At 42.1% G+C, this 251,428-nt stretch overlaps 1 protein-coding gene across 2 annotated transcripts; it reads right to left on the minus strand.

The window, feature by feature from the left end:
- Positions 1-13,192: 13,192 nt before the first annotated feature.
- LOC132405995 (nuclear receptor ROR-beta-like) lies at positions 13,193-128,107 on the minus strand. Of its 2 annotated transcripts, XM_059991096.1 has the most exons (10): positions 127,937-128,107; positions 54,562-54,647; positions 44,541-44,682; positions 37,706-38,119; positions 33,755-33,876; positions 31,964-32,096; positions 26,195-26,302; positions 23,608-23,718; positions 19,819-19,931; positions 13,194-17,231 (listed from the first exon to the last, which is right to left on the minus strand). In XM_059991096.1, exons 1-10 carry the CDS (start codon positions 128,088-128,090, stop codon positions 17,070-17,072), a joined length of 1,545 nt encoding a protein of 514 aa, XP_059847079.1. In that variant the 5' UTR covers positions 128,091-128,107; the 3' UTR covers positions 13,194-17,069. The 2 variants fall into 2 exon arrangements, with proteins under 2 accessions (XP_059847080.1, XP_059847079.1); XM_059991097.1 differs by lacking the exon at positions 19,819-19,931 and having other exon boundaries at positions 13,193-17,231.
- Between the last annotated feature and the right edge of the window lie 123,321 nt (positions 128,108-251,428).

Below are 251,428 nucleotides of genomic sequence, written 5' to 3' on the forward strand. Positions count from 1 at the left end.
TGCTGCACCAATGGGTTCTGTATGGCTAGAAACCTGACCCTGTGACTCTCCACCATTCACACTTGGGGATTCTCACCTTGGAAGTTAATAGGATAAATTTAAGTTTATTTATTTTTTGCTTAAAGTTATTAATTATTTAATAGTATTTCAAACATATTTTAATAATTTTTTGTTTTTTTTGAATTTCCTTAAATCACTTATTTTAAATTATTTCAACAAAAGTTTGGAGTATTCAATTAATTCTGAAGGTTTGAGAGCTTTGGCAGAAGTCAAAGTTTTGCCTTCTGTCTTGCCTTTCGTCCAAAGCTGTCGTGGACTTCTGATGTATTGGGTTTAGCGGTGCTGAACTGATCTAAACTGAATACCACTGGACTGCTGGTTTGATGGTTGATATTCTATGCGTTGTTCACTTGCTTTTTGCGCAATTTGTTTCTTTTTTGATATTTCTTCGAATGGGTTCCATGATATTTCTTTGTTTCATAGCTGCCTGCAGGAGTTTGAGTCTCAGAGTTGTTTTCTGTATATATACTTTGATAATAAATGTACTTTGAATTTTGATGGTGGGATTTCGGCAAGATGCCACCTCTGACCTAGTCACCACTTGGGTCTTGTGATGCCTCCCAAGTTGAAGGGTCAGCTGTATTACCCCTGTACCAGATAGATGTAGAAGCGCAGGAACTTCATGTGGTGTATCCTGGTGGCAGAGGGAATTCAACGCTATTCAAGTGGATAGTGCAGAACGTTATCATAGGTTACAACAGGACATTGATAAGATTTGGAGCTGAGTTGAGAAAAGGCAGGTGGAGTTCAAACTGGAAAAGTGTGAAGTGGAAGGTTGAATTTAAAGGAAGAATAGGAGTTAATGGCAACACCTTTAGCAGTATGGAGGAACAGAGAGATCTTGGGATTCATGTCTATAGATACCTCAAATTCACCACACAGGGTGACAGGTGCTTAACAGGTTTTATGGTGTTTTGGTCTTATTCAAGGGATTGAGTTCAAGAGCAGTGAAGGATGCTGCCACTCACAGCATTCTGGTTAGATCACACTTGATGTATTGTGTTCAGTTTTGGCCAACTCATTACAAGAAGGATGTGGAAACAATAGAGAGGGTGCAGAGGAGATTTATCAGAATGCTGTCTGGATTAGGGAGCATGTCTTATGAAGAAAGGCAGAGCGAGTATAGCACTTTGGAGTGAAGGAGGTTGAGAGGTGACTTGATAGAGGTGTACAAGATGATAAAAGGCATAGAGTATACAGCCAGAGACTTTTTCCCAGGCTGAAATGGTTAATATGATGGGATATAATTTTAAGGAGCTTGGAGTAAAATATAGCAGGATGTCTGAGGAATTTTTTGTAAAGACAGAGCGTAGTAGGGTGCATGGAATGCACTGCCTGGGTGGGTGGTAAAGGCAGATACATTAGGGACATTTAAAGGTTCTTAGATATGCACCTGGATGAAAGAAGAATGGAGGGCTATGTGTGTGTGAAGGGTTAGATTGATCACAGAGTAGTGAAAAGGTTGGCACAACATCAAGGGTTGAAGGGCTTGTACTGTCCTATGTCCTATATTCATTCTTTGCAATCCTATTTGTAAAGGATGTGTGCTCAGTGCATTCTTAACTTACAAAGAAACCCACCGCAGAATTTGCAAACATTTCCATATAATTCATGAGCAGCTCAAACAATGTTGGTATAGTTTATTTAAAGGGTTTTCACTGGTACTTTTTACAAACATTATAAATCAGAGAGCAGTACATTACATGATATAAACTTTAAACCCTTAAAGGAGGTGGTCCCAACCTTTTTTATACCATGGACCCCTACCATTAACCAAGGGGTCCATGGACCCCAAGATGCGAACCCCTGTCTTAAAGCAACAATCATTATTCACAAACATTTTATGTATTGCAATGTCTCAGCAGGTCAGGCAGCCTCTATGTCAATGAATTAGCAGTCAACATTTCAGGCCAAGACCCTTCATCAGTTCTGTAAAGGAAGGGGGAATGAGCCAGAAAAAGACTAAACTAAGACTCACTTCATCCACCCCACATAAGATGGTGGTGGGAGGGGAAGAGCATAAGCTGGCACGTGATAGGTGAGACCAAGTGGGTGGGTGAGAAAGAGGGGGTTAGTGAAATGAAAAGCAAGGAGAGTTAAAGGTGGAAGAGTTAAAGGGCTGAAGAAGAAGAAATCTGATAGGAAAGGAGAGTGGACCATGGGAGCAGGGGCACCAGAGGGAGTGATGGGCAAGTGAGGAGAGGAGCGGGGGTAAGAAGAGGGAGTGGAAAAAGAGAGAAGTGGGAGGGGGGTGGTGGGAGAAATGACTCCTACAGAGCTGCGTTTAATTAGAACGAGTTTTATCATAAGTTGCTCTAACCACCCTTCATCATTTCTATCTCTATTTTCAGTTTTATACCCAATTTGGCAAATTGAGAACCTGTTCCATTATGTATATCTACAGAGTGGCCATTCCCCAGTACATCTTGAGTCACTGGGTAAATGCTTTTGCTTTTCACTTGGTTCATTCAAAGATCAACTTTATTTGCCATATATATTTACGTGTATTAGGAACTCAATGTGGGTATTGGTCAGAGAGCAACATGCAATAAAAAACATTAAACAATTCTAAAGAAAAAAGTATATACAAAGTAAAGTTAGAGCTTAAGGTATGAATGTAGAATAAAATGTGCATAAAACATAAATACCAGAATGTATTTACAATCTAAACAGAATAATAAGAAGTGGTTTGAAGTGTTTACAGGGAAGTACAGTGATGGGCTGACTGAGAATAGTTGGTCAGATTAACTTTTAAGATGGCGTTAAGTTTTTGTTTTAATTTAGTTCTGTTTTAATAGGCCTATAGCACTTTCCAGAAGGAGCTTTTGGAAAAGGCAATTTGCAGGGTTGGTAGTGATTTTTTCTATCCACTTTGACAGGTAAAATTCCAATTTTATCAGTTCTCTTTGGTATTACAAAATCAGTCAGTTCTCCTATTCCAGTCAGATTTTGCTTCTACCTAATTCTAACCATTTCTATTCATTCTGCAATTTTTTTTCTCTGAAGAGTTAAATTTATGACCTTAACTTATATTTTACTTTTTCTGCTGTCTTCTGCAACCAACCTTGGACTGATATTTCAGAACAGATGTTGGAATTTACCACGCTCATACATTGATGCAATCTTTGGCAAGTTTCTATTTGCTAATACAACTGAGAGGATGTGCAGGCTAATGTATTTGCTCCTGGAATTGACCATCGCAGAGATAAACTCACTTGCAGCAATGGAAAGGCTACATTGCTTTCGGAATAAAGGTTTTGAAAAGGTTTGGAACATTCTGCATTTCTTGTATTAAGGTCATAGAGTCACGCAGCACAGAAACAGGCTCCTTGGCCCTTATACATGCTGACCAGGATTTCCCAATGAGCTGGTCTTATTTGCTTGTGTTTGGCCTATATCTATACAAATCTTTCCAACGCACGTACCAATCCTAATGACTTTTAAATGTTGTATTTGTACCCCTTTCTACTTATGTGGTCGATACCCAGAGATCGACAAAGTACAGAGGTCAATGCTGGAGGTTGAAGTTCAGGGATCAGCAAGCCTGAAGGTCAAAGAATGAAGCTGGCAATCCCAGGGTTGAGGCCTGAAGGTTGCAGCTCCTGGGGCTGGCAGTGGTTGGAGGCCTGCGAGTCTGCCAGGGACTGGAGGTTGGAGGCCCAGTGTCTGCGAGACAGAGGATCAGGGACCAAGGTCTGGTAGTTGGAGGCCCAGAGAGGGCCTGTCCTGAGGCTGGAGGTCTGTGTGTATGAGATGGAGGCTGGGTGAGAGAGTGGAAAAGGGGCCTGTTTTTCTGTTGTTGCTACTTGCGTTGTTCTGTGCGCATGGTATGCTGGTGCCAGAAACTGACACTTGCAGCTCCCAGCACACGTTTAGCTATACATTTTTTTTCCTTCCCCTCTTCCCCATTCTGGCCTTTTACCTCTTCTAACCTACCTATTACTTCCCCTGGGTCCCCTCCTCCTTCCCTCACTTCCATGGTCCACTCTCCTTTCCTATCCACCTGGCTTCACCCATCACCTTCTAGCTTGTCCTCTTTCCCCTCCCCCACCTTTTTATTCTGGCATCTCCCCCCTTTCACCTCAGTCCTGATGAAGGTTCTCAGCCCTAAACGTTAACTGTTTATTCATTTCCCTAGATACTGTCTGACCTGCAGAATTCCTCCAGCATTTTGTGTGTGTTGCTTTGGCTTTCCAGCATCTGCAGACTTTCTTGTGTTTATCTTTATGTTGTATTGGTTGTTAATGCAAAGGATGCATGTCACTGTATGTTTTGATATAGATGTGAAAAATAAATTAATCTAAATCCGAATCTTGCAGCTCATTCCATAAACCCACCACCCTCCAAGTTGTTGGAAACCACTGTTTTTTTAAAATAATCCTTTTTATAAGGTATGTACTTTTCAACAAACGCATGTATTTTTCACACTCACTGCAGAAAGCGGTAGAGCAGCTAAACTAACGGTTTATTACCTTTCTCAGTGGCCGAGTATTAGCACATTACACATGTGATGTAATTGTTTTAATTATGTAGCTTATTAACTAATTTATTCTTATCTAAGGAATGCCTTTTCTTGTCTATAAAAGCGATAGATTCTTCAGAGGCACTATCTTGGCTTCTTTATTCCTTCTATCTTTACATTCATTCTACCTATCAGTGGAGCTTCTCAGCTTTTTATTTAGCTTGTTTAGTATCTGTATGTTTGTTTGTACTCTAAAATAAACTGAAACCTTGGAATTAAGACTATCCGTCATTTCTGGCTCCTGGAAGAACCCTAACGATCAGGAAATAAACAGAGATACAACAATGTGAAAATCTTTCCCCTCTCACATTAAACCTAGGCCTCACTTGATTTAGACTCCCCTACCCTGGTGAAAATCTGCAGCCGTTCACCTTTTCTATGGTCTTCATGATTTTATATACCTCCATAAGTCTCCCTATGCTCCAGGGAAAACAGCTCCAGCCTATCCAGTCTCTCCTTATGACTCAAATCTTCACCTCTGGGTAACATCCTTGTGAATCTTTTCTACCCTCTTTCCAGCTTAACCCACGGAAAGCAGTTCAAACCAAAATACACAGGCATCAAAGACTACTGAAGAGCTGTTAACACAGGAACACAAGCGGCACAGTAGCACCATGCTTAGCAAAACACTCTATCCACTCTACCACACCAGTGACTTGGGTTCAATTCCTGCAGCTGTCTGTGAGGAGTTTGTACGTTCTCCCTGTGGGTTTCTTCCAGGTGATCCAGTTTTCTTCTACAGTCCGAAGACATACCAGTTGTTTGGTTAATTAATCATTGTAAATTGTCCTGTGATTAGGCTAGGGTTAAATCAGAGGTTGTTGGGTGGTGCAGCTCGAAGGGCTGGTAAAGCTTGTTCTGCACTAAATAATCTCAATAAATAAATAACAAGTGACTATTCTGCAGAGTCTGGAACTCTTTGAGCAACACATAAAATGCTGATGAACTCAGCAGGTCAGACAGCATTTTTGGAGGGGAATAAGCAGCTGATATTTTGGGCCAAGACCCTTCATCAGGATGATGAAGAGTTTCAGCTCAAATCATTGACTTTTTTTTCCTGCTCTGTACATAGTTCCTGACTTGCTGAGTCCCTCCATAATTTTGTGTATGTTGCTCTTTAAAAATTATTTCCCTTGTTTCATTTCCTCCATTGCCATGTTTCTGGAAGCCATAAGGTGGCTCCAGAGCTCATTAGTTGGGAAAACCAGGCTGGTTGCCATTAACTGTGTTTTGGGATGGAATTCTCATCTATGTGTGAACAGCTAATTGAGGCTTCCTGTTGAACATGAAGTGAACAGGCTTGTTCTGAAGAGAAAATAGACAACACTAGCAAAATCGTTGTTTGAGGTTGCATTATTTGTCGTTAGAAGGCATTCCATTTACTGGCCTGAACAGTAATTAATTAAATTCCAGCAGTTGACTAAACAAGTAGTACACAAATAAAGATTTAAAAATCGAAAGATTAGTTTTATTTGCTATATGTACAGCAAAAACTTCGAAACCTACAGCAAAATGCACCGTTTGCTTTGGCAACCATCACAGTCCAAGGATGGGCTGGAAAGGTCACAGTGCTTCCGGTGCCAACGGAGCATGCCTACAACTTGCTAACCATAACTATTGTGAAATGGGAGAGATTGAGGAGGGGAAAGAAATCCTGGGAGAAGACATCCTTTCCAGTCTTGATGAATCATCTTGGCCTGAAACATTTACTCTTTATTCCCCTCCACAGATGCTGCCTAACCTGCTGAGTTCCTCCAGCACTTCATGCGTGTTGCTTATGATTTCCAGCATCTGCAGTTTCATCAGGTGCTCTAGTTTCTTCCCATGCTAAGGGGGGAAACCAGAACATCTGGAGGAAATGCACACTGTCTCAGGGAGAAAATACAACCACCTTATAGATAGCTGCAGGAATTAAACCACAATCTTCTGATCGCTGGTACTGTAAAGCATTAAGCTAACTGATATGCTACTGTGCTATCCTTACTTGGCAGTGAGAAACTTCAATCTCTTGACTTCATTATAAATGACAATTATGCCTTTCATTGATATTCCAGTCTGTACAGTTTTGCCACATTCAAATCAATTTTAACTCTCAACCCCACCCCTTTCTCTTGGTAGGCAGGATGATTGGATAGGGAAAAGTTTAAATTGGTACACAAGAGATTCCACAGATGCTGGAAATCTTGAGCAATACACACAAAATGCTACAGGAATTCAGCTACACTAACCACTACACTACTGTGCCACTACAAGACCGACAGGATGCTGCAGGTATCCCTTGCCAGTTGGGGAAGGAGGTATCTCCTGCCCTTCTCTCCTCACTTGCCCATCACCTCCCTCTTATGCCCCATTCCTTCCCTTTCTCCCATGGTCCACTCTCCTTTCCTATCAGATTCCTTCTTCAGCTCCTTGTGGCAACATTATTGCACCTTTGGAGAAATCTGACTGGCTGAGTTAAACCTGGATGGCCTATGATTTTATTTAAATATATTGCCCGGTGGCTGCATTTCTACCTTGCAAAGTGGTTACAAATTGCTCTCAGGAACAGAATCCTGTTATAAACTGGGAAGGATCCATAAACACCATCCAGTTGTTTGTCTTTGGCACTATTTATTAATTTTTGTAATTTATAATTTTATATCTTGCATTGTTTGACCACTGTTGTTGGCTCAAATCAAAGGTGGTGACCAATCAGCATATATGTGGAAGGAAGATTGAAAATCTGATGAGTGGTGCCACAACAACTTCTCAGTCATTATCAGCAAAACCAAGCTGCCGAAGGATTTCGGCCTGAAACGTCAACTATTCTCTTTTCCATAGATGCTGCCTGGCCTACAGAGTTCCTCCAGAATGTTGCGTGTGGCTTGGATTTCCAGCATCTGCAGATTTTCTCTTGTATGTACCTGATTGAGCCAGTTCTCATCGGGGGATCAGTGGTGGAGAGAGTCAGCAACTTTAAATTCCTCCGTGTTATAATTTCAGAGGCTCCGTCCTGGGCCCAGCTCATATGTGCAACTAGAAAGAAAGGATGTCATTGCCTCTACTTCCTTAGATTTGGCATGACACCTAAAACTTCAAAATGTTATGTATATTGACTGGTTGCATTATGACCTGGTGTGGAAAACTCAACTCATGAATGGAAAATTCTACAAAAAGTAGTGAATATGACCCAGTCAGTCACAGGTATGGCCTGCTCCATCATGAGCACATCTACCAAGTGCTGTCACAGGAAAGCAGTTTCCATCACCAAGGACTTTCACCACCCAGGCCATGCTCTCTTTTCCTTGAGGCCACCAGGAAAAAGGTACAGGAGCCGTAGGACCCACACCACCAGGTCCAGGAACAGTTATTACTGCTTAACTAGCAGGCTCTTGAACCATAGGGGATAACTTAAATTGCCCCATCACTGAAATGTTCCCACACCCTTTGGACTCACTTTGAAGGGCTCTTCATCTCATGCTCTTGATACTTATTGCTTGTTTTTTTATTATTATTTTGTTTTTGTATTTGTACACAATTTGTTGCCTTTTGCAGACTGGTTATTTGTTCTGTTGGGTGTGGTCTTTCATTGGTTCTACTGTTTCTTAAATTTAGAGTATGCCCACAAGAAAAGGGATCTAGGGTTGTATATGGAGACATAAACGTACTTGGATAATTAATTTAGTTTGAACTTTGAAACAACAAATTTCATATGCTTGTCAGTGATACTAAACCTGCTTCTGATATACAGCTGTATAGATTGGGCAGGACTGACCCTGCCTTTTTTGTTTTAGGTAATCTTGGATAGATTAAGAACAGGGAAGTTAATAGGTAATTATAGGCACATTTGGCCCATCAACTCTGTGATTTTTTAATCCCTCTCATCCCTATTCTCCTGCTTCCCACCATCCTCTGTAACCTTTGGCACCCTTAATAACGATAGGTTCTTGATTAGTCAGGGGGCCAAATGTTAAGGAGAGAAGGCAAGTGAATGGGGTTGAGAGGGATAAGGCCAAGTGGCCTAATTCTGCTCGAATGTCTTATGTTCTAATCAAGAACCTATTAACCTCCGCTTTAAACATACCCAATGTCTTGTTCTCCACAGCTATTTGTAACCATGAATTCACTGTGGACTCACTTTTAAACATTCTTCATTTTATGTTCTTTATATTTATTGCTTACGTATTTATTACTAGTTTCTCTTTTGTATTTGCACAGTTTGTTGTCTTTTGCACATTGGTTGTTTGACCGCCCTGTTGCATTCGGTCTTTCACTGATTCAATTGTGTTTCTTAGATTTACTGTGTATGCCCGCAAGAAAATAAATCTCAGGATTGTACACGGTGACATAAATTTACTTTGAATTCCACAGATTCACGACCCTCTGGTTAAAGAAATTCCTCCTCATCTCTGTTCTAAAAGGGCTGCCTCCTATTCTTTTCACTGATTCAGAGGCTTTGTTCAGCATCCATTCTAGGATTTGCACACTGGGGGGGGGGGGGGGGGGCTGCCACAAGAGATTCAGCAGATGCTGTAAATCTTGAGCAACATACACAAAATGCCGGAGGAACTCAGCAGGTGTGGTCATTGTGATAAGACTGAAATCAGGCGCAAACTTGCTGCTCCCGCCTTGAAAAGCTGCAGGTGCCCGAGTCAGAATGGCTTATTGCACATAACCTTTTTATAAAGTGCAGTTTTGACTTTCACCAAAGAAGACAGCAGTCAGCATCATTTCCAGGTGAGATTGCGTCAGATATGAAACTGGTACGACCCTCTTCTCCACTGTTCACAACCACATACCTTATATTTTCAGAACCGTATCTGATCGAGGAGAGAGCGCGACAAACGAGCATGCAGCCGATCTGCCGCGCGATGAATCGATTGAGCAGCCTGTACGCGGGCTTCCGAGTGCGCATGCGTCCGATCCGCCACGTGGTGGATCGATTGGGCAGCCTGTACGCGGGCTTCCGAGTGCGCATGTTCTGTTCTGAGCGGACTCTGTTCGTTGCCCCCGACCCGCTCTGTTCTATAAATTGCCCCGCATCTACAGTGGCTAATGTAACTCAGTTAAAAAAAAAGTTTAATCATCCTGCTTCATTGTCATTCTTGCTCCGCACATATGTGACATTTTTCCACATGTTATTGTTACCCATTTTTCTTTAATCTTTACTGAAAATAATAGAGGTATTTTAAGTTTGTTTCAAAGACATTTCTTATATTCCTACGGCTGTTAGTTTTTGGAATAGTCGCTTGGGGAATCTGAGGTGGAGGAGTATTTGGGGCTTATTTAATAAATTTTTATTGAGGAATAAAAGAAAGTTCCGTTACTGTTACCCAAGCAACACACCTTCCACGTGTATTTACGTAAATTGTACCATGAAGCTCCATTCTACTATTATCGTGATTCGGTTCAATTGAACAAGGAGTGCGTCAGTCCCTTTGCTTTTCCTGCTATTCAGGCAGTTACAATTAAAAACATTGTTTTTAAAACTTCTTTCAAAGGAGATAGATTTCTATGTTCATCCATCCCCCAAAGTTACAATGCAAGTCGACAGAGTTGTTAAAGTGAATGGTGTGTTGGCTTTCATTAGTCGGTTTGAGTTTAGGAGCTAAGAAGTAACGTTGCAGCTCTATGATCTCTGGTTAGACCACACTTGGAGTACTGAAACACATAACAAAATGTTGGAAGAACTCAGCATGTCAGGCAGCATCTGTGGAAGTGAATGAACATTTAACGTTTTGGGCTGAGACCCTTCAGGACCTAATGTGCGGAGTTCCTCCAGCATTTTGTTTGTGTTACTCTGGATTTACAACATCTGCAGAATCACCTGTTTATGACTTGGTATATTGTGTTCAGTTTTGGTCAAGGATGTGGAAGCTTTAGAGAGGTTGCAGAGAAGATTTACCAGTATGACTAGAGGGTATGTCTTACGAGGTTAGATTGAGTGAGCTAGGGGTTTTCTCCTTGGAATGAAGGAGGATGAGAGGTGACTTGATAGAGATGTACAAGATGACAAGAGACATAGATTGGGTGGACAGCCAGAGGCTCCCCCCTCCCCCCTGGATTGGAAATCGCTGATACCATGGGGCATAATTTTAAGGAAATTGGAAGATAGACAGGATATTAGAACTTTTTTTTTACACAGAGAGTGGTGGGTGCCTGGAATGCCCTGTCAAGGGTGGTAATAGAAGTAGACACATTAAAGACATTTAATAGGCACTTAGATAGGCATGTGGATGATTTTAAAATGGAATACTATGTAAGGGGGTTAGATTGATCTTAGAAAGGTAAAAAGGTTGGCACAACATTGTGGGCCAAAGGGCCTGTACTGTGTTGCAGTATTTTGGTTTAATGAGATGTAATAAGCATTAGAAAGTACATTTTCAGCTGTTTTTGCTGTCATAGTGACTCCACTCATCCATCCCCAGAGGAGTGTGAAATGCCACACTTGTGAGGATCCCAGACCAGGTGACAAAAACAAGCCCATCAGTGGAGAGGCTATGCCACAATGACTGTTGATGATAAGACACAGGAGCAGAATTTGGTCATTCAGTCCATTAAATCTGTTCTGCCATTTTAATCGTGGCTGATTTATTTCCCCTCACAACCTCATTTTCCCACCTCCTGTAACCTTACTAACCAAGAGCCTGTTAATCTCCTCCTTAAATATACCCAATAACCTGCTCTCCACAGCCATCTATGGCAAGGAATTCCACAGATTAATAAACAGGCTTAGAGGTTTATTAATCTGTGGAATTAATAATTATTAATCTGTCCGTTCGCACTCCAGGCCAGTAACAGCACTTCTTGTTGACTGCAGGTACTCCAGGCCAACCAGTCATCCCTGGCTTCAGGGAGAACTCTGATTTAGAAGCATTTAATCATAATCCAGCAGTTGGTAGCTTTGCATTGTTGGCTAATTAGCCAAGCACATACAGAATAATCTACTATTTGACCATTCAGAGCTCACAATGGTTTGGCATCTCATTCACCACCGAATGTTTGTCACACTGCCTACCAACTTACCCTGATTCCCATGCTCTCTTCTATCTTGCTGGCTACCTAATTCCCACAATCCTGACTTTCAGTGGCTCTGCCTTCCATACTTCCACCCAGGGAGGAAAGAGGCTTCTTTTGTTGTTGTTGTGTTGCTTTGTAGTGTTCTGCTGAGCATTGTGGGCATGTTATTGTTGGTGTCAGAAACACTAGCCGGCTGCCCCCAGCACATCCTTAGGTTATGCTAGTTGTTTACGCAAATGACGCATTTCATTGTATGTTTCGATGTATGTAAGATAAATAAATGAATCTGAATCAGTCACGAGGGCCCCATTTTCTATTGTTTCCTTACACTCACTCACTGCAGATCAATTTCACACTCCCATTCAATTATAGCCTCACCAATTCACTCCCATTTGGAATACCATGCTCACTTTTGGTCACCTTGCTCTGGAAAAGATGTCGTTAAGTTGCAGAGGAGGCACTGGACGGATGGACAGAGGTTGAGCAGGCTGGGATTGCTGTGCAGGGGCAGAATGGGGCAATTTTACATGAAATAATGAGAGAGCATAGATAAGGTGCAATCTTTTTCCCTGGGTTGGTGAATCAGGTACCAGAGGACATAGGTTTATGGCTATATTGTACAGGTTTAATAGGAATCTGAGGGGCAATATTTTCCACACAGAGTTTTTAAAAAGAAATACAGCATGGTAACAGGCCCTTCCAGTCCAATGAGGCTGCACCACCCAATTAAACTCATGACCAATTAACCTACTAACCCTTAAGTCTTTGGAATGTGGGAGTAAACCAGAACAAATCCACATGGTCATGGAAAGAACATACAAACTCCTTCCAGACAGTTTTGTGAATTGAATCAATTGTTGGTGCTGTAGTAGTGTTACACTAACCACTGTGCCGTCATGCTGCCGCAAGGAGTGGTCAGTGTATAGAATGAGCTACCGGAGGAAGTGGTTGAAACAGGTACATTAACACATATTTATAAAGCTCTTGGACAGGTACATGGATAAGGAATGTTCAGTGGGATATGGGCCAAGTGGGACTAGTTTTGAAGGACTTCTTTGCTAGCATAGACTAGCTGGGCTGAATAGCCTATTCCTGTACTACAATCACTCTACAGACTCCCATTTTCCAAGCTGTATTGAAACTGACCACATCCCATTTACCTCAGTCCCTTTAAACTTATTGGGTTTACTGGAAAAGTTATTATAATAGTGTAAGTGACACGGTAGTCAAGTGGTTAGTGCAATGTTTTACAGTACAAGCAACCCAGCCACTGCCTGTAAGCTTCTACATTCTCCCCGTGACCACAAGAGTTTCCCCCTCCACAGTCCAAAGGTGTACTGGCTGCTAGGTTAATAGGTCATTGTAAATTGACTTGTGATTAGGCTAGGATTAAAATTGGGGGTTGCTGTCAGCACAGCTTGAAGGGCCGGAAGATCTCAACAAAATAAAACATTTAAAAAGTGACTTAATAATGTGTTAGTGTAACATCTAACAGTCTGGAAAAATCAACAAATCAGGCATTAGTAAAGTCTCTAGCATGTTGGACTATCAGTTTTACTGTCCATTGTAAAGATTTTCTCCTCAAGATTCAAGTTTATTTATCACATGTACATCAAAACATACAGTGAAATATGTCGTTTGTGTTAACAACCAGCACAAGGATGTGCTGGGGGCAGCTCACAAGTGTTGCCACACATTCCAGCACCAACATAACATACCGTTCTCCTGAGTATTGTGGCCAATTTCACCCTTTAACATCACAGACATTATAATACTTGTTACATTAGATAATAAAGCTGAACAAAACATCTAATAATTACCCATATTCATATAATATATAATTTTAATGTGGTTCATATACACATCCTTTACATTATGCATCTATATTGACTCACTAATTGCTATCCCAATCATTCTTAAATTCACAATATATTAAAATAAGAATTTGTTTGTCATTGAAATCCAGATAAGGCTTTTTAAAAAATCTTTCTATTCTTCTCATCTTACATTTATATAAGTATTTCGTTCTTTTTTTTTAAAAAAAATAGAATTACAGTTTAACGATACAGACCAAAAAAACATCAAAATGACTTTCTAAACTATATAACAAATATTGTTTTGTCAATAAATGTGCCGGAGAAAGCATATTTCACCATATTGCTGAAAGAGCAGCAAAGCTGGGCGCTCCTTCACTTCATTTCTTCCACGACATTCACAAGAATAATACACACAGTGTAAGTTTAAATTTATTTTTAAGTGGTGTCAGATGCTACTTTATTATAGAGCTGAAGCATATCCTATAAGGAACGGATCAGCCTTTTGAATCCCAGCAGAATATTTTTGAATACACATTTTTGCTAAGCAGATATGCAAAATACAGGCTAATTATATTCTTCTGTTTCCAAGCAGAAGCTGCTCCCTGCGCTGCAGGTGAAGTTGTTGAAACGAATATATAAGACACATCAATGAGCCAGAAGATCTAAAGCGCAGCTATATCTAATGAATATTTCATAAAGAAATTATTTAATATATAAAACAAAGAAGAAAGTGCTTAAAATCTGGAATTCAACAAACAGATCCTTCACTTACCCATGTCGAAACATCTGAACTTTGCGAAAAATAATACTTTGTTATTGCAGAAGTTTTCTTTTAAGTGTACACCCAGTTAAAAGGCAAAAGCAGTCTTTGGGTGTCCATGTCTATAATCCATAGTTATGTTAAAATTGCCAATTAGTTGCACTGAATGAGAGGGGGGGAGGGGGTCAGAAATCCTAATATAATGCTACCTACTATCTCAGGAGTTGCATTCGTAAGTGCTCTTTCATTGTTTTTCTAGATTCTCATCTTTTTCACTTTTCTTCTCAACTCTTATACTGCTCTTTATCACTTGCCCTGTTGTCAGACTGAAGTTCCAGAAGTTCTCTAGCACTTCACCAAACCGAATGTTCTGTGTGTCCGAACCTGTACTCCAGATTCTGAGGGGCTCTACACGCAACACAGTTTTCAATGAACCACAAGTCAGCATCTTGGCCATTCACCTGAAAATCCAGGGCATTGCTTTCAACTGTTGCGAGTCTTTATGCAGCCCTGGGTGACAGTGGACTACAGACAATCAAACCTGGGTTCAGTCATGCACTGTTCACTTGCTGCGTACACTTACAGAGCCACTGAGAGAGAGCACATCAAACATCTGCAATGTCGCTCATGGGGATTGTACCAAGTGATTTCCTCACTGACTGGGGTTTATACAGAGGATTTATACCTCCCATTTCATCTAACTTCCACTGCACAATTAACTTACTATGAACCTCCACCTTTATGTTCAAACTGCACTTGCATAACACATTTGCAACTTCTTCTTTGATAGAATAGATTTTTAAAATTATTCTTCCCCAAACCTTCAAATTCTATTTAAAATGAAAAGATGCCACCATGTGTAAAGTTTTAAACCGTAATTAAATTAATAAATAATTTTTGAAATATGTTAAATATTGTTCCCTCATAAGACACCAGCAATGGAGAAATTATTTACTTGCTACACAAAATTAAATATTGTAATTGTAAAATTTGAAACATGGTGAGGACATTGAATTGCTTCTACTTCAAGGAGTAAAGGTCTCACAAACTTTGTAGAAATATGATCATTTGTAATGCTCTACTCACTGTTACTTGTCAAAAAGAAATTAAGGGTTGAAAAGATCTATAAAAGATAATCAATGATGTGTAAATAATATTCAGAAACTTTTTTTGGTATGTGGATATTATTGGTGGGAATGGATGATATGGACCTCCAATGGGGAAAAACCACATTGCTAATTTTAAACACAAGGGACTCTGCAAACTTTGGAAATTCAGAGCAACACACACAAAACGATGGAGGAATTCAGCAGGTCAGGCAGCATCTATGGATCTATTATTAATCTACTAATTTCCCCAACTCCACCATGGATGGTCCAAAGCCCAGCCAAAAGGAGGAGGGTTGGGTATGGAGCTCGCAACCCCATCCTCTTAAAAACCCAGAGCTAAATAAACACCAACAGACACTCCAAAGGCCTCACCCACGGGAGAGAAAGGAGCAAATGAGTTACACTTGGGGACACCTTGAAGGACTTAACCAGGTCAGAGGACTCTGGCAAGCTTTTGTCTGCGGCCAATGCCCCAATAGAGGTGATGGTTTAGGTAAGTCATTTCCATAGATGTTGTCTGATCTGCTGAGTTCCTCCAGCACTTTGTGTGTGTTGCTAAATTTAGGGATGCTTGTGAGGCTGTGAGTCCACTACTAATGCTTCTTCTTGTTAGTCTTTAGTTTGCTAGGGGCAAATACAATGTGAGTTAACTAATAAACACGAGAAGTTTTGCAGATGTTGGAAATCCAGAGCAACACACACAAAATGCAGGAGGAACTCAGCAGGTCAAGCAGCATCCATAGAAATGAATAAACAGTTGATATTTCAGTCCTAAAGGACCTCGGCCCAAAACGTTGACTGTTTATTTATTTCCAAACATGTTGCCTGATCTGCTGAGTTCCTCCAGCATTTTGTGTGTAATGCTCTGGTTAACTCGTGTCATTTTCTGCTAATTGGAGTCATTTTTCAATAAGGTTCAGAGAAAAACTTATCCAGCAATTGTATCTGTCTACTTTCCCCCATTTTATTCTGGGCTCTTCAGGTTCACATATCCTAGAAAAAGAAAAACAGGCTTGTTAGTAGTAAAAGATAGAAACTGCAATCCTTAAATGTCTAATGTGCTTCTGCACCTTTCAGACTATCTAGCCTTTTTGTGGGAAACACCAGATTTTTGTCTTAAGGATAAATTTAAATGCAATGCCAAGCTACGACTACTGGCCACTAACACAGTCAGAGTGCTAATGGGTACCATAACTTTTAGCTATTATTACATGCAGGCATCTTATTGACCATTAGCCTAAAGATATATAGTAATAGTATAAACACACAGACATTTACTTGTATAGGATTTCAGAGTTTTTAAAATCACCATCTTCAGCACTGTTGAGAATTCATTGCAAGAGATTTTGACCCACTCTTTCAAATCGTTTTGATGCAGTAATGCTGAGGAAACGTTCAGGGAAAAGAAAATCTAACCTGAAACAATGGACCACAAGAACAACTCTGAAATCACTGAGTATTCAGTGTCAAAAGAAACAACCTTAATAAAATATATAGGTTTGCATTACAGATAAAATACTATCTATACTCCTTTACTTCACTGTTCTTTTTTTTACTGACAGAAACAGATTTTATATAAAGAGCCTTGGAAGGAGAGCCTTGAGTTCTGGTCCATGATCACAATGGAGCTGCTTTTAATTGCCATGCACAAGGATTTTTCCACTACTCAGTATCCAATTATTTACATTCTTTCGACTGTTAATGATGAAACAACATTAAGTGCAGTACATTCATTCTAGTGCTATTGCAACTGGTGATAGAGGATTGGAATCCATTCCTTTTTCACTTTGGAAACGTCGTGTTTAGCTGTTGGAGGAGTCCGGATACTGCATTTCTGTGCTGAACACTTCCTTGTAGAGCGGCGGGAAGTTGTGCACCGTCTGTGGATGTAGAAGCTTGAAGAGCTGCAGCTTGTCCACATGAAGGTTGCATACGGACTTCAGCATGGATAACTTGGAGATCAGCTGTGTCAGAGGAAAAGATGGCACTGAGTTGAGGGATAACAAGTTTATCCAAAATCCTTTTTCCTGACTTCACTTAAGAATGATAACAGCTAAAAATAACTGTGTGTGAGTAGGTGGATGGGAGAAAGGACAGGGGCTTAATTTCCTGCTGTTGTTCTGCTGGACATGGTGGACATACTATGTTGGTACAGAATGTGTGGTTGCACTTGTGGACTGCCCCAGCACATCATTAGGTCATGTTGGTTGTTAACTCAAACACCATATTTCACCGTATTGTATACAATCTCCCCATGGCAGTGTGGAACTCAAAGAACATTTACACAACAAGGGCGGGGGGTAAGAGAGAGAAAGAGAGAGGGAGGGAAGGGGAGGGAGAGGGATAAGGGGGAGGGAGAGAGGGGAGTGGGGGAGAGGGGAGGGGAGAGGAAGAGGGGGAGGGGGAAAGGAAGGGGAGGGGGAAAGGGAGGGGGAGGAGGGAGAGGGAGAGGGAGAGATACGGCTTACCCTTGGACTGTATGGGCTATTAATGCAAATGATACATTTCACAGTATGTTTCAATGTATTTATAACAAATAAAGCTGATCTCTTTGGAACACAGAACAGCAGAGGACCTTTTGTCTACAACGCTTTCTTCACCTTTTAACTTTACTCCAATGTCAATCTAACCCTTCTCTCCCACTTAGCCCTACAGCTTCCTTTCATAACAAGGGTCTTGAGGGGGTAAGGGATGGGAGGCAGGTTATGGGCCTGGCTGGAATCTCTGTGTGGCTGGATGGAGTCATTAAAGACCTGGATCTCTGGGTGGTATCCAGTGAAATACCTGTGGTAAGGGTGAGTGACAGATGCAGGACGGTGGGGAGGGATGCATGGAGATGGAACTGAGGAATATCGGAGAATTGAAAGTGTCCTGGCAAGGGAGTCAAAAACTTCGGCGTAACAGCAGATGCAATGGGCAGTCTGGGTATGGTTGATGGGCCAGGTGAGCATGGGTGGAAAGAGCCAAAGGTAAATTGGGATCCAGAAGCTGCAATGAGCTTAATAAAATCTCTCATCAGGTTGATCATCACCTGTGGGGAGAGGAACAGTCAACATTTGGAGGATCCTTCATCAAGAACACCAAGGTGACTTGAGTGACAATTGAGGGTGATGGAGAGAATAGGGAGAATTACTGTGTTTGGCTGCACATCAAAGTTGTCAGGGTAACAAATTCTTCAAACGTTGGCAGATACAAGTGAAAGCAAAAACACCAGCGAAGGAAAAATGTCACAACACAGTGGTTAGTGAGCTGTGGACATACTATGTGAGTGCTGAAAGCATGGTGATGCTTGTGGGCTGACCAGGAAAATCCTCACTAATTTGATGGAGTGGCACAGTAGTGTGGTGGTTCCTCCAGGTGCTTCGGTTTCCTTGCACATTCCAAGTTGTACGGGTTAGGGACAGTGAATAGAGGACATGGTATTGGTGACACTTGTGAGTGGCTTGGACTGTTTCGGGTGGTACAGCAGCGTAATGGTTAGAACAACACTTTACAGCACAGCTGACCCAGGTTCAATTCTGCTGCTGCCTGTAAGGGGTTTGTACATTCGCTGTGATATCATGGGTTTCCTCCAGCTCCTCTGGTTTCTTCCCACTGTCCGAAAATGCAATAGTTAGTAGGTTAACTGGTTATTTTAATTTTCCAGTGATCAGGCTAGGCTTAAAACTGGGGGGGTGGGGGGAGGAAATTGCTGAGCCACGTAGCAAGAAGGGCCTATTTCATGCTGCATCCCAATAAATAAATGATAGAATATAGTGCAAACAATGCGGTTCACTGTACTTTTCAATGTACATGTGACAAATAATGGTAATCTTTTTAAAAAAAGGCAAAATTAGCCTCTTTCTGCTTCCAGTTTTGCTGTTCTCAGCAAAGATCCCTGATTTGCTCCTCTGATGGTTTTTGTTGTGGTGCCCATTTCACCCCGGTGATGTGCTGTATGGTTTATCTGTGGCTGATTGCCCCCAAAGCCACGGTGGTGTAGTGGTTCGCATGATGCTATTACAGCTCAGGGCTTTCTGGAGTTCGGACTGCAATTCCAGCGCTGTTCTGTAAGGCATCTCCATGTGGAATGTATGGGTGCTCTGGTTTCCTCCCACAAGCCCAGAGATGTACCATTGATTGGTCATTGTAAATTGTCCCGTGATTAGGCTAGAATTAATCGGGGTTGTGAGGTTGCTGGGGCAGTGTGGCTCAAAGGGCCAGTAGGATCTACTCTGTGCAGTATCACTAAATAAACGAACAAATAAAGTGCTACCAATTTTTGTCTTTATATTTCAGGGTGGCATGGCAGTCGCCTTTAAAGAGTTTGTATGTTCTCCCTGTGGCCTTGTGGGCTTCTTCTGGGTGCTCTGGTTTCCTCCCACATTCCAAAGACATGCAATGTCAGTTTTGGAAGTGTAGTGACACTTGTGGGCTGCTCTCAGCACGATCTTTGCTTTGACATAAATGCTACATTTCACAGTATATATCAAGGTATATGTGACAAATGAAGCTAATGTTCTCAGCACAGACCACCTAACTCTACACTTAAGCCAACACATTGGTATTTACCTTTGATAACTTGTCATCATCCAAGTGATTTTTTTGAATGACATGTTGCAATGCCTCATAAATCTTGTCCTGCAGCTTCTTAATTTTTCTAGCTTCTGTCAGCCATGGTCGATCTGCGGAGACAGGCTTTAAGTTATTCCATAAACAAACAGCGCTGGGAAAAGGTAAAGATTGGAAAAGCATTTTACAGTCTCACAGAGTCAGACTTAGATAGGCAGATGGATGAAGAAAAAATGGAAGAGTATGGACTATGAAGGATGGAAGTGTTAGATTGATCAAGGAGTTGGCACAACATCGTGGGCTGAAGGGCCTGTACTGTATTTTTCTGTTCTGTTCTGTTTAGACAGTATAATAGCGATAATAATAATGGGGGGGCGCAGCAGCATTGTAATTAGTGTAACGCTTTAGCGATGAGTGACAGGGGTTCAGTTCCCGCTGCTGTGTGTAAGAACTATATACATTCTCCGTGACTGAGTTTCTGCCGCGTGCTCTGGGTTATTTATCTATTTATTTTTATGAGATACAGTGTGGAATGCCCTTCCAGCCATTTGAGCCACACCACTCAGCAATCCCACAATTTAACCCTTACCTAACCACGAGGACAATTTACAATGACCAATTAACCTACCAACCATATGTCTTTGGACAACGGGAAGAAACTGGAGCACCCAGAGGAAACCCACATGATCACGGTGAGAAAGTACAAACTCCTTACAGACAGTGTTTTTCTCCCCACATTCCAAACTAGTAGGAGTTAGGGTTAGTAAGTTGTGGGCATAAGACCTTAAGATATAGGAGCAGAATTAGACCAGTTGGCTCATCGAATCTGCTCCATCATTTCATCATGGTTGATCCTTTCCCCTCTCAACTCCAGTCTCCTGCCTCCTCCCCATATTCCTTTGTGCCCAAACTAATCAAGAATCTATCAACCTCTGCCTTAAATATACCTAATGACTTGGCCTCCACAGCTTGTGTCAATGAATTCCACAGTTTCACCCTCTCTGGCTGAAGAAATTCCTCATCTGTTCTAAATGAATGTCTCTCTACCGACCTGAATATCATCAGGATGTGGAGTGGGGGGGCACTAGAGCACCAGAGGAAAGCCATACAATCAAAGGAAGAACCGGGAAACTCCACACAGGCAGTTTTGGAGATCAGGATTGAATCTGGGTCACTGGAGCTGTAAGGGAGCAGTACTACCTGACACACAAACGTGCTGCCCCTCATCTAGTCATTTATCTATTTATTGAGATATGGCGTGGAATAGGCCCTTCTGGCCCTTTGAGGCATGCTGCCCACCCACCCACCCCTCTCTGATAATCACTCATTGATGTCTAATTACATTTTATTAGGAAACACTAAATACCAGCCCACATCACCAGAATTTTTTGGTCATAACCCCAACTGGTGTTGAACAAGTTTTCCTTTTGTTTTAGTCATTAAGTTGAGTCCGGCTCTTCTTGCCCTTATGGACTATAGGGTCCACAGGGTTTTCATGGCAGGATATGGAAGTAGATTGCCAGGCCTTTCTTCTGCACAGATACTGCTGCTGCCCGGGCTGGGTTTGAACTCAGGACCATCTGCCTTGAAGTCCAGAGCTGATACCACTTCACCACCAGCCAGCCCTTTTTAATATCACACATTAAACTAATTCTTAGGCAATTATACTCTAGTACATTTTAAAAGCTTCTTCCCTCTGCCATTGGATTTCTGAACACTAACTTAGTATTCCGCTCTCTTTCTCTCTTTCATGCTCTCTCTATTTTTCTCTCTCTCTCTCTCATATGGTACTTACAGTATTTTTTTGTTTTGTGCTGTACAGCTGCAATGTCAATGATAACAAATATGACTCTGAAAAATCTTATTTGGTCATGATGACACAATGTCTGCAGTAACTTGCTTCATGGAAATTAGCTGCTACGTGGCAACAATGACTCGATTGAGGATGACTCCACCATTGGTTAGAATGCACGCCAGAAGTGATGAAAATGAATGCAAAAATGACTATGTAAATCTTTCCTCTCGGTTTTCAATTTAAATATTTAATCACAAACTGGATATTCTGGGTTTATACATCTGGACATTGCAAGACACGGAAGGATATGGTCCAAAATTAGCACAGAAGAGCAAAACAGTTTGAATAGACAGAATGGGCAGAAGGCTGTGTTTCTGTGCTGTATGCAGATAGGGTAAAGGCTAGAAAGCTTTTTCCACTGAGGTTGGGTGAGACCAGAACTACAGGTCATGGGTTAAGAGTGAAAGATGACATACTTAAGGGCAACATCTTCATGTAGATATGTGAAAGGGAGGGGTATGGAGGGCTAGGATCTGAGTGCAAGTCGATGGGACTAGGCAGAATAACAGGGCCAAAAGGCCTGTTTCTGAAGGACGAAGGAATGTATTACTAATGGAGGCAAGACCTCAATGGAGTGAAATGTTACTAGATTCAGGAATTGTGGCCCATAATCAATCCGCAAAGTGGGCTTTGAACGACAATGGCAAATATTCTCAGGTGCTTGATTACAGTGTCAGAGTTATACAGAGTGGAAACAGGCTCTTCGGCCAACTCAACCAAGGCTTCCTCCTGATTCCTCCTATTTGTGTGCATTTGGCCATATCCCTTTCAATGAGGGGTTCCTAACCTGGGGTCCACATCCCCCTTGCTTAATGGTATTGGTCCATGACATAAAAAAGTTTGGGAACCCCTGCTCTAAACATTTCCTTTCCATATACTTGTCCGAATGTCTTTTAAAAGTTTCCTTCTCACATCCTAAGATGAGGCGCACATAGAACACTACCGCACAGGAACGGGCCCTTCTGCCCACAATACCTCTGCCATACACTATGCCAAATTAAACAGCTTGTACATGATCCACATCCCTCCATATTCAGATGTCTAAAAGCCTTTTAAAATCACCATTGCATCTGCTTCCACTGATTACTCCATTCTGGAATAAGTAACCTACACTTAACCCAGAGTACAGTGATTAATGAACAATCCAACCACATGGAGAATGGCCATGAGGAAGTACATAAAATTTGGCTGCATTACACCTGCTCGTCTTCCTTCCACCTAGTACTAATTACTTTCCCTTCATAAAGTATTTTGGCTTAACTTTGAGCACTCTGTATTTTTCCCCAGATCCAAAGGGTCAAAAACAAGAGAGCATGGACTTAAGGTGAGTGCAGAAAGATTTAAGAGGAACTTGAGGGGCACTTTTTTTTTCCACACGAAGGGTGATAACTTTGTGTAAGGAGCTGCCTATGTGGCAGGTAAAATAACATACGGTAAGAGACAGTTGGACAGGTACATGGATTGGAAATGTTTACCAAGTCATGAATCAAATGCTGGCAAGTGGTTCGAGCTGGGTTAGCATGGACCAGTTGGGCCAAAAGGCCTGTTTCCATGCTGAATGACTCTATGACTAAATGTTAAATGGAGAACCATGGAAAGAAAGCCAACTGTTGGCATTAACTTCTACATCACTGCACATTCAACATTTTATTAACACACATGAAATACAGGCCAGGTAGCGTCAATGAAAAAGAATGAAGAGTCGATATTTCAGCCTGAGACCCTTCATCGTACTGATAAAGGATCTTGGCCCGAAACATCAACTCTTTATTCCTCTCCATTAATGCTGCCTGATCTGCTGAGTGCCTCCAGCATTTTGTGTGTGTGTTGCTCTAGATTTCCAGCATCTGCAGAATCTCCTGTGGTTTTTGATTTTACAAACAGGAGCTGACTTGCAGGTCCTGGAATGGTGCTGAAGTATTTAGCGTACACACCTGGTGACAATAAGATGCCAGCTGTGAACAACGCAATCTCTTCCTCGGTCAAATGCAGGCAGCACAAGCTTTTAGCGAATTCAAAAACCACACTGATAAAGTCATCACAGCCTGAAGAGAAGAAATTAGAAATACTGTAAATCTATTTACAGGAACATGTGAAATGAAATTAAATTGAAATAGATGACCCTTACAGAGATGCACCCTCATGGACTGGTATAGTAACTGCTCTTCACAAGACCACAAGAAACTGCAGTGAATTGTGAATGAGCCCAGTCGATCACAAAAACCAGCCTCCCCTCCACTGAGTCTGTCTGCACTTCCCGCTGCCTCAGGAAAGCAGCCATCTTAATCAAAGACCCCTCCCACCCCAGCCATTCTCTCTTCTTCTGTCTCCTTTCAGGCAGAAAATTCAGAAATATTCCACTGTTATCAGACTCTTGGACAGACCTCTTATTTGATAAAGATGAAATCTTGATCATTCGATCTATAACGTTGAAGATTCATCCTGGGGCCAACATATTGATACAATTACGACAGGGGCTATATTTCATTATGAGTGTGAGGAGATTTGGTATGCCACCAAAGAGTCTAGCACATTTCTACAGATGTACATTCTAACGGGCTGCATCACCATCTGACATGGAGGAGCCACTGCACAGAATTGGAAAAAGCTGCAAACTCAGCTAGCTCTGTCATGAACACTAATCTCCCTACCACTAAGTACAGCTGTACATCTTCAAAATGCAATGGCTCAAAAAGGTAGAATCCATCATTATGAACATCCAACATCGAGGACATGCCCCCTTCTTATTGCTACCATCAGGGAGGGGGTACAGGAGCCAGAAGACACACACTAAATGACTTAGGAACAGTGTCTTCCCCACCACCATCAGATTTCTGAACAGACAATGAACCCATGAACACTACTTCATATTTTTGCACTAATTTCATTTTAAAATATATATATCTCTCGTTACAATTTATAGTATATTTATGCATTCCGCTGTACTGTTGCTACAAAACAACAAATTTCATGACATATATATATAGCTAAAATGCCTAAAACCTTTGCACTGTATACTGTATTTGCCAAGGTGAAGTAGGGAGCCGGTTTGTAAATCTGGTAGGAGCAGAGGGGGAGGCGTGGGTGCAGACATACCCAGCCCTAAGACACCAGGCAAGATCATTTGATTCCAAACAATTGGTTTACTGATCATTACAAAATGTCTCTCTGGTGCGTCCCACTCCCTCCCCTCTCCCTTCCTCTTTTCCCAACCATAATTCCCCTTTCCCTGCCTCCTTCCCACTCACAGTCCACAATAGAGATCTATATCAGAATCAGGTTTATCATCACTCACGTACGTCATGAAACTTGTTTTAATTTTGTGGCAGCAATACAGTGCAATACATAAAATTACTACAGTACTGAGCAAAAGTCTTCGGCACCTTAGCTATATATATGACTTTCAGTCATAATAAATCTGATTCTGAGTTTCACCATGACCTTTGCACTTTGTCTACCTGCACTGCACTTTATCTCTAAGTGTAATACTACATTCTTTTGACCTGCATTAATGGAGTTGTGTATGGAATGATCTGTTGGATAGGATGGAGACAATAGTTTTTCACTGTTTTGTGGTACATGCAACAACAATACAGTGTCTATCCCACTGTTATCAGACTCTTGCTCAATAAGATGGGACTATTGACTTCACAATCTACCTGTTATGATCTTGTGCTTTATGGTTTACCTGCACTGTACTTTTTCAGTAGATTTTACACTTTATCTGCTTTGTTATTGTTTTACTTTATTCAAGCTTGATATATGGTGTAATGATTTGATCTGTATAAACCAATTACCAGTTAGATTCTGAACAGTGATGATACACATCATTTTCATGATAAAACAAATGGGACTGTGTCCTTGCCCATCATATGCATTGATGTCATGGCCAAGGAAGCTCACCAACACCCCTACTTCCCCAGGTGGCTAAAGAAATTCAACACGTTCCCGTCGACTCTTGCCAATCTTTATTCATGCACATTAGAAAGTTTGGTATGGCAACCGCTCTGCACATAACCATAAGAAACTGCAGAGAATTGTGGACACAACAACAGCCTTACCTTCATGGATTTTGTCTATGCTTCTCACTGCCACAGTAAAGCAGACAGCATAATCAAATCCCCATCCACCCCAGACATTTTCTCTTTTCTACTCTCCCACTGGGCAGAAGATACAAAAGCCTGAAATCACATTCCATCAGGCTCAAACACTGCTTTGACCCCATGTTTTTAAACTCTTAAATGCACTTCTTGACTTCATGATCTACCTCATCATGATCTTGGATTTTATTATTTACCTGCACTGCATTCTTTTGGTCACCTTTACACTTTATTCTGCATTGTTATTGTTTTATCTTAGTCTTCTCAATGTTGTATAAACAGTATGCAGGACAAGCTTTTCATTCTATCTTGGTGCATGTGATAGTAATAAATATTAATATTCTTAGCAGATTTGTCAAAACATTTCTAGGCCAGGTGCATTTCCTTCTGATATCTGATTTTCATAGTTACAAAGTCTTACCCAATGACTTGAAGATCTGTGTGCTTCCGTACTTTCCTTCGAAAAACAATGTGTTGTTCATAGGGTTATAGGCTCGGCACATTCGAACCAACAACACCTCTAGGCAACCTAAGATGAGAAGACAAAAAATCATCTGTCAGAAAATTTGCGCAGATCAAATCTCAACCAATTATTTGTTGCACAACTAGTAAATTTCACAATCTGGATTAAGATCATAGGACATAGGAGCAGAATTAGACCATTCAGCCCATCGAGTCTGCTCCAGCATTCCATTATGGCGGATATATTATCCCACTCAACCCCATTCTCCTGCTTTTTCTGTAACTTCTCACGCCCTTACAAATCATGAAAAGGATATCATGCAAGGTGGAAGGACAACAGAAGAAAGGAAGGCCGCCAATCAGGTAGATGGACACAATAAGGACAGCTATGAATGTAACATTATCAACAATGAGCTGCCTGTGAAAATCAAAACTCACTAAGGGCAACTATCCATAGGGTTGCCATGAATCGAGGATGACCCCACAGCAATTAACAACAACAACAATTAATCATGCACCTATCAATCTCCGCTTTAAATATAACCAATGACTTGGCCTCCACAGCTGTCTGGTTCAACAAATTCCACAGATTCACCCTCCTCTGGCCAATGAAATTCCTCCCCATCTTTGTTTCTAAAGGGATGTCCTTCTACTGTATTCTGAGGTCCTAGATGTGACCTTTGGTCCTAAATGCCCCTACTACAGAAAACATCCTCTCCACATGCACTTTATCTAGGACTTTCAATATTCGATAAGTTTCAACGAGATCCCTCCTGATTCTTCTAAACTCCTCCAGTGAGTACAGGCCCAAAACCATCAAATGGTCCTCACATGTTAACCCTTTCATTCCCAAGATCATTCTCATGATTACCTCTGGATCCTCCCCAGTGACTCAATCCAATTACACTGGCATACCAAGCTGAACATCCAAAATATGAAACAAAAGATGCTTTATTTCAATAGGAAAAACATGGTTCAAGTTAACAATTACACTGTGGTTTTCTATCAAAACTCAACATGCAACCTTTCTTTTATGGTGTTCCCTGGCATTATAACAGTCATGAAAGATTATACAAAGGAGTGTCATTTGTAGCTGTCCGTGCATCACTTTACATCGCCGTCAATCTTCGATTGGGGTTCAATTACCACCGCTGCCAGTAAGGAAGTTGTACATTCTTCTTGTGACCATGTGGGTTTCCTCCTGGTGCTCTGGTTTCCTCCCACATTCCAAAGACAGTTAGGGTTCGTGAGTTATGGGCATGCTATTTTCAAAGTTCAAAGTCAACTTATTATCAAAATACGTACATGTCATCACATACAGCATCTGACCTGAGATTCATTTTCTTGTGGTTGTTCACAGCAGACACAAAGAAGCACAACAGGATCAAAGCAAAATTACACAAAGATGGATAAACAACCAAAGTGCAAAAGACGACAAACTGTGCAATACAAAAATAAAACATTATACTAACAAATACTTAATTTAGTAATAAATAATAATGAAAACATGATTTGTAGAGTCCTTGCTATGTTGATGGAGAAGTGTACAACACTTCAGGTTGGCCAGCACAGTCCTGGCTGATTTGATTTGACACAAATGACACAGTTCATTGTATGTTTTAAAGTACATATGATAAATAAAGCTCATCTTTTAAATCTTTTATACTGGAGAATTGGTGGGTTGGAAGATATTATAAACTGTACTGGGGGTAGTTGTAATCCACCCTACCCCACAGTGAAGCAAAAGATCAGCTGCCACACTGGTTTTACACCCAGTGTACACCACTTTTATACTGGTGAAATCAAGCCTGATTAACCTTCGTTATTCACCGTTCATATAAGTGACTTATTTTGTAATAAAAATAGGGACTGGGCTGAGCAGCTGTGCAGAAAGTGGCAGGTGTGGGGAGAATCACATATAGACATTAATTCTCAAACTTTTTGCCCTGGATGAACCCTTGAAATAATTTTTAGGTCTCAGGGAACTCCTGTATAAAAATTATTATATCTACAGCTTGTGGTACGTTAGCATGATCAGTAAGTTGTAGATGTAATAATCCAAAAATAATTGTCAATGCTCTTTTAAGCAGAAAATGAATTTTTAGCTTACCTTTCTTGAAATTAATCTCTTTCTTTCTCTTTCACAAAATTTAAAAACTCATAAGGCAAACATAAATAAATTTCTGAATTCTGTTTCAGACATGAGATAAACACACACAGATTTCACCCAACAGAAATGAAGTGATTTCTATCCTTCCTCTTGATGCTTGTTAAACTAGAAAAAGCTTGCTCATACATGTAAGAAGTTGAAAACTGCAGCAAAATGTTCATTACTTTCCTACGAATGGTAGGATACCCTTCTTTCACAGAAATCCAGAACTTGTCCAGGGGCCGGTCAGTAAACCTCATCTTGAGTGCAGCTCACAAAGTTCTTTACCTCCTCTCAAAGTCAAGTTCTCAGGCTGAGCAGAAGATCTAGAGAAAGGGTCCCTCACCCAGTCATACACTTGTGTTGAAAATGAGGAAAAATACTGTTCAATTTTGTTTTGCAGTTCTTCTTGGTGGTTTTCAATAAGACTCGAGACTTTCTGATATCCTTCCTAACTCTCAAGCCCAAGCAGCAGTGGAAGCATTTCAAGATTTCCTTTTGCAACATGAATGTTCAAAAGATTCAGTTTCCTTTAAATCCAAGAATCTTGCACTTGGGAGTCAAAACATTTTCTCTAGGACCTTGCAGAAACTTGTTCAACTGGTTCATATGATGAAATATGCCTGTTAAGTAGGGTAGTCTCTGAACACATTCTTCATCTTCAAAACACCCAACAAAATTTGGCCTACCACTTTCTTGAAAGTACTCCCGCAATTCACCTTTCAGGTCAATCACCCTGTTGCTCTGCTAAGCCACTGGATTTCTGTATGTAGCAGGAGATTGGTGTGCTCTTTGCCTAGGCTTTCACACTTTTTTTTAACATTCTCTAGTGAACTGGTCTTAAAGCTACTAAATAGCTTGTTTCCTGAATCTATCCTTTTACTGACTGTGACTTTATTTTCAAAAGCTTTAATCTGCTTGTTTAAAGATTCCAATAGTCATTTAAAATAATCAGCACATTTACATGTCATATGGCTGTGATTTGTAGTTAAGTGCCTTTTCAATTTTGCTGGAGCCATTGTTATATCTGTAAATTGTTTGCCACAGACTAGGCACAATGGAATAGGACAACTTGGATTACCAGTCCATGTAAAACCCATAAGTGAGTAGCTTTCATTGTAAAGACTGACTTTTTTGTGTCCGTTGTTGCACCAATGCAATGAAATGACTCAAAAAATTGTAATTCTCATCATTAACCTTATCCAAATTGTCTGTAGGCCTAGGGACAGAATCTTACATCTCAGACCTCCTCTTCAAAAATCAATACACTGGACTGTCTTTAGAATGAAAATTTCCCTCCAGTTTCTTATGACACTGGTAGTTTGTTTGCCCCCATAAATCAGTCAGTGGTGTGAAAGGGGAAGTTAGGGGAGGTAATTCGGGAGGGAGAGGCTGACATCACAGCTCAATGCTCGGAAAATGCACTTCATGCTCCTCACTATCCTCTCCTCCATGCAATACAGTGCTCACCAATTATCAACTGCCTCCCCTATCTCCTGCCAAAAACTGAGAATGGACTCAACCAAATAAACATGGTCCTACTGCGCACCACCATACTGGGCTGAGACTGCCAATAGGGCTGCTCAGTCACTGCCCACCACTGTGAGTGCTCAAAAAAATTACGTTTTTTAAAAAATCACAATCTCTCACGGAATCCCTAGCGACCTCCGTGGAATGCCAGTTGAGAAAACCTACATTAGACTATGCACAGTCATTACCAGAATCTGTATAGGACACTGTTACTAAAAAAAATTAAAAATTAGAAAAAAAATTTTAAAAATTAAAATTATGCAACTTTTCAAAAGTTACCATACAGCTACATTGGTATTTCTCAACATACATGCTACTTACAAGCCATATAGAGTATTTAGAATATTTCTGTAAACTAAAGCAAATGTATTCAGTGGAATGTCTTCATTTTAGCTACAATTGTCTTCTCTTTCAACTTTGATGCATAGAACATATCTCTTCTTTCCACTTCAACATCAGAAGTAAAGCTACAAATAAAGTTCATAAACCTATAATAAAAATGTAAAGAATTTTTTGGGAATATTTTCGTACTGCTGACTACTGCCTGGAAATGTACCCTCAATCAGTAGATATAGGTCCGCATATAGAACTCTGGTAATGAAATTCATGCAACTGATGTTAATAAGTTTCAAAGGCAGACTATAGCATGCTAATTCTCCTGTGTTATATATTTGGATCCAACAGAAAATATATTTCTAAGGATTAGTCCATAAGACTGTAAGACATTGGAGGAAAATTGGGCCATTCAGCCCATTGACTATTATTGGATCATGGCTGATTAATCATCTTTCTCAACCCCATTCTCTTATTTTCTCCTTGGAACTTTGGATGTCCTGACTAATCAGGAACATATCAGCCCCCACTTTGAATATCCCTAATGACTTGGCCTCTACAGCTGTCTGTACAATGATTTCCATAGACTCACCACACTCTGGCTAAAGAAATTCCTCCTCATCTCTGTTCTGAAAGGATGTCTTTGTGTTTTGAGGCCATGCCCTCTGGTCCTAATCCTCATCACTATAGAAAACATCTTCTGCATGTCCATTTCATCTAGGCTTTTCAATATTCTATAGTTTTCAATGAGATCCTCCCTCATTCTTCTCAACTCCAGCGAGTACAGGCCCGAAGCCATCAAATTCTTCCCATACATTAACTTTCATTCCTGGAGCCATTCTTATGACCTTTCTCTGGCCTTCTCCAATTCCAGCACCTCCTCTCTTAGATGAGGGGTCCTAATCTGCTCACAATGTAGTCAATTACACAGAATCAGAAGATAGTTCAACTTATCCCACGGATTATAAACCAATTTCAGCCCTGGGAACTAGTTGAAATGCCATGAAAATGCCCAAGGTCTTTACAGAAACTATCTTAAGATATGGTAGATAAGATATGATAGCATAGTGGTTAGCGCAACAAATTACAGCATCAGTGACCCGGGTTCAATTCCCGCCCTTACCTATAAGGAGCTTATACATTCTCACCATAACCACATGGGGTTCCTCTGGGTGCTCAGCTTCCTCCTATATTCCTTCTCAAAGACTTATGGGATTAGTAGGTTAATTGGTCACTTGGCTGTATTTGGGCAGCGTGGGCTTGTATCTTTAATTAAAATAAAATAGAAGCAGAGGCACGTACTCTAGTCTCTTGTGTCGGCTCTACACTTCAATACAATCATGGCTGCTCATCTACCTTACTGCCAGCTTCATACTCGTGACCTTTCTCTGGCCCTCTCCAATCCAGCACCTCCTTTCTCAGATTAGGGGCCCTAGACTGCTCACAATATATTCAGTTACACAGAATCAGAAGGTATTTCAACTTATGCCACTGATTAATTGTTGCTGACAGAAGTTCTCTTTATTTTAGGTTTTTGACAGATAGCCATTAGAGAGCCTTCAGACTCACCAAGACTCTTAGATACATTGCTATTTCCTTTGTCACTTTATGACAGTACTTGAATAGTTCTGCTGAAGCGCTCACATGCCATTTTCCTTGATCAAAGTTGTCATTGCCTGGCTGCTGTTAGAAAATCAGAGTGGGGTTAATCTCTACCTGCTTTAAGGAGAATGATCTGATCGTTCTGACACAGATCCATAAAACCACTGATCCGCTTGGCAAACTCCACCACGTACTGGATAGCATCTGTAACTTGGATCGCACACTGTTGCCACATGGCCTCACAGGACTGTTGAAGCAAAGGGCCAGAGTGAATGCACAACATAGAAGACACTTCCACATTGCTTTTTGCAGATTTAGTTCACAAACCCATCACATAACACAAGGCCTGGATGATCAGCCTCAGTGACTGCAAGAAATGAGAGGGTTGTGAATGCAGCTCAGCACATTACAGAAATCAGCCTCCCCTCCATGGACTCTGTCTACACTTCTTGCTGCCTTGGTAAAGCAGCCAGCATAATCAAAGACCTCACCCGTAGACATTCTCTCTTCCCCTCCCTCCCAACAGGCAGAAGATCCAAATGCCTGAAAATACATACTGCCAACCTCAAGGACAATGTCTACCCCACTGTTATAAGGCCATGCAATGATCCCCTTGTACAATAAAATAGATTCAGATCTCACAATCTACCCTGTTATGGCCTTGGCACCTCACTGACTACCTGCACTGCACTTTCTCTATAGCTGTTGCACCTTTTTCTGCATTCTGCTATTAATTTACTTTGAAGCACTGTGTAATGAATGGATCTGTATGTACTGTGTATGAGACAACCTTTTCACTGTTCTTCAGTACATTTGACAATAATAAAGCAATTCCAGTCCTGGGCACTATTTGAAATGCCATGAAAATACCCAAAGGCTTTACAGGAACTATCTTAAGATCAGGGTAGCATGGTAGCATAGTAGTTAGCACAACAGTATTACAACACGAGCTACTGGCGTTCAATTCCCGCCCTTGTCTGTAATCAGTTTTAGTACATTCTCCCTGTAACCACATGGGGTTCCTCCTATATTCCAAAGATGTACAGGGTTCGTAGGTTAATTGGTCACTAGGGTGTATTTGGGTAGTGTGGGCTTATTGGGCTAGAAGGGTCTGTAACTGAGCTGTATCTCTAATTAAAATAAAATAGAAGCAGAGGCACGTACTCTAGTCTCTTCTGTCCGCTCTATACTTCAATACAATCATGGCTGCTCATCTACCTCAGTGCCAGATTCGTTTACTGATCCAACATCCCCAATCTGTAGAGATCTATCAATGGTATCAAAGTTGTTGTCAATCCATGCAGTGAACTGTGTGTATTTTGTGGCAAGATTCCTGCAAACTGCTTGTAACCTGGATGGTCCACGAGTCAGAAATGGGACCATTAGCCGAGTTACCACCCAGTAGAATATACCTGCTGGGAAATCTGGCCCACTGTTCCCCCAAGCAGTCGTTCGTGTGCACAGGCTGTACACAAGTCAGGTGTTTGTAAGCTGGGGAGTAGCTTCGCTTGTGGAGCACCCATACTAGGGGAGGGCCTGGACAAAAATTCCATGGGCTTCATAATCGGGTAAATATGTTAGACACAACACCAACCATAGTAATGCAGTGGCTGAGGCAAACTTCTTCTCAGGTTGAATGGGAAAGTAGAAAGATATAGCTGGCAATCAAAGATTAAAATGGCAAATAAAATCTCAAAGGAATTTTCTTTCTTATTGTATTGTCTTTTTTTAAACATTCTCATCCTGGTTTAGTGGAACTATTTAATTTGGAGATTGTTATTTTTAAATTAATTTTTCAAGAGCAAAGATAAATCAAAATAACTAGCGAGGAGAGCTTGTCTATCAACCAACTGGTTTCAATATGTTTTTTGACAGCAGGTCTCCTCAAATGGGTTTAAATTGTACCTTATTTTGAAAGTTCCTTATCTCTTCCTGTGTATACAACTGCCAGGCAAGCTGCTTCAACTCCTCAACAGTGTACTGGCAAGTCTCTAGGTGGGATTCCACCACGTTCTGTGATATTCGATCTGAATGAAAGAGCAAGCAGGATTTAAAGAGGGAGTACAAAGGTCTGGGTTCAAGGCTGCCAAATTAATGAGATTTATTTCTACAGATCTTAGTTTCTTAGCTTATAAATTGCAAACTTAATTTATAGGTTCTTGTTTCTAAATCTGCCTCTACCATTGGACTTGCTCCTACACTCTTTATGTTCAAAACAAAATTGCCCACAAAAGATGAGATGTTATGATGAAGTTGTATAAGATGTTGTTGAGGCTTTATTTGGAGTACTGTGTGCAGATACCACCTACAGAAAAGGTATCAATCAGATTGAAAGAGTGCAGAGAAAATTTACAAGGATGTTGCCAGGACCTGGGAGCCTGAGTTATAGGGAAAGGTTGAATACGTTAGGACTTTATTCCCTAGGGCATAGGAGAATGAGGGGAGATTTGATAGAGGTATGTAAAATTATGAGGGGTATAGATTGGGTAAATGCAAATAGGCTTTTTCCATTGAGATTGAGTGAGACTAGAATTAGAGGTCATGGGTTAAGGATGAAATGTGAAATGTTTAAGAGGAACATGAGGGGGAACTTTTTCACTCAGTGTGGTGAGTGTGTGAAATGAGCTGCCAGTGGAAGTGGTGGATGTGAGTTCGGTTTCAATGTATAAAGAAGTTTGAATAATTTTAAGGATGGGAGGAGTACGGTCCAGATGCAACTCAATGGGACTAAGCAAAATAATAGTTCAGGACATGTTAGATGGGCCAAAGGGCCTGTTTCTGCACAGTAGCTCTCTATAACTCTAAATTGGCCCCAGTACAAGCTGACAACAGTCGAGTTAATGAAATGAGCCTCCGAAGTCCTGAACAAACAGGACAACCAAGAGGCTACCTTCATAACCAAGATGATTTAGAAAAGATTTGGAATTGTAGATTTATGCAGACAAACTGAAATAACGAGAGGGAACGAAACATTAGATGGAAGGAGAGGGAGAAAAATGTGGGATTAACCGTGAATAACCAACCATTGCTCTCTGAGTAACACATACAAAATACTGGAGGAATTCATCAAGTCAGGCAGCATCTATGAAAAGGAATTAACATTCGATATTTTGGGCTGAGACCCTTCCTCAGGACTGGAGAGGAAGGGGGAATATGCCAGATTAAGAAGGTGGGGGAGAGGAAGAGCAAGCTAGGAAATGATAGGTGAAGCCAGGTGGGTGGTGAGGGGGGAAATGAAGTAAGTAGCTGGGAGGTGATTAGTGGAACAGGTTAAGGGCTGGAGAAGTAAGAATCTGTACCATGGGCTTCACAGATATGACACTGGATATTTTGTGTCCGTGAAACCAATGATATCAAATACATACCATTGTGAAATTTTCATAATTACAAGTTTTCAAAGTAAGTTTGTAATCAAAAACTTTGTAACAGTGTGTATTGAACATTATTGTTACTGAATAATAATTACAAGCCTGATGGCTCTGGAGTCCAGAAGAACTGGTGAGATCTCATTGAAAACTATCAAATACTGAAAGGCCTCGATAGAGAGAATATAGAGAGGATGCTTCCTGTAGTGGGAAAGTCTAGGACCAAAATGCACAGCCTCAGAATAGAGGGGTGTCCATTGAGAATGGAGATGAGGTAAAATTTCTTTAGCCTAAGAGTGTTGAATCTGTGGAATTCATTGCTGTAGCTGTGGAGGTCAAGTCATTGGGTAAGAGGTTGATAGATTCTTGATTAGTCAGAGTATGAAGGGTTACGAGGAGAAGGCAGCAGATTGGGGCAGAGAGGGAAATGGATCAGCCATAATGAAATGACAGGACAGACTTGATGGGCCTAATGGCTTAATTCTGCTCCTATATCTTACAGTTTTAAGTAAGCTTGTCTCCTCCCTTTCAAATTATTTGAAGGATGAAGTTTAAAAATCACAAGATGTACTGAAGACATATGCCACACTTCCTTCATCACTACAGGTGAAGAGCATAAGGAAAGCATGATGCAGTTGTGTTAAACTTAAATTCAGCAGCACTTGGAGTATTGTGTACAATTCTGGTCGCCCCATTACAGGATGGATGTGGAGGCTTTGGACAGGGTGCAAAAGAGGTTTTTCAGGATGCTGCCTGGATTAGAGACTACCAGCTCTAAGAAGGTCAAATAGGTTGGACAAACTTGGATTGTTCTCTCTGGCATGGCTGAGGGGAGACCTTGTGGCAATTTATAAAATTTGTAGAAGGTAGCATGACACTATTACAGCTCAGGGTGTCCGAGTTCAATTCCAGCATCCTCTGTATGAAAGTTTGTGTGTCCTTCCCATCAGCACATGGGATTCCTCCCACAATACAAAGTACCAGTTAGTAGGTTAACTGGTTATTGTAGGTTGTCCTGTGATTGGACTAGAGTTAAATAGATGCATTGCTAGGCAGTGCAGTTCACTGGGCCAGAATGGCCTATTCTGCAATGCATCTCATTCATTTGTTACATGCTATGCCATATTACCTAGGCAGTCACATTTTTGGCAAATTTTTCTACAGAAATGATTTGCCATTGCCTTCTTCTGGGCAGTATCTTTACAGGACTGGCGACCCCAGTCATTATCAATCCTCTTCAGAGACTGTCTGCCTGGTGTAAGTGGTTGGATAACCAGGACTTGAACACTAGAGGACTTTAAGGCAAGAGGGAAAAAATTTCAAGGAAAAGCATGAGTTGGGTTGATCATTTATTTATTTTACACTGAGTATGGTGGATGCTGGATCACCTTGCCAGGGATGGTAGTGGAAGCAGAAATGACAGTGATTTTCAAGAGGTTACTTAGAGAGGCACATAATCAGAAAGAGAGGGATATAGGTCATGTGTAGTCTGAAGGGCCTGTGGCTGCTGCAAGATTGGGGTTCATTTCTGCTGCGGTCATAAGGAGTTTGTATGTTCTCCCTGTGACCATGGGGGTTTCCTCCTGGTGCTTCACTTTCCTCCCACATTCCAAAACATACAGGTTAGGGTTAATAAATTGTGAGCATGGAACACTGGCACCAGAAACATGGCGACACTTGCAATATACCCCTAACACGTACATGATTTGAAACGATGTGCTTCACTGTACGTTTCAATGTACATGCCACAAATAAAGCTAATCATTAAGTGCGTAAATGTAGATAACAAAATGAAAAAGGTCTGGGATATCAATGGATGGAGGAACTGAACTGGACCCAATAGCCTCCAAGATTGATCAGAGGTTGAAATCAAAGCCCAAAAGTCAATCAGAAGTCAAGGCCCAATGACTGGAGCCTGGGTCGGTGAATCTCTGAGTCCACTGGGATGAAGTCAGGGCCCAGTGTCTGTGAATCCAAGAGTCTGCTGGAAGCCGAAAGAGGACTGTCTTTCCTGGAGTAAGAGGACTGTAAGTGTGTGAGTGGGTGGGTGGCAGGAATGGGGCTTGTTTCACTGTATGTTCTGTGTTGTTCTGCCCAGCATGGTGGGCATGCTATGTTGGTGACAGAATTTGTAGCAACACTGCAGGTCACCCCTATAACATCCTTAGGTGTGTGGGTTTTTAAATGCAAATGACGCATTGCACCGTTCGATTCAATGTGCACATGATAATTAAATCTAAATCTGAAAACTCATCTATAATAATGTACACACAAGAGATTCTCCAGATGCTGAAAATCCAGAGTAACACATTCAAAATGTATGTAGGAACTCAGCAGGTCAGGCATCATCAATGGAAATGAATAATCAGTCAACATTTTGGGCCAGGTCCTTTTACCAGGACTTGTATCTGTTATTCTTCTGTGGAAATTTTATGGAGAACAAGTTTTAAGACTCCACACTTCTACCTACCAATTATTAAGTAATACATACCTATCTCTGCCATTGAAATTTCACTGGCCAGTGAACTATTCTCTGGAGAGGGGTATGGGAACAAACTGGGTTCCAGCATTATTTCATAAATGGACTCCTGCTTTATATGTTTAATTTCATTTACATCCATGGCAGACTGATCAGGAGAAGGCTCAGCGGAGGCTGAAATATCAAAATTATAAAAATTGCTTCCTCCTTCAGGGGTCAGCGGAAAGTCAAACAGGAGCCCTTCTGAGAAGGTGCTGCTGATCTCATCCAGATCTCCGAGTCCACTACTGACGCTGTTTGGGTAGCCTCGTGCAAGGCCCTCAGAGTCTTCCTTGGTTGCCAGCTGTTCTTGATGCTGTTGATGTTTCTGAACCTCTGCATAGAGACTGTCACGTTGCTTTTTGGACATCCGACCAAACTTCACAGCTGGAGAAGGGAAAACCCTTATTAGTAATTGCATGACTACCTCTGTTATAAAGTCATGTGATCATACAGAACAGAAACAAGCCCTTTGGCCCACTGGCCATGGAGGGCTTATCTATAATAATAAATATGAGAGATTCTGCGATTGCTGGAAAACCAGAGCAACATGCACAAAAATGCTGGAGGAACTCAGCAGTTCAGGCAGCATTCTATGGAGAAGAATAAACAGTCGACGTTTTGGGCTGAGACCTGGCTTCACATACCACATGCCAGCCTGTACTCCTTCTCTTACCCCCCACCTTATCTTCCCCCTTCTTTTCTAGTCCTTTTGAAAGGTCTTGGTCTGAAATATCGACTCTCTATTCCGTTCTATAGATGCTGTCTAAACCGCCGCCTTCCTCCAGCATTTTGTGTGTATTTATCTATAATAATCCTATTTAACAGCCTTACGTACCTTGGCAAATCAAGTCATTGTCCAGATACAGTACTCTTGATGTGTTCTGAGTGTACCTTGTTCAATTACCAACTCAAACAGTGTGTCCCAGATCACAACCATCCTCTCAGAGAAACCAAAAGACATTCCCCCACAAGTGTCTTACCCATTATCCTAACCTGTGTCTCTGGTTTTAAGCATTTATTCTAAATGGATAAGTTTCTTCTAATCTACCCTATCTATGTCCCTCATAATTTGGTATTAATCCATCATGATTAGAGGACATAATTGGGTGTCCAGTAATCTTTCAGCTATCTTTGCATTTAAATAATTGAAACATCTTTGTTTTAAAAAGTCTCTTTAAAGCTCTGCCAATTTTTCTTCATTCCCATTTTTGCTTTGAAAACATAAAAAAATTGGATCACTTTCATCCACCAGGGAAGATGGATATTGTAGAAATGAAAAAAAGTAAATATCTGCAAGTTCCTTTGTGAACATTTGCAAAGTTTGTTGTCTTCTCTGCTCCATTTGTTCTTTCATTGATCCTGTTTAAAGCTACTCTTCTATAGATTTGCTGAGTATGCCCACAGGAATATCTTAGGTTGTATGTGGTGACATATATGTACTCTAATAATAAATTTTACTTTGAACTTTACTTAATTGGTAGAAGTGAGGAATAAGAAAGGTATCACCATGTTAATAGGATTATATTATACACCACCCAACTGTCTGTGAGATCTAGAGGAACAAATTTGCAGAGAGATCACAGATGTTACAAGAAACAAGGTTGTGATTGTAGCCGATTTTAACTTTCCAGAAATTGACTGGAACTCCCATATTGTAAAAGGACTGATGGGAAAGAGTTTGTCAAATGTCTTCAGGAAAGTTTCCTTAATCAGTATATAGAAGTCCCAACGAGAGGGTTGTGAGACTAGATCTCCTATTAGGGAGTGGGACAGGGCAGATGACAAAAATTTGTGTAGGGGAACACTTTACATTTAGTAATCATAATGCCATTAGTTTCAAGGTAATTATGGAAAAGGATAGGATTGGTGTTTGGCTCAAGATTTTAAATTTTGAGGGCTTCTGAAAGGATCTGTCAAGTGCGGATTGGGACAGGTTGTTTTCCAGCAATGGTGTACTTGGTAGTGTGAGGCCTTTAGAAGTGAAATTTTGAGAGTACAAGAGTATGTGCCTGTCAGAATAAAAGGTAAAGATAACTGGTAAAGATAACAAAGGTAGAGAAACTTGGTTTTCAAGTGATATTGAGGCACTGGTTAAGAGAAAAAAGGAATGCATAGCAGGTAGGAATAAATGAGGTACGAGCAGTATAAGAAATTCAAGAGAATGCTTAAGAAGGAAATCAGGAGGGCTAAAAGAAGCATGAAGTTGCTCTAGCAGACAAAGTGAAAGAGAATCCTAAGGGGTTGTACAGAAATCTTAAGAGCAATAGGATAGCAAGGAACAAAATTAGTTTTCTATAATACCAAAGTGGTAATCTATGCTTGGGAGGCAAAACAGATGGGGGAGGTCTTAAAGAGGTTACTTTTCATTTATATTCCTCAGGAAATGGACACAGACTCTATAGATGTGAGGCAATGCAGCAGTTATGTCATGGACCCTATACAGATTACATAGAAGGAGATGTTTGCTATCTTGAGGCAAATTAGGGTGGATAAGTCCCCAGGGCCTGGCAATATGTTCCCTCTGACCTTGTGGGGGGGCTAGTGGAGAAACTGCAAGGGCCCTTACAGAGATATTTAAAACATCCTTAGCCATTGGTGAGGTGCCGGAGGATTGGACGGTAGCTACTGTTGTTTTATTGTTTAAAGAAGGTGCTAAGAATAAGCCAGGAAATTGTAGGCTGGTGAGCCTGACATCAGTAGTGAATATACAAGTATTTGGATATACGGAGATTGATTAGGGATTATCAAGATGGCTTTGTGCATGGTCTAACCAACCTTATAGAGTTTTAAGAGGAAGTTACCGGTTAAGTTGATGAAGGCAAGCCAGTGGACGTTGTCAAAGTGGACTTTAGCAAGGCGTTTGACAAGGTCCCGCATAGGAGGTTAGTCAAGAAGGTTCAGTCGTTTGGCACTGAAAATGAGGCAGTAAATTGGATTAGACACTGGCTTCACAGAAGAAACCAGAGAGCAGTAATAAATGGTTGCCTTGATGACTGGAGGCCTGTAATTGGTGCTGGGTCCATTGTTGTTGTAATTATATCAACAACCTAGATAATAATGTGGTAAACTGGATTAGCAAATTTGCAGCTGACACCAAGACTGAGAGTGTGGTGGACAGCCAGGAAGACTATCAAAGCTTGCTGTGGGATCTGGACCAGCTGGAAAAATGGGAGAAGGAATTCAACGCAGGTAAGTGTGAAATGCTGCATTTTGGGAGCACCAGCCAGGGTAGGTCTTACACTGTGAGCAGCAGAGCACTGAGTAGAACTGAGGATCTGGGACTACAGGCCCATAATTCATTGAAAGTGGTGTCACAGGTTGATTGGGTTGTAAAGAAAGCTTTTGGCACATTGGCCTTCATAAATCAATGTACTGAGTACAAGAGTTGGGATGTTATGTTGAAATTGTTTAAGATGTTGGTGAGTCCAAATTTTGAGTACTTTGTCCAGTTTTGATCACCTACCACCAGGAAAGATGTTCATAAGATTGAAAGAGAGAAAATTTACAAATATGTTGCTGGGACTTGAGGACCTGAGTTATAGGGAAAGGCTGAAAAGGTTAGGACTTTATTCTCTAGAATGTAGAAGATTGAGGGGAGATTTAAAAGAGGTGTAACAAAATTATGAAAGCTTTAGATAGGGTAAGTGCAAGCAGGCTTTTCTCACTGAGGCTACAACTAGAGATCTTGGGCTAAGGGTGCAATGTGAAATACTTAAGGAGAACATGAGGGAGCACTTCTTCACTCAGAGGGTGGTGAGGATGCGGAACGAGCTGCCAGCGCAAGCAGTAGATGTGGGTTCGAGATCAACATTTCACAAAAATGCGTATGGGTACATGAATGGGAGGCAAATTAAGGGCTATGGTCGGGGTGCAGGTCGACGGAACTATGCAGGTTACTGGTTTGGCATAGATTAAGTGGGCTGAAGGGCCTGTTTCTGTGTTGCAGTGTAATAAGAAAAGAACCAGTAGCTGCAACTACATTGCTCCCTTAACTGGCAGAGCAGATACATTCCCTGGGACACATTGGAATGCAAAAGATGAGCAACAGATTCTCCCTGTGGTGGTGGAATCCAAAGTTGAGGACACAAGCTTGACAAGTGTTTGAAAGATGCATGATATGCCAGTAAATGAATGCTGGAGCAGTGGAAAAGCTATCAGAGTTAAGTGCTCCTTCCCTTTCCTGGTCCATTTTTACACTTACAAGTACACTTACTTTGCCAAAGTGCCACAGATACCCAGGCTTACTAGTAATAATGGACAAGCTTTCAAGATGGGTAGAAGCTATTCCAGGAAGGAAAGTGACTGCCAAACTCATTTTCATTGTCCATATCACCTAGTCATCAGGACAAATCAAACAAATGATGGAACCATCAAATGATGACTAAGTATCATGAGGAAGGTGTGCTTTGGTCTATGGCTCTTCCCATGGTCTTGTGTAGCATCAGAGCAATCACAAACAAAAAATACTGGAGTCCATTTGAGATGGTAACCATTTCACTGTCGGGGGCCCTTGATCTCAAAGAGGATGATATACATATTATGGCAAACAGTTTAGTTAACTGTTGTGTGAAATTAACCCAAGTTGTACAGTCTGCTTCTCAATATGTTTCTGCTGATTGAAATTAACCAACAGAAGGACACACCCTGACTCCTGGCGAGTGGGTCCCAAGTAAGAAAGTGCATAAGGATCCACTGGGAGCTGAATGGGAAGGTCCTTATCAAGTGCAGGTAATTACCAACTTAGCGGTGAAAGTAGAAGGTAAAAGTAAGTGGATACACAGCCACTGCAAGTGAGCTAAAGTGATACCTAACGAGGACTACATGCACTATGGTTAACGTGCTAGTAACCTCTGACCTAGTGCCTAATGCTGCTGGGCTACAGTGAGCAATTACTAACCAGCCAGAAGACTTTGAACAAGTTGACAACTACTAGACATTATGAAGTTTATTCTAGTTTTAGTTGTTGCTATATTTTTGCCAAGTTCCCCTACTTAGAATGATTACTAATATTTGTACTAATATGCATTATCATAATTTACATCTTTTTACTAGTATAAAGGTGATCATCAATAAAACTGTGCAAACTCACACAAATGTGCCTACTAATCAGTCTAACAATGACAAACTCCTATACTTTGAAGGGTATATACCATTTGATACAGTATTTCCTATTTTTAGTTTATTATTTTATACTTAACATAGATACAAGTTTTTCTGCCTCTGAACTTTCAGATGTAGTGAATCTAAACGTGTGATTTAGAATCAAAAAGGGGGGTTGTTTTCTTTGAAGCTTAACAATTAATTGCCTGCTTGTACTTTATATGACTACTTATATACAAGTAACTGTTTAGTATGCATACTGGTCACAGTATGCATTTGCAGTTGTTCAGTGTACCCCCCCACCCTCCGAGGTTACAGTTCTTTGTGACATTCTAAAAAGTTTGAGAAGCTTCTCTGGTGTTGTATTACTTGAATAGGGGCTACCTGAATGGTAGACTCTGATCTGCAAATTTGAATGGATTGTATGTTATCTGTGGATGTAAAAACAGTGGCCAGGCTCTGCCATCTTTGCTTCTTCTCTCTCTTCTATTACTAGACCTTTGTCACTGTCCATTTTCAATTTTTTTTGTTCTCTTTGCAGTCAACGAAACGATCTTGAAGCAACAAGTTTTTTGCCTCTTTCCTGACTTCTGAAAGAACCTTGGATTAAAAACAACAAAATCCAATGTATGCATGTAAATGAATGGTATGGGTCATTGAGCCAGAAGGGCTTGTATCTCTGAATCAATAAAAATAACAAAAAGCAGCATAGACGTTACACAACTTCAACTTTCTTCCACTGCAGATATTTAAGACAAGAAACTAAGCTAAAATGTATTAGAATGAAAAGCTCAGACTTTACAAAAAAAAACTTTAAACAATTTACATTTTAACACAAGAGGTTACTGAGAATTTCCTCTATTGCTAAAGTACGTCTCATTTTTCAGTTCCATGGCAAATGCTCCATTAGTCAAACCCTCATATATACATCATTGCCTCATGACAAAGAATTTCGAGCTGTTGTTTAGGGTGATGTGTGGAATCCCTGTGAGCTGCAGATAAAAATAACATGCATTCATCCTCACACTATCTGCTGAGTGAACGTGTATAAAAGCATTGGAGAGCCAAACTGGTCAAACTTCTAGACTGTGTTGCTGTCTGCCGTGAGAGGCTTCAAGTGTTGAGTACTTTAAAAGGAAAAACAATTGGAAATATATCACATCCGCATCAAGGTTCAGAAATGAGAGCAGAGGGCACCTACCATCATTTTCTGGGACAAAATACTCTAATATACCTTGGCCAAGAATCTGTTACTTAGGCCTAACAGACTAAACTAAAAGTGAGACAAGTGCATGCACAAGAGGAATTAGACTAGAAAGTGTCTAAGTAACAATAATCAACCAGATTTTAACCAACTGTTGCCAATATGTTTTGACAATAGGAATCCATTGATGGTTTGTTGGACCTTGAGACAGTTCTGGGTTTGAATCAACAAACTATCCGAAGCCTGGCCAATTTACTATTGCATCACTCCCCCCCCCCAATCCTGCCCCCACTGTCTCTCTCTCACTCTTTCAGTCTCTCAGCCTCTCTCTCATTCTCTCATCTTCTCTCTCATTCTGTCTCTCAGTCCCTCTCTCACTCTCTGTCTCTTAGCCCCTCTCTCATGCACGCACACGTACACAGTGAGAAAAGAAGTGTGTAGCCTTAGTTAACTTGGAATAAAATTTCAAACTGTAATCTAAGCTCTAGTCTTCTCCCTTACCATCACGTGACATTCCAAGAGTAAGACACTTCTGCAAGCGACAGTGTTGGCAGCGATTCCGATTGGTTCGATCAATGAGGCAGTTCCTCTGACGTGGGCAGGAGTATGCAGCGTTATTCTGCTGGCTCCTTCGGAAAAAACCCTGGTTCAGATAATGGGATTTAACAAAGTTTAGAAGCCAGTTAATTATAGTCAAAGTTCAAAGTAAATTTATTATCTAAGTACATACACATCACCAAATACTACCTTGTCATCGATTTTCTTGTAGGCAGTTACAGAAAAATAAAGAAATGCAATAGAATTTACCATCAAACTATACATAAACAAAGATTGACAAACAATGAATGTGACAAAGAAGACAAATTGTGCAAATACTGTAAAGAAAAATAAAATCTTTGATAAATAATACTGAGAATATGAGTTGTAGAATCCTTGAAGGTGAGTCCATAGGTTGTGGAATCTGTTCAGAATTGAGGTGAGTGGAGTTTTCTATTTTGATTCAGGAGTCTGATGGTTGTAGGATATAACTGTTCCTGAATGAGGTGGTGTGGAACCCAAGTCTCCTGTATCTTCTACCCAATGATAGTAGTGAGAAGTCAGCAAGGTCTGGATGGTGAGAGTCCTTGATGATGGACGCTGCTTTATTATGGCAGAGCTCCTTACAAATGTACTCAATGCACTGGGCTGGATCCACAATTTTCTTCCATTCTTGGCCATTGATATTTCCATACCAATTTGAGATTGCATACAATGCTTCCAGTGTCTCCAGACTTAAAACCCAGATACTGTTGAGAAACTCACTAGTCCTTCACTCTGTGGTCTGGGATGTTTCAAATCCATAGTGGGGGTCTATCCTAATTAACTAAACCTAACTAAAATCTAAAATTAACTAATATTAATATCAATCTGCAGTTAATTAACCTATCAGTGCAATCTCAGACAGCAGTATTTTTCAAGTTCAAACTCAGTTTATTGTCATTCAACTATGTAGATGTGTAATGCCAAACAAAACAATGTTCCTCTAAACCAAGGTGCACAACACAGTACATATAACTCACACATAACACAAAGTTATATTACCATCATAAGTTAACAAGTAATAAGGTACATTTATGAGACAAGTTCAAAAGTAACAGTGTTACGCTACTGGCACTTCATATGTCATGAGACCTGGGTGGTGGCAGGGAGTTCGGTAGTCTTGCAGCCTGGGGAAAGAAGCTGTTTCCCATACTAACAGTTCTTGGTCTAATGCTACAGTACCTCTTGCCTGATGGTAAGGGGTCAAAGAGTTTGTTGGACAGATGGATCTCTGACTTATAGTAACTTCAAGTTACTGACACTTCTTGGAACCCCTTACATGATCTGGTAAGTCTGTACTAATAAATAACAGAACAAGAAGATGACCAGCTAGTGAAACTCATTGGATCAAGTATTAGTTGTGGACAGAGACAGGCAGTTGATGTTTCAGGTCGAGATCGTTCAGCTGGACTGAAGGAGTAGAAAGGAGATAGCCAGAAAACTGATATCAAGGATTAACTTTATTTGCTACATACTTTTGCATGTATTAGGAAATTGTTATGGTGTGTTGGTGTGACATGCACAAAAAACAACATTCAGTAATTATATAGAATAAAGAATTGTATAAAAATAAAATTAGTACAGATATGACCCAGACCCCGTGATTTCAGTCTCTGAAGCTGACATGAGCATCCTTCAGGAGAGTGAACCCGTGGAAAACATCAGGCCCAGATGGGGTACCTGGCTGAGAACTAAAGATCTGTGCTGATCAGCTGGCTGGTGTGTTCACCCATACCATTATCCTCTTGCTTCGGCAATCTGAGGTACTCACCTGCTTCAAACAAGATGTACAGTGCCGAAGAAGAACATGGTAATCTGCCTCAATGCTTATTGTCTAGTAGCACCTACATCCAATGTGATAAAGTGCTTTGAGAGGATAGTGATGAAACAGATCCACTCCAATGTAACTATCGTCACAACAGGTCAGCAGCAGTTGCTATTTCATTGGCTCTTTACTCAACCTTGGAACATCTGGATAGTGAAAATACATATGTCAAGATGCTCCTTATTGGCTTCAGCTTGGCATTCAATACTATCATCCCCTCAAAACTAATTAACAAAATTCTAGCCCTTGGCCTCAATACCTCCTTGTGCAACTGGATCCTTGATTTCCTCACTTACAGATCCCATTCAGTTGGATTGGCAATAACATCTCCTCCATAATCTTCATCAGTACAGGTGCACCACAAAGATGTGTACTTAGCCCCCTACTTTAGTTGCTTTATACTTAGGACTGTGAGACCAAGCACAGCTCCAATGTTATATTTAAGTTTGTTGATGACCCCATTGTCGTTGGCTGAATAGGAGGTGGTGATGAATCAGCATACAGGAGGGAGAATGAAAATCTGGCTGAGTAGTACCACAACAACAACCTCTCATTCAATGTCAGCAAGACTAAACAGTTGATTATTGATTTCAGGAAGAGGAAACCAGAGGTCCATTTTCTAGTCATTGGGGGAATCAGAGGTGGAGAGGGTCAGCAACTTTAAATTCTTCAGGATTACCACTTCAGAGGAACTGTCCTGGGCCTAGCATGTAAATGCGATTATGAAGAAAGCACGGCAGTGCCTCTACATTCTTAAAATTTGTGAAAATTCAGCATGTCATCTAAAACTCTGACAAATTTCTATAGATGTACAGTATAGATGACTGATTGCTTCATGGCCTGGTATGGAAACACCAACGCCGTTGTGTGGAAAAGCCTACAAAAAGTTGTGGATGTGGCCCAGTCCATCACGGGTAAACCCTTCCCCATCACTGAGCATAATTAAACAGAGAGCAGTCACAGGAAAGCAGCATCCACCGTCAAGGATCCCCGCTGTAAAGGTCATGCTCTCTTCTTGCTGCTGACATCAGGAAGTAGGTACCGGAGCCTTAGGACCCACATCACCAGGTTCAGGAACAGTTCTTAACCTTCAACCATCACGCTTTTGAACCAGAAGGGAGAACTTTACCCAATTTCACTCACCTCATTGCTGAAATGCCCCCACAAACTATGGACTCACTTTCAAGGACTCTTCATCTCATATATAGAAACACAGAAACGTAAAAAACCTACAGCACAATACAGGCCCTTCGGCCCACAAAGCTGTGCTGAACATGTCCTTATCTTAGAAATTACCTAGGGTTACCCGTAGCCCTCTGTTTTTCTAATCTCCATGTACCTATCCAGGAGTCTCTTAAAAGACCCTATTGTTTCCGCCTCCACCACCGCCACCGGCAGCCCATTCCATGCACTCACCACTCTCTGCGTAAAAAACTGACCCCTGTCATCTCCTCTGTACCTACTTCCAAGCATCTTAATACTATGCCCTCTCGTGCAGGCCATTTCATCCCTGGGAAAAAGCCTCTGACTCTGACATCGTACTCAATGTTTATTGATTATTTATTTATTTTTATGATTATTTCTTATTTTTTCTTTTTATATTTGCAGTTTGTTCTCTCTTGCACATTGGTTGTTGTCCTGTTAGGTATAGTCTTTCATTGATTCTATTGTTTCTTGTATTTACTGTGATTGCCCACAGGAAAGTTAATGTTAGGGTAGTATATGGTAACATATATGTACTTTGATAATAAATTTATCTTGAACTTTATAATGTGCATAAATATATAAATAACAGCATGTATTTACAATGTAAGCAACATTATAAAAGGTGGTTTAAAGTGTTAACAGTGCAGTGCAATGACTGAGTTAATAGATAGAGGGGGTGTTGGAGGGGCTAACTAGAATGCTTGATCAGCTTAATTGTCTAGGGGAAGAAACTTTTAAGACAGCGTGATGTTTTTGTTTTAATAGCCCCAGTACTTTCCAGAAGGGAGTTTTTGTTCCCTCAGGGACTTGCTGGTTGTCTTTCCAGGTGTTCTAATTACACTGGATAAATGTGGACTTGCTGCTTAGCACTCACTGATGGCAGGGTGGAGATACATCTCTACTAAAGGAGGTGTAGGGTACTCTTTCCCTCCTCTAACTTGCAGGTCACCCTTGGGCACCCAATCAGGGTCACATGAAGCCACAAAAGTAGGTGGTGGATGGTATGAGCAGCTGGTGCACATCACAAGTCCTGGTTATGTAACCACTGATGCCAGCCAGACAATTTCTGAAGAGTATTGATAATGGTTGGGGTTACCCGTCTTGTAAAGACACTGCCCAGAAGAGGGCAATAACCAGTCACATCTACAGAAATATTTGCTGAGAACAATCATCATCATGGATAGAGAAAACAATAAGAACCACAGCATGAGGCGGGGGTTTCCCCCACAGATTAAAGGCAGACAGAAGACCATGATCACCCATGTCATATGACATGACACATAATGAATGAGTGACCCACTGATGTAGAGAAACCACTTCAACTTTGTGATAATCCCTACAAGCATCAAAGTCTAGAATTACATCTTTTTCAAATTACGTAGCTTGACACTGGGTTAAAGAACTTTCCCCTTTTCCATAAGGTCACTGCTACCTCATGATGATTCAGATTTAGATTTATTTATCACAGGAAACATGCAGTGAAATGTGCCATTTGTCTTAACAACCAACACACTTCAGGCAGCCCACAAATGTCTCCACAACACATTCTGGCGCCAACAATGTATATCTACAATGCTTGAAAGAACAATATATACCACAAGAAGCAACAAAACAACAATAGCAAAACAAGCCCCTTTCCTCCCTTCCTGAACTGAGGAACTACACACTTAAGTTGGAAAAAACTTTGGTGCATTGACAATTATAACTCATATTTATGAAATGCTTTCAATATTGTGCTAAGTTATCGGACCAATTAATAACCCATTTATTAGAAGAATCCCTTTATACAGATTACGATAAGGCTGAAATTCATCTTGATAAGTACAGGAAAACTGCAGAAATGGAAACAAAAACATGCCAGAAATTCTTAAGAAATTAAAGATAAAAGATAGAGATTATCTTTATAAAGATTCACTTTACTTGCCACATGTGCATCCAAACATAATGAATAGTGTCGTTTGTGTCAAATTAAATCAGCGACGATATGCTTGGAGCAGCCCGTAAGGTTCACCACCCTTCCGACGCCAATGTAGCATGCTCACAACTCACTGAGCCTAATCAGTACGTCGTTGAAAAGTGTAAGGAAACTGGAGCACCCAGAGGAAACCCACATGGACGTAGGAAGAATACACAAACTCCTTACAGACAGCGGTGAGATTTGAACTCTGAACTTACAGCCAGCGACTGGGAAGTGTTGTGCCTACCGTTATGCTACTGTGCCACCTTTTGCTTTTGACTGACCTTTTGAGGATATCTAGTACTTCGGTTTTTATTCCAGGTTTTTGGCATCTGCCATATTTTGCTTTTCCATAGAAATACAAGCATTTTTCTTAAAAACCAAAAAACATTTTATATTTCTAATATTGAGGCTTGGGAAGGCTTTTTTAAAGACATTTCTCTTGTTTCATGTCCTGAGAACACTTGTACTGTGCAATGCTTCCAGTTAAACAGACAGCTTGGCTCCAGGGACCTAGAATAACCCCACCACCCAACCTGTTACTTCAGAGTGTTGCAGGTGGTTATAGACAAGGAATTACAAAGTCCTAGAAGGATTAGGGAAGAGGACCAGAAGAGAAAATGGAGTGTTGCCCAATTTAGTGTCAATACATCTCAGTAAATACCAGAACTACTGGTGAACAAGTCAAGGAGCCCATTGAGGTAAAGGCAGTAGAATTTTGAATGAAGATTGTGACAGAAGGCACTTGGTAAATGCATTCCTTACACTTGTGCATTCTCACTCACACACATACACAAACACAGCCTTGTCATTCTGCTGTTGTTGTGCTGAGTGCACTGACTTCAATGTCTTCCTCAGTATATTCTCATAATGGGTCCTAGACTGAGCCGATGCACTCAGGATGGCTTTATGGTACCTCTGCCGCCATACATGACAGAATATTCCATTTCTTTAGTAATGGGATGTGTTAATATGTATATGTTGTTTGTATACAGTATTTACAGTAGATACTTTTGTTTATTTTCCAATATTAATAAAAGTACATAAAAGTAGGGTGCACAATATTCTAATTCATGTTGTTCTTAAGTTTACAGTTGGTAATTAAGATGGCATATCCCAGTGTAAAAAAAGGGAACTGAGCACCCTGAGTAGGAGAGAGAGATAGCAGCTGCCAGGAATTCACACTGGACAAGAATGAACATGGAACTATTATTATGCTTTCCAGCAGATATCTTCTTGTAAGTGTTGGCAGTTTTCTTTTCACTATTTTTGCTAATTTTTAGTCAGTTTAATTTTTGATGCATCAATAAACACCCTTGCACTAATGGGCTAAGCGATATTTCCTTTGGTCATAACCAGCATATTTAACAAAGATCAATGGATTTTTATCACAAACAAAAGAAAATCTTCAGATGCTGAAAATCCAAGCAAGATACACAAAATGCTGGAGGAACTCAGCAGGCCAGGCAGCATTTTGTGTGTGTTCACTGGATTTTATTCACTCAAGATCAAGTTCAAGATTGTATAATGCCATTTTCTGCACACAAGTGTAAAGGAGAAAGAAATAATTGTTACTCCAGTTCCAATGCAGCACATAAATGATAAAAGAACACAATAGTAATAAAAAAGCACAATAAATATAAATACGTAAGATAGCTTACATAAATATATGGATTGTATGTCCATAAAGTAACGTAGGTTGTACATAAAGTGATTGACGGGAAATAATAAAGAAGTGGTGGAGTAATGGGTGGAGGTATTGATCAGCCTTACTGCTTGGGAAAAGAAACCATTTTTAAGTCTGGTGGTCCTGGCGTGAAAGTTACATAGCTTCCTTCCTTATGGGAGTGGAACAAATAGTCCATGAGCGGTGGGGGGGGGGGGGTGGGGGGGCTATCCTTCATGATGTAACTGGCCCTTTTCCAGCACCTCTCTGTATATATGCCTTTGATGGGAGGCACGTTTTTGACAGTGATGCATTGGGCAGTTTCGACTACCCACTGTAGAGAATTCCTGACTACCGCAGTGCAGTTTCCATACCATGCAGTGATACAGCTTGTCAGGAAGTTCTCCACTGCACATCTGTAGAATGACGTGAGTATGTAAACTCCAACTCTCTACAGCCTCCTCAGAAAGTAGAAGCGTTGGTGAGGATGTGTTCTGGGACCATGAGAGAATGTATATGATATGCACTCCCAGGAGTTTGAAACTGCTTGCATTTTCCACTGCTGTGTTGCTATTGAAAACGGGGGATGTGAGCGGCACGAGTTCTCTACTGATCTCTAAGTTTACACGGGGCTTGAGGTGAATGGCTAACTAATAGATCACCAGAATAATATTTGGCCCAATGAGTCTGTTTGGCCATTCCATTATGGCTAATTTATTATCTCTCTCAACCCCATTCTCCCACCTTCTCCCTGTAATCCTTGATGTCATGACTAATCAAGAACCTATCAACCTCCACTTAAAATATACTCAATTATTTGGCTTGCACAATGTTCTATGGCAATGAATTCCACAGATTCACCACCCTCTGGCTAAAGGAATTCCTCCTCATCTCTGTTCTAAGTGGACGTCACTCTACCCTGAGACTTTCTGGTCACTGACAATAGGGAACATCCTCTCCGCATCCACTCTATGTAGGATGTTCAATATTCAACAGGTTCCAATGAGGTGAAGAGAAATTCAGGATTCAGATGGAATAGGCTTTTCATTTAAAAGACAGTAGATAAACTACAAACCCCATTTCCAGAAAAGTTGGGATATTTTCCAAAATGCAATAAAAACAAAAATCTATGATATGTTAATTCACGTGAACCTTTATTTAACTGACAAAAGTACAAAGAAATGATTTTCAATAGTTTTATTGACCAACTTAATTGTATTTTGTAAATATACACAAATTTAGAATTTGATGGCTGCAACACACTCAACAAAAGTTGGGACAGAGTTAAAATAAGATTGAAAAATACACAGAATATTCAAGTAACACCGGTTTGGAAGACTCCACATTAAAGCAGGCTAATTGGTAGCAGGTGAGGTATCATGACTGGGTATAAAAGTAGCGTCCATCAAAGGCACAGTCTTTGCAAGCAAGGATGGATCGTGGCTCACCCCTTTGTGCCAAAATTCGTGAGAGAGTTGTTAGTCAGTTCAAAAGGAACATTTCCCAACGCAAGATTGCAGAGAATTTAGGTCTTTCAACATCTACAGTACATAATATTGTGAAAAGATTCAGAGAATTCAGAGACATCTCAGTGCATAAAGGGCAAAGTTGGAAACCACTGTTGAATGTGCGTGATCTTTGAGCCCTCAGGTGGCACTGCCCAAGAAACCGTCATGTTACTGTGACAATTTTAGCCACCTGGGCTCGGGAGGACTTTGGAAAACCATTGTCACTTAACACAGTCTGTCACTGCATCCAGAAATGCAACTTGAAATTGTATTACGCAAGGAGGAAGCCATACATCAACTCTATGCAGAAACGCCGGCAAGTTCTCTGGGCCCGAGCTCATCTCAGATGGACAGAAAGACTGTGGAACCATGTGCTGTGGTCAGATGAGTCCACATTTCAGCTAGTTTTCGGAAAAAACAGGCGTCGAGTTCTCCGTGCCAAAAGATGAAAACGACCATCCTGATTGTTATCAGCGAAAGGTGCAAAAGCCAGCATCTGTGATGATATGGGGGTGCATCAGTGCCCACGGCATGGGTGTGTTGCATGTATGTGAAGGTATCATTGACTCTGAGGTGTATATTAGGATTTTAGAGAGACGTATGTTGCCATCAAGGCGACGTCTCTTCCTGGGATGTCCATGCTTATTTCAGCAGGACAATGCCAGAACACATTCTGCACGGGCTACAACAGCGTGGCTTTGTAGACACAGAGTGCGTGTGCTTGACTGGCCTGCTGCCAGTCCAGAACTATCTCCTATTGAAAGTGTATGGCACATCATGAAGAGGAGAATCAGACAACGGAGACCACGGACTGTTGAGCAGCTAAAGTCTTATATCAAGCAAGAATGGACAAAATTTCCAATTGCAAATCTACTACAATTAGTATCCTCAGTTCCAAAACAATTAAAAAGTGTTATTTAAAGGAAAGGTGATGTAACACAATGGTAAACATGCCTCTGTCCCAACTTTTGTTGAGTGTGTTGCAGCCATCAAATTCTAAATTTGTGTATATTTACAAAATACAATTAAGTTGGTCAGTAAAACTATTGAAAATCTTTTCTTTGTACTTTTGTCAGTTAAATAAAGGTTCACGTGAATTAACATATCACAGATTTTTGTTTTTATTACATTTTGGAAAATATCCCAACTTTTCTGGAAATGGGGTTTGTAATATGGGGACCCAGCATTATCACAGAGAGCTTAAAATGCAAATGCTAAATTGATACAAGAATTTAACTAGGTCACTATTCCAATACTGTGCTCCATTGAGGAACCTATTTTAGGAAGGATATCAAAGCCTCGAGTCTAAAAGGAATTCGCTTTGGTAAAATTAGGAATGAGAAGCATTCATGATGAGAAAATGAATTGGGGACCTTTACATTAGAATAGGGAATATTAAGAAAAAATCTAATAACAGAATGTCTTTTAATTTTGAAGGTAGAATTCAGAGATAACCATCTACTCACTTGTAACTTGAGAATACGAACTGAAGATCACCGTAAAAAGCACAAGGTTAAGAGAATTTTATTTGCATAGAAGAGAAACCATGGTAGCTGAGAAGTGAGGAGAAGGCAGTAAAATGAGAAAGACACATTCAAAGGAATGTGGGCAATGACCTTAGTTATAAACCGCTTATAGAATTGGTAGAGGTCCAATAATTACCTTCTGTGATGACATTTTAAGAAGGTTGGTTCCACCTTACTGAAGGGATAATGAAGTCAGAGGGAAGAGGAGATGATAAAATAGAAGGAATTTTAGTAGTTTCTATGGGCCTCGCTTACCTTGCACCCCTCACAAGTGATGACTCCATAGTGGATCCCTGAAGATTTATCTCCACAGATTTTGCATGGTATCACTTCGATTTGGGCTGTAATGTCAGGAAAATGAAAGAGATTAATTGATAATTTCACAGTTAAGTTCAAAGGCACTCCAAATCTAGAAAATTAATGTTCTATGAAAAGGAATAACATGTTTACCCTAGGCTCCAGATACTCATGAATAAATTATACCAAACCACAGCCTAGTATTATATTCCTCTTCTCGATATTCAAAAAAGAAAGCAAGACAAAACTTACTTGGTTAATGATTGTCACAGTTCATGTGATGTACCTACAGTCAGAGTTCTAAGTAAATTTACTTTCAAAGTACATACCGTACATATGTCACCATATACTAACTGGACATTCATTTTCTTTAGGGCATTCACAGTAAATACAAAGAATACAGAGAACTTACAAAAAACAAAAGATGGACAAACAATCAATGTGGTAAAGACAACAAATAGTGCAAATACAAAAAAGGAAAAGAAACAAAATAATAAATATTGAGAACATGAGTTGTAGAGTCTTTGAAAATGAGTCCATAGGTTGTGGGATCAGTTCAGAGTTGAGGTGAGTGAAGTTATTCACGCTGGTACAGGAGCCTGATGGTTGAAGGGTAATAACTGTTCCTGAACTTGGTGGGGTGGGACCTAAGGCTCTTAGTCGTCCTTTTGGATGGCAGCAACGAGAAGAAAGAATGGCATAGATGGTTGGGGGATTTTGATGATGGATGGTGCTTTCCAGTGACAGTGCTCCATATACTGTGACATAAAATAGGCAAATGTTTGAACCTGTAACTGTATAAATCATCTTACTCTGCACATCCCACTGTATGCAAGGAAGCTTTTAAAAACTTAATCATTCAGTATGTGGACATTTATGGCAATGTCATCATCATTGTGTGCCACATCATATGACGTGGGCGATTAAGGTCTTTCCATGACCATGATTGTTCTTGGCAATTTTTTTTACAGAAGTGGTTTGCCATTGTCTCCTTCTTGGCAGTGTCTTTACAAGATGGGTGACCCCAGCCATTATCAATACTCTTTAACGATTGTCTGCCTGGCGTCAGTGGTTGCATAACCAGGACTTGTGATATGTACCAGCTGCTCATACAACCATCCACCATCTGCTCCCGAAGCTTCAAGTGACTCTGATTGGCAGTGGTGGTGGGAGGAGGGGTGCTAAGCAGCTGCTACACCTTGTCCAAGGGTGACCTGCAGGCTAGCGGAGGGAAGGAGCACCTTACACCTCCTTTGGTAGAGATGTTTCTCCACCCTGCCACCCAAAGCATTTATTACCCATTTCCTATTACCTTAATTGGAAGTTAGCAATCAACCTGGATGGGTTTCTCAATGGTAGTCGAGACTAGATAAGAATAATTGACTACCATCCCTGAAGAACATTAATGAACTACACATCAAAAGATGGAATTAGTTTTGAAGTGGATACTTCTCTGTCTGTAGACTTTATAATGAGATAAACCTAATGGGCTGGATTGTGCTGTACCTAGTCAGTGCCTCCTGTGAGGTGTCTGCATTCATACTGATCCGCATTCACACATACACAGTACTGTGCAAAAGTCTTAGGCACATATATATTGCTAGGGTGCCTAAGACTTTTGCATAGTATTGTATTTGTCAATGTAGAGCAGAGTGAGTTTGTAAATTTGATGGGAGCAAAGGATGTTGGTGAGGATTGTGTACCTTGGGAGGGGTGTGGGTCAGGTGGCAAGGAAGGAGTGCCAGTGGCAGGTGCGGCAGGAGGGAGGCAACAGTACCTCAAATAACCATGCGTTACAGCAGTGGTGTGCAGAAGAGCATCCCTGAACACATAACATGTCAAACCTTGAAGTGCATGGGCTACAGCAGCAGAAGGCCATGAACTTACAATAAAATGGTCACAGCATTTATATTTTCAGCTGAGAAGTTTTGTTTTGAGGACACAAACATCCCTTGTGAATTACTGAAGCAAAGCATGAAACCATGTCATTCAGGTCTTTGTTTACTCCTGACATGCTTCTTTTTATTTCTTTTACAGATTCCATTTAATATAACTATTTTTCTTCTGAAATAGTCAGTGACTTAGCAACTGAGCGCATGATCACTAATCTGAAAGGCATCTTCTAGTAGTAAACTAAACCTTTTTGACATGCATACTGATAACAAATTTGGTTAAGATTATCAGCTAAATAAAAAGTAGTCCAGAAAGTGTAACAGCAATACTTAAATACGAAGACATTAGAAAGCTAGAAATAAAACTAACAACTTGGAACACTTCACATATTCAGAAACCTTTGTGGAAATTCATGCATTATATTACAAGGCCTGCTAGAAGAAATTCTACCATTGAACTGATTTGTTGGATCTATATTATAAGTCCATAGCACATAGGGGAAGAATTAGGCCATTCATCCCGTTGAGTCTGCTTCATTTTTGCAATCATGGCTGATTTATTGTTTCCCTAGACCCTATTCTTCTGCTTTCTCCCCATAACCTTTGATGTCATATTATCAAAAAGCCTATCAACCTCTGCTTTAAATATACTCAATGACTTGACCTCCACAGCGTATATGGCAATGAATACCATCGATTCACCAACCTCTGGTTGAAGAAATTCCTTCTCAGTATTAAATAAAATTGTGAACAGATTCACATACTGTATGATCCTTCATATACAAAGGATCAGATGAACACTTCTTACAGCACCTAGTCAGGCCTTTTGGCCCAACTGACCCATTCCAACCAAGATGCCTGTCCAAGACTCCAATCCAAAGCCTTTAAGATAAGTTGAATTCTGTAAGTTCATGATAAGAAATTACTTAGGGAATACATTAATTAAAGAACTTATCCTTGCATTGCAATTATGGTACCATACGTAATAGCCTTGGGCACGGATTAGTAAATGAATGAGCTTGATCAAAAAGGGCGGGCCCTGGGGAGCGATGCAGAACAGAGGAACCTAGGAGCATTCTCTGTTCTGTAAAGAATCTCTGTACGCCTTCCCCTGGGTTTTCTCCTAGTCCTCTGGTTTCCTCCCCCAGTCCAAAGATGTTCCAGGTAGGTTAATTGGTCAGAATCAGAATCACAATCTGGTTTAATTCTACTGGTATATGTTGTGAAATTTGTTGTTATGCAGCAGCAATACATAATAATAAAAACTGTAAATTACTATATATTGATTGTCCAATCAGAAATATGATGGCTGAGGGAAGATGCTTTTCCTGAAAATGGTGAGTGTGTGTCTTGGGGTGTTAGGTTGTGGTTATACAAGACGTTGGTGAGGCCACATATGGAATACTCTGTTCAGTTCTGGTCATCCTGTTATAGGAAAGAGGTGTAAACTACCATAAGGGGCATACACAGGCAAATGAACACAGCCTCTTTCCTAACAGTGGGGAACTAAGAACTAGAGAGCAGAGATTTAAGGTGAGAAGGGTGAGATTTAATAGGAACCTGATGGAAAAATGTTTCATTTAGAGCAGGGGGTTCCCAATCTTTTTAATGGACTACTACCATCAACTGAGGGATGGGTCCATGAACCCCATGCTGGGAACCCTTGACCTAGAGTGTGGCCAGTACTTGGAATGAGCTACACACACAAAATGCTGGAGGAACTCTGTAAGTCTTGCAGCAGCTAAGGAGAGGAATTAACAGGCAATGTTTCAGGCCAAGACCCTTCATTGGACTGGAAAGGAAGGAGGAAGAAGCCATAATAAGGTGGTGGGAGAGGGGGGAAGCCTCTGGAATGAGCTGCCATAGGAAGTGGTTGAGGAAGCTAAATTAACATTTAAAAGACTCTCGTGCAGGGATATGATAGGAAAGTTTTAGAGGAACAATAATGCAGGCAAATGGGATAAGCATAGATGGATCCTGGTTGGCATGGACCAGATAGGCCTAAGGGCCTGTTTCTGTGCTGTATGTGTCAATGACTCCAAGTCAAATGATCTTTTGTAAATTTGGCTTTGCAAATAAACGACAACATCACTGGAACTGGCATTGAAGCAGCTCAGAATTTTGTCCACCTCAAGCGACTGGTACAATTGCCGTACTAAATCCACAACTACAAGACCAAGTTCGAAGCACACAGTTAAAGACCATTTCAGTCAGATGCCACAGAGCAGCCACCTCTCACCTCAGTCTCATCAGTTTTGTAGAGCAAGATGTTTTCATTACCAAAGGATCACATTTTAACCAGATTGCAGATCTGATGCTAAGGCAAAAAACCAAAGCAAATTGAGTACGCTGGAATCTGTGCTGGATAGGGAGATGACTACTGCAGGTCAGCTCCCCTGACAGTCCTGCTCTCGAGTGTTCACTCCCTGGAAGACAAGCTGGACTGCCTTCACTTGCAGCCGCAGGAGATGAGGAACTGCTGCGTACTTGATCTTGCAGAAGCGTGGCTCCCGAACAACATCCCATGCACCATCAATCTTCAGGGCATGCTGCTCAGGGACTTGTGCTAATACTATTTTTGTGACTGTTTGTAGTCTGTTTTGCACCTTGGCCCTGGAGGAACGCTGTTATTTTGTTTAGCTGTATACACATGCATGGTTGAAGGACAATCAAACTTTAATTTGAATTATAATTCAGAACTACAACAAAAAGAAAATCTTTGTAGTTTAGATTTCATTCATACAATGACAAACATTATGCAATAGCTCCGCCACATACAGTAACAGCAATGAACAGATAAACTTCCGAGTAATTGCACTGAATAAAGAACATGAACTGATGTGCTAATTGATGTTATTTGATAATGTGTAGGAGACTGTTAGCAGACTGTATTATCAAATGGAAAGCCTACTCTGCTGAGGTTTCAGAGTGAAATGAAGTGCTCGGTGTAACTTAATGGACAAGTACTTATCGTTGCACCGATCTGTGAAAATAGACCTGCTTTCCTGCAATAGGTTGAGTCAAAGTTGCAACTTTACAATCAAGTTGAACCTTTGCATGAAAATAAAAAAAATACTGCAGCTAATGGAAATCTGAAACAAAAGCAGAAACTGCTCAAAATGCTTAGCAGGTTAAGTAGAATCTGTGGATACAGAAAGAGAGTTAATATTTCAGACTGAAGTTTAGGCAGTGATTTCATTACTGACTAGTGTGGCAGTGCCAATGCACAAGAAGTTGGAGGTTCAAAGGTTCAAAGTACATTTATTATCAAAGTATGTATACATTACACAACCTTGAGATTTGTCTCCTAACAGGCAGCCATGAAACATAGAACATAGAAAATCTACAGCACATTACAGGCCCTTCAGCCCACATGTTGTGCCAACCATGTAACATACTCTAGAAGCTGCCTAGAATTTCCCTACCACTATTTTTCTAAGCTCCATGTACCTATCTAAGAGTTCTTTAAAAGACCCTATTGTATCCGCCTCTACCAACAAAGGCAGTGCATTCCACACACCCACCACTCTCTGTGTGAAAATCTCAGTTCTGACATCCCCCCTACTTCCAAGCACCTTAAAACTATGCCCCCTCGTGTTAGCCATTACAGCCTTGGGAAAAAGCCTCTGGCTATCCACACAATCAATGCCTCTCTATCAGGTCACCTCTCATCCTCCTTCGCTCTAAGGAGAAAAGGCCAGTACTCAACTTGTATGTACTTCGATAACATAATTAATTTGAACTTTGTTATATACAATATATATATTATATATACAGGTGTTAAGGTATTAATATACCTTTATATTAAAATACAGGCCAGAAAGTTTTAAAAAAACTAAGTTTTATGTCCTAGTGTGAAAGAGAAACCCCAGGAAACCTGACTCAATAGAAGCAAAAAATAAACATAAGCCTTTCAAGCTTTCTTAAATAGTTAAGAAACCCCCCCCCCAGAAAAAAAAATAGAAAGGTCGTCAAACACCCAACATGCAGAGAGAACAAAAACATCCAATAAATGCAAGCTAATAACATCCTGAAGTCCACAAAGACAGTCCTGTCCTTAGACCCTTAGTTCAGTGCAAAGTGGAGCAGTGAACCGGCCTGTTCCTCGACACCCTGATCATTTCAATCTAGTCAGGTGTTTAAATTGTCCAAGCATCGGCTTCAGTTGCTTTGATACCGCCTCGATTCAATCTGTACCCAAACCTTCTGACTTACCCTAGTGCTTTACTCTTCACCCATTTGGGTTCAGTTGCCTTGATACGCTCTAGGTCCTGGACATCGCCACCTCAATTCTGCCTGCAACCAACTTCTGCAATTCAGCCCAGTGCCTAAATGGTCATCCAAACATCGGGTTCAGTCGCTTTGATATGTTCTGTAGCTTAGACCCTGCCACTCGATTTGGCCTGTCCCTAACCTTTCCAATTCAGCTTGGCATTTAAATCAATCGAACCTTGGGTCTTCCTCACTTTCCGCAATGGGCCCTCTGCCTTGTCTTGCTTCAGTTCTGCCACATTGAATTACCTCCACGTCCAAAGGAAGTTGCATGCTATTGCTTGCAATGATCGGAAAAAGATTAACAAAGGATACAGTTGTTTTCTTTGTCTCATTAGCCATCAGCCAAAGGTTGCTGAGATTCACCAGCGCCATCTTAAACCGGAAGATTGGAAAAAGCTGCAGAGGGTTGTAGACTCAACTAACTCCATCATGGACACTAGCCTCCCATCACCAGGACATGTTCTCTTCTCATTGCTACTATCAGGGGGGAGGTACAGGAGCCAGAAATTACAAACTCAACATTTTCTTGCTCTTCATCATTGGATTTTTGAACAGTTCATGCTCTCTTTTTGCAGTATATTTTTTAAATAAATATTTATTAATATACACGAATGATAAATTACTGCAAGTTACAATATTTCTTATGGTAACTTATAGTAATTTTTAATGTACTGCACTGTACCTCTCCCGCAAAACAACAAATTTCACAACATTTAAAGTCAGAGTCATAGAATACTTCAGCACAGAAAAAGGCCCTTCGGCCCATCTAGCCTGCAGCAAACTATTAGTCTGTCTAGCCCCATCAGCCTGCACCTTGACCATAGGCTTCCATTTCCCTCCCATCCATGTATCTATCCAAATTTCTCTTAAATGTTGAAATCAAATCCACATCCACCACTTCTCCTGGCAACTCCTTCACCACTCTCACCACATTTTGAGTGAAGAAGTTCCCCCTCATGTTAACCTTAAACATTTCACCTTTCACCTTTAACCCATGACCTCTAGTTCTAGTACGTAGGTGACAATAAACTTGATGCTGATTCTGACCTGAAATGTCAACTTGGTTTCTCTTTCCACAGAGGCTGCCCAACCCCCTAAACATTTCCGGTATTTTCTGCTTTTGTTGTAATTGATGAATCATCAAAAAGTCATTATGTTTGCTTGAAGGCACCTACTCTATCAATGACAGAGAACTGTGCACACATTTGCTTTGGAGCAATCACAGTGCTTGACCACTATAACCCAGAGGTCATAAAATGTCAAAAATGAATTGGAGATCACAAAATGGGGTGTTTGTGAAAAGGATTTGATTGAAAAGGCCATGGAAGCTGTGCTGAAGCAAACAAAATAGTGGCCTGAGCTGAGACTACAAAATCTCATTGAATTACTAACCCATGATAAATCTTGTAGAAGACAAGCCTTTTGTTTCCACCACACAGAGTTAGCAAGATCACAAATGGGACCTCACCGATGTCTGTGTACAATTCAATGCCAAGACAGACAGCCAGCCATTCTTGAACAAAACATGTGCACCAATGAATCAACTCTTGAGGAACTGAGCTCTCTACGTCAGGGCTTGTCACTTACTCTGCTTCCAAACTTTATGAAAGCTAATAGTAACTACCTTTCATCAAGTAGTTTGGGCACCACGGTAGCTCAGCAGTTATTCTATGGTGTGATGCTCTGAAATTCACACGGCTTTAATCAGTGTCTATATTTAAATCCCTTGTTCTGAAATAACCCCTTCATTTATTTGGTATCCATTTGCCTCTCAGTACAGCAGTGCAGTCTTTTGGAATACTTTATCCCAATAAAGGTGTATTGTAAGTGTAAGATCTTGAGGCCTTAAGTCATCATAACTTTGTTCTAAATTTGTTTTCATTCCCTGAGAAAAATACTCATTCCCTCAAATCATCTGACTTGACATGAAGTTGGCGAGAGTTCAGACATCTCTTGTGAAGCAGGTATTGTAGGAACATTCAACCTTCACCCTGAAGCAGCATTTGGCCAATTACTTGCTGATGTTCAGGGCAGTTCCACACCTGACCCCCAGGTGTATGAATAGATGATCAAGAATGCACTAGCTGATCACAAGAGATGCTGCAGATGATGATAGCCTGGAGCAACATACACACAAAATGATGGAAGAACTCAGCAGGTTAGGCAGCCTCTATGGAGGGGAATAAACAGCTTAAGTTTTAGGCTGAGAACCTTTATCAGGTCCTGAAAAGAAAGGGGCCAGTAGCCAAAATAAGATAGTAGAGGAGGGGCAAGGGAAAGGAGTACAACTAGGTAGGTAATAGGTGAGTCCCTGTGACCTGCCAGCCAGCTTGTACTCCTCCTCCTCCTCCCCCCACCTTCTTATATTAGCTTCTGTCCCCATTTCCTAGTCCGGTTGAAGAATTTTGGCCAGAAACGTCAACAGTTTTCTCAACTGCATAGATGTTGCCTGATTTGCTGAATTCCTCCAGCATTTTGTGTGTCTTGCTCAAGAACTTGAGTGTTGCGCAACTGGATATGGTTTCTAGCAAAGAAGCAGTTATGTCAAAGACGTCACTGTGTCAATATAGATCCTCCCAAGAATACGAACAATTGATTTACAGTCATCCTGTACGAGCGTTTGGGAGACCAACAGGATGGATTTGCCAGGGCTGCAGGCACCTTTGGCCATGCAGGAACAGAATCTGCATGCTTTCTGCATGTCTTCTCTCCAACACTAACACCCTCCACCATGCTGAGCAGAGCAAAGAGCACTGAGCAAATTCACTCATTCACTGAGTCAGCGAGGCTGTTCTTTCCCCACCTCCTCACTTTCTCATCAGTGGTTCCAGTGATCCTGCCCTAGATCCATTTTTTGTTCATTTCTGACTTAACTAGTTCAAAGTAAATTTTTACCAAAGTACCTATATGTTGCCTTGAGATTTATTTTCTTGCAGGCATTTACAGAAAACACAATGCTGTGCAAAAGTCTTAGGCATATATACATAGCTAGGGTGCCTAAGCCTTTTACACTGTACTGCTGCCACAAAAAAAAACAAATTTTGTGATTTATGTGAGTAATGATAAATCTGATTCTGATAGGTTCCTAAGGTTGTCATAGCTGGGAGGTGGGAGTGGGGATAAGTTCCCACTACCTATAAAGTGCTCCAAATGGTGTGCATCTCTAACAGCCTCTGACAATCAAGTCCAACTCTTGGCATCACGTGTGGCTTAGCTACTAGGCCAGGTGGAACAGTTTCAACTGACAAAAGAAGGGGAACAGGCAGGCCACTGGCACCTCAAAATCAGTTGCTTTGGACAGGTGGGGCTCATCAGCCTTGGACAGCAGCCCACCTAGGAGAAGTAAAACTCTGATTTTAAACCTCCGCTGCCTTGCAGCCATACCCACCCATGGGAAAGGCTTTGGGAGTATACCCTGAGGAAGAAATCCAGAGCCAAGGTCCCCAAGGCAGTTTGATGTTGTTTACAACTTCACTCTGGCAACCTCTGCAACAACACTGGTGTCAAGCTGTATTGATGCTTTCCTTTTCCTTTGGCAAGTGATGTGGAGAGGGGGAACCTACCGCATGGATAACAGCTGGTTCTTCAAATCTTCCCACCCAGGCTTGCAACCTGGGGAGGCCACAGTCCATCAGAGGCACAAAACCATGATCCCCTGAGAACAACGGCTGCCTACTAGATTCTGATATGGGTCTCTATAGTGGGTTGAGAGTGGGAAGCGGGTAGGGAGAAGGGAATCATGGTTGGAAAAAGGGGAAGGGAGAGGAGAGGGAGTGGGAAGAACCAGGAAGACTTTCTGTAATGATCAATAAATCAATTGTTTGGAATCAAATAAGCTTACCTGGTGTCTCATGGCTGGGTATGTCTGCCTGCCTCTGGCATTCCTTCTCTGTCATGTGTCCCACACCCATTCTATGGCGCTCCACCCTTGGCATTTCCAACAGCCTATGCTCCCAGCAGATTTGTAAACACACTCTCTGCTCAATGCTGACAAATACAATATTGTGCAGAAGTCATAGGCGTCTTAGCTATGTATGTGCCTAAGACTTCTGCACAGCACTGTACATAAACAACGACTGATTGGCTAATTGGCGAAAGAAGACAAATCGTGCAAACGAAAAAAGTAAATAATACCGAGAAAATGAGCTGCAGATTTTCTTGAAAGTGAGTCTGTAAGTTGTGGCATCAGTTCAGAGTTGAGGTGAGTGAAATTTTTTATGTTGGTTCAGGAGCTGATCAGTGTACAGTAATAACTGATCCTGAACCTGTTGGTGTGAGACCCAAGAATCCTGTACCTCTTGCGCTAAGAGAGCATGGCCTGGCTGGTAGAGGTCCTCAGCAACAGAACTCTGTCATAACAGTGCCAGTAATAAGAAAAAGTGCCATTCCAAGCAAGGTTGAAGTATTTGTATTGTAAGCACATTCAGCAACTGAAGATCATACAAGTGTAAGATAAAAGTCATAGTGGAGTACTGGAGGCTCCAGAAATCAAGAAACATTTGGTTAAAATGTATGGCAGAATCTGAGATGTTCACGTAGATTAAATCATCTGGTGGTTTTCTCTGGAGCTGCTGAGGCTGAGAGGAGATCAGATAGAGATTTTAAAAGATTATGAGAGGCACAGATAGCGAAGCCAGACAGTATCTTTTTCCTAGTGTTGAAACGTCTGATGGAAAAGGGCATGCTTTCAAGTTGAGAGGAGGTAAATTCAAAGGAGATGTCCAGGGCAAGTTTTTTTTTAAAACAGAGAGTGGTGGGTGCCTGGAATATGCTGCCTGGGGTGGTGGTAGAGGCAGATATGTTAAGGACTTCAAAAAGAAACTTAGATGGGCACATGAATGTGAGGAAAATGCAAGGATATGGCATTGTGTAGGCATAAAGAGTTAGCTTAGTTGGCCATTTGATTACTAACGTAGTCAGTTCAGCACAACATTGTGGGCCGAAGGGCCTGTTCCTGTGCTATTCTGTTCTATTATTTTATGTTCTATCTGAAAGCAATCGGCTGGGCCTGGATGGTGAACCATCCCTCATGAACAGCACCCACAAAATGGTGGAATAACTCAGCAAGGACAGGCAGCATCTACGGAGAGGAATAAACAGTCAGCGTTTTGGGCCTAGACCCTTCATCAGGACTGGAAAGGAAGGAGGCAGAAGCCATACGTTAAGTTGTGTTCAAATTGGATCATGAAGTAAAGAATTAAATTTAAACAAAAATGACAAACAAAAGCTCCTCTGAGCTCAAATGCACAAATAGTCCACAAGATGATTAAAAAAGCTCAAGCCTATAGGGATACAAGTTAAATTTGGGTCTAGATTTAAGTTTCTTGCTTATTAAATATATATCTTTATATAGTACTTCCATCCCTCGACTGGAAGTGAGAAAAGGGTTTACATAAAGCTTAGTACAAGAATGAACAAGCAGTTGGCTGTGCATCCTGATTGGACAGGAGACGAAGTTCAAAGCTCAAGTTCAAAGTAAACTTAGTATCAAAGTCATCATATACAACCTTGACATTCATTTTCTTGCAGGTATTTACTGTAAACAATGAAATACATAGAATCAATGAAAAACTACACACAAAAACTGACAACCAATGTACAAATACAAAAATAAATAAAATAATACTGAAAACATGAGGAGTCATGTGGCATACAACTTTTGTAGTTAAATTCAACAAAGCACTTCCTGCTTAAAGATATCTTCAAAATCATATTGTTCAGCAAAATAATTGAGTTGATACCAATCTACTTGCATTCATTTTGCAACATAACTAATTAAGAGGAAGAGAATAAGTTCTAGAGGATTGATCAGAATGCAATATGTATTTGCTTTTCTCGAGGCTGCAATGAACTGCAAGGCTGCTAAGTGGATATCTGCAATGGTACATTTTCATTTCAGTGAAATCATTAGGAGGCAGACTCAGAAACCAGAAAGTGAAAGTTCAATGCTGCTGTCCAAGCTCCATTTGTAAATAAGACTGTGAACTGTACATGTTAGGTGAAGATTTCTCCCATAATTTATTATATAAATATCATTTATTCAAGATAGTTTATTGTCATTCTTTAGTAGACGAGTGTGAAGGAGAACAAAATGATTGTTACTCCGGATCTGATGCAGCATTTAAAGAACACAATATAAAAGTTTAAAAAAAACCACAATAAATATAAACATAATCCTATTAATCACAATATACAAGTAACTGTTTGAGTGTAGCCGTATATACGCACATAAAATTAGCTTAGTGACTTTAGGTGTAGCAGTATCTGTACATGAGGTGACTCTGACAGGAAATGATAAAATGACAGAGTGACTTTTGGCAAGAGGAACCCTTCTAGGTAGCAGCAGGGCAGATGAAAGCAGAGTATAACAGTGACTAAGTGTGTAGGCGTAAGATATGGAGTGTAAGTATAAATGGACCATGGGTGATGAAGGGTGCTTTGGAGATGAATGGCTGATGTGGATGTATTGGTGGTGAGTTACTCATGATCTGTAACTAAAATAGCTGGTAGGTTTCTTCAGGTTCCATCCCACATGTTAAGACTTATATTTGGCATTATAACTCTCTGAGATTATTACATAAACAAGTGTGAAATCATCAAGCCTACACTCTACATTGTACATGGACAGTATACCCGATGGAGTGTACAGACCACTCACACCACCTTACCTCCATGAATGAATTTCTGCATGTTTTATTTAAATGGTCAATAGTTACTGAAAGCAAAAACAAAATTTGGAATATTCCTCCAGCTCCAGTATTCAATGTAGTCAGCTGCCTCCACAACATCTCCTCCTTAGTTCCTACTGTGAATTATAAAACCCTGGTTAGCCCTTGGAATATTGACTTCAGTTCTGATTCTCTTCATAGGAAAGGCGTAGAAGATTTAGAGAGGGTGCAGAGGAGTTTTACCAGTATTGGACAACACGTCTTACGAGGATAGGGAGGATAGGTTGAGCAAGTTAGGGCTTTTCGGGTCTGGAGCAAAGAAAGATGAGAGGTGAGTTGTTAGAGCTGTACAGGATGATAAGAGGAACAGATCAAGAGGACAACTAGAGACTTTGTTCCAGGGCGTAAACGACTAATATGAGGATATGAGGGAGCATAACTTTAAGGTGATCAGACGAAAGTGTACGGGGGGGGGGGGGTGCGATGGTGGAAGGCAGAGATAAGTTGTTTATTTCTTTACACAGAGAGAGGTGAGTACGTGGATAGTGTTGCCGGGGTTGGTGGTAGAGGCAGATATATTAGGAACATTTAAGAGACCATTAGATAAGCACATGGATGATAAAAAATGGAAGGCAACATTGGATGGCAGTGTCAGAATTTGTAGAGTGAGTTAAAAGGTTAGCACAACATTATGGGCCAAAGGGCCTGCATTATGTGGTAATGTTCTATGTTCGAAATTCAGTCCTTTGAGTCAAGAGAAAGAGAGGGCAGGTTCATATTATAAGACCAACAGGGATTTGTGTAACACCTTTAAAATAGTAAAATATTCCAAGATGCTCGGTGCTCCTGCAAGGCTCTAGAAGAGGAACTTACAGGATTTAGATCCAACAGTAATAAAATAAGGGTGATGCATTTCCTAATAAAGGGCAACTTGAAGAGTAAAATTTAAGTGGCAATTTTACATGTGCTTTGAACTCTTTCCCTTCCCGGCAGGTTTGGGAGATTATTGGAGTATGTAGATGAGTAAGTAAATTTTGTAGATGGTATACAGTGCAACCACAGATAATATACTGCAGAGGAAATGAATGTTGAGGTTTGTAAATGCGGTATCAGGCAAGGGGTTTTTGGATTGGGAAACAGAATTGTATTTTTCTTGTTTAACTTTCCTATGCTTACTTGTATACTTATATAATATATACTATTACTTATATAATATATATTACTTGTACAATATATATTGTATCTGTGTGTGATTATGTAAGAATACAAGCAAGCATAGGAAAGTTAAGCATAGTATAACAGTTGTTTCTGTATTTTTCGCGAAACTTCTTATTTTTCTGTAGTAGGCGTCATGCTACTTGAATCTGGTTAACCGTTATCACTGGAAGTTTTGGTTCATCTCTAGTCTGAGTATGAGAAGGCCATGACTACTTTTTTCTTGGTTTTTTCTTTGTTCTCTCACTTTCTTATTCGTTTTGTTAATACCTAATAAAAAGATTTTCATTAATTTTTTATGCCTCTTTTTCATTTCCAAAGAAATGAAAAAGAGACATTTTTCATTTGGATTGCAAAAGCAACAGGATCCAAAACAGTCTATTTTGTCCTGATTACATAGAAAATAGGTGCAGGAGTAGGCCATTCAGCCCTTCGAGCCTGCACTGCCATTCAGTATGGTCATGGCTGATCATCCAACTCAGAACCCTGTACCTGCTTTCTCTCCATACCCCTTGATCCCTTTAGCCACAAGGGCCATATCTAACTCCTCTTAAATATAGCCAATGAACTGGCCTCAACTGTTTCCTGTGGCAGAGAATTCCACAGATTCACCACTCTCTGTGTGAAGAAGTTTTTCCTCATCTCGGTCCTAAAAGGCTTTCCCTTTATCCTTAAACTGTGACCCCCTCGTTCTGGACTTCCCCAACATTGGGAACAATCTTCCTGCATCTAGCCTGTCCAATCCCTTTAGAATTTTATACGTTTCAATAAGATCCCCCCTCAATCTTCTAAATTCCAGTGAGTATAAGCCTAGTCGATCCAGTCTTTCTTCATATGAAAGTCCTGCCATCCCAGGAATCAATCTGGTGAATCTTCTTTGTACTCCCTTTGTGGCAAGAATGTCTTTCCCCAGATTAGGGGACCAAAACTGCACACAATACTCCAGGTGTGGTCTCACCATGGCCTTGTACAAGTGCAGTAGAACCTCCCTGCTCCTGTACTCGAATCCTCTTGCTATGAATGCCAACGTACCATTCGCCTTTTTCATCGCCTGCTGTACTGCATGCCCACTTTCAATGACTGGTGTACAATGACACCCAGGTCTCATTGCACCTCCCCTTTTCCTAATCGGCCACCATTCAGATAATAATCTATTTTCCTGTTCTTGCCACCAAAGTGGATAACCTCACATTTATCCACATTAAATTGCATCTGCCATGAATTTGCCCACTCACCTAACCTATCCAAGTCACCCTGCATTCTCTTAGCATCCTCCTCACAGCGAACACTGCCGCCCAGCTTCGCGTCATCCGCCAACTTGGAGATGCTGCATTTAATTCCCTTGACTAACTCATTAATATATATTGTAAACAACTGGGGTCCCAGCACTGAGCCTTACGGTACCCCACTAGTCACTGCCTGCCATTCTGAAAAGGTCCCATTTACTCCCACTCTTTGCTTCTTGTTTGCCAACCAATTCTCTATCCACATCAATACCATACCCCCAATACTGTGTGCTTTAAGTTTGCACACTAATCTCCTGTGTGGGACCTCGTCAAAAGCCTTTTGAAAATCTAAATATACCACATCCACTGGCTCTCCCCTATCCACTCTACTAGTTACATCCTCATAAAAATTCTATAAGATTCATCAGACATGATTTTCCTTTCACAAATCCATGCTGACTTTCTCTGATGATTTCACCACTTTCCAAATGTGCTGTTATCACATCTTTGATAACTGACTCCAGCATTAGCATCGAGCTCTTTGAGGGCTGTTGTCCATTATATTCTTGAATTGTGCTTAGTAGATGACAGAAAGACCTTAGGAGACAGGAGGCAAGTCATTCAGCACAAGATATCCAAACTCTGACATATTCACAGTAGCATAATGGTCAGCACAACAGTTTACAACACCAGTGACCCAGGTTCAATTCCCACCATTGAACATAAAGAGATGGTACATTCTACTGTGTGGGTTTTCTCCAGTGGGTTAGTGAGTTATCGGTATGCTAGGTTGGCACCAGAAGCATGAAACCCAGCACAATCTTCACTGATTTGATTCTCACACTGACCATGTAGATTTCCTCTGGGTGTTCTCGTTTCCTCCCACATTCAAAAGACATATGTGTTAGTACGTTAATTGGTCACATGGGTATTATTAGGCAGTGCAGGATCATTGGGTCAGAAGGACCTGTATTTCTAACAAAAATAAAATAACTGTGTGCAGCTACATTATTTATCTATCTGGTCCAGTAGGGTATCTGGTCATTAGTGACCTCTGGTTTGGGAGTTCACCATAGCTACCAGTTAATAGTACTATTGGGAAAGACACTGCTTCAGAACCCAAGATACTCTTCATTATTTTTATTTATGCACTAACAGCATCTCTTATTATCTTCAGAATTTAGAAATTTCTCCATGACTGCAGCTATAAAGTAAAAAAAAATTAAGTTGAAAAAAATACTTCTTGGCAATGCAAAACAAAACTGCTAAATAAAATTAATTCTTGACAAGGTGAGTGGGTAAATAATAATAACAGGAAGCTTCGAAGGAAACAAAACCATTTCCTGTTTGGAGTTAGATTATGTTTTTCAGAAAAAAAAGCTTCACAGGTTAAATTCTGCTGAAAAAGCAGAAGGAACGAGTTTCTGTAAGAACTTTCAATCAATTACCTGTAACATATAGAATTTTTTGTGATCTTTCTGAATGAAGGATCACAAATCCTTTAGATGTCACTGAGCTGTAAGTGCTTTCTTGCAGTTTTAATTTCACTGAAACACTTTGCAAATGTTGTAAATGACAAAGGTTTGTTGAAGTAGAAGAAAGACCAGAAACGTACATTATATTGACAAAACTGTGTCAACATGTCCACATTATTTTTAATTGCTGGTTGTCCGTCGTTCAGTCAGAGAGATTTTAAAAATGGAAATGCCGGTGCACTGAAGCACTTCCACTATCTCAATCTCAGATGAGTGGGTCCAGTGATACAAGCAGTTATCACAAACTGCGGTCTTCCTTGGTTGCCGTGGATGAGCACGATTTCTTCTGTGCCTTGGCGTGCCTTCGCTCTCCACAGATCGTTGCAGTAACACCTTCCTGGTCGTTGGATCTCACTGCTGATCTCATCCACCCAGTCCGCTGGAACTGAGTTCACATGCTAGGACAGGTGTGTCCCACTTCAATGGAAAACAGAAGAAATATACTCTTTAACTAAAGTTAAACTAAAGCACTAGGAGTTGCTTGTTTTATTCTCTATGCAATGAGAGTGTCAGTCGCTATTCAGCCCCAAGACTCTGAATCCACTGCGGAAGTCAGAGGCTCGACGGGTGCGAGTCCCAGAGTTGAATGGAGGCTGGAGGCCTGCCTGTGTGCGTGGGTGGTAGGGAGGAAAGAGGCTTCTTATGCGCTCTGATGAAGGGTGTCAGCATGAAATGTCGACTTCCCTCCATAGATGCAGCCTGACCCAAGTTCCTCCAGCACTTTGCCATGGACGTGCTATGCTGGCACCAGAATATGTGGCAATGCGTATGGGCTTCCCACAGCACATCCCTAGTTTTTTTTTGAAAAAGTGTTGGAGCACAGTAACAGGCTCTTCTAGTCCAACGAACCCGCACTGCACAATTGGACGTGTGAAGGATCTGAATCACCCGAAGGAAACCCATGTGGTCACATGGAGAATGTATAAGCTCCTTACAGACAGCAATGACAGTTGTACAGCAAGGACAGATGAACTCTCGGTGGCTGACACTGTGAAGCATTGCACTACAGTACAGAAATGAGCCACTTCTCTATATTTTTGATGTACAAGTGATAAATAAATGGATCTGAATTTGAATCTGAACTATTCTAAAAAGGAACATCAGTGATTTCTGGATTATAGAGAGTGCTGTATAACTGCCTGAAGTGTGAGCAGTTTTGAGTCCCTTATCTAAGAAAAGATATGCTAGCATTGGAGAGGGTCCAGAAGAGGTTCACAAGAATGATCCTGGGAATGAAAGGATTAATGTACGAGGTATTTTTGATGGTTCTGAGCCTGTAATTACTGGAGTTTAGAAGAATGGGTGGGGGGGGGGCATCTCGTTGAAACCTATCAAACGTTGAAAGGTCTGGATAGAGTGGATGTGGAGAGGATTTTTCTGATTGTGGGAAGTCTAGGGCTAGAGGGTACAGTCTTAGAAATGAGCAAAGGTTCCATGGACCCCTCGTGTAATGGTATTGGTCCATGGCATAAAAAAGGTTGGGAAACCATAGTGGGGTCTTCAACCGGGCTTGTTTGAAGGAAACCCTCCCCAATTACCATCAGCATATAGTCTGTAGCATCAGAGATCCAAACACAGTAGAGCACTGCTATAACGAATGCCTACCGTTCCATACCTAGACTGCATTTCAGTAAATCTGATCTCTTGTCTGTCCTTCCCCTACCTGCATATGGATAGAGGCTAAAGAATAAAGCCCCATTTATTAACACAACAAAGAAGTGGTTGTGGGAGAAGGAGGAGGGGCTAAAGGATTGTTTCAAGTGATTGGACTGGGTTATGCTCAAGGATTCATCTGTGGATGTGAATGAATACATCATGGTTGTCACAGACTTTATAAAACAGTTGTAGATGAGTGTATCCCCACAAAATTGTTCAGAGTCTTCCCCAACAGGAAGCCCTGGATAAACCATAGATCCGTCATCTGCTGAGGGCCTGATCAGACACATTCAAATCTGGTGACCAAGAACGTTACAAGAGGTCCAGGTATGATTTCTGCAAAGCCATCTCACGGGCGAAGTGACAGTCTGGACTAATCTTGAACAGTGAAGGAAGCTCGACAGTTGTAGCAGAGCTTGAATACGATTACCTCTTGGCAGTGTGGAGCATCAGAGGTATCTTGGGGTCCATAGGACACTCAAAGCTGCTATGCAGGTTGACTCTGTGGTGAAGAAGGGATACGGTGCATTGGCCTTCATCAGTCATGGGATTGAGTTTAAGAGCCGAGAGGTACTGTTGCAGCTATATAGGACACTAGTCAGACCCCACTTGGAGTACCGTGCTCAATTCTGGTCGCCTCACTACAGGAAGGATGTGAAAACCATAGAAAGGGTGCAGAGCAGATTTACAAGGATGTTGCCTGGATTGGGGAACATGCCTTATGAGAACAGGTTGAGTGAACTCAGCCTTTTCTCCTTGGAACGACAGAGGATGAGAGGTGACCTGATAGAGGTGTACATGATAATGAGAGGCATTGATCGTGTGGATAGTCAGAGGCTTTCTCCCAGGGCTGAAATGGCTAGCAGGAGGGGGCATAGTTTTAAGGTGCTTGGAAGTAGGTACAGAGGAGATGTCAGGGGTAAGTTTTTTTTTACACAGTGAGTGGTGAGTGTGTGGAATGGGCTGCTGGCAGTGGCAGTGGAAGCAGAAATGATAGGGTCTTTTAAGAGACTCCTGGATGGCCACATGGAGCTTAAAAAATAAAGGGCTACAGGTAAAGCCTAGGTAGTTCTAAGGTAGGGACATGTTCAGCACAGCCTTGTGGACCAAAAGACCTTTATTGTGCTGTATGTTTTCTATGTTTCTATGTTTCTAACCCTTGAATAGAAGGGTGACCCTTTAGAACAGATGCAGAGGAATTTCTTTAGCCAGGAGATGGTGAGTCTGTGGAATTCATTGCTACAGATGACTGTGGAGGCCAAGTCATTGGGTATACATATTTAACACAGAGGTTAATAGGTTCTTGATTAGTCAGGGCACCAAAGGTTATGGGAACAAAGCAAGAGAATGGGGTTCAGAGGGATAATAATTCAGCCATGATAGAGTGGTGGAGCAGACTTGATGGGTTGAATGGCCTAATTCTGTTCCTATGTCTTATGATACCAAAGAACAAGGTACAAGCCAAATCATCAGACTTACTAGCATTGCACAAAATCTATAGAGTCAAGCTAGTCTGCTTCAAAATCATTTTGCTCTTTGGAACATTCTACTGCAGGATCAAGTCAGATTTGACAGCATTATGGAAACATGCTAAGCTTGTTTGGCTGGGATTACAGAGGTCCTTCTGTGAGGCTTGCAAGGCAGGAGCACAAACAAGCAGTCACATTTAAAATCTCAATGGAGCAATGCCAGAGAAAAATGTTGTAGATGGGGAAAAATGCTGGTAATTCTTTAAAGGTCAGACAGTATCCATGGTGGGGGGGGGGGGGGGTGGAATGCGGAATTTGGTTATTATTTCAGATTGACAACACTCACCGAATTTTTAATGTTTCTGAAAAATAGTGAAGGAGAAGTTTATACTGTGAATCAAATGTAGGGGTGTCAGTTTCTGGTTATTCTCACCTCTCAACACTGTGGCAGGCAAGCGCACTCATCGGCCAACACCTTCACAGTACTTGGCACTACTGACTAAAGATAAATTTCATCACAAACAAACTCAAGTCCGGAGTAAGAATACCCCCCAAAATCATTTCTCAGAGTATCTAAAGTTATTATGATGGAAACACAAGAGAATAAGGATTTTAGAAAAGTTATACCTATCATTTTTTTTCAGTTTTTTAAACAGGTATAAAATTGACATCCAATCAAAAATTCAAATACACTCAGCAGCCACCTATTAGATACGTATGTTCATAATGCAAATATCTAATCATGTGAAAGGAACTCAATGCATAAAAGCATGCAGAGTTGATCAAGAGGTTCAGTTGTTCAGAACAAAATCAGAATAGGTAAGAAATGTGATTGAAGTGACTTTGACTGTGGAGTGATAGTTGGTGGCAGATGGGCTGGTTTCAGTATCTCTGAAATTGCTGATCTTCTGGGATTTTCTGCACAACAGTCTCTAGAGTTTATAGAGATTGATGTGAAAAACAAAAAATATCCAGTGAACGGGAGTTCTGCGGGTGAAAATGCCTTGTCAATGAGAGGTCAGAGGAGATAGAAGGGTGACAGAACTCAAATAATCATGTGTTACAACAGTGATGTGCAGAAGCGCATCTATGAACACACAACACATCAAACCTTGAAGTGGACGGGCTGCAGTGGCAGAAGACCACGAACATACACTCAGTGGCTGCTTTATTAGGTATCTAATAAAGTGGGCACTGGGTGTATATTGTTAATTTTTGTTTTTACATATTACACAACAAGCTCTTCAAGCTTTGTCTCCCTCTACAGATGTCCTCCCCCCTTTACAAAGGAAGAGCGTTTCTATGAAACCTTTCTTAAGCCGAAATGGCATAAAGCAAAAAACCATTAATTTATATGGGAAAATTTTTCATAAAAGTGAAAATCCTCTTTGTAATGTGTAAACAGGTTACTAATGTAGGCTTTTTTGTAAAAGCGAAGCAGTGTAAAGTGAACATTTGTAAAGCGGGGACACCTGTATTTGGAACAGTATCTTTGACGGAGATATACAATACAAAGGGATTGTATTTTCTGCAGGAATGCAGGTCAAATATTCTAAATTAATCAGCATGTCAAATTTACTATCATTGCTTGAATTCACTATAAAGAGAGACTGTAAAATACAGATTAGTCCGGGCATCAAGGTTACAGGAAAAAGGCAGGAGAATGGGGTTTAGGATGATAATAAAGTAGCCGTGATGGAATGGCAGAGCAGACTTGATGAGCTGAATGGCCCGATTCTACTCTGAGCTTTTATGGTCTTATGATCTTAATTAAGGAAAATCCAGCAACACCTTAGGTGAAGTGCACTTTGAAAAGTCCAGCTGGTGTCTGAGAATAAACAAACCCTGAAAAATAATTTTCAAAAATATCAAGTTTTCTAAGTGTCCCATTTTGGTAACTTGACCAAGTTGTGATCTACAATGAGAAGGCGTCTTTATTTCAAGACTGTACTCAATACACCTCTAAAAATATTGGTTTCTGTAAATCTGCAGGCACTCCCTCCCTCCCTCCATTTCCCACTCTAAGTAGCAAAGCAGTGACTACACTAATAGGATTTAACATAGAAAGTTCTATTAATCTTCCTTCAAACTGTGGTACTTAGTTTTCATTTCCACAAATGTATCTAATCATCATCCCCTAACCTAACAGCAGGGTTTTGTTTGGAGGCTTTCAGACCCTGCAGCAACATTACTAAGTGCACCTGTAATCATACAGGTTTATCTTACTTCCTCACTGGGTCTGCAACTTGATCTGAATGATCATTTTTCCCTTCAGATCCAGTTGCTCCCTCATCGAAAAGTGAGGAACAACAAAATAGTCATGTAGTCAAAGAACACTACAGCACAGAAACAGGCCCTTTGGCTCATCTAGTCCATACCAAGCTTCTAATCTGCCTAGTCCCATCAACCCAGACCATAGTCCTCCATGTCCCTCCCATCTATGGACTTAACCAAACTTCTCCTAGATGTTGAAACCGAACCCGAATCCACCACTTTTGCTGCAACTCATTCTACTCTTTCACCACCCTCTGTATGAAGGGGTTTCCTCTCATGTTCCCCTTAAATATTTCACCTTTCACCCTTAACCCAAGATTTCTAGTTCAGGGCTTCCTTGCTTAATGGTATTAGTCCATGGCATAAAATGGGTTGGAAACCCCTGCTCTAGTTGTACTCTCACCCAGCCTCAGTAGAAAAAGCCTGTCAACATTCCAGATAATTTTGTATACCTCTGTCAAATCACATCTCATTCCCCTATGTTCTAGGGAATACAGTGCTAACCAATTCAATCTTTCTCTGTGATGAAAGTCCTGGCAACATCCTTATAGATTTTCTCTGCATGTTTTCAATCCTTGAAAGTTGACTCAGTTAACCTGGTGCTGACGCTTCAGAGTGGAAAAAAGATTTTTAAAAAATACCAATGAGTTCTTTAAACGTACTCCACTAAGGTTTTTTCTAGATTTTTCTTACTGTGGGATCTTTTTTGCTGACCACTATTCCATCCTTCATGCCAAGTAATACTGGTTTCCAATTCAATTCACTTTATTTTCTGTGAGGAACTTAGTTTGTGCAGTGGTAAAGACAACATCACAGAACTTAAGATTCACAACTCCCCACTACATGCAGTTAAACACAATACAGTATAAAATACTCACAATAGATTATAAATACGTACAAAGAATTAATGCATGTGATTTGTAAAACAAATACACATAATAAAACTTACTGTTTTTACTGCCAAAGGTGCTATGCATACCATATATTCATAATTGGGTGTTGAGGAGGCAAATGGAGGAAAGCACAAAACTGGATAAAGCTCTTCTGGTGCTGATGGGAAGGGACCTGTAGCAGCGACCAGATGGCATGAGAATGTAGTACATGTGAAGTGTTTGTATGGTGTCCTCTACTATTTGTTGAGCCTTCTTTATTGTCCGTCTCTTATGGAAACTGCTGTGTGATTCTTGCTCCTGGCCAGTGATTTTACCACTTAGTCTGACAATTCTGTTGAGGGGGTTGAGATTGATAGTGCTCATTGCTCCAAACCATGCCGTGATGCTCTGACTGCTAAAGATCTCCTATATGTTAAATCTTTTGATTGTGCTCTCTCTAAATATCAATCAGTAATTGGTTTATTATTGTCAAGATATAGGACCAGTAGTAATTAATTCATTCGGCCTATTGAGTCTGTTGTGCCATTCAATCTTAGCTTATTTTTAAAATCTGATTCTTCTCACAAAACTTAACCCACTTACCAACCAAGAACCTATCAATCTCTGAATTAAATACACCCAATAATATGACTTTCACAGCCACTTGTGTCAACAAATTCCACAGATTTATGACTGCCTGGCTGAAGAAATTCCTCCTCATCTCTGTTTTAAAGCAACATCCCATTATCTGAAACTGTGCATTTGGTTCTAGAATGAAAGAAATGTGCTGAGACAGAAGTAAAACCCTATGTTTGCATGTTATTTGTTTCCATATACAAGTATATTGAGACAGTACAAAAAGAGAGGCAATAACAAAATGCAGAACAGATGGCTGCCATCACAGAAGAAGTGCAGTGCAGGTAGACAGTAAGATGCAAGGGGTTTATATTCTGAATTCTGTTAATGCTTATCTTTTTGTACTTAGATTAAGATCTCACAGGTTCTTAATCATACAAAAGGTCTGTTCAAGAGTCATATTTGTTCTGTGTTGTTCTGCCAAGCATTACAGGCAGGCTATGTTGGTGCCAGAATATGTGGCAACACTTATGAGCTGTCCCCAGCACATCCTTAAGCATGCTGGGTGTTAACACCAACGATGCATTTCACTGTATGTTTCAATGTTCACATGACAAATCAACTTCAATCTTATAAGAGTGGGATAAAACCATCCTTGAGCCTGGTGGTGCACATTCTTTTCAGGCAGAGAAATGGGAAGTCTGAAATGGCAATTTACAGTGGATTGGTGATGAAACAACTTGTTAGTCTCTTCTATTTTATCAAAACATTCTTTACTTTGTGGAAAGCAGCATCTAAAATCTCTTATTTCTTATTTTGAAATTTCTTGTTTTGTCAACTGCATCCAGCAAACTGTAAAACAAAGAAGCATAATATACCTGCAAATTTCAATAGTGCTGGAGTCCAGCATTTGGTCCCACTCTAGAGATATTCCCTTTGTCCAAGCCATCCCCTATCCTCTCTACAACTGAAAACTAATTCAACTGCCTCTCTTTCTGATGAAGAGTTCCAAGCCAAAAATGTTCATTGTATCTTTCTCCACAGATGCTGCCTAACCTGCCATGTGTTCTTTTCAGATTTCTATCATCTGCATGTTTCCTTGACTTTTATATCCACATTCTAGTTTGGTTCCGAGCTACTTCAGCAGACAACCAAATTCATGTCAAAAATTTGCTGAAACAACTGAAGATTTTTCTGATCTGTGAATCAAAGAAAGCCACTTACTAAATTTGCAACAAATAGAGAAATGAAGCAATGTATAAAAGTGTCTACGTGTAAGCTACATGGTCACCTTTAATTAGAGCCTTTGAAAGCAAGAGAAACCGCTGCATACTGTTCTTGTGTGCCCACACACTCTAAGTACAACCAGTGGCTGTTATACATAGATGCAAACAGACTCAGATTTACTTATCACGTGCCATCAAAACATACAGTGAAATGCATCATTTGCGTTAACAACCAACACACTCAGGATGTGCTGGGGGGCAGACCACAAGCATTGCCACATATTCTGGCACCAACACTGCTCGCCTATGATGCTTGGCAGAACAACACAGATCACAGCAAAATATAAGTTAACAAGCAATGAAACAACAACCGCCCAGTCTCCAGGCTTTGGCCATTGGGCTTCAATTTCTGATCAACCTTGGGCTTTGATCTTTGGTTCAAACATAAAATGTCCACAAATGCTCAGCAGAACAGCTCAGAACACAACAAGCAATTTTGTCATTGAAGCTATGCATAATTTAATGTTAATTTGTGATTGTTATGTTTCTAATAACTCCGCCATGGACGATCCCAAGACTGACTGTGAAAGGAACCCCAGTCCGTAAAAACCCAGAGCTACATAAATGCCAACCGAAGTTCCAAAGACCTCATCCCTGGGCGAGGAAGATATTCACCTAGAAGACATTTGAAGTCAGTTGGTGAGAACCGCTAGCCATAGGGCCGATCATCCTTCTATCATCCAGGACCACCACCAGACTAACCCAGGATAGAGAACTCTGGCGAACTGCTGTCAGTGCTCTATGCCTCTACAGGGGTGATAAACTTAAATAAACTAGCTATGCTTGTAATGTATGGTACAATTGCTACAAACGGTAATTTTTATGGCATTTATATCCTGGGTACCTATGCCCCTGACAATAAACTTGAACTTGAAAATTGATGTATCTGATACAGTCCTATTCTAGACCTGATATAAAGATCAGGTTGCCCCAACCACCAGTTCAATGCCAGATGCTAGCTAACACTGCCAAAAAAAAGCATCATCGTAATGACTTTGCCTTATGCCCTACTGATAAAGTTGATATATGTTCATATATACATTCAGATTATATATATTCTTTTTTGTTTTATAATCCTGCTCGAGCTCTCTGGTCTTCTCTCACCAGTCTCTTAAATTTAAACAATCCCTACCTAAAGATAATTTACTGATCAAGTTTTTTGAACTACGCTCCTAAACTGTGGAATTCAATACCCAAAACTACAAGTTACTCAGATTCAGGTGATACTTCTAAACGTCATCTCCAAACCTATTTATTTAACTTTGTTTTTTAACTGATATCTTTCTGTCTTTTATTTTCATGGTCAATTTTATTTAATTTTCATATCTGAACTTTATCCCACTGTAATGCACTTTGAACTACATCGTTCATTCATTATGTTTCGTGTCATATGACATGGGGCGATTGTGGCCTTTCTATGACTATGATTGTTCTTGGCAAATTTTTCTACAGAAATGGTTTGCCACTACCACCTTCTGTGTAGTATACTTATAAGATGGGTGACTCCAGCCGATATCAATACTCTTCAGAGATTGTCTTCCTGGCATCAGTGGTCGCATAACCAAGACTTAAAATGTGTACCAGTTGCTCATATGACCATCCACCACCTGCTTCCATGTATTCATGTGACCCTGATCGGGGTGGGGGGTGGGTGAAGCTAAGCAGGCGCTACACCTTACCCAAGGGTGACCTGCAGGCTAGCAAAGGGAAAGAACATTTTACACCTCCTTTGGTAGAGACCCTGCCACCCAATTACATAATCGGCATGAAAAGTGCTCTATAAATGTTATTATATATATTTTCCTGTGAAGTGCAGTCTTCAATTTCATTACATTGAAAAGAAGTGTTACTTAATTACGTTTTCGGCAAGCATTTGTGAAATATTTCCACCTAATAAATATTCATCAGTGAGTCTGAAAGGAAATTATAGCTTTCAAAAGGTGCCAAAGAAACCTTGTGGTGTAACTTCACTGCTAATAGCACAAATGTCAGCAAAACAGGTTTGGTGTTGTCAGTTCATTGTCCTACACCAGCTCATGTATTTGCAAATTTCCTTTAAGTTATTTTGTCAAGTCATTTATTGTATTTGTATCTTGAAACAGATTCTGGCTGGAAACAATAGACCTGCAAACAGTTAGTATTTTTGACTTTGTGTCCACTGAGGTGTAGCTAACAATTGAGAGATTAAAGAGAGATTTGTCACATGTGCGTTGAAACATACAGTGAAATGCATTGTTTTGTGTCAATGGCCACACTGTCCAAGAACGTGCCAGGGGCAGATTGCAAATATCGCCATGCTTCTGGCGCAAACTCAGCGTTCCCAATGTTTACAAATCCTAATCCATTTGCCATTGGAATATGGGTGAAAAGTGGATCTCCTGGAGGAAACTTAGGTAGCCACGGAAAACATACAATAATGGCAGAATTGAACCTTGATCAGTGAGTGCTGGCACTGTAAAGCGATTGTGCTAACCTCTATGCTACAGTGTTGTCCAACCCAGCTACTGACGTTGATTCCTGCCAAAGGACTTGGTAAGACTTGTTAGCATGTCCTCTTGAACACTTGAGCTCACTACTAAATATCACATCGTTTTTTTTTACAACTTTCGTAATTTTTGACAAATCAAGTGTGTTCTTCTATACACAGGCCTCGATCAGTGTGCAGGTACCAAAGTAAGAATGAATGTATATACTAAAGTGTTAGTGTAATGGAAAACAATTACTAAAGCTTTACAATGCACACATCATCCATCATCAAGGATTCCCACTATCCATGTCATGCTCTCTTCTTGTTTCTAGCATCTGGCAGGAGGTACAGGAGCCTTAGGTCCCACAACACCAGGTTCAGCAAAAGTTATTGTCCAACAACCATCAGACACCAGAACTAGCGTGGATAGCTTCACTCAACACAACAGTGAATTGATTCCACAATCTATAGACTCACTATAGATCTATAAGATTCTACAACTCATGTTCTCAGCATTATTTTATTTGCACAATTGGTCTACTTTTGCACATTAGATGTATGTCAGCCTTTGTATATAAATTATATTGCATTTATTCATTTTCCTGTAAGCCTGCAAGAAAATGAACCCCAGGGTACTATATGGTAACATATATACAGTTGGCCCTTCTTATCCGTGGGTTCTGCATCCACAGATTCAACCAACTGCAGATCGGGAAAACCCGGAAGTACTCTCTCCAGCACTCGTTGTTTGAGCATTGTTCACCTCGCATCTTGGTCGTTCGCTACTTGTGTTGTGAGCGAGAGGAAGGAGCTTAAGGCTAGTAAGGGATGAATGGTTGACAATGTGAAGCGCTACAGCCTCAAGAACTTAAAGATCACGGGAGAATTGGCATCAGCGTTCCCAGAAGAGCTACGATGGTTGTGTCTGTACTGAACATGTATAGACCCTTTTTTTGTCATTATTCCCAAAACAATACAGTATAACAACTATTTACATAGCATTGACATTGTATTAGGTATTACAAGTAACCTAGAGATGATTTAAAGTACATGGGAAGATGTGCATAGGTTATATGCAAATACTACTCCATCTTATATAAGGGACTTGAGCATCTGCAAATTTTGGTATCAGCGGGGGGGTTCCCGGAACTAATCCCCTGTGGATAAGGAGAGCCGACTGTATGCACTTTGATAATAAATTTACTTTGGGATGGTTGGTAGGTTTGTTAACTATTGTAAATTTTCTCAAATGTAGGTGGGTGGTCGAATCAGAATCTGCTTTAATAACAATGGCACATGTCATAACATTTGTACATTACAGTACAGTACATTAAAACTACATCCAGTGGAATTGATGGGATTGCGCTGACATGACACAGACTAACTGGAATCAATGGAATTGCTCTGACATGACACTCCATTAAACGACGACACAAACTCAATGGAATCAATGTGATTGCGTAGATATGACACGGACTGAATGGAATCGACGTGATTGCTCTGATATGACACGGACTGAATGGAATCAATGGGATTGCATAGATATGACACGGACTGAATGGAATCGATGTGATTGCGTAGATATGACACGGACTGAATGGAATCGATGGGAGTGCATAGATATGACACGGACTGAATGGAATCGATGGGATTGCGTAGATATGACACGGACTGAATGGAATCGATGCGATTTCTCTGATGTGGCATGGATTGAATGGAATCGATGCGATTGCTCTGATATGGCACGGACTGAATGGAATCAATGCGATTGCTCTGATATGGCACGGACTGAACGGAATCGATGTGATTGCTCTGATATGGCACGGACTGAATGGAATCGATGGGATTGCTCTGATATGGCACGGACTGAATGGAATCGATGGGATTGCGTAGATATGACACGGACTGAATGGAATCGATGCAATTGCTCTGATATGGCACGGACTGAATGGAATCGATGGGATTGCGTAGATATGACACGGACTGAATGGAATCGATGCGATTGCTCTGATATGGCACGGACTGAATGGAATCGATGCGATTGCTCTGATATGGCACGGACTGAATGGAATCGATGGGATTGTGTAGATATGACACAGACTGAATGGAATCGATGTGATTGCTCTGACATGACACACCTCGAATGGAATTGATGAGATTGTGTAGATATGACACAGACTCAGTGGGATCGATGGGATTGTGTTGATATGTCACAGACTCAATGGAATCGATGGGATTGCTCTGACATGACATGGATTGAATGAAATCGATGGGATTGCTCTATATGACTGAATGGAATCAATGGGATTGTTCTGATATGACACAGACTCAGTGGGATCGATGGGATTGTGCTGATATGATACAGATTGAATGCAATCAATGGGATTGCGTTAGCCTCCCTGCATCAAGGACATCTTCAATAGTTGATGTGTCAAGAAGGCATCAACAATCATTAAGTATAACCATCATCCAGGACATGTCCTCTTCTCATTACCATCACAGGGAGGAGGTATAGGAGCCAGAAAACCAACACACAACATTTTAGAAGCAGCTTCTTCCCCTCTGCCATCAGATTTTTAAATGGCCCATGAACCTGTAAACACAACCTCACTATTTTGTGTGTGTTGCTTGCATTTCTAACATCTGCAGATTTTCTCTTACTTGTGCTCTCTTTTTTGCCTATTGCAGCATTATCAGCAGGATATTCAACAACAATCTACACACAGAAAACACAGCAGATGGTCGTCTGTAGGCAGAAATCCGCGACAAGACAAAGTAGGCAAGCAATAGAGTGTGAATAAACAGCGCCACAACACATACTCTATTTCAAATGAGTACCTTTGGATTTCCCTGATGCTTATTGGGTAATGTGTCATATGGTGGCCACTGGTGTACAGAACAGGACTGAGCTGGCTTCACATCTCTCAGCGTTTTTATCTCTACCAGCTCTGAGACAAGAGGCAATATCCTTTGTTACCTGGTTTCAATAGTTGTTTGTTTGTTTGTTTATTTAGAGATAAAGTGCAGGACAGGCTCTTCCGGCCCAACGAGCTGCACCCAGCAACCCACCTATTTAAATCTAGTCTAATCACAGACAATTAAATGACCTACTATTTGATTAACTGGTATGCCTTTGGACTGTGGGAAGAAACCAGAGCACCCAGAGGAAACTCATGTATTCACGGGAAGGACATACAGACTCCTTAAATATGGCGCTGGAATTGAACTCCAAACGGTCACCCTGAGCTGAAACAGAGTCGTGCTACCGCTATGCTACTGCTGCGCTCCCACACTGGGGTGGGAAAAAAATTCTGCGCTGTAGTTTGCGGTTGTCCATGGCTTGCATGAAGGTATCAAGTGGGAATATGACCGAGTTCCTCTGTGAGTCGCCAATGTTGATTAATCTGATTGCCTACATGTGTTGCTCATGTTGACAACCAATAAGTGAGATTTTGGGCAAGGCCACAGAAAAAAACAAAGATAATTTTCAACTAATCTTAAAAGTCAAAGTCCATATATGATATGCCACTAAACACTACCTTGAGATTTATTTTCCAACAGGCGGTAACAGGAAAAATATAATAGAACATATGAATAACTACACCTAAACAAAGACCTACAAACAATCAATACTAACGACAAACACAAGAAAATCTGCAGATACTGAAAACCCAATGCAACGCACACAAAATTCTGGAGAAACTCAGCAGGCCAAGCAGCATCTATAGAAAAGAGCAAACAGTTAATGTTTCAGGCCAAGATTCTTCTTCAGGATTCAGTGATGATTATGTTAGAACTGAGTTTATTACAACTTATTTAATTATTTTTTTTCACACAGTGGTGCAAGCTAAAATGTCTCATACTATTCAATAAACTGCCAATTTCTCCACACCTCTCCTCAACAGTTCTAATGTTACTTGGTAACATGATTTTGTGGTTCCAGAAAAAGGAAAAATTGCAAATGAATTGATGAAAACAAAAACCAGCCAAGAAATACTGGACTAACTGACATTTGCTGCATATCTTTGGCTGCGTTGAGTACTAGAAAAATCCAAACTGGCTGCTAACTGAACAAACCACAAACGTTGCATTTAGCTTAGTGAACAATGGACCCAACTAAAGGAATTAATACTCAGAAATCATACTACTTAGAACATTTTCGGTTTTCAAATGTATCATTCAGCTTTTCCACCTCACACTGTGAGACCCTGCCACCACCAAGGTCTCAACATTAGGATAGTGAGCTGTTTACTGTACTGCTTACCTGTGCTGCACACTACATGCATTTTGAATTATGGTAATGCTTCATTTTATGTGCTGTGTGTGATATATTTTTTGTGGGTGCAATGTGGTCTGAGGAATGTTGTTTTGTTTGATTATGTACAGTCAGATGACATTATACTTCAACTTGAATTACATTTGCCAGTAGCCAGCATGCTGCAGTATACTGTGTAGGAAATCAAAATGTTACATGAAGGCTCATTAAATTCATATTATTATTACTTGTTTCTTTTTATATATTTGAACTATTTATCAGTCTTTGTATGCAGTTTTTCCATTAATTCTATTGTTCTATTGTGAATGCCTGTAAGAAATTGAATCTCAGGGTAGTATTTGGTGACACATATAGACTTCGATAATAGTATTTTACTTAGTAAAATCTATAGTCTAAGACTATATATTAATATGATATGTTAATGATTCATCAGATTAAATGATACCGTTTTTGTGTCTTATCACTGTTTGATCCTAAGATTGGTTGCCATTGTTTCCAATGCTTTGAAAATACATTTAAACAAATTTTCTTCTTCTTAATAAGTTGGGCTTAGCTAATTTAATGTTTTGTTTTAATCATAAACATGCATGGGGAGAACTGCTATGATACAAAGTTAGTGCTTCTAATGCATTTAACTTTATCACCTTCCTTGATGTGTAGAACCACAATGCAAATACAAAAAGCAGACTGTGGCAAGCACTTCCTTTAACCTAACAATAAGTAGCAAGCACTTATTTACAGAGTAGATGGATGAACCACAGTTATGTGGTCATGCCGTTTTTCTTACTCAATGATCTGAAGCCATCTGGCCACAATCTATTATGCCATTGAGCAGGCTAGATAGTGGGATTGCACTCTGCATGTATACAACTCTGGGTTTAATACAACTCAACAGATAAGGTGATAACAATTTCCCTCTGTTGGTTTTATGAATTTGAGAAATGAGCTCAAGGAAAGCCTCAACCCAGGGCCCAGTGACCACAGGCACAAATAGCAACTTTGCCAAACCTAGTCATGAAATTAATTCCTGGATGAGAGAGCTGTTCCATTATAACAAGTTAACATAGAACATAGAGCAGTATAGCAGAGCACAGGCCCTTTGATCCATGATGTTGTACTGACGCTTTAACTGACTCTAAGATCAATCCAACCCTCCCTTCTCACATAGCTTCCATTTTTCTATCATCCATGTGTCCATCTAAGAGTCTCTTAAATATCCTTAATGTTTCTACCTCAACCACCAACCCAGTAGCACGCTCCATGCACCCACCACTCTGTAGTTTTAAAAAGTCTTACCTCTGAACTCCTTTATTTTTCTCCATTCACCTTAAAAGTATGCCCCATTGTATTAGCCATTTCTGCTCTGGAAAAAAGTCTCTGGCTATTCACTCAATCTATGCCCCTTGTCATCTTGTACACCTTTATCAAGTCACCTCTCATTCTTCTTCACTTCAAAGAGAAAAGCCCTAGCTTGCTCAACTTATCTTCATAAGATTTGCTATTTAATCCAGGCAGGTAGCATCCTGGCAAATTTCCTCTGCACCCTCTCTAAAGCTTCCACATCCTTTCTATAATGAGGTGACCAGACTGAACACAATATTCCAAGTGTGGTCTAAACAGGGTTCTATAGAGCAGCAACTTTACCTCACAGCTCTTGACCTCGATCCCAAGACTAACAAAGGTCACCACACCAAATGTCTTCTTAGCCACCCCTTAACCTGCACTGCAACTTTAAGGGATCAACCCCAAGATCCCTCTGTTCCTCCACACTGCGAAAAGCCCTCAAATTAATCTTGAATTCTGCCTTCAAATTTGTTCTTCCAATGAGTATCACTTTACACCTCTCTGTATTGAACTCCACCTACAACTTTTAAGCCCAGCTCTGCATCCTGTCAATGTCTCATTGTAACTATCCACACCGAATTAAGGTCGAGCTGAATTCCCTCTACCACCATGATACACCATACAAAGCCCCTGTGCCCCTGTATTTATCTGGTCCAGGAGTAATTCAGCTGACCCTCCACCTTGGGAAGAATCACCAGACCTTAGTGGTGACCAGTCCAACCGTGACATCTTGCTGAAATCCCCTCCCAGATGTCCCATTGTAACCCTCAACAACATTCTACGTTAATTCCTTGGACTTTCGTAAACTGATAAGCTATCTTATTGGAACATATAAGATCTTGAGGGGACATACAGGTTAAGTATTGCGATGATTCCACCAGCGGGGTAGCCTTGAATGAAGGGATGAAGATACAAGTAAGGAGATGACTATCTGAAACTGGGGTGTAAAGGAAATATGCACAGAGAATGGTGAATTTCTGAAATATTCAGCAAATATTCAGCAAGACCCTTCTGTGTATCAACATCTTTGAAATTTATCCGAGGTTCAACATACTGATGCAATTAGACAGAAGGCATGAAGCGGCTATATTAGGAGTTTGAGGAAACTTGGTATGTCACCAAAGACTCGAACAAGTTTCGACAGATATACCATGAAGAGTATTCTAACTGGTTGCATCACTGTCTGGTATGAAGGCTTCAATGCACAGGATTGGAAAAGGCTACAGAAATTTGAAAACTCAGCCAGCTCCATCATAGGCACTGGCCTCCCCAGCACTGAGGATATCTTCAAAAGGAGATGCCTCAATAAGATAGCATCCATCATTAGGGACATCCATTACCAAGCATATGCCCTCTTCTCATTGTTACCATCGAGGAGGTGGTATAGTAGCCTTAAGGCAATCACTCAACATTTTAGGGGCAACTTCTTCCCCTCTGCCATCAGATTTATGACTGGATAATGAACCCATGTGCACTACTTTGCACTTATATTTAATTTTATATACAGACACAGTATAATATATATCTTTTTATTTCTTGGACTGTACTACTGCTGCAAAACAACATATTTCACTACATAAGCTAGTAATATTAAACCTGATGCAGAGTCTGATGTATTTAAAGTGGAGGTGGATAAATTTTTGAAAGATTATAGAAGGGAAGGGTATGTGGATGTGGCAGAGGAGGCAGCCATGATTATACTGAATGATGGGAAAGACTTGAGGGGCTGAGTGGCCTACTCTTGCTCATCAGGCCAGGACGTTCACAATAACAAGTATTAGGAATCAGTCCCTCAGTTCTGCACATGGGCACATCATCTGACTAGAGGAGCACTGAGCTTATGTTTAGCCGATTTAAGTGCTGACCCAGATTAAAAAGATTAAGGCATTGAGGCCGAAGGCGGAGGATGTACCAATGTTTTGCTCATTTCTCCAATGACAGCCAAGATCCTCCACCTGAGCCCATCCCATCTGCCTGGGTTTGCCCATCTCCCTTTCTCCTCGCTGCTATCATCGGATAGGTGGTGCATGAATCTTGGGTCCACACCACCAGATGTGGGAGTAGTTATTACCCTGTAGCCATTGAACTCCTGGACTGGCTTCTCTCACCTCAGCATTGAATGGGCTCCCTGGCTGTGGACTCACTTTCGGGGACTTTGCAGTTCATGTTCTGTATATTATTTGTTTTTTTTATGGTTTGCAGGATTTGTTTTCCCTCCGCACACTGTATGTTTGATAGTCTTTGTTGTGTGTTTTTTTATTCATAGATTCTATTGCGTTTCTTTGTCCTGCAAGAAGATGAATCTCAAGGTTGTATATGGTTTACATACTCTGATAATTAACTTACTTTGAATTTTGAACCCTTCAAATAGATATTGGTCAAAAATCAGTTCTAAAGTTTTCTCTCCATCTTTTTCTATGATTTTTTAAGAGTTAAACAGTGCAAAAACAGGCCCTTCAGTCCACATTCATACTGAGCATCAGGAACCCATCTCTACTAATCCCATTTACCAGCATTTGGGCCATTGTCTTCTATTCCTTGAAGATTACAGGGTTCACCTGAGGACTTCCAATCTTAACAAAACTTCTGTTGTGACAGCCGATGACTCCACCACCCTCCCAGATAGAATTCATGACAAACAGTGGGCCAGGAAATAGAAAACACTTTATTGGTTGGAGGACTGTGTGAGAGAGTGTGTGTAAAGGAGCTTGTTTTTACTGCTATTGTTTTGTGTTGTCCTGCTGAGTATGGTGGACATGCTATGTTAGCAATGGAATGTGTGTTGACACTTGTGGGCTGCCCCAGGCACGTGCATAGGTAGTGTTAGTTGTTAACGCAAATGATGCATTTCACTGTATGTTTCAGTGTCTATGTGATAAATAAATCTGAATCTGATGATCCAACTTACAACATTGCCACTTTCAAAACATACAGTGCCATTGTCCAGCAGGCTCGAAAATTTGTTGTAGGAAATTAGGAAATCAAAATGCAAGAATTCTTTTTTGAATTCATCCTTTACATTAACCATATTGTTTAACACAGGCGACCTTCCAGCTGACCTACAAGTATACTTAGTGTGTCTACTATACAGAACATAATATTGTGAACATTCGGCACAGCTGGAATCATTATGAGTGAACTTGTACTTCACCTGAACTGCATGTGTTTGGGCTATTCGGTGGTGGAAAGATGGAAATGTACAGGTGTTGCCTCTCAGCGTGGGAAAGTGCTGGGTGGAAGGGAGATAAAAGACTTGACCAGAGAAAAGTAAAGGGGACAGTGTCTTTGAAATACTAAAAGAAATATGGATGGAAAACATGTTAGATGGTATCCTATGTTGAAAATGGCATAAATTAATTATAAAGCTAAAGATTAGCTTTGTTCACCACATGTACATCAAAACAAACTGTGAAGTGTGTCATCTGCCATTAAATCAAATCAGCAAGGATTGTGCAGGGCAGCCCGCAAGTGTTGCTATGCTTACGGTGACCACATTTGCATGCCCACAGTCACTAACCCTAACTGTATGTCTTTAGAATGTGGGAGGAAACTGGAGCACCTGGTGAAAAACCAGGCTGTCATTGAGAGAACATACGAAATCCTTACGGGCAACGGTGGAAATCGAACCCTGATCTTACAGTCCACTCTAAACAGTGCCAATCGCTATGTTACTGTGTTGCCCCTGGATAACGCATTAAATGTGGAGGTGGTTTGCGTTAGCAGTGCAGAATGCCATATTTCAATCCTGTTTTAACCATTTCCATCCATCATCCACTGTATGTTATTATATAGATGACAAACTTTACTCACCCCAACACTGAACTGATTCCACAACCTATGGACTCACTTTCAAGGACTCTACAACTCATGCCTTCTGAATTATTTATTTATTTATTCATATGTATTTGTATTTGCACAGTTTGTCTTCTTTTGCACACTGGTTGCTTGTTCGTCTTTGTGTGTAGTTTTTCATTGCTTCTATTGTATTTCTTTGTTCTACTGTAAGTTTCTGCAAGAAAATGAATCTGAGTAGTATATAGTGACAAAGGTGTACTTTGATAATAAAATTACCCTGAATTTTGAAGTTCTGAATCAATTTAAGAAGCTTTTTATCGTTCAAGTTATTTTCAGTCCCTTTGACAGTAAGAGGTTTAGATACATAGAAACATAGAAAACCTACAGCGCAATACAGGCCCCTCAACCCACAAAGCTATGCCAACATGTCCTTACCTTAGAAATGACCTAGGATTACCCATAGCCCTCTACTTTTCTGAGTTACATGTACCTGTCCAGGAGTCTCTTAAAAGACCCTATCGTATCTGCTTCCACCACCGTCACCAGCAGCCGATTCCATGCACTCACCACCCTCTGCAAAAAAAGCTTACCCCAGACAATTCTTCTCTACCTACTTCCAAGCACCTTAAAGCTGTGTTCTCTCGTGTTAACCATTTCAGCCCTGGGAAAAAGCCTCTGACTATCCACATCATCAATGCCTCTCACCATCTTTTACATCACTATCAGGTCACCTCTCATCCTCTGTCGCTCCAAGCAGAAGAGGCCAAGTTCACTCAACTTATTCTAATAAGGCATGCCCTCCAATCCAGGCAACATCCTTGTAAATCTCCTCTGCACCCTTTCTATGGTTTCCACATCCTCCCTGTAATGAGGCGACCAGAACTGAGTACAGTACTCCAAGTGGGGTCTGACCAGGGTCGTATATAGCTGCAGCATTACCTTTCGGCTCCTAAACAGGGTGCCATGGTAGTACAATGGATAGTATGACAGTATTATAGCTCAGGGTGTCAAAGTTCAGAGTTCAATTCTGGTATCCTCTGTGAGAAAGTTTTATGTTCTTCATGTGGATTTCCTCTAGGTGCTCTGGTCTCCGGCCACAGTCCAAAGGTATACTGATTAGTAGGTTAATTGGTCATTGTAAATTGTCCTGTGATTTATCCATGGTTAAATTGGAGGGTTGCTGGGTGGTGCGGCTCATTGTGATGGAAGGGTCTGTTCTGTGATGTATGTCTAAATAATATAACTAATCTTGGATTGATTTCCTCACAAGAATGGAAAGGAATTTCCTCAGTCATTTCATCCAGTCTACCTGCTCTGTATCCTGCTGAATAATCGTTGTATATTCCATGGTGTGGTGCTCTAAAATTCACACAGCTTTAATCAGTGTCTATATTTAAACCCCTGTTCTGAAATAGCTCCTTCATTTATTTGGTGTCCATTTGCCTCTCAGTCCAGCAGTGCAGTCTTCTGGAATATTCTACCACAATAACGGTGTAATGTCAGTGTAAGATCTTGAGGCCTTCCATCATCATAACTTTGTTCTAAATTTGTTTTCATTCCCCAAGGGAACAAAACCAAATATGTTTCATTGAGCTGATAAAGTCATTAAAACTCTTTCTGAAGCAGAATGGCTCATCAAGTGCTCTAACCAGGTTATTTGCAGGATTTCTTGTGGGTAGAAGGACCTCCCTTTGGCCGTTTCATACCTGGATGGTCTATTAGTTGGATCAATGTTTCCAAGTTGGCAGGTTACATACTTCAGAAATATGAGCATACAATTTGAGCTGGACTTAGAACGTAGAACAGTACAGCACAGTGCAGGCTATTCAGCCCACTATGTTGTGCCAACCTTTTATACTACTCTAAGACTAATCTAATGCTTCCTTCCCACATAGTTCTCCATTCTTTCATCCACGGAAAGATTAAATATGAGTTTTATCTGTCACATGTACATTGAAACACACAGCAAAATACATAATTTGCGTCAAGTCAAAGTGAAGATTGTGTTGAGAACAGCCTGCAAGTGTTGTCATGCTACTGGTACCAATATAGCATGCCCACAACCTAATAACCCTAATCTGTATGTTATTGGAATATGGGAGGAACCAGAGAGGAAACTCAAATGGTCACAGAGAGACCACACAAATTCCTTACAGACAGCTTATCGACATGACTATTAAATGCCTCTAATGTTCCTACTTCTAACGTGTTCCATTGGCAGTGCATTCCACACACCTACCACTCTGCAAAAAACTACATCCCTCCTAAACTTTCTTTCTTAAAATATGCCCTCTCATAAGCCATTTCTGCCCTGGGAAAAAGGCACTGGCTGACCATTTTATCAATGACTCTTATCATCTTTCTACACCTTTATCAAATCATCTCTCATCCTCCTTCACTCCAAAGAGAAAAATTCTAGCTTGTTCAATCTTTCCTCATAAGACATGATTTGTAATCCAGACGGTATCCTGATAAATCTGCTCTGCACCTTGTCTAAAGCTTTCACGTCCTTCCTATAATGAGGCAATCAGAACTGAACACTTCTCAGAGCAGTTTAAGGAACTGCATTATCAAGGGGGTTTTCTTTTAACTAGGCAATAAACATGCCTTGTCAGTGGTATGTTAAAAATATTTCAATACCATTTAGTTAGCAAAAGGCTTCTTGCCAGTGCTCTTGGCAACAGTTTGCAAATGACACAGGTCTTCAGTTATCTTAGAAGTACTTAACAAGGTGCCAATACTTTACTCTCTCAAGACGATGTGGTGACTGGTGTTCAGTGCTTCCCCCACCCCCACCTTACATTTTAAGTGAATATACATATAGGGACCTCACTATAAAGTTCAAGAGCTGAACCACTGGGATTGTTATACTCAGGTCCAATAGCTACAAACCTATCCTACAACTAGTCGAGCTGATAATTCATATATTCAGTGACCTGGGATCTTATCTCTGTGGAGTTTGCATGTCCTTCCTGGGACAGCCCATTCTCTGTTTTCCTCATAAAACCCAAAGGCTAATTAGCCACCATAGATGAGCATTAATGAGAGAGACATAGCCTGGGACGATGTGACAGGGATATGGAGAAAATTAAATGAAATTAATCTAACTGGGTGTGTGATGGATTCAATGGGTTTTTAAATCGATGCATCATAGATTGGTTTCTTAAAGTTGTTATAGCCTGGGGAAATAGTGGCAATGTGCTCCCAATGATGTGCATCTCAAATAGACCCTGACAACCAAGTTCAGCTCCTGGCCTTCATCTGGAGCTTAGCTACTAAGCCTGGTGGAAACACTTCTACTGACAGGAGAAAAGGCAAATGTGGGTTACAGGTGCCTTAAAACTAGTTACTTCAGGCATACAAGGCTCGTCAGCCATAGTTGGCAGCTCATCTACAAGGAAAACTCTGATCTCGAACCTCTGCTGCCATGTGGCTAAACTCACTCATGTGACTAAACTCAAGCTTTCCAAGGGAAAAATCCAAAGCTGGAGTCCCTAAAATATTTCTATATTGAGTTCAACACTGACTGGTAACTCCTGTGACGCTGCTGGTGCCAAACTGTATTGGTCTCTGGTAATCCTTTGGATTCATCAGCTGACAAGTGAGGGGATGCCTGCTACATGGGCAAAAGCTTGCTTTCCATTTCATACTATCCTGGCTTGCGTATTATGTAGACAGCTAGCACACAACATCCATGGTTGACCATGACAGAAGGCCTCATAGAAAACATTCTCTCTGGAGGTATCACGGCCTGATATAACAATATCTCTGCCTGTGACCACAAGAAACTGTGAAGAGTAGTGGACACAGCACATCACAGAAACAAGCCTGCCCCTCCATGGAGTCCGTCTACATTTCTTACAGTCTCAGTAAAGCAGCCAGTATAATCAAAGGCTCCATCCACCTTGGAATTTTCTCTTCAACCCTCTCCCAACAGATAGAAATGCAGAAGGCCAAAAGCATATACCAATAGGATCAAGGACAGGTTATAAGACTACTAATTTGTTCCCTAGTGTAGTAAGATGGACCTTTGACCTTACAAGCTATTTCATTATGATCTTACACCTTATTGTACCTTTTCTGAGCTGTTACACTTTTTTCTGTACTGTTATTGTTTTACCTGAACCAACCTCAATGCACTGTTTCATGAGTTTTATTTTTATTTATTTGGAGATGCAGCATAATAACAGGTCCTTCCAGTCCTGCGAGCCCACCCTGATGATTTACCCCTATGTGACCAATTAACCCATACGTATTTGGAATGTGGGAAGAAAGTGGAGTACCCAGAGGAAACCCACATGGTTATGGGGAGAAAGTACAAACTCCTTACAGACAGTAGCAGCAGGAATCAAACCTGTGTTGCTGGCACCGTAATAGTGTTGTGTTCACCATGCTGCCTGAATTTGATCTATATAAAAGGCACACAAGACAAGCTTTTCACTGTAGCTTGATACAGATGGCAGTGATAACCCAATTCCAAACTGAAGTGCACATTTCCCTGTTGTATGCAGATTCTCCACCAGGGAGATGGCATGAATTTACCAGCAGATCTAGGCACTAATTAATCACAAGCAAGATGAATGTTCGGCCTGCAAACTCAAGAGAAAAGAAAGTAGATGGCTTCTTCCCCCTTCCTTTCCAGACCTGGTGAAGGGTTTTGGTGTGAAATGTTGACTGTTTATTCCCCTCCATAAATGCTGCCGAACCTGTGGAGATCTTCTAGCATTTTGAATGTATTGTTCTATAGGCACCTTGAGGATAACTGGAAAGTTGTGCCCCAAAGAACAGATGGTGAGTGGAAAGAGCATGGAGATGAGGCAACCAGTTGATCAATACAAAATGCATGAGTTCTCTATTGTCAGGAGACAACTGTGGGTTACTACGCTGACAGCTAAGAGCAAAGGAGAGTTTACCAATGCCACAGATGTGATTAGCACCTGTCTGAGAGGCGCCCTTTAGAGAGATCCTTTAACTGACACACACTGCATTTGATTCCAAAAGCAACATCTAACCAAAAGTGGTGGATATGGCCCAGCCCATTAAAGAAAAAAGCCCTCCCCACCATTGAACACATCTACAAAGGAATGCTGCCCCAAGAAAGAATCATCCATCATCAATAACCCCCACCATCCAAGGAGGTACAAAAGCCTTATATTCCACACCATCAGGTTCAGGAACAGTCACTACCTTACAGTGATCAGCTCCTGTACCAGCATGAATAACTTCACTCACCTCAACTCTGAACTGATTCCACAACCTAAAGACTCACTTTCAATGACTACAACTCACGTTCTCAGTATTATTTATTATTTTGTGTTTGCACAGTTTGTCTTCTTTTACACATTGATTATCGGTCTTTGTGTGCATATATGGTGACATACACATACTTTGATATTAAATTTACTTTGACCTTTGATTATCTTTGAATCCATCTCATGTAATAAGAGGTGAAAAAGGTCATAACCTTCAAGCAAGATTTCTAATACATAGAGTAGCTGAAATATATCACACACAAAATGCTGGAGGAACTCAGCAGGTCTAGTCCATGCTGAAACCATTTAAGCTGCCTACTGACGTGGACCTGCACTGGGATGATAGGCTTCCACACCCCAACTATTCATGCACCTATCCAAACTTCTCAAACATCAAAATCAAGCTCTCATGTACCAGTTCTGCTGGCAGCTTATTCCACAATCTCACAACCCTCTGAGTGAAGAAGTTTCCTTTCATGTTCCCTGTAAACTTCTCACCTTTCACTCTTAACCTATGACCTCTGACTGTAGTCCCACCCAATCTCAGTGGAAAGATTATCCAATTTATATTCCTAATATACTTGTATACTGTATAATATATTTGTATACTTCTATCAAATCTCCTCTCAACCTTTTACATTCTAAAGAGTACAGTCCTAACCTATTCAACCTTTCCTTTTAATTCAGGTCCTCCAGACCTGTAACATCCTTGTAAATTTTCTCTGTACTCTTTCAACCTTGTTTACATCTTTCCTACATGTAGGTGACCAAAGCTGCACACAATACTCCAAATTAGGCCTCATCAATGTCTTACACAACTTCAACATAACTCCTATTTCCTGTACTTGACTGATGTAGGCCAATGTGCCAAAAGCATTCTTTATAATCCCATCTACCTACGACACCACTTTCAACGAATTATGGACCCATATTCCCACATTCCTTTGTTCTACCACACTCCTTAGTGCCGTACTGTTCACTGTGCAAAACCTACCCTAGTTGATCCTACCAATGTGCAAAACTTCGCACTTGTCTGTATTAAATTCCATCTGTCATTTTTCAGCTCATTTTTCCAGCTGATACATATTCCTCTGCAAGCAATGATTGCCTTCCTCGCTGTCCACTACACCCCCAATCTTGGTGTCATCTGCAAAGCTGCTGATCCAGTGAACCACATTTTCATCCAGATCACTGATATAGATGACCTATCATGACCTATCATGCACAAAGTGATGCTGACTATCCTTCATCAGTCATATCTTTCCAAATACTTAAATATCCAGTCCCATACTTTCAGTAACTTTCTCACAATTGATGTCAGACTCACCTGTTTATAATTTATGTTTAGGGCCTTCTTTTAAAAAGCCAAACTACATTGGCTATCCTCTAATCTTCCGGTACTTCTCCATCTCGAAGGATGTTTTAAATATCTCTGCGAGAGCCCTGGCAATTTCTGCACTTGCCTCCCATAGGGTCCAAGGGACCACCTTGTAAGGCCCTCATGATTTATCCACCCTGATTTGCCTCTGGGTAGCAAACACTTCCTCCTTTGTAATCTGTACAGGGTCCATAAAGTTGATGTCGTTTTGCCTCACTTTTAGACTCTATATCTGTCTCCTGATACTAATAGCATTATGGTCACTGGATGCAAAGTGTATCCCTACACAACCTTCCATCACATGCCCTGTTTCACTCCCTAATAGCAGATCCAGCATTGCACACTGTCTCATTGGGTCTTCCACACACTGATGAAGGAAACTTTCCTTAACATATTTAACAAGCTCAATCCTGTCTAGTCCTTTTATAGTATGGGACTCACAGTTAATATGTGGAAAGATAAGATCACCTACCATAACAACCTTATGTTTCTTGCAATAGTCTGTGATCTCTTTACAAATTTGTTTCTCCAAATCCCTATCCCCACTAACACCATAAAGCCTCACTAGTTGAGTTCTCCAGTCTGTCCTGACGAACCACTGCTGTGACATTTTCCTCGACCAGTAAAGCTGTCCCTCCTCCTTTAAGTCCTCCCGCTCTGTCATGTCTAAAACACCAGAACCCTGGAATATTGTGCTGCCAGTCCTGTTCCTCCTGAAACCAAGTATCACTAATGGCTCCAACATCATAACTCCAGGTGTTGATCCTTGTCCTGAGCTCAATACTTCTTGCATATGCAGCTCGGGACACTAGTTACTTCATGCTCAACCTTTTGATTCCTGACTTTGTCTAAGGTCTTACCAACATCTGCCTCCACAATCTCTCCTCTAACTATTCTGGCACTTCGGTTCCTACCTCCATGCAATTCTAGTTTAAACCCCACTGTACAGCATTAACAAACCTTCCTGCTAGGATATTAGTCCCCCTCTAGTACAGGCAGAAGCCTAATAATTATTCCTGAATCTGGTAGTATGGTACATAAAGCTTCTGTACTTTCTTCCAGATAGTAGCAGTGAACAGAGAATTCTATTAAAGGTAGTGGATATGGCCCAGTCCATCACGGGTAAAGCCCACTCCACTTTTGAGCTGTCACAAAAGAACAGTATCCATCATCAAGGACACCACCATCCAGGTCATGCCCTCTTCTTGCTGCTGTCATCAGGAAGGTGGTACAGGAGCCTTAGGAACCACAGCACCAGCTTCAGGAATAGTTATTACCCCTCAGCTATCAGATTCTTGAACAGAGGGGATAATTTCACTCCACTTGCCCCATCACTGAACTCTTCCCACAACCCATAGGCTCACTTTCAAGTACTCTCCATCTTATGTTTTCAATATTTATTGCTTATTTATTATTATTCTTATTTTCTTTAGTCTTTTGTATTTGCAAAATTTTGTTGTCTTTTGCAATTTGGTTGCTTGTCTATCATGCAGAGTGCTGTTTTTTATTGATTTCAATATTTTTAATTGGATATAGTGTTTATGCCTGCAAGAAATCGAGTCCCAAGGTTGTATCTGATGACATACATGTATTTGATAATAAGATTACAGTATAGAGTTATAGAGTCCAACTTTGAAACTTTTTTGAAGAGAGTATGGCCTGGTCATAGTACAGTTATAATGTTCTCCAGTCTAATTAGCTCATGCTGACAAAGATACAGTCTACCTTAGTCCTACATCCCTCCTAATGAGGGGTTCCCAAACATTTTTATGCCATGGACCAATACTTCTAAGCAAGGAGTCTGTAGACCCCAAGTTGGGAAACATTATTTTAAACCTTTCCTGTTCCATGTTTCAGTCTATGTGCCTTTTAGGTAATGTATCTGCTTCAACTGCAGCTTGTTTCATTTAAGGATCACCTCTGGGAGAAAAAGTTACCCTGTAAATTTCTCCCCTCTCTCCTCGAGTTCTGAACTTCCTAACCCTGAGAGAATGGTCTTCAGTGGCAAGGTCACCATAAGATATCAAGCCTTCTCCACAATTTAATGATAACTGATTTTTGTTTCTCAACCATTTTCTCCCACCTTCTCCCTTTGACCTTTCTTGCCAATCAGAAACCTACCAGTATCTGCCTTAAATACACCCAATGATTTGGACACCACAGCCCTCTGGCTGAAGAAATTCCTCATCTTTGTTCCAGAGTAGAATAAAACTTTATTGTCATTGCTCAAGACAACGAGATTGCAGTGCTATCCCACTTCTTTCATGCCTTTCAGTATTCAGAAGTTTTCAATGAGAGAAGAGAATGAAATATCCAAAATATAGCGCAATCTTCACAGCAAGAATAGAAGAGGTAAAAAAAACTGTACCAGCAATATATCAATCTAGTTCGTTAAAATGTAGCTCAAAAGCTCTCCACTTTGTGTGCAGTGGAACAGCTGCAACTAACCTTGTTAGCTTATAATCCCAAATCTACTCTCAGTGGCCACTTTATTAGGTACCTCCTATACCTAAAAAAGTGGGCACTGAGAGGATATTCTGGTGTCCTGCTGCTGCAGCCAATTCATGTTGAGCTTTCAGAGATGTTCGTCTGCACACCACTGTTGTAACATTTGATTATCTGATATACTATTGTCTTCCTGTCCTCTTGCACCAGTCTGGCTATTCTCCCCTGTCCTCTCTCATTAACAATGCATTTTTGCCCACAGAACTGCAGCTAACTGGATTTTTTTTTGTTTTTGCACCATTCTCTGTAAACTCTAGAGACTGCTGTGTGTGAAAATCCCAAGAGATCAAAGTGGCTAGTGAGTGCATAGCTGCAACAATTTTTGATGGTGCAAATAGTGTCATAGAACACTACAGCATAGATACAGGTCCTTTGGCCTACCTAGGTCATGTCAAGCTGTTACTCTGCTTTGTCACACCTGGACCACAGCCATCCATACCTCTCCCATCCACATACGTATCCAAACTTCTCTTAAGTGTTGTAATCAAATCTGCATCCACCACTTCCACTGGTATCATAATATTTAATTTAATGTTGGTTCAGCTTCATATTTTCTTGCATTTAATCATTGGAAAGCACGAGTAAAGAAGTAAGTTTCAAATTCAAGGACTGTTTATTGAAACACTGGGTAGGAAATCTTCATTCCAATCACATGGTGCTTGATATGGTGCTTTCAATCTCATTGAAACCTATCAAATATTGAAAGGCCTAGATAGAGTAGATGTGAAGAGGATGTTTCCTATAGTGGGAGAGTCTACGACTAGAGGGTTCAGCCTCAGAATACGAGGATGTCCCTTTAGGACAGAGATGAAGATGAATCTGTGGAATTTATTGCCACAGAAGGTTGTGGAAGCCAAGTCATTAGATATATTTAAAGCAGAGATTGATAAATTCTTGATTACAAAGGTTAAGGGTCAGAAGGTATGAGAATGAGGTTGAGAGAGATAATAAATCAGCCATGATGGAATGGTGGAACAGACCTGATTGGCCAAATGGCTAATTCTTCTTCTATGCCATATATGCAAACATATCCTTCATCGACTGATGTGTGGGGCATGATTGCTGAGATGCAAATTTACCATTAACGCAGCTCAACAAGTTTGACTCAGCAGCTTGGTAAGGAGGTAACTTTCCGACATGCTCACAGTTGTCAGCAGCACTGAGCCTCTCAAACTCCTAATTTATTTAAATGTGTGCATTTTGATTAACATCTGCAGTTTCACTTATTTATTTAGAGCTGGTGCATGGAAAAGTCTTTCTGGTCCACTAAGCCATATCACCCAGCCTAATCACAGGACAATTTACAATGACCAATCAGTCTACTAACCGGTACGTCATTGGACTGTGCGAGAAAACTGGAGCACCTGGAGAAAACCCACACAAGCATGAGAAGGAACACACAAACTCTTTACAAAAGAGGACACTGGAATTGAACTTTGAACTCTGACACACCAAGCAGTAATAGTGTAGCTGCTGTGCTACTGTGGCAGATGTAATAAAACTGCTGGGGAAGTTTGCCCTGGCCAATAGAACCAAATATGTGCCAGTTGGTTATTGCCCAATGCCTCAGAAATGTGAGAAGCAGGCAAGGCAAAGCAGGCAAAGTGCTGGAGGAACTCAGCAGGTCAGGCAGCATCTATGGAGGGGAATATATAGTTATTAATATACATTATAACCATTGACCAAGTCCACCTTGAACAATAAATCACACTGGCTCCTACAGAAGTGATTTTACTGTGAATATACGCATGTTGTACGTGGTCTGCCTATGGTGCTCTATACTTGCGGCCTATTGCATCTTATCTTAATAATAAAGGAAGCTAAAACACCATTATTTTTGCTGTAATGCTTCAGTCATCTTACACCTACCTGCAAAATTATCAGAAACACTGATAGATCATGTTGTTGAATCTCTAAACTGATAGTTATCTTGAGAATGTTTTCCAATTGCACTGCTTCAAGTCAAAACAACTGAGAACAAATGGGTCAAAAAAATTAACAATCAGAATACAGGCGGTGTACACGATCTATTACAATGTACCAGAGGACAACTTTTAAGTACTTGTGACTTGTCACCAACTTAAGATTTGTAGGGCAGAGTATCCTGACTGGTTGCATCACAGTCTGGTATGGAAACACCAATGCCGTTGAACAGAAAAGCCTACGAACGGCCCAGCCGATCATGGGAACTGACCTTTCCACCACCGAGCACATATGCATGGAGTGGTCCTGCAGGAAAGCAGCATCCAACATCAAGGACTCCCACTATACAGGACATGCTTTCTTCTCATTGCTACATCAGATAGAGGTACAAGTGCCTCAGGACTCTCAACATTGGGTTCAGGAACAGTTATTACCCCTCAACATCAGGCTCCTGAACCAGAGGGGAATACTTTCACTCAACTTCACTTATCCCAACACTGAACTGTTCCCACAACCTACAAACACACTTTTAAGGACTCTTCATCTCATGTTCTCAATATTTATTGTTTATTATTATAATATTGTTTTTTTTCTTCTTCTTGTCTTTTGCACATTGGTTGTTTGTCCACCTTGTGTGTGTCTTTTCACTGATTCTATTGTGTTTCTTTGTATTTACTATAAATGCCCACAAGAAAATGAATCTCAGGATTGTCTGTAGTGACATATATATAAAATCTGTTAATAAATTTACTTTGAACTAATGTTGTGAATAGTGCCACTTCCTTGGGTGTTTCATGCAGGTTCTGTTGCCTTCTGTATTATGTTTATTCATAAGGTCTGTAGCTCTTCCCCACTTTTTAAAAATTGTAATACATTCAGTCAACACATACAAAATGCTGGAGGAACTCAGCAGTCCAGGCAGCATCTATTTGAGCGGAGACCCTTTATCAGGGGAAAAAAAGATGAGAAGTCAGAGTAAGAAGGTGAGTGGAGAGAGGAAGAAACACAAGGTGAGAGGTGAAACTGGGAGGAGGGAGAGGTGAAGTAAAGTGCTGGAAAGTTGATTGGTGAAAGAGATACAGGGCTGGAGAAGGAGAAACTGGTAGGAGAGGAAACAAGGCCACGGAAGAAAGAAAAGGGGAGGAGCATCAGAGGGAGGTGATGGGCAGGTAAGAAGATAAGGTGAGAGAGAGAGTGAGAAAGAAAGATGGGAATGGGGAATAGTGAAGGGGGTGGGGCATTACCAGAACTGCTTGTAACACATCTTCCGCTGCTGTAACACATCCACTTCAAGGTTCAACATGTTGTGTGTTCAGAGATGTTCTTCTGCACACCACTGTTGTAACGTGAGGTTGTTTGAGTTACTGTTGCTGTCCTGTTCAGCTTGAACCAGTCTGGCCATTCTCCTCTGACCTCTCTCCTTAACAAGGTGTTTTCACCCACAGAACTGCTGCTTACTAGATGTTTCTTTGCACCATTCTCTGTATAGAGACTGTTGTGCATGAAAGTTCCAGGAAATCAGCAGATTCTGAGATATTCAAACCACCCTGTCTGACACCAACAATCATTCCACAATCAAACTCACTTAGATCACATTTCTTCCCCGTTCTGATGTTTGGTCTGAACAACAACTGAACCCCTTGACCATGTCTGCACGCTTTTATGCATTGTGTTGCTGCCAGGTGATTGGCTGATTAGATATCTGCATTAATGAACAGGTGTACCTAATAAAGTGGCCACTGAGTGTATGATACGTCCAGAAGAGGTATTTCCTGAATGTAGTGAGGCCTCAGGTTATAAAGCTGCACACTTCAGATTTATTCAACTTCACAGTTTCGAAAGGATTAGTCAGATATAGCTGCTCGTTTGTGGCAAGTAAGACTTCTATAGGGACATACAAGATGATAAAAGATGATCAACTGGACAGCCAGGGACTTTTTTCCAGGGTGGAAATGGCTAATATGAGGGGGCATAATTTTAGGGCAATTGCAGGAAATTTTGCGGGAATATCAGAGGCAAGTTGTTTTGTTTTTATATACACAAGAGTGGTGTGAAGTACCTTGCTGGGGGTGGTGGTAGTAGAGGCAGATAAGTTACGGACATTTAAGAAACTCTTAGATAGGAGAGAAAAATGGATGGCTTTGTAGGAAGGAAGGGTTAGATTGATCTTAGAGTAGGTTAAGAGGTGGGCATAACATCATTCTAATTCCACCACATTCTATACCTTGAAGCAGAGGAAATATTTGATGTGAATCTATAGAAAAGTAATCTAATGACAAGTTTGATAACTATATTGGAGAGAAGGATTAGATTGATCTTAGAGTTGATTGGCACAACACTGTGAGCTGGAGGGCCTTTACTGTGCTTTAATGTTCTAAGTTTTAAATGTTTCAGTCATCTTATAATCGCATGAGACACAACTAGGAGCAGGGCTGGGTCATTTGGCTAGAAAAGTATGCTGCACTATTCTATAGCATCACGTTCACTACAATCATGAGCAATTTTGGATCCCTTAGCTAAGAAAGGATGTGCTGGCATTGGAGAGGGTTCAGAGGAGGTTCACAACAATAATCCCAGGAATGAAAAGGTTAATGTATGAAGAGCATTTGATAGCTCTGGGCTTGTACTTGCTGGAGTTTAGAAGCATGAAGAGGATCTCATTGAAATCTATCGAATATTGAAAGGACTAGATAGAGTGGATATAGAGAGGATGTCCTTTACAGTGGGGAAGTCTAGGACCAGAGGGCACAGCCTCACAATAAAAAGACATCACTTTAGAACAGAGAAGAGAAGGAAATTCTTTAGCCAGAGGGTGGTATATCTGTGGAATTCTTTGCCACAGACAGCTGTGAAGGTTGTTATTGGGTATATTTAAGGTGGAGGGTGATAGATCCTTGATTAGTAAGGGTGACAAAGATTACAGAGAGAAGGCAGGAGAATGATGTTGAGAGGGATAACAAATCAGCCATGACGGAATGCATAACAGATTCCATGGGATGAATGGCCTAATTCTGCTCCTGTGTCTTATAGTTTTATAGCTGAAATGAATTAAACCTCAGTTTCACATTCCCAAAGACATGTAGTAACCTTTCACTCCTTTAAGAACAACAAACCATCTGTCTCTTCTGTAAATATTTTCTGAAGACCCTGTTTGAAAGAGGAGAATTCCAAAGATTCATGAACCCTCTGAGATAAAATGGTTCATCTCCGTTATAAGTAGACAATCCTTTAATTTTAAATAAGGACCCTCTCTTGCAATTGCACATTCTTCCGTCGCTTGATGCCAACGAATCACAATCGACAAATAGAACACAGAAATAGGCCTTTTGGCCCGTCAACTCTATGTTGACCATCAAGCACTTACGTTACACAAATCCTATACTATCTCACTTTATTCTCTCCATGGGCCCTCAATTCCTAGTTTCCACACACTATAGCAGAGGTTCCCGACCTGGGCTCTACAGACCCCTTGCTTAGTGATATTGGTCCATGGCATAGAAAAGATTGGGAACCCCTGTACTATAGGCAATGTACTGTGGGGCAGAACAACAAATTTCATGACATATGCCAATGATATTAAACTGATTCTGATTACAACAGTGAGTTAATCTACATGAGACTGGGACATGGGAGCAAACTGGAGCCCCTGGAAGAAGCTACAAACTATGGAGATCAGGACTGAAATTGGCAGGAGAATGGGGTTGAGAGGGATGGTATGAAGGAATGGTAGAGCAGACTGGCCAAATGGCCTAATTCCACTCCTATGTCTTATAGATCACCTTTGCAGTGAGTTAGCAGTGGAGTGATTGTGTCACTATGTCATTAACTTTGGTCTTAGTGTACAAAACAAACTCTAACATGCATAAACTTGGGAGTCCACATCCATATATCCTTAAAAGTTACCACACAAGTTATTAGAGTAGTTAAGAGGGTGCATGGTATGTTTGTCTTCAATTAGTCGGGGCACCGAGTTCAAGAGCCGTGTAGTAATGTTTCAGCTCTATAAAACTATGGTTAGACCACATGGAGTATTGTGTTCAGTTCTGGTTGTCTCATGATAGAACCACAGAACACTACAGCGCAGAAAACAGGCCATTTGACCCTTCTAGACTGTGCAGAAACTTTATTCCGCTAGTCCCATTGACCTGCACCCAGTCCATAACCCTCCAGACCTCTCCCATCCATGTATCTATCCAATTTATTCTTAAAACTTAAGAGTAAGCCCATATTTACCACATCAGATGGCAGCTCACTCCACATTCCCACCACTCTCTGAGTAAAGAAGTTCCCCCTAATGTTCCTCTTAAACCTTTCCCCTTTCACCCTAAAGCCATGTCCTCTCATATTTATCTCTCCTAGTCTAAGTGGAAAGAGCCTACTCGTATTTACTCTGTCTATACCCCTCATAATTTTGTAAACCTCTATCAAATCCCCCCTCATTCTTCTATGCTCCAAGGAATAAAGTCCTAACCTGTTCAATCTTTCCCTGTAACTCAACTCCTGAAGACCCAGCAACGTCCTAGTAAATCTTCTCTGCACTCTTTCAATCTTACTGATATCCTTCCTATAGTTAGGTGACCAGCACTGCACACAATACTCCAAATTTGGCCTCACCAATGTCTTATACAACCTTACCAACCCAACTCCTATACTCAATACTTTGATTTATGAATGCCAGGATGTCAAAAGCCTTCTTTACAACCCTGTCTACTTTCAGGGAATTATGTATCTGAACTCCCAGATCCCTTTGTTCCTCTGCACTCCTCAGTGCCCTACCATTTATTGTGTATGTCCTACCTTGATTTGTCCTTCCAAAATGCAACACCTCACACTTGTCTCCATTAAATTTCATCTGCCATTTTCTGGCCCATTTTTCCAGTTGGTCCAGATCCTGCTATCTCTTTGATAGAGAGTGCAGAAGAAATTTTTCAGGATTAGAGAGCAGATCTTATGAAGGTGGGTAGGACTTTTCTCTTTGGAGCGAAAGATTATGAGAGGTGGCTTCATAGAGGTTAGATGATGTTAAGAGGCATAGATTGAGTGGACAGCCAGATACCTTGTCCCCGGGTGATAATGGCTAATAAGAGAAGACATAATTTTAAGATGATTAGACAAAACTAAATTGGTGGGGGGGGGGTAAGATATTAGAGGATTTGCTCACAATGGTGGGTGCGTGGAACGAGTTGCCTGGGATGGTGAAAGACGTACATACATTAGAGACATTTAAGAGATACTTAGATAGGTACATGGATGGAAAAAAATGGAGAGTATGTCGGGGGGGGGGGGAATGTTAATTTAATCTTAAAGTAGATTAAAAGTTTGGCACACATTATAAACCAAGGTGCCTGTAAGTGTGCTGCACTATGTTCCTTCTGTGGATAAGTACATTGATTAATAAGTGCCCTTCTTAGTAAGTGACTGATGAAGGGTCTCGGCCCAAAATGCATTTACTCATTTCCAGGGATCCTGCCTGACCTGCTGAGATCTTCCAGCATTTTACGTGTATTGTTCTGGATTTCCAGCATCTGCAAAGTCTCTTGAGTTTAAGTACAGGGATAGGAGGGGTTTAAGAGGGAAATGGGCCTAATGTGGGCAAACAGCCTTGCTTGGTGGGCACCATGGTTGGCAAAGATGAGCTAGACAGAAGGGCCTCTTTACGTGCTTACCCAAACTGACAACAGGCTCAACACCCCTGAAGAAATAAATGGTTGGAATATTCTCTCTATATTACCATGCAAAAGCTTAGGCACATATACATTGTTAGGTTGCACAAGATATTTGAATAGTACTGTAGTAATTTTATGTATTGTATGGTACTGTTGCTGCAAAATATGACATTTCATGTCATATGTGAGTGATGATAAACATGATTCTGATATGGGGGTCTACTGTGGACTGAGAGTGGGAAGGGGACAAGGAGAGGGGAATCATGGTTGGGAAAAAGGGGAAGGGAGCATGAATCACCAGAAAGACATTCTGTAATGATCAATAAACCAACTGCTTGGAATCAAATGGCCTTGCCTGGTGTCTCAAGGTTGGATGTGGCTCCACTGGCGACAACCCATGCCCTGGCACTCTTTCTCTGCCACTTATCCCACACCCCTCCTGCGGTGCTCCACCCTCAACATTCCCAACATCCTTGGCTCCTGCCAGATTTACAGACTCACTCTTGGCTCCACATTGTCAAATACAGTACTGTGCAAATATCTTAGGCACCCTGGCTGTAAATACAGTGCCTATTAAAAGTATTCACCCCCCCCCCCCACCTGGAAGTTTTCGTGTTTTTATTCTTTTACAACATTGAATCACTGCAGATTTAATTTGGCTTTTTTGACACCAATCAACAGAAAAAGACTCTTCTGTGTCAAAGTGAAAACAGATCTCCACAAAGTAATCGAAATTAATTTCAAATATAAAACACTATTATTTTTATTGATTGTACAAGTGTTCACCCTCTCTAATAGGCCACACCAAATCATCACTGGTGCAGCCAATTAGTTTTAGAAGTCATATAATTAGTTAAATGGAGATGACCTGTGTGCAGTTAATGTGTTACAACTGGTTGTAGTAAAAATGCACCTGTATGTGGAAGGCCCAACTGCTGGTGAGTCAGTATCCTGGCAAAAACTACACCATGAAGACAAAAGAACACTCCAAGTATCTGTGTGAAAAGGTTACTGAAAAGTGACCGTGCAAGAAGGTGTTAGTGAGGGAGGCCACTAAGAGACCCAAGACAACTCTTGAGGAGTTACAACCCTCAATGGCTGAGATGAGAGAGACTGAGCATACAATTGCTGCCTGGGTGCTTCACCAGTCGTAGTTTAAGAGAAGAGTTCCAAAGAGTTCTCTAATAGGCCACACCAAATCATCACTGGTGCAGCCAATTGGTTTTAGAAGTCATATAATTAGTTAAATGGAGATGACCTGTGTGCAGTTAATATGTTACAACTGGTTGTAGTAAAAATGCACCTGTATGTGGAAGGTCCAACTGCTGGTGAGTCAGTATCCTGGCAAATTCACATTAAATCTCAGCTAGAGTTTGCCAGAGGCATGTGGGAGATTCTGAAGTCAGCTGGAAGAAGATTCTATGGTCTGATGAAAACAAAATTGAGCTTCTTGGCCATCAGATTAAACACGATGTTTGGTGTAGCCGAACACTGCACATCATCAAAAACACACCAACACTACTGTGAAGCCACTACATGGTGGTGGCTGCATCATGCTGAGGGGATGTTTCACTGCAACAGGCCCTGGAAGGCTTGTGAAGGTAGAGGGTAAAATAAATGTAGCAAAATACAGGGAAATCCTGATGCAGTCTGCAAGAGAATTGCAACTTGGGAGAAGATTTGTTTCCCAGCAAGACAATAAACCCAACCATAAAGCCAAAACTACACAGGAATAGCTTAAAAATAACAAAGTTAATGTCCTGAAGTGGCCACATCAGAGTCCAAACCTCAATCTAATTGAGAATTTCGGGCTGGACTTGAAAAGGGCTTTTCACTCGCGTCCCCCATGTAATCTGACAGAGCCTGAGCACTTTGTAAAGAAAAATGGGGAAAAATTACAGTGTCCAGATGTGCAAAGCTGATAGAGACCTATCCACACAGACTCAAGCCTGCAATTGCTACCAAAGGTACATCCACTAAATACTGACCTTGAAGGGGGTGACTACTTATGCAATCAATTATTTTGTGTTTTATATTTGTAATTAATTTAGATCACTTTGTAGAGATCTGTTTTCACTTTGACACAAAAGATTCTTTCCCCTTAAAAAAAAATGTCAAATTAAATCCACTGTGATTCAATGTTATAAAACAACAAAACATTAACACTTCAAAATCGGAGTGAATACTTTTTATAAGCACTGTATGTGCCTAGCACTTTAGCACAGTACTGTGTAAGATGGGCCTTGGCCTGACACGTCATCTGTCTGTTCCCCTCCGTAGGTGCAGCTTGACCTGCTAAGTTCCTACAGCACATTGTGTGTTTTGCTTTAGATTTCTAGCATCTGCAGTACCTTTTGTGACTGCATATCACAGCTTCTCCCTTACTTTTTACTATGAAATGTATTTAGCAGAGCTGTTGATTTTGTAGGGATATTTCAGTTTTAGTCTGATGCTGAGGTTTTGGCCTTCCTCCCTTGATGCTTTGATGTTTTCCCGTCCATAAATCAACCATCAGTATTTCAAGAAGACCTTTGTTCTATTTTAATTATAAAACCTTGAGCTTAACAATTTTCCATGTCAGTGCTGAGAACAGCAATCTGAAACTGTCACAGACAGCACCCACAAACCAAAGAGATAAGTGGCTGATTGGCATAGAGGGAAATGCGAAGCACTTGGCGTGCACAGAAACCACACACAGCCTTTTGAAAGCTCAGTGGCAAAGGAAGTAAATAGCTCTTTAAAATGTCAAGCCGTCTGTTTTGCTTCTTAAGAGTATGGCCACATGAAGAAACCAATTCTTGCAGCCATGCATCACTACTTCAATCAGGCACATCACTTGCTAATTACTTCTGGTTCTTTTGTACTGGTTCTTGAAGGCTGAACTTAGTACCAAAGACAACCTGATAATAATAATGCTACTCAGTTTAACCAACACTACATTATACCTAATATATGAATGTACCCAAATGCAAAGGATGGTTCCATAATCATATGAACTGCAATGCAATTGTAACATACTATCAAGTGCGAAAAGAAGTAAAGTTATTTGTACTTTACCAAGAGATGGTACAGAGTCACTGTACTTTAATAATTTAACTTGTGCATGATATTTCAACCGTTCTGCAGCCATCAGAAACTGTGAAGCCTACCTGCATTTACTTATGACGGTAATGTGAGTTCAACACTTTAGAGTAAAAGACACTCACTTTGTACCATTCTACAGCCATTTGGAAGGATTGTTAAACACACACACACACTGTAGGGTTCAATTCCCTCCTCTGCTTATAAGCAATTTGTACATTCTCCCCCCCCCCCCCATGATTGCACAGGTTTCTCCTGGATGCTTCAGTTTCCTCCCATATTCCAATGACACATGGGTGTAATTGGGCAGTAAGGCTGAAAATGCAGAGCAACACATGCAAAATGCTGGAGGAACTCAGCAGGGCAGGCAACACTTAAAGGGAGGAGTAAACAGTCGATGTTTCCGGCCAAGGCCCTTTATCAGTTAGCTTCTTCAATCCCTTAATTGAACACTAATGCCCAGGAACAGAGAAAGTACAGAGAAAGTGGATACACTTTCCTGGTCCATCACAAGCAAAGCCCTCCCCACCATTGAGGATATCCACCTCAATCTACAAGGAACACTGCCACAAAAAAAGCAGCATTCATCATCAAGGACCACCACCATCCAGGCCATAGTCTCTTTTCTCTCTGCTGCCATCGAGAAGGTAGTGCAGGAGCCTCAGGCCCCACACCACCAGGTTCAGGAACAGTTATTAACTTTCAAATATCAGGCTCCTGAACAAGTATGGATACCGTCACTCACCTCAACACTGAACTGACTCCACAGCCTATGGACTCACTTTCAAGGACTTTATAACTTATGTTTACTGTATTACTTATTACTTTTTTTTGGTAATTGTACAGTTTGTCTTATTTTGCACATTAGTTCTTTGTTAGACTTTGTGTAGTTTTTTACTGCATTTCTTTGTTCTATTGCAAATGCCCACAAGAAAATTAATTTTTATTGGTGACATAAATATACTTTGATAATAAACACTTTGATCTTTGAATTGTCACTCAGAGTGACCATTGAGAGCAAGGTAAAGAAACTTACTCCAAAATAAAAAATGAAAAGGACGTAAATTTTTAAAAATTGGCTCAACATTGATAAAAAAAAATCAGCCCCACTGTGCTGCTGGCAGAAATCTTCAACTAGGTCACTCACACCGCAGGCAGATCAATCAGGAGGGGCCCGGCATTATTCCTTTTGCAAACAAGGTCTGTTTCCAAAACTGAAACAGGACAAATCAGAGGAAATGAGCACAAAGCAAAAGGGATTGCTTGGGTTTAATGATTCTGAGAACATCAGGTGCCAGGGTACAAGACTGGTTGTGATGATTTTATATATTTTTTTTCAATTTCTAAAGCTACTGAACAGAGCCCTTCAAACAGAGCCCAACCAGCCCTTCAAATCTCACTACCGCCAGCAAACCCCCGATATACTAATAGCCTAATCACAGGACAATTTACAACAACCACTTAACCTACGTCTTTCAACTGTGGGAGGAAACCGGAGCACCCAGAGGAAACCCATGCATTCCATGGAGAGGATGTATAAACTTACAGAGGACACCAGGACTGAACTCAGATGCTTTAGATGCAATAGTGTCACGCTAACCGCTACGCTATCATGTGCCCTATTATGTTATCTTAATATCTAACTATTATGATCACTAATTGGAAGAAAATGGCTTTTATCAAATATGTCACTTATTCCTGGAAAGTAGCATGGTGCTATAAATCATCTTTACTTGGCAGAATCACATTAATAGAATTATCCCGAAGAAGGGTCTCAGCCGGAAACATCAAGATGTTTATTCCTCTCCTTGGATGCTGCCTGATCTGGTGAGTTCCTCCGGTATTTTGTGTGCGTTTCTCTGCATCCTTCAGCATCTGCAGAACCTTGTGGTGATCACTTAATTACACAGCTTCCATCCAATCCATAACGTTATGTATCATTAGCATACATCCAAAGAAGGCCATTGCAATCCAACATATTGTTTGCATGTTGTGTATCCAGATCTGAATACTGGGTGGCAAAAAAGGGGTTTTAAAAAAAGCAGTCAAAAATGTCTGTAGTGCTAACACTATAAAAATGGAAAGTGAATAGTATTTTCTAATAGACACCCAGAAAAAGCAATGTTACTGAAGGCCATTGGATAGGAAGTTACGTAGTTTGACTGTCTATCGAGGGCAGGGTTTTCAGGGTGGCAGCTCAATGATTCAAAAAGTAAGTGCGCCTCATTATTTCTTTCCTTTTTGGATGCATCACAGCTTGGAATGGCATCTGCTCTGCCCTTTACTGCAAGATACTGCGTAGAGTTGTGGATACAACCCAGCACATCATGGAAACCAGCCTCCCCTCCATGAACTTTGCCTACACTTTTCACTGTCTACATAATCAAAGACCCTACTCACACCAAACATTCTCTTTACTCCCTCCCTCCTACAGTGCGGGATCCAAAAGCCTAAAAGCATGTATAATCCGGATCAAGGACTACATCCTGTTATTATGAGTCTATGGAATGGTCCCCTAGTACAACAAGCTGGACTGTTGATCTCACAGTCTACCTTGTCATGGTATTGTACCTTATTGTCTGTTTGCACTGCACTTGCTCTGTAATTGTAGCAGTTTATTCTGCATTCTATTGTTGGTTTCCCTTGTACTACTTCAGTGCACTGTTGTAATGAAATTATTTGTATAGATGACATGCAAGACAAGTTTTTCACAGTTTGTCAGAATATATGACAATAATAAACCAATTTCTTTCTTCCTGTGTAAATATGCCAAGTGCTCAGGCATAACATGTCAGGAAGATGCTATTTGACAGCTATAAACAGTTTCAAAATTGATTTACAAAGCTTTTATCAGAAGGCACACATTTACCCAGCAACCCACTGAAAGCATTTCAGTGAAATGATATTGTGAGGTGTATTTCCAGTGTTGCACACTAGGTGGTGATAAATACCAATTTGGGCAGTGTATAAAGTCTGTAATGATAGCACATACATAAAATCTGTACTCACATCTCCTCACCCCCTTTACTGAGGATGAGATGGCAAAGTGCTTATGTTTACAAGTGCAAAATGCTCTTTCATTCACTGAATGGAAACTCAAAGCTACTCTGAGCCAGGTTGCAAAGGGAATGGACTCATCCCAATTATGAATTGACATTTTACCAAAAATAGCTACATTGAAAATAAAATTCATCATGCATTTATAGGAGACAGCAGAAAAAGAAATTTGTGTTTAAAAGTTTTAGTTTGTTAATATATGGAAAATGAGCTGGTTGAGTTTTTAAAAGCTGCAGAGGCTTGTAAACCCAAGCCAGCTCCATCATGGGCACTAGCCTCCCCAGCATTGAGGACATCTACAAAAGACGATGCCTCAACAAAGCAACATTAATCATTAAGGACCCCATTACACAGGACATGATTCCTTCTCATTGCTACCATCAGAAGATACAGGAGCCTGGAGACACACATTCAACGTTTCAGAAACAGCATCTTTCCTTCTGCCATCAGATTTCTTAATGAACCCATGAACACTTCACCAGGTTTTTGTACAGCCCATGAACACTACACCACAATTTTGTTCTTTTTGATCTACATATTTTAAAATATTTCTTATTGTAACTTATGGTATTTATGCAATGTATTGATGCCACAAAACAATAGATTTCACGACATTTGTCACTGATAATAAACCTGATTTTGAAATCCAAAATTTGCTTTAGAGACGTTAGTTTGCTAATATAAGGAGACTGGGTTCTAATATACTGTAAAAAATTCTCAAAGCCTGACTGGCTAACTGCCCAATTTTCTTTCCAGTAGAACTCAAGGCCAAAGGAATATAATTATGTAATAACAGACTAGCATGGAAAATTGTTGAAAATAATTAGAAAGCATTGGTCTTTAAATAGTTAAATGGATCCCGCCCTTTAGCACTAGGTAATCATAGCTAAATCAGCAAGGTACAAAGGTTCAGTCGTTGAGAAATGTGACTCTGCAATCAAAATTTTAAACCATGGTGAAACTTTGTTAAACTTGGACCAGTAATGCTATCCGTCATCACGGTATCACACAAAAAAATACTGCAGGAACTCAGCAGGTCAGGCAGCAGCTATGGAGAGGAATAAATGGTTGACAGCTGAGGCCCTTCATCATGACTGAATAGGAAGGGAGAAGAAGTCAGAATAAGAAGGTGGGGGGGTGGATGAGAAGGTACACAGGTGAGCTGGCAGGTGATAGATGAAGCCAGGTGGGATTGGGACAGATGGGAAGGATGAATTAAGATGCTGCGAGGTGAAAGGTGGAAAAGGTAAAGGGTTGAAGAAAAAGGAATTTGATAAGGGAAGACAATAGGATATGGAAGAAAAGGAAGGAGGAGGGGCACCAGAGGGAGGTGATGGGCAGGTGAGGAGAAGAGCAAGGGTAAGACAGGAGACAGAAAGGAAATGGAAAACAGAGAGGGGGGGAGAAACTACTGGAAGTTAGAGAAATTAATGGTCATGACATCAGGTTGGAGGCTACCAATATGGACTACAAGGTGTCACTCTTCCATCCTGACTGTGGCCTCATTGTGGCAGTAGACCAGTACGTCAAAATAGGAAATGGGGAGTGGATCATGGATCTTTAGTTTGGAAATCTCACTTCTGCAGAAGTGGTGGCAATGTATAATGGAATTCCGTCAATTGATATTTTCCAAAGATTTGCTACACTGATCTTCTGGTATAAATCACATAACAATACAATTTATGGAGCCATTTAGAGTAATCAAGCCAATATTCCAAAGTGGGGATATTGTACTTTCAGAAGATGACAAAGCCAGTAAAGAAGATGCCAATGGAAAGGATATCTTCTAGATAACAGTAAATATCACATTACAGGAGTTCTAGAAATTGCAAATAACAAATATATTACTTTTGGAGGGGGTTTCAAATACAAATGGGAATTCTGAAAGACAGTTTACCACATCACTTGCTCTTCTCCACCATGGGCTGTATCATACATGAGCACACTAAACAAGCCACACTCTGTTCTGCTCTCTTACCCCTAAATCTACAGGCTATTTCTTTTCTGAAATAATAGTTTCTTCCTTCACTTCTCTTGGGTTTAAGTGTATAAATAATAAATAATAATGTAAAGCTGGCATCATTTGAGAGTTATGACCAAGGAAGTGAATACTGCTGCACAGATAACTGCGAGTCTGCAAGGCTACTGGAGGCTTATCTTGGGTTGGAGGTAGGTGTGTGTGTGCGCGCGTGTGGTGGAAAGAAGGTTAATTTGCTGCCTTTGTTGCTTGTGTTGGTCTGCAGAGCATGGTGGGCATGCCATGCTGGAGCTGGAATGTACGGTGACACTTGTGGTTGTATTGGTTGTTTTCGCAAACAGCATATTTCACTGCATGTTTTGATGTCCATGTGATAAACAAATGAATCTGATTTATTGAATTATACAGTACAGAAACAAGCCGTTCAACCTACCTCATCAATGCTGACCCCCATCCATTGCATTTGCCTACATTTGGTTCATATCCTTCTAAACCTTTCGAGTCATAGAGCACTACAGCACAGAAACAGCTCCTTTGGCCCATCTAGTCCATGCTAGAGTATTATTTTGCCTCATCCCATTGACCAACACCTGGACCATTGCCCTCTGTATCCCTCCCGCATTTAGTCAAACCCACATCTACCACTTCTGCTGGCAGCTCATTTCACTCTCCGAGTGAAGAAGTTCCCTCCTCAGATTCCCCTTAAATATTTCATCTTTCACTTTTAACCTCTGACCTCTAGTTCTAGTCTCATCCATCTGAGGGGAACAAGCCAATTTGTGTTTACCCTTTCTTATCCACGTACCTGTCTAAATGCCTTTTAAAGCTGTAAATTGTATTTTTTTAATGAAATAATTCACTGTTAGATACGTCAGAAGAACAAACATGTTCTCTAAACACCGAGGACATGGCTAAAACTTGAGGACAGAGAAAAAACGGACGTTGGGGTCATTGATGAACAATTCTCAGAAAGTTCACGCCCAGTCATGAAAAGAAATTAGGGTTGTTTTATTGTCAAGGATATTTGATATAAAGCAAAACCATTAAAAAATTATGAGGGGTATAAACTGTAAAAAGTCTGCTTGCATTTACCCTATCTTCCCAATGGTAGGTGGGGTAAATACAGTCAGACTCTTCCCACACAAAGACCACAACTAGAGGTCGTGGGTTAACAGTGAAAGGCACAGTGTTTAAGGGTCAAATGAGGGGGAAACTTCTTCACTCAGAGGGTGGTGAGAGTGTGGAATGAAGTGGTGGATATAATTTCAATTTCAATGTTTGTGAAAGGGCTACGGTTCAGGTACAGGTCGATGGGACTAGGCAGAGTAATAGTTTGTCATGGACTAGATGGGCCAAAGAGCCTGTTTCAGTAATGTAGTGTTCTATGACTCTCTAAAAGGGTGAGATGGAAATTTGTTCTAAATAACAGGGCAGAGTAGGAAGCATTACACTGTGTGTCTGTTGTACTATTAAGCAAGTAACTTGCTGCTTTCAATGATAAGCAGCAGGCAGCCAGTGCAATATCACCCGTTCGCACTTTTTATCTATGATGAATTATTAATCCCCTGTGAATTTTAAGCACAAGAGATTTTGCTGATGCTGGAAATTCAGAGTAACATACACAAACTTCTGACCAGTTCTGATAAAGGGTCTTGGCCTGAAACATCGACTGTTTGATCCCTCTCTACAGGTGCTGCCTGACCTGTTGAATTCCTCCAGCATTTTGTGTGCGTGTTTTCCCTAACGGATTTTTTTTTAGTGCCTGTACATGATTAAGGATCATAAGGCTTCGGAGATATTTCAGAAGAGGGCCTTGACTTACACTCCTTGTTTTAAATACACCAGCAACCTAGACTGCTAGAGCTTGGCCACTTACATTAGACCAACAGTAACTGCTTTGTGATTTGATAGATATCTTAAAATCAATGGCAAAATAGTGTCCTCATTGGCAAATATTGCAATTATGATGTGCTGTTAAGTTTAAACAGGAACAAATGATGTCCAATTGTGATAAATCATTCCAGCTATTTGATGACAAGTAGATCAAGCTGCCAGCTCATGCAGCCCTAGCTGAGATGATGCACAAGCTCTGAAGAGAACTCAGCCAGTTTTTGGGTAGGATGGGGGCAGCTCATTATGTCAGTCTTATTTATCTATCTATTAATCCATTTATTTATTTACCTATTAATTAATTGATTGCACAGTTTGCTTTCTTTTGCACATAGATTGGTTGTCAGTCTTTGCAGTTTTTCATTGATTATATTCTATTTCTTTGTCTTACCATGAATGCCTACAAGAAAATGAATCTCAGAGTTACTGTATATATAATGATGTATATGTACTTTAATAAATTTACTTTGAACTTTGAAGAAAGCCAACTCATGTGTGTCCTGGTCAGAGTGAACTGCTGGTGATCCACCAGTCCAGATTTGTTTTCTTGGTGCGTTCAGGGAGGAAAGAAGTTTCTCAGATGCCCACCACCAGAATTCAGATATTTATCATTTACCGCTCTTCCCAGGAGACTGTTTATGGAGTCTATGGAGAGTCTATGGATCTATGGAGAGGAATAAAGATCCGATGTTTCAGGCTGAAACCCTTGATCAGGACTGTAGAAGAAGGGAGAAGAAGCTAAAATAAGTGGGGTGAGAGAAAGCAGTGGGGAGGGGGAAAGATGGAGAAATTAGTAGAAGCTAGAGAAATGAATGTTTATGACATTAGTTTGGAGGCTACCCAGACAGAATATGAGGGTCGCTTGTCCAACCTGAGATAGACAGAGGAGGCCATGTCCTGACCTATCAGGATGGGAAAGAGAAGTTGAATTGAAGTAGGTGGACACCAGGAGATCCTGCCTTTTGGGCTAGACAGAGCGAAGGTACTTGTAAAGCAGCCCCCCAATCTTTTATTTAGAGATTCAGCGTGGAATAGGCCCTTCTAGTCATTCAAGCCATGCTGATCAGCAACCCTCCCACCGTCATTTATCCCTAGCCTATTCTTAGGGCAACTTACAATGTCCAATATACCTACTAACCAGTACGTCTTTGGACTGTGGGAAGAAACTGGAGCACCTGGAGAAAACCTATGTGGTTCACGGGAAGGACGTACAGACTCTTTATAGATGACATTGGAATTGAGCTTCCGAAGCTCCGAGCTGTAATAGCGTTGAACTAACCGCTACACCTGCATCGTGCCGATCTGCATGCATCACGTCTCACTGATGTAAGAGGAGGTCACAGCCGGAGAAACAGATATAATAAGTGAGTCACAGGTGAAATGTCGCCTCACCTGGAAGGACTGTTTGAGGTCCTGAATGGTAGAAAGGGAGGAGCTGGAAGGGCAGGTGCAGCATTTTGTACTGCTTGCAGAGATAAGTGGCAGGAGAGACAAGTGGACAAGTAAGTTACAATAAGTGGAGGAGGGGGTGCCTAGTGGCAGGATCCCATTATTCTATGAAAGTGTGGCATAAGTTGCACATAATCTGGTCTTTAGCAGTCCTACTTTGACATGTTTACAATATCAGCTACTGAAGAACTCACTGAAGAACTCACCACGTGCAAGAATTTGCACTGACTTAACTGAAACTGTTCATCAGGGAGAAGGAAAACTTGCTGCAGGGTCAACAAAGAGTTGGACTCTTTATGACCCTACAACTCATGTTCTCAGTATTATTTATTTATTATAAGTTGCACAATTTGTCTTCATTAGTTGTTTGTCAGTTTTTGTTAATGTATAGTTTTTCATTAATCCTATTTCATTTCTTTATTTTCCTGTGAATGTCTACAAGAAAGTGAATCTCTGTGTAGTATATGGTGTAGCATATATGTACTTTGATAACAAATTCACTTTGAACTTTGTAGGAATTCAATGGGTCATCAGGGTACTTTCTCTGAAATGACACACCAAAATTTTGCAGGCAGCAATATATCAAGACTCAAGAAGATCATAACACACAAGAGCAGAATTAGGCCATTCAACCCATCATATCTGCTCTGCCATTCAATCATGGCTGATTTACTTTCTCTCTCAACCCCATTCTTCTGCTTACTCCCCGTAACCTTTGACGCTCCAACTCGTCAAGAACCTATAGTCTCCACAATCTAAATATTTCTTAAATTAAAAGCATTGCTGATTAATAAAACTCAGAGTAATGGACTAAGTAGGTGAAATTAATGGATATCTTCTGATCATTAATTTGCCACCCAAAGCAAAACAAATTTCAAAGGAGTACTGAGAAAAAGCAAAGAATTTGACAAAAATAGTTAGTCTGGATTTGATTTTGGTGGTTTAAAAACTGACCATTGTGGCATCCTCTGAGTTGGGTTTCCATAATATGGCATTGTAATTCAGTGCAACAAAATTCAGAGGAGAAAGATTTAATTAATTTTTAAAAAATTAATTGATGTGGAGTGCAAAATGTGCTTTTTTTTTAAACTGAGAGACACTGTCAGTCTCTAGAGATGCTTTATCCAAAAATATATTTTGCCAAACTCATTCCATCAGCAAAGAATATCATGAGAATTTAAAGTATATTTGAAATGCTTCCAGAGGTATGATGCTATTGAAAGGCAATGAGTTGCTTTGTAGATCAGAATATCTACACTGAATTGATTTTGCATCCATTTCAAAGATAGTTTTATCTGTCTATTTATGGAAAATTTGATATTATGTCAGCAATAAAAATTGCTAATTGAGCCAAGGTATTAAGAAAATACGTATAGATTCAGGAAACCTAAATATTTCTTAAATTGAGAGAATCATTAAGACTCAAATTAATAGACAAAATGATAACATGTGGAAAAAAGCTAGTTTAGTTTTGTAAAACACATTATATCAGATGGTAAAACTCCACAGGGACTTTTCAAAACAAACATTTTCTTATTAATGTCTACTAATATAATACTCAGGAAGATTTTTCAGTAAGGAAATAAAATTCATACTGATCTTGTTAAGACATGTAAATTCTGAATTTAAACATACAATCAAAATGAGAATCACAACATTAATTAGCAGAGCATTGCTAGTGACCTTATTGAGAAAAAGTAGTTCAAGTACTACATGCATTCATTCCCGTTTTTATGGTGAAGAATAAAGAGGCAATTTTTTCCTGACGAGACCATTGATCAGTTCTGATGCTCTTTATTCCTCTCCATAGATGCTGCCTGACCTGCTAAGTTCCTCCAGCATTTTGTATGTGTTACTCTGAACTTACAGCATCAGCGGAATCTCGTTTTTATGTTCCCGTTTTTGCTTGGTTTAAGTTGCATTTTATACACCAACGACGCATTCATTATGAAATGGATAACTTTTATTGAATTCATACTTCCAGAAAGACTTCAAGTACACTCTAAAATCTAACGGCATTCGTTTATAATGAAGCTGATTTGTTAGAATATATTTTTGTCAAAACACCTCGAGGTTAACCGACTCCTTGATTTGAATAGTGTTATAGAAAGGACCTATAATTTGGTTAGATGTGAGATATTATTTTATGTGATGTGTCCATCTTGAAAGAGATAAAACCATTTGTTTATTGAAAAAAAGGGATTGTATTGATGGATTCAGAGTGAATTGTGTTGCCCTTATTCCTATAGATATAATCAAGATCCAAGATTGTTTAATGTCATTTCCAATACACAAGTGTAAAGAAGAACAAAATAATTACTACTCTGGATCTGATGTAGCACAAAAAAAATACACCCAATAAAAAGTAAAGAACACAATAATAAAAAAAACAAGACTTTTGCACAGTACTGTAGTAATTTTATGTATCACACTGTACTGCTGCTGCAAAAAAATTCATGACATATCTGAGTGATGATAAACCTGATTCTGACATGGGTCTCTATTGTAGACTGACAGTGGTGGGGGGGTGCAGAGAGTGGGGATTCATGGTTGGGAAAAGAGAGAGGGAGATGAGAAGGAGCAGGAAGCACCAAAAGGACATTCTATAATGATCAATAAAACAATTATTTGGTATCAAATGACCTTGCCTGGGAAGGTGTGAAGGTGTGCCTGCACCCGTGCCACTCTCTGCCACTGGCACTGCTTCTCTGGCACCTGTCCCACATCCCTCCTGCAGTGCTCACCCTTGCCATTCCCAACAGCCTATGCTCCCACCATATTTACAAACTCGCTCCCCACTGCATATTGACAAATACGGTACTGTGCAAAAGTCTTAGGGATCATAGCTATATATGTATATACCTAAGACTTTTGCACAGCATTGTATATCCATAGATTGACTGTATATACACAAGGTGACATTAAGCACAGGCGTGTCTAAACGGGTCTAAATGGTGACTCAGACGGGAAATGAGAATATAGAGGTGGTGGAGGGGTGTGGACGTGTGGATTAGTGGGTGGAGGTGTTAATCAACCTTACTGCTTGGGGAAAATAACTGTTTTTGAGTCTGGTGTGGATGCTATGTAGCCTCCTCCCTGATGGGAGTGGGATAAACAGACCACAAACTGGCATTTTCCAGCAATTATTTATATTGCTATAGAGTGTTGGTCAGGGCATGAAGTAATTAAAAACAACAACGATGATTTATAAAGAATAATGAATTATATAAAGTTACTCTCTTGCCTATTGGATATTATAAATTTCAGTTCAACAAAAGATCCTCCTGAACCTCAGGCTTATCAAAAAGCAATAGCAATTTCAAAGAAACTTGCAGGATTGCTGTAAATCAACTTGGAATCTTTAATCACTCTAATTCTATGCAAGGTCCAAGTTTAATTGTCATTCAACCACACACGTGAATACAACCAAGCAAAACAGCATTCCTTTCAGGTGAAAGTGTAAAACACAGAAGCAACAGACACACACAGCACATATAATTATGATAGTAGAAAAAAAAGTTACAAAAAATATTTTTAAAAAGTAGTAATATAGCTCAATGCAAACCTACGCAGTACTGTGTAAAAGTCTTAAACACATACGATATATATAAAAAATAGATACTGATATGGGTATCTATTGCGGATTGAGAGTGGGAAGGGGGCAGGGAAAGGGGAATCACGGTTGTGAAAATGAGAAGGGAGGGGGAGAGAATGGGAAGCACCAGAGAGACATTCTATAATGATCAATAAACCAATTACTTCGAATCAAGGGACCATGCCTGGTATCTCAGGGCTAGATGTGTCTGTATCTGTGCCCCCCTTCGCTACTGGCACTCCTCCTCTGTCCTCCCACAGCACTCCACCCTCGGCATTCCAACATCCTTTGCTCCCGCCAGATTTACCATCTCACTCTCCACTCCATTTTGGCAAATACAGCTATCTGTATGTGCCTAAGACTTGTGCACAGTACAATAATTGGACCACAAGTGTATTTGTGTGGGGAAAAAAAAGATTTTTATTTCACATAAACTCACATGAGAACAAATATCATGCCAATTATAACACTTTAGCAAATGTCTTTTAGGAATGACGTATATTCTTTTATTCGTGTAAGAGGGGAAAAAAACATTCTCAGAATCAAAGCCTCTGGGTTTTATTTTAATTATTTAACAATGGTTCAAAGAACTGTCAAAACAAACAGTTCCAGTTAGATAATGCTCCATATTTTTGCTCCTATACTAGAAAGAGTAAACTGTACAGTTCCATGCATACAGTTTATTGTTGTTAAGAGAGCCCTCAGCAACATCTTTCCAACACCCTCCTCCATTTTCATGGTTTCAGCTTCTGCATTACAGTCAGCAAATGCGGCAGAAGTGAGCTCCTTTCCCAAGTTGCAGACAGAAAATGGAACCAACAAATGAGAGAGCAAACCCAGAGAGGTCTTGCAAAATTACGTCACTGTTCAAGGTCAATCAACTTGACTCCCCATTGACAACAAGAAGCTTGAAACCATTCTATTGCTTCAGGGAGTTAACATTCATTCTTAGTTTTTACTTAGATGCCATAAGACTTAGGAGCAGAATTAGACCATTCAGCCCAAGTCTGCTCCGCAGTTTCCCTTAAACAAGAATAAAATCAATCATGAAAACGTATCATTACAGTCCCATTGTCTGAGCACTGGCATATGTTTCTCGCTACACATTGAAAGGTAATAAATTTTTAAATTGTATGCTGTTAGATTCAGCATTCAAATGTTAAATTAGCTATTATAAGGTGGTAGAAATTGAGTGAAAATATTTAAGCTTTTAAAAAGCCATAAAATACAAAAAGTGTAAAAGTACAGTACATCATCACAATGGAATCTATCTATGTAATGTTAAATATCTCCACACCAAATTTATCAGTGACAGACTAGTCTTGGCTGGGTTTTAACAGTGTAGTTATGTAACAACTGAATGGCAGCACTCCATTCTCCTCTTATCCAACTGCAGAATTCCAGCGCTCCTGCTGAATCTAACTCCAGCTCAGTTCTGCACTCGCCAACTCCAAAGAATTTCACCCCCGCTCCCCAATCTGTTGGCTCTGCCAGCCATCAATCATCTACACTTGCTACAGTGAACTTTGAAATCTGAAGAGCTCCACAACAGAACAAAATTGAACAGCAAACACTGGAGCCTCATATTGTGATCTTATGCAGAGTGAAATGGTATCTTGGTGGGGTAATGCAGTCCAAAATTTTATGCACAAGGCACCTGTGGCTAGCCCTTTAGAGCAGGGGTTCCCAACCTTTTTTATGCCATGGGCCAAAACCCTTCAACAAAGAGTCCATGAACCCCAGGTTGAGAACCCCCGCTTTACAGTCAGAGAACCAGAACATGAGGGAGAGCATATGGTCCATCATATCCATGGTGATCATTTACACTGATCCCACATTAATCCCATTTCCTAAAAGACAATTTCTTCATTCTAAAATCTAATGTCTGCAAGGAAGTGAATTTTAGGGCAGTACAAGGTGAGATATATGTACTTCGATAATACATTTACTTTGAACTTTGTAGTAGAAATTACTAGGAGATATTTTACAATTGGAGCAGAAACCAAGTTAACAATTCCAGCTTCAATGACATTTGCACGTTTTCTGATTTTTAAGTTCAATTTCAGTTTAACCCAGATTTTAGTAAAAGTATCTTTATTCAGCCGTAGCAGTAAAACTTTCATACAACTAGGTAGCCTCTGATATTTAATTACACTTAATTGATAATAGACTTAGCTTTTTTGAGAAGCATTAATTGATTGAGTTGCTTTTAAATTTCCAAATGCCCTGGTGGTAAAGTGTTTCCAATATTAATGAAAATTCCAAATACACAGTGCTGAAAATGCATGTCAACAATGTTAATGGTCCTGATTTCTCAATAAGCTGCCACTTGCTCTGATTTGGCTTGTAGGTTGTCTTTCAGGCCACTGTGTGAAGGTCCTGGCGATGATGTAATAATTACACAAAGGCAAGGACTGATTTAAAGTCTCAGTGTGCTGGAGAAATTTAAAATGTCCATCCTCTCACAGAATGATTGACGCCATATGTGATTCATCACCATGAGATGAAGCGATGTCTCAAAAAGGTGACAGCCAGCATCAAGGACCCCCATCATCCAGGACGTGCTCTCTTCTCAGTGCTACCATCAAGGAGGAGGTACAGGAGCCTGAAGGCACACATTCAATGCTTCAAGAATAGCTTCTTCCCTTCCGCCATCGGACTTCTGAATGGACATTGAATTCACGACCTTTTTATTGGTTGTCTTTTTGCACTTCTTAATTGCAAAAAACAATTACATATACATACACACACATATGTAAAATTGTAATTTATAGTTTCATGATTTCATGCTGCCACAAAACAACAAGTTTCATAACATATTAAACCTGATTCATATACTGGAGGAACAAAATCATTTCTGATAAAATAATCTAATGGAGATTAAAAATTGTAAATCTGTATTTACAGACTCAATAAACTTTGAAAATGCAAATTTGTGCCTTGTATGTTGCATCTGCCTTAAAATAAAATATATTTAGGACTAGCTATTTAAGAAAACAATGTCTTTCCATTCTTAGTTTTTTGACTGGACCATTAAAAGAATAAATTTGGCATTTAAACATCACTATTATCTGAAGGTAGTTTTAAACCTGAACTCCGTAAATCTAATTACTGTTTTCCCTTCTGTAGCATTTAGTGTTTATTCACACCTATTGCAGGTCAGATTGAATCGAATCCAACCGGGTTCCATCTGCCTCCCCAGCAGAGGAAGTATCACCCACTCCACTAGATCAGACCATCCATGTTACTGGTGTAATCGGAAAATAACCAGGACTATCCCAGTGATGGGACATTCATAACACCAAAAACAGTGCTCAGCATTTGACCAATCCCTGTAACCAGCCCGCACTTTATGTGTTTCCCTCCATTTCGCATGTGAAATCCATAAGCCCAAAATTGTGCACACAAGAGACTTTGATTGTACAAGTTAGAAATTTTCCAAATGTATTTTTCAAACGCATACATATTTCATACTGACTCTGTAGATACGGTACAAGTGATAGAAATTCCTGTGAGATATTCTACAATTGCAGCAGAAAACAAATTAACAATTCCAGTTTCAATGATACTTGCACTTCTCTGATTTTTAAGAGTTCCGTTTTAGTTTTATCCAGATTTTAACCGAAGTGGCTCTATCCAACCGTAGCAGTGAAACGGTGCTAACCTTGGCCACGTCCTGATAAGTATATACCGCATTCATAATTAAGTTTATGCAATACTTCCGTATGACGGCAAAGACTTGATTGAAGTCTCTCTGCTGATTTTTGAATTTAGTGTTTATTACAGAATGAGTAAGGACAATAATTACTAAGGACAAACATCATTCAGGACTACATATTCAATGCTACACGGTCAAGTTGGTGTGTGTAAACTTGAATTTTGATTTCATTGAAGAGAAGGAAAGCACATTTTATTTTAGAGCCTGTGGCTGGATACATTAGCTATTGTGGATAGGTGTATGATTTGCAATGGTTGTCCCGATTCCGCACACTATTGTTCAGTACACGCATGGACTGGGATGCACAGAAGCACTTAGCGACCGAGCCACCCCCGCACCTTGAATCCCCCTCCTCCGGACTGATTCACTCTGACAGATCTAGGTCAGTGGGACGCTCCGGCAGTCTGGCAGTTCGTTGATCAGCGTACTGTCTGCCCCAATGCAGCACACACACACACACACACACACACACACACACACAGAAATCATCATTTTAAACAAAGTTCCTGTCCCAAGCGCAGCACACCGCAACGCTCTTGCACAGATTAAAATAAAATGAAGTTACAAGCGGCAGGTTTCGGATTTACGAACTTTGCGCAACTGCCCCCCCCCCCCCACCACCACTCCCCCCCTCGGCTGCAAGCAGGAAAGCTGGCCCAAGTGTCAGGATGCAAAAAGCAAGTAGCAGGGACAATTCCCGATCCCTCTTGCACGCAAATCCGGACCTGTGCAGCGTGCAGAGGATGAGACATTACTGTACATATAACCGCGGCTGTCAGGGGAGGGGGAATTCAGGGCAAAAGCTGCCCCAGACCCCAGACTGGTAGTTAGGGAACACTCCAAGCTTGTCAGGAATAGTGAGGTTCGTGTGGCGGGATATCTTAAAACATCAGAGACGCTGCGTTATCATCAGTGCCCGATTTACTTGAGAGAATAACTGCAGGACATAACAGGTGCGACTTCAACCCGATGTAAAGTAAAAGCGGCGGGTTCCCTCTCGCGATCGGCGGCTTACCTCTCATGGTCGAGGCGTGCGAGGTGTTCTCATGTGAAGAGGCGGCGCTGAGGAAAGCTCCCGGTACGGCTCGCCGTTCCGTGACTGCAGCGCAACCGCCGCGGTGCCCAGTGGCTCGCGCTCTCGCCCGGATTTCAGCGGCAGCGCGCGGCATGAGCCACCCTCACGTGACGCGGCGCTCCTGCCGCGCTGGCCCCACCTCCTCCCGGCCTGGTCCCGCCCCCTCTGTGCACCGGAGCCGCGCCCCCCCCCCCTCCCTACCTTCCCCCGTGCCGGCTCCCTCACTCCTGCGCATGCTCCGCCGGCTCACGACCCACCCCCATCCACCTCCTAACTATTTACTCTGACGTGTAAATACAGTACGTGTAAATGCAGACGGCAAGTTTGGGTGGAGGGGGAAAGGAGCTGATCTTTTACCCACCCACCCCCAAAACCTGTTCCCATAGTAACAACTTTTGGATGCCAGAGCGAGCAAAATAGTTACGTGTAAAATTTGGAGTATTTTGCATCCAATTATTACAGTGGTAAAATCCGGCAGTTGCACAAGGTAGCGATTTTTATATCTGTTTGTATACCTTAGAAGACTAGACGGGATAATATTGACTTCAAAGTGTGACGATTGAGAGATGTGCCAGACTAGACAATGTTATTTCTTCGCTGGAAGGCAGCTCATCATGTTTTGCCATTGACCATGTTGACCCGAGTTTGGAAGAATATTTTAAAATGCACAAATATTCATGTCAGAGACCTAAACGGAGGAGAAAATTACTTCGATCGGCGACGCGAGCTCGCCTTTCGAGACTGCGAATAAATAGGAGAACACGACAGATTATACAAATACTTAGCCATCTGCCACATCATGACGTGGGCGCAGACACTTTTGGCCGGTCGTATTCGCTTCCAGTTTCGAGGCCGATCCTGTACACGCTAGATATGCTTTGCAAATCAGTACTAACCAGGGATAGTCAAATCGCGTGTTTCAGTCCCAGACTGAAGCATAACGATTTTGCTGTTAAACGTATACAACTGTGCAAACGCGTAAATTCCCTTCGCGGCACTTAAGTGAAGAATTTCCCCTTTGCTTTCCCAGTGCTTTGATCAAAGGCACAAAAATATTCAGATGCGCGGAATACTTGGCGAATCTCTCCTGCAGAGCGCTCCAGATTACGGGTTGGGGTTGCGGGGGGATAACCAAAGAAATAAGCTATTTTTATTTTAAAGAAAACTATTTGTAATCATCCCCTAAACTCAGGTGACATGCAATCGCTTTCATGTTGTATAGCTTCGTTCAAAGTTGGCGATCTTTGTGTAGAGTTTGAATCCCATTTTCGTGCATGTCTTTGGTCAGTATGTTAGGTTAGATTGGTCGCCATGTACAAGAAAAGTCAATGATTAATTATCGTTGTGGGTTTATCAGATTGATCTCTGTAGTGTGTGGCTTTTATTGGTTCTGTTGTGTTTCTTTTACAATGAATGCCTGCAAGAAAATGACTCTCTGGGCAATATATGGTGACATATATGGTGCTGTGTCGTATGTCATAGGTTGATCATGGTCTTTCCATGACCAGGATTGTTCTTGTATTGCCTTTTTCTGGGCAGTGTCTTTGCAAGACGAATGACCCCAGCCATGATCAATACTCTTCAGAGATTGTCAGCCTGGCGTCAGTGGCCGCATAATCAGGACTTGTGATATGCACCAGCTGCTCGTACGGCCATCCACCACCTGCTCCCGTGGCTTCAGGTGACTCTGATCGGCGGGGTGGGGGGGGGCTAAGCAGATGTTACATCTTGCCCAAGGGTGGGCTGCAGGCAAGTGACAGGAAGGAGCACCTTAAACCTCCTTTGGTAGAGACCTATCTTCACCCCACCACCCAATGTCTTTGATAAATTTACTTTGAACTTTTGAACTTTTTTTGATTGTCAGGGGAGATTGTCAAAGTGTAGCTTTAACTTTCAGGAAAGGAATTTGTCATGAAATGTCAGTTTGCTTTTATTCTCCAAAGATGCTGTCCGAACTGCTGAGTACTTCCTGCTCTTTCATTTTATTGAAGCTTCTTTTGATTGCTCGGATTAAAGTAGTAGAAATAAGAAGTTTATAACTCATACATTTGCAAATATACAAAGTTAAGGAAAAATGAATATTATTAAGGAAATACCATTTGGGATGATTGAGGAGATGATGTTTTTGGGAAGATAGGTTGTGATTCTTTTGAAGATAAAGTTCACATGATAGTTTACAGAATGTTCAGAATCTTCTCGGAGTGTCCATAATTCCAAAATTCTATCATGGATGGAAGTTATATTTCTACACCTCATATTTGTGAGCAATGAGTTTTGGACTGCAGCTTTACAGTTCAAGGTATCTGCACTGAAGCAGAAATCAGCTACTGAATCTCATCAAACTGTCCCACAACATCTTAGAGAGACATAGTAGTATAGCGATTAACGTAGGGGTTCCCAACCAAGGGGTCCACTGACCCCTCGGTTAATGGTAGGTGTCCATGGCATAAAAAAGGTTGGGAACCCCCTGGATTAGCGTAACTCTTTACCGTGCCACCTGTAAGTTTAGAATTTAATACCCACTGTACGTAGGAACATTGCATTTTCTCTCCATGATGGTGGGTTTCCTCTCCTCTGGTGCTCCAGTTTGCTCTCACAATCCAAGGAAGTGCTGGTTAGGGTCAGTGAGTTGCGGGTATATCAGAATCAAGTTTAATATCACTGGCATACATCGTGAAATTTGTTGTCCTTGTGGTAGCAGTACAATGAAACACATAATAATAGAAAAAATGTGAATTACAGTATATATATATAAAATAGTTAAATGAGTAGTGCAAAAATAGAAATTAAAAATGTTGTGAGGTAGTGTTCATGATGGCAAAATCCTACCTTGGCGCCTTACTGTGGTGTAGGAGTGACACTGGCTGACCATCCGCGAAGTACGGCGGAGATTCGTTCTCTGGCGGGTCTAACCTAGCCGTGAAGTCGATGTTCCATCGGTATACTACTAGACCAGATCTAGTAGTAGGATCGTGGCTAGCTAAGTCAAGGAGGTAAGCATGCCTTTGCTACTTTGTAGGTTTCCTCTTCAGGAAAAGGCTGCACCCAACGACACCGGCAGCAGGGCGTCTGACGGTGTCTGTGGCAGATGAATCCCAAAGGGTCGATGGTACAGCCACCTTGGTGGCATGCGGAGGAACCAGAGTGCTGGTTAACGGATGGCATCACTAGGCTAGTTAGTTGTCACTGCGGGGCAGCTTCCTTATCCGCTAAGTCTGTTACTCTCCTGTGTACCACTTAGCATCAGATTTGAAAGCCCAGGGAGTGTGTATGGTGGGTGCACGACACTGTCTGTCTTATTACTGTGCAAGGCGTATTGGAGTAAAACTCTCAGCACAGTCAACATCGAAATCGATGGACAGTCGAAGAAAAAGAAGGGAAGATGGCAGAGGGGAAGAAGCTTTTCCTGAATCATTGAGTGTGTGTCTTCAGGCTCCTGTGCTTCCTTCCTGATGGTAGCAATGGGGACAAGGCATGACCTGGGTGGTAGGGGTCCTTAATGATGGATGCCACCTTTTTGAGGCATTGCTCCTTGAAGGTGTCCTGGAGTTTACAACTCTGTGCAGTTTATTTAAATCCTGTTTAGTAGTGCCCCCACCCCCACACCAGGTGGTGATGCATCCAGTTAGAACGCTCCCCACAGTACCTCTGCAGCTACTTGCAAGAGTCTTTGCTATGTTGGTGCCAAAAGCATGGTAACATGTACGGGCAGCCCCCCAGCACATCCTCAGACTGTGCTGGTCTTTGACGCAAACGACCATATGTTTCGATGCTTAAATGTATATGTAACAAATAAAGCTGATTTTTAATCTTTAGAACTCGATTACCTGGAATCTATGGCAGCCATAGATTCTATAGAATCTATGGCAGACAACAGAATTGGCCAAATATCTGCATTCCAAACAAATTGGAATTTACATAGAAGGTAGCAGGCTTTCAGGGTCACACACCTGTTCATTGCCTTTTTGGAATTTCCAGTATGCAATCCCAATATGTGACGCTCCCCTTTCATGTAAATTGATTTAAATTACATAACTTGTATGTGTCCTGGACAAAGAAGTGGGCAGGAAATAAAATAATTGCGGACATTACTCACCCGGCAGACTACCTTTCCCAAAAGCTCTCTCCTGGAAAGCACTATAAGGCTAGTAAAACAAAAACTTCTTGCCATTTTAAAAGCTTCTTTCCCAGGCAGTTAATCTGATCAACCATTCCAACCCCCCCCCCCCCACTGCCCCATTTATTATCATAATCATGGCATTGCACTGTGAACACTTTAAACCACTTTTATACTGAGGTTTACATTATAAATACATGCAGCTCTGTCGTGGGCACTAGACTCCGTAGTAGCCAGAACAACTTCAAGAAGCGATGCCTCAAAAAGGCGGCGTCCATCATTAAGGACCCCATCACCCAGGACATGCCTTGTCCTCATTGCTACCATCAGAATAGAGGTACAGGACCCTGAAGGCACTCACTCAATGATTCAGGAATAGCTTCTTCCCCTCTGCCATCCAATTTCTGAACAGACGTTGAACCCATGAACACAACCTCACTACTTTTTTATTTTTATTTTTTGCACTATTTAATTAATGTAACTTATATATAAACTTAATGTAATTCACGTTTTTTCTATTAATACGTACTGCATTGTACTGCTGCTGCAAAGACAACAAATTTTATGACATATACTTGTGATATTAAACCTGATTCTGATTCTGATTCACGTGTCATTCCATAATCTGCACTTTAACATTTAACATGTGGATGATATGTAATGTATATGGCGAATGAAGTTGATCCATGATTCTAATATGATAGGTGACTTTTCACAGACACACAGGACTCTACTGATGAAGGGCCTCAAAATGCCAACTGTTTATTCATTTCCACAGATGTTGCATGACTTGTAGAGTTCCTCCTGCATTTTGTGTGTGTGGCTGACCTTTTATCTTTCTTTTGTTTTAAATCCAATCCACGCGCAGAAGAGAATTATTCTGGGAATGAAAGCGTTAATACATGAGGAGCATTTGATGTATCTGGGCCTGTATTCACTGGAGTTTAGAAGGATGGGTGGGGGGGGGGGTATCTTATTGAAACCTACTGAATACTGAAAGGCCTGGATAGAACGAAAGTGGAGAGGATGTTTCTTATCATGGGGGAGTCTAGGACAAGAGGTCACAGCCTCAGAAAACAAGGATTTCCCTTTAGAAAGAGACAAGGATTTCTCATCTTCTTCAGCCAGAGGCTGGTAATTCTGTGGAATTAATCGCATCAGATGGCTACAGAGGCCAAGTCACAGGACATATTTAAAGCAGAGGTTGATAGATACTAAGGGCGTCAAAGGTTACAGGGAGAAAGCAGGAGAATGGGGATGAGAGGGATAATAAATCAGCGATTATGGAATGGTGAAGCAGACTCGATGGGCTGAATGGACTAATTCTGCTCCACTGTCTTATGGTCTAATATGTCTTTTCATTTTAGGACTTGGGAATACATTTCTGGTATGAATCTAATCCACACTGGATGCATGTTGATGCACCATCAATAACTCTGAGACGTGGGTTAAGGTAGGCTTTTATTGGCTGGAAGAAAGCACAAGCAGCAAGTGACCATCACACAACTGGAGTCCTGGAGACTGAGGAAGGGTCTGTGCCTCCAATCGCCTTTATACCGGGGTCTGTGGGAGGAGCCACGGTCTGTGGGAGGAGCCACAGGAGCAGTCAGCGGGAGGGCGTGTCCAGACAGGTATATGTAGTTCACCACACATGTCCATAAAACGAACTTCCAGATACTTGCTATAAGTATTTTGAGACTCATTTGGCAGTATCATCAACGCAGCACAGGAGAATCCATGAGAAAAATTAGTTAGGTAGTATTCTACCAGGAATTCTATTGGTACAGAAGCATCCTATTTCTAAATGGACATTGAACCCATGGACACTCCCTCACTACTATTTTTTATTTCTGTTTTTGCACCACTTATTTTAACTCTAACTATTTAATATACATATATTTAATTACTGTAAATCAGTTTTTTCCTATATTTGTCATGTATTGCAGTGTACTGCTGCTGCATAGTTAACAAATTTCACGACAAATGCCAGTGATGTTAAACCTGATTCCGATTCTGAAATAATTAGAGGTTAAAACTGTTTAAAGTACTTGGTCTGACAGACAGTGGCTTTGGAGAGTGAGAGAGGTAGAAGTACTATTTCACATGGATAATCTTTCATTTGGAAACAGAGACACGAAAACCCAGATGTTCTGTCACCAAGGATGATACACAAGGGGATTATTCAATAGGATTACAGTATATCTCTAAACTAATCAAAATAATTAGATAACTCAGTTTCAGATTCATTTCTTTATCAGGTGCACATCAAAAAATACAGTGAACTGTGTCATCTGTGTTAACAACCAACACGATCTAAGTGTTGTGCTGGGGTCTGCCCACCAGCGTCACCACACATTCCGGTGCCAACATAGCATTCCCATAATGCTCAGCAGAACAATGCAGAACGCAACAAATAACAACAGCAAAACAAGCCCCTTTTTCTCCCACCCTCCCACCTACATATGTACAGGCATTTCTCTAAATCGAGGACTGACCTCCAGGCCTCCCATTTCCAGTCTCAAGGCTTTCAATTTTCCACATTTCCAATTGTCCTTCTGGCTTCAATCTTTGATATCAACCTCCTGGACTAGTCAATGATGGGACCCTGTACTTAAGGCCTCAAACTTTGGGCTCGACGAATCACCAGCCCTTGTGCTTACATGGAGATCTGATCCCAGGACCCACTGACCTGGAACAGCCCAACATCCATGGATGTTCTTCGTCACCCGTCCACATTGCTGGCCATCGATTTATATGTGCAAATTGCAGCAAGGAATCCCTGTGCTCCAAAGCCTTTCACCACGTGCAGTGAAGACAATCATTATGCTGGCAGGTGATAGGTGAAACCAGGTGAGGGTGAAAGTAGGTAGGTGGGGGAGGAGGAATAAAATAAGAAGCTGGGAGGAGATAGGTGGAAGAGATAAAGGGCTGAAGAAGAAGGAATCTAATATGAGGTGAGAGTGGACCATGGAAGTAAGAGGAGGAGGGGGACCAGAGGGAGGCAATGGGAAGATGAGGAGAAGGGATGATGGGATGATTGGGTAACCAGAATGGGGAATAGGAAAAGGGAGAGGTTGTGGGAGGGGGGGGGGAAGAAATTGCCAAAAGCTAAAGATATTGATGTTCATGTCCTCAGGTTGGGAGAAACCCAGAAATAAAAGAGGCGTTGCCCCCTTCAACCTGAGGGTGGCCTCATCGTGGCAAATTATTAGGTGGGGGAAGGGAAAGAACTGTAGTAGAAGTTGGGTAACCTTCTTCCCCCTTCCTTTCCCGTCCTAACGAAGGGTCTCAGCCTGAATCCTGACCCATAGATGCTGTCTGACCTGCTGAATTCCCCCAGCATTTTGTGTGCACTGCTCCGGAGAACCTCTTGCGTTTGAGTTCTGTGATGTGTTCCCAGGCTTGCCGTCCTGCCGTCACTGAAGGCGAATCCTTTATTCTGTGGTGGGAGGAGGTGACCAAACCCCACCTTGATATCCACCTCCAGCGACATGACGTCCCATTGACCACTGAAGGAACTTCTGTGCCACCACACCTTGAGATGTGCCACCCCGACAAGTCATGTTGTGGACAGAGACTGTGGGGCAAGATTGTGCTTCTCCTGTCACCTTAGACCCATTGTGAAACTACACACTCCAGCAGGCATGGGGTCCACAATTTGAATGTCCTGTGGCATTGCACATTATATCCATCAGAAGACTGTTCCCTCTGTCAAAGTGATCGAGGCAGTCTGGATGTTGAGGCTAGTTGGCTGAAGCCCCGAGTCTGAGAATCTCTGAGAGTCCACCGGGGTAGGTGAAGGCCCAATGTCTGAGTCGGAATCTGAGCCTGCGGGAGGCTGGAGGCCGGAGAAGATGGGCTTTCCTGGGGTTTGGGAACCGTGTACATGCGTGGGAGGGAGGGAGGAACAGGACATGTTTTGCTGTTGTTGTTTTGTTGCTTGTTGTGTTCTGTGTTGTTCTGCTGAACATTGTGGGCATGCCATGTTGACACAGCAAATGTATGGTGCCACCTGGTAACTCCCCCACACACACTCTGGGACGTGTTGGTTGTTAACACGAACAATGTGTTTCACTGTATGTGTTGATGTGATAAGTGACATGATAAATTAGCTTGGATCTTGAATCTTTGAGGGCAGGAGGTACAGAAGACTGAAGTTCCGCACCACCAGGTTCAGGAACAACTGCATTTCCACACCTCACTGGTACACATTAAGGATTGATCCCTTAAAGGCCAGCAAGGCTCCATCATGGGAACTATCCTCTTCACCACTGACGACATTTTAAAAGGCTTTGCTGTCATTAAGGAAACCCCTGTCGCTCAGAAAATGCTGTCTTCTCATTGCTACTGTCAGAGAGGTGGTACAGGAAGCTGAAGATACACTCTCAACATTTTAGGAACAGCATTGTCCCCACCAACATCAGAATTCAGAACGGGCTGTAAAATATAGGGAATACAGTAACACACTGTCCTCTCCTATCAGATTTCTTGTTTTTCAGCCCTTTACCTCTTGCACCTATCACCTCACAGATTCTTACTTTATACCCCCCCCCCACCTTCCTCCTCAACTTTCCTCACCTATCATCTGCCAGCTTGTATTGCTTCCCCTACCACCTCCCCCCCACCACCATCTTCTTAACCTGGCTTCTGCTCTTTCTGGTCTTGATTAGTGGTCTTGGTGCAAAACACTGACTGTTTATTCCTCTCCATAGTTGCTGCCTGAGTTCCTCCAGCATTTCGTATGTGTCGCTCAGGAATGGAGTAATATTCTCATCAAAAGCAGTGAGCTCATAAGATATTGGAGCAGAATTAGGCCATTCGACCACTGTCTGCTCCACTATTCGATCATGGCTGATTTTTTTTTTACAACCCCTGGTCTCCCCTGCCCTCTGTGGCAACAAATTCTACAGATCTGCCACTCTATTGCTGAAGAAATTCCTCATCTCAGTTTTAAAGGGACATCCTTATATTCTAAGTCAGTGCCCCCGAATCCTGTTAGATTTGGATCAATCCGCAGATCGGCGAGGAAGTGTTGTCAAGGGAACTGTGAGAATTGGAGAGCTTCTGGTCGATAGAATACTACAGTAATGCGGCTGGTAGTCCAGATGTCCCATAGCTCCATTGACCTGGTTTCTATCCTGACCTCCAATGCTGTCCGTGTGGAGTTTGCATGTTCTCCTTGTAACCTCTGAGTGTGCTACAGATTCCACCCAGATCCCAAAGACATGCAAGATGGGAGATTTATTACTCACTTGTATTTTGTCATTTGTGTCAAGGTGAATGAGGAAGTTAATGGGAATGTGGGGAGAATGGGTTACAGGGAACATCAATGAGCAATGGGATTGCTCAGAGAGCTGGCATAGATTCAATGGGCTGGATGGCCGTCTATGTTTTAAGGATTCTGGTGTGTGGAAACGTAGATAGACTCCATGCAGAATGAAGGTACAGAATGGAGGGGAGGAGTCAGAAATGGAATGTGTGAAGGTGAGGGAAAGTTTAACGTTCAAAGTAAGTTTAATATCAAAGTACACATAGGTCACCATAAACAACCAAGATTTATTTTCTTGAGGGCATACTCAATAAATCCATAATAGAATCAATGAAAGGTCATACCAACTTGTTCAACCAGTGTGCAAAAGACAGTGAACTGTGCAAATACAAAAGAAATGAAATAATAATAATAAATAAATAAACAATAAATATCAAGAACATGAGATGCAGAGTCCTTGAAAGTGAGCCCATAGGTTATGGGAGAGTTCAGTGATGGGGCAAGTGAAGTTATCCCCTTTGGTTCAAGAGCCTGATGGTTGAGGGGTAATAACTGGTGGTGTGAGTCCTGAGGCTCCTGAACCTTTTTCCTGATAGCAGCAGAGACAAGAGACCATGTTCTGGGTGGTGGTCGTCCTTGATGATGGATACTGCTTTCCTGCAACAATGTTCTGTGTAGCTGTACTCAATGTTGATACGCCCAATAGAGGGGAGGTCTTTTTACCCATGATGGACTGGTCCATATACACTACTTTTAGTATGGTTTTCTGTTCAAGGACATTGGTGTTTCCATACAAGGTTGTGATGCAACCAGTCAATATATTCTCCACTACACATCTATAGAAGGGAACGGAATAGGCAGCTAAATTGTTAGAATTATTGAAAATGAAATGTAAGTGCTTGCAAGATGAAATAAAATCAGAACTGATTAAGTGTTCTCAGCCTGAGAAGTTATCTATCAATGCGGCCATCTGGTGTAGATAATGGTCTGCCTTCAAATAATGCTATCGAGGACTGCATCCTCCAAATCTTCATGCATAAAAAAGGTTGGGAACCTCTGAGTTATTGTTTTAAATTTGCCAATTTGTCTTCTTTGGCACATTGGTTGTTCGTCAGTCTTTGCTTACATAAATTCCATTACATTTATTTTTCTTCCTGTGAATGTCTGCAAGAAAATGAATGTCAAGTTAGTATATGGCAACATATCCGTACATTAAAAATACGTTTACTTTAACTTGGACCATTGCATCAGAGTTACATAACAGGGAGAGAGGCCCTTTGGCCCAACTTGTCCATGCCAACCAAATTGTCTACATGGTCTTGTCACACTTTGCCGCATTTGGTCCATAAACCTCTAAAACATTCCCATCCACATACCTGTCCAAATGTCTTTAAGCTTTAATTTTACCTTCTCTACTTTCATTGGCAGGTCATTCCATAAACAGCACCATGCAAAAGTGTATATGTATATATACACACACACTCACATATATATTTATACAGATGGTGTGCTTAAGACTTTTGCACAGTACTACAGTTATTTTATGTATTGCAATCTGCTGCTGTCACACAAAGAAACAAATTTCATGACATATGTCAGTGATAATAAACCTGATTCAGATTCTGATTCATCCTTCCAATCATACTTCAGTTTTCTTGGCAGAATCACAAGCTCTCAAAAGTGTAAAGCTACAGTACAGTGAAAAAGTCTTGGGCGTATATATTAAACTAGGGTGCTTAAGACTTTTGCACAGTAATGTTGTAATTTTATGTATTGCACTGGGAAAAATACAAAATTTTGTGACAGATGTGAGCGATGATAAACCTGATTCTGCTATGGGTCTCTATTGTGGACTGAGAGTGGGAAGGAGGCAGGGAAAAGGGAATCATGGTTGGGAAAAGGGGAAGGGAGAGGGGAGGGCACAGGAAGCATCAGAGAGACATTCTGTAATGATCAATAAACTAATTGTTTGGAATCGAATGACCTTGCCTGGTGTCTCAGAGCTGGCTGTGTCTGCACCTGCGCCACACCTGGCATTGCTTCTCTGCCACCTCTCCCACACCCCTCCTGTGGCCCTCCACCCTCACCTTTCAAAACATCCTTTTCTCCCTCCTGATATATAAACTCACTCTTTGCAACACGTTGGTAAACACAGTACTGTGCAAAAATCATAGTCACCCTAGCTATACATATGCACCTAAGACTTTTGCACAATATTGTATCCACCACCTTCTGTGTGTATAAGTTACTCTTCAGATTCCTTTTAAATCTTTGCCCTTGGCTTCAAACCTATGCCCTTGAGATTCTCTCAATGGCTGTGAAGTCAGTTGGCTTGGATCAGTTATTTGATGTTCCTATACTCGATAAATGTCTTAAGTCAAAGCACATAACCAATGATGCTGGAAAAGGTACCTTGCCTTAGAATGGATATGTAGCCTACATCAAGGATGTTCAGGGAAGAGAGGGTTGGAGAGAATGAAAAAGCATGTCACAATCTCCCAATCTTTCATAGATATGGGGAAGATGTCAAAGGAATGAAAAGAACAAATGCAAAAGCCTTATTCAAAGAAGGTTGAAGAAACAGAATCCTTTTCATTTTATAATCCTGGTCGAACTCTCAGGTCTTCTTCCACCAATCTTTTAAATTTAAGCAATCTCCCTCAAAAGGTGATTGGTAGTTCAACTTTTTTGAACAACGCTTCCAAACTGTGGAATTCAATACCTAAAACGACAAAGGATGCAGACTCAGACGACACTTTTAAACACCAGCTCAAAACCAGTTAATTTAACCTTGCTTTTATAGACATCTTTTTGTCTGTTACTTTCATGTTTGCACTTTATCCCATTGTAAAGCACTTTGAACTGCATCGTCTGAATGAAAAATGCTCTACTAAATGTTATTATTACTATTATTATCATTATAATACAAGTTATGTACCCCTTATCCAAAATCCAAAAACTTCCAAATTCCAGAACTGTTTTGAGTCCTGACATGACACAAGGCACTGTAAAAGTTCCCACGCGACACGCAGGTCTCTGCACACCACAGACAGTTTTGAGAAGTGACCTCACATATGTAATGAACAGAAGTTAATGAAAAGTGCTGGGAAACATTACATAAAATGAAAATTGAAGATCTCGATCGTGTATTGAAAGAGTTGATCTATCAGAGTCGGAGTGAACATATGCTGCGTAACGGTATGCTGATCACGAAACAAAGATCTTTCACGCCAGATTGAAAATTGAAGGTAACTGTGAATAGTCAGCAGGCTGGCCGCAGGAATCTAAGAAAAGGCACAGCATTAAATTTTAAAAGATTTGTGGTGATAAAGTGTCCGATGATCATAAAGCAGCAGAGAAATTCATTGATGAGTTTGCCAAGATCATCGCTGATGAAAATCTAAGACACTGCATGGCTGCAACAGTATATATGTCTGATGAACAAAGACTCCTTACCAGTAGTATATAAATTCAGAGTCAGAAATTATGATGATCCCAAGCTATTTCATTACATATTACAAAATCTGAAAAAATTTCAAAACCTGAAGCACTTCCAGCCCTAAGCATTTCAGATAAGAGGTCCTCAATCTGTATCTAGAAATTCCAGACCAGTCTGTTGGAAATTTTTGTTATTCTATTGAGTGATGTAGACTTCACTGGGTGAGACACCAATTAATCACCTGTCTGTAGTTGCCCCTGAGAAGATAGTGGTAAATGGCCTTCTTAAACTGAAGGGTAATACCTTACAGGTAATACTCAGGGAAAAATGGTAACAGACACTCGGAAAAGTTTATGTTAATTAAGTCAGGTCAGCACAGATTTTTAAAGGTAGATCAGGTCTGACTAAACTAATTGGATTTTTTTGAAGAAATTTCAGAATTGTGTGATGAAAGAATGCAGGGACATAGTAATACTTAAAAGGCTGGTTAACAGTCAGGATGAAATGGAATAAAGAACTTGTTTAAGGACAGATGGTGTTTTTATTCAGACTGGTCGATGGTGGAGCACAATATTCCCCAAAGACCAGTGATGGGATTGATGTCTTTTTAAAAATAAATATACTGTATTTTTGGATATTGCAAAATTTCAAAATTTGCCGGTGAAGGCAGGCTGGAAGGTGTGGCAGACAGTGAAGGTAATACCAATCGACTGCAGTAGTTCATGGACAGGCCAGCAGAACAAGCTGTGAAGTGGCTTTTGGAATGTAATGCCAAGCATTAGCTGACACATATTGACTGAAGAGAGAATAGAACTAAAAGGAGTGTAGGGGACTAGAACACGAGGTCATGGGTTAAAGGTGAAATGTTTAAGGGGAACATGAGGAGGAACTTCTTCACTCAGATGGTGGTGAGTGTGTGGAATGAGTTGCCAGCGGAAGGACTGGATGTTTGGTTCTACTTCAACATTTAAGAGAAATTTGGGAATACATGGATGGGAGTGATATGGAGGTCAGTGGTCTGGGTTCAGGTTGATGGGACTCAGCAGGTGAATAGTTTGGCATAACTAGATGGGCTGAAGAGCCTATTTCTGTGCTCTTTGACTCCATGACTATAAAACGGTTCTGGAAGAAAATATATAAATGAGAGTCCGGGCTTTTCTTTCAAAGGATGTTCTTTAGAAAATAACTGGCATCTTTGGGGCTTTTCCAACTTTACTCTTCTTTCAGCAGTCAGTCTTTGTCCAAGGCACCAGATTTAGGAGATAGTGTTGGACCTGGGTTAGCATCAATGATCCTAATCACAATGAAGAGCCAGATTGTAATCATTACTCTGCTAAGGAGAGTGAGATTAAAATAGGAAGATCTTGTAGGAAATCATTTTGTAACTACCACGATGCTTTTGCTTGCTGTGAGTTAGTTCTGAGCTACACTAATGGATTTCAGTTAATAGCTGAGGCATACACTCAGTGATCACTATATTAGGTATAGCTGTACACCTGCTTGTTATTGCAACTATCTAATGTACCAATCACGTGGCAGCAACTCAAAGCAAAAAGTATACAGACATCGTCAAGATGTTCAGTTGTTATTCACACCAAAGTTCAAAATTTCAAAGTTCTAAGTACATTTATTATCGAAGTACAGTATGTACACTATATACAACATTGAGATTTATCTTCTTGCAGGCAGCCACAAAACGAAGAAACCTAGTAGGACCATTAAGAAACACCCAATATGCAAAAAAAGAACAAGTTGTGCAAACAATAAAAAGTAAACAAATAACACTCAGAACTAAAGTTCATGCTATTGAGTTTACAGCCATGAAGCTAATTCTTTGCTGCAGCTGGCCTAAACATCAGAATGGGGAAGAAGTGTGATCTAAGTAACTTTGATTGTGGAATAGTTGGTGCTAGACAGGGTGGTTTGAGTATCTCAGAAACTGCTGATCTCCTGGGATTTTCACGCACAATGGTCTCGAGAGTTTACAGAGAATGGTGCAAGAAAAAAAAAATCCAGAGAGTGGCAGTTCAACACTTTGCTGATGAGGGAGGTCAGAGGAGAATGGCCAGACTGGTTCAAGCTGACAGGAAGGTGACAGTAACTCAAATAACCACACATTACTACAGTGGTATGCAGAAGAGCATCTCCGAACACATAACGCATTGAACCTTGCAGTGGATGGCCTACAGCAGCAGAAGATCATGGACATACACTCAATGGCCACTTTATAAGGTATAAGATGAACATCTTCCTTCGGTAGATAGAGTCTGTGGTACCCAGACAGGGGACACACTTAATGATATGGGGAAGTCTCACCTTCCAACAAGAAAAGATTTGCAGGTGATCTACCCAACCAAGTGTTATATATGTATAGAATATTCTTTGTAGACCAATCTTCAGCATCAACAGCATTACTGGCAAAACAACTTGCCTGCTCAGCCTGCAATGCTGGCTAAATATTTAGGGAATTACAAAACATATTTGAACACATGGCTCAGGGGAAAATGTTTTATGCACAGTTAAACATAGAAGCCTAACTCATCTGAACAATAGGAAGAAACAGAGGAAATGTAATATTGAGGTTACCAATGTTCATAAACAATCATCATTCTATGTTTCACTATCGACATGAACTTCCAAAAAGTTTAGTAATTTTTAATGATTTAGAAACATGACTGTACAGTTTATCAACTGTAATGTCGATGTGTGGATTCATATATAACTTTTTACTCCCACATTCACTCAGTTGGTCCACAGTCTCCTCTACTATGACAATGAGGCCAATCTCAGGTTGGAGGAGTAATATTTAATATTCTGTCTGGGTAGCCTCCAGCCTCGTGGCATAAAAGTCGATTTGTCTCACCTGGTAATTTCTCCCTCCTCCCCCATCTCTCTTTGTCCATTCCCCTTTCTGGTTCCTCTTTTACCCTTTCTCTTCTCATCTGCCCAAACCTCCCCATGGTGCCCCTCCTCCTCGGTCTACTGTTCTCTCCTCTCAGAATCCTTCTTCTTCTGCTCTTTACCCTTTCCACCCATCACCTCCCAGCTTCTTACTTCATTCCCCACCCACCTTCCCCATTACCTGGTCTCATTATCACCTGCCAGTTTACTTTACTTTTATTGTCACCAAACAATTGATACTAGAGCATACAATCATCACAGTGATATTTGATTCTACACTTCGCGCTCCCTGAAGTACAAATCGAAGTAAATATAATAAAAATTTAAATTATAAATTATAATTAGAAAATAGAAAAGGGAAAGTAAGGTAGTGCAAGTCAGGTCCGGATATTTGGAAGGTACGGCCCAGATCCGGGTCAGGATCTGTTCAGCAGTCATATCACAGTTGGAAAGAAGCTGTTCCCAAATCTAGCCATACGAATCTTCATGCTCCTGAACCTTCTCCCGGAGGGAAGAGGGACAAAAAGTGTGTTGGCTGGGTGCGTCGTGTCCTTAATTATCCTGGTAGCGCTGCTCTGACAGCGTGCGGTGTAAAGTGAGTCCAAGGATGGAAGATTGGTTTGTATGATGTGCTGGGCTATGTTCACCAGGGGGCTATCTAGGCCATTCTAGATTGGGTATTGAGCAATGAGGAAGGGTTAGTTAGCAATCTTGTCGTGCGAGGCCCCTTGGGTAACAGTGACCATAATATGGTGGAATTCTTCATTAAGATGGAGAGTGACATAGTTAATTCAGAAACAAAGGTCCTGAACTTAAAGAAGGGTAACTTTGAAGGTATGAGACGTGATTAGCTAAGATAGATTGGCAAATGATACTTAAAGGGTTGACCGTGGATATGCAGTGGCAAGCATTTAAAGATCGCTTGGATGAACTACAACAATTGTTCATCCCAATTTGGCAAAAGAATAAACCAGGGAAGGTAATGCACCCATGGCTGACAAGGGAAATTAGGGATAGTATCAAGTCCAAAGAAGAAACATATAAATTAGCAAAAAACAGCGGCACACCTAGGACTGGGAGAAATTCAGAGACCAGCAGAGGAGGACAAAGGGTTTAATTAGGAAAGGGAAAAAAGATTATGAGAGAAAGCTGACAAGGAACATAAAAACTGACTGTAAAAGCTTTTATAGATACGTGAAAAGAAAAAGATTGGTTAAGACAATTGTAGGTCCTTTACAGTCAGAAACAGGTGAATTGATCATAGGGAACAAAGACATGGCAGACCAATTGAATAACTACTTTGGTTCTGTCTTCACTAAGGAGGACATAAATAGTCTTCTGGAAATAGTAAGGGACCGAGGATCTAGTGAGATGGAGGAACTGAGGGAAATACATGTTAGTAGGGAAGTGGTGTTAGGTAAATTGAAGGGATTAAAGGCAGATAAATCCCCAGGGCCAGATGGTCTGCATCCCAGAGTGCTTAAGGAAGTAGCCCAAGAAATAGTGGATGCATTAGTGATAATTTTTCAAAACTCCTTAGATTCTGGATTAGTTCCTGAGGATTGGAGGGTGGCTAATGTAACCCCACTTTTTAAAAAAGGAGGGAGAGAGAAACTGGGGAATTATAGACCAGTTAATCTGACATCGGTGGTGGGGAAAATGCTGGAGTCGGTTATCAAAGATGTGATAACAGCACATTTGGAAAGAGGTGAAATCATTGGAGAAAGTCAGCATGGATTTGTGAAAGGAAAATCATGTCTGATGAATCTTATAGAATTTTTTGAAGATGTAACTAGTAGAGTGGCTAGGGGAGAGCCAGTGGATGTGGTATACTTATATTTTTAAAAGGCTTTTGACAAGGTCCCACACAGGAGATTAGTGTGCAAACTTAAAGCACACGGTATTGAGGGTATGGTATTGATGTGGATAGAGAATTGGTTGGCAGACAGGAAGCAAAGAGTGGGAGTAAACGGGACCTTTTCAGAATGGCAGGCAGTGACTAGTGGGGTACCGCAAGGCTCAGTGCTGGGACCCCAATTGTTTACAATATATATTAATGATTTAGACGAGGGAATTAAATGCAGCATCTCCAAGTTTGTGGATGACACAAAGTTGGGTGGCGGTGTTAGCTGTGAGGAGGATGCTAAGAGGATGCAGGGTGACTTGGATAGATTAGGTGAGTGGGCAAATTCATGGCAGATGCAATTTAATGTGGATAAATGTGAGGTTATCCACTTTGGTTGCAAGAACAGGAAAACAGATTATTATCTGAAAGGTGGCCAATTAGGAAAAGGGGAGGTGCAATGAGACCTGGGTGTCATTGTACACCAGTCATTGAAGGTGGGCGTGCAGTTACAGCAGGCGGTGAAAAAGGCAAATGGTATGTTGGCATTCATAGCAAAAGGGTTTGAGTACAGGAGCAGGGAGGTTCTACTGCAGTTGTACAAGGCCTTGGTGAGACCGCACGTAGAGTATTGTGAGCAGTTTTGGTCCCCTAATCTGAGGAAAGACATTCTTGCCATAGAGGGAGTACAGAGAAGGTTCACCAGATTGATTCCGGGGATGGCAGGACTTTCATATGAAGAAAGACTGGATCGACTAGGCTTATACTCACTGGAATTTAGAAGATTGAGGGGGGATCTTATTGAAATGTATAAAATTCTGAAGGGATTGGACAGGCTAGATCCAGGAAGATTGTTTCCGATGTTGGGGAAGTCCAGAATGAGGGGTCACAGTTTAAGGATAAAGGGGAAGCCTTTTAGGACCGAGATGAGGAAAAACTTCTTCACACAGAGAGTGGTGAATCTGTGGAATTCTCTGCCACAGGAAACAGTTGAGGCCGGTTATATTTGAGAGGAAGTTAGATATGGCCCTTGTGGCTAAAGGGATCAAGGGGTATGGAGAGAAAGCAGGCACAGGGTTCTGAGTTGGATGATCAGCCATGATTATACTGAATGGCGGTGCAGGCTCGAAGGGCTGAATGGCCTACTCCTGCACCTATTTTCTATGTTTCTATGTTTCATGATCTTCTGCAGCTTCTTCCGGTCTTGGACAGGACAACTTCCATACCAGGTTGTGATGCACCCTAGAAGAATGCTTTCTACAGTATGTTTGCACTCCTTCCTCTCCCCTCACCTTCTCATTCTGGCTTCTGCCTCCATCCTTACCAGGACTGATGAAGCATCTCAGCCTATTTACTGCTCTCCATGGATGCTGCCTGACTTGATGAGTTTCTCCAGAATTTGTGTGTGTTGCTCAAGATTATTGGCATCTTGTGTTAATAAATGTATTACTGAAATACACTATTTTAGGAGGGTGGAACTGACATATGGTAGGATGAACCAAAAGCAAGCAGGCAGAAGCATGCACAGAAGTGCTTTTCAAACACAAAACAAGGCACCAACATCAAAAAGTATTAAAAATATAATTTATGATATAAAATGCGCCAGGTGTTAATTTGCTTTAAGTATACTATACTATTTAAAGAATCATGTATAAACAGATCAGAGTTTTAAATCCAACCTACTTCTATGCAAATCAGAGTTGACATCTGCCATGAGTGTCAATGTCTTTGACTGACTATTGAGAGAAACTTTTTTTCTCCAAAGTTTTAAAGAAACTTGATGTAAACTCAGTGGCCACTTTACCTTTTGTACCAAATAAAGTGGCCACTGACTGTATGTTCGTGGTCTTCTACTGCTGTAGGCCATCCACTGCAAGGTTCAACCTGTTGTGCATTCAGAGATGCACTTTTGTACACCACTGTTATAATGTATGATTATTTGAGTTACTGTCACCTTCCTGTCAGCTTGAACTGGTCTGGCCATTCTCCTGTGAATTCTCTCATTAACAAAGTGATCTCACCCATAGAACTGCCACTCACTGGATGTTTTATATTATTCACACCATTCTCTGTAAAGTCTAGAGACTGTTGTACATGAAAATCCCAGGAGATCAGAATTTTTTGAGATACTCAAATCACCCCATCCGGCACCAATGGTTCCATGGTTAAAGTCACTTGTGTCACATTTCTTCCCCGTTCTGATGTTTGCTCCGAACAAAACTGAACTTCTTGACCAGGTCTGCACGCTTTTACGCATTGAGTTGCTGCCACATGATTGGCTGTTTAGTTTTAAGCATTAACAAACAGTTGTACAGGTGTACCTCATAAAATGGCATCTAAGCGAACTCTGTTAATGTATGTACAATGTCCTGTGTATGTTACTCAAAATGGCTTCTTTAGTTTGTTAAGAGTGGGAATGCTTCTTTGTCTGATAAGTGTTTCTCTCACAGGTGTTTAGCTTTAGACTTGCTGATATGGGGATTGTATTCATTTGTTAACCAATGGGGAATGTTATTTTGTCTTGTGAGGCTGGGAACTTGGGGGGGGGGGGTGTTTTCGCGGTCTTTTCAGGAGAGTCGGGAGGAAGATGCTGAGGAAGGTGGACGTGCGCTGCACTGCTTGGTTGACCACCGGGGGTGGTCCCAGGTGCGAAGACGTGGAGGTTGGAGGCAAGTGACGAGGGGTCGAATGGTTCGATGGTTGAGCTCCAACGATGTGCACTAAACTGACTGAACTTCGATAAGTTGGCACCTTTTGTTTTTTTCTTTTCTTTCCTATATATTGTATTGCCTAGTAGTTTTAGTAAACTCTTTAAAGTGTATTTCATAACGGTATCTGGTGTGAGTTTGATATTGTGTGCGGGTGTGAGGCATAAACTTGATTCTGCGTGTACGGGAGGTGGGATTGGTGTGTGGCTGGATCTCCTTTTCCCCTAGACATATACCAGCCTGTTGGTTAAGTGTTACATGTAGATCAGATTCCACCATCTGCAACCCCTTGTTGCCTTTTCCTATCCAGCCTTTGTCACTATCTCTGCTCTTCCCTCCTCCATCAGTTTGTCTCCTCCCTCCTCTCTCATATGGATCCATCTATCGCTTTCCAGCTCCTGATTTACCTTTCCCCCACCTCTTTTTATTGGCTGTCACCATCCCATATTTCATCCCAGATGAGAGGTGTTGACCCAAAGCATTGACTGTCCTTTTCCCTTCATAGATACTGCCCAATCCACTCAGCTCCTCCAGCAGCATCCTTCTAAACAAAATGCAGGAGGAACTCAGCAGGTCAGGCAGCATCTATGGAGGGGAATAAACCAGTGATGTTTCAGGTTGTAACCCTTCATCAGGATTGGAAAGGAAAAGGGGGAAGATGCCAGAATAAGAAGGTGGACGGAGGGGGGAGGAGAACAAGCTGACAGGTAAAAGGTGAAGCCAGATGAGTGGGGAGGTAGGTGGGTGGGGGAGAGGGGATGAAGTGAGAAGCTGGGAGAAAGTGATAGGTGGAAAAGGTAAAGGTCTGAAGAAGAAGGAATCTGATAGGAAGGCGAATGGATACTGCTTGATCTGCTGAATTCCTCCAGCATTTTGTGTGTGTTGCTCTGGATTTCCATCACCTGCGTGTGTTTATCATTCTTGTAAGTCATTTTTGCACCCTTTCCATTTAGTGGTCAAAAATCCTACTGCAGGGCAGCCTGATAAGTACGTGGTCCTCCAAATGTGGGCTCACCAGTGTCTCATACAGCTGTAATGTGATGTTCAACCTCCTGCATTCAGTATACTGACTGACGAAGGCAAGCATGCCAAATAGCTTCTTCACCACATCAACCCACACAAAATGCTGGAGGAAACCAGCAGGTCAGGAAGTAATTTTTTCAGGGGAATAAACAGTCGACATTGGACCTGTAAAGGAAGAAGGAAGAAGCCGGAATAAGATGGAGGAGGAAGGGGAAGGAGCACAAGCTGGCAGGTAATAGATGAAACCAGGAGAAGGGGAAAGTGGTTTTTATAAAAGGTACCAGCGGACAGCCTGTATCCATAGATGGAACAGAGAAAGCTCCAGAAAGTTACCAACTCAGCAAGCTCCTTCTCTGACATTGAGGACATCTGCAAAAAAGTGGCATCCACTACCTAGGACTGCCATCACCCAGAACAAGCCCCCTTCTCATTGCTACCATCAGGGAATAGGTACAGGAGCAATGCAGGACAAGCTTCTTCCCCTCTGCCAGCAGATGTCTGAACTCACCTCACAACTTTTTTCTTTCTCTTTTTGCACTATTTATTTAATTTAGCTATATATATACATTTACTGTAATTTACAGTTTTTATTATTAGGCATTGAAATGCACTGCTGCCACATAACAACAAATTTCAAGACATATGCGAGTAATATTAAACCTGATTCTGATTGTGTCTTTCAAGGTTCTACAGTAGGTGTCTGCTGCCCTAGGCCTCTCTGCTCTGCAACACTCCCTGGCCCAATTCTGCTCTTATATCTTATGCAGAAAAGGTCAGGTTTTACCCCTGGGGAGAGAACAACTGAGTTAATATTACAGATGGACATGCTGCAGCAGAAGTGGACTGAGAAAGGGAATTAAGTTAAAACTGAAAGATTGACTATTGACTCCAGAAAGCCAAAATGTCACCACAAGGGAGATAAGCCAGAGTTAGAGTGTGTCGGAGAATCAGCACGTCAGGCAACAGGAAGCTACGGTTCCTCCAGTAGACGGAGTGCAGGTGGAATCCTATTGCTCAGATAGCTGCTTCTCTTACCTTTGGAGATACTTCTCCCTTGGCTCACTCCATCAGTCACTCCCCGTTTTCCCATTCAGCTGCCAGGGATGCTCCGCTAGTCCTTTCATCTATTCCCTTCTCATAACCCTAGGATCCGAACAGTCCTTCCAAATGAAACAGGAATTCACCTACACTTCTTCCAGTCCTGTGTTCAATGGTTCAATTTAGAGAATGTATGCAGTACACAACCTGAAATTCTCACTCTTCGCAGACACCCACAAAACAGAAGAAAAACCCAAGGAGTGAATGACAGAACGATGTTGGAACCCAAAACCCCCTCTTCCCCCTCCCATGCACAGGCCCTCATGCTCCAGCAGAAAGCGTCAGCGTCCCCACAACCCAGCATGCAAAGCAGTAATAAAGCCTCCATAGAGACCACGTTCTGCAGTCCATCAAAATATCAATGTTCATCCCAGCAGCTTGACATCCCACAGGCCCTCCCCCTCACTAACGAGGGAGAGAGTGGTATCACTCCTGCCCCAGTGGGAGGGAGACCAACAGCTCGCTGCTTCAGTATTGCAGTCTGCAGCGTCGCTTGTCCGATGTCCCTCGACTTGAGAATCAGCAACAAGTTCCCTCACACCATAGAGAGAGAGAGATCGCTTCAGTGCAGAGACCTCCAACAGCCACACCAGCCATCTCAATATTCCGATCTCCTGTGATAATTCATTCGGCGACTCCAGTGAGGAATTGGGTGGCCTACAGGGTTGCACAAGGCTGCTCCCCAAAGGAGCATGTCTTCCAGGCTGCTCATGGAATTATCAAAAATGCTAGGCGACTCAGTGAGCTTTGGGAGCAAGAAACCGCCATGAAGGACAGTCATTTGAGTGCAGCTGTAGATCGTGGACACTGACAGGACCCCAGCCACCTTCTAAATGAAAGAAGGAACATTTAGAAAAAAGAATTTATACAGTTTTGCAGATGAACTCGAAGAAGTCGGGTTCTGGCACCATCTTTAGCTGTGTATGCCATATAGTGTTCATATCACGGTCTCTTCTGCTTTAAAGAAATCAATTGCAGGTTGGATGATCCACTTTGCAGGGTAGCTGCATTCAATCCAACTTTAGTCATCTCACTTTCTCCATCCATATTAGATCTTCCCATTTCCTCTGTGTGTCATTCATCTGGAACGTTAACTCAGTTTTGTTCTCTCTATCTTGACTTGGGCACGTTCCAGAGTCCTATTATTAACAACACGTAAGATTCTAAAATTCAAAGTACATTTATTATCGAAGTATGCATATAGAATCCTCCAAGAGAACCAGAACCTTGTCATAGTTTGGGAGCTTGCGTAACTCATCGAGCCGGAAAGCTAAGCCGACTGGAGTCAGAACTTTAAGCTTTGGCTCTTGGTGGGGTCACCCATGCTGAACAGGTCAAAGGGTAGAGGGCAGACTAAGAGAGATCCACTGATCCTCCAGGGTTCTGGGGTTCAGCTCAGGGCTAACAACCCCGACTGGTAAAACAAAGTCGTTACGGAATCAACAACGAAGAACGCTCCTACATCTGAGTGTGGTGGTATTCCTGAGTCCGCGCCCGGGACTTGCGTGATTGAAAATGGAGAGGAAGTAGATATCATGATCAAAGCCCTGAACACCACCAGAAATGGAGGACCTTCACTGTTACCCGAAATGCCAGCAGTGTGACAGGCAGTGCAGTGACAATGTATACATCTCTGAGATTCTTCCTCCTGCAGGCAGCCACAGAACAAAGGATCACCATGGAACCATCAACCTGGTCACGAAATCATCAAGCACCCAACGTGTGAAAAAAAAGAGCAAAGTGCACAAATGTCAAAAAGTGAGTGAACAACGCATAAAATATCAAACATCAAACCAGTGGTATTCAGTTTATTTCAGTTCAATGCCATGATGCTAGCCTGTGCAGGCCATAGGGCCATTCTTCACCAAAATAGTTCAGTCCACTTCGATCATCCTGATTAAACTGCTCAAAAGCAGCAAAAAAAAGGTCACCAGAATCCAGGAACACACACAACATGAACCTCAAAGTCCCCCAAAACAAGTCCAATGCCTCACCGATCAACCTTGGCAACGTGGATCCCAATACTCCTGTACTTTCCTCCGAAAGCAGCTCACAAGAGGGAGAGGAAGACCGGTCAAACACAGGTAAATGGCACTGAACACCTGTCCATGCCTTTGCTCTCGTCCTTGTCAACTTCAGTTGGAGAGAAGCACTGGAGCTGATCATGGGCTCATGCTGTGTTTCCTGGCTACCAGGCCTCCAGGTTGCTTACTCCACACCAAGCCTTATCGAACTCCCTCAGATCTAGCAAAGCCCCAGAGCACTCAATCAGGCCTCAAGTCACACAGTTAAAATGTAAGTCACAGGTTACAATTGCACACAGTTTAGTTGTAGAATCATATTTGAAAGAAGTAGTAGTAAAGGAAGTAGATTTTTGAATTGTCAGCAGGGTGTTGCCGTTGGGTGCATTGTTTGTTGGCACCATCTTAATTGAGATAAAGTAACACAATAATCATTTAACTGACTTTTTAATCTGGTCTCATCCAGACACAGATATTCCCTTTATCCTATCCACCCCTTCTCCACAGTCTCTGAAACTTAACCATTTGTTTTCCTCTCTTCTCTATTTTTGTCATTTGGTCCGAACCTGCTAGGCCTGTTTCTCTTTCCATCTTGAAGCTGCCTGACCTCTTGGAGCTTTCTTGTTTGAGCTTGTGAAAGAAATAAGGTAGAGCATAAGTCCCATGCAATGTAAAATTCCTGAGCAGGAGGTGGAAGCAACAGAAATGGGTGGTGCTTAAAAGCACCTTGAATTCTTCTCATTCTGACATCTGATAAAGGATCTTAGACCTGAAACATTATCTCAAAATCTCTTTCCACAGATGTTGCCTGATTTCTTTCCAGCAAGAGGGGGGCATGTAGCACAGCAGTTAGCAGAATTGCTTTACTGCACCAGCAATCACTGAACTGGTTGATTCCTGCCGCTGTTTATATGTTCCCTGTGATATTGTGTGATACTGGGTGCTCTGGTTTCCTTTAACATCCCAAAGATGTATGAGTTAGAGTTGGTGATTTGGCTTGCAATTTTGGTGCTGTATGTATGGTGGGTGACATTTACAAAATCCTTGCTGATTTGATTTGATGCAAATGACACATTTCACTGTATGCTTCGATGTTTCAATGTACGTGACAAATAAAACTAATCTCTCTCTTTATCTCATTTTGTTTTTGATGTTCAGTGAATTTAGATTTCTATTAATTATTTCCCTCTTGATGTATACTTCTTAAGGTTCCTTAAGGTTAAAAAATGATCTAGTGCTTTCCTAGTGCATACAACGAATAAATACTTCTCAGGCTTTCAGCCGGGTACGGATATCGATTATAACCAAAGTTTCGATGACAGACTCTGCCATCTTCTTCAGGGATGTTGTCTGGGCATGTCTAGCCCGGTGGTACTTATACCCCTGTAGTCCGTCCCTCCTGATTGGTTAGTCCTCACCCAATCAGACTTCCGTTCTCCCACTTTGTTTACAATCGAGTTCCAGTTCTTACTTAGAGGTAAATAAAGTGGGAGATTGGATGAGGACTAATCAATGAGGAGAAACGGACTACAGGAATATAAATAACACTGCATTAGACATACCCAGACATCATCCCTGAAGAAAATGGCAGAGTTTGTCATTGAAACGTTGATTATAATTGCTATAAGTACTCAGATGGAAGCCTGAGATGACTTTATTCGTTCCTTACAGTTGTTATAGCCGGGGGGTGGTGTGGTAATGGGGATAAGATCCCACTGCCTATTAAATGCCTCTAACAACCAAGTCTAGCTCCTGGCCTTCACATGTGGCTTAGCTATTAAGCCCAGTGGAACTGTTCCTACTGACAGGAGAAGGGGCAAAAGCGGGTTACTGGTGCCTTAAAACCGGTCGCTTTTGGGCAGATGGGGCTCATCAGTCATGATTAGCTGCTCATCTAGGAGAAGGAAAACTCTGATCTCAAACCTCCGCTGCCTTGCGGCTGCACCCACTCACGGGGAGTATTTCAGGAGTAAGCCCCGAGGAAAAAGTCCAGAACTGGAGACCCTAAGGCAGTCTTACATTGAGTTCAATGCTGACTGGCAACTCCTGTGATGCCACTGGTGGAAAACGGTATTGGTTTTTGCTGCTCCTTTGGGTTTATCAGATGTGTGGAGAGGGGAGCCTGCTGCAGAGGCAAGAGCTTGCTCTCTGTTTTATACTTGTGTATTATGATCGCTGGGCTGCAACAACCATGTCGCCCATGACCGAAGGAGGCCTCACAGGACAGCTTAGGTACTTTGATAAAAAAATCCATGGCATGAGAAAAAAGAAACTGTGATATTCTTAATATTTATCTTTCTAGTGATTCTTAAATCTGTTGTGATCACGTCACCAATACACCTCACCCAAAACCAGCATGAATAATCTCTCAGGATTGCATTTTGCAAGTATTAGCAGGTTGAGGAAATAATTTTCATTTCTGAGAAGTTGCACTGGGATGGGTGGAGATTTATGGATGTATTAATTAGTTTCAATGTTCTTTGAAGCTGTGTGTCATTTCAAATTACCATCAAGCATGAAGAGCGAGTCACAAGAATGGCCTCTGGGTCTAATGAAGCTTCTGCTGAACTGCCATCTGGGATAAGAATTGAAGCTACACCTGCACATTTAAAAAAATGAATTTAGAGTGCAAGAGAAACAGGTTTATATGGATGCTGTCTACTCTTCTTGTCACCTCAGTAATGATTGTACTCAACCCAGACATACTACTAGACAGAAGATACAAAAGCCTGAAAGCACATAGCACCAGGTTCAAGGACAGCTGTTATGGGAATATTGAACGGTGCCCCAGTACAATAAGATGGACTCTTGACATCACAGTCTACCTTGTAATGGCCTTCACCTTATGGTTTGCCTGCACTGCACTCTTTCTGTAACTGTTGCGCTTTATTCTGCAGTATTATTGTTCACCCTGTGCTATCTCAATGCACTGTGGTAAAACACAGAGCATAGAACAGTCCAGCACCAGGCAAGCTGCTCAGCCCAAGATGGCAAACTCACTGTTCATGTCATTGGGTGTTAGATTGTTCGTTATGTGCCATATCATATGACGTGGGTGACCATAGTCTTTCCTTGACCGTGATTGTTCTTGGCAGATTTTTCTGCAGAGGTGGTTTGCCATTGCCTTTTTCTGGGCAGTGTCTTTACAAGACGGGTGACCTCAGCCATTATCAATACTCTTCAGAGATTGTCTGTCTGGTGTCAGTGGTTGCATAAACAGGAATTATGATCTGCACCAGCTGCTCTTACGACCATCCACCACCTGCTCCCGTGACTCCACTTGATCCTGATTGGGTGTGGGGGCGCTAAGCAGTTTTACACCTTGCCCGAGTGTGACCTTCAGGCTAGTGGAGGAAAGGGGGGGATATCAGGAGTTGCTCTTCCCGTGGGCTGCATCCTGGCCGATGAGAAGGCTGAGGATTGAGAGTCAGGGTGAGAATGGGAAAGGACATTAAACGGTCAGCAGCTGGGAACTCAGGATGGCAATTGCAGACTACTGTAGGTGTCTTCCACACACAAATAGATTCCTTTGCAAGGTTACAACACCCTGCATGAGTTTGGTAAGGAGTGGTGAATGTGAGTGAAATAATATTCTGAGCAATTTGTTGAGACATTATTGGCACAGAAAGGAATAGGATCAGAGACTTTCTGCAATTATCTCCATATTTCTCAGAAGACAAGTCTTCACTATCTCAATTTTGTAAGTGGCACTCAGGAGTGAGATAGATTTGCTGGTTGAGTGGTTTTGCAACAACAACTTCACACTCAACATCAGTATGATCGAGGAATTGATTGTGGACTTCAGGAACAGGAAAATGGATCAGACCCCAGTCTTCATCCAAGGGTCAGCAATGGAAAAGATAACCAACATTATGTTCCTGGGCATCAACATCTCCGAATATCTACCCTGAGCCCAACATTTGATGCAATCACAAAAAAGGCACACCAGTGACTGTGCTCCATTTGGAGTTTAAAGAGACTTGGTACGTCACCAAAGATTCTAGCGAATTTCTGCAGATGTGCCGTGGAGAGCATTCTGAATGGTTGCATCACAACCTGGTATGGAGGGACCAATGCACAGGGTCAAAAAAAAGCTGCAGAGGGTTGTAGACTCAACCAGTACCATCATGGGCTCCAGGCTTCTCACCATTGAGGAGGTCTTCAAAAGGTGGAGCTTCAAGAAGACTACATCCATCATTAAGGACCCTCATGATGTGCTTTCTTCTCATTACTTGTCAAGGCACTGGAGCAGGGATTCAATCGCAGACCCAGTACTGTGCACACAGTGATATTAACTGAGTAACAAGTCCCGAGGTGCAAACTAAGTCTGTGTCAAAGTTCAGGCAGAGATCAAAACATCCAGAGAAATCCGAAAAGCAGAATCAGGAAACAGGCCTAGTCGACAGACAGACATGCTGGAAAGGCTCAGGAAAATTCTCTGGCTCAAGCTGGCAACAAACAGGTGAAAACACAGGACTGAAATACACTGAAAAATAACCAGAGAGGCAGATGATAGGTGGAGCACAATGAGACACAGGTGATAGCAATACAGGGAATAATGAGAAACAGATGAGAGACGGAGTACTCAGTGATGCAGGGGCCGGAGTAGAGCAGGAGCGGGGACAGGAGCAGATGGCAGTACAAAACCACAGACTGACAGCTAGGGGGAAACACACAAAAAGACAGAGTTCAACTGGAGACTGAAATTACTACTATCAGGGAGGCGGTACAGGAGCTTGAACGTGCAACCTCTGTGATTTAGGAACAAGTTCAAAATTCAAAGTAAATTTATTATCTAAGTACATATATGCCACCATATACAACCCTGAAATTTATTTTCTTGTAGGCATACACAGCAAATCCAATAACCATTATGGAATCAATAAAAGACTGCACCCAAAAGGGCAGGCAACCAGTGTGCAAAAGATGACATACTGTGCAAATACAAAAGAAAATAAGGAAATAATAAATAAATAGACAAACAAACCAACCCCCCCCCCCCCAAACAAACAAACAAACAAACAAACAAATAAATAAATAAGCAAACAAGCAAGAACTATTGAGAATATGTGATGAAGGGTCCTTGAATATGAGTCCATAGGTTGTGGAAGCATTTCAATGACAGGGCAAGTGAAGATGAGTGAAATTATCCCCTCTGGTTCAAGAGCCAGATGGTTGATGAGTAATAACTGTTCGTGAACTTGGTGGTGTGGGTTCTGAGGCTCCTGTACCTTCTTCCTGATAACAGTAACAAGACGACAGCATGACCTGTGTAATGAGAGTCTCTGATGATGGATGCTGCTTTCCTCGCTAACATCAGATTTCTGAACAGTCCAGCAACCCATGAACACTAACTCACTATTTTTCTCTCTTTTTGCCTTATTTTTTGAGTTTCTCAGTGTAACTTACGGTAATTTTCATGTATTGCACTGTACTGCTGTCGCAAAACAACAAATTTTACAACATATGTCAGTGATAATAAACCTGATTCTGATTCATTGTTCCGGATTGAATAAGAGGTGACTTGCATCTCACCAAGGTATTCATTAAATCTTTATTTCATTGGAATATTTGAAGCCACCACCAGTGATGTTCTTTGTCAGGCTATTATTTGTTATTTACAAGAACGTACAATTCCCAAATGAAACATGCATACAAAAATGTATTGAAGTAAAGTTCAGCTGAAAGCATGGACTCCTGAACCAATCCCAGACTTTCTAAAATGCGTGAGAGCCCTCTACTTTCCTTAGACCAGCACTTTACTGAACCCTGGGCTAGCTCATCCCTGTCTTTAAGCTCCATTCGATGTCTCCACATTGGCCATTCTGATTCTTCCTGCCACCTCTTCCCCATTCTCCAGTTTAGACGATGACTGATGAAGTATAAAGCTTTCTGAATGCAGCATCCCTGTCTCCCAGACCCTCTCAGTGGACTCATCCCCATCCGTTTGGGCAGCTGCTCAGATTTGCAAACAGAATTAGGTCTGGTCTTCAGTGGACTCCATGAGCAAGTTTGTTCCTAGTTGTTAGCTTTTCCCGGAGATATCTTGTTGGCCACACAAAATCAAGGGGAAAATCATTCAGGCTGCATGACTCAAAGGACTGTCACTGAGCACAATGATGATAATAATAAGTACACACCACTAAGCTTAAATGAAACCACAACCCAGAAAAATGAAGAAATTATCACTATAGAAGAACTTACCCAATTTAAGATCATGACCCTCCATGCAAGACATCTCCATGATCTAAGCATTCTAGATGTCAACAAGGAAGTGTCGAATGCTAGGTCAGAGTAGGAGAGCTGTAACCGGAAACAGAGAGGTTCCCTGTGGCAATACAGGGCTGGGTTTAAAAAATATTAATAAGATTTCGAGCAGAGAAGGCCCTTCCAGCCCTTCAAGACTCACAGCCCAGCAATCCCCTGATTTAACCCTAACCTAATTACAGGAGAATTTGCAATGACCAATTAACCCACCAACCGGTACTTCTTTGGACTGTGGCATGAAACCAGAGCACCCGGAGGAAACTCATAAGGCCACAGGGAGAACATACTAACTCCTTACAGGCTCCGTCGAGAATTGCACCTGAGTCACCTGCATTGAAAAGTGTTGTGTTAACCACTACGCTACCGTGATGCCCATAACATTAAAAATATTACAAAAATACACAATTAAGGACAACAAGTTCAAGACGATAAATGCAGAAAATGGCAAGAGAAACCAGAAACAATGCAATACGTTACTGGATCCTGCAGCAGTTTAACTCAATCTGATTACTTACTTAGGCAAAGTCAAGTGGCAAACATCATTCACCAAGATCTTGCTGTAAGATACAAACCCATAGAAGAGACCATACCTGACTATAAATACAAGCCTGATCCAATTTTAGAGGCAGAGTCCCACAAATTATATTACAACTGATCTGTTATTACAGATAGGATAATCCATAATAACCATTCGGATATAATATTACAGGACGAACAAGCAAAAACAACTTACTTAACAGATAATGCCATTCCAAACACATGTAACTTACAGAAATCAGTAAGAGAAAACACCAGAAATAAGCTGAATTAAAAGAGGAAATTGAAAGACTATGGAACATGAACAGAGGATACATTGTCCCAATAGTGATAACTACAAAGTCACTACACCATTTAATTAAACAATTAGGCTAACAAAGCGACATCTATGTAAGTGTCCAGAAAGTCACAATATTGAACACCACTAGAATAGTCTGAAAGTTCCTAGCAATTGAGAAACCAGTGTGTTTGGCTATGCCTGTATCTCAGGTTTTACCAGCTTGAGCTGAGAAAATACAAAAATATTATAATAATAGCATTTTTCATATAGACAGTATCATTCAAAGTGCTTTACAATGAGGTAAAGAGCAAATGTGAAAATAAGAAACTAAAAGGTGTTTGATAAAAGCAAGGTTAAATATATAGGTTTTGAGCTAGTGTTTAAAAGTGTCAAATGAGTCTGCATCCCTAATAGTTTTAGGTATTGAGTTAGGTAGTGAGTGATGATAAACCTGATTCTGATAATGTGGGCCTTTATTATGGAGTGAGAGTGGGAAGGGAGCAAGGAGAGAGGAATCATGGTTGGGAAAAGGGGAAGGGAGACGGGAGAGAGTGGGAAGCACCAGAGAGACATTCTGTAATGATCAGTAAACCAATTGTTTGGAATCAAATGACCCTGCTTGGTGTTTCAGGGTTGGGTGTGTCTGCATCTTTACTACCCCTGGGACTCCTTCTCTGCCACCTCTCTGCCACACCCCTCCCATGGTGCTCCACCTTTACCATTCCCAACATCCTTTGCCCCCACCAAATTTATCAACTCACTCTCCGCTCCACGTTGTCAAATACAGTACTGTGCAAAAGTCTTAGGTACCCTAGCTATACATACGTGCCTAAGATTTTTGCACAGTACTGTATGTTAAACATTGTGAACTGACGGGCCTGTACTGTTCTATGTTATATTCCACTTATTCTTAATCTGATTTCTGTCCATTAATGCAATAATATTTCCTTTAGCACTCATCATATATAGCAAGCTCCTGAATCAATGAATATATTCAATGTTGAGACAGGCGCATAGTCTTGAGGGGAGTCAAGGCTGGTGAGGAATAGCTACAATAATGGAGCTGAGGCCAAGATCACATCAGCTATGATCTTATTTAACCATGGGACTGAGGGCCAACTTCTCCCATTTCTTATGCCTTATGTGACATTATCAATAGGCTTCTTCAAGTTGAAATGCGTTCAGTGCTACTTTATTAGTTACTTCCTATATACCTAATAAAGTGGCCTCTGGGTGTATGTTCATGATCTTTTGCTTCTGTAGCCCATCCACTTCAAGGTTCAACGTGTTGTGCGTTCAGAGCTGTTCTTCTGTGCTCCACTATTGTAACACATAATTATTTGAATTACTATCGCCTTCCTGCCAGTATGAACCAGTCTTGCCATTCTCCTCTGACCTCTCTCATTAACAAGGTGTTTTCACCCACAGAACTGCCACTCAATGGATTTTTTTTTTTGCTTTTTGCAGCATTCACTGTAACCTCAAGAGGCTGTTTTGCATTAAATTCCAGGAAATCATCAGTTTTTGAGATACTCAAGCCACCCCCTCTGGCATCAACAATTATTCCACAGTCAAAGTCACTTAGATCACATTTCCGCCCTATTCTCTTCTAAACACCAACTGAACTTCTTGACCATGTAGGCAAGCTTTTATACATTGAGATGCTGCCACATGATTGACTGATTAAATATTTGCATCAGCGAGCAAGTGTACAGGTGGCCACTGAGCGCATATAAAATGTCCTGTGTTTCCCTTATTTGTCCTGCAAATTATATCCTCTGAAAGCACCTGAATGATTTTCAAATATGATTTCCCTTTTCAAAATCCATGAGATCTTCCAACACACATGAATGCTCTGGAATCCATGGAATTCCAGAAGAGTTCAAAGTGATCTTCATTGATTGTGAAACTAATTGGATTTGGAACCATGAGAATGAAAAACTCATCATAATCGGACCACCAGAGGAGTTGGCACTGTTGTGACACAGGTCCAACGTACTTACTCCAACCCTCTCTTCCCCTCCAACTCTCTTCCCATTTGCCCCCCACCAACCCCAGTTCTAATCCCTGCCATGTATTCACAATCCTCGCTTACCTTCCCCACTCTGAGGCAGAACGTTTTGTCCTCAGGAAGGTCCTTACCTTTGTTTCCCTGTGCCTGAACCTCAGTGTGTAAAGCACCTGTCATGATGACGAGCTCTTCTTCTGTCACCCCCTCTCTGAGTCGACTTCTTCAGCGAGGATTCTCCACCTGCACCAATGGTCTCCCCTCTCCTCTCCAACCCTCCTCCTCTTCGTAGATGCTCGGGTCTAGTTTTCTGCCTGCTCTAGCTCTCTTCATCTTGTTTGATCATGAAGTCAACATGTTAATCATTTGAAGAAGAGTGTGGAATACATAAATATAGTTCTACCAATGACCTAATTCTGCCACTATGTAGTGAGGTAGTGTTCATGGGTTCAATGCCCATTCAGAAATCTGAATGGTCACCTTTAAGCAAGGTGTAGCACCTGGGAGCAGGTGGTGGATGGTTGTATGAGCAGCTGGTGCATATCACAAGTCCTGGTTAGATGACCACTGACACCAGGCAGACAATCTCTGAAGAGTAATGATAATGGCTGGCGGTCACCCATCGTGTAAAGGCACAGCCAAGAAGAAGGCAATGGCAAAGCACTTCTATAGAAAAGTTTGCCTCGAACAATCATGGTCTAAAGACCACGATTGCTTATGTCAAATGATGATGATGACGATGATGATTAATGTTGGATCAGTATATATATATATTTATAGGTGGCTGGTGGTTGACATGGATTTGGTGGGCTGAAGTGTTTCTTCCCATACTGCATATCTCTATATATTTCTGACATTTCCATTGTTAACATTTTACCTTCTACTACCTCAACACACTGTGTAATGCTTTGATCCTTACGAATAGTATACAGGAAAGGATCTTCACTGCATCTCGGTATATCTGACAATACCAATACCCATACACAAACACAAGAGATTCTGCAGATGCTGGAAATCCACAGCTACACACACAAAATGCTAGAGGAACTCAGCGGGCCAGACAGCATGGAAGTGAACACACAGTTGATATTTCGGGCTGAGGCCCTTCTTTAGGGCTGAAAAGGAAGGGGGAAGAAGCCACAATAAAAAAGTGGGGGGACAGGAAAGAGGATAGATAGAAGGTGATAGGTGAAGCCAGGTGGGTGGAAAAGGTAAAGGAGAGGACGGTGAATTGTGGGGGAAAAGGAAGGAAGAGGGACCCAGGAGGAGGTGAGAAGAGGTAAGAGCCAGGGGCTTAAATAGGGTCTTTTCTCCAGGGTTAAAGAATCAAAAACTAGAAGGCATAAGGTGAGAGAGAAGAACCTGAAGGGCAACTTCCCACAGAGAGGGTGGTTTATGTATGGAATAAGCTGCCAGAGGAAGTGGTTGAGGCCAATATTGTCATGGCCCTGACTGAACAGCGGTGGGCATCCACGTTTCGACGCTGCAGTTGCCCAGAGCTTGGTTAGCTGCCACTGTCTCTCTAAGACTCAGCCGGCCTCGTTCCTGCATGGAAAGTCTACACGTAAAGGCCTTGTGCTGGGCACTCAATGCTCAATTGTAAGAACTCCATTTCTAGTACCACTGGTTCTGATTTTGCCTTTGGATTTTGTTTTTGCCATCCTGCTTATTTCAAGTCTGAGTTAATTGTAGATCTCGCTCTGCACTTGGGTTCATCACCATCCGTAGCTCTTTGGTTACAGGTACATTAACAGCTTTTAAAATGTACATAGAAAGGAAAGATTTAATGGGATATGAAATTAGCTTAGATGGGAATTTGGGTCAGCACGGATCAGTTGGGATGAAGGGCCTGTTTCTGTTCTGTATGACTGTATGATGTCTCAATGTAGCTCTCTGGTTAAAGTCTTAGCAGGGTCAGAGGGTGGTCAGAGGAGGAAAGGTGTATCGGGGAATGAGAAACACAGTGTAATTCTGATACCATGTGAAAATAAACAAATACTAATGTTAATAACAGCCAGAAATCCCTTTAAAAAAAACAATGACTTTACCTGAAATTCCCTCAGCACAGTACCCTGCCTCACTCAATGAACAATGGAGTCAATGGTTACTGTGGTCTCACTCTACCCCCCCCCCCCCGCCCCCCCAATTAGTGACATTTACCAGGAATGTTGTAGACGAAGGACCCGAAGTATTGTTGAGGATCCCTACCACCCATCCCACAATCTCTTTGACCAACTACTGTCTGGAAGGACGTACAGAAGCATCAGGACCAGGACTGGTTAGCAGTTTCTTACTTCAGGCTGCGAGACTATTGAATATTCTGCCACCACCAAGGTCTCATCACTAGGAAAGCGAAATGTTTACTGTACTGTTTACTTGCACTATGCACTCCACATGCATTTTGAATTATATTTTATTGATTTATTTTTGGTAATATTTCAGCTGATATGCTGTGAGTGATATATGTTTTGTGGGTGCACTGTGGTCTGAAGGAATGTTGTTTCATTGGAATATATATATATGGTCGTGCAAAAGAGTCATATATATATATATATATATATATATATATATAGAGAGAGAGAGAGAGAGAGAGAGAGAGAGAGAGAGAGAGAGAGAGAGAGGGAGGGGGGAGGGAGGGACAGAGAGAGAGAGAGAGAGAGAGAGAGAGGAGGGACAGAGAGAGAGAGAGAGTGCGTCTCAGATTTTTGGACGGTACTGTGTTTGCCAATGTGGAGCGGAGAACGGGTTTGTAAATCTGGCAGGACGCTGCAGGAGGGTTGTAGAGTGAAACAGGTGGCAGAGAAAGAGCGCCAAGGGCGAGAGCATGACACGGGGGCAGACACACCCTAACCCTAAGACATCAGGCAAGGTCATTTGATTCCGATTTATCAATCATTACAGAATGGCTCTCTGGTGCTTCTGGCTCCCTCCCCTCAATTAGATGACAATAAACTTGAACCTGATTGTGCTTATGATCTGGGTTTCAAGGATGCTTGGTGTTAATTTAACTTGATGAGCAGCTAGCAATGAATATTTACAAGTCCAGTTTCATAAACATCAAATGAATAGAATTACAAAAGACTAATACGTACTTAAAATATTACCAAAATATTAAACTAATACAACTGAAACTGCTAAATGTTGATTATCAATGAAACTATATAAATAAACCTACAAGATATTGTATATTGTTGACCGCCAGCAGCGTACAGCACTGACAAATTAATATATTGTAAGTCTTAGCTATCATAACTCTGGGAAACACGACTTACTTCATCGGATTCTGCACCCACCCCCAACCATAACTCTTCTTTCACCACTCAATTATGTTCCTGAGCATTTACTCGGTTCTGCATTGAACTGAGGCCGTGGCCTTCTCTGGCTGCAATAATGCTTGGCTTCATGTCTTTTGAAAAACTTCAGTTCTGAAAGCTGTTTGCTTGGTTTTATTGTTTGCATGATTTGCTTTTTTTTCTCTCTGCACATTGGATGTTCAATGGTTCTTTGTTCTAATGCTGCCTCTAAGGAGACAAATCTCAAGGTTGTATAATGTGTGCATACTTTGATAATAAATGAACTTTGAAAATCCTGTAACAAATAATGGACACGGCTATCACGAGTCCACCGTAAGTAAAGCCCTCCCCACTACTGAGCACATAGGAGTGTTGTCGCAGGAAAGCAGCATCAATCTTCAGGGACCCCAGCCACCCAGGACATTCCCTCTTCTTGCTGATGCCTTCAGGAAGGAGGTACAGGAGCCTCAGAACTCACACCACCAGGTTCGGGAACAGTTACCAACCCTCAGCCATTGGGCTCTTGAACCTGAGGGGATAACTTCGCTCAACTTCACTCGCCCCATCATTGAAATATTTCCACAACCTATGACTCCCTTTCAACGACTCTTCATCTCATGTTTTTAATATTTATTGCTTATTTATCTATCTATTTATGTATTTATTATTACTATTACTTATTGTATTTGCACAGTTTGTTGTCTTTTAAGCACTAGTTGAATGGCCATGTTGGTGCAGTATTTCACTGTTTCTAGTATGGTTATTACTCTATTGTGGATTTATTAAGTATGTCTGCAAGAAAATAAATGTCAGGGTTGTATATGGAGACAAATGTGTACTTTGATAATAAATTTACTTTGAACTTTGAATGTTCTGACAAATCTGTTGCGTTTGTCCTTGCTTATTGGATCACAGCTTCCTTTAAGTAGTTCAGCTCTCCAAGTCTGGCAGTTTCCCACTGGTCCAGCTTGCTACTTTTAAACGGAAGTTTGTCAAATGGGCTGAACCAAGCTGCATTTCATAGCTCAACTCATCATCAAAATCTTTATTTTGTCTTTATATAAAAGAACTTTATTTTTAAAGTAAACCTCATTGCTGAGGGAAAATGTAGTTTTGAGGAAATAGTTTAAGTAGGTGTGTGCAAACATATCACAAGTTGCCTCTTGCATCTCTCCAGTTGTGATTAAACACAGTTTGATAACTTGGTATCTGCATCTGACTTTCAAATTTGTGGCCAAGTGTTTGAATTATTGTTTTTCCTCCGGCATAATGGACTCTCTGTACACTTCTTGCTGCCTCAGTAACCCAGCCAGCATAATCGAAAACCCAATCCACCCTGGACGCTTTCCCTTCTCCCCTCTTCCATTGGACAGAAGATACAAAAGTTTGAAAGCGCATATCACTAGGCTAAAAGAGAGTCTCTGTCCACTGTGATCAGTCTCTTGTTGGACAAGTACATAGAACATAGAAATCTACAGCACATTACAGGCCCTTCGGCCCACAATGTTGTGCCGACCATGTAACCTATTCTAGAGACTGCCTAGAATTTCCCCAGCTCATAGCTCTCTATTTTTCTAAGCTCCATGTATCTATCTATGAGGCTCCTGAAAGATCCTATTGTATCCACTTCCACCACCGCCGCCAGCAGTACATTCCATGCACCCACCACTCTCTGTGTGAAAAAATTACCCCTGACATCCCCTTGGTACCTATTTCCAAGCACCTTAAAACTATGCCCCTTCATGTTATCCATTTCAGCCCTGGGAAAAAGCCTCTGGCTATCCACATGATCAGTGCCTCTGATCATCTTGTACACCTCTATCAGGTCATCTCTCATCCTCCGTCGCTCTAAGGAGAAAAAGGTCGAGTTCACTCAACCTATTCTCATAAGATATGCTCTCCAATCCAGGCAATATCCTTGTAAATTTCCTCTGCACTGTCTCTATAGTATCCACATCATTCCTGTAGTGAGGTGACCAGAACTGAACACAGTACTCCAAGTGGAGTCTGACCAGGGTCTTATATAGCTGTAACATTACCTCACAGCTCTTGATCTCAATCCCACAGTTGATGAATGCCAACGCACCTTACGCCTTCTTAACAACACTGTCAACCTGCGCAGCAGCTTTGAGTGTCCTATTGAAATGGACCCCAAAATCTCTCAGATCCTCCACACTGCCAGAAGTCTTACCATTTATATTATATTCTGTCTTCAAATTGGACCTACCAAATTGAACCACTTCACACTTAATCTGGGTTGAAGTCCATCTGCCACTTCTCAGCCGAGTTCTGCATCCTATTGATGTCCTGCTGTAACCCCTGACAACCCTCCAGACTATCCACACCACCCTCAACCTCTGTATCATCAGCAAACTTACTAATTCACCCTCTACTTCTTCATCCAGGTCATTGACAAGATAGATCCTTGACCTCACAATCCACATCATTATGATCTTGCACTGTATTGTTCACCTGCACTGCACTTTTCTTAGTAGCTTTTACGCTTTATTCTACATTGTATTAGAGCATAGCACATTACAGCCCACGATATTGTGCCGATGTTTTAACCTACTCTTACCCTTCCCTCCTCCATACCCCTCATTTTTTCAATCATCTATGTACCTTTCTAAGAGTTTCTTAAGTGCCCCTAAATTATCTCCAAATGCCCCTTTTGTTAGTCTAGCTCAGTGCACTGTGTAATGACTTGATCTGTATAAACAATATGCAAGACAAGCTTTTCACTGTAAATTGGTACATGCAACAATAATAAACTAATTCTTCATCCCAATTTCAAAGGTTTCTAAGATACGTTTAATGTCAGAGAAATGTATACAATATACATCCTGAAATGCTTTTTCTTCGCTACCTTCCACAAAAACAGAGGAGTGTCCCAAAGAATGAATAACCGAATATTGAAAGCTTAGATAGAGCAAATGTGGAGAGGATGTTTCCATTAGTGGGAGAGGCTCAGAATAGAAGGGCACCCCTTTAGAACTTTGATAAGGAGGAATTTATTAGCCAGAGGATGATAAATCATTGCCACAGATGACTGTGGTGGCCAAGTCATTGGGTATATTTAAAGTGGAGTCGATAGGTTCTTGATTAGTCAGGGCGTCAAATTCTGTCGGGAGAAGGCTGGAGAATGGGGCTGAGAGGAATAATAAATCAGCCAAGTTGCAATGGTGGAGCAGTCTCAATGGGCTGAATGGCCTAATTCTGTTCCTATGTCTTATGGCCTAATGGTATTTGTGTCAATGAACAGGTTGTAAATGTATGGTTGGCATGAGATGCAGGCAGACAGGAGACATGGCAGTGAGGTGGGATGGGACCAATGTGTCCCCAGTTCCAGTTAATGTATTGTGCCATAAATTTCTCCTGTCAAATGTGTGTGAAAACAAAATTTTGTTTTAGAGACATGGCATTAACCATGCATCAAGTTAAAAATGTGCCTGCCCAAGGCTATCCTTTGCCACTGAAGACTACTTAACTAAATCTAAGAGTGTGTTGCTGGAGAAAAATGCACAGCAGTGAATATTATGTTAATTGCACAAGTTTTAAAAAATGATAGACTTCCTTTCAATGCCTACGAGCACGGGTCAGCCCATTCTGCTCTTCGGTTCACATCTAACAGATGGCTCTCTGAGTTTCTCGGCGCTGGAGAGATGTTTCTCTGTGGGTAGGTTATCAGGATGATTCACAGTTCCTTGCCTGTGAAGGGCGGGCTGCTTCTCCACTCTTGCTAGATCCTATCTCATTCTCCAGCTGCTAGAACCTTCAGCAGAACAGAGAACCTCAGTTGCCATTGGAACCCTGCTGGGTAGGAACAGGGATGAAGACTCTCCTCTCTACTTGCTGCTTGCCATCTCAGGGGCAATAAATAAGGCAAAGACTGAAAATGAGGTGATTAATTCATTGTAGCTTGGGCTGTAACTTAGGAGCAGCTGTTCTTGGAGAATTCTAGGTGAAATGGACTCAGTTTCAAATTCATTTATTTGCCGTGTGTCCATCAATACGTACAGCATGTCACAGCAATTATTGGTCGGTGCAGCCGCAAAAAAAAAGAGGGAATGTTGATGAGGGAAATTCACAGTTTAGATCATTAAAGCAATATTGTTGACCAGATGCCACACGGCAGGCTGGACAAAATGGTGCACAGTACTGTGCAAAAATCTTAGGCACATAGTGTATTTGTCAACGTGGAGCAGAGAGTGAGTTTGTAGATCTGGCGGGTCCAGAGGATGTTGGGACGATCAGAAGTGGAGAGAATGAGCAACTTCAAGTTCCTGGGTGTCAATATCTCCGAGATATAACTTGGACCCAACATATCAATGCAGCTTTAGAGAAGACATGACAGCAGCAATGTTTCTTTAAGAGATTGAGGAGATTTAGTACGTCACCAAGTTACTTACAAATTTCTCTACCGTAGAGAGCATTCTAACTGGCAGCATTACCATCTGGTATGCAGGGAAGTGGGGAGGCATGGAGGGGACACTGCACAGGATCGAAGTAAGCTACAGAAAGTCGTAAACTTAGTCGTCTCCATCATGGGCACTAGCCTCCCCATCATCCAGGACATCTTCCAGGAGCGATGCCTTAAAAAGGACCCCCATCGCCCAGGTCATACCTTTTTCTCAGCCATTCTCGGTAACTCACAGTTTTTATTTCTCTATTATTATGTTTTGCATTGTACTGCTGCTGCACAGACAACAAATTTCACGACATATGCCGGTGATATTAAAGCCAATTCTGAAATGCTTCATTTGTGTTAACAACCAACACAACAAGGGATTATGGGCATTCTACGTTGCCACACATTCTGACGCCAACATAGCATGCCCACAATGCTTGGCAGAACATAACATAGCAACAATACAACAGGAGCAAAAACAAGCCCCATTTCTCCCTTCCAACGCATGTACACAGTCCTGCAACCCCAGGACAAGCATCTTCGGCCTCCATTGAATGCATGGATATGCAAACACTTGGTTTTGGCTTCCCCAGTGAAATCGCGCTGAAATTCCCTTCCTGATCCTGTCAACTAATCTTATTATCTGAGCAAGTCTGCAGCTTACTTCACCGTTTCAACTGCATCATCTATCCTAAGACCACAAGATATAGGAGCAGAAGTAGGCTATTTGGCCCATCAAGTCTGCTCCACCATTCAAACATGGCTGATCCAATTCTTCCAGTCATCATTATGCCAGTGCTTTCACCCCATACCCTTTGATATCCTGGCTAATTAAGAACTTATCTATCTCTGCCTTAAATGCACCCAATGACTTGGCCTCCACAGCCACTTGTGGCAACAAATTCCACAGATTTACCACCTTCTGACTAAAGTAATTTATCCGCATCTCTGTTCCAAATGGACGTTCCTCAATCCTGAAGTCATGCCCTCTTGTCCTAGACTCCCCTACCATGGAAAATAACTTTGCCATAACTAATCTGTTCAGGCCTTTTAACGTTCAAAATGTTTCTATGAGATACCCCCCTCATTCTCCTGAACTCCAGGGAATACAGCCCAAGAGCTGCCAGACATTCCTCATACAGTAACCCTTTCATTCCTGGAATCATTCTCATGAATCTTCTCTGAACCCTCTCCAATGTCAGTATATCCTTTCTAAAATAAAGAGTCCAAAACTGCACACAATACTCCAAATGTAGTCTCACAAGTTCCTTATAGAGCCTCAACATCACATCCCTGCTCTTATATTCTACACCTCTAGAGATGTATGCCAACATTGCATTTGCCTTCCTCACAACCGACTCAACCTGGAGGTTAACCTTCAGGGTATCTTGCATAAGGACTCCCAAGTCTCTTTGCATTTCTGCATTTTGAATTCTCCCCCATCTAAACAATAGTCTGCCCATTTATTTCTTCCACCGAAGTGCATGACCATACACTTTCCAACATTGTATTTCATCCTATGCTGCTTGGAATATGGTAAAACCATCCTGTGGTCCTTCAGGGGAAATAATACAAGAAAATTGTCCCAGAGCTGGAGTCCACAGGCACCTTCAGGCTCCTGTACCTCTTCCCTGATGATAGCAATGAGGAGAGGGCGTGGGGGTCCTTAATGATGGATGCTGCATCAGCTTTGAAAATGCGCTCAATGCCTGCAAGGCTAATGCCCATGATGGAGCTGGCTAACAGTTGCTGTTTTCGGTAAAATCCTGCTCTCAAATTTACTTGGTATATGCTCTTGATCTTTTCAATGACTTCAAGTTCCCTGGCCCAGATCGTCTCATTTTCACTATGGATGTCCAGTCCCTATACACCTCCACTCCCCATCAGGAGGGCCTCAAAGTTCTTCGCTTCTGTCTGGACACCAGACTCAACCAGTTCCCCTCCGTCACCACTCTCCTCCATCTGATGGAAATGGTCCTCACTCTCAATAATTTATCCTTTGGATCTTCCCACATCCTACAAACAAAAGGTGTAGTAATGGGAACTTGCATGAGATCCAGCTATGCCTGCCCTTTTGTCAGCTACATTGAACAGTCTGTCACTCCCCAATTCTTTCTATGCTATGTCAACCACTGCATTGGTGCTGCTTTCTGCACCCATGCTGAGCTCATCAACTTCATTAACTTTGTCTCCGACTTCCACCCTCCCCTCAAATTTACTTGGTATGTTTTGCCTTGGATTTCCAGCATCTGCAGATTTTCTTGTGTTTGGAGTTGGTGTTTTGGACTGAGATCCTTCATCAGGGCTCGTTAGAACCTGACAAAGGTTCTAGGCCTGAAATAGCAACTGTTTATTTCCCTCCATTGACGCTGCCTGACCTGCTGTGTTCCTCCAGCATTTTGCGTGTGTGCTACCCAGCCACAAGTGCTTTTCCTGTTGTGGCGAACAGAGGCAGGAGACGGCTTTTCCACGCTGCGTCCCTGAGGTGTCCGTCACTGCAAGTCTGGTCCAGAAGGTCTGAATCGCAAACTGGCCATTGCCAGCGCTCTGTCAGCAAGACCCAACAATCTCCCTTTGAACTCTCACCTCTGACTCTGTGCTACTGCTTGGGATTGGCTCGTTCTACAATCTCACTCCGCGTGACCCTCCAGATGGTACGAGCTGCTTCCTTCTATAGGCATAATGTTGACACACCTGTGGTGAGGCCTGAGGCAAAGACAATTTGACTTTTATAACTATAATAAAGAGAAAGATATGACTCTATTGCCCTGTTTATACATAATACAGTAAATTCTGTTAGCTAGGACATTCAGTGTGTTCCCAGAAGAAATAGTTAAAGTATATAAATTGTGAAAATCAAAACCCTACTTCTCCACTGAGCTCACTATATATTGTCTCTGGCTGGATAGCATTCACAGACATTCCTTCACAAGAACTGGCCTGCTGAGACCTGCTGCCCAACACATTTGTTGCCTTCTGTTGGCTTCTGCTTCTTCTGTTAGTGCACGGATGATTAAAATGTACTGTGTAGGCTGTTAATTTTACACCCAGTGGCCACTTTATTCAGTACACCTGGGCACTTCTAATCAGCCAATCACGTGACTGCAACTCAATGCATAAAAGCTTGGGAACATGGGTCAAGAAGGTCAGTTGCTGTTCTGACCAAGTCAAGTCACTTTTATTGTCATTTCGACCATAACTGTTGGTGCAGTGCACAGTAAAAATGAGACAATGTTTTTCAGGACCATGGTGCTACATGAAACAGTACAAAAACTACACTGAACTATGTGAAAACCATACAGAAAAAAAGAAACTACACTAGACTACAGGCCTACCCAGGACTGCATAAAGTGCACAAAACAGTGCAGGCATTACAATAAATAATAAACAAGACAATAGGCACAGTAGAGGGCAGTAAGTTGGTGTCAGTCCAGGCTCTGGGTATTGAGGAGTCTGATAGCTTGGGGGAAGAAACTGTTACATAGTCTGGTTGTGAGAGCCCGAATGCTCAAAATGAGGAAGAAGTATGATCTAAGGGACTTTGACAGTGAAATGATTGTTGGTGCCAGACGGGGTGGTTTGAGTAGCTCAGAAACTGCTGATCTCCTGGGATTTTCACACACAGCGGTCTCTAGAGTTTGGTGCAAGAAGCAAAAACGTCCAGTGAGTGGCAGTTCTGTGGGCAAAAACCCCTCGTTAATGAGAGAGGTCAGAGGAGAATGGCCAGACTGGTTCAGGCTGACAGGAAGGTGACATGTTGCAACAGTGGTGTGCAGATGAGCTTCTCTGAATGCACAATATGTCAAACCTTGAAGTGGATGGGCTACAGCAACAGACCATGAACATGCACTCAGTGGCCACTTTATTGCACACAGGAGGAACCTAACAAAGTGGCCACTGAGTGCACAAGCTATACAGTGTTCAGGTGTAAACCATAGACAATTGACAAGAGCAGAGTATCACAAAATTCTTTGCATACAGCATGTCCTGAAATTTTGCTTTGTTAAGAATTACACATGCAACTTTGAGATTAATTTTCTTGCAGGGACTCACAGGAAAATAAAGAAAAACAATAGAATCTATGGAAAATCACACATAAAAAAGACAAACAGAAGAGATCTCTTGTTTTGCAGTAGCATTACAGTGCAATGCATAAAATTCACTTTAAGTTACAATAAGAATATAAAGATTGTGCAAAAAGTGAGCAAAATAGTGAGGCAGTGTTTATGATTACATGAAATTGGATGGCAGAGGGGAAGAAGCTGTTCCTAAAATCTTGAGTGTGTATCTTCAGGCTCTTGTACCTTCTCTTTGATGGTAGTAATGAGAAGAGGGAATGGGTTGGATGGTGAAAGTCCTTCACAATGGATGCTGCCTTCTTGGGGTATCACTTTCTGAAAATGTCCTTGATGATGGGGATTTTAGTGCCTGTGATGCAGATGGCTGAGTCTACACCACTCTGATGGTTTCTCCCCAATCCTGTGTGCAGCTTTTTCCAAAGCTGTGTGAATTGACCGGAGGATGACAGAAGCAGGAGGTACATGCCCTGCAGAAGCTCTCTGTGATCTATTCCAGACATTCACTGACCTACTTCCAACAGGCCTAACATCGGCATGATCCATCTCTAAATCCGCATTGTCACCTTTAAATCTGTATTTCTTTTCCTAATTAATCTTGCCAGTTTTCCTTTGCAGAAGGGAGAACAAAAGGCATTGTGCACTTGTGCTTTGGAGTCTGACTTCACAAATCAATACCAGCTGAAGAGATGCTAACAAACAGAGATATAACCCCATTTCCAAGCACCCTGATTCAGTCACCTACTTCAGAGCAATCACACCACAAAGCCTTACGTGATAACGACACATCACCTATTATATAATCAAAATGGAGAGATAATAGATTAGAAATTACACGATGCACATGAAGATGCTTCAAAATAGTGCTGTGCAAAGGTCTAATGAGGATTTCTTTTAGACCTGCTGAGGAGAATCTTCTTCAAAGCATGATGCTCAGTACTCCTGAAGGCACATAATGTATGAAACTTCATGTGCATTAGCGTATGCTGTGGCAGAAACACTCAGTGAAAACTTCATTACCTACCTCTTGTACAAAATAAAGTGGCCACTGAGAGTATGTTCATGGTCTTCCACTACTGTAGCCCACCAACTTTGAGACTCAACGTGTTGTGCTTTCAAAGATGCTCTTCTGCGCACCATTGTTGTAACACATGGTTATTTGAGTCACTGTCACCTTCCTGTTAGCTTGAACTAGCCTGGCCATTCTCCTCTGACCTCTCTCATATCAAGTTTTTTTGACAACAGCTCTGTCACTTACTGGATGTTTTTTGTTTGTTTGTCACACCATTTTCCATAAACACTAGTGACTATTGTGTGCAGAAACCCCGGAGGATCAGAAGTTTCTGAGATACTCAAACCACCCCATCTGGCACCAACAATCATTCCACGGTCCACATCACTTAGATCACATTTCTCCCCATTCTGATGCTTGTTCTGAACAACTGAACCTCTTAACCATGTCTGCATGATATTACACATTGCATTGCTGCCATGTGATTGGCTGATTAGATATTTGCATCAACAAGCAGGTGTACCAGATACAGTGGCCTCTGAGTGTACAAATATGTGCCTAGGAATTAGCAACTTGAGATGGCCACCTGATTCCTAAATCCTGCACCACCCTTCAATAAGGTCGTGGCTGATCTGATTGTAACCTTAACCTCATATTCTTGTCTGCTATTGATAACCTTTGGCCACTTCGCTTACCAATCAATTTAACTACCTCTGCTTTAGTACATTCATAGATTTGGTTTTCACCCACCTGTCTGCTTTGCTCTCTGCTCCCTGGGAGTGTGGACTGAAGATGGGGATAAGGACAGACGATAGGCGGAAGTGATCTTAAAATGTGCCAAATCGAGAACAAGCCCTCAAACATCTCTGAGCTAACCCGGTCAGTCAGTCAGCTCAATGCACCGCTGCTGCTTGCAAGGATTTAGCCATCTTCTCCATGGAAAGTCCTTTGTCATTGCCAGTGGTGGTGTGTACTCACTTCAGAAAGTTTATGCCTCTGAATAAGCTCTTTGTACACTCAGGATAAACTTTAACTTGGAAGAATAGATCAGGAGCTCGGGTTTTGCAAGAACATTCCCTTTAAGTTCAAAACACTGGCCCATCATTTTGGAATATTTAGTGTCCTCTCCTATCAGATTCCTTCTTCTTCAGCTCTTTATCTTTTCCACCTATCACCTCCCAGATTCTCACTTCATCCCCTCTCCCCCACCCTCCTACCTTCCCCTTCACCTAGTCTCAACTATCACCTGCCAGCTTGTACTCCTTCCCTTCCCTCATCTTCTTATTCTGCCTTCCTCCCCCTTCCTTCCCAGCCCTGATGAAGGATTTCAGCCCAAAGCATCAACTGTTCATTCACCTCCATAGATGCTGTCTGACTTGTTGAGTTGCTCCAGCATTCTGTGCCAATTGCATATATGATACTTAGAGGGAATGTCCTTCAAAATCAAGGAAGTTCACTGGATGAAAGATCTTCGGGAACAGTTAATTCCTGGCACAATTTTCTGTTAAATAATTTCTTATTGCTCCCCCATGGATTTTATCGCAAGGCGCTCGGGATCTGGAACAGACTAGTTATTTTTAGCTGCTCGCCTGCCCTGCCCCTTTACAGCAATGGCTTAGTTAGCTCCTGCAGGGATCCAGGTATGTGTTGCAGGCTGTCATTATATCTGTGATCAAACAGAGGTCAATAAATTACTTGTAAGGTCAGAAACATCAATTACACTGAAACAGCAAAGTTTGAGACGAAGAGGGAGCGCGTGTCTTCTGAACAACTTTTGATGTATGATAGATGCATCACCCATTCACCCATGGTCCCACCCACAGTAGATGGAAAATACACTGGCCTAGAAATACTCTTACACAGTGGGACATTTTCCCCTGCAAAGCAAAATTTATTTATAATTTAAAGTTCTGGTTGTCTAATCACAGGAAGGATGTGGGAGCTCCAGAGAGGGTGCAGAGGAAATTTACTAGGATGCTGCCTGGATTAGAGAGCATGTCTTATGAGGCAAGGTTGAGTGAGCTGGGCTTTTCATTTTGGAGTGAAGGAGGATGGGATGTAGTGTCTATGGAGAGGATAAGTAGTCAACGTTTTGGGCTGAGTCCCTTCATCAGGATTCGAGAGGAAGGGCCAAGAAGCCGGAACGTGAAGAGCGAGCTCATCCTGTGGAATGACCTTATGTCACTTCCAAGGAGTGGCGTACAAAAGACACAGAGTGGTGCAGCTGGCAAAACTGCTGCCTCGTGGCTAGAACTTCTCTACTGTATGTTGGCATAATTTTGCCTTCCCCATGACTAAACTTGATCTACCACTCTGTATGTTCTGTCCGTGACCGTGTGGGTTTTCTCTGGGTGCTCCGGTTCCAAAGACAAATAGTTTAGTAGGTTAATTGGTCAATGACTGTAATTGGACAGCACAGGTTGTTGGGACAGGTTGGAGATACTGTCTGTATCTCCAAATAATATAAAATAAAATTGCACCCCATTATCATAACTAATCTGAAGGAAATGTGCAAAGTGCAGCTGTAAATTGAGAAGGTAATGTCTAATGAAGATGGCATCCTTCATCAAAGACCCCCAATGTCTGAGACATGCCCTCGACTCATTCCAACCACGAGTCTGAAGACCCTCACTCAGGAATTCAGGAACAACCTTTCTCCACTGCCATCAGATTTGTGAACGGTTCATGAACCCATGAACACCACCTCTCTATTCCTCTTCTGTTCTATTTAGTTTTTGTAACTTGTAATGATTATAATGTATTGCACCGCACTGCTGACTCAAAACAACAAATTTCATGATATGGGCCAGTGATAATAAACCTCACACTAATTCTAAGTTCTGTCAATTTGTCTGAACTTTTTCCTGTGAAGCACCTTGGGATATTGAACTACACTGATGTTTCAGTAAAGAGCAATTTATCATTGTTATTAGTGTATGAGTGCACAACTGGGCCACACTGTGCAGGTTTTCCAGTGGCTATCATTTGCCACTGTGATTTCTCAGTCATCGGCTTTGGCCTGGTGCCCACAGAGCACCAGAAAAGGCTAGGGCATCCCTTTCTCTGGAAACAACCCTGGTTCCTGGGAGTTGGGACTGAGTTAACAGTAGGACACACCATGAGAGGATGTCTTGCCACGTTAAACTTCTGATGGTCCTCCAACTTCTGATAACTCTCAGGGGTGCCACAGTAGCGTAGTGGTTAGCATGACAGTATTAAAGCTTGGGGCATCAGAGTTTGTAGGTTCTCCCCGTGAACCATGTGGTTTTCCTGCAGTTTCTCTGGCTTCCTCCCACAGACTAAAGGTGTACCAGCTAGTAGATTAATTGGTCATTGTAAATTGCCCTGTAGTTAGCCAGGGTTAAGTATGTGGGTTGCTGGGCGCAGAGGTTCATTGGGCCAGAAAGGCTTATTCTGCACTGCATCTCTAAATAAATAAAGAAATTTCCCAGTGGCCAACCATTTTAATTCTACTCCCATTCCCATTCTGACATGTCTGTCCTTCGCCTCTTCTGTTACCACAATGAGGCCACTCTCAGATTGGAGGAGCAACACCTCATATTCTGCTGGGGTAGCCTCCAACCTGATGACATGGACATCAATTTCTCCCCTTCCCCTTGTCACCTTTTCTATTTCCCTCTTACCCCTTCCCTTCTCCATCACCTCCCTATGGTGCCCCTCCTCCTTTCCTTTCTCCTGAGGTCCACTCTCCTTTCATATCAGGTTTATATTTCTCAGTGTTATCAGTGTCCTGGGCTCAGCACACAAGTACCATTACAAAGAAGGCACAGCACGGCCTCTACTTTCTTAGAAGTTTGCAAAGATTTGACGTGTCATCTAAAACTTCTATAGATGCACAGTGGAGAGTATATTGACTGGTTGCTTCTCAGGCTGTTATGGAAATACCAACACCCTTGAAGGGAAAACCTACTAAAAATAGTGGATACAGCCCAGTCCATCACAGGTAGTGCGCTTCCCACCATTGAACACGTCCAAAAGGAGCGGTAACAGAGAGAAGCAGCATTCATCATCCAGGCCTTGCTCTCTTCTCACTGCTGCCATTGGGAAGGAGGTACAGAAGCCTCAGGATTCACACCACTAGGTTCAGGAACAGTTATTGCTCCTCAATCATCAGGCTCCTGAACCAGAGTGGAGAACTTTATTCACCTGAACACTGAACTGAGTCCACAACCTAAGCATTCACTTTCAAGAACTCTACAACTCGTTCTCAAATTTTATTACTTATTTATTATTACTATTTTGCTTTTTTCTTTTTTTTGTATTTGCACAATTTGTTGTCTTTTGCACGTGTTCTTTGTTTTTGTTGATCCTATTGTGTTTCTTTGTATTCACTGTGAATGCCCACAAGAAAATGAATCTCAGGGTTGTACATTATGTAAGGAACATATATGTGTGTACTTTGAACTTTGAGCTTCCTACTTCTTCAGCCGTTTACCTTTTCCACCAATGACCTCCCAGCTTCTCACTTCATTGTCTTCTCCCCCACCCACCTTCCCCTTAACCTGCCTTCACCTATCACCTGCCTGCTTGAAGTCCTTCCCCATGCTTCCTGCACCCATCTTCCTATCCTGGCTCCTTCACCCTTCCTTTCCAGTTCTGCTGAAGGATCTCAGCCTGAAACATTGACTCTTTATTCCTCTCCATAGATGCTACCTAACCTGCTGAGATTTTGGGTGTGTCACTGTGGATTTCCAGCATCTGCAAAATCTCTTGTGTTTCTGAATGGTAAACTTGCTTACATGTAGTCTAATTGCACTTAAAAATGCATCCCTCTGTCAGCAGGTATTGATGTGAGGCATTGTTACCATGTTTGATATTAGACAATCTCTCCACTGTTCTCCATTGTGATTGCGTGGCTAGGCACAGCTCAAACACCATCTATAAATATTCTGATGACTCAACTCTTGTCGGTAGAACTTCAGAAGGCGATGTGTAGGAGTACAGGAGTGAGATGGATCTGCTCGTTGAGTGGTATAGCAGCAACAACCTTGCACTCGACGTCAGTAAGACCAAGAAATTGATTGTGGACATCAGGAAGGGGAAGACAAGGGAACACAAACCAGTCTTCAGTGATGGATCAGGAGTAGAAAGGGTGAGTAGTTTCAAGTTCCTGGGTGTCAACATCTCTGAGGATTTATCCTGGGCCCAACAAATTAATGCAATTCCAAAGAAGGCATGACAATGTCTATCTTTCATTAGAGTTCCAGAAGAATTGGTATGTCACCAAAAACATTTGTAAGTTTCTACAGATGTACCGTGGAGATCATCCTAACTGTTTACATCGAGGGGCAACTGTGCAGGATCAAAAAAAGTTGTGGAAGGTTGTAAATTCAGACAGCTCCATCAAGGGCACTAGCATCAAAGATATATTCAAAAGGACACCTCAAAAAGACAACATCCATCATTAAAGACCCCCATCACCCAGGACATGCCCTCTTCTCATTGCTAACATCAAGGAGGAGGTACAGGAGCCTGAAGACAAACACTCAACATTTCAGGAACAGCTTCTTCCTCTCCCCCATCAGATTTCTGAATGGACAATGAAAAGACATGAACATTTCCTCAATACTTTTCCCTCTCTTTTTGCACAAATTATTTAATAATATACCGATTGTAATTTAGTTTTTATTGTGATGTGTTGCTCTGTATTGCTGCCGTGCGCAGAACAACAAATTTCACGGCAAACACCAGTGATATCAACCCTGGTTCTGATTCTGAACTCTCTCACTAAATGAGTGCAAATTCACCTGCTTTACATCACAGTTTTTGCATTGCTTTAACACCCAAGAGGATGCAGTTCAGTGCACGCAGTGCCATGCAAAAAAAAATAAAATTAATGACTGCGCCGGCTGGCTTTGGAAACAGCAATGGAGTTGAAAATAGACTTTGCACGTTCAGGTTGAGTGCCAAAAACAAGCAGCATGCAAGGATGGCGTTAAACCCTGCGAGACAACAGCTGAGGCGACATACGGCTGCAGAATTAACCTTTAATCTAGTGATGGCATACTCTCTCTTGCTTGGCACCATGCAGGCAAAATGAAACAATCTTACCCACGTATTGTTGGTTTAATCTCAATATGACAAGCAGAAATACACTCAGCGGCCACTTTATTAGGTACAGCTGTACACCTGCTCGTTAATGCAAATATCTAATCAGCCAATCAAGTGGCAGCAACTCCATGCATAAAAGCATGCAGACATGGTCGAGAGGTTCAGTTGTTGTTCAGACCAAACCCCAGAATTGGAAGGAAAGGTGATCTAAGTGACTTTGACCATGGAATGATTGTTGGTGCCAGAGGGGGTGGTTTGAGTATCTTAGAAACTGCTGATCTCCTGGGATTTTCATGCACAACAGTCTCTAGAGTTTACAGAGAATTTTGTGAGAACCAAAAAGCATCTAGTGAGCAGTTCTGTGGGCAAAACACCTTTTAGTGAGAGAGGTCAGAGGAGAAAGGCCAGACTGGTTCAAGCCTACAGGAAGGTGACAGTAACTCAAATAAGGATGTGTTACAACAGTGGTGTGCAGAAGAGCATCTCTGATTGCACACGTTGAACCTTGAAGAAGATGGGCTACAGCAGCAGAAGACCATGAATATACACTCAGTGGCCACTTTACTAGGCATGGGAGGTAGCTGATAATGTGGCCACTGAGTGTATGTACATTATACCACCAAGAGTCACTACAATCTGGACAAGAAACTAGACTTTGTAGAATATGCCATGTACATAAAACATAGAACAAAGAACACTACAGCACAGTGCAGGCCCTATGGGCCACGATGTTGTGCTGACCTTTTAACCTATTCTAATCTAATCCAATCCTTCCCTCCCACAGAACCCTCCATTACTCTTCCATGTGCCTATCTAAGAGCCACCTAAATGGCACTAATGTATATGACTGTACCACCACCCTCTGTGTAAAAACCCTGCCTCTGACACCCCTCCTACACTTTCCTCCAAACACCTGTATTCTGCCCTGGAGAAAAAGAAGTCTCTGGCTGTCCACACTATCTACGATTGCTAACATCTTGTACACCTCTATCATGTCACCTCCCGTACTCCATCTCTTCAAAGAGAAAAGTCCTAGCTTGCTCAACCTATCCTTATAAGACAAGCCCTCTAATTTAGGCAGCATCCTGGTAAACCCCTTTGCAAAGCTTCCACATCCTTCCCATAAGGAGGTGATCAGAACTGAGCACAATGCATCAAGTGTGGTCTAACCAGGTGCAACATTACCCCGTGGCTCTAGAACTCAAATTCCCCGAATGATGAGGCCCAGTACACCATTCATCTTTTAACCAATCTACACTATCCACAACACCACCAGCCTCCCTGTCACCCGCAAGCTCCCCAGATCATCCTTCCTCTTCCTCAGCCAAGTCATTTATAAATATCACAAAAAGCAGGGTCCCTAATCAGATCGCTATGGAAACCCACTGGTCACCAACCTCCAGACTGAATACACTCCACCTACAAACTCCTTCTACTCTCTCTGGGCAAGCCAATTCTGAATCCACACAACCAACTTTTCCTGATTCCATGCCTCCTAACTTTCTACAGTGGGGAAACCCAGGTAATTGCAAGTCCCTGCAAGGATGGTCCGGAGCTTCCTGTTGGTCATTAATTCTCTATCTGTAGCCCCCTGCACTGCCATATTGGGGCCTGACATAAAGCTGGAACATCTCAACTCCCATCTTGCATTTCACTTCCTCCTGTAATGACCTCTGAATTGTTCATCTTCTGGTAAACTGTTCTCACATCCTTCCCCTTGATCATTCCTTTCTTGTTTAGTTCCTTTGATGTGCCTCGCTAAAGATCAGCCCTTGTGTTTGTTATCACCTAGTCTGTCTCAATCTGTCTCCACACAAGCTTTTGTTATACAGATCCCTCCTCTCAGTTCTGCTTTTAAACTGTGGCTCGCCACTCTTTCTCCATTTCTGAGGAAGGATCGTCATTGTCATCTTTATTTTCCAGGACATATAATGTGGGCGATCACGGTCTTTCCCTGACCATGACTGTTCGAGGCAGTTTTTTTCTACATCGCCGCCTTCTGGGCAGCATGGTCAGGTGGAGATACTTCTCCTCTAAAGGAGGTGTGAGATGCTCCTTCCCTTCACTAGCCTGCAGGTCACCCTTGGGCAAGGTGCAGCACCCCTAATCTGGGTAATTTGCAGCCATGGGATCAGGTGGTGGATGGTCACATGAGCAGCTGGTGCACATCACAAGTCCTGGTTATGCAACCATTGACACCAGACAGACAATCTCTGAAGAGTATTGATAATGGCTGGAGTCACCCATCTTGTAACGACACTGCCCAGAAGGAAGGATCGTTGGCCCAAAATGTTGACTGGTTTCTCTTTCCAAAGATGTCGCTTGGCTGGCAGAGTTTTTGAGCATTTCTGTGTTTTTCCCCAAGGGCCAATTTTTTTCCGGATCATAATGACACTCCTTCCCTGATCCACATCCGTTCATTCCCTACATGCTCAAGTGACTGCATTCCTCTTAAGCAGCACCAGCACTTTTATTCCCATCTCCATTCCTGGCAGAGTGTTCCAGACACCCACCACTCTCTGTGTAAAATACTGACTCTGCACATCTTCTTTAAACTTCTCCCCTCTCAACTTAAGATAGATCCTCTAGTACTTGACACTTCTATCTTTAGAAAAGGACTCTAGGCCTATCCCTGCCTCTCATAATTTGCAATTTCAATCTTACTCCAGGCCATGCTGTCTCCTCACTGCTGCCCTTGGGCAGGAGATACAGAAGTCTGAAGTTCCACATCACTCCGTTCAAGACCAGCTACTTCCCTTTAACCAGTCGGTTCTTGAACCAACCAGTACTTGAATCACCACCTCAGCAATAGGAACCCTATGACCACTACGATGTTCAAACTGAGTTCTTTCTTGAAAAATTTTGAATGATTTATTGTTTAATAAGTGCTTTTGTTGTAAAGGCCTTGTTTCTGATGCCATTTGCCTGTGGTCCTGCCACCAGGAAGATTTTCATTGTGGCTGTGTATACATACCCTCCAAGAGGACCACTGCCTTGTCGTAGGGTTTGGAGGCTCACGTGCCTCAATGACCTGGAGAGCTGTGTTGGCTGGAGTCCGGGCTTTATGCTTTGTCTCGTGGTAGGGTCAGAGAGTAGAGTAAGAGTAGTCCACCAGGCTCAGGGGTTCAGCTAACAACTCTTATTGGTCAAACAAACCTGTTACAGAAACAACAACAAAGACTCTTTCTACATCTGTGTGTGACGGGATAGACAGAGATGGAGGAACTTCATTGCTGCCCTAAAAATGCCACCAGGCGGAACGGGCAGTAAGTATGTAAGTGTGTACATGTACCTGTCCACATGAGAGTAAGCTTGACTTGGAGTTTACTTGCAGATTCCGGACGTGAGAAATATGTTAGGATTTAAAATAAGATTAGTTTTATTTGTCCCATTGCATCAAAATATTGAAACGTAGTAAAATGCATTGTTTGCGTAAGTCTGAGAATGCTCTGGGGGCTGCCTGCATGTGTTACCATACTTCCAGCACCAACACAGCATGGCCACAACTTACGAACCTGCACACCCTGGGAGGAAACCAGAGCACCCGGAGGAAACCCACACAGTCACGGGGAGAACGTACAAACTCCTTACAGACAGCGGTAAAATTAAACCCGGATCACTGGTGCTGCAAAGTGTTGCATTAAACTTTGCACTACTGCACCACTGTGTTCCCTTCATTAGAGCAGAGACTCTTTTTTCCAGAGCAGAATATTTTGGGAATTCATGGGGTCATAAAAGACAAGATGTAAAAGCAAAGCTCTTTGCTCTTCCTTACAACTAAACAGAGATTAAATTAAAGGTCTTGAGCAAGGGATTTGTCTGAAACAGTCCAAAACATTGTGCTAACTGCTACACTAACATGCCACCCCACTGGTCCACACTTTGCAGCACCAGCAGCCCAGGTTCAATTCCCGCCGCTGTCTGTAGGGAGTTTGCATTTTCTCTGTGACCACGTGTGTTTCCTCTGGGTGCTCTGGTTGCCTCCCACGTTCTGAAGATGTAACGGTTGGTAGGCTAGTTGGTCATTGTAATTTGCCCCGTGATTAGGCTAGGATTAAATCGGGGTTTTTGGGCAGGGTGGGTCAAAGGGCTGAACAGCCTAGTCATTAGGTTTCAATAGGTACATTTAATGTCAGAGAAATGTACACAATATACGTCCTGAAATTCTTTTTCTTCACAGACATCCACAAAAACAGAGGAGTGTCCCAAAGAACGAATGACGGTTAAAACGTTAGAACCACAAAGCCCCCTGCCAACTCCCCCTCCCACACACAAGCAGCAACAAAACATCAACCCTCCCTCCCCCACCAGAAAAAAAGCATCAGCAACCCCCACCAAACACTCAAGCGTGCAGCAAAGTGTCAATAAAGAGACAAACTTGCAGAAATGCAAAAACCACTTGTTCACCCAATAATTCAACATACCACAGTCTCTCCCTCTCCCTAATAGTGGAAAAAGAGGTGTTGTCGTCTTACAGCGAGCAGGGAGACATAACAAACAACTCGCTGGTTAACAAAGTTAAAAGCCTGTTGTGTTGCTTTTCCCGAGCTCTGCGCTGTATTTTAATAAATAAATATTCAAGATCATCTGGACACCACGATAGTCAGTGTGACGCTATTGCAGCTTAGGGTGTCGGAGTTCGGAGTTCAATTCCGGAGTCCTCTGTAAGGAGTTTGTACCGTATGTCCCTCTTGTGAGTGCATGGGTTTCCTCCGGGTGCTCCAGTTTCCTCCCACAGTCCAAAAATGTACTGGTTAGGAAGTTAATTAGTTATTGTCAATTGCCCTGTGATTAGGCTAGTGTTGAATACGTGGGCTGCTGGGTGGTGCAGCTCATTGATCCAGAAGGGTTTGTTCCTCACTGTTTCTCTAAATAAAAATATAATTACAATAAATGAGGCCCTGGTGAAGTGGGGAGAAATGTCTCACTTGGCACAGACGTGGGAGCTGATCGATGAAGCCAGACCGGAGGCTGTACAGGGGGAAGAGCTGCCACTGCTAGGCAGAGAGATTAGAGCACCAACAGGAGGAGGTGCCGAGTCAGCACGAGCTGGCACAAAAGAGTGTGAGTGCGAAGTATACGGATACACCACAGTGCCAGTGAAATCTTGGTTTGGATCCAGTCCATTATTCCAAACACAATATTCTCTAATTGTGCTCCTCATTTTAAGAAGGGGATAATCTACATTCAGTGGCCACTTTATTAGGTACACCTGTACACCTGCTCATTAATGCAAATATCTAATCAGCCAATCATGGGCAGCGACTCAATGCATAAAAGCATGCAGACACAGTCAGGAGGTTCAGTTGTTGTTCAGACCAAACATCAAAATGGAGAAGAAATGTGATCTAAGTGACTTTTACCGTGGAATGATTGTTGGTGCCAGACGGGGTGGTTTGAGTATCTTTGAAACTCCTGATATTCTGGAATGTCCATGCAAAATAGTCCTAGAGTTTACAGAGAATGGTGTGAAAAACAAATAACATCCAACAAGTGGCAGTTCTGAAGGTGCAAATGTCTTGTTAATGAGAGGGGTCAGAGGAAAATAGATTGGTGCAAGCTGACAGGAAAGTGACAGTAGCTCAAATAACCATGTTACAACAGAGGTGTGCAGAAGGGGATCTCTGAATGCACAATGCATCGAAGCTGGAAATGGATGGGCGACAGAAGACCATGGACTCAGTGGCCACTTTATTAGGTACAGGGAGTATCGAATAAAGTAGCCATAGGAGGTATAAATTATATTGGAGGCATTTTAATTGCAAACAATCAAGAGTTGGGGTTTAAAAACAAACATTGGTAGACAGATGGTGTTATTCAAAAAGCTAAAAAAGGCTGGAGATTGAAACGCCTTTGATCATCGATTTAAATGGAGCCAAAGTTATTACTTCTTGAAAGGAACGTCACTGGTGAGGCAGATTTTGGCATGGGTGAGAAGCAAATAAACTTGGAAAGTATATAAAGAGACAAATTAATCGATCAACGTGGATGTTGGTATCATTCTTAGGGCTTGGGGAACCGTAGGGAAATGAGGAGCAAGATGGAAAAGAATACTGAATTTGGATAAGCAGTCATCGCCACACCATGCAGGGACTTGTGCTAATATTATTTTGTGACTGTATATGTTGGATTGTAACTATATGTGCTGTGTGTGACTGCATTTACTGCGCTTTGCGCCTTGGCCCCAGAGGAACGATGTTTCGTTTGGCTGTATACACACGTATGGTTGAATGACAATAAACTTGGCCTCGAATTTGAATGACGGAGCAGAATAAGAGGGTTGAATTGCTTATTCTTGCTCTTATTTTATATTTTAAATATCAAGCAATAAGCAGTTTTTAAAACGTTGCCAAACTTGCAGAGAAAGTTGTGGCACTGTGACATGGTGATTAGGATAACTCTATTAACAGTGCCAGCGGGAAGGGTTCAATTCCCACCGCTGCCTGTAAGTACGTTCTCCACGTGACCACTTGGGTTTCCCGCGGGTGTTCTGGTTTCCTCTCACATTCCGAAGATGTATGGGTTAGTAAGTTAATTATCACATCAAGTTCAAGTTTGGTGTCATTCAACAATGCACATGTATACAGCTAAACGAAACATCATTTCTCTGGGGCCAAGCTGCAAATCACAGTACATACAGTCACACTCAGTGTATATAGTTATAGAGCACAATCCAGTCTCAAAACAATATTAGTGCAAGCCCGAGTGGCCTGAAGGGTCATCGGTATAATCGGGCTATTGGGCCAGAAGGGGTATCATGCTGCATCTCTAAATAAAATGATGAAGTTATACTAATTTCTGGAGGTGAGCCACTCCAAACTGATGTACAGTGACAGACTGAGTTCTAGAAGAATGGGAAGCAATAATCATTCACACATATTTTCCACGGAGTTTTAGTTTACCATCTGAAACAGATGTGCAAGAGGAAAATAATAAGCTATTTAAAAAAAAAACCCTGTGACCATGCATATTTATTCTCTGAAAAATATCTTGACAGCGCAGCGCAGAATATACCTGCAGGGGGAAAGAATAAGAGAGAGAATTAGCAGGAGGGTAAGAGGAAAATAAGTTTGGCTAAAAATATCCCTAATACTCTTAAAATATTAAAAGTTAACATGTTTAACAATGTAAATGTACAGTCGGTGGCTAATTTATTAGGTACACATGCACAGCTGTTCATTAATGCAAATATCTAATTAGCCAATCATACGGCAGCAACTGAATGCATAAAAGCATGCAGACACGGTCCAAAGGTTCAGTTGTTGCTTTACCAAACATCAGAATGAGGAAGAAATGTGACATAAGTGACTTTGTGTGCGGTATGATTGTTGGCGCCAGATGGGGTGGTTTGAGTATCTCAGAAAGTGCTGATCTCCTGGGATTTTTACACACAAAAATCTCTGGAGTTTACAAAGAATGGTGTGATAAAATAAGAAAAAATATCCAGTGATTGGCAGTTCTGTGGGTTAAAACACCTTATTAATGAGAGAAGCCAGAGGAGAATGGCCAGACTAGTTCAAGCTGACAGGAAGGTGACAGTAACTCAAATAACCACACGTAACAATAGTAGTGTGCAGAAGAGCATCTCTGAACGCACAACACGTCGAACCTTGAAGTGGATGGGCCACAGTAGCGAAAGACCATGAACATACACTCAGTGGCCACTTTATTTTGTACAAGAGGTAGGTAATGAAGTTTTCACTGAGTGTTTCTGCCACAGCATACACTAATGCACATGAAGTTTCATACATTATGTGCCTTCAGGAGCACTGAGCATCGTGCTTTGAAGAAGATTCTCCTCAGCAGGTCTAAAAGAAATCCTCATTAGACCTTTGCACAGCACTATTTTGAAGCATCTTCATGTGTATTGTGTAATTTCTAATCTATTATCTCTCCATTTTGATTATATAATAGGTGTTGTGTCATTAACACATAAGGCTTTGTGGTGTGATTACTCGGAAGAAGGTGACTGAATCAGGGCGTTTGGAAACGGGGTTATATCATTGAAAGGAAGATGATAGTAACTCAGATACCCACGCTTTGCAACAGAGGTGTGCAGAAGAGCATCTCTGAATGCACAACACCTTGAACCTTGAAGTGGATGGGCCACAGTAGCGGAAGACCACGAATGTACAGTCAGTGGCCTCTTTATTAGGTAGAGGAGTAGCTAATGAAGAGTCCATTGAGTATATAGTACTCCCATTTAAAAGTTAATATGTTTAATGATGTAAACCTATATTCTGTATATTTTCTAATAATTACTTGGTACTGCAGGAAAACAGCAAGAGGTAATCATTAATTATAATGCCAGAATAATTATTGCTTTTTCTCTCTCAACTCCTTTTGGTTTTATGATTCTTTTGTTACATAAACATGTAGAATCCCATCTAAGTCTGTTGAAATAATGGTGTCCAATTAGATCTGTGCAAATGCAATGATATATTGTGACACATAAATTAACTGGGATTTCAGCGAAAAACAATCTGTTCGTAGATCTGGAGTGGGTGTTTCTAAAGGCATCAGTCAAATTTACAAAATCAAACCATATTGTTTCCTGTTTAATTAATACATACAAACCACATGCCTGGTACACCAGAGAAGAGCAGTATGTTCACTATCCCCCTGAGGCTCTTTGCTTGATTCAGTGAGAACTGCCAAATCAGTATAGCTCCCACTAAAAATAATTCCCTGCCTCACAAATAAGGAGGAAATTTAATTTGCCAGAGTAATTCTTCTTAAGCCCATCACCCCAGCTGAGGCCTAGACCCCAACAGCAACTCGCCAGGGTCCTCTGTCCTGGGCCAGACTTCCGGTCTTCTAAGACGTAGCCCATCACAAATCCTTCCTCTTCCAGGGATGTGCTCTTTGGAGCTACTGCTGGTGTTTCTGTCCTGCTGGGCTCGTACGAGATGCAATTGCTGGCCCCGTGTCCTACTCTTCTCCTTTCACAGCCGGGCTTGGGACCATCCATGGAGGAGTTTTCTACAGTAATTGGTACTGACAAAGCTGATGATAATAATCGATGAGCACAACTTCCAACTCAAGGGGGGTGTTGTTCGATGGAGATGCAAACATAGGGCGGTTTCCAGCCTATAGGGCCAAATGAGGGAGGATGTGGATATCCCCATGGGATTGGAGAGGCAAGTAATTAAAAAGGCTACATCGGAATACAAAGGTTGCAAAGAAAAGCATATGTGTTGTTATATCTATTGAATTGGCTCCAATAAACAGAACATTCATTGCACACCTAATTTTGGCTAGTGATGGGTGTACTCCATTTGCAGCTAAGGTCCCTGGAAGAATTCTGAAACCATAAAACCATAGGACTCCTATGAATACAATTAGGCCATTTGGCCCATCAAGTCTGCTGTTGGCTGACTTATTAACCTTCTGAACCCCATTTTCTCCTGTTTTCTCCCTGTAACCTTTGACGCCCTGACTAATCAAGAACCTATCAGCCTCTGCTTTAATTCTACCCAATGACTTGGTCTCCACAGCCTTTGGTGGTGATGAATTTCACAGAATCACCACCCTCTGGCTTAAGAGGTTCCTTCTCATCTCTGTTCTTCTATTCCTAGGCTGTGCCCTCTGGTCCTAGACTCTCCCACTATTAGAAGCATCCTCTGCATGTCCACTCTATCTTGGCCTTTTGACTGTATATTTTTATGAGGCATTCCTCTAAACTCCAGTGAGTACAGGCTCAGAGCCATCAAGTGTTCTTCATATATTAGGTATTTCATTCCCCAAGATCATTCTCGCAAACTTTCTCTGGACCCCCTCCAATACCAACACATTCTTTCTTAGATAAGAGGCCCAAAACAGCTCATAGTACTCCAAATGCAGTCTGGCCAATGCCTTTTAAAGCTCCAGCATTGCATCCTTGAATTTATATTTCAGTCCTCGCAAAATGAATGCTAACATTGCATTTGCCTTCCTCACCACAGACTCAACCTGCAAGTTAACATTTAGAGAATCCTGCACTAAGCATATTTTCACTTTCATTTCAGTTTTAAACTTAGCTCGGAGTCTCTGGAAGGCAGTTTTCTACAGGTACATAAGAACATAAGAAATATGAGCAGGAGAAGGCCATCTGGCCTGTTGAGCCTGCTCCACTATTCAATAAGATCATGGCTGATCTGACCATGGACTCATCTCCACCTACCTGCCTTTTCCCCATAACTCTTAATTCCCCGACTATGCAAACATCCAACCTCGTCTTAAATATATTTACTGAGGTAGCCTCCAGGGCTTCATTGGACAGAGAATTCCACAGATTCACCACCCTCTGGGAAAAGCAATTCCACCTCATCTCCATCCTAAATCTACTCCCCCAAATCTTGAGCCTGTGTCCCCTAGTTCTAGTAGAGATATGGGGGTGATGCTGTTAGATATTTACGTATATTTTTACCCTTACAGGTTGCTGTCAAGCTTCCCTCTGTGTTACGTACTGAGTGGGATGTGAGGGAGCATTCATGGTAGATGACTGACAAGCAAAATAAACAGATCCTCATCTCTTCGTCTCTTGTGCTTGTGCTATTTATGGCTACCCGGCTTCCCAGTACCACCAATAAAGAAATGCAATAGAATCCATGAAAAAGCACACACAACAAAGACAGACAAACATCCAATGTGCAAAAGAGGACAAATCGTCCAAATAATAAATCAAACAATATATAGAACATGAGCTGCAGAGTCTCGGAAAGTGAGTCCACAGCTGTGGAATCAGTTCAGTGCTGAGGCAAATGAAGCTGGTCCAGGAGCCTGACGGGTCAGTGTAACCACAGCTCCCGAACCTGGCGGCGTGGAACCCAAGACTCCTGCACCTCTCGCCCAATGGCTCTAGCAAGGACAGAGGGAGAAGAGTCAAATGCAGGCAGAGGGGTTGGGCTCAGGTGGGGAATCTTGGATGGCATGAAGTAGTGGGGCTGATTATTACCGGTAAAGCAGTCTGGTTATAAACTTGCTGCCATTTTGAACTCCAGCGCTCTTGGTATAAGTCCCACTTAGATAAGCCTTCATTTGAGATAAGCCTTCTCTGGTGGCACCAACTTAAATTGACTTGAATGTTTCATACATTGAAAAGCATTAACATCGGGCTCTCCTTTTCTCTTACATTCATTCCAGCCAGGATAACGTGTTTGTTTTCCTTCCATAGGGAAAATGTGACCTTTCCTTGTCTGGATATGAGGGCCATAAGCTGTTCCCACAAACCACATCTGTTGCAGGCTTTATATTCAAAGAATGCTGTTTCAATATCCTTTCTTTCTTTGAGCAATTTTCCTCCCTGACAGTATCTTAAATATTACTTTTAAATAATATAATAGAAACACTGAAGTGACCACTTTATTAGATATACCTGTACTCATTAATGCAAATATCTAATCAGCCAATCATGTGGCAGCAACTCAATGCATAAAAGCATGCAGACATGGTCAAGAGGTTCAGTTGTTGTTCAGCCCAATGGGGAAGAAATGTGATCTAAGTGACTTTGACTGTAGAATGATTCTTGGTGCCAGACGGGGTGGTTTGAGTATCTCAGAAACTGCTGATCTCCTGGGATTTTCACAGACTATGTTCCCTGGAGTTTACAGAGAATGGTGTGAAAAATGAAACACATCCAGTGAGCGGCAGTTGTGTAAGTGAAATTGCCTCGTCAATTTGTCAAGAGAGGTCAAAGAAGAATGCCAAACTGGTTCAAACTGACAGGAAAGTGATAGTAACTCAAATAACCACACGTTACAATAGTGGTGTGCAGTGGGCATTTCTGAACACTTAATACTCGAACCTTAAAGTGGATGTGTTCTGCATAGAACTATTTATTTTAGAGCAATGTCTCCTCTTAGCACTGTTGTCTATGCATAAGCTCTGATCTGTTCTCTCTCTCACTGCAATGTGAATACGCCAGTTAAAACCATCTCCTGCATGCCTGCTTTTATTTAATTGATAGGTAGTTGCACAGGCACACCAAATTGGCGACAAGCATGGACCTGAACGTCAGAGAATATCACCAACTGCACTGACAGTTATGGGATGAAACAGCAAGAGGAAAGAGTTAACAGACGCCGTCACAGACGCTAACAAAGGGACACTTGAGTGACAGTGCACAGCACACAGTGAAAGATGCAACTAGCAAAGTTAAAGTGAAAATAACACGACGATCACCTCAGTCAGGAAAGTTGGCAAATTTGATAGCATGAATGAAGGCTGGGGATTCGTATATCGAAAGGCTTGAACTGTATTGGAAGGCAAACAATGTAGATGAGCCAAAGAAAGCCCACCCTGAATTGGTGATTGGACATATGCAACCTAGTAACCCCTGAAAAGACAGCAAGCAAGATGTTCAACAAAATAGTTACGATTTTACAGAATCACTTGAGCCCTAAACTGCTGATAATAACTGAGAGATTTAGTTTTTACAAAAGGAACTGGTCAATGGATAAAAGCATTTCTGAATACATTGCAGGACTGTACAAACTTTCCCAGTACTGTGACTTTAGAGGTGGACTTTCTGATGCATTAAGGGATGGGCCTGTATGTGGCATGCATAGGCAAATCACTTAAAGGAGGCTACTGTCAGAAAGAGACCTAACTTTAGAACTGGCATTGACCATTGTAATATCGGTGGAGACTGCATCAAAGGACGCAGCAGAGCTACAGGAAAGGAGGTTAGAACGTGATTTTCCTGAATGATGCAAAAAGTCAAAAATGTTATTGATGTGGCAAGTCCTCCCATGTTGCAAATGACTGTTGGTTCAAAGGAAAAAAAAACTACAGTAAGTGTCACAGACAAGGTCACATAGGCAGAATGTGTAAGGCAGACAAAAAGCACAACTGAGTGAAAGGCTTCAAACACAAAATTAAGCAAGTGCATAAAGTGACCAAAGGTAAAATGGAATCATTCAACACAGAGTCAAAGGTGAACTGTCATGCCTAGCATTGCATAGTATTACTGAATCAGATCACAAAATCACATTGATCACAATAGATGCGATGGGTATAAAACTGAAAATAGAGCTGGATACAGGGTCAGCTTCGTCAATAATTTAAGAGGCTGACTACAACAGTCTGTTTTCTAAGATACCATCGAAGGGACCTCAGTGATGCTAAAGATCTACACAGGTGAGAAAGTGTCTCCCAAAGGCAAACTGAAGTTGAGTGTGATGTCTGTTAGATCTTTATGTATTGAAAATTGGAGAGTCAGCACTTTTTGGATGTGAATGGTTGAGAAAAATCCAACTGGACTGGCACACAATCAAAGCTCTCAGTGTGCCATCAACAGGCAGTGGCAGCCCAAACGGTGGCACTAACCAGAGACTGGCACAGCTGCTTAATGGTAATGAGAAGGTGTTTGAGAAGGGTATTGGTAAACTCAAAGGCATGGAGGCCAGAATTGAACTGGATGAAGCGTCAACACCAAGATTCAATAAAGCGCGTCCAGTGCCTTACGCACTACGTCCTAAAGTGATTGCTAGATTTCAGAACTTGGAGGCACCTGGCATTCTCTCCGAGGCTGAGTGGAGTGATTGGGCCATGCCTATTGCCCCAGTGATCAAGAACAGGAAAACCAGAGCTGTTCACATATGTGAGGATTTCAAGGTGAGCGTCAACCCTGTGCTGCCGACAGTGCAGTATCACCTGCAACAAATAGAAGACATTTTTGCATCTTTGGTAGGTGGGGAGAGGTTTTCAAAGGATGACTTGTCACAAGCCTATCTGCAAATGGAGATTGAAGGTTCCAGCAGGAAGTTCCTCACAACCAACACTCACAAGGGACTGTTCCAACATAATCGTCTCACCTTTGGTGTTGCATCAGTCCCAGCAATTTTGCAGACAGCAATAGACAAAGTTCTCCAAGATATTCCAGGAACACAATGTTACCTTGATGACATAGTCATCAAGAATGATGAGGAGCACCTCTAGAAACTCAGTAAAGTGCTTACCAGGCTGAGTGAGTAAGGTCTGTGCGCAAAGAGAGAGAGATGTGAGTTTTTCAAGAATGAAATCTCATATTGTGGACATGCCATTGACAAGCATGGCTTACATAAGTCACAGGAGAAGATTTAAGCAGTGCTGCAGGTACCCAACCTGGAAAATTTGTCACGACTCAGGTCATACTTGGGCCTTGTAAGCTGCTACTGCTAGTTTCTCCCAAACATTGTGACAGTACTGCACCTATTGAATGCACTTTTGTAGATAGAAACAAAATGGGAATGATCAGAAATATGTGAAAGAGCATTCAAGGAAACGAAGAGACTAATAACGGATGAACTGCCCAACCATTATGACCCATCCTTGCCCATCAGACTGATGTGTGATGCATCCTCTTATGGCATTGGGGCCGTTTTGTCATACATTATGAAAGATGGATCTGAACATCCAATTGTGTTTGCTTCAAGATCATTGACAGAACACATCTATGTACAGATTGACTGAGAGGCCCTTAGTCTAGTATGGGGAATAAAGGCAGACCCACCTCTACCTTTAAGGACAAAGGTTTATGCTAGTGACAGATTGCCAACCCCTTGTGAACATTTTCAATCCCAGGAAGGGAGTTCTAGTGATGATTGCTACCCAGTTACAACATTGGACATTATTCCTAGGAGCCCACTCTTATGACATTGAGTTTAACGGTACCAGACAACACAGCAATGCTGATGGCTTGTCACGTCTTCCACTCCTGGTAACTGAAGAAAAGTCTTTATACTGTGACCCAGCAGGAGTGTTCCACAGCTGCTAGTACCAATTTCTGAAATACAAAGGGAAACATGGACGTTGATGACAGTCTATGACATCACCATGCAAAGATGGCCAGCTTACAGTAACCCTATGTTTCCAGCATTCTCAGTAAGACAAGACCAACTGTTGGTTTGTCAAAGAACGCTGATGTGTGGATCTCAGGTTGTGGTTCCCTCTAAACTGTGCACCAGAGTGTTAGAGAATCTGCATGAAGGACACCTGGGTACAGTCAAGATGAAGAGTCTCACCTGGAGCTACGTGTGGTGGCCGGGAATACATAAACAAACTGAAGACTTTGCCAAAAGCTGTTCAGGATGCCAAAAAGTTCAAAATGCAGCCCCAAGGGCACCATTACACCCATGGGAGTGGCCACTGTCACCATGGCAAAAAGTTAATATTGACTTTGCTGGGCCATTCATGGACTCCATGTTTCTGAGCACTGTGGATGCTCATTCAAAATAGCCAAAGGTTATACTAGTGAAGTCAACCACATCGCAAAGTCTGTCTCTGTCCTGAGGACCATCTTCGCCAGAAAGGCTTACCAGAACAAATTGTGAGTGACAACGGACTACAATATAGGTCAGAAGAATTCCGACAGTTCAGGAAGAAAAATGGCATCAGACATTTCTAGTTATCTCCTCACCACCCAGCAATGAATGGCTTAGCTGAAACTTTCAAACTTTCAAGAAGTCCTTTAAAGCGATGGGCAAGGAGGACCTTTCTCCACAGCACAAGGTGGACAACTTCCTTCTTGTGTATCAGAACTTTGTTCATACAACGACAAATCAAACACCTGCAAAGCTGTTTATGAACAGGATCTCGCATAGACCTCCAGAAACCAGATCTACGGAGGGAAGTGCAGAATAAATAGTTCTGCAAGTTGCCAAGTGAATCAGCAAGGAGCTGCGAGGTTGGACAGGAAGTCCCAGTGCATGATTACTGAGAATACCAGTGGATACTTGGGAGGATAACTACAAGAACTGGACCACTGACGTACACCCTGGATGTTGGAGATCAGACATGGAGACATCATGTGGACCAGGTACCGGATGGTCAACTGAAGAACACACCTGAGTTGATTGCATCCAATGAGATGGACACATTACAGCCACTGAACTTAGTGATCATTTCAGTGATGATGCCACTGACAGCAACGTGACACCGGAAACCGAGAACGTTGTCTTAGACAAGACACCTCCCAAACCTGATGCTACTCCCCAGGTCCAGAGGCACTACGACAACGTTATCGTTGACAAGTCACTTGCCAAACCCAATGCCACTCCGCAGGTCCAGAGGCACTATCCTGAAAGAAACAGAGCGCCAACCGAAAGACTGATTCTTTAGAACTGTGAAGTTAGTTCTGGTCTGTTATTGTGAAAGCATGTTTATCTGGGATTTGGGTTTCTGAAAGGGAAATGAATGTTTTGTATGAATACCGTTTTATGTTATATTAATCTAAAGGGGAGGAAGTGCAGTGTATGGATCTATCTCTTTCAGAGAAATGACTCCTCTTAGCACTACATATGGACTGTTGTCTATGCATCTCTCTCTCTCTCTTACTCGCTGCAATGTGAATACACCAGTTAAAGCCGTCTCCCACATGGGGGCTTTTATTTAATTGATATGTAGTAGCACAGACAAAACGGGAATGGCTACTGCAGCAGAAAACCATGAACATACACTCAGTGGCCACTTTATTATTAACCAGACTCTCACCAACTAATCCATGACCTAACTTGCAGTGTACCAATGATGCCACATACAAAACTTTACATAGTGCCACTGGGAAAGCACAATCCCCTTATCCATTTCTTCCTCTGGAAACTTTGACGAAGTTAACCATTTGTAAGACACGTGCTACCATCTCTTGGCCCAATGCAGTAGATAGTGTGACACTTCATGGTGCCAGCTTTAAGATCAGGGTTCAATTCCTGGTGCTATCTGTAAAGTTTGTGCATTCTCCCTGTAACTGTGTGGGTTTCCTCCGGGTGCTCCGGTTTCCTCCTACGTTACAAAGATACATGAGTTAGTAGGTTAATTGGCACAAGCTCAAGGAGCCAGAAGGGCCTGTTACAGAGCAGTATATTTAATTAAACCTAATTATTTAATAAAGGATTACAACTATTAAGGCAACCACAGGCTATCACTAAGGGGAGACTATCGTCCTTATCAAGGGAACTTGAGTAACGTTGAACTCTCTTCAAGAAAGTCAAGATGATGCTGAAAATTGATGTCCTTTGAGATCCTACCTCAGAATAAATTATATTTTAGGTTCAAAGGGTGATAAATAAATGAATCTGAATCAGATTGTCTTTCCCCCCCTCTGCATTCTGTCTATTTATGTCAACCAATATGTATGTCAACAAACTCTTGAAAGTTTGAGTCACTGTTGGCAGGGTCTGCCCCAGTTCCTGATCACGACTCCTAAAAAGCAGTCTCAATATTTACCAGCACTCTTTGATACATCTCTTTCAAGGTTCAAGGCAGATTCAAGATTGTTTAATGTTATTTCTAGTCTGCCACCGTAAAGGAGAATGAAATAATCGCAATTCCCACGCCAAAAAAAAGCAGCACAAGAAATACAATAAAGTAAAGAACCCAATAAAAATTAAAAAAAACACAAATATAAATACATAATATAACTTATATTCACAGATTGAATGCACGTCCATAAAGTAACAGTGTGCACAGGAGTGTCTGTACATAATTAACTGACAGGAAATGAGAAAGAACTGGTGGCTGGGTACATGGAGGGGTAGAGGTGTTGATCAGCCTTACAGCTTGGGGAAAGACACTTTATGAGGCTGGTGGTCCTGGCATAGGTGCTACGTAGCTGCCTCCCTGATGGGAATGGAACAGACAGTCCATGAACAGGGTGGGTGGGATCCTTCATGACATTACTGGCCCTTTTCTGACACCTTTCTGAAACTATATGTCCTTGATGGTGGGTAAGCTGGTGCCGATAATGCGTTGGGCAGTTCTGACTACACTTTATAGAGCTTTCCAGTCTGCTGCAGTCTGTTCTTCAAGGAACACAGAGGTAAAAGTAGACTGATGTCCACCCTTTCCGTTCCCAGTTCATCTTTGGCATGAGAGCGCATGTGAGCTGGTGATAATTGGCCCCTATAATTGCTGTCAGTTGAAGAGCCCTCCTCACAACCCCTCCTCACAACCCCTCCCAAATAAATGCTGCTTCAAGCATGCAGGCTCACCTGTTAAACATTCAACAACCCCAATTGTTACATCAACAAAATGGATTCCCATTTGCATTCAATTTGGACCACAATTTCCAATCCTCAGTAACTGCTCCCACTTGACCTTCTCCTGTTCAAAGCAGTTAGGAATGGAGCTTGTTCTACCTCGGGCAATGGTTTGGTTCAGCGTCTTTTCTCTCACGTTCCATCTGCCTCTCTGAACAACGTGGCATTTGAAGCTCTGTATTTTGTGCAAGAGTCTGTCCCTGCTTGTTCAGCAGGCTCCACGTCCTCTCAAGAGCCACCTGCTCCTGCTTTAAATGTCCGGACAATCTATCAACATGCTCCAACTTTATTACACAATCTCTTTGCAATTCCTTTGCTAGTTCCAACATTTTTGTTGCCAGAACCTGTGAGCGGCGACAAATCACATCCTTTCTTTAACTTTTTTGTTTTCCTTAACTTACGGTTGCTCAATGCCTTCAGCAAGTTTAGCAAATGCATGCTCAAAGCAATCACCATAGCCGTCTATATAAGTTCTGGATCATCTCTTATTCCAGCAGAACCAGCCTTTTCCCACAGGCTGTTTACCTACATATCCCAATGGTATGACATTGCTATTGTCTCTGGTTTCATCGTTAAGTTATGCAAACTACCTCCAATCTCAGGAGGAGTTTTAAACTAAACACTCCCCTCTCAAGAGTTCAATTTAATTGACATGTAACTCCTCCCTACTTGGAGTTCCTACCTTTCCCTGGTGTATTAGAAAATAACCCCACACTCTCTTCTCAGAAGTGACTTATTAGATTTGGTTACAGTTATGTTCAACAATATATAAAAAAACTTAACAATCATCTCTGTATTGCTCTCTTTCAGGTCACCTGCTTTGTCCTCTGTCCCTTTTCTCTCCCTTCCTGATTGACTCAGTTCATCCCTCACCCACTTCACTCCCAGTTCTCTATCACCCTCTTTCCTTCCCTTCGTCCACCCACTCAAGCTGCTTGATGCCCACATGGTCCTTCCAGTAGGTCCCCTTCCCTTACTGACCCCACCTGCCCACAGCACCTACCTGACTCGGATCAATGGTTCTTCTCCCATCTCTGATCGGAATCCATCATCTGCAGCTCCCTATCTATCACCTCCCAGTCTGTGTCACAAGTGCTACTCTTCTCTCCTCCACCTACCTGTCTCCTGCCACCTCTCCCATATTCAAAATACATTTATTATGGAAGTATGTATAATTTTACAACCTTGATTTTCATCTCCTAACAGGCAGCCACAACATGAAGAAAGCCAGAATAATCCATCAAAAAAGATCATCAAACACCCAATGTGCAGAGAGAAAAAAAAAGCAAATCATGCAAACAGTAAAGGTAAGCCAACAGAATTATGAACTGAAGTCTACAGAGAGAATTTATTGACAGACCATGGATCCATCTATCATTTTCCAGCTGTTGCACCCACCCCTTTGTATTGGCTATGCCCTCTCTGTCTTTCAGTCCAAATGAAGGACCTTGATCCATTAACTGTCCATTTCCCTCCACAGATGCTGCCCGATCCATTGAGCTCGTCGAGCAGCTCATCCTTGTAACCAAGATGCTAGAGAAACCCAGCAGGTCAGGCAGCATCTATGAAGGGGAATAAACTGTTGACGTTTTGAGCTGAGAATCTTCTCCAGGACTGTTTATTCTTCTCTATAGATGCTACCAATGCAGCTGAGTTCCTCCAGTGCTTTGTGTGTCCTAAAGAAACTGCAGAGAGTAGCGGGCTCTGCCCAACACATCACAGGCACAACCCTCCCCTCCACAGCAAGTAGCTAGAGGAGGCAACATCCATCATTAAAGATCCCCACTATCTGGGTTGTGTCATCTTCTTGCAGACACCATCAGACATACAGATGCCTGAAGTCCCACACCACTGGGTTCAAATACAGCTACTTCCCTTCGGTCATTTGGTTCTTGAACCAACAGGCACAACCTGAATCACAACCTCACCATGACCACTTTGATAACCTTGCACTAAAATGGACTTGGCAAATTTTTTTGTTCAGATTATGTTCTTCCTTGTAAAAGTCAGTACAATGGCACCATGATGGCACAACGGTCAGCACCACAGTATTACATCTCGGGGAGTTCCAGAGTTCGGAGTTCAATTCTGGCACAGTTCCATAAGCAGTCACTGTACAGCATCCCCATGGAATGCATAGTTTCCTCCGGGTGCTCTGGTTTCCTCCTACAGTCCAAAGACGTACCAGATAGGTTAATTGCTCATCGTGATTAGGTTATGGCTAATCAAGGTTGTGGCATTGCTAGGGTGGTGTGGCTTGAAGGGCCATAAATGCCTACTCCATGCTGTATTGCTAACTAACTAACTGAGTAAATTCTGTTCAATGTGTGTTATTCCTGTGACTGCTGACATGCGTCGCCATGTGATGTTGTTGCAAGTTAATTATGCCTGTTGACCTGTGCATCTGACAATAAACTCGACTTGGACTTTAACTCTGATTTTGACAACTAAAATTTGCCAATTTTTTTTAGATCAGACGGCCTGCACAAGGTTCTGTTCATTCACAGTGAATTCCACAAAGTGGCTTCACAATTTTTTTCCCAAAGATCACCGACTACTCCAAGAGTCAAGGAACAGAGAGTGGGTTTAATTGATTAATAAAGAAATGACAGCAGCCGAGAGTCTGCCAGAGGGGTGGAATCAGACGCAGTTATTAAGTTTAAGGGGCCTAACCAGTTTTGGGCTCCTACTCTAAGAAAGGATATGCTGGCATTGGAGAGAGTCCAGAGGAGGTGCACGAGAATTATCCCAGGAATGAAAGGGTTAACACGTGAGGAGCATTTGATGGCTCTGGTCCTGTACTTGCTGGAGTTTAGAAGAATGAGGACAGATCTCATTGAAACTTATTGAATATTGAAAGGTCTAGATGGAGTGGATGTGGAGAGGATATTTCCGACAGTGGGGGAGTCTAGGACCAGAGGGCACAGCCTCAGAATAGAAGGATATCCCTTTAGAACAGAAATGAGGAGGAGGAATTTCTTTAGCTGGAGGATGGTGAATCTATGGAATTCATTGCCACAGGCTGCTGTAGAGGCCAAGTCACTGGGTATATTTAAAGCAGAGATTGACTGGTTCTTAATTAGTAAGGGTGTCAGTGGTTTTGGGGAGAAGGCAAAGGAAAGAGGTTGAAAGGGATAATAAATCTGAGGTCTCCATTGTTTAGGGTGTAAGAAGTTTGTACATGAATACACAGGTTTTCTCCAGGTGCTCCAGTTTCCTCCCACATTCCAAAGACGTATGGCTAGGGTGAGGATTAGAGAGTTGTGGGCATGACAAGTTGGCACCAGAAGCATGGTGACATTTATGTGCTTCCTTAGAATAATCCTCGTTGATTTGATTTGACACAGATGACTCATTTCACTGTATGTTTCAAAGTGCATGTGACAGATAAAGCTAATCTTTCTTTCTCTTAATCTTCCAAATAAAATCTTAATCTTCTTTCTTTTAGTGAATAGTGCTTTGACGTATGTCATGAGCTGCAATGGTTAACTTCAGGTTAAGATGGCATGACTGAACAGTTGCAACAGCTATCTGGTAGTTAAAAAGCAAAGAAATCTGAATAAAAACATCACTAAAAATAATCTTTTCTGAGGTTAAATTATTGTCACAAACATTGAAGGGACAAGCGATAGTGAGGTGAGTTTGGGGGAGGAGCCGAGATGGAGTTCTGATGCTGATACAACTACTTCGAGTATGTGGTTGAATCTCTCTGGGTGCTGAGAGAAGTTGGGGCCCGGGCAGTTGAGATCTGGTGCCGATACAACTGGACTGGGTGTGATGTTGGATTGCTCTGGGTACTGAGCTGATTCAAAGAGCTTGAGAGCAGCTTCAGGCTGGCTGGCGAAATCTGGGCCCGGAGCGAGTCGCTGGGTGGCGTGGTCTAGGCCCAGAGCCTTTTGCTGCAGCCGGGTCCTAGTGCAAGGTATGATTCGTTGTCTGGGCAACTTAAACACTGACCCAGATCGGAGGTGAGAACCAATTCCACTCACTGTCCATGATGTTCACTCCTCTCTCAAGGTGCCAGAATGTCTTGCTGTTCCGTTGTTTGGTCAATTTAAATGCTGGCCTAGACAGGGTGTTGGGATCAGGGGTGAGAGCCGATTTCACTCATTCTCCGTGATGGGCATTCCTCTCTCCATGGTGCTAAAGTCTATGAAGACTGCCCCGGCTGTGGTGCTTTGTACCCCCTAATATGATGAGCTGGTAAGTGAGGCTCTGGGCCTACTCCGGGTTGCTCCACAGTTCAGATCTGAGGACCAAATTGTGGTTCAGAATGTTGTTATTCGCTTCATTTATTCGCATGATTTGTATTTTTTTCTTTCTCTTGCAAATCAGGTGCTTGTCTTATAGTTTTATTTTTCTTTCATTAATTGGGTTCTTTCAGGTTTCTTGCTTTGTTACTATCTGTGAGCAAGCAAACTTAAAGGTTGTATAATTTATACATCCTTTGAAAAAAATCTACTTGAATCTTGAACTTGGTCTTCCTTTTATTTTCTTCTTTTGCTTAATCGCTATCCTTCCCAGATGGCCAAGTTGCCAAGGCCAGACAAGCATGAAGGACTTACCATGTGGAACTCTGGGGCATCCTCAGTGATTAAACTTAAACATCCCTCTAAAAGCTTTTGGCAAGTTCTCCCTGTCCAGCACCTTCCTAGTTACCTTTCTCCATTGGTAAATCAATTGCAAACATAATTTCACTCACCACAGAAAATTAGATAGATAGATAGACAGATAAACAGATGGATAGATGTAGAGACAGAAAGATAGATAGAGAGATAGATCGATAGACAGTCAGGTAGATGGATAGATAGATAGGTGGAATCACTGTAACTGTGTACTGATTCCACACTACAGATTCACTTTTTAGGACTCTACAACTCATGTTCTCAGTATTTTTGCACAATTTGTCTTCTTTTGCACACTGGTTATTTGTTAGTCTTTGTTTACGTAGAGCTTCTATTGTATTTCTTTATTTTCCTGTAAATACCTGCAAGAAAATGAAACTTCAGGTTGTACCTACATGGGAATATATACAGTACATATTTTGACGATAAATGTACTTTGACTTTGGCCGACTGCAAACTTCTCATGGATTAGTTGCAGTGGTTGTGACCCTCGCTCACCTCCAGCTTTATGGAAGTAGTCTTGGGATGTCCTGTTTCAACTGTTACAGGTAAGCCCCTCCAGTGACAGTAACTTTATTGATGCAGCTTTTATTTTTGCCTGCAAACTTGTCATCAGGGTCACTCTTTGACTTATCAAAGACACATTTTATTTTCTCAGAGGAACACGTGGCCTGGCTTTGCCCAGGTACAAGGGAAACAACTGTTGCTTTGATGTCTGATGTTGCCTTGATGTTTCAATCCCTATGATAAAGTCTTCACTCTCGATGTTGGCAGTAGGACTGTAGTGGTGACAAGGAGGGTAGCTATGTCATTGGAGTCATCAGGTGGGCACCCTCCTTCTTTAACGTTTCGTTGATAAACCCACGACGTCTCCAGAAGGCTCAATGGTGCTACCTGGCGTCCCAGATACACCCCCCTCGGTTCCGTACCTTCCTGTCTTCATCTTGCAGCCCGGTTGTTGTCTTTCCTTTTAATCCAAATCCAGTTGCTGCTTTCTTCTGCTGCATTTGACATGGACTTGATTGCTTGTTGGAGGGAGACACCCCTCACCCCCACCTTCTTCAATAGACTGGTTGTAGATGTAGCAATGAATCCCCTGCATCCCCCTTCTACAGGGAAAATCTTGGTCTTCCAGCCGTTCTGAGCAGCTTCAGTTGCCAGTTCAGAGTACTTAGTCTTTTTCCTCTCATAAGCTTCTTCAACACCATCTTCCCATGGTACTGTCAATTCCACAACATATGCCAGCTTGGCTGTTGTGGACCACAGGACTATGTCTGGCCGGAGTGTCTGGGGGAAACACAAACTTTTTCTCCAAGTCCACGTCTATTTTCCAATCCCGAGCAACATGCAGAATGCTTTTATCCTTTGATGTTACTTGGTGCTCTGGAGGTTGGCCTGCTGGTACAAATCGTATAATGTGGATATTTCCTGCTGATGTTTGTGGGAGAGCGTTTACGGTGGCTTGCCTCTGTTCCAAGATGAAGTTAAAGAATAAACACAAGGTATTCTGCAGATGATGGAAATCCAGAGTAAAATACACAAAATAATGGAGGAACTCAGCAAGTCAAGTTGCATCTATAGAGGGGAATAAAGAATCTGAAGAAGGATCCCAGCCCAAAATGGCAACTCTTTATTTCTTTCCATTGATGCTACCTGACCTGCTGAGTTCCTTCAGCATTTTGTGTGTTAGTTAAGTTAAAAAGTATTTTCTCAACAAACTTCCGTTCCTCCTTTGCTTTGTATTTATCAGAATCGGAATCAGGTTTAATATCACTGACATATGTCATGAAATTTGCTGTTATGCGACAGCAACACATTACAATATGTAATGATAAAAACCTATAAATTACAGTATTATATATATATACACACACACACACACACACACACACACATATACAAAGTTAAGTGAAATAAATAGTGCAAAGAGAGAAAAAGAAGTAGTGAGGTAGGGTTCATGGGTTCATTGTCCGTTCAGAAATCTGATGGCAGAGGGGAAGAAGCTGTTCCTGAATCATTGAGTGTGTGCCTTCAGGCTCCTGTACCTCTTTCCTGATGGTAGCAATGAGAAAAGGGCATGTCCTGGCTTCTTAATGATCGATGCCGCCTTTTTGAGGCATCACCCTTTGATGTCCTGGAACTGAAGAGGCTAGTGCCCATGATGGATCTGACTGAGTTTACAACTTTCTGCAGCTCCTTTCGATCCTGTGCAGTGACCTCCCCACCCCTCCCGCCATACCAGATGGCAATGTGGTCAGTTAGAATCCACAAGAAATTTGCGAGTGTCATTGCATGTCAGCATTACTCAGCAGAACACAACAAGCAACAAAACAACAACAGAAAAACAAGCCCCTTTCCTACCCCAGGACTGGCCTCTAGACTCCGTTTTCCAGTTTCCAGGCTTCAGCCAATCAGGCTTTGACCTCGGGACTCCCAATTGACCTTCACCCTTCGACTTACGACCTTTGGTGTTGACTGTCTATTGTTTGACTTCCTCTCTGACCACAGTACTTTGAATAGCTAATACTCTTGTGTAATGAATATCTCAGCCACTTAACCTGGAACATATTAATGATGATGTATTGAAGACAATATAATGCAACACTTCTAACTTCATAAGGGGTGGTTTATGATTCATTAATATGAATGCTGCCTTCAATGTTGAAGAACAGTTGATGAAGATGTGACATCCAAACAACATCCCCCAACTAATTCATTACAATCTTGTACTTTATCATTTACCTGCACTGTACTTTACAGCTTTTATACTGTATACTGCATTGTTATTATTTTACCTTGTTTTATCTCAATGCACTATGTAATGATGTAGAACATAGGACACAGGACAGCATGATACAGGCCATTCAGCCCACAATGTTGTGCCAGTTTTTATCCTACTCCAAGATCAATCTAACCCTTCCCTCCCACATAGTTATTTCATCCATGTGTTTATCTAACGGTCTCTTAAATATCCCTAATGTATCTGCCTCTATCACCACCCCTGGAAGAGTGTTCTACCCACCAATCTCTGCATAAAAGATCTACCTCTAATCATTTAAAAATTATTTAAAATTTCCGTCTTCTATTATCCACTTCCACTCTGGGAAAAAGTCTCTTGCTAGTCACTTTATCTACGACTGTTATAATCTAAATTTGATCTCTATGACGAGTACGTAGACAAGCTTTCCACTGTATCCTGGTACAGTTGACAATAATAATAATAAATGAAACCAATCCAATCCATTAACCTGCTACCAGTAAACCAGACAGTTAGCAGTATGTCTTTATGTTGGTGGAGTAAGGTGGATTAAAAGGAGACCTGAGTGAACTGGAGATTCTTGGGAGAAAGCAACTGATAGGGGTTTCCCCACTCTACCTTTTCTCTTCTTTCATTCCCCATTCTGGCTCCCCTCTCACCCCTACTCTTTTCTTCACAAGCCTAACATTTCAGAGGACCTGTCCTGGGGCCCAGCACATATGTACAATTATGATGAAAGCTGATTAGCACTTTCTTAGGAGTTTGCAAAGATTTAGCATGACATCAAAAACATCGACAAACTTCTATAGAAGTGTGGTGGAGAATATATTGACGGCTGCATCACAGGCTGGTATGGAAACACCAATGCCCTCAAATGGAAAATCCTACAAAAAGTATGTACGTGGCCCAGTTCATCATGGGTAAAGCTTTTCCAACCATTGAGATCATCCATAAGGAATGCTGTCACAGGAAAGCAGCATCTGTTATTAAAGACTCCTACCATCTAGGCCATGCTCTCTTCTTGCTACTGCCAGGAGGATGGAAGTACAGGAGCCTCAGGACCCACACAACCGGGTTTAGGAACAGTTATTACCCCTCAGCCATCAGGCTCTTGAACCAAAGGGGATAACTTCACTCAACATCACTTGCCCCATCATTGAAATGTTCCCACAGCCTATGTATTCATTTTCAAGGACTCTTCATCTCATTTTCTCGATATTTATTGTTTATTTATTTATTATTATCATTTCTTTCTTTTGTATTTGCATTGCTTGTTCACTTTTGCACACTGGTTGGACATCAAAGCCTTTCATTGATTCCATTACGGTTATTATTCTATTATGGATTTATTAAGTATGCCTGCAAGAAAATTAATCTCAGAATCATAAATGGTGACAAATAATGTACTTTGATAATAAATTAACTTTGAACCTCCTTCTCCTGCCCCTCATCTTTCTCTTTCTCCCATGGTCTGCTCTCCTCTCCTATTAGATTCTTTCTTCTTTGGCCCTTTTCATAGAAACATAGAAAACCTACAGCACAATACAGGCCCTTTGGCCCACAAGGCTGTGCTGAACATGTCCTTACCTTAGAAATTGCCAAGGGTTACCTACAGCCCTCTATTTTCCTAAGCTCCACGTACCTATCCATGAGTCTCTTAAAAGACCCTATTGTATCCGCCTCCACCACCATCACCAGCAGCCCATTCCATGCACTCACCACTCTCTGCACAATATACTTACCCCTGACATCTCCAACTTTTCCTTCCCACTCATCAGCCCCCAGCTTCTCACTTTATGCCCTTTCCCACAACCACCCACCTTCCCCCTCATTTGGTCTCAGCTATCACCTTCCAGTTTGTCGTAATCACAAGAAAGTCTACAGATGCTGGAAATCCAAAGCCACACACACACAAAGTGCTGGAGGAACACAGCAAGGCGGGCAGCATCTATGGAAATGAATAAATAGTCAATGTTTCAGGCCAGGACCCTTCTGCAGGACTGAAAAGGAAGGGGGAAGACGCTAGAATACTTCCACTGCCCCCCCCCCACACTTCTTCCTATTCTGGTTTCCTCCCCCTTCCTTTCCAGTTCAGATGAAGGGTCATGGCCCAAAATGTTGACTGTTTCTACCTCTCCACAGGTGCTGCCTGACCTTTAGTATTTGGAGTGTATTGCTCTGAATTCTGCAGAATTATTTATGACAGAGCGTCTTTTCTAGCTTTTGTTAAAAGATCCCAATACAGTGGAAATGTAAGAAAGAAATTCTTTGATTACTCAGACATTGCTTTCATCATACACATCAGTGACTGCCAAGACATGACAAGACCTAGGGCATGGGCTGGAACTTCACTTATTCTTCATGCCAGCACAGAGGTGATGCTTACCAGAAATGATTTAACTGGGCAGGGTGCTTTTGATGGCTGCTGTCCAAAAGATAGATAGATTTTTCAACTTTCTTAAGCACTTTACAATGAACGCTTCCCCAAGGATCGTCACCATGTTGCGGTGGAGGGGCTTGTGAGTTCCTGAGATCCCGAGAGCAATGCTGTCTGGAGTTCAGTCGTCTGATGCCTAACTCCTGGCAGAGTCGCCCATGGCAGTAGGGTCAAGGGGGAGGGTCCCGACAATGGAGCTGGGGGAAGATGATGACGTATCACCAACGGCAGTGAAGGTGGAGGTAGTCTGCAACAGTGAGAGGTCCCCAGTCGTCTTGCATGCCACGCCACTAGACCTGGACCCTGATCTGCCAAGGACCGTGTGGTGGCTGCCTGTGCTTCAGAATCAGAAACAGATTTATTATCGTGAAATTTGTTAACTTAGCAGCAGCAGTTCAATGCAATACATAATCTAGCAGAGAGAGAAAAATAATAACAATAAATAAGTAAATCAATTACAGTATACGTATATTGAATAGATTAAGACTTGTGCAAAAAACAGAAATTGTATTAAAAAAGTGAGGTAGTGTTCAAGGGTTCAATGCCCATTTAGGAATCGGATGGCAGAGGGGAGAAGCTGCTCCTGAATCGCTGAGTGTGTGCCTTCAGGCTTCTGTAGCTCCTGCCTGATGGTAACAATGAGAAGAGTGAGAACAGTGGTAACTACCCCAGAGCTGTGGCCTCCATCTCACCACTCCCACAGAACAATGACTGAAACTGTGAGCACACACAAGGATTCAAATACTTGCACTAACGGCACTTTTTGCATTACTTTGACATTCTGGTGTTGCTGTAACTTATTTTCTGCTACTTATCTATTTAATACCGTTTTTCTATTACGGTCTTGTTTTTATCTACCGCTTTGTTTGATTGCCTGGGAGGAAGCCAAACAGAGTTTCATTGTACCTATGTATAATGACAATAAAGATCATTCAATTCAAAAGAGCATGCCCTGGGTGCTGGAGGTCCTGAATAATGGACTCTGCCTTTCTGAAACATCGCTCCTTGAAGATGTCCTGGGTACTTTGTAGGCTAGTACTCAAGATGGAGCCAACTAAATTTACAACGTTCTGCAGCTTCTTCTGGCCCAATACCAGACAGTGATGCAGCCTGTTAGAATGCTCTCCACGGTACCTCTATAGAAGACTTTGAGTGAATTTGTTGACATGGCAAATTTCTTCCAACTCCTAATGAAGTATAGTCGCAATCTTGCCTTCATTATAGCTGCATCGATATGTTGGCACCAGGTTAGGTCCTCAGAGGTCTTGACACCCAGGAACTTGAAACTGCTCATTCTCTCCACTTCCGATCCCTCTATGAGGATTGTTATGTGTTCTGTCTTACCCTTCCTGAAGTCCACAATCAGCTCTTTTGTCTTACTAACACTGAGTGCCAGGTTGTTGCTGTGACACCTCTCCACTAGTTGGCATATCTCACTCCTGTACGCCCGCTCGCTGTCAGCCTCCCCTTATCAAAGTTATGCACAAGCATTCTCCATTAAGGAAATAATAGACAATCCCTTGGGATTGTGCTCGACTTGAGTGATCACAATAATACTGATTGTTGCCCAGATGTCGTTGCACATTCAATGATAGCAACAATCTTGAGCATCAAGACTTCATCTCTATAACTCTTGGTGACGGTCAGTTGCTCAGGACTCCAGAACAGCATAATAAGTGTGTAAGAAGACCAGTGACCCAGAACTATACAAGAAGTCCAGGTATGACCTATGGAAGGCAATTTTAAGAGTGAAAAACAATTCCGTTTGAAGTTAGAGATAGAATTGGGTGAATGTCAGCCCTGGCAGGTTTTACAGATCTTTACTTCTCACAAAGGAAATCCTAACATCATGAATGTTTGTGATGCTTCACTTCCAGATGAGCTCAATACATTTCAGTGCATGTTTTTCTACCTCTGTGGGAATTCCTGAAGCGCTTGGCGACCTCAATCGGAGAGAAGTAACGGAGTCAGTCACGGACTTGCACCTCATCTCCAGGCTTCCAGGTTGCACACTCTACTCCAGACCTCACCGAACTCCCTCAGAGATAGCAAAGTGCCAGATCGCCCAATCAGCCCAAAAACGCACCATCAAAATGTAAACCACAGATTCCAAATGCACGCAGCTTAGTAGTAGATTTACATTTGAGTCAGTGAGGATCGGAAATAGCATCTCCTCCTCACTGGGCAGTCAACAATGGAACACCTCAAGGGTGTGTGCTTAAGCAACTGCTCTACTCTCTATACCCATGACTGTGTGGCTTGGCACAACTCAAATGCCAACTATGAATCTGCCAATGACACAACTATTGCTGGCAGAATTTCAGATGGTGATGAGGAGGCATGCAGGTGCGAGATAGATCAGCTTGTTATGTGGTGTTGCATCAACAACCTTGTACTTAGTGTCAGTGAGACCAATGAATTCATTGTGTTCAGGAAGGGGAAATCAGGCACACACACCAGTCCTCAGTGAAGGATCTGCAGAGGAAAGGGTGAGTCGTTTCAAGTTCCTGGGTGTTAATATCTCTGAAGATTTATCCTGGGCCCAACATACCGGCAATCACAAAGAAGGCATGACAGTGGCTATATTTCATTAGGAGTTTGAGGAGACCTGGTATGTCATCAAAGACTCTCGCAAGTTTCTATAGATGAACATGGAGAAACATTTTAACCGGCTGCGTCACAGTCTAGTTGGAGAGACAGGAGAGCACAGGATTGGAAAAAGCTGCAGACAGTTGTAGACCCAGCCAGCTCTGTCATGGGCACTAGCCTCCCCGGCATCAAGGACACCTTCAAAACGTGATTCCTCAAAAAGGCAGTGTCCATCGTTAAGGACTCCTATCACCTAAGACACGGCCTCTTCTCATTTCTACCATCAGGGAGGAGGTACCGAAGCCTGAAGGCACACAATCAATGTTTCAGGAACAGCTTCTTCCCCTCTGCCATCAGATTCCTGAATGAACAATGAACCCATAAACACTAACTCACTGCTTTTTTCTGCTCTTTCTCTACTACTTACTTTAAGTTAATATTTTATATTTTTTACTGTAATTTATTGTTTTATTATTATGTGTTGCACTGTACTGTTGCTGCAAAACAACAAATTTCACATCATATACCCATGATGTTTAACCTGCTCCTGATTCTCATAGGAAGGCTCTACAATGTGCAGTCAGACCTGCATCACCAGCACCATCCTACCCACCACCGAGGACAGATACACAGAAAGGCACCGGAAAAGGGCCAGTAACATCATGAAGGATCCCACCCTCCCTGCTCATGGACTGTTTGTCCCACTCCCATCAGGGAGGAGGCTACGTAGCATCCACACCAGGACCACCAGACTCAAAAGCAGTTACTTCCCCCAAGCCATCAGGCTGATCGACAACTCCACCCACTAGCACACCTTCCACACCCCCCACCACCACTACTTTAGCATTTCCTGTCAGTCACCTTATGTACAGACACTCCTGTGCCTAGTGTCACTTTATGGACATGCAGTCAATCTGTGTATATAAGCTATCATGTGTACTTATATTTATTTATCTTTACTATTGTGTTCTTTATCTTATTGTGTTTTTTTTGTGCTCCAACGGATCCAGAATAACAATTGTTTAATTCTCCTTTACACTTGTGTGCTGGAAATGGCATTAAACAATCTTGAATGCTCCCCCCTCCCCTCACCCCCAGCTTTCTCTCATCACACAGCTCCTCACTCAGAATGATACATTGACCTCTCAAAATATTTTTGCTATTCGACCGAACCTTGGCTAGTTACCTACCTCATCTCTATTCTTCCACCCTATCTGAGAAAGCCCAGCAGCGTCTCTACTTTCTGCAAAGGCTGAGGAAAGTCCATCTCCCACCCCCCATCCTCATCACATTCTACAGGGGTTGTATTGAGAGCATCCTGAACAGTTGCATCACTGCCTGGTTTGGAAATTGCACCATCTCGGATCGCAAGACCCTGCAGCAGATAGTGAGGTCAGCTGAGAAGATCATCGGGGTCTCTCTTCCCGCCATCACGGACATTTACACTACACGCTGCATCTGCAAAGCAAACAGCATTATGAAGGACCCTGTGCACCCCTCATACAGACTCTTCTCCCTCCTGCCGCCTGTGAAAAGGCTCCGAAGCATTTGGGCTCTCACGACCAGACTATGTAACAGTTTCTTCCCCCAAGCCATCAGACTCCTCAATACCTGAAGCCTGGACTTTGCCCTACTGTCCTGTTTATTATTTATTGTAATGCCTGCACTGTTTTTGTGCACTTTATGCAGTCCAGTGTAGGTCTGTAGTCTGGTGTAGCTTTCTCTGTGTTGTTTTTTCTTTACATAGTTCAGTCTAGTTTTTGTACTGTGTCATGTAAACCATGGTCCTGAAAAACGTTGTCTCATTTTTACTATGAACTGTACCAGCAGTTATGGTCGAAATGACAATAAAAGTGACTTGACTTGACTTGACATATCCTTTAATTCCTCAGGTCAGCTGAAAAAGTCATCAATTGCAGGACACGTATGTTTCTGGGACAAAGAAGCGGGCAGGGCAAATCATTGCGGACAATACCCACCTGGTAAACTGCCTTTTCCAAATCCTCCCTTCTGGGAAGTACTATTAGGCTATTAAAATAAAAGCCTCATGCCATCTTAAAAGTTTCTTCCTTCAGGCTGTAACTTCAGACATTGCACTGTATTGTAAACACTTAAAGCTACTTTTTATAATGCTATTTACATTGTAAGTATATGATGGTTCCTTACTGTTGTTACAGCTGGGGGTGGAAGTGGGGATAAGCTCCCACTGCCTGTTAAATGCTTCCAATGGCATACACCGCAAATAGTCTCTGACAACCAAGTCCAGCTCTTGGCCTTCACACGTGGCTTAGCTACTAAGCCCGGTGGAGCTACTTCTACTGACAGGAGAAGGGGAAAAGGCGGGTTACTGGTGCCTTAAAATCTGTTGCTTCAGGCAGATGGGGCTCGTCATCTGTGGTTGGCAGCTCATCGAGGAGAAGGAAAACTCTGATCTCAAACCTCCGCTGCCTTGCAGCTAAACCCACTCACGGGGAAGGCTTCGGGAGTAAACCCAGAGGAAAAATCCAGAGCTGGAATCCCGAAGACAGTCCTACACTGAGTTCAACACTGACTGGCAACTCCTGCGACGCTGCTGGTGCCAAACTGTATCAGTCTCTGCCGTTCCTTTGGATCCATCAGCGGCATGGAGAGGGGAAGCCTGCTGAATGGGCACAGCTTGCTCTCCATATCGTGCTGCCCAGGCTTGCATATCTAGACAGCCAGGACGCGACATGTACGTTCGACACTTAGCAACAGAGGCCCATACATACATACATATATATGATGGTATTTATGTATTTATGCACATTTTATTCAGTACCTGTACTTTAATCGCTATCCTTACATTATTACACAGTTCTTTATTTCATCATTGTTCAATGTTGTTGTTTTTTGTCACGTGTCACGTCAACACACCACAGCAAGTTCCTAATACATGTGAAAGTATATGGTGAATAAAGCTGATCCTTGAATTCTCTGTTCCCTCTAAGCTGGGCAGGTGCGCGGCCATGGAGTAACGGAAATGCTCCCGCACACAAAGACTTTGTTGCTATGCGGCTGGAATTTTCTTCACATGCAAACTTTTAAAGTCACACGCGTTTTTCGGGCCATGTAAAAAAATTTCTTACTCAGAGCAATGGTCGGCCCGTGCAGCTGTAAAAATAATTACAGGGAACGTTGTCCTTCATCCTTGAAATTTGTGCTGAATGTGCTCAGTTTCTGTGCAGTTATGTCCTCCCCACAGGGAAGAGAATTCAAAACCAGCCTCCGACCGGAGTGCTTCCTTAGTTGACTCCTAATCCTGACACTTTGATGCCAAATTATAAAACCTGCACACAGGAGGAAACAGACTCACAGCTGACCTATCAGAACCAGTAAGAATATTTAAGATATTTATTAGATTCACCTCCCTTGTCTACCAAACTCCAGAATACAAAAGGGCCTACTTTACATTCACTCAGTGGCTATTTTGTTAGGTACCTCCTGTACCTAATAAAGTGGCCACTGAGTTTATAGTGAGAAGGTGATTAAATGTTCTTTAGAGTTTGTGAAGTTTCAAACATCCTTTGATCACATCTGAAGACTGTGAAGCAAAGATCATATCTGGACCACAGAGATTTACAAGTAAAGCTAATTAAATCTTGTGATACTTTTCAAGGAGGGTTGTAGCATTTGATTCAGCATAAGCAAGCAAAAAAAAAGACTTCTTTCTTTCATCCATCTCAGGAGAGTTGGCTTTGAATTACGAACAACTTCCTGTTCCCTCCTTTCATTTTCTAACAGTTCTGCAAGAGGCTTTCCTCAGGAGAAATTTGTCGTCTTCCATCTTCTGATCAAGTACAATGGTTTGCTCTGGGTTATCTTTAGGGTATAATAATATACATTTTGTAAATGTACTTCCTGTGATTACTGAGTGGTGGTATCTGGAAAATCGTCCTTCTTATGATATTAATTCAGCAGGCTCTTTTTTACAACTTAGCATTTAGACTCATAAATATGCATATCTGTACCAACATTCCAACTGGCCTGATATACATAAATTGAAGAAACTGTCAATACACCTCATCCGGTGGAGATCAAAGGGGTCTTTCATTTGGAAAATATTACTGAAACTTATTCCATTTATTTAAATGAAGCAAATTTTAAATTAGTCGTCTGCTCAATGCTTTTAGCAGGTCTGACCAGTACATCTGTAGTATGTGATTTTAGTCACTAACTTAGTCTCGTCATGTGGATCAGAATCAGGTTTAATATTACTGGCATATGTTGTGAAATTTGTCATTTTTATGGCAGCAGTACAATGCAATACATAATTATAGAAAAAGAAATGTGAATTGTGTGTATATATATATGTGTGTATACACAAACCCCATTTCCAGAAAAGTTGGGATATTTTCCAAAATGCAATAAAAACAAAAATCTGTGATATGTTAATTCACATGAACCTTTATTTAACTGACAAAAGTACAAAGAAAAGATTTTCAATAGTTTTACTGACCAATTTAATTGTATTTTGTAAATATACACAAATTTAAAATTTGATGGCTGCAACACACTCAACAAAAGTTGGGACAAAGTTAAAATAAGATTGAAAAGTGCACAGAATATTCAAGTAACACCGGTTTGGAAGACTCCACATTAAGCAGGCTAATTGGTAGCAGGTGAAGTATCATGACTGGGTATAAAAGTAGCATCCATCTAAGGCTCCGTCTTTGCAAGCAAGGTTGGGTCATAGCTCACCCCTTTGTGCCAAAATTCGTGAGAGAATTGTTAGTCAGTTCAAAAGGAACATTTCCCAACGCAAGATTGCAGAGAATTTAGGTCTTTCGACATCTACAGTACATAATATTGTGAAAAGATTCAGAGAATTCAGAGACATCTCAGTGCGTAAAGGGCAAGGTCGGAAACCACTGTTGAATGCGCGTGAACTTCGAGCCCTCAGGCGGCACTGCCTAAGAAACCGTCATGCTATTGTGACAATTATAGCCATCTGGGCTCCGGAGTACTTCAGAAAACCATTGTCACTTAACACAGTCTGTCGCTGCATCCAGAAGTGCAACTTGAAACTGTATTATGCAAGGAGGAAGTCATACATCAACTCTATGCAGAAACGCCAGCGAGTTCTCTGGGCCCGAGCTCATCTCAGATGGACTGAAAGACTGTGGAACCGTGTGCTGTGGTCAGATGAGTCCACATTTCAGCTAGTTTTCGGAAAAAAAGGGCATCAAGTTCTCCATGCCAAAGATGAAAATGACCATCCTGATTGTTATCAACGAAAGGTGCAAAAGCCAGCATCTGTGATGGTATGGGGGTGCATCAGTGCCCACGGCATGGGTGAGTTGCATGTATGTGACGGTACCATTAACTCTGAGGCATATATTAGGATTTTAGAGAAACATATGTTGCCATCAAGGCGACGTCTCTTCCTGGGACGTCCATGCTTATTTCAGCAGGACAATGCCAGACCACATTCTGCACGGGCTACAACAGCATGGCTTTGTAGACACAGAGTGCGTGTGCTTGACTGGCCTGCTGCCAGGCCAGATCTATCTCCTATTGAAAATGTATGGCACATCATGAAGAGGAGAATCAGACAATGGAGACCATGGACTGTTGAGCAGCTGAAGTCTTATATCAAGCAAGAATGGACAAAATTTCCAATTGCAAATCTACTACAATTAGTATCCTCAGTTCCAAAACAATTAAAAAGTGTTATTTAAAGGAAAGGTGATGTAACACAATGGTAAACTTGCCTCTGTCCCAACTTTTGTTGAGTGTGTTGCAGCCATCAAATTCTAAATTTGTGTATATTTACAAAATACAATTAAGTTGGTCAGTAAAACTATCGAAAATCTTTTCTTTGTACTTTTGTCAGTTAAATAAAGGTTCACGTGAATTAACATATCACAGATTTTTGTTTTTATTGCATTTTGGAAAATATCCCAGCTTTTCTGGAAATGGGGTTTGTATATATAAAGTAGTTAAATTAAATAAGTAGTGCAAAAAAAGGAAATAGAAAAGTAGTGAGGTAGTGTTGATAGGTTTAATGTCCATTCAGAAGTCTGATGGCAGAGGGGAAGAAGCTGTTCCTCATGGTAGCAATGAGAAGAGGGCATCTCTTGGGCGATGGGGGTCCTTAACAATGGATGCTGCTTTTTAGAGATATCCCTCCTTGAAGATGTCCTGGATGCTGGGGAGGCTAGTGCCCATGATGGAGCGGACTGAGTTTACAACTCCCTGCAGCTAACTTTGATCCTGTGCAATGCCCCCCACCCCCATACCGGACGGTGATGCAGCCAGTTAGAATGCTCCGTATTGGTACAACTGTAGAAATTTGTGAGTGTTCTAGGTGGCATAGCAAATCTCCTCAAGCTCCTAATGAAATGTAACATTGATCTGAGCACAAGGCTCTGGATTTAATTCTGGAGGTACTCTGTAGCCACTTTATTAGCTTCAGGAGTGGAATGCAACGTGGTCTTCTGTAGTCCATCCACTTCAAAGTGCGACGTGTGGTGTGTTGAGAGATGCTCGTCTGCACTCCAGTGTTGTAATGCGTGGTTGTGTGAGCTACTGTCACCTTCCTGTCAGCTTGAAACAGTCTGCCCATTATCCTCTGACCATTTTCATTAACAAGGTGTTTTTACCTACAGAGCTGCTTCTCACTGGATTATTTTTTTTTGCTTTTCATACCATTCTCTGTAAACTCTAGGGACTGTTTTGTGTGAAAATCCCAGGAGATCAGCAGCTTCTGAGATACTCGAAACAACTGCATCTGGCACAAACAATCATTCCACAGTCAAAGTCACTTAGATCACATTTCTGTCCCATTCTGATGTTTGGTCTGAACAACAACTGAACCTCGTGACCATGTCTGCATCCTTTTGTGCATTGAGCTGCCAACATGATTGGCTGATTGGATATCTGCATTAATGAGCAAGTGTCAGCTATACCTAATAACATGGCCACTGATTATATAGTCTGCATTTGGGATATTTAAACATCCATTAATGTTCCTGCACAATTAATATCTAGATAGAATAAAAGAAAATGAATTTTTAGACATTTAAGCCATATTTAATTTATTTATTTCATTAGAGATACAGCATAGAACAGGCCCTTCAAGCCCAATGAGCCTCACCACCCAGCAACCCATGGATTTAACCCTAGCCTGTTCACAGGGCAATTTACAATGGCCTATTAACCAACTAACTGGTACATCTTCCGGAGCACCCAGAGGAAACTGATGCACCATCAATAACTCACTCTGAGACGTAAAGGCGAGATATCGGCTTTTATTGACTGGAAGAAGGAACCAGCAGTGAGTGACCATCATACTACATCCTGGAGACTGAGGCCGAGCATCAGGCCTCAATCGCCTTTATACAGGGGCCTTGTGGGAGGAGCCACAGGAGCAGTCAGCAGGGGGCGTGTCCAGACAGGCACACGTAGTTCACCACAGAAACCTACACGGTTATAGGGAGAGAGTGCGAACTGCTTAGAGACGGTACCGGAATTGAACCCCAACCTCTGGAATTGCCTTTGCCTCAACCACTATGCTACCATGGCACCCCCACAAACTTTACTTTGGTATTTTTTTCCCCAAGCCTTGGAAGAACATGAAATAAAACCATATCTTGAACAATTACTGTACAAAAAAATGCTGGAGGAACTCAGCAGATCAGGCAACATCCATGGAAAAGAGTAATGTTTAATTTAATTAGTTAATTTATTTAGGGATACAACACAGAACAGGCCCTTCCGTGGGTTGCTGGGTGATGAGGATCATTGGGCCAAAAGGGCCTGTTCTGATCTGTATCTCTAAATAAATTAATTAAATTAAACATGACTTAAATGTCTAAAAATTCATTCTCTTTCACTATCTAGTTATTAATTGCACAGGAACATTAATGTATGTTTAAATACCCCAAATGCTGAGAAAGTATACACTCAGTGGCCACTTTATTAGGTACCTATGCACTTGCTCATTAATGCAAATATCCAATCACATGACAGCAGCTCAGTGCATAAACGCATACAGGCACAGTCAAGAGGTTCAGTTGTTGTTCAAACCAAACATCTGAATGGGGAAGAAATGTGATCTAAGTACCTTTGACTGTGGAATGATCATTGGTGCCAGACACCACTGTTTGATGTTTTGGGCCGAGGCCCTTCAGCAGGACTGGAGAAAAAAAGATGGACTATTACATCATGTTTTAAACTGTAATTAAAAAGATAATCAGATTTAGATATCAGAATCAAATTCAGATATGGTAAGAAAATAGAGGAAAAAAAAACAACACACACAAAATTTTGGAGGATAGGTCCTGGCCCAAAACATCAACTCTACTCTTTTCCATAGATGCTGCCCGGCCTGATGAGTTCCTCCAGCATTTTGTGTGTGTTGCTTTGGATTTCCAGAATCTCCAGATTTTCTCTTGTTAGATAAAAAAAAAGGTTCTTTTTCAACATCTTATTCCTTCTTTTTCTCTATTTGGGACGGAAAGTAGTTCAGCAGCTGGCAGAATGCTATTACTGGTGCCAATGGCCTGGGATCATTTCCAGCTGCTGTCCGTGAGGAGTTTGTACGTTCTCCCTGTGTCCGCATGCATTTCCTGTCGATGCTCCGGTTTCCTCCCACATCCCAAGGACATATGGGTGTAATTGGGTGTCATGGTCTCGTTTGGCCACAGTGGCCTGTAACAATGCTGTATCGCTAAACAAAAAAGAACAATTCCATTGGATGGTTTAAAGAGATTTCCTTGATTAAAAAAAAATACATGCTTATTTTGAAGCTCATTAATGTAAGGCATATGCATGAAGAAAAATTATGTATTCAAATTGCTGATGCATTTACCGACTTAGAAATTTTGAAAGGATGATTTTCTGGTTTGTGATGTTAGTTTGCAGGCATAATGGTTTGTGCTGGTGTGGATGAAATAGTTTTACATTACTGAGCTTGCATTATAAATAATCTCAGCCCAGTTCAGCAGATCTCAGTTCCCTGTACACTCATTGGGCAAAGTTCAAGTGTCAGCAATATTACAAGAGACTGAGAACCAGGAGATAGACAAAGACGTCTGCAGATCTTGTTTGCCTGGATTTTCAGAAGACCTTTGACAAGGTGCCACTCATGAGGCTACTTAACAAGTTATAGCCCATGGTATCACAGGAAAGATTCTAGCATGGATAAAGCAGAAGCTGATAGGCAGGAGGCAAAGAGTGGGAATAAAGGGGGCCTTTTTCTGCTCGGTTGCCGGTGACTAGTGGTTGTTCCATAAGGGTCTGTGTTGGGACCACTTTACATTATACGTCAATGATTTGGATGATGGAATTGATGGCTTTTTAGCCAGGTTTGTGGACGATAGGAAGATAGGAGGGGCAGGGGCTGTTGAGGAAATAGGGAGTCTGCAGATGGACTCAGGGAATGGACAAGGAAGTGGCAGATGGAATATAACGTAGGGAAATCTATGGTCATGCACTTTGGTAGAAGGAATGTAGATTGCTTTCTAAACGGGGAGAAAATTCAAAAATCAGAGGTGAAAAGGGACTTGGGAGTCCTTGTGCAGGATTCTCTAAAGGTTACCTTGTAAGTTGAGTCTGTGGAGAGGAAGGCAAATGCAATGTTAGCATTCATTTGGAGAGGACTAGAGTAAAAAGCTTTAGTCAGACCACCCTTAAAGTATTGCGTGCAGTTTTGAGCTCCTGATCTAAGAAAGGATGTGTTGGCATTGGTGAAGGTCCAGAGAATGATTCCAGGAATGAGTGGGTTAAAGTATGAGGAGTGTTTTTATGGCTCCAGGCCTGTAATTGTTGTAGTTTAGAAGAATGAATGGGGATCTCATTGAAACCTATCGATTTCCTCACTCTAAATACGTTGAGGAATAAGACCTTACTTTTAAACAAACTCTTAATTCTAGGTTCTGTCATGACTATAAAATGTCATATGACAATCTTTCTTTCAGGAGCCCTCAGGATCTTATATATTTCAGTAAGAACACCTTTAGCACTTCGAAGCTCCTTTATACTGAGAAAGAATCCAGTCTATCTTCTCCAACAACCTCCAAGCAAATACTTTCCTGCTTCATATATTAAATTCCTAAGCAGGCACGCTACCTGACTATGAGAGGGTGTGGGTGGTGAAGTGCCTAACAGCAACATTCTATACACAAGACAACATGGACAGAAGTCAAAGGCCTGCCCTCCCCTGCTGGAGAGATTGGGAAGATGCTCATATACATGACTGGGGGATCTCCAAGGATGCTGACAGTGGGGGAAGCTGAGGACATGGTGGCAGCAGCTATCAGATCAAAGGTCAAAGGCTAGATTATGGACCAAGAAGGGAGGTCTGGTAGAACCAGACCTCCACTCTCCTTACCACACTAGAACAAAGGAATTATTCTACAATTACAGAACCATGCAAGTCTTAGACACTATATATAGTAGTGTATTTGTCAACATGGAGCAGTGAGAGAGTGTTTGTAAATCTGGTGAGAGCAAAGGGTGCTGGGAACAGCAAGGGTGGAGCACAGCAGGAGCAGGGTTGGGCCAATGGCAAAGAAGGAGTGCAAGAGGCAAGGGGGGTGTGGGTGGAGGGAGACAAGAAACAGAGAAGGAGCCAGGGAGGGGGTGGTGCAGCAGTGGTGCAGATACACCCAGCCCTGCGACTCCAGGCAAGGTAACTTGAATCCAAATAACTGGAATATTGATCATTACAGAATGTCTCTTTGGTGCTTCCTGCTCCCTCCCCCTCCCTGCATTTACAGAAAAGAAATACAATAGAGTTTATGAAAACTACACATAAAGACTGACAAGCAACTAATGCGCAAAAGACAAATTGTGCAAATAAAAAATAAATAATACTGAGAACATGAATTGTTGAATTCTAGAAAGTGAGCCTGTAGATTGTGGGATCAGTTCAGAGTTGAGGGGAGTGAAGTTTCCACACTGGTTCAGGAGCCTGACAGTTATCAGGTAATTACAGTTCTTGAACCTAGTGGTGAGGCTCCCAAGGCAGTTCCCACTGGTAGCAGTGAGCAGGGGACATTTTCTGGATGATGGATGCTGCTTTCCCATAGGTGCTGTGTGTAAATGTGCTCAAAGGAGGGGAGGAGATGGAGAGAACTACACCCACCACTTTCAGTCCCCGCACATCAGTGTTTCCACCCCATGCACTCCATTTTACATCTACAGATTATCAAAGTTTATCAAAGATTATCAAAGTTTTAGTTGAAATACATACAGAAATTTTTAACTAAACTTTGTTGTCAGAGGAAACCATGCCTTAAATGAACTATTTCTGTGATTATTGAGCTAGAAGAAGAGTTTTCCATTTTATAAATCCCACAATTTCCTTCATTTGGTTCAACTCCCATCAGTGCAGTATGTACTTACTGCTTGCTGCACCACTGGTGTTTGAGGTAGGAATGAAGGGCCTCCATCTCCAGCAGTGTTCAGGGCTTCATTCATCATGGTCAGTAGCTTCCTCTCAGTTTTCACTACCATCAGTCGAGCAAGTCCCAGGTGGAGACTCAGGAATACTGTCGCACTCAGATGTAGAAGGAATTTTCATTGTTGTATCCACATTTTGTTTTACCATTCAGGTTTGTCAGCCCTGAGCCAAACCCTAAAACTGGAGGACCAGTGGACCACTCTTAGTCCAACCTCTACCCCTTGACCTGTTTGGCATGGCTGACCCTACCAAAAGCCAAAGTATAAAGCCCTGACTCCAGCCAACTGTCAAGGCACTGGAGCAGGGATCCAATCACAGATGCAGTACTGAGCACATGGTGACATTAATTGAGTAACAAATGCTGAGGTGCAAACCAAGTCAGTGTCAAAATTCAGGCAGAGATCAAAACATCGAAAAACCAGAATCAGGAAACAGGCAGAGTTCAGACCCAAATGCTGGACAAACTCAGGACACCTCACTGGCACAATCTGGCAACAAACAGGTGAAAACACAGGACTGAAATACACTGAGCAATAAACAGAGAGGCAGGTGATAGGTGGAGCACCATGAGACAGAAGTGGCAGCAATACAGGTAATAATGAGAAACAGGTGAGAGGCAGAGTGATACAGGGGCAGGAGTAGAGCAGGAGCGGGGACAGGAGCAGATGGTAATACAAAACCACAGACTGATGGCTAGGTGGAGACACACAAAAAGACAAAGTTCAACTGGAAGTACTGATAGCAACATAGCTCTCTGGGTCATTGAGGTATGCAAGCCTCTGAACCCTGTGACAAGGTTATGGTCCTCTTGAACAATCACTGCAAGGTTAATCAGTAATAATCCACCTCAGCAAGGAAGACCAATGCTCTACGAGAAGGTTTGACCGGTCCGAGTCAGTTCTTGGTTTACCCAAATTCAGTTGGTAACATTGATTTCTCTAAGACAGTGTAACTCTAATTATTATTCATGAATTCTATCATTTTGCTTTCTTATTGTTGAAGAACGATATTATAATCAGGTTTCTCAAGCTCTGAAAAGTGATTTGAATTTAAAATCAAGTTGCTGAGGCATATATGTTGCTAATCTCATCAATGTTTTGAATTATTAGATATTACTTTTGCCAGAGGGTGGTGAATCTGTGGAACTCATTCCCACAGACTGCTGTGGAGGCCAAGTCAATAGGTATATTTAAAGTGGAGGTTGACAGGTTCTTGATTAGTCGGGGTGTCAAAGGTTATGGGGAGAAGGCAGGAGAATGGAGTTGAGAGGGATATACATCAGCCAATGGCAGAGCAGACTCCATGGGTCAAAAGGCCTAATTCTGCTCCTAAGCCATATGTTCTTACTTCTAAAAGTATTTCTTTGCAAAAAACACTTACTTTGATTTGTAATATTTGCTGTCCCATGTCACACTCAGTGGCCTCTTTATTAGGTACACCTGTACACCTGCTCATTAATGTAAATATTCTGATCAGCCAATTATGTGGCAGCAACTCAATGCAGAAAAGCATGCAGACCTGGCCAAATGGTTCTGTTGGTGTTCAGACCAAACATCAGAATGAGGGAAGAAATGTGATTTAAGTGACTTTGATTGTGGAATGATTGTTGGTGGGAAAACCTCATCTCTGTCCTAAATTTATTCCCTTGAAAACTGAGGTTATGTCCTCTAGTTCTAGCCTCAGCAATCAGTGTCTCTATCTTATCTATCTCCAAACGTAATTTGATATATTTCTACAAGCTCTCTTCTAATTCTTCTGAATTCCAGCAAGTGTAGTCCCAGGTGACTCAACCTCACAAAATGTGTGGAGAAAGTATTGGACCTGAGATGTCGTGTGGTGTATGAAGTGTCCAGGGTGGGGTAGCACCTCTGGGAAAGGAGCTTGTTGTAGCCATTCCAGGGCAGCTCACTCACCTTTGATCCCCACTGGACACTCGGCACTCCCCTGTGGCTCCAAGTAGCAGTTTGCCTGCAACAGTGGGCAGGCAGGTGGCCTCGTACCCTGGTACCCCGGCAGCCTCATAACCCGGAGGGGACGTTCCTCCCCTAGCATGCAAAGTGAGCTCCGGCAGACTGGGTGGATGAGATCTACAGTGAGATCCAATGGCCAGGAAGACGGTTCTTCAACGCTTTGCGGAGAGCAAAGGTCATATTGAAGCACAGAAGAAGTCATGGTTGTCCAATGCAATGAAGGAAAATCCCCAGTTGTGATGACTAGTCGTATCACTGGACCCAGACTTCCCAATATGAGAGAACTGCCACAATGCAATGGCTTTTCTACTTTACAAACTCTTCCACACAGGCCTCCTGTCTTCATTGGACAGGAAGGACAACTAGTCTTTTTGAATATGGTGTGCAGTGCTGCTGAAAAGGTAAATAATAAGAAAAGACATCATAAAACTATCAGTTAAGGGAATGTCAACACCCTGACCTGGGGAGATACAGGCAGAAGGTGGCTACTCCCAAACATGGAGGAATTGACAGCAATCTGCTGGAAAATGTCCTGAGGCTCTTCATAGAATGTTTTTCAAATAACACGGGGCTGCATTAGGAGACAAGAAATAAATTAGGGAAAGCATCTTAAAAGGAGGAAGGAGAGGTAGCAAGGAGGAGTGGTTAAGGGAACAGGGAGCTTTAAAAGCAGAAGGCACATCCAATGGTTTGGAAGTATTCACCCCCTTCAAGTCAGTATTTAGTAGATGTCAGCAATTACAGCCGTGAGTCTGTGTGGATAGGTCTCTGTCAGCTTTGCACATTGAGACACTGCAGTTTTTCCCTATTCTTCTTTACAAAACTGCTCAAGCTCTGTCAGATTGCACGGGGATCACGAGTGAACAGCCCTTTTCAAATCCAGCCACAAATTCTAAATTGGATTGAGGTGTGGACTCTGACTTGGCCACTCCAGGACATTAAGGTTGTTGTCTTTAAGCCATTCCCATGTATCTTTGGTGTTATGCTTGGGGTCATTGTCTTGCTGGAAAACAAATCTCCCAAGTCGCAGTTCTCTTGCAGACTGCATCAGGTTTTCCTCCAGGATTTCCCTGCATTCATTTTACTCCCTACCTTCACAAGCCTTCCAGGGCCTGCTGTAGTGAAGCACTCCCACAGCACGATGCAGCCACCCCCATGCTTCATGGCCTAGGGATGGTGTGTTTTTGATGATATGCAGTGTTTGACTTATTCCAAACATAGCATTTAGCCTAATGTCCAAAAAAACTCAGTTCTGCTTTCATCAGACCATAGAACCTTCTTCCAGCTGACTTCAGAGTCTGCCACATGCCTTCTGGCAAACTCTAGCTGAGATTTCATGTTTGTTTCTTTTTGAACAGAGGCTTTCTCTTTGTCACTGTCCCAGAAAGCCACGACTGGTGAAGCACCCGGGCAACTGTTGTTGTAGGTGCCGTCACTCCCATCTCAGGCTCTGAAGCTTGTAACTCCTCCAGAGTTGTTATACGTCTCTTGGTGGCCTCCCTCACTCATTCCCTTCTTGCACGGTTTGCTTTTGAGGACGGCCTGCTCTAGGCAGATTTACAGCTGTGCCATATTCTTTCCATTTCGATTAACTGAACTGTACTTCAAGTGATATTCTTGGAAATTTTCTTGTATCCATCTCCTGACCTGTGCTTTTCACAGAGTTGCTTGGAGTGTTCTTTGTTTTCATGGTGTAATTTTTGCCAGGATACTGACTCGTCAGCAGTTGGAACTTCCAGATACAGGTGTATTTTTACTTTAATCAGTTGAAACACCTTGACTGCACACAGGTCTCCAAAAACAGATCTCCATTTAACCAATTATGTGTCATCTAAAACCAATTCTCTGTAGCAGTGATGATTTGGTGTGTCATATTTGGGGGGGGGGGGGAGGTGGGGTGAGTACCTATGCAATCAATTATTTTGTGTTTTATATTTGCAATTAATTTAGATCACTTCATAGAGATCTGCTTTCACTTTGACACAGAAGTCCTTTTCAGTTGATCAGTGTCAAAAAGCCAAATTAAATCCACTGTAATTCAAAGTAATCAAACAACAAAACATGAAAACTTCTGGGGGTGGGGGGGTGGTGAATACTTTCCAAGGAATGAAGTCCTAACCCATTCAATATTTCCATATAGCTCAAGCCCTCCAGACCTGGCAATATCCTTGTTTACGCACAACACTTCTCGTACAACTTCAACAACCCTGCTTGATCCTGCTGAAGAGCAACACCTCTCACTTGTCTGGGGTAAATTCTGTCTGCCATTGTTCTGTTCATGGTGAGAAGGGAGAGATTTAACAAAAACTCGAGGGGTTTTTTTTTTAATACACTAAGAATGTACGTGGAATACTAGAGGAGGTAGTTGAGACAGGTACAATAATAAATTGTGAAAGACACTTGGACAGGCAGACAGGATGGGAGGTTATGGGCCATAAGCTGGCAAATAGGACTAATGGAGGTATTCCTGGTTAGAATGGATGAGTTGGCTGAAAGAGCCTGATTCTGTGCTCCATGACGGTATGGTTGATCCCAATCTTTCCTGAAGTGACGATCCTGCTATCCCCAGAAACTAGGCCAGTCAGCCTCTGTTGCATCCTACCTGGGCCAGGTGTACTATTTGTTCAGTATAACACTGGAGGTGTGTACAACATTGAAGGTGTGGTCTCACCAAGCCTCTGTGTCATTGGGGAACAAATGAAAAACAGAACGCTGGATGAATTCAGCAGGTCAAGCAGTGACTGTACAGGAGAAAGGTGGATGTTGATGAGTCCGGTCAAGTTCATGCATCGGGAGTGAAGGGAAGGAGGAAAGATTGTTGGTGTATAGAAGGGTGAGGGGGACCAGAGGCTGGTAGGTGATAGGTGGAAACAGAAGGTGGAGAGGGGCAGGAGAACTTATTCTGAAGACAGAGCTGAGATAAGTTGTCAGACCATGGAGAGGTTTGTCTGTAGGTTCATGCACTCGGCTTTAAGCTCGGTTTCCTGATGCTATTTTTGACCTTGTAAAAACACTTTCACCAGATGTGGTGGTGGTGGTTGCCCATCGCGTCTGACGATGACAAGAAACCTGTGCGGGAGAGTTTTTAAAGTGGAAAGCCATTGTTCTGGGGCAGTTCCACTCCCCTGACCTGTGAAGACTGGATCCAGTGGGCCAAGCATCACAACACATGGGGCTTCCTGGTTGCAGTAGATGACCGTGACATCTTCTATGCTTTGTTGTCCCCTTCCCTCTCCATGCAGCATTGCAGAACTGCCTTCCTGGCCATTGGGTCTCACTGAAGCTCCCATCTGCCCAGTTTTCAGAGCTGACCTCTCATGCTAGAACAAAGGCCTGCTGGCTACCTTCACCTGGTTTAGCCTGCCTGCTGAACCATGTACCAGAGCGTGGCCACAGCCGCACACCGATAGCTGCTTGGAGCCACAGGTGAGAGCTGAGTGTCCGTTGGGGACCGAAGGTGAATGAGCTGCCCTGGAATGGACTCGACAAGCACTTTCACTAAAGACGCTATCCCTCCCTGGACACCCCATGCACCCCACTTCACCAGAAAGGAACTTTAATATAATAACAAACAGGATTAGACCAAAAACAAGCTTTCCTGTTGCAAGTTGTTCCAATGGACAGTTCTAACAAATCTCTGGGAAAACACAGCACCTTTACTGGATGAAGAGAAGTGGTGAAGACTTTATTATCGCAGACATACAGTATGTCTTGAAATCTGTTGTTTTGCAGCAGTAGAACAGTGCAATGCATAAAATTACAATAAGAAAATATTAAAAGAAATAAATGCAGTACTGTGCAAAAGCCTGGGGCACCCTGGAGCTTTATAAGCTTTCAGATGGCGTGGCTTCCACAGAGCTCTGATCAAATCATCACTGAGACTGTTTGGGATTACCTAGAGAGACAGAAGCAAGCAAGACAGCCAAAGTCTGCAGAAGTTCTCCAAGATGTTTGGAACAACCTATCAGCCGATATTCTCATAAAACTGCACGACAGTGCACCTAAGAGAATTGATGTAGTTTAAAAGGCAAAGGATGGTCAGTTGTGGAGGTGTGGAATGCACTGCCTCGGAAGACGGTGGAGGCTAATTCTCTGGATGCTTTCAAGAAGGAGCTAGATAGATATCTGATGGATAGGGGAATCAAGGGATATGGGGACAAGGCAGGGACTGGGTATTGATAGTGAATGATCAGCCATGATCTCAGAATGGCGGTGCAGACTCGAGGGGCCGAATGGTCTACTTCTGCACCTATTGTCTATTGTCTACACCAAATATTGATTTGATTTAGTTTTTTACTATTTACTGCGCTTTATAATAATTTTTTGTTATTTAGAAACTTTTCCTTTCATTGGTTTTGAAAGCATCTTCACTTTACAGATTTTTTTTACATGTGCCCAAGTGATTTGCACGGTACTGCGCACAGGTAAGCAAACAAACAAACAAGTGCAGAAAGAGAGAAAAAAAGTTTTCTTGGTCCATGTGCTCGGAGGCAAAGCTGGAAGACTAAACTTCAAAAACATTAGATCATAAGACAAAGGAGCAGAATTAGGCCATTTGGGCCATCGAGTCTGCTCCAGCATTCCATCAGAGATGACACATTATCCCTCTCAACCCCATTCTCCTGCCTGCTCCCTTTGACGTCACTGCTCACTCTGAGCTGCATGGGGTGCGTGGCCCTGGAGTAACTGAATTACTCCCATGTACGTAGCCTCTGTCGCAGTGCAACCGGCATTTTCTTTTATAAAATATTTTATTAAAGTGCCGCACAGTTTTCAAGTTATGTAAAATTCCCAGCTCAGAGAAATGGTCGGTCTGTGCAGCTGTACTAAACAAGAACCTGTCAACCTCCACAGGAAATACACCCATTAACTTGGCCTCCACAGCCATCTGTAGCAATGAATTCCACAGATTCACCACCCTCTGGCCAAAGAAATTCCTTCTCACGTCTGTTCTGAAGTGATGTCCCTATATTCTGAGGCTGAACCCTCTGGTTCAACCTAAACTCCCCCACTGTCGGAAACATCCTCTCTATATCCACTCTTTCTCAGCCTATCAATATTTGATAGGTTTCAATGAGATCACTCCTCATTCTTCTAAACTCCAGTGAGTACAGGCCCAGAGCCATCAAACACTCCTCATATATTAACCCTTTCATTCATGGGATCATTCTTGTGAACCCCTCCTGCACCCTCTCCAATGCCAACACATCTTTTCCTTGATAAGGGGTGCACAACTGCTCACCATACACCAAGCGTGGTTTGACAAATGCCTTAAAACTCATCGGGTAAGGAGAGGTGATTAACATACTTGGGCTGAGTACCTTGTGCCACTGGGCTCCCTTCAGTGTCCAACTGGGAGGCACAAATGTTCACACATTTACCAGCTCTGAATGAAAGCGGAGTTTCCTTTGGGGGTGTAGCACTGTAGTGTAGCAGCTAGTGTTGTGCTTTACAATGCCGGCTGTAAGGTTAGGGTTCAATTCCACTGCTGTCTGTTAAGTTTCAACTGTCTCTAAGCTGTTTGTATGTTCTTTCCAAGACCGTATGGAGTTTCTCTAGGTGCTGCAGTCCACGCCCCCACCTTCCAAAGACGTACAGGTTAGCGTTGGTAAGTTGTCGGAATGCTATGTCAGCATTGGAAGCATGGCTGTCTCCGAAACATCTCGGACACAAATGACGCACTTCACTCTGTATTTCAAAGTTTATGTGACAAAGAAAGCTAATCTTCATCTTAATCTTTAAAAATTTACATGGAGAAAGTACGAAGTAAATTCTTGTTGTTTTTATTCCATTGAATTGTCCTTACTTTTAGCTCCAAAATGGTTTTATGCTTTCCTTTTAAAATGTTTCAAATGGCGTTAATTGATTATCAATCCTTTTATAATTGTTCATATCAAAGACTAAAGCCTACATTGTTAGTTTTCTACTGTGGTTACATAACAAATGTAGAAAACCGATTTCATTCTATCGTCAACAATCTGTCGTTTCAAGTATCAGAAAATACACAATGGTGTTAATCCTTTCCATGTTTTTTGTATTAATTAATAAAAGAGCACATTTTTTGTGGTCTACACTGCCTTTCTTATCACATATGGAGAGTTATATAAACTGGAATGAGCTCTGCGGGCTTGTGCGGGAAACCAGGGAGTGCTCTCAGTTTTTACAGTGTGGCGTAACATAATTTGAAGAAATGTACATAATTCACAACCACCGATGTTAAGTTGGTGTTTTGCTTTAAGAGGTTGGTCTGATGTGATGATGTTGTAACATAAAAGATTTTTAACATGATTTTGTGTTTAGATTTTAGAGTACAATAGAATGTGTTACGGGTTTCATTTAAATATAAAATGCCTTACTTCGTTTTACTTGCAAAAACCTACACTGGTGACCCCGATGCTCTGGGACAATTCCAGAGTTATTGAACATGTTGGCCAATGCAGTCACTTTGAAACTGCTGGAGTTTGGGGAGCAAGATACCATCGCTTGGTTTGTACAAGCTGAGGCCCAGTTCACTCTGTGAGGAATCTCTGCAGACGACACCAGATTCTACTATGTGGCAGCATCGCTCAGCAATTCTGTGGCTGGGAGAGTGGTGAGTCTGCTTAAACACGATGAATACCAATTGCTGATAACTCACCTATTACAGACTTCTGGACTATTGGAGTCTGAGCGTGCCAAACAGTTGTTCTCCTTACCCGCTCTCAGCGATGCTAGACTTTCAGAGCTAATGGACCACATGTTGTCTCTCCTGTGAAATCACCATCCTTGTTCTATTTTTTAAAGAATTCTTCATGCAGCAAATCCCCGATCAAGTTCACATAGCCCTCACTAATGCACTCCTGAAGAACTACAGGGAGCTTGCTAAATTGGCTGATAGTCTACACTCAGCTAGGCAGGAGTACGTTATTCCTTCTTCCTTCCCTACCTCAGGAAACCTGGTCAGCAAGGCCCCCAACATAAGGATGCCCACAGCTGTGAAAAAGACAATGCAGGGTCCGTGCTTTTACCACACATGTGCTGACTACCTTGCAGCCTCGACAGTGACAATGCATCGGGACGTCAGAGGCCTGGGTTCCGGCAGGCACTGTGCCATAACTTTGTTTCTCTTTGTCTATATTGTGTTCTTGTATAACCCCGTACAATTTACATTTTATGCTGTAAGCTTTCCATTTCCCTTGTGCCTACCTGTACTTGTGCATGTGACAATAAGATTTGATTTTGTATTGAAACTTGATAGAGATATTAACTCTATGGAATATCAAATACTGGCAATTGAACCCTTCTATTCCTTGGCCACAACTCTAATGTCTAGACTCCTACATGGCTGCCACTCAAACTAGATTCCTTGGCCTAGATATTTAAATGACAGTCCATCCTCGAAGGGCATGCCCAGGTTAATAGCCATGGCAACCAGAAGGAATATGGTGAAGGAATTTGGAGAAGTGGGAACTCTACCGAAAGGACATCCCCCATCCTGCCCTCATAGTACCCAGATTCTCCTCCAGAACAAGAATCTTCTCTCAGAATAGATTATGAGAAGGCAAGGAGAGAGAGGGATGAATCTGGAAAGACATGGGCATGTTCCTGTCTATTTTTATTGGCTCAAAGGGTACCTCGAATGAGACCCAGAGTTATGATGCTACACTCCATTTTGTTATCCTGGATCTGTGACTCTTTTCCTATTGTGCTAAGTAGGTCACTCAATGTGCCTCCATTCCATGGTGAAAGATGGCTTCATTAAAACAGTCGCAGACCAAGTACTCAACTTGTCAACAAATGTATTCACATCCTATCCCATCTCCGTGAATTCTGTGTAAATTATACACCAAAAGGGAAGATGTTAGAATATAATGATGATCATTATTTTGAACTAGGTTTTCTTACTTAATCTATATTCATAAGGGCTGGACTTCATGTGTGGTTTAGCTACTTAATCTGATGGAACCATTTCTCCTGACAGGAGGAAGGACAAAGGCAGGTTACTGGCACCTTAAAACCAATCGCTTCAGGAAGATGGGTCTTGTCAGCCATGGTTGGCAGCTCATCGAGGAGAAGGAAAACTCTGACCTCGAACCTCTGCTGCCTTATGGTTATACCACTCATGGGGAAGGCCTTGGGAGTAAATCCCGAGGAAAATATCTGGAACACAAGAAAATCTTCAGATGATGGCAATGCAAAGCAACACACACACAAACTGCTGGAGGAACGCAGTAGGTCAGGCAGCATCTATGGAAAAAAAGCTGTCAGTATTTCAGGCCACGACCCTTCATCAGGGCTAGAAAGGAAGAGGGGAAGTCAGAGTAAGAAGGTGAAGGGAGGGGAGGAAGAAGCATATGGTGATGGGTGAAACTGGGAGGGGAGGGGATGAAGTAAAGAGCTGGGAAGTTAATTGGTGAAAGGTAAAGGCCTGGAGATGGGGGAATCTGATATAAAAGGATAGAAGACCATGGAAAAAAGGGAAGGGGGAAGAGCTGCAGAGGGGGGTGACAGGCAGATAAGGAGATAATGAAGAGAAGATCTGCAGATGCTGGAAATCCAAGTAACACACACACAACGCTGGAGGAACTCAGCAGACCAGGCAGCATCTATGGAAAAGAGTAAACAGTTGACGTTTCAGGCTGAGACCCTTCATCAGGACTGGAGAAAAAAAGATGGGGAGTCAGAGTAAGAAGGTGAGCGGAGGGGAGAAAGAAACACAAGGTGATAGTGAAACTGGGAAGGGGGAGGGATGAAGTAAAGAGCTGGGAATTTGATTGGTGAAAGAGATATAGGGCTGGAGAAGGGGGAATCTAACAGGAGAGGAAGGCCTTGGAAGAAAGGAAAGGGGGAGGAGCACCAGAGGAAGCTAATGAGCAGGTAAGGAGATAATGTGTGAGAGGGAAATGGTGAGGGGGAAATTACCTGAAGTTGGAGAAATCAATGTTCATGCCATCAGGTTGGAGGCTACCCAGATAGAATATAAGGTGTTGCTCCTCCAAACTGAGTGTGGCCTCATCGCAACAGTAGAGGAGGCCATACATTGACACATCAGAAAAGAAATGGGCAGTGGAATTAAAATAGCTGGCCACTGGGAGATCCCGCTTTTTCTGGCAGATGGAGCGTAGGTGCTCGGCGAATACTGGAAGTAAGAGAAATCCGGAGCTGGAGTCTCTGATGGCGGTCCTAAGTTGAGTTCAATGTTGATTGGCAACTCCTGTGATGCCGCTGGGACCAAAATGTATCAGTCTCTGCAGTTCTGTGTGGAGAGGGGGAGCCCGCTGCGTGGACAACAGCTTGCTCTCCATAATTGTACTGCCCTGACTTGCTTATCATGTTGACAGCTAGGCTCAACAGCCATAGTCGACCCCAATTGATGAAGGGCCTCTTTCTCTACATATTTATAACAAAAGACAACATCAGTGCAAAACACATGACATATGTACTTCAAGGATGTTTATTTTGTTAATTTTTCTGTCAATAGTATGAAATGAAATGAAATGAAGAGTTTTGAAGGGTTTAGATTTTGAATTGATACCCCATTCTTCTGCCCTCTCTCTGTAACCTTTGACACCCTGACTAATCAAGAACCTATCGACCTCCGTTTTAAATACATCCAGTGACCAGGAAATTATACATCAGTCATGAAATATTCTCACAAATCCCTTTTGGTGCCAGTCTGATTGTTATTTCAGGTTAGAAAAAAAACAGGATTCTAATTAATTGAGCAGGAATTAAGCTCGTGGAATTCAAACACACGCTCACTCGAGGGTCAAAATAGATCCTGTTCCTCTGATCCCAAAGAAGCACTGTCATCCCAAATCCTAAATTAGTACTGTCATTGATTCAATGTACGCAGAGGGAGTGGGGGGGGGGGGGGGAGAGAAAGAGAAAATGTTTCTGCTGCAAAGTGATGATTTCTCACTGCAATCATTGACATTAAAACTTTACTAACCGTCTCACAAGGAAGAAAGTGGAACACTTTGTCCAGGCAGAGGGCAATAATCAAGGTTCTTGAAGGATTGACAAGCACTGCGGTGAAAATGTTGTTTAAAACAGTTAACTGGATTGTAGCTTTAACATATTATAACAACATGTGTTTGTGCATTTTGGAAAATATAAATTGCATCTGTATGGATGTTTGACTGGTCTACTTTTTAGAAGACTGAATACTTACAACATAGATATTCTGAGAAAATGCAGCTAGCTTCACCTTCACATCTTCTGCAGTAAACCAGTGAAATACAGTGCTCACCAATTATAGAATTGACCCGATTTTCATTTCCACAAATTTCTTCCACTAGTTTACTGCCCAAAACTACTCACATCATCTCAATTTCTACTTTTTTTTAGTGCGTGTGTGTGTTTTTTTTAACAGATTCCGAAATACTGACTGCATTTGAACACGAATGCTCACTCCGCACGTTCACAAGGTAGATTAATCTTATAAACTGATACACCATCCCATTAAAATTATGAATCTAATTTAGTCTGACATTTCGTTCAATTCCCTTGTGTGCCCATTCCAAAAACCAGCGCCGACACGGTGTGCGGAAAACTATGGATTCAAGTGGGAATTAGAGGCTTCTTGTCACAGCTCCAGCTTTGTTTTATGTGAGTAGGTATCTGCAAGCCTCCGAGTTCTATATCGCTGCTGATTATATTAATGTTACGCCTGTAAAGTGCCCCTGAAACGTGAAGCAGAATAGGGTCAACGTAATAAAAAAGAGAAAAGGCAAATAAAAATTATTCATAGAAAAGCTTGTACTAAAGAACAACAACCCAGTTCCTGTTTCGGAAATACAATGTTATTTCATCTAAATGTCTCCTGGATCATATTATACCATCCTCACAGCGATGTGATCTGTTATACTATGACAGTACTTTAGGCTTCTTGGCAATCATTCATTAGAGTATCGCTGTGACATATACTTTTCCGTAAGTAAACACGAGAGAGCCTGACATACTTAGCAACTTGGAAGTGAGTTAGCGCTTGAACCTGATCGAACACGTAAGGAGGATGAAGGACTATGCTCTCTGGAGTGGCGGAGGCTGAGGGGAAATCTGACGGAGGTTTATAAGATTTTGAGAGGCATGGATAAAGTAGACAGACAGTATCTTTTCAGAGGGGTTGAAATGTCTAGTGCTAGAGGGCATACGTTTAAGGTAAGAGGGGGTAACTTTTAAAGGAGATGTAAGAGGTAAGGTTTTTACACAGAGACTGGGGTGGTGGTAGAAGCAGAAATGTTGGAGACTTTTCAGTGATGGACACATGTTTGGAAGGATCTGGACATTGTGTAGACAGAAGAGATTAGTTTAGTCAGCCATTTGATGACTAATTTATTTGGTTCTGCACAATATTGTGGGCCAAAGGGTCTGTTCCTGTTCTATGTTCTATGAGGTATAGAGATATGAGTTCTCAAAGTGAGAGGAATTTAATCTAACTGCTTCATGTTAATGCTTCTCTTTCATTGCCCAAGAATCAAAATTAAATCTGGGTTGGATATTTATTTGCTTATTATTTATTTAGAGGTACAGCACAGTGACAGGCCCAATGAGCCCAGCCTGCTCAGTTACACTAGTGTGATCAATTAACCGACTAACCTGTACGCCTTTGGACTATGGGAGGAAAGCGGAGCACATGGAGGAAACCCACGTGGTCACAGGGAGAAAGTACAAACTCCTTACAGGCAGCGGCGGGAATTGAACCTGGGTTGCCTGCACTATAAAGTGATGTGCTAACCACTACATTAACGTACCACACCTAATAATTAATAAAATGAAGTAAGATTATAGCCCAGTTTCAAGATTCTAGATTGTTTAATGTCATTTCCTATATGCGAGCGTGAAGGAGAACAAAATAATTGTTACTCTAAATCCAATGCAGCACAAAAATAACACAATAGTTTTTAAAAAGATATAGAACACAATAATTTTTTTAAAAAGCACAATAAGTATACAGTGCTGTGCAAAAGTCTTAGGCACATATGTATAGCGAGCTTGTAAATTTAATGGGAGCAAAGTATATTGGGAATGCTGAGGGTGGCGCTCTGCGGGAGGGTTGAGGGACAGGAGGCAGAGAGGGAGTGCCGGGGCAGGGGGTGGGGTGAGTGCAGACACACCCATCCTTGAGGAAACCAGGCAAGGTCACTTGATTCCAAACAATTAGCTTAACGATCATTACAGAGTGTCTCTCGGGTGCTTTCTGCTCCCTTCCGTTTTTTCCAAGGTGATTCCCCTCTCTCTCTGCCTCCTTCCCACTCTCAGTCCACAACAGAGACCCATATCAGAATCAGGCTTATCATCACTCACATATGCCATAAAAATTACTTTTTGCAGCAGCAGTACTGTGCAATGCATAAAATTACTACAGTACTGTGCAAAACACTTAGGCAGCCTAGTTTTTACATATATATATAAAAAATAGCTTATATACATAGATTAATTGTGACCATAAAGTGAGGCTAGGCACAGGAGTGTCTATACATAAAGGTGACTCTGACAGGAAATGATAAAGTAGCGGTTGTTGGAGATGTGGAGGGGTGGTTAGTGGGTAGAGATACTGAAAGTACTGTTTCATTCATGTACAATGGTTTAGAAATGTCTAGCTGCAGGGTACTCAGTATTGACAGGTCACTGCAATGTCCAGCTGGCCACCTGTTTGAATTCTATTAATGATCATTTATTACTTCATTGACACCTGCATCTCGGTCAACCTTGGGAAGAGTTTCTGTCATCTCCCACGTCGGGACTGAGCAGCGCTGTGCCAGGTATGTTTTAACTACAGGCTCTGGTTTAGATGGAGACATTAGAAGGTTGGAAAAAAGGAGACAAATTCAATGCAGGAGGAACTGAGGAGGCAGTCTGTTTCAGGTGATGCATTAATTTTATGCAAAGCTATAAGGATTGTCTTCAGTAACACACACAAACTGGTGGAGGAACTCAGCAAGTCAAGCAGCATCCGTGGAAATGAACAGACAGTGGACGTTTCAGGTGAGACCCTTCATCAGGACTGGAAAGGAAAGACATTTTTCCCTCTCCCCATTACCTCTTCATCAATTCCCCACTCTGCCTTCACCCCTCTTACCTCTTCTCAATTGCCTATCACCTCCCTCTGGTGCCCCTCCTCCATCCCTTTCCTTCATGGTCCACTTTCCTCTCCTATCAGATTCCTTCTTCTTCAGCCTTTAACTATTTCCATCTATCACCTCCCAGCTTCTTACTTCATCGTGGCTTCACCTAACACCTTCACATTTGTGTTCCTTCCCCTTACCCCATCTTCTTATTTTGGCATCTTCCCCCTTCCTTTCCAGTCCTGATGAAGGGTCTCAGCCCGAAATGTCGACTCTTTATTCACTTCCACAGATGCTGCCTGACCAGCTGAGTTCCTCCGGCATTTTGGGTGTGTTGCTCTGGATTTCCAGCTTCTGCAGAATCTCTCATGTTGATTTATTGAGGTACAGCATAGAGTGCGCCGGCCAACAGACTCCAATTAACCCTACCCTAATAACAACTTAAAATAACCAATTAACTGACTAACCTTTGGACTGTTAGGAAACCGGAGCACCCAGAGGAAACCCACATATTCCAAAGGGAGGACGTACAGGCTTCTTACAGATAAGTTCAGAAATGAATTCCAAATGCCGACGTCCCGAGCTGTAATAGTGTCGCGCTAACCACTACGCCAACTGTGGCACCAAGTTAGGAATGTCTTCCACGTATTGTTGTTATATTTCTGCCAACAGGCATTTAATGTTGTTAATTTTTCACATGGGAAAGTGCCAAGCCACATACTGGATGGCTAACAGGACTAAAACAAGAGCATTTTAGCTCTGTACCTGGTTCATCACAAGTTTAACCAGTATCTCGCTCTCAGTCTGGGCCAAACGGGACTTTCTGTCACAGGTTGCAGTTGGCAATTTATTTATTTGTTTATTTAGAGATACAGCACAGTAACAGGCCATTCCAACCCAGTGAGTCCATGCTGGTCCGGTTACACCCATGTGACTAATTAACCTACTAAGCCATACGTCCTTGGAGTGTGGGAGGAAACCAGAGCCCGGGGAGAAAACCCACACAGTCACGGGCAGAATGTATCAATCCCCTTGCAGACAGCGGTGGGATTGAATCTGGGCCACTGGTGCTGTAATTGCGTTACACCAACCACTTTGCTACTGTGTAATTAGCTTATTACTTTCCAAAGTACCGAGAGAAAGTTTGCATGCCATCCATCTGGATTATTCTGAACGTAGGTACGCTGACGTAGGTCAAAATGAAAGACAATAACCGAGTGTAGAATACAGCATTACAGTTACAGAGAAAGTGGAACTGAAGGCATCTTTGAGCCTGGTGGTACGTGTTCTCATGCTTTTGTCAATGGAAGTGGGGCAAAGAGAGAAAGACCAGGATGGGAGGGGTCTTTGATCATTTCCTGAGGCTGCAAGAATTGCAGACAGAATTCATGGAGAAAGGGCTGGTTTCCGTAATGGTCTGAGATGTGACCACAACTCTCTGCAATTTCTTGTGGTCTGGGGACAGCAGTTATGATACTAGGATGTGAAGCATTTGGTAAACTAATTCCCCCCCCCTTTCTCTTTTCCCCACTCTGACCTTTTACCTCTTTTCTCTCACTTCCTCCTGGGTCTCTTCTCCTTCCCTTTCTCCCCTGGTCCACTCTCCTCCCCTGTCATATTCCTTCTTCTCTAGCCCTTGACTTTTTCCACCTACCTGGCTTCACCTATCACCTTCCAACTTGCCTCCTTCCACTCCCCCCACCTTTTTACTCTGGCATCTTTCCCCTTTCCTTCTCAGTCCTGAAGAAGGGTCTCAGCCTGAAATGTCAACTGCTTATTCGTTTCCATAGATGCTGCCTGACTTGCTGAGTTCCTTCAACGGTTTGTGTGTGGTGCTCTGGTTAGGATGCTTCTTATAGTTCCATCTGTAAAAACTTGCGAGGCTCAATGGGTACTTGCCCAATTTCCTTAGCTTCTGAGTAAATAGAGGAAGAAGGTTCCCTTTTTGCCATAGCATCTACACTCAGTGGCCACTTTATTAGGGACACCTGTACACCTGGTTATTAATGCAAATATCTAATCAGTCAATCATGTGACAGCAACTCAATGAATAAAAGCATGCAGACATGGTCAAGAAGTTCAGTTGTTGTTCAGACTAAATATCAGAATGGGGAAGAAATGTGATCTGAGTGACTTTGACCCTGGAATGATTGTCGGTGCCAGATGGGGTGGTTTGAGTATCTCAGGAAATGCTGGTCTCCGGGGATTTTCACACACAACAGCCCTAGAGTTTATCGAGGATGGTGCAAAAAAAGACCATCCAGTGAGTGGTAGTTCTGTGGTTCTGTGGATGTAAGTGCTTTGTAAATGAGAGAGGTCAGATGAGAATGGCCTGACTGGTTTAAACTGACAGGAAGGTGACAGTAACTTAAGCACATTACAACAGTGGTGTGCAGAAGAGCATCTCTGAACACACAACACGTTAAACCTTGAAGTGGATGGGCCACAGCAGCAGAAGACCACGAGCATGCAGTCAGTGGCCACTTCATGAGGTACACAAGGCACTTATTAAAGTGGCCACTGAGTGCATATGGCTGGACTAGGACAAGGTATTCAGTGATGTTTCCATCCTGGATCTTGAAACTCTAAACCATCCCCGCCTCAGCGACATTGATACAGACTAAATCTCATCCAAATGCTAATGAAACAGCATAGAAACAGCTCCATCTGGTCCCGGTTGGCCATTTTCATGAAGTCATAGAGAAGTACAGCACAAAAACAGGCCCTTCAGTCCATCTAGTTCATGCCAAATCCAATTAAACTGCCTACATCCATTGGACCATAGTCCTTCATACCCCTCCCATCCATGTACCTATCCAAACTTTATTTAAAAGTTAAAATCGAGCTTCCGTGGACGACTTGTGCTGGTAGTACATTCCACACTCTAACGAGCCTCTGAGTGAAGAACTTTCCCCTTAAACTTTTCACCTTTCACTCTTAACCCAAAGGTTCTGGTTGTAGTCCCACCCAACCTCAGTGGAAAAAGCCTTCTTGCATTTATCCTCTCTATACCCCTCATCATTTTGTACACCTCTATCAAATCTCCTCTCAAACTTCTACGTTCTAAAGAATACAGTCCTAACCTATTCAATCTTTCCTTATATCTCAGATCCTCCAGACCCGGCAACAACCTTGTAAATTTTCTCTGTACTCTTTCAATCTTATTTACATCTTTCCTGTAGGTAGGTGACCTGACCAAAACTGCACACAATACTCCAAATTAGGCCTCACCAACGTCTTATACAACTTCAACATATCATCCCATCTCCTGTACTCAATACGTTGATTTATGAAGGCCAATGTGCCAAAAGCTTTCTTTACGACCCTATCTAACTGTAACGCCACTTTCAACAAATTATGGACCTGTAATCCATTTGCCATTTTTTGACCCAGCTGATTCAGATCCCTCTACAAACCATGATCTCCTCCTCGCATTAGGAATCCAACAGTGTTTTATGAGACGTGATTGATAAGTTTGTGGCCTAAGGCAGAAGGAGTTAATTTTAGAAAATCTAGCACATTTATTTTTCAACATAGTCCCCTCCTACATTTACACACATAGTCCAGAGGTCGTGGAGCATACAGATCTTGGACCTCCAGAAAGTGTCCTCAGCAGGTGTGATTGATAAGTTTGTGGCCTAAGGTAGAAGGAGATGAGTTATACAGCTCTCGTTACATGCACGTGCAGTTCAACTCTTTGAGTGATTATGCAGAAAGTTTGAAGTTAATAAATCATCTTCTACCTTAGGCCACAAACTTATCAATCACTCCTGCTGTGGACACTTTCTGGAGGTCCAAGATCCGTATGCTCCACGACTGCTGGACTAAGTGTGTAAATGTAGGAGGGGACTATGTTGAAAAATAAATGTGCTAGGTTTTCTAAAATTGACTCCTTCTACCTTAGAACTTATCAATCACCCCTCGTTTATCAGTCTTCAGACTCAAGGGTCAGAAAAAATTTATTATCAAAGTACATTTGTATATCCTCCATATACTACCATGGGATTTATTTTCTTGTGGGCATTCACCATATATACAAACAATCACAATTTGAAGAACCACACACGATAAGACGGACAAACGACCAATGTGCAAAAGACAACAAATTATGCAAATACGAAAGGGGAGAAAACAAATAGAAATACATAACTAGGCAATAAATAAAGTTAAAGACATGAGTCCGACACAGTGAGTCCATAGGTTATGCGAACAGCTGGGTGAGTGAAGTTGACTGGAGTTATGTGAAGTTAACTACACTTTGCAGTGACTCAGTATAGTCTCACTCCCCAGAGTCTAAGAAACCACACCAGCTTTTTGATTTATTTTTGGATGTCGTACTTCATAATGAACAGCAAATTATAAAGGGACAACTAATATATAAATTGTCCGGAATATTGAAAAATAACCTGAGGTGTTTTGTCGAAGTGTAATAAAAATAGATCACAGCGAATGTAGGGAATGCGCAGAAACTTAATCAAAAGAGGTAGCATTTAAAGAATGTCTTAGAAGAGCGGTCTAAGAGGATAGGAGGCAACTTCAGAGCACTGGTCTTTAATGTTTGAATGCACAGCAGCTAATAGTAGATCCAATGGAGATATACTTGAGAGCATTTGGAATGGTTGCATCACTGTCTGGTACAGAGGGTCACAGGATTGGAAAAAGCTGCAGAGAATTGTAAACTCGGCCAGCTGCAGAATGAGCACTAGCCTCCCCACCAACAGGAACATCGAAGGCTTTGACTCAAGAAGGCAGCATCCATCATTAAGGACCCTCATCACCCAGGACATGCCCTCTTCACATTATTACCATCAGGAAAGAGGAGCAGGAGCCTGAGGAGAGACTCACAACAATATAGGAACAGCTCCTTCCCCTCCACTACCAGATTTCTGAATGGTCTATGAACCATAAGACCAGAATTAGGCCATTCAGCCCATCAAATCTGCTCTGCCATTCCATCATGGCTGAGTTATTTTCTCTCTCAACCCCATTCTCCTGCCTTCTCCCCATAATCTTTGATGCCCTTTCTACTCAAGAACCTACCCATGAACACTCTCTCACTATTTTGCTCCCTTTCTGCACTACTTGCTTTTTAAAATATTTCTTATTGTAACTTATAGTGAATTTTTTATGTACTGGATTTTCCTGTTGCCTCAATACATTTGCCAACGGTAACAAACCTGATTTTGATTCTGATCTTCAGTGTCAGGTGAAGCAGCACCGATTTGGTGTGAGAATTAAATAATTACAGAGAAAGGAAGGCCTGGGGGCAAATCAATGTTAGGTGCTGCATAACTTAATACCAAAATGGGTCAGCAAAGTGGGTCAGGCAATGCTTATGAGGAAAATAGTGCATGCTGGGATATGGGACGTCTAGTTGAGGGCAGAGGATCAGAAACCGGTCAGGAGGGTGGTTTATAGGAATCACCTGAACTTGACACAAATTTCACACAAAGATTGTGTAGCCTGGGGTAATATTAAGGCAGAGAGGAGGCAAGCTTGGTTTCTTGCCATAAATAATAACTGGACTTACTGTGGAAAATCAAATTACATTTGGCTTGCGGACGACCTGCATCGGATCGATTGCAAGAACGTGGGCATTCAGTGCGCTTGCAGCCGGTAGTTCGCGCAGAGATTCAATTGGGCCTCCTCCGCGGGGAGGGCTCTTCCTCTTTTCCACGCGGGCTTTCCCGTGCACATGGAGATGAGGAGAAATTTCTTTTTCCAGAGAGTGGTAAACCTGTGGAATTCTTAGGCCAAGTCTTTATGCATATTTCAGACAGAGGCCAATCAATCTTTGATTGGTCAGGGCATGAAGAGATATGGGGAGAAGTCAGGAGATTGGGGCTGAGAGGAAAATTGGATCAGCCATGTTGAAATGGCGGAGCAGACTCGATGGGCCAAATGGCCTAATTCTGCTCCTATATCTTATGGCGGGTCCAGTTCATCACTCCCACAATGTAAGCTCCCCAGTGTGTACCGTTACTAATGCGACTCAGTAAAAATGTTTAATCGTTCTATTCCGCTGTCATTCTTTTTCTGCGCCTATGTAACCATGGTGACCATATTGAGAGTCCTATTCAAGATGTTTGACACTGTGGTTAAGGAATTTACTTGTGTTATATTATGTCTTTGCTTGTGTGGAGTATGATACTAGTGATTTGTGCCTTTGATTGTGCAGCTCCAGGGATTCGATTAAATGTTTCCAAGTGCAAGTTGCACTTGTGCAGATGATGCATTTGTGCACTAGGATCTGAAGCACGTCTGCCTCTTGGGTGCTGGCAGTGCATTGGTCTCTCACTCATTTTGCTGTCTCAGTCTTGCATGGAAATGGAAAGCCAACTCATTACGAGTGGCCGTGTAATTAACTTGTGCACCTGCTCGTTAATGCAAATATCTAATTGGCCAATCATGTGGCAGCAACTCAATGCATAAAAGCATGTAGGCGTAGTTAAGTGATTCAGTTGTTGTTCAGACCAAACATCAGACTGGGGAAGAAATGTGATCTAAGTGACTTTGACAGTAAAATGATTATTGGCGCCAGACGGGGTGGTTTGAGTATTTCAGAAACTGCTGATCTCCTGGGATTTTCACATACAATGGTCTCTAGAGTTTACAGAGAATGGTGAGAAAAGCAAAAAAAAACATTCAGTAAGTGGCATTTCTGTGGATGAAAACGCCTTGTTAATGAGAGAGGTCAGAGGAGAACGGCCAGACTGATTCAAGTTGACAGGAAGGCAACGGTAACTCTAATAACCATGCTTTAAAACAGGAGAAACACAAACTGAATGAACATTCAACATTTCGGGTTGAGTTCTGAACAAAGGGTCTCAGCCCGATATGTCGACTGCCAACACTTTTCCATAGATGCTGCCTGAGCTGCTGAGTTCCTTCAGTGTTTTGTGTGTGTTGCTTTAAAACTGCGGTGTGCAGAAGCAGAATGCACAACACATCAAGCTTTGAAGTGGATGGGCAAGGCAGCAGAAGACCACACTGGCTTCCACTTCAGCACTTGATAAAATGGACACTAAGTGTAAATTCCTTCACTACCCTTGCTCCTTTTTGGTCAACCACCCTATGTTACGAGCTAGCTCCAGCACTCTGATCTCATGAACCAACTCCCCAAAGGTCCCCTTATCCCTGCCTGCACCAAACCCATGATCATCACCAGCTAACCTTTGCCCTGACCCCCTTTACAATCATTAACTCCCAACCCCACACACACCTGGTCTGCATGTCACTGCTTTTCTATAAAGATGGAGATTAGCTTAATTTGCCTCATGTATATTGAAACCTGGAGTGAAAGGTGTCGTTTGCATCAAATCAGATCAGTGAGGATTGTTCTGGGGGCAGCCTGCAAACATCCCCCCACGGTTCTGACGTCAACGTAACATGCCTACAACTTCCTAACCCTCTGCACGTTCGGACTGTGGGAGGGCACTGGAGCACCCAGGAGAACACGTGGTCACGGGGAGAATGTACGAGCAGCAGGAATCGAGCCCCGGCCAGCGATCGTTTGCACTCTGAAGTGATTGTGCTAGCCACTATGCTACTGTGCTGCAACTTTACTCTGATTCAAGGTTGATCCACCGAGGACTTGGGCGGGTGGGCCTGTCGAAGAGTTTATCTGTTTACTCTATTTGATGAAGCGTCTCAGCCCGGAATATTGACAGTTTATTCCCATCCGTAGACGCTGCCTGACTTGCTGAGCTCCTCCAGCACTTTGTGTGCATTGCTCCATTTGAAAGCCACCAGTAATTCAGAATTCAGAGAATTGGAATTACTATTAATCTGAAACTTGAGGCTCTAACGATGAAATACCCAACAAGCTGGTAGTCAAAAAAGGTGCCAAGAAGATTTATGATTCTGCTTCCCCAGATAATGAGACCCGTGGATAAAATTGATGGAAAACATGATATTATTCTGTTTATAAATGCAGAACAAGGGATGAGAACAAAGTTAGCAAGGTGCTGCAAACACCTAAAGATTTAACTCTCAAAGTTACTGTCCATGATATTAATAGCTGAGAGTCTATTGCTGCTGTATGACATTGTTATTTCTCCTTCAGTGAAAGTGCTAGCTCTTAACTAGGTTGACAAACTGCATTAAAATAGCACAAAATGGTACAGCAGGATCGGAGGTCATTTGGCAAATCGCGTCTGTGACAGTCTGTTGCTCATCAATCCAGAACCAATCCAACTGTCCAAGTCTCACTGAACAGCCCTGTTATCTTCCCCCGATCCATAGACTTCTCCTAATTTCCCATAGAGGATGCAGCCATCCCCAATAACACACACAGAAGATGTATGAAGTCGTGTGGTGAAAGCTGAACCCACAGGGTCAATTAACTTTCAGACCAGGACTAAGGATGCCTGGCAGCTGTTGCCGTCAGTCCGCGCCCCAGTTGCTGGGCAGCTGTTGTCGGTGGTCCATGCCCCAGTTGCCTGGCAGCTGTTGTCAGCAGTCCGTGCCCCAGTTGCTGGGCAGTTGTTGTCGGCGGTCCATGCCCCAGTTGCTGGGCAGCTGTAGTTGGCGGTCTGTGCCCCAGTTGCTGGGCAGCTGTAGTTGGCGGTCCGTGCCCCAGTTGCTGGGCAGCTGTTGTCGGCGGTCCGTGCCCCAGTTGCTGGGCAGCTGTTGTCGGCGGTCCGTGCCCCAGTTGCTGGGCAGTTGTTGTCAGCAGTCCATGCCCCAGTTGCTGGTTAGTTGTTGTTGGCGGTCCGTGCCCCAGTTGCTGGGCAGCTGTTGTTGGCGGTCCGTGCCCCAGTTGCCGGGCAGCTGTTGTCGGCGGTCCGTGCCCCAGTTGCCGGGCAGCTGTTGTTGGTGGTCCGTGCCCCAGTTGCCTGGCAGCTGTTGTTGGTGGTCCGTGCCCCAGTTGCCTGGCAGTTGTTGTCGGCGGTCCGTGCCCCAGTTGCCGGGCAGCTGTTGTCGGCGGTCCATGCCCCAGTTGCTGGGCAGCTGTTGTTGGCGGTCCGTGCCCCAGTTGCCTGGCAGCTGTTGTTGGTGGTCCGTGCCCCAGTTGCCTGGCAGTTGTTGTCGGCTGTCCGTGCCCCAGTTGCTGGGCAGTTGTTGTCAGCAGTCCGTGCCCCAGTTGCTGGGCAGTTGTTGTCAGCAGTCCATGCCCCAGTTGCTGGTTAGTTGTTGTTGGCGGTGCGTGCCCCAGTTGCCTGGCAGCTGTTGTTGGTGGTCCGTGCCCCAGTTGCCTGGCAGTTGTTGTCGGCTGTCCGTGCCCCAGTTGCTGGGCAGTTGTTGTCAGCAGTCCGTGCCCCAGTTGCTGGGCAGTTGTTGTCAGCAGTCCGTGCCCCAGTTGCTGGGCAGCTGTTGTTGGCGGTCCGTGCCCCAGTTGCTGGGCAGCTGTTGTTGGCGGTCCGTGCCCCAGTTGCTGGGCAGCTGTTGTTGGTGGTCCGTGCCCCAGTTGCTGGGCAGCTGTTGTTGGTGGTCCGTGCCCCAGTTGCTGGTTAGTTGTTGTTGTCGGTCCGTGCCCCAGTTGCTGGGCAGTTGTTGTCAGCAGTCCGTGCCCCAGTTGCTGGTTAGTTGTTGTTGGCGGTCCGTGCCCCAGTTGCCTGGCAGCTGTTGTTGGTGGTCCGTGCCCCAGTTGCCTGGCAGTTGTTGTCGGCTGTCCGTGCCCCAGTTGCTGGGCAGTTGTTGTCAGCAGTCCGTGCCCCAGTTGCTGGGCAGTTGTTGTCAGCAGTCCATGCCCCAGTTGCTGGGCAGTTGTTGTCAGCAGTCCGTGCCCCAGTTGCTGGGCAGTTGTTGTCAGCAGTCCATGCCCCAGTTGCTGGTTAGTTGTTGTTGTCGGTCCGTGCCCCAGTTGCTGGGCAGTTGTTGTCAGCAGTCCGTGCCCCAGTTGCTGGGCAGTTGTTGTCAGCAGTCCATGCCCCAGTTGCTGGTTAGTTGTTGTTGGCGGTCCGTGCCCCAGTTGCTGGTCAGCTGTTGTTGGTGGTCCGTGCCCCAGTTGCCGGGCACTCCGTGCCCCAGTTGCTGGTCAGCTGTTGTTGGTGGTCCGTGTCCCAGTTGCTGGGCAGCTGTTGTTGGTGGTCCGTGCCCCAGTTGCTGGGCAGCTGTTGTCATCAGTCCGTGCCCCAGTTGCTGGTCAGCTGTTGTTGGTGGTCCGTGCCCCAGTTGCTGGGCAGCTGTTGTTGGTGGTCCGTGTCCCAGTTGATGGGCAGCTGGTGTTGGCGGTCCATGCCCCAGTTGCTGGGCAGCTGTTGTTGGTGGTCCGTGTCCCAGTTGCTGGGCAGCTGGTGTTGGCGGTCCATGCCCCAGTTGCTGGGCAGCTGTTGTTGGAGGTCCGTGTCCCAGTTGCTGGGCAGCTGGTGTTGGCGGTCCGTGCCCCAGTTGCTGGGCAGCTGTTGTCAGCAGTCCGTGCCCCAGTTGCTGGGCAGCTGTTGTCGTCAGTCTGTGCCCCAGTTGCTGGGCAGTTGTTGTCGGCGGTCCGTGCCCCAGTTGCTGGGCAGCTGTTGTCTTCAGTCCGTGCCCCAGTTGCCTGGCAGCTGTTGTCGGTGGTCCGTGCCCCAGTTGCTGGGCAGTTGTTGTCAGCAGTCCGTGCCCCAGTTGCTGGGCAGCTGTTGTTGGTGGTCCGTGTCCCAGTTGCTGGGCAGCTGGTGTTGGCGGTCCATGCCCCAGTTGCTGGGCAGCTGTTGTTGGTGGTCCGTGTCCCAGTTGCTGGGCAGCTGGTGTTGGCGGTCCGTGCCCCAGTTGCTGGGCAGCTGTTGTCAGCAGTCCGTGCCCCAGTTGCTGGGCAGCTGGTGTTGGTGGTCTGTGTCCCAGTTGCTGGGCAGCTGTTGTTGGTGGTCCGTGCCCCAGTAGCACTGACGGGCTTAAGAAGAGGACTATCAAAACAGATGCAGAAACTTTGCTGAAAAATCAAGGCAATTTACGACGTCAGTCTCAACTCTCAGAGTCTGAAATTTAGCTTATTCTCGTTTGGAGCAGTAAAATGAAAGACTGATCTGACTTAAATTTTAAGAAGACCGAAATGCTTTGTCTAAGTGCACCACTAATGTGTATAAAAAAAAACAAAAGAACACCAGTGTGGTGAATAAGAATAATTCAAATCATAAGCACAATAGAATCTGCAGATGCTGGAAATCCAGAGCAACACACACAAAATGCTGCAGGAACTCAGCAGGTCTGGCAGTATCTATGGAGAGGAATAAACAGTTGGCGTTTCAGGCCAAGACCCTTCATCAGGATTAGAATGGAAGGAGGAAGAAGCCAGAATAGGAAGGTGGGGAGGAGGGGAAGTAGTAGATGCTGGCAGGTGATAGGTGAGACCAGGTAACAGGGGAATGTAGGTGGGTGGGGGGAGAGGGGAATTGAAGTAAAAAGCTGGGAGGTGATAGGTGGAAAAGGTAAAGGGTTGAAGAAGAAGGAATCTATTGGGAGAGGAGATTGGACCATGCAAGAAAGGGCAGGAAGAAGAACACCAGAGGGGGGGGGGTGAGGAGAAGAGAAGGGGTTAAGAGGGAACCAGAATGGGGAATGGAAAAAGAGGGAAGGGGGCAGGAGAGAAATTACCCTGGCCTTCTCTACTGCCACAATAAAGCCACTCTCAGTTTGGAGGAGCAACACCTCACATTCCATTTGGACAGCCTCCAACCTGATGGGGCAGACACCAATTTCTCCAGTAAAGGCCATGTCAGAATGGGAAAGGAGAGTGGAATTAAAATGGTCAGCCACTGGAAAATCCTGTTTGTTGTGAACATAGTGAAGGTGGTTCTGTATTTCTCCTTGCCATTGTATTGCAAGCTACCCAGACATTTATTGGACTCCCAATCTCCATATAGCAAAACATCCTTGACAATGTCTCCACAAAGAGAGGTAATATTTTTTCCTAAATTGCTAATTGGATGGGGCAAAGATTTCAGGTTGGAAGCAAGTACAGGGGAATGTCAGGGGTAATGGTTTCACACAGAGCATAGTACGTGCATGGACCATCCTATCAGGGGTGGTGGTAGAGACAGATACATCAGGGGCAATTAAGAAATTTTTAGATAGGCATATGGAGGAGAGAAAAATGGAGGGCTATGTAGGAGGGAGGGGTTAGATTGATCTCAGAGTAGGTTAAAAGCCCAGCACAACATTGTGGGCTGAAGAGTTGTACTGTGCTGTAATTTTCCATGTTCTAACGTTGCTCTGTCTTCTTGAGGTTCCTGATTACTGAGCCTGTAAATGAGGGATGCGTCCGTTCTAAACTTTCATTATAAGGTTAAAAGGTCAGCACACATTGTTGGGTGAAGGGCCTGTAGGGAGCTGCAATGTTCTATGTACGTTCATCATATTCCTTTGTAGGTCTTAATTAAATCTCCACTCTGCTCCATTGCCCTGGTACCTTCTGCCTCTCTCCATAATGCATTTGCATCTCTAAGACCACCCTGGTCAAATGATCTACGTATATACAACCAAAGGAATGTCATAAGCTCGCAGGTATTCCTCCCAACAATGCCCAAACAAGCCACGTGACCTACATTTTCCAATGATCCTCTCTCGTTCCTCTTGACTTCTGTGCGGCTCCTCACATTGCATGAGACTTCTTGTCTTTCAGGTAGACAAGTAATTCCATGAATCTGTGGGTCAGCCAGACGGCGTACTCGATTTGTCTAAGGTCTTATGATCAATATGTTGACTGTTGAGTGTGATCACTTACAATATTCCCCCCAGACTAGTTCACCACTTACTGTGTTTTAGAGTTCAGTTTCCTAAATTGTTTCATTTTAACATCATTAGCGTACCTATGACTTGGATCTGAAATCCTTACTGGCAAAGTTACAACTCCAATGTTGTTTCTGCTGTTGAATTATTTTGAATAACTCGTGGCTTTGCCCAAGGCTTTTTCCACTGTGATGACGCAGTCGGTCTTTCACAACCCTCCTTGTTTACAATGCTGTTCTCAAAGCCAAGCGCAGCAAAGAGTTCTCTCAAACCAGCACAGACAACTTCAGTCTTTCAATCATAGAGCTTCTGTTCACTAGTAATGTGTATAATAGCTACAGCGATGTCATGGTCACAGAGCTGGAGAGTTAAAAGACCATAAGACAGGAGTAGGATTGGGCCATCAAGTCTGCTCTGCCCATCCCTCATGGCTGATTAATTATTCCTCTCACCCCATTGCCCTGCCTTCTCCCCATTGCTTTCGACACCCTTATTAATAAGTCAATTTATTGTGGGTGGTAGGATTGAGATATGTCTCTGCCAAAGGAGGCGTAACGTGCTTCTTCCCTCCGCTAGCCTGCAGATCACCCTTGGGCAAGGTGTAGCACCTGCTTAGCCCCCTTCCCCCCCCCAGTCAGGGTCACGTGAAGCCATGGCAGCAGGTGTATGAGCAGCTGGTGCATTAAAGACCATAGGACATAGGAGTAGAATTAGGCCATCTGGCCCATTGAGTTTACTCTGCCATCCAATCATGGCTGATTGTTTTTTTCTCTCCTCCTCAACCCCAGTTCCCGGCCTTCTCCCCGTAACCTTTGATGCCACGTCCAATCAAGAACCAATCAATCTCTGCCTTAAATACACCCAACAACCTGTCCTCCACAGCTGCAAGTGGCAACAAATCCCACAAATTCGCCACCCTTTGGCTAAAGAAATTTCTCCGCATCTCTGTTTTGAGGCTGTGCCCTCTTGTTGTAGACTCTCCCACCATGGGAAGCATCCTTTCCACATCTACTCTGGCTAGGCCTTTCAACATTTGAAATGTTTCAATGACATCCCCCCATCCTTCTGAATTCCAGTGAGTACAGACCCAGAGCCATCTAATGTTCCTTGTATGATAACCCTTTCATGCCTGGAATCATCCTTGTGGGCCTCCTCTAGACTCATCTTTTCTAAGATGAGGAGCCCAAAACTGTTCACAATACTCAAGGTGAGGCCTCACCAGTGCCTTATAAAGCCTCAGCATCACATCCATGCTCCTGTATTCTAGACCTCTTGAAATGAATGCTAACATGGCATTTGCCTTCCTCCCCACCAACTCAACCTGCAGGATAACCTTCAGGATGTTCTGCACAAGGACTCCCAAGTCCCTCTGCATCTCAGATTCCTGGATTTTCTCCTCATTTAGAAAATAGTCTGCACATTTATTTCTACGGCTTTACCAACATTGTATTTCATTGCCACTTTCTTGCCCATTCTCCTAATTTGTCTATATCCTTCTGCATCCTACTCATTTCCTCAACACTACCTGCCCCTCCACCAATCTTTGTACCATCTGCAAAC

The sequence above is a fragment of the Hypanus sabinus genome, chromosome 16, assembly GCF_030144855.1.
Source record: "Hypanus sabinus isolate sHypSab1 chromosome 16, sHypSab1.hap1, whole genome shotgun sequence".
Lineage (NCBI taxonomy): Eukaryota > Metazoa > Chordata > Chondrichthyes > Myliobatiformes > Dasyatidae > Hypanus > Hypanus sabinus.

Excerpts from the sequence above, each read along its gene's own strand:
- LOC132405995 (XM_059991096.1), bottom strand. The coding sequence starts at position 128,090 with ATGCCGCGCGCTGCCGCTGAAATCCGGGCGAGAGCGCGAGCCACTGGG. Across the intron at positions 44,683-54,561 it reads TCACTTGTGAGGGGTGCAAG|GGTTTTTTCCGAAGGAGCCA; the intron begins GTAAGCGAGGCC and ends TATCTGAACCAG. Across the intron at positions 26,303-31,963 it reads GATCATTCTCCTTAAAGCAG|GTTGCCTAGAGGTGTTGTTG; the intron begins GTAGAGATTAAC and ends TTCTCATCTTAG.